Source organism: Coregonus clupeaformis, chromosome 30 (assembly GCF_020615455.1).
Source record: "Coregonus clupeaformis isolate EN_2021a chromosome 30, ASM2061545v1, whole genome shotgun sequence".
NCBI classification, from domain to species: domain Eukaryota; kingdom Metazoa; phylum Chordata; class Actinopteri; order Salmoniformes; family Salmonidae; genus Coregonus; species Coregonus clupeaformis.
This window is the reverse complement of record NC_059221.1, coordinates 27,263,359-27,509,480: the sequence shown is the minus strand read 5'-3', so window position 1 is coordinate 27,509,480 and position 246,122 is coordinate 27,263,359. Positions and strand designations below refer to the sequence as shown.

Below are 246,122 nucleotides of genomic sequence, written 5' to 3'. Positions count from 1 at the left end.
TTGGCGTACCCATCACTGACAAACTGAAATGGTCCACCCACGCAGACAGTGAGAGCATCCTGTCGGGCTGTATCACCGCCTGGTACGGCAACTGCACCACCCGGAACCGCAGGCCTCTCGAGAGGGTGGTGCGGTCTGCCGAATGCATTACCGGGGGCAAACTACCCGCCCACCAAGACACCTACAGCACCCGATGTCACAGGAAGGCCAAAAAGATAATCAAGGACATCAACCCCCCGAGCCACTGCCTGTTCACCCCGCTATCATACAGAAGGCGAGGTCAGTACAGGTGCATCAAAGCTGGGACCGAGAGAATGAAAAACAGCTTATATCTTAAGGCCAACAGACTGTTAAAGAGCCATCACTAGGATGCTGCTGCATATTGAAATCACTGGCCACTTTAAGAAATGGAACACTAGTCACTTTAATAATGTTTACATATCTTACACTACTCATCTTATATGTATATACTTTATTTATTCTATAATATTCTACTGTATCTTAGTACATGCCGCTCTGTCATTGCTTGTCCATATATGTACAGTGGGGGGAAAAAGTATTTAGTCAGCCACCAATTGTGCAAGTTCTCCCACTTAAAAAGATGAGAGAGGCCTGTAATTTTCATCATAGGTACACGTCAACTACGACAGACAAATTGAGGAAAAAAATCCAGAAAAATCACATTGTAGGATTTTTTATGAATTTATTTGCAAATTATGGTGGAAAATAAGTATTTGGTCACCTACAAACAAGCAAGATTTCTGGCTCTCACAGACCTGTAACTTCTTCTTTAAGAGGCTCCTCTGTCCTCCACTCGTTACCTGTATTAATGGCACCTGTTTAAACTTGTTATCAGTATAAAAGACACCTGTCCACAACCTCAAACAGTCACACTCCAAACTCCACTATGGCCAAGACCAAAGAGCTGTCAAAGGACACCAGAAACAAAATTGTAGACCTGCACCAGGCTGGGAAGACTGAATCTGCAATAGGTAAGCAGCTTGGTTTGAAGAAATCAACTGTGGGAGCAATTATTAGGAAATGGAAGACATACAAGACCACTGATAATCTCCCTCGATCTGGGGCTCCACGCAAGATCTCACCCCGTGGGGTCAAAATGATCACAAGAACGGTGAGCAAAAATCCCAGAACCACACGGGGGGACCTAGTGAATGACCTGCAGAGAGCTGGGACCAAAGTAACAAAGCCTACCATCAGTAACACACTACGCCGACAGGGACTCAAATCCTGCAGTGCCAGATGTGTCCCCCTGCTTAAGCCAGTACATGTCCAGGCCCGTCTGAAGTTTGCTAGAATGCATTTGGATGATCCAGAAGAGGATTGGGAGAATGTCATATGGTCAGATGAAACCAAAATAGAACTTTTTGCTAAAAACTAAACTCGTCGTGTTTGGAGGACAAAGAATGCTGAGTTGCATCCAAAGAACACCATACCTACTGTGAAGCATGGGGGTGGAAACATCATGCTTTGGGGCTGTTTTTCTGCAAAGGGACCAGGACGACTGATCCGTGTAAAGGAAAGAATGAATGGGGCCATGTATCTTGAGATTTTGAGTGAAAACCTCCTTCCATCAGCAAGGGCATTGAAGATGAAACGTGGCTGGGTCTTTCAGCATGACAATGACCCCAAACACACCGCACGGGCAACGAAGGAGTGGCTTCGTAAGAAGCATTTCAAGGTCCTGGAGTGGCCTAGCCAGTCTCCAGATCTCAACCCCATAGAAAATCTTTGGAGGGAGTTGAAAGTCTGTGTTGCCCAGCGACAGCCCCAAAACATCATTGCTCTAGAGGAGATCTGCATGGAGGAATGGGCTAAAATACCAGCAACAGTGTGTGAAAACCTTGTGAAGACTTACAGAAAACGTTTGACCTGTGTCATTGCCAACAAAGGGTATATAACAAAGTATTGAGAAACTTTTGTTATTGACCAAATACTTATTTTCCACCATAATTTGCAAATAAATTCATGAAAAATCCTACAATGTGATTTTCTGGATTTTTTTTCCTCAATTTGTCTGTCATAGTTGACGTGTACCTATGATGAAAATTACAGGCCTCTCTCATCTTTTTAAGTGGGAGAACTTGCACAATTGGTGGCTGACTAAATACTTTTTTTCCCCACTGTATATATTCTTAAATTCCATTCCTTACTAGATTTGTGTGTATTGGGTATACAGTGGGGGAAAAAAGTATTTAGTCAGCCACCAATTGTGCAAGTTCTCCCACTTAAAAAGATGAGAGAGGCCTGTAATTTTCATCATAGGTACACGTCAACTATGACAGACAAATTGAGAAAAATCTTTCCAGAAAATCACATTGTAGGATTTTTAATGAATTTATTTGCAAATTATGGTGGAAAATAAGTATTTGGTCAACTACAAACAAGCAAGATTTCTGGCTCTCACAGACCTGTAACTTCTTCTTTAAGAGGCTCCTCTGTCCTCCACTCGTTACCTGTATTAATGGCACCTGTTTGAACTTGTTATCAGTATAAAAGACACCTGTCCACAACCTCAAACAGTCACACTCCAAACTCCACTATGGCCAAGACCAAAGAGCTGTCAAAGGACACCAGAAACAAAATTGTAGACCTGCACCAGGCTGGGAAGACTGAATCTGCAATAGGTAAGCAGCTTGGTTTGAAGAAATCAACTGTGGGAGCAATTATTAGGAAATGGAAGGCATACAAGACCACTAATAATCTCCCTCGATCTGGGGCTCCACGCAAGATCTCACCCCGTGGGGTCAAAATGATCACAAGAACGGTGAGCAAAAATCCCAGAATCACACGGGGGGACCTAGTGAATGACCTGCAGAGAGCTGGGACCAAGGGGGTGGAAACATCATGCTTTGGGACTGTTTTTCTGCAAAGGGACCAGGACGACTGATCCGTGTAAAGGAAAGAATGAATGGGGCCATGTATCGTGAGATTTTGAGTGAAAACCTCCTTCCATCAGCAAGGGCATTGAAGATGAAACGTGGCTGGGTCTTTCAGCATGACAATGATCCCAAACACACCGCCCGGGCAACGAAGGAGTGGCTTCGTAAGAAGCATTTCAAGGTCCTGGAGTGGCCTAGCCAGTCTCCAGATCTCAACCCCATAGAAAATCTTTGGAGGGAGTTGAAAGTCCGTGTTGCCCAGCGACAGCCCCAAAACATCACTGCTCTAGAGGAGATCTGCATGGAGGAATGGGCCAAAATACCAGCAACAGTGTGTGAAAACCTTGTGAAGACTTACAGAAAACGTTTGACCTGTGTCATTGCCAACAAAGGGTATATAACAAAGTATTGAGAAACTTTTGTTATTGACCAAATACTTATTTTCCACCATAATTTGCAAATAAATTCATTCATTTTTTTCCCTCATTTTGTCTGTCATAGTTGACGTGTACCTATGATGAAAATTACAGGCCTCTCTCATCTTTTTAAGTGGGAGAACTTGCACAATTGGTGGCTGACTAAATACTTTTTTTCCCCACTGTATGTTGTGAAATTGTTAGATATTACTGCACTGTCGGAGCTAGAAGCACAAGCATTTCGCTACACCCGCAATAACATCTGCTAAACACGTGTATGTGACGAATACAATATTATTTGATTTGTGTTTCGACCTCTCCCCAAATTAATATAGTTGGTTCAGAGTTCGTTTTAATATTTCAACCTGCGTATCCTGATCGCATCTGGTGTGGAGGACAAAATCAACATGCGCGCGATGGCGGACGCACGTGCATGCCCGGTCTAGTCAGCATGTAAGCCAACACTGTCTGTTTTGCCCCATAGTTTTACACACAGTGGTTTTGTTGCTAAACAACCAACCCGTCTATACAACATGATAAAGACATATTTTTCTGGTTTAAATCTTATAACCAAATCACAATCTGGTTGATATCTGGTTTTTGGTTGAAATCTGATTGAACTACTGACCAATTATCTAAATGCTACTAAATTAATAGATACCAATCTATATAAACGTGTAGGGCTGTCCCCGACAAAAAAACGTATTGGTCGACTGAGAGTCAATCGATTGGTCGAACATTTTTTACTTTCCATATGCAGTGCCTTAGGAAAGTATTCAGACCCCTTGACTTTTTCCACGTTGTTACATTACAGCCTTATTCTAAAAATCCTCAGCAATCAACACACAATACCCCATAATGACAAAGCGAAAACAGGTTTGAGATTTTTTTGCAAATTTATAAAAAATAAAAAACATAAATACCTTATTTACTTAAGTATTCAGACCTTTTGCTATGAGACTCGAAATTGAGCTCAGGTGCATCATGTTTCCATTTATCATCCTTGAGATGTTTCTACAACTTGATTGGAGTCCACCTGTGGTAAATTCAATTGATTGGACATGATTTGGAAAGGCACACACCTGTCTATATAAGGTCCCACATTTGACAGTGCATGTCAGAGCAAAAACCAAGCCATGAGGTCGAAGGAATTGTCCGTAGAGCTCCGAGACAGGATTGTGTCGAGGCCTAGATCTAGGGAAGGGTACCAAAACATTTCTGCAGCTTTGAAGGTCCACAAGAACACAGTGGCCTCCATCATTCTTAAATGGAAGAAGTTTGGAACCACCACCCGGCCAAACTGAGCAATCAGGGGAGAAGGGCCTTGGTCAGGGAGGTGACCAAGAACCCAATGGTCACTCTGACAGAGCTCCAGAGTTCCTCTGTGGAGATGGGAGAACCTTCCAGAAGGACAACCATCTCTGCAGCACTCCACCAATCAGGCCTTTATGGTAGAGTTGCCAGAAGGAAGCCACTCCTCAGTAAAAGGCACATGACAGCCCGCTTGGAGTTTGCCAAAAGGCACCTAAAGACTCTCAGACGATGAGAAACAAGATTCTCTGGTCTGATGAAACCAAGATTGAACTCTTCGGCCTGAATGCCAAGCGTCATGTCTGGAGGAAACCTGGCACCATCCCTACGGTGAAGCATTGTGGTGGCAGCATCATGCTGTGGGGATGTTTTTCAGCAGCAGAGACTTGGAGACTAGTCAGGATTGAGGAAAAGATTAACAGAGCAAAGTACAGAGAGATCCTTCATTAAAACCTGCTCTAGAGCGCTCAGGACCTCAGACTGGAGTGAAGGTTCACCTTCCAACAGGACAACGACCCTAAGCACGCAGCCAAGACAACACAGGAGTGGCTTCGGGACAAGTCTCTGAATGTCCTTGAGTGGCCCAGCCAGAGCCCGGACTTGAACCCAATCGAACATCTCTGGAGAGACCTGAAAATAGCTGTGCAGCAATGCTCCCCATCCAACCTGACAGAGCTTGAGAGAATCTGCAGAGAAGAATGGGAGAAACTCCCCAAATAGAGGTGTGCCAAGCTTGTAGCGTCATACCCAAGAAGACTCTATGCTGTAATCGCTGCCAAAGGTGCTTCAACAAAGTACTAAGTAAAGGGTCTGAATAGTTATGTAAATGTGACAATTTAATCAATTTTAGAATAAGGCTGTAACGTAACAAAATGTGGAAAAAGTCAAGGGGTCTGAATACTTTCCGAAGGCACTGTATAGGCTATGCAACAGCATGAATAATGTCAATGTGCAGTGTGGAGACATTTGCAAAACTAAGTCCAACCAGAGAGGAAGAGGGGAAGAAGTCGTATATACTACCATCTTTGGTCCAACTCAAAATATTGTAGGTTACAGATCCCTTCATCAGAACTATGATTGGTGCTTTCAAGACAACTGGGAACTTCAGGTCGGAAAGTCGGAGCTCTAGAAAGATGCCAGCGTTTCAGACTTGGAATTTCGAGTTGGATGACCGTTCAAAAATCATTTTCCCAGTCGGAGCCCGTTGTTTCCAGAGTTCCCAGTTGTCTTGAACGCACTGAAGTCGGAAGTCTGAGATTTCAGAGTTGTTTTGAACATCGCACCAGTCCATCCACTGACATGATCATGACACGCAGGTTAAAATATCAAAACCAACTGTGAAACAACTAATGTTATATTAATTTGGGGGTAGGTCGAAACACACATGAAACATTCATGGGCATTTAGCTAGCTAGCTGTGGCTAACTAGTTTGTCCTGGGAGATTAACATTGGGTTATTTTACATGACATGCATATGGTCCTCTTTAGCTGGTTCTTTGTAGAATTTTGACCCGGAGTCATATAAAATCATATTTCTCTACTCCGACGATTAATCCACAGATAGAAAGGGAAACCTACTTAGTTTTTAGTTTGTTATCTTTAATTAATCTCTCCTCGTTTGTATCTTCCTGATATCCAATGGAGAGGTCTTGGCTTGTAGCGCATGGAGTTTCTTCTTCTATGGTATATTGGCGATCACACAATTTAATGTGCATCCTGCCACATACTGTGCGGGATGGAAACAGGATTCCCAAAAATGGAACAAGATACAAAAAAACTACCAAACAACTTTTATTGTTAAAAAAACTAACAGATTTGATCCCTACATAGGCTCAAGGGATACCTGGGACGGCGGGTCTTCCGGCGCAAGTAACCCTTGCAAGTCTTCAGATGTAAAATGCTCAGTCCCAAACACTTTTCTGCTGCAGCCACAATAATGTCCAGTTTCTTAGACTTATTTGAGACTTGTGCCGTACAGTTTTATAACTGTGGCAATGAATGCCACAAAATACACCTTTTTTAACACACAGGTATCTTTTGACTGGTAGCAAACATTTACTACAGGCTGTGGTGCGTCCACTACCATATCTTCAATACACATGGAGTGTCTCAAATAGAACCAAGTTTTACTTTAGCACTTGGCTATGCAGACGCTCGTTCACGCACGCAACGTGGCGTGAGGTTTGCGTGTTAGGTTATGCTGCGTTTTATTCAACTGGGAATTAGCTTTTTGGTCTTAATTTAAAGGGGCAATCTGCAGTTGCTACATACATTTTTGGACTTGTGAATTAAATACATGTACCCATTGATTATAAGAATATACATTATAAACACCTCATAAGCTTAGTTCAACTGTCGTACCCCATCAGAACCCAAAATATGAGCTTGTTTTACTCCAATGTTTGCAAACAAAGTAAATGTAAACCAACACTAGCCTATATAGCCTAAAAATATGGTTAAAACTATAATTTTGAGGTCATGGATGGTCAGTTTTTGCATCCATAGCTTAGCACTTAACCCTAATTGCTCATGTAAGTCGCTCTGGATAAGAGCGTCTGCTAAATGACTAAAATGTAAATGTAAATGTAAGATAAATTGTAGGAATGGGCGGAGTTTAGCCATAATTATGACTTTGTAGCTGTGTTAACAAGTAGAGTACCTTTACGCACCGTGCTCTGGCCGCGTTTGTTCGTAAAACGAGCGCGCCCTCTGATGTCAGCGAGTGGGACAAGGGGCGGATCTTGGGTTACTGCCTACGAGAGCAAACTCTTCAGCGTGTCTGAAAGAATGAAACATGGATGATGAGGTTGCTCGAAGTTGGGATGAAGCAGCAGACAGTGGGGTAAGAATATGCAACATTAGAGATATGTGGGAAGTTAGTGGGTAAGACCAAGTTGGATGCTTTTGAAATCACACATTTTTAGACTTTTTTTTGTTGAGGAAAGGGTCACTTGACAGTCATGGCAGTAAGCGTTAGCAGCTAGCTAGCAAAGTTAGCTAGCTAACAGTTGGTTTTTAGACATGGTCAACTGGCTAATATTACATTCAAGTTAGGGAGCTGACACAGGAAAAGCAATGTTGGACCAGTTGAACCAGCCACCAAATGTATCTAACGTTAGCTGGCAACCAGCATAGCTAGCTAGTTAACGTTAGTTACCTACTTTATCATGGGATACAGCTAACGTTAGCTAGCTAACCAGAGCTTCTAGCCATTCAGCCAGCAACCACCATGGGTTTAGTATTTGGACCGGTTGTGTCCCTTCCTTAGCAACAGGTAGTTTAGCCAGCGCGCTAACTGTGGCTAAAATAGCTAGCTAGCTACCGGTAACTAACGTTGTATTAAAATTATTAGGCTAACTAGCTACCAAGCGCATTGATTGGCCTGAATCTGAGTAAAGTAACGGGTTGCCAAGCGACCTATGGGAACTCCTTCCCCTTAATGAGATGTCATTGAGATGCTTACTATCAAAGATGTTTACAGTCATGCCACACCCTTACTGTACCCACGTGACCTGTCATTATAAAAGGTGGTGTACTTCACTCGAACCCCACGGAGGTGGAGGAAGGACATGAAAGCTTGGTGACCCGTTACTCTTCAGAGAACCAAGGTTACATCTGTAACCCAACGTTTGTTTTCGTAATGGGTCGCCAAACAATCTATGGGAGAGGCAGTACCAAAGAGGTCCTGTGGATAACAGTTAAATAAAGGTAAAATAACAGAGTGGGATGACTCACCATTTAACTTAGTCCAGATGAGTCCCTGGGATGGCCTTGTATCCACCACAGGATGCAACAGAATATAAATAACCAACAGTGTAACACATAATTTGAACTGTATATACAAGCAAGCTGAAAGCTTGAACTTACATTTTACATTACATTTACATTTTAGTCATTTAGCAGACGCTCTTATCCAGAGCGACTTACAGTTAGTGAGTGCATACATTATTTTTTCATACTGGCCCCCCGTGGGAATCGAACCCACAACCCTGGCGTTGCAAGCGCCATGCTCTACAACACGAGGCTTCAATTGGGTGCAACAGCACCAAGAGCGGAAGGCCTCTGTATAGAACATTCAACTCACTGATGGTTGATAAGTATGTTACAAGGTTCACGGTACGCTCACTTATTTGGGTTAAGAGTGTCCAGAACCATAGACCCCACTGATGGTGTGGACATAACATTGAGTCTGTAGTACCTCATGAAAGTCGTGTGTTCTCGGTATAACACACAAAAAGCTGTTCTGTTTGACGAACAGTTCTTGTTGCAGCAAGATAGGAACTCAATGCACTAACCGGGCAAAGTGTATGCAACTCACAACCATCCTATGGGGAGGCGGGTGAAATGCTGTGGATCAGAAAACCAGTCAGTATCTGGTGTGACCACAATTTTCCTCATGCAGCGCAATGCATCTCCTTCGCAAAGAGTTGATCAGGCTGTTGATTGTGGCCTGTGGAATGTTGTCCCACTCCTCTTCAATGGCTGTGCGAAGTTGCTGGATATTGGCGGGAACTTGAACATGCTGTCATACAAGTTGATCCAGAGCATCCCAAACATGCTTAATGGGTGACATGTATGGTGAGTATGCAGGCCATGGAAGAACTGGGACATTTTCAGCTTCCAGGAATTGTGTACAGATCCTTGCGACATGGGGCCGTGCATTATCATGTTGAAACATGAGGTGGTGGTGGATGAATGACACGGCAATGGGCACCAAGATCTTGTCATGGTATCAACGTACATTCAAATTGCCGTTGATAAAATGTAATTGTGTCCGTAGTTATGCCTGCCCATACCATAACCCCACCACCACCATGGTGCACTGAAAACCACTCGCCCACACGACACCATACACGCTATCTGCCCAGTACAGTTGAAACCAGGATTCTTCCGTGAAGAGCACACTTCTCCAGCATGCCAGTGGCCATCGAAGGTGAGAATTTGCCCACTGAAGTCTGTTTCGATGCCGAACTGCGGTCTCGAGACTGATCTTCCTCCAGACCTGATGGAGCAAGGGAATTGGTGGAAATGCAAACAGCAGGCCCCTTGGCCATCTGTGTTATAGTTCATTGACCCCGAGTGGGCCTGCTGGACCCTTTATGGAGAACCACATGGGACAATGGGTTGAGTCTTGGGATGTGAACCGATCAGCGATGGCCCTTCCGAATCGCGCCCAGATCATCTCCACTACGGTGGGATGTACAGTGGCTTGCGAAAATATTCACCCCCCTTGGCATTTTTCCTATTTTGTTGCCTTACAACCTGGAATTAAAATAGATTTTTGGGGGGTTTGTATCATTTGATTTACACAACATGCCTACCACTTTCTAGTTCTTGTGAAACTTTGTAGAACCACCTTTTGCAGCAATTACAGCTGCAAGTCTCTTGGGGTATGTCTCTATAAGCTTGGCACATCTAGCCACTGGGATTTTTGCCTATTTTTCTAAATGTTTCCCCATAAACCACTTGAGTGTTGCTTTAGCAGTATGCTTAGGGTCATTGTCCTGCTGGAAGGTGAACCTCCCAGTCTCAAATCTCTGGAAGACTGAAACAGGTTTCCCTCAAGGATTTCCCTGTATTTAGCGCCATCCATCATTCCTTCAATTCTGACCAGTTTCCCAGTCCCTGCCGATGAAAAACATCCCCACAGCATGATGCTGCCACCACCATGCTTCACTGTGGGGATGGTGTTCTCGGGGTGATGAGAGGTGTTGGGTTTGCGCCAGACATAGCGTTTTCCTTGATGGCCAAAAAGCTCAATTTTAGTCTCATCTGACAAGAGTACCTTCTTCCATATGTTTGGGGAGTCTCCCACATGCCTTTTGGCGAACACCAAACCTGTTTGCTTATTTTTTTCTTTAAGCAAAGGCTTTTTTCTGGCCACTCTTCCGTAAAGCCCAGTTCTGTGGAGTGTACGGCTTAAAGTGGTCCTATGGACAGATCCAATCTCCGCTGTGGAGCTTTGCAGCTCCTTCAGGGTTATCGTTGGTCTCTTTGTTGCCTCTGATTAATGCACTCCTTGCCTGGCAGTAAGTTTTGGTGGGTGGCCCGCTCTTGGCAGGTTTGTTGTAGTGCCATATTATTTAAATTTTTTTATAATGGATTTAATGGTGCTCTGTGGGATGTTCAAAGTTTCAGATATTGTTTTATAACCCAACCCTGATCTGTATAACTATGTCCCTGACCTGTTTGGAGAGCTCCTTGGTCTTCATGGTGCCGCTTGCTTGGTGGTGCCCCTTGCTTAGTGGTGTTGCAGACTCTGGGGCCTTTCAGAACAGATGTATACAGTAGTGGTCAAAAGTTTTGAGAATGACACAAATATTAATTTTCACAAAGTCTGCTGCCTCAGTTTTTATGATGGCAATTTGCATATACCCCAGAATGTTATGAAGAGTGATCAGATGAATTGCAATTAATTGCAAAGTCCCTCTTTGCCATGAAAATGAACTTAATCCCCCCCCAAAAAAACATTTCCACTGCATTTCAGCCCTGCCACAAAAGGACCAGCTGACATCATGTCAGTGATTCTCTCGTTAACACAGGTGAGAGTGTTGACGAGGACAAGGCTGGAGATCACTCTGTCATGCTGATTGAGTTAGAATAACAGACTGGAAGCTTTAAAAGGAGGGTGGTGCTTGAAATCATTGTTCTTCCTCTGTTAACCATGGTTACCTGCAAGGAAACGCGCTGTCATCATTGCTTTGCACAAAAAGGGCTTCACAGGCAAGGATATTGCTGCTAGTAAGATTGCACCTAAATCAACCATTTATCGGATCATCAAGAACTTCAAGGAGAGAGGTTCAATTATTGTGAAAAAGGCTTCAGGGTGCCCAAGAATGTCCAGCAAGCGCCAGGACCGTCTCCTAAAGTTGATTCAGCTGCGGGATCGGGGCACCACCAGTGCAGAGCTTGCTCAGGAATGGCAGCAGGCAGGTGGGAGTGCATCTGCACGCACAGTGAGGCGAATAATTTTGGAGGATGGCCTGGTGTCAAGAAGAACCGCGAGGAAGCCACTTCTCTCCAGGAAAAACATCAGGGACAGACTGATATAATGCAAAAGGTACAGGGATTGGACTGCTGAGGACTGGTGTAAAGTAAAATTTCTCTGATGAATCCCCTTTCCGATTGTTTGGGGCATCTGGAAAAAAGCTTGTCCGGAGAAGACAAGGTGAGCACTACCATCAGTCCTGTGTCATGCCAACAGTAAAGCATCCTGAGACCATTCATGTGTGGGGTTGCTTCTCAGCCAAGGGAGTGGGCTCACTCAGTTTTGCATAAGAACACAATAAAGAATGGTACCAACACATCCTCGGAGAGCAACTTCTCCCAACCATCCAAGAACAGTTTGGTGACGAACAATGCCTTTTCCAGCATGATGGAGCACTAAGTGGCTCGGGGAACAAAACGTCAACATTTTGTGTCCATGGCCAGGAAACTCCCCAGACGTTAATCCCATTGAGAACTTGTGGTCAATCCTCAAGAGGCGGGTGGACAAACAAAAACCCACAAATTCTGACAAACTCCAAGCATTGATTATGCAAGAATGGGCTGCCATCAGTCAGGATGTGGCCCAGAAGTTAATTGACAGCATGCCAGGGCGGCTTGCAGAGGTCTTGAAAAAGAAGGGTCAACACAGCAAATATTGACTCTTTGCATAAACGTAATGTAATTGTCAATAAAAGCCTTTGACACTTATGGAATGCTTGTAATTATACTTCAGTATACCATAGTAACATCTGACAAAAATATCTAAAAACACTGAAGCAGCGAACTTTGTTAAGATTCTTGTCATTCTCAAAACTTTTGACCACGACTGTATATACAGAGATCATGTGACAGATCATTTAACTAATTATGTGACTTCTGAAGGTAATTGGTTGCACCAGATCTTATTTAGGGGCTTCATAGCAAAGGGGGTGAATACATATGCACGCACCACTTTATCGTTATTCATTTTTTTGAGTTTTTTTAAACAAGTTATTTTTTAAATTTCACTTCACCAATTTTGACTATTTTAAATGTCCATTACATGAAATCCAAATAAAAATTCATTTAAATTACAGGTTGTAATTTAACAAAATAGGAGAAACGCCAAGGGGGATGAATACTTTTGCAAGGCACTTTGTGTGTGTATATATATATATATATATATATATATATATATATATATACACACACACACACACACAGTGGGGAGAACAAGTATTTGATACGCTGCTGATTTTGCAGGTTTTACTACTTACAAAGCATGTAGAGGTCTGTAATTTTTTATCATAGGTACACTTCAACTGTGAGAGACGGAATCTAAAACAAAAATCCAGAAAATAAACATTGTATGATTTTTAAGTAATTAATTTGCATTTTATTGCATGACATAAGTATTTGATACATCAGAAAAGCAGAACTTAATATTTGGTACAGAAACCTTTGTTTGCAATTACAGAGAACATACGTTTCCAGTAGTTCTTGACCAGGTTTGCACACACTGCAGCAGGGATTTTGGCCCACTCATCCATACAGACCTTCTCCAGATCCTTCAGGTTTCGGGGCTGTCGCTGGGCAATACGGACTTTCAGCTCCCTCCAAAGATTTTCTATTGGGTTCAGGTCAGGAGACTGGCTAGGCCACTCCAGGACCTTGAGATGCTTCTTACGGAGCCACTCCTTAGTTGCCCTGGCTGTGTGTTTCGGGTCGTTGTCATGCTGGAAGACCCAGCCACGACCCATCTTCAATGCTCTTACTGAGGGAAGGAGGTTGTTGGCCAAGATCTCGCGATACATGGCCCCATCCATCCTCCCCTCAATACGGTGCAGTCGTCCTGTCCCCTTTGCAGAAAAGCATCCCCAAAGAATGATGTTTCCACCTCCATGCTTCACGGTTGGGATGGTGTTCTTGGGGTTGTACTCATCCTTCTTCTTCCTCCAAACACGGCGAGTGGAGTTTAGACCAAAAAGCTCTATTTTTGTCTCATCAGACCACATGACCTTCTCCCATTCTTCCTCTGGATTATCCAGATGGTCATTGGCAAACTTCAGACGGGCCTGGACATGCGCTGGCTTGAGCAGGGGGACCTTGCGTGCGCTGCAGGATTTTAATCCACGACGGCGTAGTTTGTTACTAATGGTTTTCTTTGAGACTGTGGTCCCAGATCTCTTCAGGTCATTGACCAGGTCCTGCCATGTAGTTCTGGGCTGATCCCTCACCTTCCTCATGATCATTGATGCCCCACGAGGTGAGATCTTCCATGGAGCCCAAGACTGAGGGTGATTGACCGTCATCTTGAACTTCTTCTATTTTATAATCATTGTGCCAACAGTTGATCTGTCACATGATCTCAGTATATCCATCAGACGTGTTGCTGTGCGTTTTGTTGCTGTGCGTTTTTGCTGCCAACTTTACTTTATTTTGCTAGCTGACAACTTTATGTTTTTTTTGTTTTGTTTTGTTTTTAATTACCGTTTATATTTTTAGTTTTTCCATCGCAACTTTTTTCCCTCATTCAACTTTTTTCACTCGGACGCTTTATCTGGACATGGTTCGTCAACATCTTCAACAGCCGAAGCTAAGTAGTAACATTAACATGATGTCTTCTAATTGCAGTCGCTGTACTCATAATATACAGGAGAACGATCGCCTTACGGCGAGAATAGCTGTGCTACAAGCCCAGCTTCAGACGCAATCGTTAGGCAAGGGTAATTTCAGTGTAGGAAAGGAAGAAACAGCGTCTGTGCCACCAGTAAGTACAGATAGTAACGTTAGTATAAATCCCCCGCACAGTCCCCTGGCCGGACAACTTTCTCATGGCTTCTGGAGGGAAATACTGTTGGAATGCTCAACCGGTGTCGCTCATTCAGCCGACAGAAACTTTCAACCGGTTTTCCCCATTATGTAGCGAGTCGGAGTCTGAGTCTGAGTCTTCTCTTGTCTCTACTCCTCCCGTTACGGGGTCTGAGACGCCGAAGGCTCCCACCATTAGCTCTGACAAATTGAAAACCCTAGTCATTGGCGACTCCATTACCCGCAGTATTAGACTTAAAACGAATCACCCAGCGATCATACACTGTTTACCAGGGGGCAGGGCTACCGACGTTAAGGCTAATCTAAAGATGGTGCTGGCTAAAGCTAAAACTGGCGAGTGTAGAGAGTATAGAGATATTGTTATCCACGTCGGCACCAACGATGTTAGGATGAAACAGTCAGAGGTCACCAAGTGCAACATAGCTTCAGCGTGTAAATCAGCTAGAAAGATGTCGGCATCGAGTAATTGTCTCTGGCCCCCTCCCAGTTAGGGGGAGTGACGAGCTCTACAGCAGAGTCTCAGCACTCAATCGCTGGTTGAAAACAGTTTTCTGCCCCTCCCAAAAGATAGAATTTGTAGATAATTGGCCCTCTTTCTGGGACTCACCCACAAACAGGACCAAGCCTGACCTGCTGAGGAGTGACGGACTCCATCCTAGCTGGAGGGGTGCTCTCATCTTATCTACCAACATAGATAGGGCTCTAACTCCTCTAGCCCCACAGTGAAATAGGGTGCAGGCCAGGCAGCAGGCTGTTAGCCAACCTGCCAGCTTAGTGGAGTCTGCCAATAGCACAGTCAGTGTAGTCAGCTCAGCCATACCCATTGAGACTGTGTCTGTGCCTCGACCTAGGTTGGGCAAAACTAAACATGGCGGTGTTCGCCTTAGCAATCTTATTAGGATAAAGACCTCCTCCATTCCTGCCATTATTGAAAGAGATCGTGATACCTCACATCTCAAAATAGGGTTACTTAATGTTAGATCCCTCACTTCAAAGGCAGTCATAGTCAATGAACTAATCACTGATCATAATCTTGATGTGATTGGCCTGACTGAAACATGGCTTAAGCCTGATGAATTTGCTGTGTTAAATGAGGCCTCACCTCCTGGTTACACTAGTGACCATATTCCCCGTGCATCCCGCAAAGGCGGAGGTGTTGCTAACATTTACGATAGCAAATTTCAATTTACAAAAAAAAAATGGCGTTTTTCGTCTTTTGAGCTTCTAGTCATGAAATCTATGCAGCGTACTCAATCACTTTTATAGCTACTGTTTACAGGCCTCCTGGGCCATATACAGCGTTCCTCTCTGAGTTTCCTGAATTCCTATCAGACCTTGTAGTCATAGCAGATCATATTCTAATTTTTGGTGATTTTAATATTCACATGGAGAAGTCCACAGACCCACTCCAAAAGTATTTCGGAGCCATCATCGACTCAGTGGGTTTTGTCCAACATGTCTCTGGACCTACTCACTGCCACAGTCATACTCTGGACCTAGTTTTGTCCCATGGAATAAATGTTGTAGATCTTAATGTTTTTCCACAAAATCCTGGACTATCGGACCACCATTTTATTACGTTTGCAATCGCAACAAATAATCTGCTCAGACCCCAACCAAGGAGCATCAAAAGTCGTGCTATAAATTCTCAGACAACACAAAAATTCCTTGATGCCCTTCCAGACTCCTTCTGCCTACCCAAGGACGTCAGAGGACAAAAATCAGTTAACCACTTAACTGAGGAACTCAATTTAACCTTGCGCAATACCCTAGATGCAGTTGCACCCCTAAAAACGAAAAACATTTGTCATAAGAAACTAGCTCCCTGGTATACAGAAAATACCCGAGCTTTGAAGCAAGCTTCCAGGAAATTGGAACGGAAATGGCGCCACACCAAACTGGAAGTCTGTTTGGCCCTGTCCGGGGGTTTCTTCGGATGGGGCCACAGTGTCTCCGGACCGCTCCTGTCTCAGCCTCCAGTATTTATGCTGCAGTAGTTTATGTGTCGGGGGGCTGGGGTTAGTTGGTTATACCTGGAGTACTTCTCCTGTCTTATCCAGTGTCCTGTGTGAATTTAAGTATGCTCTCTCTAATTCTCTCGTTCTCTCTTCTCTCTGAGAACCTGAGCCCTAGGACCATACGTCAGGACTACCGGGCATGCTGACACCTTGCTGTCCCCAGTCCGCCTGGCCTTGCTGCTATTCCAGTTTCAACTGTTCTGCCTGCGGTTACGAAACCCCTACCTGTCCCAGACCTGCTGTTTTCAACTCTTAATGATCGGCTATGAAAAGCCAATTGAGAGACCTGAGCCCTAGGACCATACGTCGGGACTACCGGCCGTGGTGACTCCTTGCTGTCCCCAGTCCGCCTGGCCTTGCTGCTATTCCAGTTTCAACTGTTCTGCCTGCGGTTATGGAACCCCTACCTGTCCCAGACCTGCTGTTTTCAACTCTTAATGATCGGCTATGAAAAGCCAACTGAGATTTATTCCTGATTATTATTTGACCATGCTTGTCACTTATGAACATTTTTGAACATCTTGGTATGGTTCTGTTATAATCTCCACCCGGCACAGCCAGAAGAGGACTGGCCACCCCTCATAGCCTGGTTCCTCTCTAGGTTTCTTCCTAGGTTTTGGCCTTTCTAGGGAGTTTTTCCTAGCCACCGTGCTTCTACACCTGCATTACTAGCTGTTTGGGGTTTTAGGCTGGGTTTCTGTACAGCACTTCGAGATATTAGCTGATGTACGAAGGGCTATATAAAATAAAATTGATTGATTGAAATTGATTGATTGTTGCCTTCTCACCAAGCTGCTTGCCTATTGTCCTGTAGCCCATCCCAGCCTTGTGCAGGTCTACAATTTTATCCCTGATGTCCTTACACAGCTCTCTGGTCTTGGCCATTGTGGAGAGGTTGGAGTCTGTTTGATTGAGTGTGTGGACAGGTGTCTTTTATACAGGTAACGAGTTCAAACAGGTGCAGTTAATACAGGTAATGAGTGGAGAACAGGAGGGCTTCTTAAAGAAAAACTAACAGGTCTGTGAGAGCCGGAATTCTTACTGGTTGGTAGGTGATCAAATACTTATGTCATGCAATAAAATGCAAATTAATTATTTAAAAATCATACGATGTGATTTTCTGGATTTTTGTTTTAGATTCCGTCTCTCACAGTTGAAGTGTACCTATGATAAAAATTACAGACCTCTACATGCTTTGTAAGTAGGAAAACCTGCAAAACCGGCAGTGTATCAAATACTTGTTCTCCCCACTGTGTGTGTATATATATATATATATATATATATATATATATATATATATATATATAATCTCCAGTCGTACTTTATCAAATGCCTTTTCAAAGTCTGCTATGAATAGCAGGCCTGGTTTCCCAGATTTTTCATAGTGTTCTATTGTTTCCAGTACTTGCCTTATATTATCTCCAGTTTATCGTCCATCCTCCATCATTCTTAAATGGAAGAAGTTAGGAACCACCAAGACTCGTCCTAGAGCTGGCTGCCCGGCCAAACTGAGCAATCGGGGGAGAAGGGCCTTGGTCAGGGAGGTGACCAAGAACCCGATGGTCACTCTGACAGAGCTCCAGAGTTCCTCTGTGGAGATTGCAGAATCTTCCAGAAGGACAACCATCTTTGCAGCACTCCACCAATCAGGCCTTTATGGTAGAGTGGCCAGACGGAAGCCACTCCTCAGTAAAAGGCACATGACAACCCGCTTGGAGTTGTGCCAAGCGTGTAGCGTCATACCCAAGAAGACTCCAGGCTGTAATCGCTGCCAAAGGTGCTTCAACAAAGTACTGAGTAAAGGGTTTGAATGCTTATGTAAATGTGATATTTCAGTTTTATACATTTATAAATTAGCTAACATTTTTAAAAAAAAAACGTTTTTGCTTTGTCATTATGGGGTATTGTGTGTAGATTGAAAACAATTTCATCCATTTTAAAATAAGGCTGTAACTTAATAAAATGTGGAAAAAGTCAAGGGGTCTGAATACTTTCCAAATGCACTGTATGCTTTGATTGCCTCGGTATCAGCTTCGGATGCTTTGAGAGAAAGTTATACTTACCATTGGCATCGACCTGTCATGCTTCGGGGGTCCGGGCTCGAACTCTGACTGGCACATTCAAACGTGGACTGTCACTCTCGGTGTTGGTGGACTCGGTCAAACGAGGACTGGTAGCCTACATCACTATTGAGCTCCGTGATCACAGCAAAACTCCAGGCAAGGGAGTGAGTGTTAATGCTGGATCACCGGGCTGGTGTGGCAGTCAAGCGGGGACTAGTGCGACAAGTCAACAAGTGCCAACAACGGGTACAACAAGCTAACTAACTACGGTGGCTAACTTAGATAGCTAGCTACGAGTTAACTTCTGAAGTAACAGGATAGTCCTGAAGCTAACTATCTAGTTTATAAAAGCCAAAGAAAGTTACACGTTTTTATGAATTTCTCATGCATTTAAATGAATAGACAAATAGACGACTAATGTAGCCATCTAGCCAGGCTAATGGTGCTAACTAGCTAATAATGCGCTAGCTAACATAAGAATGGAAATGCCCAGCACAAAGCAATACAAGTTTGCTAGTATGGGCAGGAACAATAACGAGAGGGGGAGTAGATTAGATTAAATCAACTACTCATGGCACCTTCGAGTCGTTGAAGAATTGTAATTCCGAATAAAAGTATTCCGAAGGGGATTAATAGCAATCTCGTAATGTAAAACACATAAACATGAGTGAAGAAAAGACTCTCACATGGCCTTTTATAGTGACAGGTCATGTGGTACGGGTGTCTTTTGATATTAAGGGTCTCAATCACATCGCATGAAGGGGAAGGACTTACCATAGGTCACTTGGCGACCTATTTACGAAAACGAAAGAGAACCTAGAGGTCAAACACAGAAATGGTTCCAATCGTTTTTCTACCATTCATTTTTCCCATAGGGGATTTTAGAGACACTCAAATAAGGGCTGTGTTTCGTGTAGGCTTACTCTGGCGTGACGTTTTGATAACCGTGTAAATCTCTCTCGGACAAGGTGACTTATCAATATATTCCCCTGTATTTACCCTCCAAAAATGAAATGCTAATTAGCTGCTAATGTGGCTATCATACAGAACTACAAATACTCACTCACCAGGGCCATTATGATCTGGATGTAGCTGCCGAACCGAAGCGAAGGTAAGAGTCTCTGGATTAACTATCTAATGTTAGCTACATTTAGTAATGAATAAATTGGCTACATTTGTTTAAATTGACAATTCTGTGAACTGTCTCGGGCAAGTTTGAAATTGACACAGTACCTGTTATCTGGCTAGTTAGCAATATTAGCCTGGCTAGAAGGCTACATTAGCCGTCTATTTGTCTAGCAATGTAAATGCATGAGTCATTCATAAAAACGTGTAACTTTCTTTGGCTTTTATAAACCAACAGTCTAGCTAACTAACTTAGTTGGTGAAGCTAGTTGAAGTCGAAAGTTTACATACACCTTAGCCAAATACATTTAAACTCAGTTTTTCACAATTCCTGACATTTAATCCTAGTAAAAAATTCCCTGTCTTAGGTCAGTTAGGATCCTGTCTTAGGTCAAATCAAATAAAATTTTATTGGTCACATGCGCCGAATACAACAGGTGCAGACATTACAGTGAAATGCTTACTTACAGCCCTTAACCAACAGTGCATTTATTTTAAACAAAAAAGTAAGAATAAAACAACAACAAAAAAAGTGTTGAGAAAAAAAGAGCAGAAGTAAAATAAAATATACAGGGGGGTACCGTTGCAGAGTCAATGTGCGGGGGCACCGGCTAGTTGAGGTAATATGTACATGTGGGTAGAGTTAAAGTGACTATGCATAAATACTTAACAGAGTAGCAGCAGCGTAAAAAGGATGGGGTGGGGGGGGGCAGTGCAAATAGTCCGGGTAGCCATGATTAGCTGTTCAGGAGTCTTATGGCTTGGGGGTAGAAGCTGTTGAGAAGTCTTTTGGACCTAGACTTGGCACTCCGGTACCGCTTGCCGTGCGGTAGCAGAGAGAACAGTCTATGACTAGGGTGGCTGGAGTCTTTGACAATTTTGAGGGCCTTCCTCTGACACCGCCTGGTATAGAGGTCCTGGATGGCAGGGAGCTTTGCCCCCAGTGATGTACTGGGCCGTACGCACTACCCTCTGTAGTGCCTTGCGGTCAGAGGCCAAGCAGTTGCCATACCAGGCGGTGATGCAACCAGTCAGGATGCTCTCGATGGTGCAGCTGTAGAATTTTTGAGGATCTGAGGACCCATGCCAAATCTTTTTAGTCTCCTGAGGGGGAATAGGCTTTGTCGTGCCCTCTTCACGACTGTCTTGGTGTGTTTGGACCATGATAGTTCGTTGGTGATGTGGACACCAAGGAACTTGAAGCTCTCAACCTGTTCCACTACAGCCCCGTCGATGAGAATGGGGCGTGCTCAGTCCTCTTTTTTTCTCCTGTAGTCCACAATCATCTCCTTTGTCTTGGTCACGTTGAGGGAGAGGTTGTTGTCCTGGCACCACACGGCCAGATCTCTGACCTCCTCCCTATAGGCTGTCTCATCGTTGTCGGTGATCAGGCCTACCACTGTTGTGTCGTCGGCAAACTTAATGATGGTGTTGGAGTCGTGCCTGGCCATGCAGTCATGGGTGAACAGAGAGTACAGGAGGGGGGACTGAGCACGCACCCCTGAGGGGCCCCCTGTGTTGAGGATCAGTGTGGCAGATGTGTTGTTACCTACCCTTACCACCTGGGGGCGGCCCGTCAGGAAGTCCAGGATCCAGTTGCAGAGGGAGGTGTTTAGTCCCAGGATCCTTAGCTTAGTGATGAGCTTAGAGGGCACTATGGTGTTGAATGCTGAGCTGTAGTCAATGAATAGCATTCTCACGTAGGTGTTCCTCTTGTCCAGGTGGGAAAGGGCAGTGTGGAGTGCGATAGAGATTGCATCATCTGTGGATCTGTTGGGGCGGTATGCAAATTGGAGTGGGTCTAGGGTTTCTGGGATTATGCTGTTGATGTGAGCCATGACCAGTCTTTCAAAGCACTTCATGGCTACAGACGTCAGTGCTACGGGTCGGTAGTCATTTAGGCAGGTTATCTTAGAGTTCTTGGGCATGGGGACTATGGTGGTCTGCTTGAAACATGTTGGTATTACAGACTCAGTCAGGGACATGTTGAAAATGTCATTGAAGACACTTGCCAGTTGGTCAGCACATGCTCGGAGTACACGTCCTGGTAATCCGTCTGGCCCTGCGGCCTTGTGAATGTTGACCTGCTTAAAAGTCTTACTCACATCGGCTACGGAGAGCGTGATCACATAATCATCCGGAACAGCTGGTGCTCTCATGCATGCTTCAGTGTTGCTTGCCTCGAAGCGAGCTTAGAAGTGGTTTAGCTTGTCTGGTAGGCTTGTGTCACTGGGCAGCTCGCGGCTGTGCTTCCCTTTGTAGTCTGTAATAGTTTTCAAGCCCTGCCACATCCGACGAGCGTCAGAGCCAGTGTAGTATGATTAAATCTTAGACCTGTATTGACTCTTTGCCTGTTTGATGGTTCGTCGGAGGTCATAGCGGGATTTCTTATAAGCGTCCGGGTTAGAGTCCCGTTCCTTGAAAGCGGCAGCTCTACCCTTTAGCTCAGTGCGGATGTTTCCTGTAATCCATGGCTTCTGGTTGGGGTATGTACGTACGGTCACTGTGGGGACGACATCATCGATGCACTTATTGATGAAGCCAGTGACTGATGTGGTGTACTCCTCAATGCTGTCTGAAGAATCCCCGGAACATGTTCCAGTCTGTGCTAGCAAAACAGTCCTGTAGCTTAGCATCTGCGTCATCTGACCACTTTTTTATTAACCGAATCACTGGTGCTTCCTGCTTCAGTTTTTGCTTATAAGCAGGAATCAGGAGGATAGAGTTATGGTCAGATTTGCCAAATGGAGGGCGAGGGAGAGCTTTGTATGCGTCTCTGTGTGTGGAGTAAAGGTGGTCTAGAGTTTTTTTTCCCTCTGGTTGCACATTTAACATGCTGGTAGAAATTAGGTAGAACGGATTTAAGTTTCCCTGCATTAAAGTCCCCGGCCACTAGGAGCGCTGCATCTGGATGAGCGTTTTCCTGTTGATTAATGGCCTTGTACAACTCATTCAGTGCAATCTTAATGCCAGCATTGGTTTGTGGTGGTAAATAGACAGCTATGAAAATATAGATGAAAACTCTCTTGGTAAATAGTGTGGTCTACAGCTTATCATAAGATACTCTACCTCAGGCGAGCAAAACCTCGAGACTTCCTTAGTATTTGATTTTGTGCACCAGCTGTTGTTTACAAATATACACAGACCGCCACCCCTTGTCTTACCAGAGTCTGCCGTTCTGTCCTGTCGATGTAGCGTATAGCCTGCTAGCTGAATGTTATCATTGTTGTCGTTCAGCCACGACTCCGTGAAACATAAGATATTACAGTTTTTAATGTCCCGTTGGTAGGATAACCGTAATCTTAAATCGTCCATTTTATTCTCAAAAGCTTGAACGTTGGCTAATAGGATTGATGGGAGAGGCAGTTTACTCGCTCGCCGTCGGATCCTTACAAGGCACCCGGATCTGCGTCCGCGATATCTCCGTCTCTTCCTCACGCGAATGACGGGGATTTGGGCCTTGTCGGGTGTTTGTAGGATATCCTTCGCGGCTGCCTCGTTGAAGAAAAAATCTTCGTCCAATGCGAGGTGAGTAATCGCTGTCCTGATATCCAGAAGCTCTTTTTGGTTATAAGAGACGATGGCAGAAACATTATGTACAAAATAAATTACAAATAACGCGGAAAAACACACATAATAGTACAATTGGTTAGAGGGCTGTAAAACGGCAGCCATCTTCTTCGGCGCTGTTTAGGTCAGTTAGGATCACCACTTTATTTTAAGAATGTGTAATGTCAGAATAATAGTAGAGAGAATTATTTATTTCAGCTTTTATTTCTTTCATCACATTCCCAGTGGGTCAGAAGTTTACGGACACTCAATTAGTATTTGGTAGCATTGCCTTTAAATTGTTTAACTTGGGTCAAACATTTTGGGTAGCCTTCCACAATCTTCCCACAATAAGTTGGGTGAATTTTGGCCCATTCCTCCTGACAGAGCTGGGGTAACTGAGTCAGGTTTGTAGGCCTCCTTGCTCGCACACGCTTTTTCAGTTCTGCCCACAAATTTTCTATAGGATTGAGGTCAGGGCTTTGTGATGGCCACTCCAATACCTTGACTTTGTTGTCCTTAAGCCATTTTGCCACAACTTTGGAAGTATACTTGGGGTCATTGTCCATTTGAAAGACCCATTTGCGACCAAGCTTTAACTTCCTGACTGATGTCTTGAGATGTTGCTTCAATATATTCACATAATTTTCCTTCCTCATGATGCCATCTATTTTGTGAAATGCACCAGTCCCTCCTGCAGCAAAGCACCCCCACAGCATGATGCTGCCACCCCCGTGCTTCACAGTTGGGATGGTGTTCTTCGGCTTGCAAGCCTTTTTCCTCCAAACATAACGATGGTCATTATGCCCAAACAGTTCTATTTTTGTTTCATCAGACCAGATAACATTTCTCCAAAAAGTAAGATCTTTGTGCAGTTGCAAACCGTAGTCTGTCTTTTTTATGGCGGTTTTGGAGCAGTGGCTTCTTCCTTGCTGAGCGGCCTTTCAGGTTATGTTGATATAAGACTTGTTTTACTGTGGATATTTCATCCAGCATCTTCACAAGGTCCTTTCCTCTTGTTCTGGGATTGATTTTCACTTTTCGCACCAAAGTACGTTCATCTCTAGGAGACAGGAAACGTCTCCTTCCTGAGCGGTATGACGGTTGCGTGGTCCCATGGTGTTTATACTTGCGTACTGTTGTTTGTACAGATGAACATGGTACCTTCAGGCGTTTGGAAATTGCTCCCAAGGATGAACCAGACTTGTGGAGGTCTACACATTTTCTTCTGAGGTCTTGGCTGATTTCTTTTGATTTTCCCATGATGTCAAGCAAAGAGGCACTGAGTTTGAAGGTAGGCCTTGAAATATATCCACAGGTACACCTCCAATTGACTCAAATGAAGTCAATTAGCCTATCAGAAGCTTCTAAAGCCATGCCATCATTTTCTGGAATTTTCCAAGCTGTTTAAAGGCACAGTCAACTTAGTGTATGTAAACTTCTGACCCACTGGAATTGTGATAGTGAAATAATCTGTCTGTAAACAATTGTTGGAAAAATTACTTGTGTCATGCACAAAGTAGATGTCCTAACCGACTTGCCAAAACTATAGTTTGTTAACAAGAAATGTGTGGAGTGGTTGAAAAACAAGTTTTAATGACTCCAACCTGAGTGTATGTAAACTTCTGACTTCAACTGTAGGTGTTCTTGATCATTGTGGGTGAAAGGTGGGTAGCCTACTTCAAGTACTACTTAACTTGAGCTACCCTAGCTAGGTGTATTATTTTGGTCTGGCTATTTGAGAGGTTTCAGAGAGTGACTGATTAGCATCCTCTCGAGTCAACAGTGTTCACACTTTACTGCAGGAAGACATTGATCTGTTTGCTGTTACCCTCTGGACAGCAGATCATTGGTATAGCTAGTTGGTAAGGTTATGTAACCTTATTTAGTCCTACCTGCTATGTTGTGTTTTATACTGAACAAAAATATAAATGCAACAATTTCAATGATTTTACTGAGTTACAGTTCATATTAGGAAATCAGTAAATTTAAATAAATTCATTAGGCCCTAATCTATGGATTTCACATGACTGGGCAGGGGCGCATCCATGGGTGGGCCTGGGAGGGCATAGGAGGGCATATGCCCCACCCATTGGGGAGCCAGGCCCACCCATTGGGGAGCCAGGCCCAGCCAATCAGAGTTTTCCCCCACAAAATGGCTTCATTACAGACAGAAATACTGCTGTCCGGGTGGCTGGTCTCAGACAATCCTGCAGGTGAAGAAGCCAGATGTGGAGGGGCTGGCATGATTACACGTGGTCTGCGGTTGTGAGGTTGTTTTGGACGTACTGCCAAATTCTTTAAAATGACATTGGAGGTGGCTTATGGTAGCGCGATGAACATTCAATTCTCTCGCAACAGCTCTGGTGGACATACCTGCAGTCGGTATGCCAATTGCACGCCCCTTCAGAACTTAAAACATCTGTGGCATTGTGTGACAAAACTGCACATTTTAGAGGGGCCTTTTATTGTTCCCAGCACAAGGTGCACCTGTGTAATGATCATGCTGTTTTATCAGCTTCTTAATATGCCACACCTGTCAGGTGGATGGATTATCTTGGCAAAGGAGAAATGCTTACGAACAAGGGTGTAAACAAATTTGTGCACAATATTTGAGAGAAATAAGCTTTTTGTGCGTTTGGAACATTTCTGGGATATTTTATTTCAGCTCATGAAACATGAGACCAACACTTTACATGTTGCGTTTATATTTTTGTTTAGTATAAATTAATTGGTATTAACACGTTTGTTTTTGAGGTAGAATTACTGTCATATTGTTGATGCCAAATTGCAAACCTTATTTGCACCTTCTCAATTCCAGAACCAATGGGTGTGCCTGAGTCATATCACCTCAAGTAGGTTAACCTGGAACATTATTATCCTGTTTCAGTCATTGCAGGAAGTCCTGAAGAGCAGAAGTGTCTGAAGGGTTTTGTCCCAGACCAGCTCTAACACCTGACATAAATAATAAACTTAACTAATCACGGCAGTAGGCTATGATTTGTAATCGGGTATAAGCTGGGCTGGAACAAAAGCTTATACACTCTCCTGCCAGTCAAATCTGTAGCTGTCCACCCTTTTAAGTCATTATTCTGTACTATACAGTGCATTCGGAAAGTATTCAGACCCTTTGACTTTTTCCACATTTTGTTACGTTACAGCCTTATACAAAAATTGATTAAATCGTTTTTTTTACCTCAATCTACACGCACTATCCTATAATGACAAAGCAAAAAGAGGTTTTTATACATTTTTGCAAATGTATAAAAAATTACATTTACATAAGTATTCAGACCCTTTACTCAGTACTTTGAGGCACCTTTTGGCAGCGATTAGTCTCGAGTCTTCTTGGGTATGATGCTACAAGCTTGGCACACCTGTATTTGGGGAGTTTCTCCCATTTCTTCTCTGCATATCCTCTCAAGCTCTGTCAGGTTGGATAGGGAGTGTCGCTGCACAGCTATTTTCAGGTCTCTCCAGAGATGTTTGACCGGGTTCAAGTCCGTGCACTGGCTGGGCCACTTAAGGACATTCAGAGACTTGTCCCGAAGCCACTCCTGCGTTGTCTTGGCTGTGTGCTTAGGGTCGTTGTCCTGTTGGAAGGTGAACCTTCACCCCAGTCTGAGAACCTGCTCCAGAGCGCTCAGAACTTCATCAAGGATCTCTCTGTACTTTGATCCGTTCATCTTTCCCTTGATCCTGACTAGTCTCCCAGTCCCTGCCACTGAAAAACATCCCCACAGCATGCTGCCACCACAATGCTTCACCGTAGGGATGGTGCCAGGTTTCCTCCAGAAGTGACGCTTGGCATTCAGGCCAAAGAGTTCAATCTTGGTTTCATCAGACCAGAGAATCTTGTTTCTCATGGTCTGAGAGTCCTTTTGGTGCCTTTTGGCAAACTCCAAGCGGGCTGTCATGTGCCTTTTACTGAGGAGTGGCTTCCGTCTGGCCACTCTCCCATAAAGGCCTGATTGGTGGAGTGCTGCAGAGATGGTTGTCCTTCTGGAAGGTTCTCCCATCTCCACAGAGGAACTCTGGAGCTCTGTCAGAGTGACCATCGAGTTCTTGGTCACCTCCCTGACCAAGGCCCTTCTCCCCCGATTGCTTAGTTTGGCTGGGCAGCCAGCTCTAGGAAGAGTCTTGGTGGTTCCAAACTCATTTCATATAAGAATGATGGAGGCCTCCCGAGTGGCGCAGCGGTCTAAGGCACTGCATCGCAGTGCTTGAGGCTTCAATACAGACCCAGGTTCAATCCCAGGCTGTGTCACAGCCAGCCGTGACCGGGAGACCATTGAGGCGGCGCACAATTGGCCCACCGTCGTCCGGGTTAGGGGAGGGCTTGGCTGGCCGGGATTTCCTTGTCCCATCGCGCTCTAGCGACTCCTTGTGGCGGGCCGGGCACCTGCAAGCTGACTTCGGTCGCTAGCTGGACTGTGTTTCCTCCGACACATTGGTGCGGCTGGCTTCTGGGTTAAGCGAGCAGTGCGGCTTGGCAGGGTCGTGTTTCTGAAGACGCATGGCTCTCGACCTTCGCCTCTCCCGAGTCCGTAAGGGAGTTGCAGCGGTGGGACAAGACTGTAACTACCAATTTGGATATCACGAAATTGGGGAGAAAAAGGGGTACAACAAATTATTTTTAAAAATATTGAATGATGGAGGTCACTGTGTTCTTGGGGACCTTCGAATACTGCAGAAACGTTTTGGTACCCTTCCCCAGATCTGTGCCTCGACACAATCCTGTCTCGGAACTCTACAGACAATTCCTTCAACCTCATGGCTTGGTTTTTGCTCTGACATGCACTGTCAACCGTGTGACCTTGTATAGACAGGTGTGTGTGCCTATCCAAATCATGATCAATCAATTGAATTTACCACAGGTAGACTCCAATGAAGTTGTAGAAACATCTCAAAGATGATCAATGGAAACAGGATGCACCTGAGCTCAATTTCAAGTCTCATAGCAAAGGGTCTGAATACTTATGTAAATAAGGTATTTCTGTTTTTAATATTAATCAATTTGCAAAGAATTCTGAACCTGTTTTTTCTTTGTCATTATGGGGTATTGTGTGTAGATTGCTAAGGATTATTTTAAAAGGCTGTAATGTATCAAAATGTGGGAGAAGTCAAGGGGTCTGAATACTTTCCGAGGCACTATATATTGATGGTATTTATATAACGCATGCTCCACTCAAGTTGAAGTTAAACTTGTTGACTGATGCCAAGGTGGCGGCTGCTAAGGGAGCAGCTGCGGGGCAGAAGACTACAGCCAAGGCAGCACTGGTGTACACCTGCCCTGTCTGTCTGAGTATTATTGGTTGGTACTGTATGTGCCTTTTTAGGTTCCTCTCCATGTGTAGGCTATTGTACTGGCCTGTGTGGCAGTCTTTCAGATGTGTAGTAGTTTGTTGTATTGCTTAGTTTATCATTTGTGTCAACTTTGAATTCAATTAAAGCAAGCCACAGATTAACTTCCTCCATTTTGTACTTTTATAGACGCAGACCTGAAGACATTCAAGCAGCACTTTGAGAGCAAGCATCCAAAGTTTTCAATGGACCCAGTACTGGTTGATGTGCAGGCCTAAGTCACCACACACACTCAAATGGACCTACAGCTGGGGTAAGATTATTCCACCATGTTGTCAACAAAATGCTGTCCTTAATGCTTAAGTTGTATTGTGTATGGTTCAATTGGTGGAAATGCTGTGATCACTCATAATCTTTAATGTTGTGATTCACACACAAGATGACCTCAATTTGAATGCTGCAACTGAGACGGAATGACGTCGAGGGACACACACTGAGACCCCGAGTATGACTGGACATGGGCCTGATATTTGTGACGACCTAAAAGGGGTGCAGAAGCACACCGGCACCCCATTTTATGTTTATTCCATGGCCAACCATCCCTCTAGATAACCCTTCTTCCACACTATGCCTTTTATGCCCCATGGTCCCTCAACTTCAGACAATTTGGAACTCTCCATCTTATCTCTATAAACCCACCCATTTTCCCTATGCTGCTTCCTTCCTTCTCCTGATTTGATATCTATACTCAGTAACACGTTTAAAAGTGTTGTGCTGTACCGTTTTTGCTACCTTTTTTTCACCTGTACAATGCTGTCCTGCTTATTCTGGGGTTGTTACATTAACATGGGTGTTGATATAGCTGCGTTTAGGCATGGCTTCCATGTTTTGAGTCTTAAGTGTGTTTCTCATTCTGCTGGAGTTGACCTGGCATTTTATATTAAACCTACCGTACACATCCAGTTGTTTCTCCATTTTTAACTCACCCACCAAAAATCACAATATGCTGTTTTATAATTTGTTATTTGTGCTGGTCTAATTCCTAAAATGGAAAAGCCGGAGAATCTGTGCGCTCTTGGATAGTAATAATAGTTAATATGATGCTCTTCGATGTTTCAGCTTTGTGGCATTGATGAATAAATAATTTAATCTTTACTTCAGATGTTTCTATGTTATGTATAAAAGGTATATGTATGCATTGTTTACTATTTTGGTTTCTTTAAAACAATTGCTGGAGTTCAGGTGTTTGTGATTAATGGGTGACTAGGTGCATTCTTGTCAAATAAATATGCTTATTCATGATTATAGATACATTCTGCAATGAGATAATCTGGCTTGCAATCTGCAACACATGTCAACAAGTTTGTTCTGAATTGCTTTAATACAGCAGTGCATTCTGACACCATAAATTGAAATAGATTTCACCTCGTTCAAAAATGATAAGGGATTAAATATAGAGTAAGGGTACGTTGCTAATATCATCGTAGGTAGGTAGCTAGCTAGCTTTGCAAAAAACTAGCGTAGTATTCATGGCACATTGTAAATATCTGACTGCTACTAGGATAGTATTCCACATAAGACCAAATGCATAAATAAGACATTTGTTAAACATGTTAAATATCTTTCGTTTTGGGATCAAGGTAGCTATAGCTAGCTAGAGATGATGTGCAGGAGCTTGCAGGGATTTGTAGTCTTGCATGATGTTTACTTTGATGCTAATTAGCATTTTCGAATCAGATTAAATAGAGCCAAATATATTGATAAATCACCTTGTCCGAGAGAGATTTACACGGTTATCAAAACGTCACGCCAGAAAAAGCCTACATGAAACACAAACCTTGTTTTGAAGTGGCTCTAAAATCCCCTATTGGAAAAATGAATGGTGGAAAAACGATTGAATCCATTTCTGTGTTTCACTGCTAGGTTTAATGGGTATTATGACGCGTCAACTGTGGGGCTCTGTCCAAAATAGCTTGTTGAAACGCCTTAACGTTGCGCTTTAAAATCCACATGTCTTGGCTAGCTGGCTAACTTGTGAATTCATGCATATTTCATAAAACATTTGATCCTGATTCGTGTGCCCCCCCTCTAGCAGCGATAGCAATATTACAGCTAGCATCTATTGAAAATGATCATGGTGCCAATCGGTTTTCTACCTCAAAGTCAATTTTCCAGCTTCTAGCCTATATTTCAGCCTTGCTTTATTGCCAGTGTATAAATTACTTTGAAATTGAATCCAGCCCTCCATAGTTTCAGCCACCCTCCACCTGCTAACGTTACTCTCCCCGGATACCACTTTCAAGTTGCATTTGGCGTAACGTTACAATTTTGCATGCTGTATGAAATGCACAATTGCATTTTAATCACAGATCTTTCTGTTCTGTCTCTTAAATGCAGGAAATGGAGAGAAGATTAGAAGAAAAGTTTAGGATCAGCCAGAAAGAGAAGTGAGTAAAGAACACTGTTGGCCCTCGAAAGACACTCACTACTAAGCACTCACTCACACATCACTCATTACTCCAAGGGTGTCAAACTAATTCCATGGAGGGCCTAGTGTCTGCTGGTTTTAGTTTTTTCCTTTCAATTAAGGCCTAGACAACCAGGTGAGGGGAGTTCCTTACTAATTAGTGACCTTAATTCATCAAGTACAACGGAGGAGCAAAAACCCACTGACACTCAGCTCTCCATGTAATGAGTTTGACACGTGCATTACTCAAATAATGAACAGGAATTTTGGAAAATTGTCTCTTAATTAAAGGCATTTGTATTTCATAACCTTAACATTACTCATAACATCTCCTGTCCACCTCACACGCACTAAGCATTTTCTCTTAAATACTTTCATTGATCTAGGCTGGTACAGACACATTCATAGTCCCCTCTCCTACTCACAGCCTTCTCACTGAAATCAGCATTCACACTAGTTTGTTGTTTTGCTCCCAGAGTGTCCAGTAATAACTCTACACGGTCGCCATTGAAGACGGCCATTGTGATCCAGGACGACTCCCCCCACGCAGCGCTCCCGCCCCAGATCCGCATTCTGAAGCGGCCCTCCAGTAACGGGTCGTTAGGGTCACCCCAGGGCCAGAACCGTCCCGCGCCACAGGTCAAGTCCCTAGCCCAGCGGGAGGCGGCGTACGCGGAGGCCAGGAAGAGAATACTAGGCAGCGCCAGCCCTGAAGAGTCGCCTCAGGAATAGCCGAACACAGACTGGTAAATAAATACCTCACGCATGCTGTTACCAGTTACATCTGCCATGTTACAACTGTTAATTCCAAGTATAGGCCTACTGTATGTGTGTATACCTGTGGCTGTTTGGATCGGACATCATCTCTGATTCTGTAAACAAAGTCTGGGTATCTTGTCATTTATCTGCTACATATATTTTGGAAGCCCAACTTCGACTAAAGCTGTTTTTGTAGTTGATTACATAAATACATAAGCACCCCAATATGTTTTTGGTATTCTCCCTACCTCCAGACCAGGGCGTACAAATTCCACCACACCCCCAGAGGACCTATCAAAAAATCATGCTGTTCGCCAACCAGCAGGCCCAGACGGCACACACGGCTTTCGCCAAAACAGATAAGTGGATGAGGGGCCATGCTGACATGGGGAGGAAGATGAAATGGCTGGGCACCCTCAAAGGGGTTATAGCAGGGTAAATTTTTTTATCTAATTCTATGGGATGTGCTGTGAATCTAAATGCATGTGTTCTCCCCTCATGGCTCCCACTGGTAATGTGTGGGAAGGCTTAGAGGGCCTTAAGGGGAAACAAGCTTTCTCTCTCTCCACCACAACTGTTTAACACTGTGATAAGGACATCTTCCGGATTCTGCTCACTGTGATGGTCCCTTTTAAGTACCCCACCCTACACCCATGTTGCCCAAGGAATCCTCTCGTCTCTTATCTGCCCAAAGTGTGACCAGCAACTGGTCTGTCATGGGAAACCTATGAGGTTCTGCTTTATACGGCTAATTTGGACATCAGCCGTGGACTCTTCCATTTGGAAATACTGAGAGCAGAGGATTCCTGAGAACAAAGGAGAGAAGAGTAGTTACCGAAGCAAATCAAGGCAATAGATGGATGGTGGTACATACTACCAGCTTCACCCAGCCATAATACTGTTCAATCCCCCTTCCTCACGTTTTATTTTGGTTATGGACGATGATCAAATAATCTGTCCATTGCCATTCGTTTTTAAGAGGGTGATGTGTGGAAGTTCTGTTTACAGCTGTCTTTTTCTTTTTTTAAAGTGAGCTTTTTTGTAGTCTCCCAGACTGTCCTGATTTCTATTTACAAAATAAAAAAACAGTAAAACAAAACAACAAATGGAGATAAGTGGATATTGATAAATTTTTAAGCAGCTTTTCTGCCTTTATGAATGAGGCGGTAGTAATGTCAGATCAGTATTTTAATCAACATGAACTTAACCCCATTTTAAATAATCCTGTAAATATTGGTTAATTCCAACAACTGTATAAGTGGTTCTGGCAGGAATTAGAGAGGGGGAGGGGGGGGGGGTCACACAAAAATTATCAATGGAAATCAAATTTATCAACCCATGGAGGTCTGGATTTGGAGTCACCCTCAAAATTAAAGTAGAAAACCACACTACAGGCTGATCCAACTTTGATGTAATGTCCTTAAAACAAGTCAAAATGAGGCTCAGTAGTGTGTGTGGCCTCCACGTGCCTGTATGACCTCCCTACAACGCCTGGGCATGCTCCTGATGAGGTGGCGGATGGTCTCCTGAGGGATCTCCTCCCAGACCTGGACTAAAGCATCCGCAAACTCCTGGACAGTCTGTGGTGCAATGTGGCGTTGGTGGATGGAGCGAGACATGATGTCCCAGATGTGCTCAATTGGATTCAGGTCTGGGGAACGGGCGGGCCAGTCCATAGCATCAATGCCTTCCTCTTGCAGGAACTGCTGACACACTCCAGCCACATGAGGTCTAGCATTGTCTTGCATTAGGAGGAACCCAGGGCCAACCGCACCAGCATATGGTCTCACAAGGGGTCTGAGGATCTCATCTCGGTACCTAATGGCAGTCAGGCTACCTCTGGCGAGCACATGGAGGGCTGTGCGGCCCCCCAAAGAAATGCCACCCCACACCATGACTGACCCACCGCCAATCTGGTCATGCTGGAGGATGTTGCAGGCAGCAGAACGTTCTCCACGGCGTCTCCAGACTCTCTCACATGCTCAGTGTGAACCTGCTTTCATCTGTGAAGAGCACAGGGCGCCAGTGGCGAATTTGCCAATCTTGGTGTTCTCTGGCAAATGCCAAACGTCCTGCACGGTGTTGGGCTGTAAGCACAACCCCCACCTGTGGACGTCGGGCCCTCATACCACCCTCATGGAGTCTGTTTCTGACCGTTTGAGCAGACACATGCACATTTGTGGCCTGCTGGAGGTCATTTTGCAGGGCTCTGGCAGTGCTCCTCCTGCTCCTCCTTGCACAAAGGCGGAGGTAGCAGTCCTGCTGCTGGGTTGTTGCCCTCCTACGGCCTCCTCCACGTCTCCTGATGTACTGGCCTGTCTCCTGGTAGCGCCTCGATGCTCTGGACACTACGCTGACAGACACAGCAAACCTTCTTGCCACAGCTCGCATTGATGTGCCATCCTGGATGAGCTGCACTACCTGAGCCACTTGTGTGGGTTGTAGACTCCGTCTCATGCTACCACTAGAGTGAAAGCACCGCCAGCATTCAATAGTGACCAAAACATCAGCCAGGAAGCATAGGAACTGAGAAGTGGTCTGTGGTCACCACCTGCAAAACCAGTCCTTTATTGGGGGTGTCTTGCTAATTGCCTATAATTTCCACCTGTTGTCTATTCCATTTGCACAACAGCATGTGAAATGTATTGTCAATCAGTGTTGCTTCCTAAGTGGACAGTTTGATTTCACAGAAGTGTGATTGACTTGGAGTTACATTGTGTTGTTTAAGTGTTCCCTTTATTTTTTTGAGCAGTGTATATTGTCAGCTGTGTTCATTTCTTCTAATGTACTTCACTTAAGTAGGAACTTGGGTGCTGATTATAATGAATGCAATGCCAGCCTGTATTTTGGGGAGGGATCAAGTGCAAAAAAAAACTGATTGAGAGCTTGAGAGCACCTACTTTCAAAACGTAATGCTGTACCGATATCTGGAAGGTGTGCCCAAATGTTAAACTAATGTATGTTTGGAATGAAAGGTATCCACTGTGATGGACAGTGCCGTGAAAAAGTATTTGCCCCCTTTCTGATTTTCTCTATTTATTCAAAAGTAGAGCAAATACTTTCACAGTACTGTGTCTATCAACCATTCATCAGGAGTGTTCAGTAACATCGCCTCCCCACTGACTATTCAGTTTTCATCCGATGTCATATTAGTAGAGGTTTTGGTTGTGTGAACTTTATGCCAGAGGGTAACCCTGGATACTAAGGTTTTTCTGAAAGTCCTCTGTCTGCACTGACTCATTACTAAGAGGGGGAGACAGGATCAACTGGGTTTGTGAAGCTCAGTGAGAACAAAACTGCCTGTAAATACTGATTTTAATAAAAATGATTTATAAAATAATCTACTGCTTGTCTTTTATATCTCAACATGGCCATGGCAGTTAAATTATATTAGGATACATTTATCTTAATCCACATTTGTTGTCCATTGGAGTCCCCTATTGAACACATTGATGGAATCAAATTAGCGCTTTTGTAAACGTTTCACTTCTCTATTGCGTTGCAACCACCTACCTCTCATAGAGAAACATTAATACAACCTGACAAGAACATTAATAAAAATAGTTTTTATTCCTAATAATATTGAACATTTGACTTTTTCATAATCTTACATCGCTGGCTGGTACCAGTGGCACAGTATTGTACTTCACACTGCTGTTGAAAAAGAAAATGTGTAAAACAGACTTCAGAGGTTTGTTCACTGTCCTCACTGCGACATTGTGGATGTGGCTCAGATAGGCACTCTTTGGCAGGGGGAATATTGAGGGAGTTCGATTAAAATTAACCACGGTTCACGGTTTGAGAAGGAGCGCCTTCTCAAATTGAACAGTAATCTGCACTGCTCGGTCATGTCAATAAGGGAGCATGGTTTATCATTCAGAAACATACACCGCTTATCGATAAAATATATGTTCAAATTTTCCTTTGGAAGACGGAATGCGTTTATCAAAAGCAATCACTTTTACATGTGAACACAGAATCCTACTCATTACTTCACGTGCTTAACCTACGTCACTTTTGTTTTGAGCCGACTTCGCCAGAGCTGGGCACTTGGCTGGCTCATGCCCGGGCAGCCCGGTTCCAAAACTAATGCAATCACTTTTCACCCGGTTTAAACTCCTCCCATCGAGGCAACCTGGGCCAGATAATCGAATCTCTCAATATTGTGCAATGGGAGGAGAGGCTGATGCTAGCTCAGGCCACTGGGGCGGGGCTAGATGTTGGTCCAGGGGGGGCCAGGAGGGAGAGTCTGACAGGAGGACATCTAGGCGCTTGTACTGCTTCTTGGACTGGCGCCTCCCTCGGAGCAGACGCAGGCAGTTCAGCATACCTCGGTCTATCAGCATCTACAGGAGAACCAGTAGGATATAGTCACACAGTCATTGAGTACGTTTAAATGCATAGTAATAATTTGATATTAAACTGATTATGGCAGTAGTCATGTAAACACTTTACTCTGCTTATCTTAATAATAATAAATAATAATAATAAATTGGTCATTTAGCAGACGCTCTTATCCAGAGCGACTTACAGTTAATTGGCGTAAGGTCAAGTTCAAAGTAAGCATAAGCCGATTAAAAACACCTGGGGCCTCTTATCAATCATGCGTAGCGCTCCTGTCAATGTTGAGTAAGGACGCTCACCTGATTACGCATAGAAGTAGGCCTATAGGCTACCTTGCCTGCGCGCAAATGTATGCTTATAAATGTTTCCATTTGGGGATCTGATAGTATTTCTGATTTGCTTAACGCACTAACACTAATGAGCTGTGGAGCTTCTCAAAGTAGGCAAATGTTTTCTTCACCTCAAACTGCAAGCAAACGAAGTCTGTTTTTACATCCATTGAGAATGACAATAGTTCCTCAATGTATTTGAAAAATCTTTCCAGTTCTCTCCTTTTTGATAACCACTCAGCATGAAAGGGAAAAATATCATGCTCTGATCCAGTGGAAATGTCATAAAATAGGGCCTACCTGATTACTTCTTATCCCTTGTGCAAATAATTCTGAGGGCCCAGAATATTTTATACAATGTTGCAAGTTTGCTAGTGTGAGCTTCAGCCCAAGTTAATAGTTGATTCGTTGCAAACAGGGCCATGCATAGCCAATGTGGTTTTATTTGTTGGCTTTATAGGCTATTTTTACATAGTTGGCAATGGCAATAGAAGTTACTTTTTAGGTTTATCATTTTGATTAACCACATGACAATGATTTTGAGATACGAAGACATAATAAATTAAATGAAACTGTTCCATGAAAATGTGCATATGAAAACAACTGGCACGCAGATCGGTAGAAATGGTAAGATAAATTGGCATTCCATATGAGAAAGACGTTGCTGACTCCTCGTGTAGCCTATAGAGCGCAACAGTGGAGGTGTGTGTCATAATACCCATAAAACCTAGCTGTCAAACAGGGAAATGGTTCCAATAGTTTTTCCACCATTCATTTTTCCCATAAAGGATTTTAGAAACACTTAAAATAAGGGCTGTGTTTCGTGTAGGCTTACCCTGGCGTAACGTTTTGATAACCATAAGTCTATCGAACAAGGTGACTTTTGTCAATATTTTTTGGCTCTATTTACTATGATTCGAAAATGCTAATGTGATAAAAGCAGACAAAACTACAAAAATCCATAACTTGCACAAGACCATTCACAGAATTGTCCATTTATATACATTTTGCAAATGTATTCATTATTACATTTAGCTAACATTAGATGGATAATCCAGAGATTCTTACATTTGCCCTCGATTCGGCAGTCTCGCCCAGATCGTCATGGCATTTGTAGTTCTTTATGATAGCCACATTAGCATTTCATTTTTTTTTTGGGGGGGGGGGGGTAAATACAGGCCAAGTATAACTGATCGAATTCCGTAAAGTGAAATTTTTTTTGTTTATCTAGCAACAATGACAAGCCACCGGGGTCTGACAACTTGGATGGAAAATTACTGAGGATAATAGCGGACGACATTGCCACGTCTTCAATTTATGCCTACTAGAAAGTGTGTGTCCTCTCCCTGGAGGGAAGCAAAAGTAATTCCGCACCCCATGAATAGTAAAACCCCCTTTACTGGCTCAAACAGCCGACCAATAAGCCTGTTACCAACCCTTAGTAAACCTTTGGAAAAAATTGTCTGACCAGATACAATGCTATTTTACAGTAAACAAATTGACAACAGACTTTCAGCACGCTTATAGGGAAGGACATGCAACAAGCACAGCACTTATACAAATTACTGATTGGCTGAGCGAAATTGATTGTGGGGGCTGTTTTGTTAGACTTCAGTGTGGCTTTTGACATTATCTGATGGAAAAACATGTGTTATGGCTTTACACCCCCTGCTATATTGTGGATAAAGAGTTACCTGTCTAACAGAACACAGAGGGTGTTCTTTAATGGAAGCCTCTCCAACATAATCCAGGTAGAATCAGGAATTCCCCAGGGCAGCTGTCTAGGCCCCTGACTTTTTTCAATCTTTACTAATGACATGCAACTGGCCTTGAGTAAAGCCAGTGTGTCTATGTATGCGGATGACTCAACACTATACACGTCAGCTACTACAGAGAGTGAAATCACTGCAACACTTAACAAAGAGCTGCAGTTAGTTTCAGAATGGGTGGCAAGGAATAAATTAGTCCTAAATATTTCAAAAACTAAAAGCATTGTATTTGGGACAAATCATTCACTAAACCCTAAACCTCAACTAAATAAATAATGTGGAAATTTAGCAAGTTGAAGTCACTAAACTGCTTGGAGTAACCCTGGATTGTAAACTGTCAGGGTCAAAACATGTTGATACAACAGTAGCTAAGATGGGGAGAAGTCTGTCCATAATAATGCGCTGCTCTGCCTTCTTAACAATACTATCAACAAGGCATGTCCTACAGGCCCTAGTTTTGTCGCACCTGGACTACTGTTCAGTAGTGTGGTCAGGTGCCACAGAGGGACATAGGAAAATTACAATTGGCTCTGAACAGGGCATCATGGCTGGCCCTTAAAAGTACATGGGGTGCTAACATTAATGATATGCATGTCAATCTATCATGGCTCAAAGTGGAAGAGAGTGACTTCATCACTACTTGTTTTTGTAAGAAGTGTTGACAAGCTGAATGTACCGAGCTGTTTGTTTAAAACTACTAGCACACAGCTTACATTGTAATAATGTTGTATTGTAGATACAGTGGGGAGAACAAGTATTTGATACACTGCCGATTTTGATACACTGCCAAAAATCCAGAAAATCGCATTGTATGATTTTTAAGTAATTAATTTGCATTTTATTGCATGACATAAGTATTTGATAAATCAGAAAAGCAGAACTTAATATTTGGTACAGAAACCTTTGTTTGCAATTACAGAGATCATACGTTTCCTGTAGGTCTTGACCAGGTTTGCACACACTGCAGCAGGGATTTTGGCCCACTCCTCCATACAGACCTTCTCCAGATCCTTCAGGTTTCGGGGCTGTCGCTGGGCAATACAGACTTTCAGCTCCCTCCAAAGATGTTCTATTGGGTTCAGGTCTGGAGACTGGCTAGGCCACTCCAGGACCTTGAAATGCTTCTTACGAAGCCACTCCTTCGTTGCCAGGGCGGTGTGTTTGGGATCATTGTCATGCTGAAAGACCCAGCCACAATTCATCTTCAATGCCCTTGCTGATGGAAGGACCACTCAAAATCTCACGATACATGGCCCCATTCATTCTTTCCTTTACACAGATCAGTCTTCCTGGTCCCTTTGCAGAAAAACAGCCCCAAAGCATGATGTTTCCACCCCCATGCTTCACAGTAGGTATGGTGTTCTTTGGATGCAACTCAGCATTCTTTGTCCTCCAAACACGACGAGTTGAGTTTTTACCAAAAAGTTCTATTTTGGTTTCATCTGACTATATGACATTCTCCCAATCCTCTTCTGGATCATCCAAATGCACTCTAGCAAACTTCAGACGGGCCTGGACATGTACTGGCTTAAGCAGGGCGACACGTCTGGCACTGCAGGATTTGAGTCCCTGGCGGCGTAGTGTGTTACTGATGGTAGGCTTTGTTACTTTGGTCCCAGCTCTCTGCAGGTCATTCACTAGGTCCCCCCGTGTGGTTCTGGGATTTTTGCTCACCGTTCTTGTGATCATTTTGATTTTGACCCCACGGGGTGAGATCTTGCGTGGAGCCCCAGATCGAGGGAGATTATCAGTGGTCTTGTATGTCTTCCATTTCCTAATAATTGCTCCCACAGTTGATTTCTTCAAACCAAGCTGCTTACCTATTGCAGATTCAGTCTTCCCAGCCTGGTGCAGGTCTACAATTTTGTTTCTGGTGTCCTTTGACAGCTCTTTGGTCTTGGCCATAGTGGAGTTTGGAGTGTGACTGTTTGAGGTTGTGGACAGGTGTCTTTTATACTGATAACAAGTTCAAACAGGTGCCATTAATACAGGTAACGAGTGGAGGACAGAGGAGCCTCTTAAAGAAGAAGTTACAGGTCTGTGAGAGCCAGAAATCTTGCTTGTTTGTAGGTGACCAAATACTTATTTTCCACCATAATTTGCAAATAAATTCATTAAAAATCCTACAATGTGATTTTCTGGATGTTTTTTTCTTATTTTGTCTGTCATAGTTGACGTGTACCTATGATGAAAATTACAGGCCTCTCATCTTTTTAAGTGGGAGAACTTGCACAATTGGTGGCTGACTAAATACTTTTTTCCCCCACTGTATGTAGTGGGGTAATAATGTTGCTGTATATGATGTAATGTAAGTGCCTTAATGTGTTTGGACCCCAGGAAGAGTAGCTGCTGCCTTGGCAGCAGCTAATGGGGATCCCTAATAAATACAAAAATGTAATGTCATGTAGTATTTTAAATTGTATATAACCGCCTTAATGTTGCTGGACCCCAGGAAGGCAGCATCTAATGGGGATCCTTAATAAATAAGAAATACAAAATACAGGCGAATATATTAATAAAAGTCACCTTGTCCTAGAGAGATTTACACTTATCAAAACGTCACGCCAGGGTAAGCCTACATGAAACACAGCCCTTATTTTAAGTGTTTCTAAAATCCCCTAAATGAATGGTGGAAAAATGATTGGAACCATTTCCCTGTTTGACCGCTAGGTTTTATGGGTATTATGACTCATACTGTATTACTCTATTACCGGCAACTTCAGGAGAGTAACGGCAGAATCTGCGAAAGCAAGTAGGAGCGGGAGGAGGATGGTCGGGTCAGATTACATTTTTTCTTCTTCTGGTTATCTTGATCTCTGGCTCCCTCTTGAGTCGTGTCTTATTTTATCAAACAGTGCGCTTAAAGCATCAGACAAGCTCAATGCATATAGAGTTGATTTTATTAAAACACATAGGGTGTGTCTATATAGAAAAATATACTTTTTTTTTAAACAATCAATTGGTCGAAAGAACAGACTTTCGGTCGACCAATATTTTGTTCGTCGGGGACAGCCCTAATAATAATCCATATAAAGTACAGTAATTTGTTAAATTAGAGGCACGTGTGAGTGTTGTTGAAACACTATAAAAGACTGATAATGGGAAATCAAATGAGAGTTGTCTGATCTTGCTCTATTTGAAGATTTGGCACACGCTGTGCGGTTTTTGGAGACGGGTGTGACTCTTTTTTTGCAGAAAGTACAGATTGGCTCAACAGATATCGTTTCCCAAAACCAATTTATAGGGTTTTTGCAAGGATTTAAGACCTACCTTAAAAAGACAAACATGCCATTCCGGTGCACTTCCAAATGCTATCCACCCTCGGGTTTTGGGAAACGGGCACTTTTCAGTGGGAGCCTGCCGACCTCACAGCCCTCGAAGAGCCAATGTTTTGGATGCAATCATCAGCAAAACGAACAGTAAAACATACCATTTCCATACACCATTGCACAACAGGTGAAGTCAAGAGGGGTTTCTTTGCCATGATGCCATCAATGGGTTCCCAAATACGAACGGAGCAATAGACAACACCCACATCGCCATAACAGCACCATCCCAAAACAATTTCAACTATGAACAGAAAAGGCTTCCACTTTTAATGTGCAGGTGATGTGCAAAAGATGCTGCTGAATGTGGTGGAACAAATGACTCGTTCATTCTGCAGAACAGCAATGTTGGCCTATATGCCTATAGGAGGGAGCTGTTGAGGATGGATTATTAGTGAGTGTTGCCTACTCATTTGAAATATATTTGCCATTGCTAAAGCAATGTGAATTTTCATAAATGGTTTTTACTCGTCAAGCCACAACTGAGCAAGCCAAATAAAACATTTTAGTTGTACTCAATCTCTGACACTAACACCTCTATTTCAGTCTCAGATGGGGTTTTTTCTCCTCGTTGTATAGTCCACACAGGCTTTAAAGGGATGATTTTGACCATATGTTTAATTAGGGGCGTTTCGAAATGCAAATAGCCAAGGTCGTGCACGAGCACGAGAACCATTGGTATTTATCACAGGAGGTTGGTGGCACCTTAATTGGGGAGGAAGGGCTCGTGGTAATGGCTGGAGTGGAATCAAATACGTCAAACATGGTTTCTATGTGTTTGATTCTATGAGCCGTCCTCCCCTCAGCAGCCTCCTGTGGTATTTATCAATGGTTATCTCCTACCGCTGTGCATATGACGCTCGTAGGATTGTTTGATAAATCACACTTTGTCCTATGCATACGAACATTCTAAATTCCGTTCGTAAGTAGTATTTAAAGAATAGTTTCTACGCAATATTGATAAATGAGGCCCCTGGTTTTCTGAGCAATCTTTCAAATTATTAGGACATGTAAACACCGTAAATCGGTGCTGCAGCGGTGTATTTGATCTGCACATGTGCTAGCACCAGCCGAGCGAGCCTCCCTCTTTAGCACGAGTGAAGTGAGTTCGGACAATGTATGCCTCTTTGAAGTAGTTTTCACATACACATTTTATATGTCCAAACTCAGAATAAAATATGCTTCCAAAAAATAACATGGTCGCTGTGGTAGAACGTTTATTTTGATTGCCGATTTTCTGCATTTATCAGAGTGCCATCAAGTAGCCTGATTTCAGATGTGTCCATGTAAACAGGATTTTTTGGGAAATCGTTCTTCTTGCAAAGCATGTAAATGTTTTAATCAAACTATTATATTAATCTGACTATCCACAATAATCGCATTATTGTGTCCATGTAACCATACTTACTAAGGGCTGAATCCTAACATGAGATTACCTCAAGGAAGGAAGGAAGGACACTTTTTTAACAACCATGGGTTGGCTCTGCATACAGTACCTCCAATAGGAAGCAGATGACAAAGTTGAGTGCGGCCAGAGCCACCAGCAGGATTTTGAAGTTCATATCTGGGATGTCGTAAAGCTTCAACAGAATGCGCAGGAAAGGCACTGGAGCTAGCACCAGCCAACTCATCAGAGCAAACAAGACCAGCAGCACACACACAAAAACCACTGTTAGGAGAGAGAGAAAATATGGGCATCATGTAAGAGACCTTGGCAGCTACTGTGATTATCAGAGTTCACTGCTTAAAGGGATCGTTCACTCAAATCTAAGTGTCAGATGGTTTAGTACCTCAACATTGGTTTCAAGTCTAGTCCATTTGCATGGGTGGAATCAGCTTGACTTCAAACCTATTTTTAAATTGAACAATCAAGTAAACTAACCTCTACAGCACACTGAATGAACGTCAACGGGGGGAAAGGAGGCCCAGCAGTAGGTGCTTTTTTTGTGACTTTGATTTGCAAGGCACATTCGTACAACGTTACCAAACCCCACAAAGAATGATGTGATATGTCTGTAGCCCCCTGGTTGGTGCCTCACCGTTGTAGTACAGAGGTCTCTTGTAGGGGTATCCTTTAGTCACCACCACCGCCATGATGATGTACTGGTACCCTGACAGGTCAAACACAATGGTGTCCTCAAGGTTGGGCAGGTTCGCTGCACCTGACATTGTCGAATTGAGAGGAACAAACCTAAAAGAAGAGAGGATGGATGAAGAGAGGAATAATTAATATGCATTTACCTAGACATTCTCCCATAATGCACTGCGTTTGTTGAAAGTAATTGAGCTGCTGTGTTTTTGATAGTCACATTGAGGTTTAAAATGATGTGAGTCACACCCAAAACCCTTCTTATTAGTCCTTTGGTCCTTCTCAAGGATCCATTCCAATGAGAACCCTTAATTTCCCCTCCTCAAAATATCAGAACATTATTCTGTGTCATTAAGAATAGGGCTGGGAATTGCCAGGGACCTCACGATACTTGGGTGCTGATACAATATGTATTGCGATTCTATGATCCAAACATATTGCTCACTATACAGTGGGGAGAACAAGTATTTGATACACTGCCGATTTTGCAGGTTTTCCTATTTACAGAGCATGTAGAGGTCTGTAATTTTTATCATAGGTACACTTCAAATGTGAGAGACGGAATCTAAAACAAAAATCCAGAAAATCACATTGTATGATTTTTAAGTAATTCATTTGCATTTTATTGCATGACATAAGTATTTGATCACCTACCAACCAGTAAGAATTCCAGCTCTCACAGACCTGTTAGTTTTTCTTTACGAAGCCCTCCTGTTCTCCACTCATTACCTGTATTAACTGCACCTGTTTGAACTCGTTACCTATATAAAAGACACCTGTCCACACACTCAATCAAACAGACTCCAACCTCTCCACAATGGCCAAGACCAGAGAGCTGTGTAAGGACATCAGGGATAAAATTGTAGACCTGCACAAGGCTGGGATGGGCTACAGGGCAATAGGCAAGCAGCTTGGTGAGAAGGCAACAACTGTTGGCGCAATTATTAGAAAATGGAAGAAGTTCAAGATGATGGTCAATCACCCTCGGTCTGGGGCTCCATGCAAGATCTCACCTCATGGGGCATCAATGATCATGAGGAAGGTGAGGGATCAGCCCAGAACTACACGGCAGGACCTGGTTAATGACCTGAAGAGAGCTGGGACCACAGTCTCAAAGAAAACCATTAGTAACACACTACGCCGTCATGGATTAAAATCCTGCAGCGCACGCAAGGTCCCCCTGCTCAAGCCAGCGCATGTCCAGGCCCGTCTGAAGTTTGCCAATGACCATCTGAATGATCCAGAGGAGGAATGGGCGAAGGTCATGTGGTCTGATGAGACAAAAATATAGCTTTTTGGTCTAAACTCCACTCGCCGTGTTTGGAGGAAGAAGAAGGATGAGTACAACCCCAAGAACACCATCCCAACCGTGAAGTATGGAGGTGGAAACATCATTCTTTGGGGATGCTTTTCTGCAAAGGGGACAGGATGACTGCACCGTATTGAGGGGAGGATGGATGGGGCCATGTATCGCGAGATCTTGGCCAACAACCTCCTTCCCTCAGTAAGAGCATTGAAGATTGGTCGTGGCTGGGTCTTCCAGCATGACAACGACCCGAAACACACAGCCAGGGCAACTAAGGAGTGGCTCCATAAGAAGCATCTCAAGGTCCTGGAGTGGCCTAGCCAGTCTCCAGACCTGAACCCAATAGAAAATATTTGGAGGAAGCTGAAAGTCTGTATTGCCCAGCGACAGCCCCGAAACCTGAATGATCTGGAGAAGGTCTGTATGGAGGAATGGGCCAAAATCCCTGCTGCAGTGTGTGCAAACAAAGGTTTCTGTACCAAATATTAAGTTCTGCTTTTCTGATGTATCAAATACTTATGTCATGCAATAAAATGCAAATTAATTACTTAAAAATCATACAATGTGATTTTCTGGATTTTTGTTTTAGATTCCGTCTCTCACAGTTGAAGTGTACCTATGATAAAAATTACAGACCTCTACATGCTTTGTAAGTAGGAAAACCTGCAAAATCGGCAGTGTATCAAATACTTGTTCTCCCCACTGTATGTCTGCTGCAGAGGGACAAAAGAGAGCCATGAAAAAACGAGTTTGTGCTAAAAACATGTTGGCTCACCATTTAAAAAGAACACGGAGAACAAGCCTTTCTCCATGTTCTTTTTAAATGGTGAGCCAACATGTTTTTAGCACAAACTCGTTTTTTCATGGCTCTCTCGTCCCACTGCAGCAGACCTATAGTGAGCAATATGTTATATAGGATGAGTTTTGGAGCAGGTACAGCCGACTAGTCTAGAGCTAGGTAACGTTAACTAGCTAGCAATTTTTTACAAATATTTGTATTTTATTTTAGAATCGATAAGTGTAGTCAGAGTATCAATATAAAAATTGGCAAAAATAATATTGAGATACTCTACTGTATCGATCCCCCATCACTAATTACAAAAATTATTAAGGCTGACCACATTTAGTCGACTGGTCGATTGTTTGGTTGATAGGCTGTTGGTTGACCAAGATTTTTTTAGTCGAGCAGTGGCAAATATATATACAATTAAATTATGGCACACGAGACACCTGTCTGATTCACACCTGTCAGAATCCATTGTGGAGGCCGCAGGGATGGCACACCAGTATCACCAGTAGAACATTTACAGTTAATTCCCTTAATTTCTAATCTACAATGTTTGTTTGGTTAATTTCTGTTAATGCATTCAATATATTATTATTACAGTCTTACCGTTGTCATTGTAGGAGTGGACACATTGTTTGCAGAGCGCACAACCTAGGCTACACTTGTGGGAAAAAAGTTTGTTTATTTCATTCCATTTATGAGTTGTGAATTTATTCATTGACTTTTGTTTGGAGCGCTCCTGTCAATCTTGAGTAAGGACACGCACCTGATTACACATATAGAAGTAGGACTAGTCTACCTGGCCTGCACGCAAATGTAGGCCTATAAATGTACCCATTTGGGGATCTGATACTATTTCTGATTGTCTTAACTCACCATCACTGTGGAGCTCCTCAAAGTATTTTTTTCTTCGCCTCAAACAGCAAGTAAACAAAGTCTGTTTTCACATCCATTGAGAATGACAATAGTTCCTCAATTTAGCCTATTTGAAAAATCTTTCCAGCTCTCTCCCTTTCGATTACCACTTAGCATGAAAGGGGAAAAAATTGTCATGCTCTGATCCGGTGGAAACGTCATAAAATAGGCCTACCTAATTACTTCTTATTCCTTGCGCAAAATAGCTCTGTCCGGAGCTCACTGGCGCTGGAAACTCTGAGGGTCCAGAATATTTTCTACAATGTTGCAAGTTTACTAGCACGAGCTTCGTGCCAGACCAAGTGAATACAATAGTTGATACAATGTTTTAAGTTCCTTGCAGACAGGCCATGCGTAGCCAATGTAATTTATAGGATATTTATCAGGATATTTTCTACCTGCGGGCTGCAATGTTTTTAATTGTTGGCTTTATGTAGGCTATTTTTACATAGCTGGCAATGGCAATATAAGTTACTTTTAGATTTGTATAATTTTCATTAACCACATGACATTGATTTTGAGATATGAAGACTTTAATACTATATAATATTTAATTTATAAAGGTGCTATACAAATCAAGCTGATCATAATCACTATTCATCAATGGTTCTTACCAGTCCTGGGAGGTGGTGATCAGCAGAGCAGACACCTGGCCCAGGATGAGCAGCAGGGTGTGCAGCGTCAGGCTAGCCAGGACTGGCAGCGCCAGCAAGCTGGCTGGGGGCCGCTGGGGGTGCAGCTCTGTGCTTGGGCCCCCTTTCCCCATGACGATAGCCAGCAGCGTCACCAGGACCATGTCAAAGAACAGGAACTGCAGGTCGCCCAGGTTAGTCTTCTCCTGAATGGGGTACACAAAATGGCAGAGAGAGTCAACACATGCTATATGTGGGGGAGGGTAAAATAACATTTCAACGCATTCTTAGTATTTTGGCTAAAGTGATGAAACATGAGGAAGTATGCACCATGAACCCCTCCAAACTACTGCACATCTCCTGCCTGTCTTTCCAGGGGTAAATAAACATTGTAAGCTTGGCAGAGCAACTACTGTAGAACTCACAGTGTAGAGGATGAGCACAGAGGAGAACTGGATGAGACTGTACAAGGCCATGTACTTGAAGAGACTGAATGACGTCACCAGAGAACACCGGCCCTCCCTGTGAAACAGAGGACGAATCACCCTTGTCATAAAAGAATGACAACTGCACATATTATTTTTCCTATGACATTACAGTACTCGTTACTGTTGGATGTGTTGATGTCAGGCTACTCTTGAACAGAGTGTGGTGTCCTTACCGGATGAGTAGAGGCACACAACTGATGTTGTCTGACTTGGAGGTGAAGGGAGAGGCCACGGACGCTTCTGCCTCCGACAGAGACACGCCTACGTCTGCGGCCCTTAGGGCTCCGCAGTCATTGGCCCCGTCTCCACACATGCCCACTCGGTAGCTACACAGGGAGGGAGAGAGAAGGTGAATGGGTGAGAACTTAGGCCTATACCCTTTTCACACTACCGAGCTGTGTCGAAGAGAGCAGATCAATGGAAGAATCTGCCCATCTTCCTGTCTTTCCATCTATCCTTTCATGTACCTTCATTTGCCTTTGGTTTGCTACAGAGTTTCTTTGTGTCTTCCTCCTTTTCCCTACGCATGACTCTACCCTCCATCTCTCTCATTCTAGTCTTGTCTCCTCCACTGGTCTCCTCTTCCCTGACTGGTTTCCTCTGTTCTTTCCACCTCTGCTCCCTCTCTCTTACTTCAGTTTCTGCAGCTCTGTGACCAGCTGAGTCTTCTGTTCAGGGGCCATCCGTGCATAGACCGTTCCTCGCATCAACACCTGAAAACACAACACACTCATAATGTATTCTCTATTCTACACAATAGCATCATACTGACCATTCAGAACCATTTCCCTGGTATGTGTTAAGACTATTCAGCTAACTGGGTGGTTGAGTACAGTGGACAATGGGAAGGTGGTCTCACCTTTGGCAGATACTCAGGGAAGTGGTCACACAGGGCGGAGAAGGACTTTCCATTGATGGCCAGGTGATAGTTGATACCACCCTGGTACAGACCCTGAGAAAACAAGGGGTGGTGAACAGGAGTATTACAGACAGTAGCTTCCGTAATCGGTATGGCACAAGGCATAGGTCTGCCTCAAAATAAAATGATAACATGAAAGAACAGTGGGGTGGATCCTAACTTCTACTTCCTAAAATTTTCGCAGGTTGATGTTTATTGTCATGAATCTGCCCAGGAGGCAGAACTGAGCGATTTCCGCAAGCTGGGCCAGCTGCAAAGTCAACATTTTCTATATCGTAAAAATTTATGAAAATGTGCTTTTTGGTCTTAATTTAAGGTTAAAATCTGATTTTATGACCTTGTGGCTCTACCAGTTAATGACCACTCTGCAGAGCTGCCTCCAGGGCAAGATTCATGACAATAAATGCCAACCTGCCAAATTTTCACTTAGTCTCCCATTGACATCAATGCATGACTAGGCTTGTGGCGGTCATGAAATTGTCAGGCGGTGATTGTCAAGCAAATAACTGCCGGTCTCACGGTAACTGACCGTTAATTAACAAACACATTTAGCATCTCCTGGCTTCCATGCATAGCCTACAAGCCACCAATGCAGACCTTTGGAACATTTAAATTTTTTAAAAGTCTAATAAATCCATGTAATATAGCCTAAACCATCTCAATAAATCCATTACTTATTTTAGACAGGTCTAAAGAAACATGATATGAAGAAAATGTAGTCTATTTCAGAAGACCAGAATAGCATACTCTGAGTTGTCCTTATGTTAGGCCCTGATCTGGCTATGCCATATGGCTGTGGGCTACACTAGTTCATTTAGCAGACAAGATTTGCTTAGAATTCCGTGGCATTATTTTATAGTATGAAGAATGCAACTGAACATAGCTGAATAAAATAGAAAGGATATTTTCTCCAAATGATTTGAGGGAGTGCGCACATGTGGCTATTCTGTGTTGAGCAGTTAACAAAGAAACAGGTACTCCAATATGCTTAATTTAGTTATTTATGTAACTTTAGTTGTGATACAAATATTGGCCTATATGTTTTGATATTTAATACATTCTAAGGCTGCATGATGCGACTAATGATGATTTGAAAAAAGTCGCATGAAAGGGATGAGCTCGGCATTTTGTTTTTGCGCAGGCTGTACACACTTCATTAGTCTCTCATTCACAATGACAAGCACTTGATAATGCCTTGAATTTACCAGCTGCATCCCCTTTGTGTGGCGGTAATGACCCCTAAAATAATCCATGCCTTTTGCGGCCAGTGGCCATCGTGCCCTTGGGCTGAATATAATAATTATAATTCCCTTCTCCCGGCTGTGTGCCGAAGCACCTCTCACTCACATGATTGGGTCTTTCTCACAGGCTACAAGTGAAGACCGACATATCGGGAACGCAACTGCGCGCGTCCTTATCCAATTCCGAGGCGCATATTGAAGATATTGGAAGAACTGTCCACATTTACTTTTCGTCAGCCAACAAGATGAGTAGGCCTAATGAACAGCAAAAGCACTAGCCTATGTCAAATCTACTATACCCCATAGCACAAAAGTCGACCTATTCTATTCTGTGCGATAAATACATTTTCCAAACATAGTCTGGGACAGTTGTGGGATGCGATAGATCCCAAATTAATACAGCCACAAGCATAAAAAAAAATGTTTTAAGCAATGAGCGTGACACAACAGATCAGAACATTTAGCTTAACATTTTGATAAACTAGAAGGCTATTTCTTCACATTATAAGCGCAGCAATGCACACACGGCAGTAGGCTATAAGCGCAAATGTTCAATTAGGTGGTGCATTTTTATGGTGAAAATTCGACTTGAGTGGAAGTTAAGATTCGCCCTAGCATGAGGTAAAGACAAACCTGAGTGTAGATGTCTATGGAGCTCTGTGTGGCTGTGGTCCCCGTCCCTCCTTCCCCCAGGTGGAAGCGCAGTGAGGGCATAGACTGGCCCGTCTGGGGGGTGGCGTGAACAAAAATCACCCTCTCGTTCGAGCCCACCATCCCACAAGTTTGAGCCACGTTGACTGCAGTCAGAACGTTGTCACCTGTGAAGTAGGAAAGGAAATACTTAGGCTAGGTGGCCTACTATGAGACATACTGTAATATCTTTGAGTGAGAGGATTGGACTTAAGAGTGTATGCCTTAGAATGGGTTGCTCTGGAGGGCCATAGCGTGTGCATGTTTTTGTTCTAGCCCAGCACTAACCCTCCTGGGTGGGGGGACCTGTACACTGCGTTCCTCTATGGCCATGATTGATATTTCTAATAGTCCAATTATGTTTCGGCTACAAAGACAAAAGAGATATGCTATTCATACCAGTGACCATGACGGTACGAAGATGTGCCAATCTGAGGGTAGTGATGACCTCAGCACTCTCTGGCTTGACCAGATTCTTCATCACCAGCAGACCCAGGAACTGCATGTCTCTCTCTACCTCCACCCTGTGGACACCAACACAGCTCCATCAACACCTACTGACGTGATAGTTCACCATCGGAGCTACAGGCACATGCTTAGAAGAAGTCATTGAGGACTTGGGTAGTAGCTAGGAGCTAGAAGGGACATAACCGCATTTGAAGTTCTTCATAAAAATGTCTTACCGTTCAGTGGTGCTCAAGTCAGTCTGCCCATCCAGAGTTTTGTAGCCGAGAGCTAGCACCCTGAAGCCGTCACTTGCGAAAGTACGTAGGGTGTTTGAGAATTGTGCAGGCACTGCAAGACACGTGTTAAAAGACAGACAGTAGAACTAAACAATAACCAAAACAATACAGACTTAAAACACAATTACATCACCTCACAAAATTAAGTTGAACCAGTGCCAATGCTAATCTTATGGCAATTTATTATTTCTGTGAATTATCTATAATTTCATAGCGCTCTCCATCTCTCCACTCTGTCTCCCTCTTTCTTCTATACCGCTTTCTCTCAGGCAGAGGCTGGCCACCATCTCTGGGGCCCCTTTGATAAAGGCGAGGGAAGGCTGTCCCCCGGGGGCCACCGTCACCACACTCATCCGCTGGAGGGACGAGGAGAAAGGGAAACGCTGCACGAGGGCCACCGCCTCACGGTTGGACTAATGGGACAGGAGAGGAGAGAAGAAAACCATGGTTAAACTTCCTGGCTTGAATCCTTCATCATAAGGCCTTCATAATGGTGTTAAAACGATGCCACAGACGTCATAAACAGTCATGATAACTGGAAGTCAGTTTACGACAACGGCCTCAACACTCCTGACACAAACCACTATCTACTGTAGGTCAGCATTTCCCAAACACAGTCCTGGCGACCCCAAGAGGTGCACATTTAGTTTTTTGCCCTAGCACTACACAGCTGATTCAAATAATCAACTCATCAAGTGTTCCCAATGACACAAACATTGCAGAGATCCTATGATCTCTGAGAGGAACCCAAGAACAAAGAACCTTGTCAGTAGATGGGGAAGGCTAGGTCACTAAGGAAACAGGCCCACATAGCCCTAGGCCTAGATAATACAGACTTTTTCATAGTGCTAACCCCTTAGGTGTCCACAGATCTGGCCCACCAATAAGCTAAGAGCTTCTTCCACCGCATTGAATTCACTTATTCAACTCTTTCAGATCTGTGAACACCTCAGGGGGCATCACCACATGGGATACTCACTACACTCTCAGATTGGAGTGGACAGGAAGGGGGTCGCATCACTGCCAGGACCCTGTGACCTCCGAACTCTGAGTCTAACGTTTTGTCATCTCCTGCAGGCTCCTCCAGCTCCTGGCAGGAAAACAGTCAGTCACACAGGTGAAATATTCAGCCCCTATTGAAGAAGAAATGACTTTGCACCTAATACAAACACTCCATAAATCTGGTCCTTGGTTTCTCAGTCTTACCCAGCCGGTGGACTCGATCATCTTGAGCTCCAGAGGGTCTCCCAGGGGTTGTCCCCCCAGCAAGGCCACAGAGTGGCAGCAGGCCATGGCAGAGAGCATGGGCCCCTGGGGCAGGAGGTGTGGGTAAGGGACCAGCTCAGAGAACCCAGCTCCACTACCCTCCATCACCCCCCACACGTCCAGCCCCTCCTCAGTCAGAGTGCCTGTCTTTATACAGAAGAATAGAGAGTAGACACACACTTCCTGGTTCAAAATAGTTCACCAGGGTTGTGTTCAGTAGAGCGTAACGTAGCAGAGCGTTTTGCAACGAAAAAGAAAAACTCAGGTAGTAGCTCCGTTTCAAAATGTTTTCTCCTGTTGTGTGCCTACAGAACACGACCAAGAGATAATTTCTACAGCTGTCAGTCCTCCTAGCTGCCTCCACCCCAAAACACACACACACACACACACACACACACACACACACACACACACACACACACACACACACACACACACACACACACACTAGGGCCTACTGGTTTGGGGCCTCACCTTGTCAAAGCAAAAGAGCGAGACCTTCCCAGAGATGTTGATGCGCGGGGGGCTTATGCAGAAGACCCCTTCTCTCTTCAGACGACCCTGGGCGTAGATGGTGCCAGTGGTGATGGCAGCAGGGAGGGCAGGGGGCACCACGATGGTCACAATGTCCAGAGACCGAATCACCAGCTCCCACCACGTGGTCTAGAGACACAATTACATCTAATTAAGAAATCCTATATGGAATAACCTAATAATCCTCAGAGGGTCAAATATTTTTGTCCAGCTCCAAGATCACCCAATTGTTGTTTGTTTATCTAATCAATTAGGGTGAAAATGAACTCATGGTATTAATAAGGTTGGTATTGCAAATACTTACGTTGGTTCTGCTTAGGATCACAATGCTGTATACTGTGCCACACAATGCTGAAACACAATTAAATATTGGTTAATGCTGAAATTATATGTTAACACAGTATAAGGGGCTAATTGCTATAAGGGGCTGCTTGGTAATACTTTTATACTTCTCAACTTGTCTAGCACCCATTTAAAATAATTGAAAAGTGAGTTATTTTACGATGTGCAACTCTACTGTGTGTCGGAGCTTACCTACAACCCCCAGGAAGAGCAGGAACTTAATAGCGTCTCGGTAGAAGCGGAAGTTGATGGGTTGAGGGTAGAGGATGGAGCTGACCAGGTCTCCCTTGGCTGTGAAGAACCCTGAGGGACACAAACCAACAATATTATGAGTGGAGGACAAACACAGTCCTTTTATAATGTAATATGATGAGGTCTAATTATGTACACCACCGTTCAAAAGTTTGGGGTCACTTAGAAATGTCCTTGTTTTCGAAATATATATATTTTTTGTCCATTAAAATAATATGAAATTGATCAGAAATACAGTGTAGACATAGTTAATGTTGTAAATGGCTATTGTTGCTGGAAACGGCTGATTTTTAATGGAATATCTACATAGGCGTACAGAGGCCCATTATCAGCAACCATCAGTCCTGTGTTCCAATGGCACGTTGTGTTTGCTAATCCAAGTTTATCATTTTAAAAAGGCTAATTGATCATTAGAAAACCATTTTGCAATTATGTTAGCACAGCTGAAAACTGTTGTGCTGATTAAAGCAGCAATAAAACTGGCCTTCTTGAGACTAGTTGAGTATCTGGAGCATCAGCAATTGTGGGTTTGATTACAGGCTCAAAATGGCCAGAAACAAAGGACTTTCTTCTGAAACTCGTCAGTCTATTCTTGTTCTGAGAAATGAAGGCTATTCCATGCGAGAAATTGCCAAGAAACTGAAGATCTTGTGCAACGCTGTGTACTACTCCCTTCACAGAACAGCGCAAACTGGCTCTAACCAGAAAAGAAAGAGGAGTGGGAGGCCCCGGTGCACAACTGAGCAAATACGTTAGAGTCTAGTTTGAGAAACAGTCGCCTCACAGGTCCTCAACTGGCAGCTTCATTAAATAGTACCCGCAAAACACCAGTCTCAACGTCAACAGTGAAGAGGCGAGTCCGGGATGCTGACCTTCTAGGCAGAGTTGCAAAGAAAAAGCCATATCTCAGACTGGCCAATTAAAAGAAAATATTTAGATGGGCAACAGAACACAGACACTGGACAGAGGAAGATTGGAAAAAAGTGTTATGGACAGACGAATCGAAGTTTGAGGCGTTCGGATCACAAAGAAGAACATTTGTGAGACGCAGACCAAATGAAAAGATGCTGGAGAAGTGCTTGATGCCATCTGTCAAGCATGGTGGAGGCAATGTGATGGTCTGGGGGTGCTTTGGTGGTGGTAAAGTGGGAGATTTGTACAGGGTAAAAGGGATCTTGAAGAAGAAAGGCTATCACTCCATTTAGCAACACCATGCCATACCCTGTGGACGGCGCTTGATTGGAGCCAATTTCCTCCTAAAACAGGACAATGACCCAAAGCACAGCTCCAAACTATGCAAGAACTATTTAGGGAAGAAGCAGTCAGCTGGTATTCTGTCTATAATGGAGTGCCCAGCACAGTCACCGGATCTCAACCCTATTGAGCTGTTGTGGGAGCAGCTTGACCGTATGGTACATAAGAAGTGCCCATCAAGCAAATCCAACTTGTGGGAGGTGCTTCAGGACAATTACAATGCCACAGGTCTGCAAGGCTGTAATTGCTGCAAATGGAGGATTCTTTGACGAAAGCAAAGTTTGAAGGACACAATTATTATTTCAATTAAAAATCATTATTTCTAACCTTGTCAATGACTACATTTCCTATTCATTTTGCTATATTTCCTATTCAAACTCATTTCATGTATGTTTTCATGGAAAACAAGGACATTTCTAAGTGACCCCAAACTTTTGAACGGTAGTGTACATGCATAAGAAAGTATGTGTGTATTTTGTGTGTATATACACACACACACACACACACACACACACACACACACATACAGTGAGGAGAACAAGTATTTGATACACTGCTGATTTTGCAGGTTTTCCTACTTACAAAGCATGTAGAGGTCTGTAATTTTTATCATAGGTACACTTAAACTGTGAGAGACGGAATCTAAAACAAAAATCCCGAAAATCACATTGTATGATTTTTAAGTAATTAATTTGCATTTTATTGCATGACATAAGTATTTGATACATCAGAAAAGCAGAACATAATATTTGGTACAAAAACTTTGTTTGCAATTACAGAGATCATACGTTTCCTGTAGGTCTTGACCAGGTTTGCACACACTGCAGCAGGGATTTTGGCCCACTCCTCCATACAGACCTTCTCCAGATCCTTCAGGTTTCGGGGCTGTCGCTGGGCAATACGGACTTTCAGCTCCCTCCAAAGATTTTCTATTGGGTTCAGGTCTGGAGACTGGCTAGGCCACTCCAGGACCTTGAGATGCTTCTTACCGAGCCACTCCTTAGTTGCCCTGGCTGTGTGTTTCGGGTCGTTGTCATGCTGGAAGACCCAGCCACGACCCATCTTAAATGCTCTTACTGAGGGAAGGAGGTTGTTGGCCAAGATCTCGCGATACATGGCCCCATCCATCCTCCCCTCAATACGGTGCAGTCGTCCTGTCCCCTTTGCAGAAAAGCATCCCCAAAGAATGATGTTTCCACCTCCATGCTTCACGGTTGGGATGGTGTTCTTGGGCTTGTACTCATCCTTCTTCTTCCTCCAAACACAGCGAGTGGAGTTTAGACCAAAAAGCTATATTTTTGTCTCATCAGACCACATGACCTTCTCCCATTCCTCCTCTGGATCATCCAGATGGTCATTGGCAAACTTCAGAGGGGCCTGGACATGCGCTGGCTTGAGCAGGGGGACCTTGCGTGCGCTGCAGGATTTTAATCCATGACGGCATAGTGTGTTACCAATGGTTTTCTTTGAGACTGTGGTCCCAGCTCTCTTCAGGTCATTGACCAGGTCCTGCCGTGTAGTTCTGGGCTGATCCCTCACCTTCCTCATGATCATTGATGCCCCACGAGGTGAGATCTTGCATGGAGCCCCAGACCGAGGGTGATTGACCGTCATCTTGAACTTCTTCCATTTTCTAATAATTGCGCCAACAGTTGTTGCCTTCTCACCAAGCTGCTTGCCTATTGTCCTGTAGCCCATCCCAGCCTTGTGCAGGTCTACAATTTTATCCCTGATGACCTTACACAGCTCTCTGGTCTTAGCCATTGTGGAGAGGTTGGAGTCTGTTTGATTGAGTGTGTGGACAGGTGTCTTTTATACAGGTAACGAGTTCAAACAGGTGCAGTTAATACAGGTAATGAGTGGAGAACAGGAGGGCTTCTTAAATAAAAACTAACAGGTCTGTGAGAGCCGGAATTCTTACTGGTTGGTAGGTGATCAAATACTTATGTCATGCAATAAAATGCAAATTAATTACTTAAAAATCATACAATGTGATTTTCTAGATTTTTGTTTTAGATTCCGTCTCTCACAGTTGAAGTGTACCTATGATAAAAATTACAGACCTCTACATGCTTTGTAAGTAGGAAAACCTGCAAAATCGGCAGTGTATCAAATACTTGTTCTCCCCACTGTACATATATACATATATACATACATACATACATACATACATACAGTTGAAGTTGGAAGTTTACATACACCTTAGCCAAATACATTTAAACACAATTCCTGACATTTAATCCTAGTAAAAATTCCCTGTCTTAGGTCAGTTAGGATCACCACTTTATTTTAAGAATGTGAAATGTCAGAATAATAGTAGAGAGAATGATTCATTTCAGCTTTTATTTCTTTCATCACATCCTGGTGTAACTGAGTCAGATTTGCAGGCCTCCTTGCTCGCAGACGCTTTTTCAGTTCTGCCCACAAATGTTCTATAGGATTGAGGTCAGGGCTTTGTGATGGACACTCCAATACCTTGACTTTGTTGTCGTTAAGCCATTTTGCCACAACTTTGGAACATTGTCCATTTGGAAGACCATTTGCGACCAAGCTTTACCTTCCTGACTGATATCTTGAGATGTTGCTTCAATATATCCACATAATTTTCCTTCCTCATGATGCCATCTATTTTGTGAAGTGCACCAGTCCCTCCTGCAGCAAAGCATCCCCACAGCATGATGCTGTCACCCCCGTGCTTCACGGTTGGGATGGTGTTCTTCGGCTTGCAAGCAACCCCTTTTTCCTCCAAAACATAACGATGGTCATCATGGGAAAATCTAAAGAAATCAGCCAAGACCTCAGAAAAAAAATTGTAGACCTCCACAAGTCTGGTTCATCCTTGGGAGTAATTTCCAAACGCCTGAAGGTACCACGTTCATCTGTACATACAATAGTACGCAAGTATAAACACCATGGGACCACACAGCCGTCATACCACTCAGGAAGGAGACACGTTCTGTCTCCTAGAGATTAAAGTACTTTGGTGCAAAAAGTGCAAATCAATCCCAGAACAACAGCAAAGGACCTTGTGAAGATGCTGGAGGAAACGGGTACAAAAGTATCTATATCCACAGTAAAACTAGTCCTATATCGACATAACCTGAAAGGCTGCTCAGCAAGGAAGAAGCCACTGCTCCAAAACCGCCATAAAAAAGACAGACTACGGTTTGCAACTGTAGAATAATAGTGAAGATATCAAAACTATGAAATAATACATATGGAATCATGTAGTAACCCAAAAAGTGTTAAACAAATTTAAATATATTTTATATTTGAGATTCTTCAAATAGCCACCCTTTGCCTTGATGACAGCTTTGCACACTCTTGACATTCTCTCAACCAGCTTCACCTGGAATGCTTTTCCAACAGTCTTGAAGGAGTTCCCACATATGCTGAACACTTGTTGGCTGCTTTTCCTTCACTCTGCGGTCCGACTCATCCCAAACCTATCTCAATTTGGTTGAGGTCGGGGCATTGTGGAGGCCAGGTCATCTGATGCAGCACTCCATCACTCTCCTTCTTGGTAAAATAGCCCTTACACAGCCTGGAGGTGTGTTGGGTCATTGTCCTGTTGAAAAACAAATGATAGTCCCACTAAGCCCAAACCAGATGGGATGGCGTCTCGCTGCAGAATGCTGTGGTAGCCATGCTGGTTAAGTGTGCCTTGAATTCTAAATAAATCACAGACAGTGTCACCAGCAAAGCACCCCCACACCATAACACCTACTCCTCCATGCTTTACAGTGGGAAATACACATGCGGAGATCATCCGTTCACCCACACCGCGTCTCACAAAGACACGGCAGTTGGAACCAAAAATCTCCAATTTGGACTCCAGACCAAAGGACACATTTTACCGGTCTAATGTCCATTACTCGTGTTTCTTGGCCCAAGCAAGTCTCTTCTTATTATTGGTGTCCTTTAGTAGTGGTTCCTTTGCAGCAATTCGACCATGAAGGCCTAATTCACACAGTCTCCTCTGAACAGTTGCTGTTGAGATGTGTCTGTTACATTTATTTGGGCTGCAATTTCTGAGGCTGGTAACTCTAATGAACTTATCCTCTGCAGAGAGGTAACTCTGGGTCTTCCATTCCTGTGGCGGTCCTCAGGAGAAGCAGTTTCATCATAGCGCTTGATGGTTTTTGTGACTGCACTTGAAGAAACTTTCAAAGTTATTGAAATGTTCTGTATTGACTGACCTTCATGTCTTAAAGTAATGATGGACTGTCGTTTCTCTTTGCTTATTTGAGCAGTTCTTGTCATAATATGGACTTGGTATTTTACCAAATAGGGCTATCTTCTGTATACCCCCCCTACCTTGTCACAACACAACTGATTGGCTCAAACGCATTAAGAAGGAAAGAAATTCCACAAATTAACTTTTACAAGGCACACCTGTTATTTGAAATGAATTCCAGGTGACTACCTCATGAAGCTGGTTGAGAGAATGCCAAGAGTGGGCAAAGCCGTCATCAAGGCAAAGGGTGGCTATTTGAAGAACCTCAAACATAAAATATATTTTGATTTGTTTAACACTTTTTTGGTTACTACATGATTCCATATGTGCTATTTCATAGTTTTGATCTCTTCACTATTATTCTACAATGTAGAACATAGTAAAAATAAAAGAAAAACACTTTAATGAGTAGGTGTTCTAAAACTTTTGACCGGTAGTGTATATACACACATACATACATGCATGATTTATATTTTTGTCTGTTGTTTGACCTTTCATATCGGTAGTGTAAAGGTATCTGTCTCACCTGTGCTTGTGACCACGGCAATGGCCCCTCCCACTCCTGGCCGGCCCCCTTTGGCCTGGATGCACTGCGTGCCGCAGAAGAGGGTGTGTCTGCGCTGGGTCTCAGAGCTGTAACGCCCCCCAGCAGCCGGCAGTGGGGTCTTCATCACAGGGACACTCTCGCCTAGAGGCAGTGTGGGTGGACAGAGGGCCAGGTGACTGTTACAGTGGATTCACATTGCTCACTACTTAGAGCTTCAAAAGGATTGAAAATCACTAACTGTCAATGTAGGAGATATTCAATGAGTTGACCATTGGCAAGTTCAACTAGACATTTTGTGATGAGAGTTGAGAAAGTTTCAACTTAACGCAAATTTCAGCCAGACCTCAGTGTAGTTTTTGAGGAAAAGTTTGGGGTCACTGTTTCTGTTACTTCATGACTGAAGTCATTTGTGATAGAGTTCTGTTTGGCCTCACCGGTGAGCATGCTCTCGTTGACCATGCACTCCCCGGCCAGCAGAGCAGCGTCGCAGGGCAGCAGCAGCCCCTCCTGAGGGATCAGCACACAGTCCCCCGGGACCAGCTCCACCGAGCTCAAACTGTCCTCCTCTGAAAGACAGCGCCAGGGCATCAATGTGTTAATCTGCTCCTACTACAGCAGACTTTTGTTCCAGCCAAGCACTAACACACAGGTCTTTCCAGAGTCAAATGTATTTAATGGGGTGGACGAGTGTGTATGTGTGCAAATCATCAACACCTTGAATAGGGGAATCCGGTGTGTTAGTAGTGGGCTTGAACCCAAAGTGTGACTGTGCACACCCTGTAGCTCTCCGAGAACCAGGGTTGGTGACCACTGCTCTACTACACATACGACTGACTCTCGTTCTAACATTTATATATTTCATAATTCCTTTATTTAAATATTTTGATTTGCGTGTATTGTTTTCTATTGTCAAGAGTTACTGAACTGTTGGAGCTAGGAACAAAAGCATTTCGCCACACCCGCGATAACATCTGCTAAATATGTGTATGCTGGCTATGGAAGACAACAATGGAGGGAAAACTCACCCCCGGAGCTTCTGCGCACGGTAACATTGGTTATCAGCTGAGCCATGCTACGGATCGTGTTGCTTTGCTGTGGAATCACAGAACCAACAATTCAGTGGTGAACATGTAGACAGCTAGATGATAGTCTGCCCTATAACAGGTACTAAGAAAATAGGAATATAAAAAGGTGTGTCCCATAATGTATCACCCACGATATCAGAACCATAACGATCTCAAAAATACCTATTTGTAAATGTATCTGAAAGCTTTCATGGGAGCACAGAGGACATGGGAGGCTCCTTCTGGTGTCACTCACCTTGCGGATCTCGTAGAGAGACACACAGATGGAGATGAGGGAGATGATGACAATGCAAGCAGCATAGTAGTAGTATTTATCTGTCAGCCACAAAGCAATGCTGAACACCTGGAACACGTAGAATGGGTTGAGCACCTGCAGAGATGGAGGGAGGGAGAATAGAGGCATGGATGGAGAAAGAGAGAGAGGGGTACAGAGTGAGCAGGCCTTACACTTGTATTATTGTCTGTAACTGTTGGTAGATCGAACATTTACGTGGAACAATGAGACCTTAAACCGAAGTTTCATGATTCGGCTTTTGTGAATGTATATTTCCCTTATGAATATAAACAAGTGCACCACTGCAAATGGTCAGTAAATCTAGTCCTGTATATGTAAATCAATGAGAAAATGTAAATCGTTGTTCAAGCCAATCACCTCCTCAACCAGTAGTCGCATGAAGGACTTCACAGGCACATCGATGAGATTGGTCCCGTAGACCTTCCTCCTGAAAGATGGAGAGAGAACTGGAGTCAGACACTGGATGAGGTGGCAGAGGGGGAGGGAGTGAAGTGTGTGGAAATTAAAGTATGTATGAATCTTGTCTTTACCTCCAGATTCAACTGTCGGTGGTGCAGGTTAGTCAAGCATTTGGGATCAGCAAATGTCAAGTGTTTGAGGTAAGCCTTAAAAAAGAGCTAGTTCCGAGAGCGGACCCTTGAGGAAAGGGTATGTGATCCCATCATATGTACCTGGTGTCCTGCTCCAGGCGACTCAGGCCCTCCCGGAAATGATAAAGGTCGGCACATGTCCAGTCCTCATTGAGGACACTGTGGAGGAAGAGGCAACTGTCGTTACATCAACATTTTATGTTGTAAAATGTACATTTACATGTTTATTTTATATGTATCAATGCCACTGACTCCAGTCCAACCCGATAGCCCACACCTCTATGTTATCACCCCCATACAGTACCTAACACGACAGAAGGCTCCCTTCCTGGCCATCCATACGTAGCGCAGCCCCTCAAACAGGTAGTAACGCAGCAGCGGCACCTGAAAGTAATTCAGGATGCATAAAAGCTGCAGACTTCTCTAGCCCTTGCCTCTGTCACTGCCCCTTCAATAAAACGTAATTAAATTCAACTTTATTCATACAACTTTACTACCCCTTCCTTCCTTACCTCCTCTTTGTGTAGCTGAACAGTATCTCTCCAGTCTGAACTGTCCTCCGCCTCACTCCCTGCCGGCTCCAAACTACAGAGAGCACAAGGAGAAACAATACATCAGAAGTCAGGACGACCAACTTGAGTTGTTACTGAGCAACAGATTCAACTACATAACTGTACAGGAGTCAGTGCCTTCCAGCTGGCCAATATCCAAACACTGAACATTTGAAAATGACAGTCTTTTTTTTATGGTAGCATTGACAGAGCAATTCTATTATGGCTAATAATATGGGAAATATTTTATGTCAACATACAACAGTTAGCTGGTTAGGCCAGTTGTTGATGGTCTGATGATAAAGACGTGTATCTAACCTGCCCTCCTCCAGCTCTTCTGTGAGGACCTCCACGACATACTGCTGGCCGAAACTGTCCTGAGAGAAGATCAAGAACAAAACCATTAACCCAAGTGCTGCTTCTCAAACTACCCAAAAACACTGAATCATGAATTATGATAATGACATTACCCTCAGAAGCAGAATATTGGCGTAGGCCAGTGGACAGGAGTTGCAGCGAGCGAGGACCCCTAGACGAGGGCGCCAGCGAAACAGCACCAGCAGCAGACCCAGAGACAACACGGACCCAATGTGACACAGCCAGACACGCCAGCGCACCCATCTGAACCCCTGGACATCCTGACACACCGACAGAGAGAGCAATCGGAGTAGATATCATTCATTCAAAAGCAGTACATTGATGATTTCCAGGTGTCATTTTGCATGGCAGACAAGTTGAAATGGAACCCATTGTTCAGCTTGCAGCACCAAATGAAATATAAAAAAATAGTCTGATTTATTGGTGTGGGTTGTACTAGTAGCTTTATGCTAAACAGGGAGCGAAGAATATAGGTACTACTGTAGTCAGTTAACTGCTGTTTAATTGATGAGCTAAAGGCTCCTACCATGTGTGTTTCAGGTTTGCGGTGGGGTTCGCTCTTTGGACTAGGGGAGCAGAGCCCTCCCGGTGGCTCCTCCTCCGCCGGACTCCCTGTGGAACAGGCTTGAGGTTAGTCAACAGACACAGTCAACACAGTGATGCCACTGCAAACACAACATAACACTGCGCTGCATGTACACACCCATTATGTTAACATTAACAGGGCACACATTAGCTGTAAAAGTCACCGATGGCACACACAGCTCACATGAAAAAAAGGCAAATGTATTACACTAAGCAGTATGAATGAATGAACCAATTGGGAATCAGTGTTGGGGTCCATTCCATTTTTTATTCAATCGGCTCAAGTAAGTGAATGTAAATTTAATTAATTAATAGAAAAATCCTCATATATCGTGTAATCATTCATTTACACATTAATTGACCCGGGTGGGCATATGATTGATGTGGCCTAGATACTGAAATAAATATGAGGGTGTTCCATGCCTAGTTTCAAATTCAGTAGTGTTTCTCTCTTTGGTTCTACAAGTTAACAATCTCTCATCCATTTTCCAAGATAAAGCTTCTGTAATAAAACAAGGAAGACCAAGGGGTTAAAATACTTATTCAGGTTATAGAACATTTGACATTTTTTTGGGACAAATATTCGGTTAATAAACTATACAGTTAAAGTAGCAGTATATATATTTCACTAATTATAGGCTAACTGCTTGCCTGCACAATGTTAAGGTCTATACACCGCGAAAATATGATATTTGATAAGCCAACACTAGCCTAGATATTATCATTACCAGTTTATACACCATAAAAAAGTAATCCGACAACAGATATATTATTCCCTTGGAAAGACAACCCCTCTCTCTCACTTTAGCAGCTACGACCAATAAACGACGAAACCGAGACCCTTCTGAATAGATCACCATAAGTGCGGTCGAGGTGAGATAAAACTAATTTTATCGACTCGAATAACCTATCAAAATAAATAATTTATTAACAAACATTTTGGTAACGTTGAAGCTATTTTGGCTTCCGGGTATACACACGTATTAGTAACCTGTTTTAGTTACGATATAAATATCATCACAGATGTTGGCTTTCTATTTATATGAAATATCAACAAAAGTAGTACTTACCTTTATTATCTGGTCATAAGTATTTCCGAAACTGTGATTAGAGTGGTTGACAATGCTATTTTGCGTCGCGTGTCAAAAGGCGCACCTGTGTTTACCTGTCTACGTAGCAATGCTTGTCTGTCCAGTTCCGCTTCTCTAGTTCCGCTACCATTCATAATGGCCTACCCACTAATAATAACATGTAGGCCTACACATACTGTATTTCCCTTGTTCATTTGAAATACAAACCAAAGAATGTTGAATGTTTTCCTAGCCTAATCTAAATTGTACCAATGCATTAAACTTGCAATTAATTGGACATGCTGTACATATGTGAATAAGCAGTCATAATAAATGCATGCATTGTTTAGGCTAAAGTTATAATAAAAACATTCTTACAAATGTATCCTGTTGGACGATGGATTGATTGGGCCATATTGATGTGCGTCACATGAAAACAAACATGTCTGACTTCAGTGTTTGAGGGTCTACATAATGAAGAAATCAATACAATGTATCCTATTGGACGTTGGGGAAATTGGAAGAGTAGGAGGAGAAATGTGGTCCCTAGACAAGGCAAGAACTAGATGTCTGTCAGGAGAAGTGCAGTACTATCATAAGGAGAGTTATACTTGGAATACGGAGGACGAATGGAGGTAAAAAGAGAGGCAGAGGAGGTCTAAGAGAGAGAGGGAGGAAGAGGGTGAACTTGATTCAGTTAAAAATGGTGGGAAAAGGGGAGATGGTTTGTTAATGAAGAATGGTAGAAAGTGTAAACAGAGTGAGGTTTGTACCGAGGGTCAGTATAAAGATGAGTCTGTGACAGTAGGAGTGAAGTTTTTGGAAAAAGTGGACCCTTGCCTTTTGGCTGATCAATTTGTGGTTTCAGGATGGGTGAAAACAGAGTTGGGTGCTGTGAAATCGGTGAGGGTAACCAGAAGTGGTCTAGTGATAATTGTTTGTGTTTCTGCTGGTCAGAGGGAGCAGGCGCTCCATGTTAAACGAATGGGGGAAAGAAATGTGAACTGTTTTGCTCTCAAGAAAAGGGTGCCATTGAAAGGCGTGATTACTGGGGTAGCGGTAAATGTGAAAGCTGACCAACTGAAGGGGAAGATTCCCGGTGTTTGTGATGCTCGTCGTTTGGTGCAACGCAGACAGGGTGGCGTGAGTGGAGAAACAGAAGAGTCATAGTCTGTTCTTTTGAGTTTTGCCCGACAAAGTGATGTTAGGATATATAAGTTATCCGGTACGAGCTTTTGTGCCGAATACATTACGTTGTTACAGGTGTCAAGCGTATGGGCATGTGGCAGCAGTGTGTAGAAGGGAGGTTCCTAGGTGTGAGAAGTGTGCAGAAGGGCACGAGACAAAGGAATGTGTAGCATTGGGGAAAGTAGTTGTATGTGTTAATTGTAGGGGAGCCCATGGGGCTGGGGATCCGAAATGTCCGGTGCGAGAGAGGCAGGTTGAGGTTTCCAGGGTTAGAGTAGTGCAGAAGTTGTCATATGCTGAGGCAGTGAAGAAAGTAGAGGAAGATGGGTCAAGGGGGAGGGATCCTGAGAGGAATGGTGTGAGTAGTAGATCTGTACCAGTACAGAGGGATAAACTAACAAGTGATATATGTTTCAGTAAGATTGGATTTTTGGCATTTATAGCAATTGTTATCAACTGTACTGCAGGGGTGGAACATAAGTCGCAGAAAATAGAGGTTGTGGTGGCAGCTGCAGAGGTATTTGGGTGTGCAAGACTTGACATCAGAAGAGTTACAGGGTGTGTTAAGTGGTGGTGTCCCATCCCTTCAGGCTGTTGGCCTGAAGTAGGAATAAATAGATTTAAATAGTGGAGTATGGTAGTAATAATTATTATAATGGTTTTTGTTTTTTTGTGAGTGTAGTATTTATGCTAAACAGGGAGTGAAGAGTATAAGTACTACTGTAGTCAGTTAACTGCTGTGTAGGAGGGAGGTTCCTAGCCTAAACTAGGGTTCTCCTGGCTTCAAGTAACTATTCAATTGACATAGCACAAGAATCCTAAACATCTGGATCATGCTGCCTAGTTTCAGGGCTAACGCAAAGATGAACTAGACTATTCTGGTAAGTTTATTATAGTGTGTGTCATCTAGGTCAATGTTAACATAATCCTCTTCCTCCACACCATTGAGTGAACAAATTAAAAGTTTGATTGTGTTGTTTATTTATATTTTATCTTACCTTTGCTTATCTTCTCTTGAATAAAATGTTCACACTAAAAATATACCTTAGCCTCATAAGTAGCTCATAATGAATGCCCCTAAGTTCCACTTCTTCAGTAAAACTTAACATGTTCATTTCCAGTTGAAGACACAGGAAATGACAGTGCTAAAAGTGACAGCACAGGGCAGAAATCTGAGCTCACGAGACCTACTAGTACTGAGAGGCAAAACCAGTCATTCCTCCGTTTGGAAAGCCCTCAGCAAATGTTAAATCGGACATCATGCCCATCTCCCACACCCAGGAACTCGTAAATCCAGGGCAAGAGGAAAAAAATGCTCCTTGCTGTTGCATAAGACTAGGCCGGACACCAGGGTTCCCCAACTGCCAAGGGTGGTTTTATTTGGCCCCCCCAAGTTTTTGTCGTTGTTGAATTTTCATTGTTGGACATAACATACTTTAAAAACACCTGGAAATCTGCTCCAAGTTATTTTAATTATGGAAATCTGTTCCCAAGTATTCCCATGCATAACAGAGAGACATGATTGTATAAGCAAGGTTTGAAATGATTATGCTGTAGTCAAATATTTTATCTGATTGGGATTCTTGCGGTCAATTTGCAGTCTACAAATTATTTTTAATTATGTTCCGGCACCCCGACCATCTGCTTAAGAAAATATATATAAAAAACGCAACATGCAACAATTTTAAAGATTTTACTGAGTTACAGTTATATAAGGATATCAGTCAATTGAAATAAATTAATTAGGCCTTAATCTATGGATTTCACATAACTAGGAATACAGATATGCATCTATTGGTCACATTTCCTTTTTATTTTTTTAAAGCTAGGGGCATGGATCAGAAAACCTGTCAATATCTGGTGTGACCACCATTTGCCTCATGCAGCGCGACACATCTCCTTCGCATAGAGTTGATCAGGCGGCTGATTGTGGCCTGTGGAATGTTGTCCCACTCCTCTTCAATAGTTGTGCGAAGTTGCTGGATATTGGTGGGAACTGGAACACTCAGCTTCCAGGAATTGTGTACAGATCTTTGCAAAACATGAGGTGATGGCGGCGGATGAATGGCATGACAATGGGCCTCAGGATCTCATCACAGTATCTCTGTGCATTCAAATTACCATCAATAAAATGCAATTGTGTTCGTTGTCCGTAGCTTATGCCTGCCCATACCATAACCCCACCATGTTCACAACGTTGACATCAGCAAACCGCTCGCCCACACGACGCCATACTGCCATCTGCCTGGTACAGTTCAAACCAGGATTCATCCGTGAAGAACGCACTTCTCCAGTCTGCCAGTGGCCATCGAAGGTGAGAATTTGACCACTGAAGTTGCTTATGACACCGAACTGCAGTCAGGTCAAGACCCTGGTGAGGACGACGAGCACGCAGATGAGCTTTCCTGAGACGGTTTCTGACAGTTTGTGCTTTGTGACATCAAATGGACTTTGGTGGTCAAGATGTGTTGGTATCTGTACTGATGGCGCAAAAGCCATGACATGGAGACATAGTGGAGTGGTAATGCACGTGCAAGCAGTTGCTCCCGACGCCACTTGGGTACACTGCAGCATCCACAGAGAGGCTCTTGCTGCCAAGGGAATGCCAGACAGCTTGAAAGATGTTTTGGACACTACAGTGAAAACCGTTTACTTTGTTAAAGCAAGGCCCCTGAACTCTTGTGTATTTTCTGCATTACGCAATGACATAGGCAGTGACCATGTTACGCTTTTACAACATACAGAAGTGTGCTGGTTATCAAGGGGCAAAGTATTGACACGTTTTTTGGAATTGAGAGACAAGCTTAAAGTTTTCTTTACTGACCATAATTTTCACTTGTCTGACCGCTTGCATGATGACAAGTTTCTCACACGACTGGCCTATTTGGGTGATGTTTTTTCTCGCCTGAATGATCTGAATCTAGGATTACAGGCACTCTCCGTAACTGTATTCAATGTGTGGGACAAAATTGAGGCTATGATTAAGAAGTTGGAGCTCTTCTCTGTCTGCATTAACAAGGACAACACACAGGTCTTTCCATCATTGTATTATTTTTTGTGCGCAAATTAACTCAAGTTTACGGACAATGTCAAATGTGATATAGCGAAGCACCTGAGTGAGCTTGGTGCGCAATTACGCAGGTACTTTCCCGAAACGGACGACACAAACAACTAGATTCGTTATCCCTTTCATGCCCTGCCTCCAGTCCACTTACCGATATCTGAACCAGAGAGCCTCATCGAAATTGCAACAAGCGGTTCTGTGAAAATTGAATTTAATCAGAAGCCACTGCCAGATTTCTGGATAGGGCTGCGCTCAGAGTATTCTGCCTTGGCAAATCGCACTGTTAAGACACTGATGCCCTTTGCAACCACGTACCTATGTGAGACTGGATTCTCGGCCCTCGCTAGCATGAAAACTAAATACAGGCACAGACTGTGTGTGGGAAATTATTTAAGACTGAGACTCTCTCCAATACAACCCAACATTGCAGAATTATGTGCATCCTTTCAAGCACACCCTTCTCATTAACCTGTGGTAAGTTATTCACAAGTTTTGTTGAACACATAAGGTTTTATATGTAAGATGGCTAAATAAAGAGCAAAATTATTGATGATGATGATGATGATTATTATTATTATATTATTATTTGTGCCCTGGTCCTATAAGAGCTCTTTGTCACTTCCCACGAGCTGGGTTGTGACAAAAACTCACACTCATTCTTATGTTTAATAAATGTATCGTATAATGTGTTTGTGGCAGGCTTACGATGATGGCAAAAAACTACATTTGAGAGTGCGCTGACCCTGGTGCTAGAGGGGGTACGCAACTGGAGGTTGAGACATCTGTGGCATTGTGTTGTGTGACAAATCTGCACATTTTAGAGTGACCTTTTATTGTCCCCAGCACAAGGTGCACCTGTGTAATGATCATGCTGTTTAATCAGCTTTTTGGTATGCCACACCTGTCAGGTGTATGGAGTATCTTGGCAAAGGAGAAATGCTCACTAACAGGGATGTAAACTAATTTGTGCACAAAACTTTAGAGAAATAAGCATTTTGTGCATATGGAACATTTCTGTGATCTTTTATTTCAACTCATGAAACATGGGACCAACACTTTACATGTTGCGTTTATATTTTTGTTCAATATAGTTGATGATCCCTGCCCTACACATTCTTCCCAGACCTGTATGTGGGGGAGTTGGACCTGCTGACAAGTGGCCTTGCAATGTCAGCTGAGAGTCAGGACATTTGGAACTTACATTCACTGGGGAAAATGGTTATAAGACTAGGATTGGGGGAGGGTAATCTGTGCCTCAATTATGCCTCATCTGTACATTCGATCGGCCTGAGCAAAGTGCTCACTGATCTATCACCTTGCATTCCAAACAAATACCCTAGAGTACTCATTAGCCTAATGATCTGCACATCTGTGCAACGCCTTGCCTTTAGGGGTTGACCCAAAGCCGCTTCTCTCGTTGGAGATCATGAAAAAGGCAGTCCAGTCCACTTTTCCTTTAGGCAAAGCATGCAGATCAGTTGCCTAATAAATCAGACCGTGACACCAATTCTTGTTTCCTTACAGCCAGAATATTGAATAAAATTACATTTGAACTTACTCTATGTGCAGAAATTTTAGACAAAATATCCACAGGTATTATTAAGTATTATTTACCCAACTTTTTAGAGCGCCGGTACTGCCGTTGAAATTTCGATCACCTGCGCAAAATCATGTGAACACCTGCAAGACTATGGTTATTATGCATCGCGTGCATGTACTTTCGTCTTGTGCATGTGCCTTAGGTCAAAAGCAAACAAATATTGATTGCCACACAGAGACACGGCAAAGTGTTAGTCAGTAGCTTCCCTGCATGTGAGCGTGCTACTACCTCTGCCAAGAGGCCCAGGCTTAGGCTAAATGGCACAGGCTGTTCCCACAATCGCTACACTGGGAGGGATCAAGGAATCAGGACTAGATCATGATTCAACCCTTACTGGAGAGGCATGGCTGGAGTTGTCACATGTTAGCAACTTCAGCTTGTGCTGTTGTAACCATGTCAAATCAAAATCAAATTAAATGTTATTTGTCACATGCGCTGAATACAAAATGTGTAGACCTTACAGTGGAATGCTTACTTACAAGCCCTTAACCAACAATGCTGTTTTAAGAAAAATAAGTGTTAAGTAAAAAAAAAGATAAATAAAAAAATAATTAAATAGCAGCAGTAAAATAACAGTAGCGAGGCTATATACAGGGGGTACCGGTACAGAGTCAATGTGCGAGGGCACAGGTTAGTCGATGTAATTGAGGTAATATGTACATGTAGGTAGAGTTAAAGTGACAATGCATAGCTAATAAACAGAGAGTAGCAGCAGCGTAAAAGAGGGTGTGTGGGGGGGATAATGCAAATAGTCCGGGTAGCCATTTGATTTGATGTTCAGGAGTCTTATGGCTTGGGGGTAGAAGCTGTTAAGAAGCCTTTTGGACCTAGACTTGGCGCTCCGGTACCGCTTGCCGTGCGGTAGCAGAGAGAACAGTATATGACTAGGGTGGCTAGAGTCTTTGACAATTTGTAGGGCATTCCTCTGACACCGCCTGGTATAGAGGTCCTGAATGGCAGGAAGCTTGGCCCCAGTGATGTACTGGGCCGTACGCACTACCCTCTGCAGTGCCTTGCGGTCGGAGGCCCGAGCAGTTGCCGTACCAGGCAGTATTGCAACCAGTCAGGATGCTCTCGATGGTGCAGCTGTATAACTTTTTGAGGATCTGAGGACCCATGCCAAATCTTTTCAGTCTCCTGAGGGGGAATAGGCTTTGTCATGCCCTCTTCACGACTGTCTTGGTGTGTTTGGACCATGATAGTTTGTTGGTGAAGCTCTCAACCTGCTCCACTACAGCCCTGTCGATGAGAATGGGGGCGTGCTCTGTCCTCTTCTTTTTCCTGTAGTCCACAATCATCTCCTTTGTCTTGATCACATTGAGCGAGAGGTTGTTATCCTGGCACTACACGGTCAGGTCTCTGACCTCCTCCCTATAGGCTGTCTCATCGTTGTTGGCAAACTTAATGATGATGTTGGAGTCGTGCCTGGCCATGCAGTCATGGTTGAACAGGGAGTACAGGAGGGGACTGAGCAAGCACCCTTGAGGGGCCCCTGTGTTGAGGATCAGCGTGGCAGATGTGTTGTTACCTACCCTTACCACCTGGGGGCGGCCTGTCAGGAAGTCCAGGATCCAGTTGCAGAGGGAGGTGTTTAGTCCCAGGGTCCTTAGCTTAGTGATGAGCTTTGAGGGCACTATGGTGTTGAACGCTGAGCTATAGTCAATGAATAGCATTCTGACGTAGGTGTTCCTTTTGTCCAGGTGGGAAAGGGCAGTGTGGAGTGCAATAGAGATTGCAAATGTGGATCTGTTGGGGCGGTATGCAAATTGGAATGGGTCTAGGGTTTCTGTGATAATGGTGTTGATGTGAGCCATGACCAGCCTTTCAAAGCACTTCATGGCTACAGACGTGAGTGCTACGGGTCGGTAGTCATTTAGGCAGGTTACCTTAGTGTTCTTGGGCACAGGGACTATGGTGGTCTGCTTGAAACATGTTGGTATTACAGACTCAGTCAGGGACAGGTTGAAAATGTCAGTGAAGACACTTGCCAGTTGGTCAGCGCATGCTCAGAGTACATGTCCTGGTAATCCGTCTGGCCCTGCAGCCTTGTGAATGTTGACCTGTTTAAAGGTCTTACTCACATCGGCTATGGAGAGCATGCTTCAGTGTTGCTTGCCTCGAAGCGAGCATAGAAGTAATTTAGGTCATCTGGTAGGCTCGTGTCACTGGGCAGCTCGCGGCTGGGCTTCCCTTTGTAGTCTGTAATAGTTTGCAAGCCCTGCCACATCCGTCGAGCTTCAGAGCCGGTGTAGTACGATTCAATCTTATTCCTGTATTGATGCTTTGTCTGTTTGATGGTTCGTCGGAGGGCATAGCGGGATTTCTTATAAGCGTCCGGGTTAGAGTCCCGCTCCTTGAAAGCGGAAGCTCTACCCTTTAGCTCAGTGCAGATGTTGCCTGGCTTCTGGTTGGGGTATGTACGTACAGTCACTGTGGGGACGACGTCATCGATGCACTTATTGATGAAGCCAGTGACTGATGTGGTGTACTCCTCAATGCCATCGGAAGAATCCCGGAACATATTCCAGTCTGTGCTAGCAAAACAGTTCTGTAGCTTAGCATCTGCATCATCTGACCACTTCTTTATTGACCGAGTCACTGGTGTTTCCTGCTTTAGTTTTTGCTTGTAAGCAGGAATCTGGAGGGTTGAGTTATGGTCAGATTTGCCAAATTGAGGGCGATGGAGAGCTTTGTATGCGTCTCTGTGTGTGGAGTAAAGGTGGTCTAGAGTTTTTCTTCCTGTTTGCTTATGGCCTTATATAGCTCATTGAGTGCGGTCTTAGTGCCAGCATCAGTTTGTAGTGGTAAATAGAAAAATATAGATGAAAACTCTCTTGGTAAATAGTGTGGTCTACAGCTTATCATAAGATACTCTACCTCAGGCGAGCAAAACCTCGAGACTTCCTTAATATTAGATTTTGTGCACCAGCTGTTGTTTAAAATATACACAGACCGCCACCCCTTGTCTTACCGGAGGCAGCTGTTCTATCTTGCCGATGCAGCTTATATCCCGCCAGCTGTATGTTATCCATGTCGTCGTTCAGCCACGACTCGGTGAAACATAAGATATTACAGTTTGTCCCGTTGGTAGGATATCCATGATCTTAGTTCATCTATTTTGACATCTAATTATTGTACATTGGCTAGTAGGACTGACGGTAGAGGCAGATTACGCACTCGCCGTCGGATCCTAACAAGGCACCCCAACCTACGTCCCCGATATCTCTGTCTCTTTCTCATGCAAATGACGGGAATTTGGGCCTTGTCGGGTGTCCTGATATCCAGAAGCTCTTTTTGGTCATAAGACACGGTGGCAGAAACATTATGTACAAAATAAGTTACAAATAGCGCGAAAAAACACACACAATAGCACAATTGGTTAGGAGCCCGTAAAACGGCAGCCAGCTCCTCCGTGGCCATTCTCCGGTCCCATGATCATTTCATTATGAGGGAAATATTTATTTGTGCTTGCAGCTTAAAAAAATCCTAATAACTCCATTTTGTTGAGCCAAACCCCTATTCATAAATAATTAATTATTTATTATAAAACTGATAGTGTCTTGACAGGTGAGCTGTCAGAAAGGGTTTTAAGCAGGCAACTCCCATAGCTAGACAACACAGAGGTAAACAGCCTGCTGTAGTGTCAGCTAGCGAGCTACAACTGTGTTGTCGTTCACAATAAACGGTTCAGCTACTGTTGCTACAACTGGTTAACGCTGACTTTGCACGTTTCCCAAAAGCAAAATGTTGGATTAGTTTGTAGCTAAACACCAGTGTTTTCCAATACAAATACTGCAGAGAAGCATCCAGCTGCAGATTATGGGTGCCGACGCCGTGTGGTCTGTGAACCTCAAAGCGCACGCGCGTGCATTTCAGATGGTATTTTTGCATCTCAAATGGTATGTACGTGTGCAACCTCTAGATGTTTGTCGGTCTCATGTATCGCGTGAATCAGTAACTTTGTTCCAGGGTGTCAGCAAAGACAGTACAGTATGAAGATATAGATAGGCTAAAACTGCTTAATAATAATAATAATAATAATAATAATAATAATATGCCATTTAGCAGACGCTTTTATACAAAGCGACTTACAGGCATGTGTGCATACATTTTTACGTATGGGTGGTCCCGGGGATCGAACCCACTACCCTGGCGTTACAAGCGCCATGCTCTACCAATTGAGCTACAGAGGACCACATTGAGCCACAGAGGACCACCCAATCACACTTGTAGGCGATGTCATGGCGATGTTGGCTAGCTAAGCTCATGGATAGAAACACATAATCTGGTCCAACGGTCATCTCGCACCGAACTGCTCATGTGCAGGCTGTCAAATCAAAGGAACTCTTTCGATATAAAGTTGTTTTTGATGAAAATGTAAATGTGTCAGTTTTTCACTTTCACAAGGTTGGAGTGATACTATGTTCAACTACTTAAGACATTGGCTCGAATTTTGGTTGTCCCTTTAGATTTCGAGAAAATTAACAGCTAAGGAAGATTTTTTCACTTCTCTCATTGACTTATCAAACCCCAAACGCCGGACTGGTCGGTTTCGCAAGCGTTCCCGGAAGTATCGTGATGTTGTGCCTCTAGGTTTAGAAACTCTGTGGTGTCAGTGTGCTAGGCACTAGCTCTAGTCAGTGCACTAGCTCTGGTCCAGGGCGTTATGTTAACCACTGTTGCTTTTGCAGCTAGCTAGTACACACCAGCTAGGCTAGTTAGTACACGCTAGCTAGTAAACGCCACTAGCTAGCTAGCAGACGTCACTAGCTAGCTAGCAGACGTCACTAGCTAGCTAGCAAATGTCACTACTTTAGCTAGCTAGCACACACTATCTAGCTAGTACCTAGCTTCTAATTCTAAATGTAATTTCACCACCTGTGCTGTTGGTGGCGGTAACACACCATCCTTTCTGACACCAGTCCACATCCTGTCTCATCTAGTATATCTCACAGAGTCTATAGCAGGGTTCTTCAATTCCGGTCCTGGTGTCCCAGGTCTGAATTAGCCCCTGATTAGAAGGAGAGGATGAAAAACAGAGGTGTTTCGGCCCTCCAGGACCGGAATTGAAGAACCCTGGTCTATAGCATGAGAAGATATTTGCTGGAGCCAGAAATGCAAGAGCTTGCTAGCTACTAGCCGACTCAACTCAACGATTTATGTTGGAGTGACGACTAGTGTGGGCTGAGCTCTGACGTCACATAAAATTCAGTTTTTATCAAAAACGTCTGATTTCAGCACCCAGAGAATAGCCCGCAATTACACAGAGCAATGTCCTGTGTAATTACGGGCTATTCTTTAGGTGCTGAAATCTGTAGTTAATGATAAAAACTGAATTTTATGTGACGTCTGCACTTCAGTCCGCCCACGCTAGGTGCCGCTCAACTCCAACATAAATCGTTGAGTTTAATCCGCAAGCTAGCTACCTACATTAACGTTAGCTACAATGTTCATTCCCCAAAGCAGGATTGGAAAAGGGGGGCGTTACTGCCATAATGCAAAACTCACCAAGCGTGTCCATCCTTCCTTTAATCACGATAATTTTGTAATTGATACCATAATTAGTTGCATGAGGTCTTTGACCAGCACAACAAGTAACCGATACTAGAGAGCTAACCGTTATCTTCAGTTTTGCCTCTCCATCCCGTCATGTGACACCCAAACGCATTTCAACGGAAGCCCATGAAAAGTTTGACAATAATAAAACAGAAATAGTTTATTCAACAACACAGAAGTTAAGAAATAAATAAGGGTAGAATGCAATGGGGTTTGGTTTTGTTTATTTTCATAATTAAGCCTACTGTATATAATCTGAAAATGACAGGGGAGATATTTTCGGGGCGTTGCCACATAGTCATGAGATCAAATGTCGCGAGATCTAACATACATAACATTTATTTGTTTAACCCTCCCGTTGTCCTAGGGTCAAAATGACACGCCACTGTGTTGAACCAATTTTATTTTATTTTTATATTTTTGGGATCATTTGTGAGAAGGAGGCAGTGAGACTTTAAAGAAAGTATCACTGCCTCCTTCTCACAAATGATCCAAAAAATATAAAAATTAAATAAAGTTGGTTCAACACAGTGGCGGGTCATTTTGACCCTAGGACAACGGGAGGGTTAAGAAGTCGGTCAGCATTCTGATTAATACTGCTCCCAACTCCATTCCCCACGGGACAATGATAAATCATAGTTTTGAAAACATACTTTCATTCTGAGTAGATCATTAGCCAAAAAACTATTCTAACAGCCATTAACCAGATAAAGTAACAATCCTTTAAAAATCAACTAAACCATTTCAGTTTCATTCATGAAACCTATCATTCTGTTACAATGGTTAATTAAGACATCCCAAAGCCTCTTTGAATTCTACATCCTTTATTGATAAGCATTTAAATAACATTTAACTGGTTTTCCTTAAAGTATTATTTATATACATACAGTATATCCAATGAACAAACAAACATCAAATGGTGGTCCAGAGCTCAACATCATCCCATAAAGTGGTCATACCTTGATTACATTGAGACACGATCAGTCTTTTTTTATTTGTGGGAATACTTGGTGAACAGATTAACTAAATTATAATTTTTTTTGTTGCTGAATTCCTGGTGGTTTTAGTATTTTTTTCTCCAAAAACTAAAATCCTAAAAAAATCTAAAATACTTGTGGGCCAGTACCTGTTGCCAACCCCTGCTGTACAATCTGTACTTGCTAGGATATAATGCTCATCTATACACACTGAGTAATATGCTCTATCATCACATCATCACACATTACCTATCTATGTATTTTTGGAATTCTTCTAGAGGGAGGAGCAGTTATTCAATTTCTCCCTCTCTCTCCTTCTTCTTCTTTCTCTCCTCTCTTCCAGCACACATTCACTCTCACATACATAAAAGCTGCATTATCTTCTAGACTGCCTGTATCTTTTTTCATGTGTGAAGCCTAATGAAAGGGACAGACACTGTTGAAAGGCTAATGTGTAATTGAAAGTTCAGCATTAGAGTAATTACTAGCGGATTTCAAGTCAGGTGGTTTTCCAAGATGTTCATGGGGTTAATGACTTTTTCTCTTTGTATGTTGCCATCATTTTCTTGATCTCAGCAATAGCCTTTCCTGGGTTGAGTCCCTGTGGAATTCAAACAAAATAAAGGTAAATAAAGATAGCCAGATGAGTAACATGACAGAAAGGGATCAGTGATAATTACCTTTAAGCTGCATGTGTTGTATAAATGGTCTGAAGTCCACTGTGCTGAACTCTACACTAGTCTTATTACTGTATTTAGAAATGGTGGTTTGGTTTAGCAAAGGAAGGCTAAACCAGATGCAGTCTATTCAGGTGTTGAGTGTACCTTGGGGCATGTCTTAGTGCAGTTCATTATTGTGTGACAGCGGTAGAGAGAGAAAGGGTCCTGGAGCTTCGACAGTCGTTCCTCTGTGAACTCATCACGTGAATCAATCATCCAACGATAGGCCTGTTGAGGAGGGAAACACATTAATCAGATTAATTTACTACATACAGCAAGATCATAAAATGCTAATCTCTGGGATGAGGGTGCCAGACTCATTAGGTGAATCAATCATCCAATTATATGCCTGTTGAAAAGGCTTTACTTTGTTTTTAGACATCGGTTCTCCCTGTCAAATTTAATTTAATTTACATATTCACTAAAAAACCAATACACACCTGCATGAGGACAGCAGGGCCCAGATACTTGTCTCCATTCCACCAGTAGCTAGGGCAGCTGGTGCTACAGCAGGCACAGAGAATGCACTCATACAGACCGTCCTGGGAGAGGAGGACCATTAGAGATCAGATTTATTTTGTAATGAGAACTCCTTCTGCTCTAACAATATAACATTTGTTCGAATATACAACGTGGTAAGTTGAAACTCCAGAAAGCTATAGCAAAGTGTGGTTCACATGTATAAAATGCTCAAAAAAGTAAATATATCTTTCCTTCGCAAGGGCGATACAAGGTCTCAATGCAGCAAAGTAAATTGGTTCAACTGACTAGGTCACTTCATCCCAACAAAATACTACATTGTCCCTTTCTGACATCTTAATCAAATGGGTATATGTACTTGTGTTTCAGACTAGACACGGAAATTGCATTTGATGCATTGATAGTATAGCTACTGAAATCTGCTGCCACTGGTCAGGGGATGAAATATGTACCAGCTTTTGCCTGTCTTCCACAGTCTGGTGGTACTGCTCCTTGCCCTCCTGAGACTCGTCTTTCTTCTTCAGGAAGGGCTCGATGGACTTGTACTGGGCATAGAAGTTACTCATGTCCTGTAGAGGCACACACAATACATTGACACCCTTAGTCAACAAAATATAGGCTACCACATGGTGACTAAACATTGCATTGTTTTATTCAGTGTTTGTCTTTTAGGTTTGTTATATTTTAACGCAGCTATAATAATCAGTATTAATTTACTTCTAAATGTAACCATAATACTCACCGGCACCAGATCTTTGACAACGTACATGTGTGGGAGTGGGTAGATTTTGATCGGTTTGCTGGTATTGATGTCTATTTTGTTTAAGCAGGCCAGTGTGTTGCCTCCGTTGATGTTCATGGCACATGAGCCGCAGATACCTAGAGCAAGATGCATGTACAGTACCAGTCAAAAGTTTGGACACACCTACTCATTCAAGGGTTTTTCTTTATTTTTTTTACTATTTTCTACCTTGTAGAATAATAGTGAAGACATCAAAACTATTAAATAACACATATGGAATCATGTAGTAACCAAAAAAGTGTTAAACTAAATATATTTTATATTTGAGATTCTTCAAATAGCCACCCTTTGCCTTGATGACAGCTTTGCACACGCTTGGCATTCTCTCAACCAGCTTCGTGAGGTCCTCACCTGGAATGCATTTAAATTAACAGGTGTGCCTTCTTAAAAGTTAATTTGTGGAATTTCTTTCCTTTTTAATGCGTTTGAGCCAATCAGTTGTGTTGTGACAAGGTATACAGAACTTAGCCCTATTTACATTTGGTAAAAGACCAAGTCCATATTATGGCAAGAACAGCTCAAATAAGCAAAGAGAATCGACAGTTCATTATTACTTTAAGACATGAAGGTCAGTCAATACGGAACATTTCAAGAACTTTGAAAGTTTCTTCAAGTGCAGTCGCAAAAACCATCAAGCGCTATGATGAAACTGGCTCTCATGAAGACCGCCACAGGAATGGAAGACCCGGAGTTACCTCTGCTGTAGAGGATAAGTTCATTAGAGTTACCAGCCTCAGAAATTGCAGCCCAAATAAATGCTTCACAGAGTTCAAGTAACAGACATATCTCAACATCAACTGTTCAGAGGAGACTGTGTGAATCAGGCCTTCATGGTCGAATTGCTGCAAAGAAACCACTACTAAAGGACACGAATAAGAAGAAGATATTTGCTTGGGCCAAGAAACATGAGCAATGGACATTAGACCGGTGGAAATGTGTCCTTTGGTCTGGAGTCCAAATTGGAGATTTTTGGTTCCAACCGCCGTGTCTTTGTGAGACGCGGTGTGGGCGAACGGATGATCTCCGCATGTGTATTTCCCACTGTAAAGCATGGAGGAGGAGGTGTTATGCTGTGGGGGTGCTTTGCTGGTGACACTGTCTGTGATTTATTTAGAATTCAAGGCACACTTAACCAGCATGGCTACCACAGCATTTTCCAGAGATACGGCATCCCATCTGCTTTGGGCTTAGTGGGACTATCATTTGTTTTTCAACAGGACAATGACCCAAAACACCTCCAGGCTGTGTAAGGGCTATTTTACCAAGAAGGAGAGTGATGCATCACATGACCTGGCCTCCACAATCACCCGACCTCAACCCAATTGAGATGGTTTGGGATGAGTCGGACGGCAGAGTGAAGGAAAAGCAGACAACAAGTGCTCAGCATATGTGGGAAATCCTTCAAGACTGTTGGAAAAGCATTCCAGGTGAAGCTAGTTGAGAGAATGCCAAGAGTGTGCAAAGCTGTCATCAAGGCAAAGGGTGGCTATTTGAAGAATCTCAAATTTAAAATATATTTTGTTTAACACTTTTTTAGTTACTACATGATTCCATATGTTATTTCATAGTTTTGATGTCTTCACTATTATTCTACAATGTAAAAAATAGTAAAAATAAAGAAAAACCCTTGAATGAGAAGGTGTGTCCAAACTTTTGACTGGTACTGTATATCACACCACTGAAAAGGACAACTCCACACCAAGGCTAATTTCATATTTCATGATGCTCCATCATTGTAGAATAGGATGCACTATATTTATAGGTCTATATTTTATGATTTCTACTTTCTACCCATAATGATGACAACCACTTTTCTATCCACTCTGCAAATTGCTCTTCATGCCTTACCCTCTCTGCAGGAGCGTCTGAATGTGAGCGTGGGGTCCATCTCATTCTTGATTTTAATGAGGGCATCCAAAACCATGGGGCCACAGCTGTAATAGTAGGGAGAAGGATTTGTTAACAATGCAGATATTAATCAATGAGAGCAATTCCATCAATGCAGACTATACGCTGACATTGCTAGGTTTGAAACAAGTGAAGACCTATACTGTCGTTGTACTTACTTGTTGAGGTCGATTTCGTATGTCTGCATGCGTGGCTTGTCCCCCATTGTGTCTGGGTCCCAGCGGTAGATCTGGAACTTCTTGATTCTGGGCTCAGATGCCGGGGCGACTGCTGTCTGTGCATAGCGCACCATCTGGAGACGAGACATAGACAACATGTATCAATGTCTTATGAATTCAATTTTAAATTAGGCTTACATTACTGTTTTTGGTGTTAAATGCTGGTTTTAGTATCTCATACTACTCCCTATATACAGCCATGTTATTCTTACTCGTTATTTTTATTCGTTATTCACTCTGTCACTATTTACGTTTTTATTTTTATTTTGTAATTATCTTTAACTCTGCATTGTTGGAAAAGGATCTGTAAGCATTTCACTGTTAGTCTACACCTGTTGTCTACTAAGCATGTGACAAATAAACATTTGAATTTGATTCATACAGCTGTTTATGGGCTTTGCTTTGATATCAATCAATAGGCAAGACATGGGGTGAGTGAAGTATACTACACCAGATTTACACAATAGAGCAACTGAAATTAAAATGGATTTCAGTCTGAAATAGAAATATATATGTCAAAAATACAAAAAGGCTGTATATTCATATGGGGGTTTACAACTAAAGGAAAATCTCTACTTTCATAACAAGGTAGACATCCCCCTCTAGCGGTAGGAAATATGTACTGACCCTGAGTTGTTATATCACCCTCAATTTCAAGTTTCATAACTAACATTATGGGTTCAATACATGCGATAAGGACAAATAAACCTTAAGTTAAGAGTAACGTTATTTTTTAAATTTTATTTTGTATAAATAATAACAACATTATGAAAGCAAAACATCACTAAACGGATTATATGAAAGAAATCTCTGTAATCTGAAACAGTTCTCAATTTGCGCAACAGTCCTTCACAAAATATACATAGGCCTATAGACCTAACTGAAACATGCTCTAGTTCAAAATCGATTAGGCAAATAATGAATATTTCATAACTGAATATATTATGATTTAGACTTTAACAATGTTACTCAAATTAAAGAATAGCTTATCTTTGATTTTGCTACTGTGCTTTACTCTGATATAAGGTAAACCTCCAATTGACACAACAGTATGTTTGAGAGTTTTATTTTCAGAAGAACTGTCTAGTAAGCCATATGAACAACAGCCTACTATTTGAAGCCATGCCATAAACCAGACATAGACCTATTGGCAACTAGTAAAAACACATTGCATGGCCAGACAGGCAGTCTACGACTACCCTATTGATAGGGGGTATACCTAACCCAGTCATAGGCCTTTTCTTTCCATTCCCCTACTTCTTACTATTCTTCTCCTTTAAAAAAAAAAAAAAAAACTTGCTCCTTTACTTACCACCATCGCCCCAGTGTTCCGTAATGCCACGGCGTTTCGGGCTAAAGAGGTGCACACGACCGACATCCTGATGTTTTCAGGTTGAATATTCTAACAGATACAGCACAGTGCCGGTTCCAGCCTATGTATCTTGTCGCTGTCCCGCCCCAGGCATGACGTCAGTTTATGTCACTACTCGGGAGTAGCCTACTTACTGAAAGCTATGGGCGCACTGCAGGCTATTATGTCAGAGCCTCTTTTACAACTCTCATTGCTTAGAGCGGGGTCGGTTATATACAGTGAGCTCCAAAAGTATTGGGACAGTGACAAATTTTTTGTTGTTTTGGTTCTGTACTCCAGCACTTTGAATTTGAAATGATACAACGACTATGAGGTTAAAGTGCAGACTGTCAGCTTTAATATGAGGGTATTTTCATCCATATCTAGTGAACCTTTTAGAAAGTCAGGGATGCAATTTTCACTGATTCTGAAATTGCACCCCCCAGTTTTAGCATTGGAATTTGATACAAAATGAGGCATTGGTGTGCTCTAGGACAATGTGGACGCCTCGAGCGGTTGGGTAGGCTGTTTGGAGTGTTATGTCCCCCCCACTTCTAAAACCAAAGTTGTGCCCCTGTAGAAATTACATCACTTTTTGTGCATATAATTTCTAAACTGTTCAAATTAAAGATGACAGTCTGCACTTTAACCTCATATTCCATTGTATAATTTCAAATCCAAAGTTCTGGAGTACAGAGCCAAAACAACAAAACATGTGTCTCTGTCCTAATAGTTTTGGAGCTCACTGTAGAAGTTATTAAAGTCAGCTATAATTGAGGTCAGTGTATGCATTGCTAGCTGCATTCATTTTCATATTTGAAATCACATAATTTAATCAACCATAGTGACAATCTCTTGCATTGGTCGCTTTGTTGCACTCTTGTGTTGTGCTTTAGGCATATAGCCTACACATGCCTATAAATGTATACCAATGCAATTCTTACTATGCGCTCTAATTTGGTAACATACATATTCAGGTTATCATGGATGTTTAAAAAAACTTGAGTCTGCGATTATGGACATCATAAAATCTATGTATCCCCTAATTCTTATTATTTTATTATGTTGATGGTCACCACCATCACTTAATGTGTGTTGCTGTGCTCAGACAATTTCACAATCTCTCCTCAAGAAGGTAGACCCATTCCACTTCCCCAGCCTAATGTGCCTAAATGGTTGACAATGTAATATGTGCCTTATTATACTATATACAGTGGGATTAACTTAGTTGTATTACATGCAGTTGCATAACAATCATCTATCCATCTCCCTGCATGGACATGCTGTGCCCAACCCCCATGGCATACCATTTTGTCAACATAGCATACTTAAAGGATATCCATTACACTCTGGCTGGTCTGGAGAGAGCCAATGCCACATACCACCACCATCAGAGATGACCATAGTGATCAGTGTGTGGGGCACAGTCTCAGTGAAGGGCAAAGATAGAGATTATAAAGAGCAATAGTAATGGCGTCTTTTTGTAAGGCACTAACTCCGCTATGGTTCCTTGAACAAAGCCTATGGGAAAATGAATGGAGTTTTTGTAGGATTTTTGAATAAACAGCGAATATAAGGTCTGTGGTAAACATAGGCTTAGGAAATCTTATACGTTTTGTTCAATGAGATAATCTTCATCAGCTGACGTCACTTTTTGTGAATTTTGAAGGATTTTTGTAAATTATGTAATCACGCACATAAAGATTTCATAATTCATAAAGGTCATGTTAACTGACTGATATTATCTCATAGAACAAAACGTATAACATGTCATAAGCCTGTGTTAACCTCAGACCTTATTTTCTGTGTTTATTCCAAAACCCTATTCTTTCCCCATTCATTTTGCCCATAGGAATGGCTGAACCAACTAGCGGTAAATAATTTCATTTTTTTAGGACTACAAGCTTGCGAGCTCTATAACACACTTATCTCAAGGATGAAAGTAGTTCCAAAGGCTTGTTCATGTATGTGAAGTTATCCAAAGAAGCTATGGCAAGCCATATATAGCCTAGATCTTTATCAGACTTGAGAGCACTGGATATTAGGTTCTCTTTATGATGTATACACACAATTATACAATATAAGGCTGTTAAGAGTTTAGGGGAGGAGTGGGTAATCTTACCCTCTGTGTACTCATCACCAAATCAGAGTTTTCAATCAAGGGTTGGATTAGTAGAATCCCGTGTGTTACTGCTTGGCTGGAGCAAAAGTGACTAAATTGCAATATGTGGGTAATCCAATTTACATCTTATAAGAAGATGTTTTACTAGTATGCCTACTGTCTAGCCTACACACTGGAAAGTGTAGGCAAGGCTTAGTCTACTTTCTCTGATCAAAGTTCAGAAATTAGTCTCTAGAAATGAGAGGAGTGGTGGCTATCATGCACCTATCAATGTCATCGAGTGGTATAGACCTATGAGAGTACCATTTCTATTTTTCTTTCAATAGTTGTTTATGTTATGTTATGTACTCTATGAGTTCTATATGCTTCATGCTTTTTACGGGTATCCCTTTGAAGTTGCGCACTTTCGCTAATCTATACGAAAAGTGATATGCACAATGGTAATAACTCAGGCGGTCCAAGTGATTTCGAATATAACATGATTGCAGCCCCGCCCGCACATTGATGCTCTCGATCGGGAGATAGCGTCGTACTAACCAATAAGGATGCAGTATTATAGACATCCCTGCCCACCACAAGTCGCGCTTGCGTGGAAGAGTCTTCCCGACACACACGGAGCTATAGTGGTGGAGGTGTGTACTGTATAGGATCCTGTGTAGGAAAGTGGCGGTAGAAGAAGTGGACCCGTCAGGCCACCGCAGCACGAGGAGCAAGAAGACGACTCCATTTGAGTAATGTCCTGACTGTTCGGCTGGGGAAGGGGGTCCAGCAAACCCCCGACAGATGAAGCAGAGACGCCTGAAGGAGAAGTGGGATATTCGGATACATCTTTCGGAGAGAAGCCCAAGGACAAATGGAGTAACTTCGACCGGACTGGGCTTGAACGAGCTGCAAAAGCTGCGAGGGAACTTGACAGATCACGTTAGTGCAGTTATTATCACATTGTCATGTGATTTTTTTAAAAGCTTCTTGTTCTTGGTGTGCAGACTTTGTGTTGTGAGGTACATTTACATTTTAGTCATTTTAGCAGACGCTCTTATCCAGAGCGACTTACAGTTAGTGAGTGCATACATTTTTTAAATATTTTTTTCAATCTAATGCAAATATGCCATTGCGATATCGTTGCAGAACATGAACAATGAAACTTTGGAACAACTGACAACTGCAACAAAGTATACATTTAACATCAATCAACTATATAAAGTATGGCATGAACTAGAGTCGACTGGATCAACATACTGTAATGACCCAGCTGGGTCATAAAGTAAAAGAGAGACGGGCACCAGGTGTACAGGCAGAACACAGGTTTATTCCTGAATGGGCTATTGTTCAGGCCACAGCCCACGCCGCTAAACCTCGAACATACACAAATAGAACATGTCAAATCAATGGTCCCGAACAGAAGAGAGAGAGATGAGACCGTAACCCCTATTTAATCATTCCAAAACCCCGCGGGATTACCCATCATACCCCCCCAACCTTTCCATCTGTCCTGGCATATTTAACCCCTGCTAGTACCCATGAGAACGATAACACATCCATGAACACAGAACACAATACAGGGTCGTTACAATACTGTCTGCGACAGGCTTTGGTGGGCATGTCAGTGATTGAAAGAACAGTGTTCTTCATGGGGATGTTGTCTGTCCTCCCACTTGTTCAAGATCACATTCCCGTCGATGTGTGCAAGAGAGCATGTGTGGCCTGCATCTAGACCAGGGATGGGCAACTTTTATCTGAACTCATCATGAGTGTCCGCAGTGAATTGAGGGTCTGCGTCTCTTGACAGCAGACAGAAAAAAATTGAAGTTTGAGAGTCAATTTCCTGCAATTCTACACATTTTGCCATGGGGTGTAGTGAAACTTTTGAGGAACAGATGTCCAAAGCTTGCGACTCATGACAGTAAAAGTGGTATGGTTTGTGAATGAATGGCAAAAATGTTGCCATAATTCTTGAAGCTAAATAATTAATGTTGTTCCGCAAAGGAACAGTCAGCATCTCTACAAAAATGTTTGGATGCGTGTCAGCTCATGCGTTTTACTTTTCACTTTCAAATGTCTGCCTTCTATCTAGTTGCATAATTTTGTGTTCTGGAAAAAAATCTAGTGTTATCCTTATGATCTTCCCTGTCCTAGACATTCCAATACTGTCATCTGCTTTTCTAAACAGGAACACGTGGGTTCTAATTTCTAGATATTCATCCAGTCTGTCGCTGGGAATAATGAGATTTGGGTTGAAGTAAAACGGTTGTCTGTCCTGTTTGGACCCCAGGAAGAGAGCCTTGGCAGCAGCTAATCGGGATCCCTATAATAAATACAAAACCTACTACCTAGTCCTCTCTGAAAACATGCTTTAATCCCATTCACCAACAGGAATATGAAGCGGCTTTGGAGCAGCTGAAGGGGGAACCAATTCGTCTCCAGGCAGAGGAAAGGCGGAAAACACTTACAGAGGAAACCAAGCAAAATCAAGCGGTATGGGAGTGATTGAGAGCTGCTGCCAAAGAGTCCTTAACTACATTCCACTGACTTAATTCACCAGCCAAGTGTCTATCTAGTGTTAAGCTAAGTATGTTGTTATGGGGATAATTTACATGATTTTTCTTTTATTGTATTGCATCCTAAATGTTTGCTCATGCTTCAAATTGTTCTAAGGTGTGTTCTGTCTCTATTTCCTCGAGGGTACAGTATCAAGACAAACTTGCCAGACAGAGATATGATGATCAACTCAGGCAACAGGTAAGCTCTCTGTTCTCTGATTTCTGTTGAATCTCAGCCCAGCTATGGAGAAACACAAAAAGAGACTGGAGTGGGACCCATGCTGATGGAAAAAGGCCAAGAATGAGAAATATGGCTAAGTCATATGTTCACCGTGTGTTTTGTATTTGCAGCAAGCCCTCAATGAGGAGAACTTGCGCAAGCAAGAGGAATCAGTCACAAAGCAGTAGGCTATGCGAAAAGGTTTCAGGAAAATTCCCCATGTCATTGTGACACATAGGAGGAGGTTTACTAAGCCTTTGAACCTGTTCTTCATCAAGGAAAATGAAACAAGTTGTTAAAGAAAAAACATCTCAAAGTAAATTAAGACTGTTTCATGTTGTCTTTGTTTACTGTATATATCTGTAGTTCTCGTCTGACAGAAACGGGTGCAAATGCTTTGTAAATCAGTCTCACAGTATGTTTACAGTCAAAACACCTGTGAACTTACTTTAGTTCCCCTCCCTCCTATCTAGCCACTATTGAACATGAAATGGCATGGCGACACGAGAACTAATTGCTTCATGTAGAGGCAGAGTCTGCAGCTCGTGCCCAGGTAGAGCGGGAGAACGCAGACCTCATCCGTGAACAGATCCGCCTTGAAGCAGCAGAACACAGACAGACGGTCCTGGAGTCTATCAGGTAAGATGGGAAGGTTCAAAATGGTTCTACACTCCACAGCAGTGTGTCCCAGTATTGGGTCGGGACCCACTGGCGGGTTGCTCTTGCAGTCACTTTCTACAGGTTCACAGCTTGAGACTGGGCTGTGGAAGACAGTATGTTGCAAAGAGGTCTATACATTACAGTTTTTAATCACATCTCATCTCATTATATAATACATTTCATTTGATCAGCCAGTATTCTGCTATGTTTGGATAAGAACCCAAGAATGCTGTGAATGTTTGACGGTCATAATGGGAGCAGTCACCGTAATAATGACGTTTTTGTTTCTGTCAGGACTGCAGGAGCAGTGTTCGGGGAAGGGTTCCATGCCTTTGTGTCCGACTGGGATAAACTGACTGGCACTGTAAAAAGTCTCCCCCTTACTACCAATCTGCTATCACACTTCACCTTTCAACCTGTGATATAGCTTGAATTTTACATTGTGGTTGCTTACCTTATCTGAGTCATTGGCACACACTGTTGGTGAATGCCCTGCAGGTGGCTGGGTTAAATTATATGCAATGTCTAAATCTGGCTTCTCTACGCCCTCTGCATGATGAATCATTAATGCTCAGGGTGGGGACAGACCATCTCAGTATGGAACGCAGTTCACAATGCATGTAGACCCATCATCTCATGGGAACTTTTTTCTTGTGACAGGTAGGCCTACATTTGCTGCAGGATAGCCTATGCTACAGTAAAAACTCAGCAAAAAAAGAAACGTCCTCTCACTGTCAACTGTGTTTATTTTCAGCCAACTTAAAATGTGTAAATATTTGTATGAACATAACAAGACTCAACAACATAAACTGAACAAGTTCCACAGACATGTGACTAACAGAAATTGAATAATGTGTCCCTGAACAAAAGGGGGGTCAAAATCAAAAGTAACAGTCAGTATCTGGTGTGGCCACCCGCTGCATTAAGTACTGCAGTGCATCTCCTCCTCATGGACTGCACCATATTTGCCAGTTCTTGCTGTGACATGTTACCCCACTCTTCCACCAAGGCACCTGCAAGTTCCCAGACATTTCTGGGGGGAATGGCCCTAGCCCTCACCCTCCAATCCAACAGGTCCCAGACGTGCTCAATGGGATTGAGATCTGTGCTCTGTCTTGCTCCTGTCTTGCAGGAAATCACGCACAGAACGAGCATGTATGGCTGGTGGCATTGTCATGCTAGAGGGTCATGTCAGAATGATCCTGCAGGAAGGATACCACATGAGGGAGGAGGATGTCTTCCTTGTAATGCACAGCATTGAGATTGCCGGCAATGACAACAAGCTCAGTCCGATGATGCTGTGACACACCGCCCCAGACCATGACGGACCCTCCACCTCCAAATCGATCCCCCTCCAGAGTACAGGCCTCGGTGTAACGCTCATTCCTTCGACGATAAACGTGAATCCGACCATCACCCCTGGTGAGACAAAACCGCAACTCGTCAGTGAAGAGCAATTTTTGCCAGTCCTGTCTGGTCCAGCGACGGTGGGTTTGTGCCCATAGGCGACGTTGTTGCTGGTGATGTCTGGTGAGGACCTGCCTTACAACAGGCCTACAAGCCCTCAGTCCAGCCTCTCTCAGCCTATTGCGGACAGTCTGAGCAGGGACCCATGGCATCTTTATTTTTGTCTTTTTCAGAGTCAGTAGAAAGGCATTTTTAGTGTCATAAGGTTTCATAACTGTGATCTTAATTGTGTCTTAATGACCGTTCCACAGGTGCGTGTTCATTAATTGTTTATGGTTCATTGAACAAGCATGGGAAACAGTGTTTAAACCCTTTACAATGAAGATCTGTGAAGTTATTTGGATTTTTACTAATTATCTTTGAAAGACAGGGTCCTGAAAAAGGTATGTTTCTTTTTTTGCTGAGTTTATAAAGATCGAATGTGCGTCTAATTTACCCATCTCCATCTGTCTTTCTGGGGTCACTTTTAAAACGGCCTATCACTCAATGTAAAATCAGAGCCATATGTAAAGCTCTATGGGTGTGAAATTATGTAGACAATTTAAATTAATAGAACCTACAATCTATTTGCAATACATTTTAGTCATTTAGCAGACGCTCTTATTCAGAGCGACTTACAATATTAAAGGGGAATGTCTAAAATGTTCTACTTCATATTCATAATCTCCAGTACCACCACAACATCAACATATGTTAAAATTGCGCATTTCTATGTTTTGTAGTAAAAAAGATAGAGGAAGATACAGTGGGGAGAACAAGTATTTGATACACTGCCGATTTTGCAGGTTTTCCTACTTACAAAGCATGTAGAGGTCTGTACTTTTTATCATAGGTACACTTCAACTGTGAGAGATGGAATCTAAAACAAAAATCCAGAAAATCACATTGTATGATTTTTAAGTAATTAATTTGCATTTTATTGCATGACATAAGTATTTGATCACCTACCAACCAGTAAGAATTCCGGCTCTCACAGACCTGTTAGTTTAACCAATTATGAGTAGGCATTGCCTACTAATTGTCTACTAATTGGTTGATGATGTTATTGGAAACACTTATCTTCCTCTATCTTTTTTACATTTTAGTCATTTAGCAGACGCTCTTATCCAGAGCGACTTACAGGAGCAATTAGGGTTAAGTGCCTTGCTCAAGGGCACATCGACAGATTTTTCACCTAGTCGGCTTGGGGATTAGAACCAGCGACCTTTCGGTTACTGGCACAACGCTCTTAACCACTAAGCTACCTGCCGCCTGAAAACATAGAAACGCACCATTTTCACATATGTTGGGGTTGAGATGATGAATATAAAGTTGGATATTTTTGAAATTTCCCTTTAAAGCCCCCCCTCCCAAAAAGAATAATAAATACATACATTTGGGACGTTTTCTTATAAAGCAATAGTATTGCTAATCTCTTTCTCTTTGATGTTGTCTCATCTTCTGTAGTGTCCTGCTCTTTGTAGATGAAGCAGATCCATTCCTACGTAAGAGATCCACGGTGAGTCCAGTAACGGGAAGCACATTCTGTTTTCAGGAGTCAACATGTGGGCTGTTTTGATCACATGTCGATGACTGTGTTGGACCTCGGAGCCACCCTTAACGCATTCCTTTACCGCACTGGAGAGCAGAGCAACAAGTTGGTACTAACCAAAATCATTTTGTAATGTAAAAATGTATTAATTTCAAGTGATTTTACACCATTTTACAATGGTGATTATATTTTAGTTTTGAGGAAGAGTATGAAAAGCTTGACTTGACTAAAAAGTTTGAATAATCCTGTCTCTCTCTTCCCAGGTTTATGCTAGTGTTGACAGATTTGTTATAAAGCCCGCCACCATAGGGAGAATGTGAGTACACCATTCTCCACTTGTACTAGAGTGCCATTCTCTAGAAGTGGCATAAGGATTCTGGTAATGTCTACAAATGTGCAACATGATATTTATGATCTAGATATATTTTCGACTAAGGATTGCTCTGACAAAACAATAGTGTGTTGAGTTGACGGTTCATTTCACTAATCTATATCCCCCTGCAGGAGAATGAAGTTGGCCGCGTTTGACTATGGCCAGAAGTGTTCAGACATTGCAATTCGTGCAGCGGGCATGTCGGTAAACTGGGTGTGGCCTGGCAGGTGAGTACATGTGACCTGTTCAGTGAAGCTTCCAAACCCTTTTATTTGGTTGAGTTGTCTTTAGATAACAGTACAGGATAACGGGACACAAGATAATGTTCAATCCATGTTTCCCGTCAGGCTGCTGCATATTCCTCAGAAGACTGCGTCTTCAAAATGGACTGGCTTCACATGGAAGGGAGTGCGGAAAGTGCGGGTAAGCACGAAGGGGGTGGTGTCAAAGGAGGTGGAAGCAGCGAGTGCAGTAGGATTCACAGCGGTGCAGGAGGCTCTACCACAGGCCCTGGATTCAGCCCCCACCATCCAAGCGGTCCTCCCTGTCGTAGAGGCCATCATCTCCAGCACTCCGGCCGCAGCCACAGCTGAACCAGTGAAGGTTGAAGAGGCAGCTGCCATTATCGAGGAGCCAGTTACCCTAGTTAAGGAGGCAGAGGCTGCTAACCCCATTGTCACTGAGACAGTTGCAGCTCCAGCCCTCAGAGGCAGAAGTGAAACTGAGACTGCTATCCCATTGGTGCAGGAGGTAGAGATCATCAAGAATGTGCTAGAAGAGACTGCAGCATATGTTGTTCCAGAGACTGTAGCAGTGCCTGAGGTAAAGGAGGTCGATGTGACAGCAGAGGTGTCTGCACCCAAGAAGAACCAGCTCCAACTACAACCACCCAAGAGTTGGAAGCCACAGGAGCAGTCAAGGAGTCAGAAGCCATTACAGTAGAGTCAGAGACCAAGGAAGCAGAGGTCACATCAAATGTGGTTGCCCAGGAATCTGAACCCACAGTCGTTGCCCAAGAGGCAGAGGCAATAGCAACAGATGTTGCCCCGGAGTCAGAAGCCCTTGTAGAGGCTGTTACTGAGGAGACAGTTGCTTGAGCCACAGCACCCACTGTTGCCAAGGAGAACAAGGCCACAGCAGTTCCCATTGCCCAGGAGACTGAGGCCGCAGCAACCTACATTGCCCAGGAGACTGAGGCTGCAGCAACCCCTGTTGTCGTGGAGATGGATACTGCAGCAACCCCTGTTGTCGCGGAAACAGAGGCCGCAGCAACTCCCATTGCCCCGGAGACCTCTGATTCCGAAACTAAGGCCGCAGCAACCCCCGCAGCAACCCCCGCTGCCCCGGAGACTGAGGCCGCAGCAACCCCCGCTGCCCCGGAGACTGAGGCCGCAGCAACCCATGTAGCCAAGGAGACAGAGGCCACTACAACAAAGGTTGACACAGAAACTGCAGCTGAGGTCCCTGCAACTGTTGTGGCCAAGGATTCTGAGGCGACTGAAACTGCAGCTGCCAAGAAGCAGTGGACCCTGAAACCTCTGGCACTCCGGAGGCAGATGCTAGTAAAGTTGAAACGCCTCAAGCAAAGGACCAGGAAAGTGACGACGCAACCAAACCCAAAAAAATATTAATAGGTGAAGCTACTGAAACACTTTGGTAGGGAGCAAGATTAAATATGTTGAAGCAAAAATAGTGTTTTGTCTTAAAAGGCTATTGATTATTCTGTCTCAGTAGCTAGGTTTCCATCCAATTGGTGACAGATTTTCATGCAAATATTCAAAAATCTGCATGAAAATAATATGTAAATTTTCCCTCCAGAGGGATGTTTCCATCAAACTGACTTGTTGCGGATAAAAGGCTACATGATGATGTAGTGCATATAAAAACCACAACCACTTTTGCAATTAAAGGGGGGCTGAACTTCCTGATTCTGCCTCGTTTTCCGGCTTGGTCATTAAGAAATGCAGCGGCCATGACTGAAGCCAAACAAGAGTTGTCTTGGTGGGGTGGTTTAATGTGGGTGTCGTCTGTGTGTTTCCATGAGGCAAGTGTTTGTACATTGTCTGCCAAAACAGTACACAGTTAGTCACTCACCCTTCTAGATAACTTGAAACGGCCTAACCAGGTCTTCTCTTGAGGCCGCCTAGGCTAGCTAGTGCTAGCTAACTTCTTTCGCCAATTAGCTTCAGCTGGCTGGTGTGCGACCATGGCAAAATTGATTTGATGGTGGATAGCCTATATCTGGGGCTAGTAATGGACCGTTAATAAATTACACAATGTAAATGGGAGAATATTTTGATGTTGCACACCTTTTAGTTCTCGTTAAAGGGAAACTTCACAATTTCCAACTTCATATTCATCATATTTGTTTCATCACAGGAGACAGTTTTATTACTCATCACGGTATTATTTACCAAAAGATTGGCTGGACCTCTTTGAAGTCATGTAGATCACATCATTATGCTATTTTTGTTTACAAAGCCCTGCTCCACAAACTTCCGACTTAACATCACTGTTAAGATTTTAAATGACAAGTTATCAAACTCGGACACAAGGTTTGTTAACTCTGGAGACTCCTTTGGTGTCTCCTGGTCAATGGGAACTGCTGTGTGATGACATAGTGCACATAAAAATACCTTTTGCAGTTCAATTTCTATGTACCGAATAAAAAGTACATGTGTTAAATGTGTTTCCATTGCATTCAACTCTACTGATGGTTTTCTCACAATTTTCTTTTTGTTATATATGGAGTGTGCCCTCTCTGGTATTGGCACGTGCGCTCTAGCCAACAGTTCGCAGATACAGTGCGGGTTTAGCCTACATGATGAGATTATTATGGACAAAATATTATTTAAATATTAATATATTTATTTGTCAAAAGGCAGCCAAGCATCGATGATCATGTCACCTGTAGCTCAGTTGGTAGAGCATGGCGTTTGCAACGCCAGGGTTGTGGGTTCGTTTCCCACGGGGGACCAGTATGAAAATGTATGCACTCACTAACTGTAAGTCGCTCTGGATAAGAGCGTCTGCTAAATGACTAAAATGTAAATGTAAAATATTTAATAGAAAGGAGCATCAAGCTCATCACCTTGCACTTTCACCATCCTGTGAAGTTCATCATAACTTATTTCATCTGTAGCCTAATAAACTGCATGCTTTCCTGATGAGTCGTAGTGGGAGGACCACACAACATATCACGTGACTCCAAGTTCAGTTAGATTTAATGGTTATTATATCAATATTTGCACATAAAAGTGCTTCCACCGCCATTTCTCGCATAATACATTTTACTGACACAAAAAGATCCCACCTTGTCTAGTGTATTTTGTTTTGTCATCATTTGGAAAGTTTACCGATAGGCCTGTCATGATATTTTTTATCCAACGTACTTTACTCTCATAAAAAGGTTGGATGGAAACCTGCTTTCTGACATCACAAGGTAGGATTAAAAGTAAGAAAAACTGATTTTCAAAACCTGCAACAACTTTCTAGCTAGAGGGAGGGTATTTTCTTGCTCCCCACGTCACTGCGAATCTCATAGTGTTTGAAAAATCACTGTTTTTAAAATGTTTTAACTTTAGATGATGTCATCAGGTAGAACTTTTTCACTTTAATTTTTTTCCTATAAAACAGAAATGTGCTGTTTTCACATACAGTGGGGAGAACAAGTATTTGATACACTGCCGATTTTGTAGGTTTTCCTACTTACAAAGCATGTAGAGGTCTGTAATTTTGATCATAGGTACACTTCAACTGTGAGAGACGGAATCTAAAACAAAAATCCAGAAAATCACATTGTATGATTTTTAAGTAATTAATTTGCATTTTATTGCATGACATAAGTATTTGATACATCAGAAAAGCAGAACTTAATATTTGGTACAGAAAACTTTGTTTGCAATTACAGAGATCATACGTTTCCTGTAGGTCTTGACCAGGTTTGCACACACTGCAGCAAGGATTTTGGCCCACTCCTCCATACAGACCTTCTCCAGATCCTTCAGGTTTCGGGGCTGTCGCTGGGCAATACGGACTTTCAGCTCCCTCCAAAGATTTTCTATTGGGTTCAAGTCTGGAGACTGGCTAGGCCACTCCAGGACCTTGAGATGCTTCTTACGGAGCCACTCCTTAGTTGCCCTGGCTGTGTGTTTCGGGTCGTTGTCATGCTGAAGACCCAGCCACGACCCATCTTCAATGCTCTTACTGAGGGAAAGAGGTTGTTGGCCAAGATCTCGCGATACATGGCCCCATCCATCCTCCCCTCAATACGGTGCAGTCATCCTATCCCTTTTGCAGAAAAGCATCCCCAAAGAATGATGTTTCCACCTCCATGCTTCACGGTTGGGATGGTGTTCTTGGGGTTGTACTCATCCTTCTTCATCCTCCAAACACGGCGAGTGGAGTTTAGACCAAAAAGCTCTATTTTTGTCTCATCAGACCACATGACCTTCTCCCATTCCTCCTCTGGAACATCCAGATGGTCATTGGCAAACTTCAGACAGGCCTAGACATGCGCTGGTTTGAGCAGGGGGACCTTGCGTGCGCTGCAGGATTTTAATCCATGACGGTGTAGTGTGTTACTAATGGTTTTCTTTGAGACTGTGGTCCCAGCTCTCTTCAGGTAATTGACCAGGTCCTGCCGTGTAGTTCTGGGCTGATCCCTCACCTTCCTCATGATCATTGATGCCCCATGAGGTGAGATCTTGCATGGAGCCCCAGACCGAGGGTGATTGACCGTCATCTTGAACTTCTTCCATTTTCTAATAATTGCGCCAACAGTTGTTGCCTTCTCACCAAGCTGCTTGCCTATGTAGTGTTTAAACAGTTTATGACTTTGTTGATGTTTGCAAATGGTGTGTTAGAAGAAGTCTGTTAGGTGGCCTCCTGGGATTGGTTTATGGGAAAACATCCATATTATGTTACATAGGGCATAGGATATAAATACCACGGTTAAAACAAAGGAGGACAGCACAACATATTATTTTGAGTCCGTTGTTCTCCAGATGCCTGCAGATGTCTGTCAATTTACACTGAAATCTTGTGATATAAATAAACCTTTATAATCAAAGTACAGTGTAAGCAGACTCCTTGGTCTCATAGCATAATTAGCATCGTATTATTTAGATACAACACCTATTGTCCTGTAGCCCATCCCAGCTTTGTGCAGGTCTACAATTGTATCCCTGATGTCCTTACACAGCTCTCTGGTCTTGGCCATTGTGGAGAGGTTGGAGTCTGTTTGATTGAGTGTGTGGACAGGTGTCTTTTATACAGGTAACGAGTTCAAACAGGTGCAGTTAATACAGTTAATGAGTGGAGAACAGGAGGGCTTCTTAAAGAAAAACGAACAGGTCTGTGAGAGCTGGAATTCTTACTGGTTGGTAGGTGATCAAATACTTATGTCATGCAATAAAATGCAAATTAATTACTTAAAAATCATACAATGTGATTTTCTGGATTTTTGTTTTAGATTCCGTCTCTCACAGTTGAAGTGTACCTATGATCAAAATTACAGACCTCTACATGCATATTGAGCTGCACCCCCCTCTTTTGCCCTCAGAACAGCCTCAATTCGGGGCATGGACTCTACACAACGTCGAAAGCGTTCCACAGGGATGCTGGCCCATGTTGACTCCAATGCTTCCGACAGTTGTGTTAAGTTGGCTGGATGTCTTTGGGTAGTGGACCATTCTTGATACACACAGGAAACTGTTGAGCGTGAAAAACCAAGCAGCGTTGCAGTTCTTGACACAAACAGGTGCGCCTGGCACTACAACCATAACCCGTTCAAAGGCACTTAAATCTTTTGTCTTTCCCATTCACCCTCTGAATTGCACACATACACAATCCATGTCTCAATTGTCTCAAGGCTTAAAAATCCTTCTTTAACCTGTCTCCTCCCCTTCATCTACACTGATTAAAGTGGATTTAACAAGTGACATCAATAAGGGAACATAGCTTTCACTGGTCAGTCTGTCATGGAAAGAGCAGTATGCTCAGTGTATGTGAACAAGAAGCAGTCATAATAAATGCATGCATTGTTTAGGCTACAGTTATAATAAAAAGATCTTACAAATGTACCCTGTTCATATCCTATCCTAGTTAGCAGGGATGGGTGAAGGGATGCTGAATAGTAAGGTCCCCGGGAATGCTTCTTTCTCATACATACAGTACCAGTCAAAAGTTTGGACACACCTACTCATTCAACCCTGGTAGTGTACACTCCCCTATGTCATTATTTAGCGAAGCTAAAACGTTAAATGTTGCTGAATAGTCTCTATACTCCAGCATTTTGGATTTGAGATTACATGTTTTATATGAGGCACCAATACAGAATCAGTCACCTTTTATTTCAGGGTATTTTCATAAATATATTTTACTGTTTAGAAATGAAAGCATTTTATGTATCTAGTCCCCCCATTTGAAGGTGTCATAAGTATTTTCACAAATTCACTTATAGTATATTACATTTAGTCAAAAGTTACAGAGGCATAAATATCATACCCCCCCAAAAATGCTAACCTCCCCTGTTATTGGTAATGATGAGAGGTTAACATGTTTTGGGGGCATGATCTTTGTGCATCTGTAACTTTCTCCCCCATCATTATTCACGATTCATTCATGATTATCCGTAATCATTGTAGCATCCACATGAATGTAGAAGTGTTCAGAAACATATTCTATTCTCATTTACAATAAAAATGACTCCAAAATGACACAATATATTATTTACCATTCATTTATATTGGGCACAACCAAAACAAACTGCAAATGCATCCAACAAGTTTGTAGAGTCACAAGCTTGACGTAGTCATTGTGTGATAGGAATATGGGACCAAGTACTCAACTTTTTACTGAATTGAATTCACTAAGGGAATTGTCCAAAGATTTATGACACCTTCAAATGGGGGGACCAGATACATAAAGTGCTTTCATTTCTAAAACGGTAAAACAGACATTCTGTATTGTCACCTCATATAAAACATTTGATCTCAAATCCAAAATGCTGGAGTATAGAACCAATTTAAAATCTTTAACTTCACTAAATAAATGTGTACAGAAGTGTATCTATTGGACAGTATATCTACCGATGTTGAGGCAATGACACATTCAATCATTAGGGGTCACTGTTGTGCTTCAATGGCACTTTTAATAAAACAGACATTTTATCCTCACAACAGCAATGTCTGGACAGAGAGGGGGAGGGGGACTGAGTGAGGGTTCCGCTGCTGCTAGGCTGGTTGCTCCTGATAAGTATGAGGCAATTGGATATAGCAAATTGGGAAGTGCTATTGGACACAGTATTGGGAAGACGAGGGAAGCACTGAACTGTCTCTCCGTCTTATCTGGGCTGGCATCAATTTATTTTCGACCTTCTCATAAATAATAACACAGCGCAGAGAACCCTGACCGCAAACGTATGCTCCCCTCCCCCTCTTATATTTACATGTAAAATTAAAACATTCATTTAATTCACAAAGTAACAAAGCTAATTAATCTGTGTCTTTAGCTGAAATCACACTATTCAACCCCAGACGGCTGTCATCCTCATCTTTCCTACCCTCCGTTAATCCTCCCATACAGTCCATCAGCTCTACTCGTAACAATTGACTCACCACACTCATGAACAAACCCACCCATACCCTGTGTTCCTACTTCCCCATATTTATAAGTATTTACAGAAGCAGCAATCTAATCTTCCCATCACAAAATCTTGAAACCCACCCCTTTCCATTTACCTCCCTCCCACTTTAGAGAAAGACCGTCCCCATAGAGAAAAAAAAACTGTGTCCCCCATTCTTACTCCCCCCACTTTCCGGACACTGCCCGCATCGTACCCTGTCCTAAAAGAGCATGCCAAGTTTCAACAATGAACACAGCAAATGTGGACATAGACAAGATTTCAGTAGCGACTATCTTCTTCTTCTGCTCGAGTTTGGATTGGTTGGTGCTGACTTGTGTCAGGGTTGCATTAAGAAAGTCTCAGTGCCAGGGGTGTTATGAACAGTGAGAGGGCAGTCTTCCAGGGTCTCTGAGGCAGCAGTTGGCCATGAGGCAGTTTGGGGGGGCTGGGGCAGGGGATTCTTGTTTCAGAGTCAGAGGTGGCGTGGGCTGGGGTGGCCGTTGTGGTAGAGCTTCTGCTTGATGTGGACCATGTTGCCACTGGAGTCCTCCAGCTGTCTGAGCTGGGCGCGTCGACGCAGGTCTCGAAGGTTGCAGAACGAGGGGAGCCATGACCAGGAAGGGGTGTCTGGTAGACAAGAGGAGAGAGGGAGGTAGTTAGAGGGGTGAATAAACTAGAGAAGTAAGATAAACGATTAGAACGTTTATCTCATTGTGGGGTTAATAAGAGAATATGAATGCATTTGGTTAGTTATATTAGATGCCCAAGATGTCCAAAATATCCTTGATACTCCCACCAACCTAATTGTTGGTAGTACAATAGATCAATCCTACATACTCATGTGTTGCCCATGTAACCGGTGTAAAATGGCTAGCTAGTTAGCGGTGCGCGCTAGTAGCATTTCAATTGGTGACGTCACTCGCTCTGAGACCTTGAAGTAGTTGTTTCCCTTGCTCTGCAAGGGCCGCGGCTTTTGTGGAGAGCTTTGTAACGATGCTTCGAGGGTGACGGTTGTCAATGTGTGCAGAGGGTCCCTGGTTCAAGCTCAAAATGGGGTGAGGAGTGGGACGGTTGCAATACTGTTACACCCACACATTAATCTGCCGAATATAAAATGTTACATCCCTATTACCCATACTGTACGTGGTATGTACACTATATATACAAGTATGTGGACACCCATTCAAATAATGGATTTGGTTATTTCAGCCACACCCGTTGCTGACAGGTGTATAAAATCGAGCACACAGCCATGCAATCTCCATAGACAAACATTGGCAGTAGAATGGCCTTACTGAAGAGCTCAGTGACTTTCAACGTGGCACCGTCATAGGATGCCACCTTTCCAACAAGTCATTTTGTCATTCTGCCCTGCGAGAGCTTCCCCGGCAACTGTAAATTATGCTATTGTGAAGTGGAAACATCTAGGAGCAACAACGGCTCAGCCTCGAACTGGCAGGCCACACAAGCTCACAGAACGGGACCACCGAGTGCTGAAGCTCGTAGCGCCCACCAAAAATAGTCTGTCCTTGGTTGCAACACTCACTACCGAGTTCCAAACTGCGTCTGGAAGCAACGTCAGCACAATAACTGTTAGTGAGGAGCTTCATGAAATGGGTTTCCATGGCTGAGCAGCCTCACACAATGCCAAGCGTCGGCTGGAGTGGGGTAGAGAGAGAGGTAGAGGTAGAGGTAGAGGTAGAGGTAGAGGTAGAGGGATAGAGAGAGAGAGAGAGAGAGAGAGAGAGAGAGAGAGAGAGAGAGAGAGAGAGAGAGAGAGAGAGAGAGAGAGAGAGAGAGAGAGAGAGAGAGAGAGAGAGAGAGAGAGAGAGAGAGAGAGAGAGAGAGAGAGAGAGAGAGAGAGAGAGAGAGAGAGAGAGAGAGAGAGAGAGAGAGAGAGAATGTGTGAACAAAAATAGAAAGTTATTTGTTTCTGGCCATTTTGAGCCTGTAATCGAACCCACAATTGCTGATGCTCCAGATAGTCAACTAGTCTCAAGAAGGCCAGTTTTATTGCTTCTTTAATCAGCACAACAGTTTTCAGCTGTGCTAACATAATTGCAAAAGGGTTTTCTAATGATCAATTAGCCTTTTAAAATGATAAACTTGGATTAGCAAACACAACGTGCCATTGGAACACAGGACTGATGGTTGCTGATAATGGGCCACTGTACGCCTATATAGATATTCCATTAAATATCAGCTGTTTCCAGCTACAATAGCCATTTACAACATTAACAATGTCTACACTGTATTTCTGATCAATTTGATGTTATTTTAATGGACAAAAAAATTGCTTTTCTTTCGAAAACAAGGACATTTCTAAGTGACCCCAAACTTTTGAACGGTAGTGTACATTATTAAAGTATATGAGTATGAGGCAGAATTTGTAGAAATGGAAGTGCAGGGATTTGTCTCTGTCAGGCTTAGCTGGCGAGGTGAGGCCCGCTGAGACGGCAGAGAAAGAGGAGGGAGAGCTCCTCCACCCACTAGCACATGGCCCCACTAGAGGTTGGGGAGAGGGGGGAGTACGGGGAGGCAGGTGGTGGGAAGTGGGGGTCGCTGGCAGGGAGGGAGGGAGGAGTGAGTTATTTATAGCTGTGAATGGGTATGCAATCCACAAGGACAGTTCAGAAGGGTATCCAAAGGAAAAGAGAGAACGAGACAGGTTCTTCTCATTTGAATAAAAGGATGGAGAGATGGAGATGGAGTCAGGAGAAAAATGTAAATGGTAATGCAGAAAGTGGGGTGAGGGTAGAAATGTAAAGGTATTTTTACGGAGGGAGGGGAGGGGGGCCATTGTTATCCAAATCATAATTTCCCCTTTTGTTATCATATTTTGTTTCCTTATTTTGCTAAATAAAATGTATTTCCACTGATGAAACTGGTGCCAAAGAATATGAATCAGTTATTCATGAGAAATAGACAGTACGAAAGGGATCACCAAAAGGATGCCATATAAAGAAAATGGATAGAGGCAGATTCAATGTGCACCTCAATGCAGTCTGTGTTTGTGTGGTGTGCATGTTTCTCCCTCACCCGCCATTCCAGCTGCTCTCTCTCTCACTCTATTTATAGCTCCCTGAGAGAGAGCGAGAGAGAGAGAGAGAGAGAGAGAGAGAGAGAGAGAGAGAGAGAGAGAGAGAGAGAGAGAGAGAGAGAGAGAGAGAGAGAGAGAGAGAGAGAGAGAGAGAGAGAGAGAGAGAGAGAGAGAGAGAGAGAGAGTATGTGTGGGTGGGTATGTGACAGTATCTCCACACCCACCTATCTTCCCGCTTCATTAGCCTCACCTTCACTCCCCATCTCAGGGAGGCTAAACGAGTCTGACCCACCATCAACATCACAGCCAAACACACCAGTGAAGGGGCATTCCCTCCATTCACAAGGATTCCAGCACAAAGAAAAGCCACCCATCTACCTCAAGGGAATCACTTGAATGTAAAATCTTGGTGTATTTTTTTATGTTGATGTTATGCACTGAATAGCAAATGGGTTGATTCTGTGCTGCAAATATGAAGCAGTTGTATCTTTACTAATACTTCTAGAATCATAGAATCTAAGACTGGCAATATTTGAATGCTTCACATCTCCACATTCTCATTTATCATCAATAAAAATAAGACATGTATCAAAAGAGTATGGCATCCCTACTTTTTAATGTAGTATTTTCAAGACATAAAATAATAGTTTTTTTTAGTACCCCATCTTTGTGTGGTGGTTTCATATTAATCAGAGGTGATTAATTGGCAATCTCTTATATTTATACTCACTAGACATTATGCCCCTCTATTTTCTGACCGTATCAGCAATTGGAATAGCCAGGTCATATCACCTACTTCAGCAATGTCTTATATCTAAAGGATCCAGGCCAGCTACAAAATATAGGCCTGTTTTGACATTGAGAGCTGCACAAGATAATGTGTAGCTGAAGCAACTGGAGTATTCCAACACCTTATAAGAACACCCCACTGGGCAAAAACTGGTTGAATCAACGTTGTTTCCTTGTCATTTCAACCATAAATTATGATGTTGAATCAATGTGGAAAACTGATTGGATTTGGAAAAAGTAATCAACGTAAGAGAATTTAGTATTTATTTCACCTAACTTTGAACCTAAATCCAATGACATGGTGAAATGTTTTTTTTATTTCACGTTAGTTGACAACTCAACCAAATGTAAATCAAAACTAGACGTTGAGCTGGTGTCTGTGCCCAGTGGGACTGGACAAGTTATTGAATCAGGAGAAGAAGTATGGACAAGAAGTCCTCTAATATGTAATATGTTCACATTGGCATACACTCTCCCCCAGTGAGGTCTGGCTCACTAGACTAACATTGGTAAGAATTGAGACAGTTGATCATTGTATGTCTTCCTGGTGTACAGACACATGCCCTCTGTGCTAGGTAGGACATATTTGTTTCAGTGAATCAGTATGTACTAAACACATGACATCTGAAGGCAGCAATATTTTACACACATAACTATCCCCCCTCAATGGAAACAAAGTAATATTTTTTCCAAATTCCTTCTCCCACTTATACAGTAGTAATTATCTGCATAACGTCGTAATTCTAATTAATGACCACAACACACTGTATACAGTACTGTACAGTAAATATCCTGTGAGACAATACATTTTGTCTGGAACACACTTTTCCCTTTCCCCTATGAATGTTTTATTTGAGTAAACAACTGATTCCTTATGTCCTCAAGTTCTGTAAAGTTTCCCATAACCATCACTTATAGCCAGGTGGGTTGGGCTATCCGCCCACCCAAGAAAGCCTGGTTTCAATTGGTTTCAATTAATGGTGCAGTGGTCAACAGCAGCCTGTATGTCCATTCTGGGCATTTGCACACCCACGTCACATCCCCAAGAAAAGATGTAGGAGAAACACTGATCAATATGGCAGTCGAAATATTAGCACATACGCCACTTCACTCACCATCTCTCTTTTAACAGAGGTGGGAATCAACCAAACAATACTTCTGTCATCAGATGATTGAAAAATGTTCTGCTCATTCTGCTGCACGTTTGTCAACCTTGTTGACGTTCCAGTCAGTCCATGTAAAACTTTCCCCAGTCAAACAGACCAAGTCTCTGGTTGACTCACCATAGTAGCGACTGGCTCTCCATGCCCTGACAGCACAGTGCAGCACTCCATCCAGCCACAGCAGGAGCCAGCTGATACAGAAGCCCAGCAGCAGCCCCAGCATCAGGTCCATCTCCTGCTTGGTCACGCTGTCACCTACAAAGTAGTTCTCCGACGAGTCCACCAGAGAATGGTCCCCATCGTACGGGATCACGTAGTGGACATGATGTCTGGAAGAGACCAAGCCAGAGGTTAGAAGGTGTTAGTGATGGAGGGAAGGACAAGGAAAAGAGGAGATGGGGCAAGGGAGGACAAATTAGGGGGGTAGGTGATGAAATTGAATTCTCAACACTGATTTGGTACAAATGGGAGAATACAAAGGCACGGTATACATGCTGAATTTATACAGTACAGTGCTGGTGAATAATAATTTATAGAAGGGTGTATAGCCTGCCTTCTGTAAATGATTACCATTACTTTTGTCACATTTTTGTAGAGAAAACATACTCAAATATCAGTGGCAACAGCTGCGATATTAAAATAAATGTGTCTCATTCCTGTTTCCAATTCCAATTCCAAAGAAACACCAGAGTATTATCAAAGCCTAACATAACGTCCTTCCTAATGTGCCCCTCAAAGGTACATCTCATAAAATGACAACCTGAGGTTCACAAGCAGTGAAGGAAATGACAGTGGATGTGGCCTCAGGCCTGATTAGGTGTGCACCATCGCCAGGATGACACCTCAACACCACATGCACTAAAAGTAGGCTCAGGCAGCGTTCAAGATCAGGTGGCCTCTCATCTGACTGTCTATTCCATTACCTGTTTATACTGAGAGGGTAAACATCTTACGTAAAATTAGTAACTCTTATTTAAGAGTGTTTTCAGGTCAGTAAAAGACAAAGTGGTTGTGTGCCAAATGGCACCATTTTCCCTACATAGTGCACTACTTTTGACCAGAGCCTGGACGCAGACACTGTGTCACTCACTTTCCATTGGCTTAATTAAAGGCAATGACAACCAGAAGTGTGACATGCAATTGTTGGGTTCTGGTTTAGGACTAGATGTACTGTATGTCCCCAAGAACAGAAATGTAACAAGCACAAGTATGAAAATATATAATTCATTCAAAGCTAGGAATATTGTGAGCATTGCACATTGAATATTGAGTATCAGAAGTTTGATCAATATTTAAAAACGACTTAAAATAAACCACAAAAAAATGCTGTCATGATAGACAGCGATAATGTTTACTGAACAAAAATATAAATGCAACATGCTGCAATTTCGAATAACTTTACTGAGTTACCGTTCATATAAGGAAATCAGTCAATTGAAATTAATTAATTAGGCCCTCATCTATGGATTTCACATGACTGGGAAATGATCCCAGCCAATCAGAATGAATTTTTCCCCCCAAAAGGGCTTTATTACAGACAGAAATACTCCTCAGTTTCATCAGCTGTCCTGGTGGCTGGTCTCAGATGATCCCGCAGGTGAAGAAGCCGGATGTGGAGGTCCTGGGCTGGCATGGTTACACGTGATCTGCGGTTGTGAGTTCGGCTGGAGGTACTGCCAAATTCTCTAAAACAACGTTGGAGGAGGCTTATGGTAGAGAAATGAACATTCAATTCTCTGGCAACAGCTCTGGTATACATTCTTGAGACATCTGTGGCATTGTGTTGTGCGACAAAACTGCACAATTTATAGTGGCCTTTTATTGTCCCCAGCACAAGGTGCACCTGTGTAATGATCATGCTGTTTAATCAGCTTCTTGATATGCCACACCTGTGAGGTGGATGGATTATCTTGGCAAAGGAGAAATGCTCACTAACAGGGATGTACAGTGGGGAAAAAAAGTATTTAGTCAGCCACCAATTGTGCAAGTTCTCCCACTTAAAAAGATGAGAGAGGCCTGTAATTTTCATCATAGGTACACGTCAACTATGACAGACAAATTGAGGAAAACAAATCCAGAAAATCACATTGTAGGATTTTTAATGAATTTATTTGCAAATTATGGTGGAAAATAAGTATTTGGTCACCTACAAACAAGCAAGATTTCTGGCTCTCACAGACCTGTAACTTCTTCTTTAAGAGGCTCCTCTGTCCTCCACTCGTTACCTGTATTAATGGCACCTGTTTGAACTTGTTATCAGTATAAAAGACACCTGTCCACAACCTCAAACAGTCACACTCCAAACTCCACTATGGCCAAGACCAAAGAGCTGTCAAAGGACACCAGAAACAAAATTGTAGACCTGCAGCAGGCTGGGAAGACTGAATCTGCAATAGGTAACCAGCTTGGTTTGAAGAAATCAACTGTGGGAGCAATTATTAGGAAAGGGAAGACATACAAGACCACTGATAATCTCCCTCGATCTGGGGCTCCACGCAAGATCTCACCCTGTGGGGTCAAAATGATCACAAGAACGGTGAGCAAAAATCCCAGAACCACACGGAGGGACCTAGTGAATGACCTGCAGAGAGCTGGGACCAAAGTAACAAAGCCTACCATCAGTAACACACTACGCCGCCAGGGACTCAAATCCTGCAGTGCCAGACGTGTCCCCCTGCTTAAGCCAGTACATGTCCAGGCCCGTCTGAAGTTTGCTAGAGTGCATTTGGATGATCCAGAAGAGGATTGGGAGAATGTCACATGGTCAGATGAAACCAAAATATAACTTTTTGGTAAAAACTCAACTCGTCGTGTTTGGAGGACAAAGAATGCTGAGTTGCATCCAAAGAACACCATACCTACTGTGAAGCATGGGGGTGGAAACATCATGCTTTGGGGCTGTTTTTCTGCAAAGGGACCAGGACGACTGATCCGTGTAAAGGAAAGAATGAATGGGGCCATGTATCGTGAGATCTTGAGTGAAAACCTCCTTCCATCAGCATGGACATTGAAGATGAAACGTGGCTGGGTCTTTCAGCATGACAATGATCCCAAACACACTGCCCGGGCAACAAAGGAGTGGCTTCGTAAGAAGCATTTCAAGGTCCTGGAGTGGCCTAGCCAGTCTCCAGATCTCGACCCCATAGAAAATCTTTGGAGGGAGTTGAAAGTGTTGCCCAGCGACAGCCCCAAAACATCACTGCTCTAGAGGAGATCTGCATGGAGGAATGGGCCAAAATACCAGCAACAGTGTGTGAAAACCTTGTGAAGACTTACAGAAAACGTTTGACCTGTGTCATTGCCAACAAAGGGTATATAACAAAGTATTGAGAAACTTTTGCTATTGACCAAATACTTATTTTCCACCATAATTTGCAAATAAATTCATTAAAAATCCTACAATGTGATTTTCTGGATTTTTTTTCTTATTTTGTCTGTCATAGTTGACGTGTACCTATGATGAAAATTACAGGCCTCTCTCATCTTTTTAAGTGGGAGAACTTGCACAATTGGTGGCTGACTAAATACTTTTTTTCCCCCACTGTAAACTAATTTGTGCACAAAATGTGAGAAATAAACTTTTTGTGCGTATATAAGGAAATTTCTGGGATCTTTTATTTCAATTTATGAAACATGGGACCAACACTTCACATGTTGCGTTTATAATTTTGTTTAAAAATTAAAAGATGTGCCCCAAAAATGTTGGTCTAAAAATACTTCTAAAGGCATATAGGCCTAATATAGCACATCACTGAGCATTACCTATGAGGAAATCTCATAGGTAATATTATTGTATGATGATCTTGGTAACACTTCATGACCCATTACTAATCTTAGTAACATTTCATGACCCATATCTCGGGTTGTTAAACTGTAGGCAGTCAAAACAAAAGAGCAGTATTCATACAGGGCCAAAAGCAGATTTTTCTCTCCGGTGAATTTAGTGGATCCAATCAAGCAAGTTAATAATTCATTTGAGATTCTGCACTGAACAAGTATGACCCAACACGTACATAAAGTTATAATATGTAGGTGTTCAGAGTGGACTCAGGCCTCAACTTGCCTTTATCCATGGCTTAATATCCTAATGAATTATATACAGTAGGTGTGTATCTATTGGATCAGAGTGCTCTTATTTTAAAACCTGGCACAACACTGTTGCCATACCCTTGGGCAAGGTAGCCTACAGCACTTAACTTAAAAATAAAAAAATAAGATAAAGACCAAGGGCCCAATTTCGGTTTACGGTTCCTGTATGTGAGTCATGGGAAAACCGTACCAATCTCACTGGCATTATTTAATGTTTTAAAACCAGTGGTGGAAAAAGTACCCAATTGTCATACTTGAGTAAAAGTAAAGATACCTTAATAGAAAATGACTCAAGTAAAAGTGAAAGTCATCCAGTAAAATTCTACTTGAGTAAAAGTCTAAAAGTATTTTGTTTTAAATATACTTAAGTATCAAAAGTAAATGTAATTTCAAAAATATACTTAAGTATCAAAAGTAAAAGTAAAAGTATAAATAATTTTTTATATTAAGCAAACCAGACAGCACAATTTTCTTTTTTTTCTTTTTTTTCTTTTTTTTTTCTGGATAGCCCGGGGCACACTACAACACTCAGACATCATTTACAAATGAATCATTTGTGTTTAGTGAGTCCGCCAGATCAGAGGCAGTAGGGATGCCAGGGATGTTCTCTTGATAAGTGCGTGAATTGGGCCATTTTCCTATCCTGCTAAGCATTCAAAATGTAACGACTACATTTGGGTGTCAGGGAAAATGTATGGAGTAAAAAGTACATTATTTTCTTTAGGAATGTAGTCAAAAATAAATAGTAATAAGTAAAGTAAAGTACAGATACCCCAAAAAACGACTTAAGTAGTACTTTAAAGTATTTTTACTTAAGTACTTTATGCCACTGTTTAAAACACACTAATTCAACTACACTGTAAACCCCAAGGGAATGTTGAACTCAAATACTTCTAGTAAGTTGTAATCAAAGTCAATGAAAAGTAATTATTACTTTAAATGTTTATGTGGTACTGACTCAAAAATAAATGAGAAGTCACACCAACTAATTTTTAAAAGATATGATAACAAATGAACTTTTTTCCCAGCATCTACTGCAGGTAGATTTTTTGGAATTGTTTTTAATATCTGTGTTTTTGCATGTACATTGAGTGATTGATTGATTAAATGTTATGCTACACAAAGATAAACACATTTTCTCTAAACTAATCCAATCATTTCATTTTTGCACCCATTACTGAAATTGTTGTTCCAGTTTAAATGGTTTAGGTAGTTTCCTCACACTGTTCTTAACCCTGGTAATCATTATGAATGCAGGTTGCGGGTAAATACACATTTCAACTGTTGACTAGCCTAACACTGGCTAGATTCCAAAAGGAATTACATATCACTTTGCAAGCCAGCATAATGTGATTAACAGTTAAGGTTGCAAAATTCTGGTACATTTCCCAGGTTTTCCAGAAATCCTGGTTGGAAGATTGTGGGGGAAAAAATTGGAAAGTTTATGGAATTTTGCAACCGTACTTGCATGGCTGATGTGCCCTGTAAACTATGAGTTTCAGGCCACTGTATAAGGCCTTACGATATAGGTAATGGTTCAATTATATTGATAATATTTGCCTAGGTACTCACTTGGTGAAGGCCACAGGACTGAAAATGAACGAATTCAACAATGCTGTCTCTGTCACTAACAAATACAGTCATGGGTGGTAACTCTACAATTCAATCTAAAAGGCAAGGCACACTGGGAAATTATTGGAGGCGTGGCTTAGTGGGGGCATTAAATGTAAGTATACCTTACTCAAAAAAACTGCATTTGTATTACTCATATGAAGGTAGTACTGCTCACTTCAGCTATTTAAGTTTCTTAACAATTTTTTTGGGGGGAGGTAATCGGTTTCCTCAAAATGTTTGAGTAGTTAGAATTTATCCGGTTTTACAGAGTAGTAAGGAGCCTATACCCCCAATTGTGAAAATGTGTGGCCACATATAAGAATTTACAGGTCTAATCACAACAGCAATAGGAAACCTGGCCTAATCACCATTCAACTATAGTTCTTTTATGTTTCATTCCATTTTCAGCCTTCATAACATGGGTTATCAATAAAATATCACTGTATATATAGGATAATTCTCACAACTGGTTCAATATAGGTAGGCCTACTGTCCTCTCTCCAAAAACATTTCCTCTTAAAAATATGCAAATGTTGCAAATGCAAAACAGCACTAGAACGATCATTGAGAGCTGTCTTCGTTTAAAATGATTCCTTAGCCCATTCCTCATAATTCATAACATATCACCTTCGTTTGCAGTAAAAGACAAATCACTGAATATAGGCTTGAAAACACTGTCACAACCTAGGCATCACAAGCATAAGGCTATAGCCTACCGTTAGACACACACATACCTCGAATAAAACCACAGTCGACATCAATTAGGTACATTTTCAAGAGATTACTCATGGAGCAGGTTTGGATGCTTATTAAAACCAACAGTTCAGCAGGAGAAATCATTCGAGAGGCCTATTGAGGGATTATGATTAGACGAGAAAAATAGCAGCGCTCTTGACTCTATAGGCTACCCCTTCATTGCAGATGCAGTACATTGTATCTATCCAAATGAATCAATGTATTATATTGGTTTTTTACCTTCCACAGTTGCAATGACAGACGCGGTCTTCCCCTCGTAAATGCGGTAAGATGTAGTTGTGAAAGCGATCCAGTAGTGCGTTCATGTCCATTAAACAGGCTATCGCCTGCAAATAACCATTCGAATCAACTGGGACATTACAAGCACTATTTCCAACATAGCAGCACCGTTATATGACTTGCATTAAGCTAAAGTCCATATATGAGAAAATAGAGAAGTACATTTGGAAACCCACCTTGGAATCATTTGTGAGGGAAAACTCCCTCGCTCTAAAATTGTATTTAGATTATTTATTTATGATAGCCAGGAAATTGTTAGCAGACTAAGTGTAGCCTACTTCCTCAAGTCTACATGCATTTAACCATAATTATTTTCAGTGTTCTTATATAAAATGTGCTCTGTAGTTGTAATATCTAGCCTATAGCTACATTATTCATTTATATAGGCTACATAAGTAAAAAATAAAATAAAAATAAAAAATAGCAGTAGGCGTTAAACACACATGCTGGGTGCAATAAAAAGCGGATCTCTTACCATTACAACAAAGGCGCCAAGAATCATAAAAATCATGGTGGTTGTGATCATATGCATCAAAACTTCCAAACTCGCCGCCTTTCTCTAGCCTTCTCTACCCGCGGCACTGCAAACGCTGGGCTTTAGGCGCTCTGTCCCGGGAGGTGACGGTCATTGAGGCGCCCTTACTGCACCTGACTCTCCGTCCCTCCAAACTCGCCAGATTGGAGTGCAATTAACCGGTGCACAGGGGATGAGCTCGCCCGGTCTCCCTCCGTCCCCCTTTTGACACACGCACTCACGGTCTTCACAGTCTACACCCCGTCCAGTGATGCGTCGATTCGATGGCGCGGACCCGGTCGTGGACGGGTCGGTGCCGCGGTTGCTGTGCCGGGAACGGTGAAAAGAGGGTGCTGGTGGAGAGGGTGTCCTAGCCTGATTACAAATGCAATGATGTTCTATTCCCGGTAGTCCACGTACCGATCTCATTCAAAAAATCGCAAGAAACAGAAGAAAGGGTGAGCCCGTCGTCTCACGGGGATGTCCCTGGCTACTGCCCCCCCCCCCCCCCACCCTTCGTCCAAGACAGCAGGTTATTCCCGTCTTATCAAATAGTTAATTGATTAGTTATCAATACATACGCTTCTCAATCGATGGGTGCTATCACTCAGATGTATTTTATTGTATTGCGATTGCGCGTTTTAGGCTACAGTTGTTGTCTTCTAACATGTAAATGGCTTGATAACATCAATGTCAAGCCGAATCGAGATGTAGATCCAGTCGGAACCAGACCCACCCTACCCTCAGTCCAGTAAAGATCAGGCAACGGCAGCTGCATCAACGCCCGGGGCCAGACACGCATGATTATCCCATCTTGTCTTAGCCATCGCAGTCAGGAGCATCCACTACAATCCCTTTGCGAGCGTGTGTGTGTTTGTGTGTGTGTGTGAAAGAGAGCGAGAGAGCGAGAGAGAGGGGGGGGACAGAGAGAGAGAGAGAGAGAGAGAGAGAGAGAGAGAGAGAGAGAGAGAGAGAGAGAGAGAGAGAGAGAGAGAGAGAGAGAGAGAGAGACGAGAGAAGGAAGGAAGGAAGGAAGGAAGGAAGGAAGGAAGGAAGGAAGGAAGGAAGGAAGGAAGGAAGGAAGGAAGGAAGGAAGGAAGGAAGGAAGGAAGGAAGGGGAGAAAGAGCGAGATTCTGTCCCCCTATTGCATTTTACTCTGTGAAAACACTCAGAGACATTCAAGCAAATAATTCCAAGAATATTCACGGTGGTTTAACCTCTATACCATTCCTCCAGAGGCGTCACCAGCTTTACTGATCACCCCCTCCACTTCGTTCTACCACTGTTTCTCTAGTCTCTACCCTCTTTCTCGTTGCAGTTCATTTTCGGATTCTACCCCATTTCGCTGGGCTGAATTCCTGAGTCCGGCCAATTTAACTTTCTCATTGGCTGCCACTGTATGCTATGCTACATCATTGGACTCTACGCCTATATACGCTTATTGTATTAACCATTCACTAGAGGTATTGTTTTATAAGTTAAAAACAATATTAATTGCATAGCCTAATAGCAAAGGCTACTGTGGATGACGGTACTTTCCCCATTAAAAGCAAGACATATGTCCTTAAAATAACTCCCATTCATTCAGACCCAACCGACATCCACTAAATGTGTAACACAACCCGAGGACAAATGTCACAAGATTTAGGCTAAATCCCAAATGTCTTTAGCACTACTTAGTAGGCTACTTTTATAGCCTAAACGTCAAAGCAATTGAAAATTGTTCGATTCTGGACAAAATCCCAAGGACGTCCCCTGTTACCTGTTAGAAGATCAACTTTATTTACACAAAGTAGTTACACTCACATTTTAGTTTCAATAGTCATAGCTGTAGGTTCTTCAACAATCAAAATTAGCTATGAGGATGGTCTACTAGTTCAGGACGTTGGATAGCAGCCTGCCACTCTCCCTCTGTGTTGGGCTTAGGCTGCTATCAGTTCAGGACCACGGAGAGCACCAATGTTAACGGCTTTCTCCCTACAAGCCTATCAGTTCAGGTCCATGGAAAGCGATGCTGTCAATGGCTTTCTCCCTCTTTCTCTCTATATACTATTTTTGTAAATGTTTTTATTCATTTTAGCAGACGCTCTTATCCAGAGCGACTTACAGTTAGTGAGTGCATACGTTTTCATACTGGCCTCCCGTGGGAAACGAACCCACAATCCTGGCGTTGCAAGCGCCACGCTCTACCAACTGAGCTACAGGGGACTATGTACTAGTCTTTGAATAGATTTACTTTCTTTACCATGCTGTTCTATTTCAAAAGAACAACCCAATTCAACACTTTTCCTCAATGATATGCAGTGCCACCTCTAGTCTTTTGGTGGCCATAAGCGAGATTCGGTCGGGGCTCAGCAATTCTTCACATTTTGCCATGGGGCTTTTGTAGTTTTTTGTAGTTTTAAAGCTCATTTCCTTCAATTCTACACATTTTGTCAGGTGGTGGTGAGAAACTCTTGCAGTTTTAAAGCTCATTTCTTGCAATTCTACACATTTTGCTATGATATCTGTGTGACAGGGACTAACAAAATCAACGGGGACCCCCTTGAGGTCAGGGCCCCTGAGCACATGCCCTGCGTGCCCGGTCGGTAATTTGGTGATGATTAGGCCTACTACAAGGTTTAGATAGCTGGCTAAACTACCTCACTTCGACATCTACAAATGTTTAGCTGACATGGGCTATTTGAATAACGGACATAACAAGTGGAAAACTGCTGACGCACTACCACATTTTGAAATTCCACCTAGTGCATTCTAATTTTCGAAGTCTCAACAGTAAGTTGAGACCTCGACAGCTTTGCACACTCTTGGCATTCTCTCAACCAGCTTTACTTGGAATGCTTTTCCAACAGTCTTGAAGGAGTTCCCACATATGCTGAGCACTTGTTGGCTGCTTTTCCTTCACTCTGCCATCCAACTCATCCCAAACCATCTAAATTGGGTTGAGGTCGGGGAATTGTGGAGGCCAGGTCATCAGATGCAGCACTCCATCACTCTCCTTCTTGGTCAAATAGCCCTTACACAGCCTGGAGGTGTGTTGGGTCATTGTCCTGTTGAAAAACAAATGATAGTCCCACTAAGCCCAAACCAGATGGGATGGCGTATCACTGCAGAATGCTGTGGTAGCCATGCTGGTTAAGTGTGACTTGAATTCTAAATAAATCACAGAAGTGTCACCAGCAAAGTACCCCCACACCATAACACCTCCTCCTCCATGCTTTACGATGGGAACTACACATGCAGAGATCATCCATTCACCCACACCGCGTCTCACAAAGACACGGCGGTTGGAACCAAAAATCTCCAATTTGGAATCCATACCAAAGGACTCATTTCCACTGGTCTAATGTCCATTGCTCGTGTTTCTTAGCCCAAGCAGGTCTCTTCTTATTGTTGGTGTCCTTTAGTAGTGGATTCTTTGCAGCAATTTGACATTAAAGGCCTGATTCACACAGTCCCCTCTGAACAGTTGATGTTGAGATGTGTCTGTGACTTGAACTCTGTGAAGCATTTATTTGGGCTGAAATTTCTGAGGCCGGTACTTCTAATGAACTTATCCTCTGCAGCAGGGGTAACTCTGGGTGTTCCATTCCTGTGGCGGTCCTCATGAGAGCCAGTTTCATTATAGCGCTTGATGGTTTTTGCGACTGCACTTGAAGAAACTTTCAAAGTTCTTGACATTTTCCGTATTGACAGACCTTCATGTCTTAAAATAATGATGGACTGTCGTTTCTCTTTGCTTATTTGAGCTGTTCTTGCCATAATATGGACTTGGTCTTTTACCAAATAGGGCTATCTTTTGTATACCCCCTACATTGTCACAACACAACTGATTGGCTCAAACGCATTAAGATGGAAAGAAATTCCACAAATTAACTTTTACAAAGGCACACCTGTTAATTGAAATGCATTCCAGGTGACTACCTCATGAATCTGGTTGAGAGAATGCCAAGTGTGTGCAAAGCTGTCATCAAGGCAAAGGGTGGCTTTGCACTTTTTTGGTTACTACATGATTCCATATGTGCTATTTAATGGTTTTGATGTCTTCACTATTATTCTACAATGTAAAAAATAGTAAAAATAAAGAAAAACCCTTGAAAGAGTAGGTGTGTCCAAACTTTTGACTGGTAGTGTATATATATATATATTTTTTTTTTTTGTCATTTAGCAGACGCTCTTATCCAGAGCGACTTACATGAGCAATTAGGGTTAAGTGCCTTGCTCAAGGGCACATCGACAGATTTTTCACCTAGTCGGCTCGGGGATTAGAACCAGCGACCTTTCGGTTACTGGCACAACGCTCTTAACCACTAAGCTACCTGACCAAAAGTATATGGACACCTGCTCGTCGAACATCTCATTCCAAAGTCATGGGCATTAATATGGAGTTGGTCCCCCCTTTGCTGCTATAACAGCCTCCACTCTTCTGGGAAGGCTTTCCACTAGATGTTGGAACATTGCTACGGGGACTTGCTTCCACTCAGCCACAAGAGCATTAGTGAGGTCGGGCACTGATGTTGGGCGATTAGGCCTGGATCGTAGTCGGCATTCCAATTCATCCCAAAGGTGTTCGATGGGGTTGAGGTCAGGGCTCTGTGCAGGCCAGTCAAGTTCTTCCACACCAATCTCGACAAACCATTTCTGTATGGACCTCACTTTGTGCAAGGGGGCATTGTTATGCGGAAAGGGCCTTCCCCAAACTGTTGCCACAAAGTTGGAAGCACAGAATCATCTAGAATGTAATTGTATACTGTAGCGTTAAGATTTCCCTTCACTGGAACTAAGGGGCCTATCCCGAACCATGAAAAACAGCCCCAGACCATTATTTCTCCTCCACCAAACTGTACAGTTGGCATTTTGCATCGGGGCAGGTAGCGTTCTCCTGGCATCTGCCAAACCCAGATTTGTCCGTTGGACTGCCAGATAGTGAAGCGTGATTCACCACTCCAGAGAACGCGTTTCAACTCCTCCAGAGTCCAATGGCGGCGAGCTTTACACCACTCCTGCCGACGCTTGGCATTGCGCATGGTGATCTTAGGCTTGTGCGGCTGTTGGCCATGGAAACCCATATCATGAAGCTCCCAACAAACAGTTATTGTGTGCTGAAGTTGCTTCCAGAGGCAGTTTGGAACTCACTAGTGAGAATTGCAACTGAGGACAGTTGATTTTTACGCGCTATGTGCTTCAGCAGTCCCGGTCTGTGAGCTTGTGTGGCCTACCACTTCGGGGCTGAGCCGTTGTTGCTCCTAGACGTTTCCACTTCACAATAACAGCACTTACAGTTGACCGGGGCAGCTGTAGCAGGGCAGAAATTTGATGAATTGACTTGTTGGACAGGTGGCATCCGAAAACGGTGCCGAGTTGAAAGTCACTGAGCTCTTCATTAAGGCCATTCTACTGCCAATTTTTGTCTATGGAGATTGCATGGCTGTGTGTTCAGCAACGGATGTGGCTGAAATAGCCGAATCCCCTAATTTGAAGTCGTGTCCACATACGTTTGTATATATATATATATACAGTTGAAGTCGGAAGTTTACATACACCTTAGCCAAATACATTTAAACTCAATTTTAAAAGTAAAAAGTAAAAAATTCCCTGTCTTAGGTCAGTTAGAATCACTTTATTTTAAGAATGTGAAATGTCAGAATAATAGTAGAGAGAATGATTTATTTCAGCTTTTATTTATTTCATCACATTCTCAGTGGGTCAGAAGTTTACATACACTCAATTAGTATTTGGTAGCATTGCCTTTAAATTGTTTAACTTGGGTCAAACGTTTCGGGTAGCCTTCCACAAGCTTCCCACAATAAGTTGGGTGAATTTTGGCCCATTCCTCCTGATAGAGCTGGTGTAACTGAGTCAGGTTTGGAGGCCTCCTTGCTCGCACACGCTTTTTCAGTTCTGCCCACAAATGTTCTATAGGGTTGAGGTCAGGGCTTTGTGATGGCCACTCCAATACCTTGACTTTGTTGCCCTTTAGCCATTTTGCCACAACTTTGGAAGTATGCTTGGGGTCATTGTCCATTTGGAAGACCCATTTGCGACCAAGCTTTAACTTCCTGACTGATGTCTTGAGATGTTGCTTCAATATATCCACATAATTTCCCTTCCTCATGATGCCATCTATTTTGTGAAGTGCACCAGTCCCTCCTGCAGCAAAGCACCCCCACAGCATGATGCTGCCACCCCCGTGCTTCACGGTTGGGATGGTGTTCTTCGGCTTGCAAGCCAACCCCTTTTTCCTCCAAACATAACGATGGTCATTATGGCCAAACAGTTCTATTTTTCTTTCATCAGACCAGAGGACATTTCTCCAAAAGGTACGATCTTTGTCCCCATGTGCAGTTGCAAACCGTAGTCTGGCTTTTTTATGGCAGTTTTGGAGCAGTGGCTTCTTCCTTGCTGAGCGGCCTTTCAGGTTATGTCGATATAGGGCTCGTTTTACTGTGGATATAGATACTTTTGTACCTGTTTCCTTCTGGCTGATTTCTTTTGATTTTCCCATGATGTCAAGCAAAGAGGCACTGAGTTTGAAAGTAGGCCTTGAAATACATCCACAGGTACACCTCCAATTGACTCAAATGATGTCAATTAAACTATCAGAAGCTTCTAAAGCCATGACATCATTTTCTGGAATTTTCCAAGCTGTTTAAAGGCACAGTCAACTTAGTGTATGTAAACTTCTGACCCACTGGAATTGTGATACAGTGAATTATAAGTGAAATAATCTGTCTGTAAACAATTGTTGGAAATATTACTTGTGTCATGCACAAAGTAGATGTTCTAACCGACTTGCCAAAACTATAGTTTGTTAACAAGAAATGTGTGGAGTGGTTGAAAAACAAGTTTTAATGACTCCAACCTAAGTGTATGTAATCTTCCAACTTCAACTGTATACAGTGCATTCGGAAAATATTCAGACCCCTTCCCTTTTTTCAAATTTTGTTACATTTCAGTCTTATTCTAAAATTGATTAAATTATTACTTTTTCTCATCAATCTACACACAATACCCCATAATGACAAAGCAAAAACAGGTTTTTATAAATTTTAGCAAATCTATTAAAATTAAAAAACAGATTTAGGAAGAGTGTGTGCTGTAGAGAGAGGTTGTGTTTTCTCTAGCAGGAGGTAAGCTTGGCTTCTCATATGGTGTTGAGTAAAGCTTAAACCATGTATTTAGATCGTATGTAGGTAGTTGTAGGTAGTTTATTTAGGTAGTTATTTAGGTAGTTATTGTAGGTTTCCGTAGGTAATTATTGTAGGTAAGTATTGTTTACGGCTGAGCACGGCGAAGCACGAGGCTAGCTAGCTAGCGGGTAGCTACTGGTAACGTTTATTGGTAATTATCTGTTTAGTGCAACGGTGGAGAGTTGTTTCCAATGTTAATGTGCCAGCTAGCCAACGTTTAATTTTTGCTGCGTTATGAAAGGAACTAGACACGGACATGAATTATCTGTTTAGTGTGTTAACACACTCTTGGTATGCTAGCTAGCTAGCGGGTAGCTACTGGTAACGTTTATTGGTAATTATCTGTTTAGTGCAACGGTGGAGAGTTGTTTCCAATGTTAATGTGCTAGCTAGCCAACGTTTAATTTTTGCTGCGTTATGAAAGGAACTAGACACGGACATGAATTATCTGTTTAGTGTGTTAACACACTCTTGGTAGTTTGTTGTAACCAAGTATTGGTGCTAAACTGTGTGTTATTGGATGCTAGCATGCTAGTTAGCCATGGCGTCATAGCTAGGCATCGTGGGCTGTTGTGGGTAGCTACTGTAGGTTGGCATTGTTTTTCGGCGGTGCCGGGGGTAGCACGAAGCTAGCCGTTCTTCAAACAAAGTCAACACAGTGGCCATTGCTAGCTAGCCAACACGACCAGCTAACTGTACTGTAGTAGCTAAAATACAATATATTTGTGCTAGCTAGCCAACGTTTAATCATTGCTGCGTTATGATAGGAACTAGACACGGACACGAACTATCTGCTTAGTGTGTTAACACACTATTGGTGGTTTGTTGTGACCAAGTGTTGGTGCTAAACGGTGTGTTATTGGATGCTAGCATGCTAGTTAGCTATGGTGTCATAGTTAGCTAGCTGAATAAAGTGGGTTGAGTCTATTCCTTTAAACATTGAACCGCTGTGGTTCACAACAATTCTAATTTCTAAAGGTGGAAGTTGGTAGAGTTTTTGTTCGGGTGGTTCAGTGAAACAATTATAGTTTCTGAGGTAGAAGTTTTTGGTGAGAGGGCCCTGCTCTCTCCTCTCCCTGATGCTTAGCTCATTTCATTCCGATCTCCTCTGCATTATTGTAGCCATTTGCTACAGCCTGTCAACTATGCCTCTGCCTATCCCTGTTCTCTCCTCTCTGCACAGGCTACACAAACGCCCCACACCGCGTGGCTGCTGCCTCTCTAACCTGGTGGTCCCTGCACGCACCCCACACCTGGAGTTCCAGGTCTCAGGCAGCCTCTGGAACTGCCGTTCTGCTGCCAACAAAGCTGACTTCATCCCAGCCTATGCTAACCTCCAGTCCCTCGACTTCCTGGCGCTGACGGAAACATGGATTACCACTGAAAACACTGCTACTCCTACTGCTCTCTCCTCGTCTGACCATGTGTTCTCGCATACCCCGAGAGCATCTGGTCAGAGGGGTGGTGGCACAGGAATCCTCATCTCTCCCAAGTGGACATTCTCAATTTTTCCCCTAACCCATCTGTCTATCTCCTCATTTGAATTCCATGCTGTCACAGTCACTAGCCCATTTAAGCTTAATATCCTTGTCATCTATCGCCCTCCAGGTTCCCTTGGAGAGTTCATCAATGAGCTTGACGCCTTGATAAGTTCCTTTCCTGAGGATGGCTCACCCCTCACAGTTTTGGGGGATTTCAACCTCCCTATGTCTACATTTGACTCATTTCTCTCTGCCTCCTTCTTTCCACTCCTCTCCTCTTTTGACCTCACCCTCTCACCGTCCCCCCTACTCACAAGGCAGGCAATACGCTTGACCTCATCTTTACTAGATGCTGCTCTTCTACTAATCTCACTGCAACTCCCCTCCATGTCTCCGACCACTACTTTGTTTCCTTTTTCTCTCTCGCTCTCCTCCCACACTACTCACTCTGCCCCTACACAGATGGTAATGCGCCGCCGCAACCTTCGCTCTCTCTCTCCCACTACTCTCTCCTCTTCCATCCTATCATCTCTTCCCTCTGCTCAATCCTTCTCCCTCCAATCTCCTGATTCTGCCTCCTCAACCCTCCTCTCCTCCCTTTCTGCATCCTTTGACTCTCTGTGTCCCCTATCCTCCCGGCCGGCTCGGTCCTCCCCTCCAGCTCCGTGGCTTGATGACTCATTGCGAGCTCACAGAACAGAGCTCCGGGCAGCTGAGCGGAAATGGAAGAAAACTAAACTCCCTGCCGACCTGGCATCTTTTCACTCCCTCCTCTCTACATTTTCTTCATCTGTTTCTGCTGCTAAGGCCACTTTCTACCACTTTAAATTCCAAGCATCTGCCTCTAACCCTAGGAAGCTCTTTGCCACTTTTTCCTCCCTGCTGAATCCCCCTCCTCCTCTCTCTCTGTGGATGACTTCGTCAACCACTTTGAAAAGAAGGTTGACGACATCCGATCCTCGTTTGTTAAGTCTAATGACACTGCTGGTCCTACTCACACTGCCCTACCCTATGCTTTGACTTCTTTCTCCCCTCTCTCTCCAGATAAAATCCTGCGACTTGTGACTGCAGGCCGCCCAACAACCTACCCGCTTGACCCCATCCCCTCCTCTCTTCTCCAGACCATCTCCGGTGACCTTCTCCCCTACCTCACCTCGCTGATCAACTCATCCTTGACCGCTGGCCATGTCCCTTCCGTCTTCAAGAGAGCGAGAGTCGCTCCCCTTCTCAAAAAAACCAACACTCGATCCCACTGATGTCAACAACTACAGACCAGTATCCCTTCTTTCTTTTCTTTCCAAAACTATTGAGCGTGCCGTCTTTAGCCAACTCTCTTGCTATCTCTCTCAGAATGACCTTCTTGATCCAAACCAGTCAGGTTTCAGGACTGGTCATTCAACTGAGACTGCTCTTCTCTGTGTCACGGAGGCTCTCCGCACTGCTAAAGCTAACTCTCTCTCCTCTGCTCTTGTCCTTCTAGACCTGTCTGCTGCCTTTGATACTGTGAACCATCAGATCCTCCTCTCCACCCTCTCCGAGCTGGGCATCTCCGGCGCGGCTCACTCCTGGATGGCGTCCTACCTGACCGGTCGCTCCTACCAAGTGGCGTGGCGAGAAGCTGTCTCCGCACCACGTGCTCTCACCACTGGTGTCCCCAGGGCTCAGTTCCTAGGCCCTCTCCTTTTCTCCCTATACACCAAATCACTTGGCTCTGTCATATCCTCACATGGCCTCTCCTATCATTGCTACGCTGACGATACACAACTAATCTTCTCCTTTCCCCCTTCTGATAACCAGGTGGCGAATCGCATCTCTGCATGTCTGGCAGACATATCAGTATGGATGACGGATCACCACCTCAAGCTGAACCCTGGCAAGACGGAGCTGCTCTTCCTCCCGGGGAAGGACTGCCCGTTCCATGATCTCGCCATCACGGTTGACAACTCCGTTGTGCCCTCCTCCCAGAGTGCGAAGAGCCTTGGCGTGACCCTGGACAACACCCTGTCGTTCTCCGCTAACATCAAGGCGGTGACCCGCTCCTGCAGGTTCATGCCCCCAAAAAAAAAAAAAAATTGTAAAGTGGTTTTCCCACTGGCTATAGGGTGAATGCACCAATTTGTGAGTCGTTCTGGATAAGAGCGTCTGCTAAATGACGTAAATGTGCCCTTGAGCAAGGCACTTAACCCTAATTGCTCCTGTAAGTCGCTCTGGATAAGAGCGTCTGCTAAATGACTAAAATGTAAATGTAAATGTATTCAGACCCTTTGCTTTGAGACTCGAAATTGAGTTCAGGTGCATCCTGTTTGCATTGATCATTCTTCAGATTTTTCTACAACTTGATTGGAGTCCACTTGTGGTAAAATCAATTGATTGGACATGATTTGGAAAGGCACACACCAGTCTCTATAATGTCCCACAGTTGACAGTGCATGTCAGAGCAAAAACCAATCCATGAGGTCAAAGGAATTGTCCATAGAGCTTCGAGACAGGATTGTGTTGAGGCACAGATCTGGGGAAGGGTACCAAACATTTTCTGCAGCATTGAAGGTCCCCAAGAGCACAGTGGCCTCCATCATTCTTAAATGGAAGACGTTTGGAACCACCAAGACTCTTACTAGAGCTGGCTGCCCGGCCAAACTGAGCAATCGGGGGAGAAGGGCCTTGGTCAGGTAGGTGACCAAGAACCCGATGGTCGCTCTGACAGACCTCCAGAGTTCCTCTGTGGAGATGGGAGAACCTTCCAGAAGGACAACCATCTCTGCAGCACTCCACCAATCAGGCCTTTATGATAGTTTGGCCAGATGGAAGCCTCTCCTCAGTAAAAGGCACATGACAGCCCACTTGGAGTTTGCCAAAAGGCAACTAAAGGACTCTCATGAGAAACAATATTCTCTGGTCTGATGAAACCAAGATTGAACTCTTTGGCCTGAATGCTAAGCTTCACATCTGGAGGAAACCTGCCACCATCCCTACAGTGAAGCATGGTGGTGGCAGCATCATGCTGTGGAGATGTTTTTCAGCGGCAGGGACTGGGAGACCAGTCAGGATCGAGGGAAAAATGAACAGAGAAAAGTACAGAAAGATCCTTGATGAAAACCTGCTCCAGAGCGCTCAGGACCTCAGACTGGGGCGAAGGTTCACCTTCCAACAGGACAACGATCCCAAGCACACAGCCAAGACAACGCAGGAGTGGCTTCGGGACAGGTCTCTGAATGTCCTTGAGTGGAGAGACCTGAAAATAGCTGTGCAGCGACTCTCCCCATCCAACCTGACAGAGCTTGAGAGGATCTGCAGAGAAGAATGGGAGACAGTCCCCAAATACAGGTGTGCCAAGCTTGTAGCATCATACCCAAGAAGACTCGAGGCTGTAATCGCTGCCATAGGTGCTTCAACAAAGTACTGAGTAAAGGGTCTGAATACTTATGTAAATTATATATTTCAGTTATTGTTAGATTAATTTGTATTTTAAGAATAATGACTAAAGGATTTCACCCCAAATACAGTATAAATGTGTGAACTGTGTAAGAATTATAATGTATTGTCAACCTACTAACAGAGGGGGGCGGGACTAAACATTCCAGGGTGAAGGGGACTGAGAAAAGGGGTTACAAAAAGCCTCCTAAAGGTGGGCGGAGCAAAGTGCCTTTGTTTGTCAAGGGATATAAAACAGTATGTATGTGTTTTGGGCGCCAGAGCTCTCCATGAATAAAAAGACAGATCATTCTTGTTGGTTGTGGACCTTGAATCATTTATGATTAAAACCAGAGCCTTACAACCTCTGGTAATGATTCAAGTTTAGGTTGGATTAGAGATAGAAATTCTCTTAACAGAGTGGTCCTTTGAGCGGAGCTTAAATACATCTTTGTTGTTCTAAAGACACCGAAACCGTGCACGGGCGGATGATTGCATCCGTGGAGAATAGTCCTGGCCTTCGACGTTAAGGTTATAAACAGGCCGGTGATTACTCTTATGAACGATTAAGACGTTAACGAGTTTGAAAAAGCATTTAAATCCAAACTGCAAGGAAAAGGTCAGTAATTTTTATTCATGGATTTTGGTGAAATTATTTGAACTTGTGTAAGAATAAGTAATTCTTGTGGAGGGCAGAGAATAGTTACCAAAATCTCAACAGAAGTAATAATTATTACAAAATGGGGAGGGTCCGTAATTGACCCTAGGTAAATAGCTATTACCAAAATAATCTAGTCCGAAATGACCCGGGGTGAATGGCCATCACCAATGTAAACTAGTTTTTATTGAGATTGTACTGGGTACAATGTTACAATAAACAGGGAGGGGATGATTTTCGTCGTGTGCTATGGATACATTAAACAGGTCAAAAGTCGCGTAAACAACTGGGGATTTGCTATAACTCTGTAAACTGGAGCAGTTACGACCTCTAGGTTACAAATAGGTTTGGCAAATATAATGTTGTGTACGTGTGAGATTTGAGAATCCATCGGAATACGTGATAATTGTTTCAAGGAAGGAGCTAAAAATAAGTCGCGTGAGAAAAAATGGTTATCTGACTCTTTTCATGAAACCGGAGTTTTAAATAAAAAATTCTGGGTTAGGGGTTAAATAATTTTAAATGGTTAATTACAAAAGCAGATCATACATTGGCTCAAGAGACACACTAAAATAATAGCTCCTAGGAGAATAATTCTGGATTGAATTATTACTAAAGGGGGGGATTTCTTATTTTTCCACCATGGGAAATAAATCTTCTAAAGAGGTCAGAGAATTAACGGGGGATGAAAGATATATGTTAGGATGAGATCGAAGAAATATGTTTTATGGATCCATTTGGGAGAAGAGGTATAGATTTATTGGGCATCTAGATTAAAAATGTGAAGTTATGATTGCATGTAAACTGTGGAACGGATTTGAAAAAACAGCGAGGGGAGGGGCTAGAGACAGCGAGGGTCTTTTTTAAGCGCGAAAGTGCTTTAACGGTAACAAAGGAATATTTAACCATCGTGACTGCAGGGGTAAAGGAAAGGGCAGTGTCGGAGATAGGACAGTCTATTTTTTGGTTCAACGGGTAAAATGTTTGAAAAAATGATTCGTGTCGATTAAGAATTGGCTAAAAACACCACAAAGCGATTATTTGAGAGGTACCTATAAAATTACAACGATGCATATGTATGAACTTTCTCACTCAAACGTAGACGTACGTCATGAGTGAGAAAGTAAAGAATATTTACATTTGCATTTTTGGTCATTTGGCAGACGCTCTGGTCCGGAGCGACTTGCAGGAGCAGTGGGGGTTGGGTGCCTTGCTTGGGGGCACATCGGCAGAGAGACGGTGCTCTTGGTTACTGGGCTACCAGCCGGCGGAGATGAGTTTAAGGTTGGCCGTTGTTTGATTAGGTGATAAGGTTATGTGATAAGGTTTAATGGGTAATCGGACCATAACTAAAGTGGTTATAGAAGTAATGTATAAATAGTAGAGAGCCAATAGAGGGTTCCATTGAACTATTATGTTTTGTTGGGCATTTGAATGACATAAGGTGAAATATGTGTGTATGAGGGAATTCAACGGCGGGTATGAATGATAACCGGATACTACTTAGTATTTGGTTGGTTAAATGCTGAATAAAAGATTTGAGGCGTGGTTATGGGTTAACTAGGAAGACGCACTTATTCAATGGGGAATGGGTGTAGGGAGAGAGAGTTTTTACGTGTATTAAAAGTTGCATTAGATAGCTTTAGTAGTATTCTAGATAGGTCTATGAAAATATGTTACAAGTACGAATGACATTATTTCCTAAGAATGAAGATTGTAGGGAAGTTTCCCGCGCCTCCCCCATAATGTAGGAAGGAGCAGGAGGGGGGGGGAGAGGTGAGAGACAGTACATAGTTCAGATGGTAGGAATGTCATTAAGTGTATGCTTATCAACGATATCAAGTATTTGTTTTATTGATTGGGGCCGAATCAGAGAGAACGGTTAAAGAGATTGAATAGCGAACTGAAATGGGTTAGCGGGAAATACAAATAGTAGGTACATTTTAGAACGATAATTTATTTTAGTTACGGGGAAGCAAGTGGCATTGGCTGTTGTGCTGGGGGAATAGCGCCAGCCTGTGGTGGGTTCTGGATTTGTTATAAAGAAACTTATATTTTAAACTAAAGTGATGGAATAGGCTACAATTATACCATCAGAAAAAGGGCACAATATAATTTGTAATAGTTATTACAATTATTATTGATAGTTATTACAGTTATTATCATTGATTCAGTAATGATAGAAGGATAGTAGAGGAAAGGCAAGGCAAGGGATTAAATCTCATTTAGGGAAATAAGAAGAGTATGAAATATTAGGGAGAAAATACCATTAACTGAGGGAACATTTGATGTAACCGTGATTGTATTGACTAAAAACTGAAATATGACATTTACAAGGGGGACAGGAACAATAGAAGGGGAGACAGGTTTTCCTAGGGGGTTGAACAAATAATTGATAATGGATCATTTGAAATGAGATCACATGTAGCAGATTTAGGGTAATCAATTAAATAATCATTGGATACTCAAGGAATTTTGAGTGGTTTTATGGATTAGTTATGAGGAATTAGATTGATACAAACATTAGTGATGGGTTAGGACTGGGGATATCTGTATCATGTTTTGTGTGTACTACCATCTTTAGATTACTGATGGTAATTGAAGGTTAACAAAATGTATAACCAGGAGAAAGAGATTAGCTTATCTCATTGGAATGTTGCTAAGGGGGAGCATTAGTGAAGTTAGGCAGTACTTAGGTCATAAAAGGGAGCTACCAAATTAAGTTGAGCCTGGCTATCTTTGATTGTTGTTTTTCAATTGGGTTTTTCAAATAAAAAAACAACACACCCAGCATGATGTTTATAAAGGGTTGTTATGTTGAATTTAGGGGACTTTCAACAGTTCATAGGTGGTATTTACTATGCTGTGGGATGGAACGGTTTGTTGGGGGATATTTGAACCTAAATTAATGGAATAAGCTGCAGTAATCAGAGGAATGTACAATCTAAGGCGAGACAGCTATTGCCTAGATCATTGATTTAGCAATAGGATCAGGTAGATAGGGACTAGAGAAAAAAAAAATTAGATGAAGAATGATGAGCTTTTTGGTAATGATAGACTGCTGTAAAGCTTGGGTACTCCATTATGTACTGCATATGGGTAAATTAAGTGATCTTATCTATGGGAAGGCAATGGCAGCCCATGGTAAAATCATTTGGAACTCTAAGGAGGCATACATATATCAGGGATGTTACCCAAATGGTAGAGAGTAAAGAGGGATATGACATTGGTCGTGATTTAAAGATGATGAGGGTTTTTTTTGGTGGGCTATTAGATATAACTGGGTTAATCACGAACATAGAGGTTTTTATTCTTTGTTGCTAGGCAGAAGACTTAGGTGACCTAAATATGGACTTGTCATGTCCAACAATCAGTCTTCAGGTCAAGCCCGGGAGAGCCTGGGTAGAACAGAGTTTGAACTAAACATAAGTGTTTTTACAAGATAAGAGATGGATGTTTGGATTACTAATTGATTCTGAACTGGATGAAAGTTGAATTTAGCTGCCATAAAGACAAAGGAAGTGGGAGGCGCAATAAAGAAGCAAAAGACAATCTAAAAAATGAAAGGCGTGGCAATTGGTTGATAAATTACCTAAGGGATGGTTTAGGTAGGTGGTAATATTGACACATGAGCAGAACTATGTGTCAAGAGGGGGGAAGAGGCTAATTGTAGGATTAAATAATAGGAGAGGACAAAATACTTTAAAAAAAACATTTTTTTTTAGATACAGTCTAGAAAGAGAATGCAGTCAGAAATTGTTAGATTAATCTGAACATGTGTGAAGATAGTTTATTAACCACACCCGTATGACAGAGGTTTTGTGCCCCACAGGTGAACTAAAGGAGAAGGTGACCCACTATCTAACCAGGTGACTGGTGAGCATCCAGTCACTAGAAGGAAACCTGGAAGCAGGCCTGTTGGGAAGGGCCCTATCAGGTTATATTGGTCACCGCCTTTGCCATTAGAATAGCAGAGAGAGGAACCTGGGTCCATGTTACCCACTGCAAGAAGGTAAGACCACATACAAGCACCACTTAGCACACGCAGAGTTGGAGAGCAGAACTAGACCAATAGGGTCCGGGGATCACCTCTGTCAACGAAGATCTCCTACCCCGACCTATCATCCCTGTAGTGTGTTCTTAGGGTGTGAGTATGGGGTGGTACCAAGCAGAAGGACTAAAGGCAGGAGAGGGTTGGCGGTTTTTGGGAATATGGGGGACCCTGAGCTGCATCATAGTCTCGGCAATAGTCTTGGTATGTCAAGATCCACCACCACCTCGCACCAATTACGCTATGGCCTTACCATTATTAAGAAATAAAAGGGAAGCGACCCGACATACTGACCGTCAAGGACGAGTGATCTACAAAATAGGAGTCAGAGAAGGGTGGGGAGTAAGATTCAAAATTAGGATTAGGGATCTTATCAGGACGGATAAGCAAGCAATGTGGGATTATAAAATCCCATTGTATTTATGTTCAGCTCCCTCGGCGGATTGTTCCTGGGCTCAGGTATTTAGACATACTGGGGGACGGAGAGATGAGACGGGGGGGGCTGGACGTTCAGACGGAGGATAAGAAGGTATAACGACATCCCCACGGAGATGGTAGTAACAATAGTAAAGGTCACTAAAGAGGACATGAAAATAACTTACTGGGCTTGCGCGGACGAATACGGATGGGATACTTGTCTAAGATTACATTTGATGGAGTCAAAAGATATGGAGGGCACAGGTACTGTCATTAATTCACTAACAGCAATAGACCGAGTAGATCAGTCAAGGGATGACGGAGTCAATTCGACTAACCCGTCCACTATGAAAGATTTTCTCCTCCAAGAATGGAACCAAGGGGAAGTGGAGGGGGTCCCTGATGAGAATCTCTGGTTAAAGTGGATGAAGTACACCGCTAGGGCCTTGGGGGAGACCAATTGTTATGCATGCTCCATTGGGCAACCGACAATGTTGACCGCCCCAATGCCAAAGGCAATGTTTCCCTTTGTATTAGACCTGGGGTCCAATCAAAAAGAGCCAAATTGCACAGGGATTGGGCTGGCAAAATGGACATACTCGGCCAGCCCACCTAGATTCACTTTAACTCCTGGCGAATACCAGTGTTACAGACATAGAAATGGTACCTGTAACTTGGGTGGTTTTGATGGCTGTAAAGAGATAATTAATGTGACTGATTTAGACAAGGATGGGAGGGGAAAAATTAGGAACCTTACCATCCCTCTGACTGATGTGTGGTGGGCATGCACTAACAAAGGGAGCATTCGACAGACATTACCAGAAGGATGGGTGGGTACTTGTGCACCAGTATTGTTGGTCCAAACCTGTAAGAATTAGTCATCAAAGACCAGTGACAGGAAGAATAATCAGGAGGAGGAGAAATATAGGTCAGGAAGGAAATAGCCCAATTTGGATAGATGGTATAGGCATCCCCAGGGGTGTTCCCTGGGGGGCCGGTGTCTATAGAATGATAAGCCATTGTTGCACATTTATCCCTAACAACACCACACTGGATGGGACAGTCACCAGAGCTCTTACATAATTAACTGCACTAAGTGAAGAATGAACTGAGAACTCAGAAGTTAGTACATCGTGGATAGGGTGGTTTGATGAAATATTTGGTAAATGGAAAACCATAGCAGCCACCATCTTAGGAGCGGTCAGTGTTTGTATGGGTATTCTTGTATTATGTGGTTGTTGTCTTGTTCCCTGTGTCCGAGGATTGGTGAATCAGGCGTTGGTGAAATGCAGTATCTAAACAATGATGAGAGATTGGACTGACTCCGGACTCTGACCAGGGGAATGAAAAAAAAAAACTATCCTCCAGGCTTGGTGGATGACGAGGATTTGGACCCTGAAAGACCGCAATTGGATGAAATGTTTATTAGTTCTGACGTGATCTCTGAGATTAATCATGCTTGTAAAATACATTTATCCTGAAGGTGAAGATATTTAGTCAAAGGGGTGGATTGTTAGATTAATTTGTATTTTAAGAATAATGACTAAAGGATTTCACCCCAAATACAGTATAAATGTGTGAACTGTGTAAGAATTATAATGTATTGTCAACCTACTAACAGAGGGGGGCGGGACTAAACATTCCAGGGTGAAGGGGACTGAGAAAAGGGGTTACAAAAAGCCTCCTAAAGGTGGGCGGAGCAAAGTGCCTTTGTTTGTCAAGGGATATAAAACAGTATGTATGTGTTTTGGGCGCCAGAGCTCTCCATGAATAAAAAGACAGATCATTCTTGTTGGTTGTGGACCTTAAATCATTTATGATTAAAACCAGAGCCTTACAACCTCTGGTAATGATTCAAGCTTAGGTTGGATTAGAGATAGAAATTCTCTTAACAGTTACATGTCTAAAAAACGGTTTTTGCTTTGTCATTATGGAGTATTGTGTGTAGATTGATGAGGATAAAAAACTATTTAACACATTTTTGAATAAGGCTGTAACGTAACAAAATTTGGAAAAAGTCAACGGGTCTGAATACTTTCCGAATGCACTAAATATCCATTTCGTTCTAAAAACACATATCGTTCTAAATTTCTAATGCAAATCTTTATTATAACTGGGAAGGTATTTACTTGACTGTGTTTTCTTTTTTTTGTTATGTATACATTCTTATTTCCTTTCTATGCCTGCCGATGCATTTTTAGGTCCTGAGGCGACTTCTTTGACAATGTCTGATAGAATTCTACACAGCAAACACTCTCTGTCCTCCTCAACCCACTCCTCCTCCACACAACTCTTTCCAACTGCATTCTGTCATAAGGAGGAGAGGATTGGAGAAGAGGGCCTGCATTGTGGTGCTTCAAAATATAACAGATTTTTCAGAGGAGAATGGAAGAGAGGAGAAAAGAGAGTGATAATAAAGTGCAGTCTTTTCCCTTTACAACACATAACACCCCCTCCCACTTTATCCTGAGTCATACACTGAAGACACAGATTTCTGAAATTAACATGATTCAGAGCTTGTTGGCTTGATGACTGTTGACCGTCATGTACCAGCTGTTTTCATATCTCATTTGATAGACATGCAACGTTTTCTTATAGCATAGAAAGCTTGTTCTGAACTTCACCACAACCAACTTTAATAAGTAGGCCTAGTCTACACAATGACTATTATGTAAATGTTGTAAAGATAGTGTATTAGGCCGATACAATGACCACTGCCAAGGGGTCATCCTTCCCTGTAAAAGTGCCCCACTTTATTCCCAATTGTTCCCAACATTAGCTACACCATTCTTGGATTAGTTCAAATCAAGTAATGGACATTTCTCAAGACAGTTGAAAGTAGGGGTTTTAAGGTGAGCTAAACGTTTCACAAACTTATAGGATTTTTAATAAAAGGGTATGTATTGTTTTGTGTTGACAGTTATGAATTTGGACGGTAATATATAAAGTATGATGCTCTCAGGCTTCCGTACCCTTAGTCCCGGAAGTGGTGGTGCTGAACGGGAATTGTAAACAAACCAATTAAACAAACTCATGAGCCAGATATTATTTAGCAAAAAAATTACGTACTACTGTATAGGACGTGGTTTGCGCATCATCGGATGCTTCCTGTAGAATGTGAGTAACTTGTTACCTTCGTTATATTCTGGTTGCTTGATATTTAATCACTGTTGTTTTTAACTCCAAATCAACGAGAACGCTATTAGCATTAACCACTAACGTTTGCACACTATCTAGCTAGCTAGCTAAGTAGTCGACTAACCTAGCTAGCAGTCATATCCAGCTGGCATAACAGTTGCTAGTTACTTATCAGATAATATAATTAGCTAGCTAGCTTACGTCAACTGGCCAGTACAGTAGGCTCTCTAACTAGTCGAAATCAAACCCTGTCAGCTGTTGTTGTTATTCAGGATGACAGATCTACCAGCTAGCTAGCATGACAGCTACGGCATAAGACACCACGCTAATGCAACTGGTCAGTAGTCATCTTTGGTTGTCCTTATCACATTGTAGCTAATTAGCTAACCCATTTAGAGTTGCAATTGCATGCTGTGCCACGTATCAACTGACTGAACTGACTGTGTAACAACTAGCTAATGTTAACCATATTTTTGTAGCTGACTACTGTACCAATCAATTAGTGTCAGTGTAATGTGGATGTAACTGAGTTGTTACATCATCTCTATTCTTTCCCTCTTCTTTCTGAAATACAGGATTCCACCTGTGTGGAAGTAACCCAACTGCATGTGCCAGTGAGTGACGGAGAGATCTACTTGCATCTGTAGAGATCTGTGTCTGTAGGCCGGGCAGCCATGTCTAGGAAGCAGACAGGAAAGCCACTGCGTGGCGGCAACAGAAAGTGTGACGTAGAGCGAAAGCGGGATGAGCGGGTCGCGCGCAGGGCAATCGCCAAGGACCGCAAGAACCGGCCACAGGACGGGGACCAGGGAGAGGAGTTTGTCAGCTTCTCTAACCAGCTCCAAGCGCTGGGGCTCAAACTGAGAGAGGTGCCTGGAGATGGGTAAGATTCAGAGAGAGAAGGTCTGACTACATTGCAGACACCTGGCAGACCTATAAACGCCTGGATAGGTATTTAATATATAAGCTAACCACATATCATATGATATACACTAACTGTAAGTCGCTCTGGATAAGCGCGTCTGCTAAATGACTAAAATTTAAATGTAAATATAGCAATCTGATTTCCGACTGTGTAATCAATGACATGGCACGCAACCATTGGTTGATGCAATGCAACGTCTGAAATGTAGTCAGCCTGGAACGTAACCAAAGTGCTGTTATAAATGGCTGTTACAACGTTGACTAATACTGTGTGTCCATCCTATAGTAACTGCCTGTTCCGGGCTCTGGGTGACCAGTTGGAGGGACACTCTCGAGGACACTTGCGCCTGCGCCAGGAGACTGTGCAGTACATGATGGCACACCGACAGGACTTTGAGCCCTTTGTGGAGGATGATGTGCCCTTCGCACAGCATTGTAAGGAAACAGCCCAATATGATAGAAACCAAATGCTATTTCCATGTGAAAATGTTGTGGGATGCCCAAGTTTTTGATTGTATGCCAGTCATCCTGGAGAGTGTGTCTTTAAAAGGTCTTGTCACTAATATTTCTCTCTGTTGTTTTCTTCCTCTCAGTGTCAAACCTCTCCCAGCCTGGTACGTTTGCTGGCAATGATGCCATCGTGGCGTTCGCCCGTAGTCAACAGCTCAAAGTGGTCATTCATCAGCTCAACACGCCACTGTGGGAGGTAGGAACCTCAATGACACCCTATTGCCCATATAGTTTACAACTTTTGGCTAGAGACATATAGCTGTTTAAAAGTAGTGCACAATAGGGGAAATTCACACTTATTTTATATATCTGTTTTTAAAGGAGATCGGAATCCCAATCTCATTAAGTAGGCTTATTTTTTGATGTTAAATTTTTTATTTAAATGAAAGAACGGGAAAGTGGACAGGGGAGTAGTAAAAAATAGAAGGGCATAGATAAAAAAGTTGGCGAGGAGAGGCGTGAATCCCCGTCGCCAGGTGGTATATGTGGTCCTACTACTAGACCACATTGTAGCACACTGTACTGTTTTTTTAAGCTGAAGTCCTCTTCTAATGTAACAGACTGTATGAAATACCACTATTGATAGGCCCTACTCATCATGTTTCCTCAATTCAGATAAATGGCCCTGAGAAGCTGGTTGGCCGAGAGCTACACATTGCCTATCGCTATGGAGACCATTACGACAGTGTACGACCAGTCGGTGACAACTCTGAGAGCCCTGCTCAACTGCGTTTAGAGGTACGAAAAACGACCGGTTCATCTAAAAACCCACTCCCAAATATTTCAACCATTGGATTAGTCCTATATTCATAAAATGTTACCTTATTCCCCCCACCCCTCTCGTGTCCCTCCAGAATCTTCATAATTCGAGTGTGCAGCGTGAGTTTGGTGACGGCCAGAGGGACAGACGGAAAGCCCCATCACCCACCCCCTCCGAGGAGGACAATGTGATCCTAAGTTCCCTGAAGAACAGAGGCCCAAACTGTGAGTGTCCCCTTTGTCTTCTCCCCCAGTGCATTCTGATTATCAGCGTCTGCTAGCTGTTTTGGGCCGTTTTTGGGTGCTTTTCTAACCCCAACTCATATAAAACTTTAATTCATCTGCGGTCTACGCCTACCATGTATAATAAACATTGCAAATAAATACAACTGAATACAATTGGCTGTTTTGGGGATTTCCATCTTTTAGAGGGAGCTACCATCCAAAAACCCTTTGATAATGATCAACAGGAGCATCTGATGTGATATATTCACCGCAACTGACCCCATGTGTATTGTGTGCCATGTCTCTCAGGTGAAGAGGAGAATCTGTTTCAGCTGAGTGCCGCCACCATCAATGCTGAGTGGCTGGTGGATTCTGAGCTAGCGGCCCAAGTGTGTCACGGACAGTGTGCCTCGGGATCATGCTCAGCGTGTAGAGAGGCAGCGACAGAGTGCAGTGAGCACAAACTACCACCAGATGGAGGCAACATACACAAATCCAAGGTAAATTGCAATTCTTAAATAAATATATTTTTAAGGTGTTTTAACACGTTTTATTCAGACAGTAAGGAACCACTACACCACGACTCTGCACTCAAATTCCAATTCTGAATATGTATTCTGAGTCTGTGTGACTATTTCAATTCAAGTTCCAAATTAAATTGACCTGCATTTCTCAATTCAATTCAGAAGGGACTTAAGTCCCCCTTTTTTGTCTTGACCTGTTTTTTTTACCCCTCTCTCAGGCTTCAAACAAGCAGAGGAAAGAGCAGCAGCGCTTGGAAAAGAAAAAGCGACAGGAGGAAAGACATCGACAGAAGGTTATTCAAAGCAAAGGAACACCTGACCAGAACCAGAACCTCTCGGAGCCGGTGACTCTAGTGCCAGCTCTAAATACACTTAGTATATAGACAGACAGGGGATGGCCAAATAAAGCTATACCGGGCGGCTGATGACAATGTTTTGCACACAGAATCAATCTCAATCACATTGGATGACTTTCATAAACCCTTTAGTTTCTTTGCAAATGTACGGTGCCTGCGATAGGTTGTGTGTGAATGTGTTGGGGGTTGTGGTTGATTATGAGGGTGTTTGATAGTGACCCAGGATGCTGTAAATAGATTACTCTTAGAGACACACTGTCTAGACTCTTTCTATGCTGGTGAATGAGGGCTGCTTTTCACAACGACCATGCAGTACATCTTGGGCTCCTCTTTGCGTTTGTTTTGAGTTGAATTTCTCTGATTCCAGCCAAAGAAGAAAGGAACGGGAAGAGAGACATCATTGTAAACAGAATGAAATGTTTTGTGAACGATACTGAAATGGTTTAGTTGATACAGTATGTAAAGAATTATTTTATCTGGTTAATGGCAGTTACAGTACTATTGATCAAGCTTAAATAAATTATTCAGTTGGGAGGTTTGCTGATGAATGATTGTGAAGCACTCTGTCTGGTATGGCATGTAATGAGGCAATAAATGAACATCTTTACAGTATTTGATTTTATTCATATTTTTGTTAAATATCTCGTCTTAAATGGTTTTAATGTTCGTTTTTATTTTATTTAATTAAAGATGCACTATGCAGAAATACCTCCACCATTTCCTGGTTGCAAAAATTCTAATAGTTCACCTAATTTCAGTTTAGTGTAGAGAAGTATAGTGTAGAGAATCATTGTACCATATAAACCGCTGTGAAATATATTTTCCATAACCAAAAATATTGTATTTTCAGCTGTTTGAAGCTGGTGTACAAAACTGAAAGTATGCAAAAACAAAACTTCAGACCGGGAAGCATAGAAATAGTGCACATAGAACATATGTACGGCTTCTTAGACTTGCGATCAATGAGAATGACAGATTTATAACTTCCATTTCCCCTCCTGCTCCGTGGCTGAGTGACTCATTTCAAGCTTACAGAACAGGGCTGAGGGCAGCTAAGCAAAAACAACTTCCAGAGGAACTATCATCCTTCATCTCCCTCCTCTCTACATTCTCTTCCTCTGTATCCGCTGCTAAAGCCACTTTCTATCACTCTAAATTTCAAGCCTCTGCTTCTAACTCTAGGAAACTATTTTCTACCTTCTCCCTCCTTAATCCTCCACCCCCTCCCCCTTCCTCCTCCATCTCTGCAGACAACTTTGTCAACCACTTTGAAAAGAAGGTTGACGACATCTGCTCCTCATTCACTCAGCGTATTGAGTCCACTGGTCCCACTCACACAGAACTACGCCTTGACCCCTTACCTCTCCATATGAAGTCCTGCGACTAGTGAGGTCCGCTCGACCCCGATCATCTCGACCCTAACCAGTCAGGCTTCAAGACGGGTCACTCAACCGAGACTGCTCTTCTCTGTGTCACAGAAGCTTTCTGTACTGCCAAAGCTAAATCTCTATTCTCTGTTCTCGTCCTCCTACGCTACCAGTCAAAAGTTTGGACACACCTACCTACTCATTCAAGGGTTTTTCTTTATTTTTACAATTTTTTACATTGTAGAATAATAGTGAAGACATCAAAACTATGAAATAACACATATGGACTCATGTAGCAAACAAAGTGTTAAACAAATCAAAATATATTTTATATCTGAGATTCTTCAAATAGCCACCCTTTGCCTTGATGACAGCTAAGCGCAATGCCAAGCGTCGGCTAGAGTGGTGTAAAACTTGCCGCCATTGGAGTCTGGAGCAGTGGAAACGTGCAGGATCTGTGTCCACGTGCTCTCACTATTGGTGTCCTCCAGGGCTCGGTTCTAGGCCCTCTTCTCTCTATACACCAAGTCACTCGGCTCTGCATATCCTCACATGGTCTCTCCTATCTAATGTGATGACACTCAACTACTTTTCTCCTTTCCCCCTTCTAACACCCAGGTGGCAACACGCATCTCTACGTGCCTGGCAGATATCTCAGCTTGGATGTCGGCCCACCACCTCAAGCTCAACCTCGACAAGATGGAGCTGCTCTTCCTCCCGGGGAAGGCCTGCCAGCTCAAAGACCTCTCCATAACAGTTGACAACTCCATGGTGTCCCCCTCCCAGAGTGCAAAGAACCTTGGCATGACCCTTGACAACACCCTGTCGGTCTCTGCAAATATCACAGCAGTGACTCGCTCCTGCAGGTTTATGCTCTACAACATCCGTAGTGTACGACCCTACCTCACACAGGAAGCGGCGCAGGTCCTAATCCAGGCACTTGTCATCTCCCGTCTGGACTACTGCAACACACTGTTGGCTGGGCTCCCTGCTTGTGCCATCAAACCCCTGCAATTTATCCAGAATTCTGCAGCCCGCCTGGTGTTCAACCTTCCCAAGTTCTCCCATGTCACCCCGCTCCTCCACACACTCCACTGGCTTCCAGTCGAAGCTCGCATCCATTACAAGACTGCCCCTTCTTCAGGCTATGCTCAAACCCTACACCCCAACCCGAGCACTCCGTTCTGCCACCTCTGGTCTCTTGGCCCTCCCACCCCTTCTGGAGGGCAGCTCCTGCTCAGCCCAGTCCAAGCTCTTCTCTGTCCTGGCACCCCAATGGTGGAAACAGTTTCCCCCTGCCCATCTTCCGAAAACATCTGAAACCCTACGTCTTCAAAGAGTGTCTTAAATAATCCCACAGGAACCACCCCTCGTACCCCGATTGACAGTGCAACAAAAAAAAAGTTTCTGACCTGGTAAATCTCACAGTAATTTCCCCTTGCTACTAGTTAAAATCAGTGCAGCCAGATTTTTGCAATCCAACATTTTTGCCTTTTCCAGATTAAGATTGAGTAGCCGAGATGAGGAGTTTCCACGAACCTGGAAGAGTTTAATATTTTCTGCCATCACTTGGATGATCAAAAATAATGTACTGTATGAAACCCATTCAATCTTTCTTGAATTTTTCATATACTCCTCAGTGAATATTTAAACACAAAAGAAAATAGTTTCATGTTCACAATCTTTTTGGGGAGGACAGTAAGGGAACAAACACCTCAAAGCAATTGCCAACAGCTCCCAAAAGTTCCATCTACTGATCCTATTGACATAACTGTAGCTCTCTCAGACCAGGTAAATGATCCAAGGCTATTAGCACTGGGCTGCAGTTATGAGTCTGTTTGTGTGTTTTGATAGGAGGAAAAACAAGGAGACTCCACAGCTTGCCAGCATCACCGTTTAAGTTCCACACAGCAGTCTGGTTTTCCTTTTTAAAGAGGACTTGTCCATAATAAAGTCAAGGCTATGCAGCAGTCAGCAACTAAGGCCATAAGGCCAAAACGAAATCCGAGGGGAAAAGGCAAAGCTATATTGGAACATCTTTGACTAAATTCACCTCTGGAATCTTGAAACATGTTTCTCCCGCTTAGGAGAGGAACCAGAAGTTCTGAGTTTGACCAGAAGATGGCAGAGCTCAACCAGATCGCTAGGGTCCCTTGAGACATGGTGGAGCTGAGGCAAGGTCTGGGGATGAGGGACAGCCGTGCTCAGGACTCTCCAGCATGGAGTCACAACAAGGACCAAAGTGAAAGCCTTGCAGACAGAGACAGAAAGGGGGATACCTAGTCAGTTGTAAACTGATGCATTCAACTGAAATGTGTCTTCCAAGCCTTTCAGACAGAGACGCAGAACAACCTGGACTCATGGGGGTAAACGTAGCATTGTAAATGTAAATCCGGTACACTCAAATGAGTATGATATGTTATATTTCGTATGGTATGTATTAATTTGTGGATGTCCATCATCCAGTTCATATGATATGTTACGAAGTACAATTCGTATGATGTTACGAATTTACAAAACGTATGATATGTTACAAATTTCAATTTGTTGTGGCTAACGTTAGCTAGGAGGCTAATGCTAACGTTAGCTAGGTGGTTAATGTTAGCTAGATGGCTAATGCTAGCTAGGCTAGGGTTTAGGGTTAAGGTTAGGGGAAGGGTTAGCTAACATGCTAAGTAGTTGCAAAGTAGCTAAAAAGTAGTAACCTTCGGGTTGCTAGACGTTCGTATTATACATCCACCACGACCAACAACCCTACTTTCGTTTTTGCCTTAAGTAACCTTCTGTCTTATGTAACCATATCATACCAATTTCAGTGTCCCGGATTTACATTTCATATGTTACGTATAGTCTGAGACCAGGCTGTGCAGAAATATATGGCGGAGGTGTAGGATGGTGTGACCATGATTCAGGAGGAGAGCCAAAGGGAGAACAATGTATTCTGTTATATCCAGTATCTGTAAATGGAAGGGGACTGTGGAATGGCCACTGTATTGTATGTGGGCAGGGCTTTTTCGCAGAAGAGGCTGGAGGACATTTGCGAGAGTGTGAACAGTATTCAGGAAGAGGGAAGTGGAATGATATGCAGGGGCCTATTGGCCATCTGGAAATTCTAGCAAATGCCAGATGGGCTGGACCATATTTTTGTTGGGTGGGCTGGGGTCACACAAACTCACATGCAAAGTCTAACGTGGCATCAGCAAAGAGACCTGCTCCGACTCTGTCATCAGTTAGACAGCCAAGATCATGGATCATAAAGAACATATTCTACATTGTCCCCTCACTCAAATCTTCCTATTTTTTGGGTGACTAAAACCATGATTTGGTCAAACAGTAAAGTGCATTATCCTCATCTGCACCTCCCCCTGGACAGACCGGGGAGCGCTCCCCTGCAATGGATACCCCCAAGCCCTCAGTGCCCTCCTCCAGTACCACACGCCAAGTCCCTCCCGCTGTTTTCACCAATGGCTGCTCCTGCTCTGGACCTCTTTAGCAAATGACAGGAGTGGAACGTAATAGCTGAACAGAGACGGCTACCAGGCTGAGTGAGTAGAGGAGGAAGGGAAAGGAAAGTGAGAAAAAGAGGAGACCTCCTCTGAGAGTGAACTGCCAGCCCACAGGAGGATAGACTGTTAAACAACGAAGACAACTCATAGAACAGGAGTTAAAGAACAAACAGCAGATCCTCAAGAAATTGCAGCAGGAGGCAAAATCAGAACAGGAGGCAGAGAAGAAAAGGCAAAATAAAGAACGGGAGATAATGGAAAAGGAGGTTAAAAAGCGTTGGCGCTACAGAGAATGAAGGATAAATAGAGTTTTAGAAAATGGAAGAGAAGGAAAGGACAGTGAGGGGGAAAAGGAAGAGAAAAATAAGCAAGAGAAGAAAGAGAGAAAAAGGGACAAGAGCAGGAGGCAAAAAAGAGAGCTGAGGAGGAGGAAGAAACGATTGAACGACGAGGATGAGAAGAAGGCAGAGGACAAAATGAGGAGGCGACAATTAAAAGAAAAGGAGCATGAGGTAAAAATAGCAAAGAAGAGGGAGGAGATGAGAAAATTAGAATGGGAGTTAGAGATGCATAGAATGTCTTACTGGGGACCACCCCTCCCAAAAAAGTGTGGCTTTCTGGGGCAGCTTATGAGGGCCATGAAATAAGACTCACCCTTTGACAACCTCTATTTCCAGCTTTTCCTCGCCAATCAGCAAAGGCGGGGCATCCATCTGTTTCATATTCATCATAATTTCTACAATCCCTTTTGTTATCAACCCTTCCTCAATTATTTCCTCTAATCAGCATCCTGATCCTCAATAAATGGTCAATGGCATTCAGTCCCTGTGAGAGGCAAATGCAACAACCCAACACCACCCATCAATACTAGGCACTAAGAGACAGTTCTGGTAGTTAATGCAAAATGCATTTGATGCAGTTAGTTACCAAACAAATACATTGTATTAGACCTCTGATCACTTTAGATATGCATGATCATTCTCAGAGAAAATCCCCTATGTTGTAAAACTAGTTAATTTAATATAGTGATTAACAACTCTCAATGTATTGAATATGAACAAACCAACATTGAACGCATCTAAAAATGATCTAAAACGCATCAGTACAACTTCCACAGGGAGGCAGCAGAAACCAGCTGATAACAGAGCCACCCCACGGCACATATGTCAGTTCAACGTCTATTGTTGACTTACATTTGGTTGAGTTGTCAACTAACATGAAGTCAATGTGAAATCAACATAAAATGTCACCATGTCATTGGATTTAAGTTAAAAGTTGGGTGGAAAAGAGACAGAATTTCCTTATGTTGATGACTTTTTGAAAATCCAATCAGTTTTCCACGTTGATTGAATGCCATCGCTTTGATATTTTTTTGTTGAAATGACGTAGAAACAATGTGGATTTAACCCGTTTTTACACAGTGGGACATACTGTGAACAGATCTCCACAACTACAGTATGAATACGGTCCAAGGAATTTGGTAGAATAATTATTATATTTCTTCTGCAGACCTATGCACCGTTGTTAATGGCCAACCTGTATCACTGAATATACAGCATCTTCCAATGTAACTGTTTGTCAAGTCCTCCATGTATAAGTCTTGGTAGTGATGGGTCAAAACAATCCTGGAAAATATCATATTGTGACCATCCTTTAATGAAAAAACCTCTGCAACATCTCACTGGTAGAACATCTTGTCTGTGGTTTTATCAGTACAGCCACGTAGATAATCTGATTTTTCATTGGTTCAAATTAGTTCCTCTCTGTTATTAAGGATTCTGTGTTCATTTGCCCTTCAATTAAAGTCTACACTGAGTTTGCACACACATGTATTGTGTTACTAAAATATTAGGATTGGGTGCTTTGGGAAATATTCAGATTATTTTGCAAACATGGTTGCTCTCCGTGTATTGTAGAAGTTAGAAAAATGTGTTAAAATACATTCCTCCCCACTGGGCAAAAACTGGTTGAATCAATATTGTTTCCACGTCATTTCAACAACAACAAAATCTATGAGACGATGTTGAATCAACGTGGAAAACTGATTGGACATGCAAAAGTCATCAAAGTAAGGGAATTTGATCTTTTTTTCACCCAACTTTTAACCTAAATCCAATGACATGGTTAAAGTTTTTGTTGATTTCATGTTGAATTCACGTTAGTTGATAACTCAACCAAATGTAAATTAACACATCTGTGCCCAGTGGGTCTTTTTGATTAAAACTACATCATGCATAATACTGTTAAGCAGAATGACCTTGAGCTAGACTGGTGTGCTTGGCCCACTCTCTACATCTTAAGCTTATATCTAAAACAAACAAACAATTTTACAGTGTGATTACAGGTTTTAGGCAATGCAAAGTAAATGTGAAAATCAAGATGTCTGCATCGCTGGAGATAGCAACCCAACTCAGTTAGGGTGCTTACTAATAGAGCAAGATCTTTATAGTACAGTAAGCCTATCTATCTATTGTATCAGTATCTATTAGACAGTGCTTTGTAATCCAAAGGCCTTGTGTCTTGTGGATGATATCCAGAGAGGAGAGAATGAACTGAGGGAGGGATGCAAGTTCAGATGTATTGTTCTTCTATCTCTTCTTCTCCTTCATCCCTCCATCCTTGGCATATTGCCTGTTGAACTCAGCAATGTTATGATCTGTGGCCCCAAACCGATGCATCTGCAAGGCAGAAGGAAACAGACACACATGAAAACCTCATACCAGACCTTCCCAGTAGCAAGCCAAGAGTGTAAGCTAGTTGTCATGGAAACCCCAGTAGGCACAACCACAACCACACATTTTTAGTGTGGTTACTTTGGGGTCAGACAGAATCTAGAGGGAACTATTTTGGAGTTGTTTCAAAAAAATTATCTGAAGTTTTGGCGACATGCTACAAGTGGATCATTGTTGTAATGTAGGCAAAAAATAGGCTACTCTTCAGATTCAAAATGCTATTCAAAACTCATCCTTATCCAAACAGAGAGATGGCTTGGGTACATTCAAAAGTGCCAATTCTAGGATCCATTTAGACATGCCCTAAAAAATTCCATGTCCGCTCCAATTGACCAACTGAACACAACTGAAATTAACTGACCCCAACCAGCAGTGCTGAAAGGGTTAACTGGCGGCATCCTGTCCTCTCACCTGAATGAAACTGGGCCGTGCAGCAGAGGCCCTCCCCGCGTGCCGTCCGGTAGACGGGCGACACACACACTCGGGTAGCGGGGGGCAGGTGTGTGAGGCGCGTGGACAGTGAGTTGGGAGGCAGGTAGAGGGAGGAGCGCGGGGCGGCGGTAGAGCCGTGGCTGTCCTGTCCCTCCCAGGTGAGCCAGTAGCCCCTGAGGCCGTCCACGCTGGCTTTCCAGTCCACCTGCACAGAGTCACTGCCCACCGTGGTCAGCTGCAGGTCTGCTAGAGCTGGCCTTACTGAGAAGGGATGGAGGGAGAGAGAAAGAGAGAGAGAGTGTGTGAATAAGGCCTATGTGCTGCGTTCATACACTTCTATGTGAAGGATAATAGTCAATTTTGCATTTCCCCCTTTTAATGTTTCAGTTTAAGCTTTGAGGCTAATACCATTCTGCATCTGTGCCTAAGAACATATCCTCAATGCTCTACGCTCCTTACCCTCCTCAGTGCACACTTTGACAGACATGGCCCTCTCCCGGCCGGAGGAGTGCCGTGCGCTCACGGTGACCAGGTATTGGGTGTCTGGCTGGAGGTTGGTCAGCACGGTGGAGTTCTGCCCTCGGCCCACAGTAGCCGTGTGGAGCTTCCCCCCTGGCAGGGCCATGTACTCCACCTGGAAGCTCTGGACAGACTCCGGCTGCAGAGGACCCCAGCTCACCCTCACACTGTTGGCCCCTGAGTCAGACACCGTCACCACAGCCGGACTCAACACCTCTGAGGAGACAATAAGTGATATGTAATACTATAATATTAAAATATATATAATATGGTGATTTTATTCTAAAGTGGAAGTGAAAGCTGGAATCCTTAACGGTGGAACTGCCATGTCCGTTTCCGATATTACAACAACAAAAAAGATACTGCAAACAACAAACAGTTTTTTTCCCCTCTGACATCATTGCACGCGCGATAGAACAGCACTGATTTTACCAAGATGCACAAGCTTCCCCAGCTCTACTCTTACCTGGCTTAGTGGTGAAGTTGACAGAGAGGGGGTTGAGCACCTGCAGGTTGGACTCAGGAGTTAGTGTGGCCTTGTATGTTGTGTCTGGTTTTAGGCCCGTCAGCCTGGCCGTGCTGGAGTCCCCTGGCCGGGTCAGTCGCTGGTACTGACCACCACTGGTACTTGGGCTGGTACCAGGCCCCCCTGTTCCTCCTCCAACCACTCCTAGACTGGGAACCGGTCTAAATCGGATCTCATAGTAACCGGTCAAACCGGCCAGAACCGGTCGCCACTGCAGCACGGCACTGTCTGTGGACACGTCTCGCACCTGGAGCCGTTCAGCCCGGAGGATCTCTGTTAGAGAAGAGACAGACTGAGACCGATGACCTGAAACACTGGTGGAATATACACCTCCAGTGGAGGCTGGTGTCACTTTAAATCGGAGGACATGCTCATTGTAATGGCTGGAATGGAATAAATGGAAAGTTATATTGGAACGATGGCGATTCCATATCATATTATCACAGTGTGCAGATTCCTTTCTCTCACTGGTAAACATTCATACTTGGATAACCAGAACAAGATGGCAAAAAAGAGAGGGCGGAAAGGGATGAGGATGGGAGGACAAGAGGAGCTCAGACAGACAGACAGACAAACTGTGTGTTCTCCCATGCATTTACAACTCATGCCATAAAAACCCTCGAAATAGACAACCCAGTTCTGAGGATACCACTGTAACAAATAGCAAACCCAAGAGAGGTTTCAGTATCAGCGGATAGGAACCTCAGGCACTCGCTAGAGGGATCATGGATTCTCCTTCTGTGTCGTAAACAAACTGTATTTACACTATGCGTCCGCCCATCGCTATGCATCATGTCTTAGAGCTACATATGTTTACTGGAAGTGCCTATGTGTCCATATGACTGTTACCCTATCTGACCAGAGAAATACCCTCTAGTCTATATATATCTGTCTGGCACCGTAGGGGGGCACGGTAGAGGGGGCTGGGTTGAATAATGTCTTTATTAATAGCCCCCCCCTCTCTCATTACAGTCTAAAACACACTGTCTCTGCTTCCTTCTATGTCCCACTGTCTCTAGGAGTGGGTATGTGATAAAGGAGTAGCATGGATACATGGATTTGTACAGCAGCACAGTTTATAGCAGAGCTCAAAAGAAGGTGTAAGGTCCATGTCAGTTGCAGTCAATTGTGGAATCAAATTGGACACAAACAGAACCCCACACACACTCACCAATAATGGCATCCCTCAGGTCCTCGGTGATGATACTCATATCATCTATGTCCACAAAGTACAGGTGCGACTCCACAGGAGGGGTGACCACCTGCCGCAGCACCTGGTAGTTCCCGTGGCCCGTGGAGATCACCAGAACGGACACGCCCTCCTCTCTCAGCTCCTTCATTGGTCCAATCACATCACCCGGCTTCACCCCATCCGTCAGCCACACTAGAACCCTGGGTAGATCTTCTCTGGCCCCCCCGCTCCCCCCGGGCTTCAGAACCCAGTCCTTGGCCAACCTGAGGGCCTCCTCTGTGTTGGTGTCGCCCCCCAGAGGCTTGGTGTTTCTCAGCGCCTCCTGGAGTCCCGTTTGGGTATTGTGGCCATCAAAGCCGAACTCGAGGCGGGGTTGGGTGCCCACCTGCAGTAGGCTCACCCTCACCTGGTCCTCGCCCAATGAGAAGGGAAGGAGGAGCTCGGACAGGAAGCGCAGCATGCGGAAGTAGTCATAGGATGAGACGCTGCCCGAGGAGTCCAATAGGAAGAGGACGTCGCCCTCACAGCAGTTCAACACTGAGAGGAGAGGAGAGGAGAGGAGAGGAGAGGAGAGGAGAGGAGAGGAGAGGAGAGGAGAGGAGAGGAGAGGAGAGGAGAGGAGAGGAGAGGAGAGGAGAGGAGAGGAGAGGAGAGGAGAGGAGAGGAGAGGAGAGGAGAGGAGAGGAGAGGAGAGGAGAGGAGAGAGGGTTACAGGTGGTGGACACACATTCAGTAGATTTTTACAGATATAGGAGAATATAGATACATATGTATAGGCTATAGCTACAGATTATCATGCTAATATTATGTGAAAATGAATGAGAATGATATGCTCAGAGAGTTTAAATGTAGCAACATTTACACCACTTACACCACTTCACGAGGGGGAATTTCTATAAGCATAGTGCTTATAATAAGTGTGTGCGGTTCACTACAATTAGTGTATGTGGGAAACAGGGAAACATAGTGGTATAGTTAGCTTACCCACAAACTTCCCATAGAGAAGTGGCAAACTCATAGCCACACCCATTTACAGGGATATGTACAATCCTAGAGCGAACTGAGACTGTGTGGAGCATCTGTGGGAAAACCCACTACTACTTCTAACTTTCGCTCTCTTTTCTCTCTCTCTCTCTCTCTCTCTCTCTCTGAATCCTTCTCCCTCCCTTAACTTTTTCCAGTGGACCCCTCCCTGTTCAGTGTGAGTGTGCATGCATGCAAGTACAAGCACACGTACATGCACAAACAGAAATGAGTGGAGAAGCGTGAACCGTCCTAAGAAAGTAAAGGAGTGAGAAACAAGTAATTACAGCAATAAAACCAGATCAAAACAAACAAACTAAAAATAGGCATGAAGTGAGATAGATTAGAGCAGGGGTGTGCGAATGAAGGACGGATGAAAGATGCTGTCATAACATTTAGAAAGACTAGGAAAAACATTCCAGATTTGGCCAATTTTCCATATTTCGTAACAGTAGCAAGAAGCATGGCTTCTCATTTAAGCGAGAGGGGGTTATGGGGAGAGAGGGGAGAGGGGGGAGAACAGTAGGAGCGGCTGGGTATTGGTGGTATAAGGAGGAGGGTAGGTTGGAGGTGGGGAGAGAGAGAGAGAGAGAGAGAGAGAGAGAGAGAGAGAGAGAGAGAGAGAGAGAGAGAGAGAGAGAAAGGGTAAGGGGAGGTGTGTTTTTGCAGTTCCATTTGAGAGAAGAGGAAGAATGTGCAGTAGCAGCCATATGTGCTCAGAGCAGAAAGAGAGAGAGAGAGAGAGAGAGAGAGAGAGAGAGAGAGAGAGAGAGAGAGAGAGAGAGAGAGAGAGAGAGAGAGAGAGAGAGAGAGAGAGAGAGAGAGAGAGAGAGAGAGAGAGAGAGAGAGAGAGATGCCATGTTCGTTATCCAGCTTTGAGTGCTTTTGAAATTCACTATTTTCTTTGGGACCTTAAAAGTGAATTTCTTCAGGCTTCAATTTGACGCTCGATGTGTGGTGGTTGTACTGACAACAGTGTAGTGTTGAAAGACGAATTGCAGTGAGTGTGAACACACTCCGCCATTCTCTCTTTCATTCTCTTGCTTCCTAAAGAATTCTCTACATCTGTCTTCTTGTTTGGACTTTGTACTCCTCTAGCTGCCTTAGTGGCCTCCAGGTTAAAGCTCCTGTAAAATGTACTTATGTATGTGTCTCTCTGGTCATGCCTATTTATTGTAAGCCAAATATTTGCCTTGTACAGTATTAGCTTTATTGCAGTGTCAGGTTTAGAGTACACCCTGAACAAGTTTGACTAATATATTAATGGTTACACACTAAATGTAAATTATGAAACCACAGAACCTTGGTGAGCATAGGAGTAACTGACAATAACTCTTTAGATCTGTTTCACGCATGCATGGAAGCTCACACACACAGAGACACACACACACACACACCCACCCACACCCACACACACACACACAATGACAAGTGTGCGCTTCAGATTGACAGCCCAGATGTGATAGAAAAGGCCTCCTCCGCAGCTCTTCTTGATTCTAAAACATGATGTGGTTATATCACCATCAGTTGGCTATATGTAGGATCAAAATACATCCTCACAGGTGATTAAACCTGGATCAACTGTGCTTCTCAGCCAGTCCTTAGTATTAAAACCATTTCTATGTTTGAGTGAGATGCATAGAAAGTAATTAGGCTATGTTAGTCAAAGCATGTCTAGTCTATAAATGGAAGAGGGTGTGAGAAGTGTAATGTTCTGTAGCCTGTACATTGTATACTTACACTGAGTTATAAAGACAGACCACTGACAGATTTAATTGACTCACCACCAAGTTTAGTTTTCACCACTACAGTTATGAGCTCTAGCTAACACATGCATGGTTGTAACAAGCATTCAGTAATTATTATGGTGTTATAATCAATTAGATGTTTTAATTTACATCACAATAAATCATATGCATAAATACATTTAACATAGTGTTAAACTTCTCATTAAAAGCAAGGAACAGGTATCAACATAGGTTACTGTCAAAGTTGTAGAAATTCTATGACAGGTAGGCTATGATAAAATGATTGTGCCAATATAATAACACCATTTGGAGATCCTCTGGCTGCACCTCTCCTCCCTAATCTGTCAGTCATGTAGGTTATAACATCCACCCACCACACCCCACCACCAGACCACCACCTGCAAAGCTCACCTGCTTCTGGTGCAGAGTTTTGACCACAGGACGACCGCAAGAACACGCAAACCAGCATGCAAGTAAATAAAATCCGACTCTCCATTGCAAAGGTTAATTGCGATCAATTCCAGTATAAAGAATTATGATGATAACGAAAGGGCTTCCTCCAAAAAAGTGTCCATTGCCTGGACCGTCGCTCCAACTGAAATGGTAATCAGCCTTACACCCGGCCTATAAATTGCGTATTGGAGCTTCACAAATCCTCACTTTCACTCAGACTTTCCAGTTTTGTTTCTGCTTTTCTGGAACATTTTATTCTCGTAATATTTCCCCCAGAAAATTGGTTGCTCGGGTATCCTCCGTGAGTTTGTGAGGTAAAAGACGCCTTGAGCGAACTAGGGCGTAAGCTCAAGTCGGTTCTTCGCTCTGACTCAAGTCCGGTGTCCAGTACCTCCCCTTCCAGTGTTCACTATCTTCTTTCTTTCCCGTCTTTCAAGAGACTTCGAATAGCGAATCGCCAAATGTCATTGCTCTGGAAAGGTGCCCATTTTCTCATAAAGGTTATCTTTACATTTTATGGCGAGTAGTCAATCATGCAAAAAGTGAAGAGTCTTGAAATTGTAATACAACATAAAGCATAATTTTAACTTTAAGCTTTGCAATTAACCAACGGAGATGTATAATTATCTGGATTCTGTAAACTTATCCTATTATAACTACGAATTTCAGTTATCCATCTCTTGTAATTATGGAGCCTTTTATTACCAGAGGGCCACTGACTTTCAGCACCAAAATCCTTTTAATGAGAGTGCCTCCTCAAGATAACAGGCCTACATGTAGGCTATATTCTATTTAATTTGTATGTGCATGCTTAGTTAAATCTGATACTATAAGATCATGTAAAATATTTTCTAAATATAGAATTACAGTATGCTGACAAACTGTTCACTGACAGGGGGACAAAAATAATGGGGTCAAGCTCTTGGACTTCAGCATCAACTTTGCTCAAGTTGGCAAAATAGATTCCATGAAATATTATTTTTCATTGAATTGCATCTTCCTATAGTGCCTCAGGGGAGACTTGGAGAATGTGATATAGGGATGGGGTCTATTTGAGAGTGAAAAGCAGGCAGCTTTTGTGTATATATACAGTGGGGAAAAAAAGTATTTAGTCAGCCACCAATTGTGCAAGTTCTCCCACTTAAAAAGATGAGAGAGGCCTGTAATTTTCATCATAGGTACACGTGAACTATGACAGACAAATTGAGAAAAAAAAATCCAGAAAATCACATTGTAGGATTTTTAATGAATTTATTTGCAAATTATGGTGGAAAATAAGTATTTGGTCACCTACAAACAAGCAAGATTTCTGGCTCTCACAGACCTGTAACTTCTTCTTTAAGAGGCTCCTCTGTCCCCCACTCGTTACCTGTATTAATGGCACCTGTTTGAACTTGTTATCAGTATAAAAGACACCTGTCCACAACCTCAAACAGTCACACTCCAAACTCCACTATGGCCAAGACCAAAGAGCTGTCAAAGGACACCAGAAACAAAATTGTAGACATGCACCAGGCTGGGAAGACTGAATCTGCAATAGGTAAGCAGCTTGGTTTGAAGAAATCAACTGTGGGAGCAATTATTATGAAATGGAACACATACAAGACCACTGATAATCTCCCTCGATCTGGGGCTCCACGCAAGATCTCACCCTGTGGGGTCAAAATGATCACAAGAATGGTGAGCAAAAATCCCAGAACAACACGGGGGGACCTAGTGAATGTCCTGCAGAGAGCTGGAACCAAAGTAACAAAGCCTACCATCAGTAACACACTATGCCGCCAGGGACTCAAATCCTGCAGTGCAAGACGTGTCCCCCTGCTTAAGCCAGTACATGTCCAGGCCCGTCTGAAGTTTGCTAGAGTGCATTTGGATGATCCAGAAGAGGATTGGGAGAATGTCATATGGTCAGATGAAACCAAAATAGAACTTTTTGGTAAAAACTCAACTTGTCGTGTTTGGAGGACAAAGAATGCTGAGTTGCATCCAAAGAACACCATACCTACTGTGGAGCATGGGGGTGGAAACATCATGCTTTGGGGCTGTTTTTCTGCAAAGGGACCAGGACGACTGATCCGTGTAAAGGAAAGAATGAATGGGGCCATGTATCGTGAGATTTTGAGTGAAAACCTCCTTCCATCAGCAAGGGCATTGAAGATGAAACGTGGCTGGGTCTTTCAGCATGACAATGATCCCAAACACACCGCCCGGGCAACGAAGGAGTGGCTTCGTAAGAAGCATTTCAAGGTCCTGGAGTGGCCTAGCCAGTCTCCAGATCTCAACCCCATAGAAAATCTTTGGAGGGAGTTGAAAGTCCGTGTTGCCCAGCGACAGCCCCAAAACATCACTGCTCTAGAGGAGATCTGCATGGAGGAATGGGCCAAAATACCAGCAACAGTGTGTGAAAACCTTGTGAAGACTTACAGAAAACATTTGACCTGTGTCATTGCCAACAAAGGGTATATAACAAAGTATTGAGAAACTTTTGTTATTGACCAAATACTTATTTTCCACCATAATTTGCAAATAAATTCATTAAAAATCCTACAATGTGATTTTCTGGATTTTTTTTTCTAATTTTGTCTGTCATAGTTGACGTGTACCTATGATGAAAATTACAGGCCTCTCTCATCTTTTTAAGTGGGAGAACTTGCACAATTGGTGGCTGACTAAATACTTTTTTCCCCACTGTATATATATATATATATATATATATATATATATATATATATATATATAGAGAGAGAGAGAGAGAGAGAGAGAGAGAGAGAGAGAGAGAGAGAGAGAGAGAGAGAGAGGTGAGGAGGAATATGTTAGAAGACGAAAGTGGGAATTAAGAGAAGGGACAACCCACTGGGCAAAAACTGGTTGAATCAACGTTGTTTCCACGTCATTTCAACAAAATAATTGAATGTGATGAAGTTGAATCAACGTGAAAAAATGATTGGATTTGCTCAAAGTCATCAACGTAAGGGAATTTTGTATTTTCTTAACCACATTTTAACCTAAATCCAATGACATGGTGAAATGTTTTGTTGATTTCACATTGAATTCACGTTATTTGATAACTCAACCAGATCAACTCAAATCAAAACTAGACGTTGAAAGGACTTCTGTGCCCAGTGGGAAAGGTCTGATGTCTGGAGACCTTGGTGACACCACATTACCCAAGCTTATTTCTATTGTTCCATTGTAACAGAACACCCCACCACACACCTAGTAACTAAACACTGAGTCTGTACAAAACAGTAAAAGATAGGCGCTGCTCTATGAAAGATAAGGAGTTGACCATTTCCAAACAGAATATTATGTTTTGTTTGACCAGCTTGGTTTCATAGACTAGACATAACATAGTAAATGTAGATCCGGGGCACTCAAATTAGTATGATATGTTACATTTGGTATGGTTACATAAGACAGTATGGTTACTTAATGCAAAAACGAAATGAGGGTGGTTGGTCGGGATGGGTGGATGGATGGGTGTAGAACGCGAATGTCTAGCAACCCAAAGGTTGCGAATTCGAATCTCATCATGAACAACTTTAGTATTTTAGCTAATTAGCAACGTTTCAACTACTTACTACTTTTTAGCTACTTTTTAACTACTTAGCATGTTAGCTAACCCTTCCCCTAACCCTAACCCTAACCCTAACCCTTTTAGCTAACTCTTCCCCTAACCTTAAACCTTTAAACTAACTCCTAAACTTAACCCTAACCCCTAACCCTAACCCCAAGCCTAGCTAACGTCAGCCAGCTAGCTAACATTCGCAACCTAGCCACCTAGCTAGAATTTGTAATGTATTATACATTTTGCAAATTCGTAACATAACATGCACTGCTATTTCAGTCTGTCCCAAGTCGTTGACTGCCAGTAATAGGTTCCCACTTCAAAATGGACACGGATAATTCATTTATCTTATATTGAGTGGCTGTTTTGAATCGTCTTTCCCACAGACTAAACTTGCCCTAACATGCAGTGTTGGGGAGTAGTGAACTACATGTAGTTCAACAAGCAATTTAACTACATTTTGCAGTAGCCTGGTGGTAGTCAAACTTTTTTTTTCAGTAGTTAATTGCTTTTTTTGCCATGCAGTGGTGTAGATAACTATTGGAACTTAACACTACTTTTTTTGCAACAAAAAAAATATTGGTGAAATAGGCAATAATTGCCTTTCTTTTTCAGCATCAGACCTGCCTAATTCTCACTTGAAACATCGTTTTTGTGTTTAATAGGCTAAATTACACTTTCTGTTAACATACAGTATGACCCTAGAGTGATCTGTATTGCAATTTGTAGTCTATGACATTTCAGATTTACATATGATAATTTTTCACTTTTGGTAAACTACACTGAACAAAAATATAAACGCAACATGTAAAGTGTTGGTCCCATGTTTCATGAGCTGAAATAAAAGATCCCAGAAATGTTCCATACGCACAAAAAGCTTATTTCTCTCAAATTCTGTGCACAAATTTGTTTACATCCCTGTTAGTGAGCATTTCTCCTTTGCCAAGTTCAGGTGTGGCATATCAAGAAGCTGATTAAACAGCATGATCATTACACAGATGCACCTTGTGCCGAGGACAATAAAAGGCCACTCTAAAATGTGCAGTTTTGTCATTCAACACAATGCCACAGATGTCTCAAGTTTTGAGTGAGTGTGCAATTGGCATGCTGACTGCAGGAATGTCCACCAGAGCTGTTGGCAGAGAAGTTAATGTTCATTTTCGTTTTAGAGAATTTGGCAGTACGTCCAATCGGCCTCACAACCGCAGACCATGTGTATGGCGTTGTGTGGACAAGCAGTTTGCTGATGTCAACATTGTGAACAGAGTGCCCCATGGTGGTGGTGGGGTTATGGTATGGGCAGGCATAAGCTACGGACAACGAACACAATTGCATTTTATCGATTGGCAATTTGAATGCACAAAAATACCGCGACGAGATCCTGAGGCCCATTGTGAGGCCCATTTTTTAAAAAGGTATCTGTAACCAACAGATGCATATCTGTATTCCCACTCATGTGAAATCCATAGATTAGGGCCTAATTAATTGGTTTAAATGGACTGATTTCCTCATATGAACTGTAACTTAGTAAAATCGTTGAAATTGTTGCATGTTGCGTTTACATTTTTGTTCAGTGTATCTTTTCAGTGAACTATCCTTTCAGAGTAGCTTCCCCAATACTGCTAACATGCTGACACCACTATATAGTACACTGCTTATCTCAGCAGATGGGAGTCCTGCTCTTTGAACTGTCCAATAAGCAGTAAATCAGTTTGAAATACCCACCTGGAATAACTTTGTATTGGTATGTGTGTACTGTATGTGTGTGTGTGTGTGTGTGTCTATGGCATGCAGGTTTTGACTAATGGATCAGGTGAGTGGCTGTGCTGTATGCAATTCACATCACATGTTGTTACAGGGGGACCAGAGGAAGGGACATAGTTTCAATCCCACACCAGTTCATGTCGACACATTTCTATCTTCTCTCAGTAAGCATAGGTTATGCAACCAAAGTGGTTATCTGTTTTCACTTATTTGCACATATCCTAGCAATCTTTGTGGAAGAGTAGTTATGCTCCTCTGAGATTCACGTCTTTCTGGTACAGTGTCATTGAAAGCAATTGGGCAAAGCTGCAAAGAGAGGTTAGTTGACCATTTTTGGCAGCGGACAAGGCAATAGAAATAAGGGAGGAAGGGAGGTGAAAGAGTAAGGGCGGTGGAGACGGACAGATGGATGACAAGTCTCATATGACACCGCCAAGCCCCAACCCTCACAGTGTGACAACATGGAAACACAGACACACAGCATTACGTGAGTGGAGGGACCTATTTTGTTGAATTCTGAACATTTCAAATCAAATCAAATCAAATTATATTTGTCACATACACGTGTTTAGCAGATGTTATTGCGGGTGTAGTGAAATGCTTGTGCTTCTAGCTCCGACAGTGCAGTAATATCTAACAAGTAATATCTAACAATTTCACAACATATACCCAATACACACAAATCTTGTAAGGAATGGAATTTAAGAATATATACATATATGGACAAGCAATGACAGAGCGGCATGGACTAAGATACAGTATAATATTATAGATTAGAAGACAGTATATACATATGAGATGAGTAGTGCAAGATATGCAAACATTATTAAAGTGACTAGTGTTCCATTTCTTAAAGTGGCCAGTGATTTCAATAGGCAGCAGCAGCCTCTAATGTGCTAGTGATGGCTTGAAGTTCACACAACTGCTTACCATTTGTTATTGGGTTTTATACAGTCTCTTGACACTTTGTCAGCGCTCCTGCTGTTATTTACCATTACAACTTTGGCTCCAGTGCTTCTGGCATCACAATGGAAACACCATTTCAGTAGTAAATACAATTTTCTACTTCACTCCTTGCCAGTTTTCCCCCCTTCTTTGGCGAGTTTGAGGAATTTGAGGTTTATGTAGCGTGTCATGTTCTGTAGAGTTGTGAGAATTAAGAGGTGGAGTGTTGACTTTCTCCAGACCTTTCTAGGTAAAACACAAACTGCAGCGCAAAGATAGGAGACAGGCGATGAATGAGAGGAGAGATTGAGCACCTATCTGATCGGGAGAAGAAAGAAGAAAAGTGGGTCAAAGGGAGATAAAATATGAGAACGAAGAACAGGGTAGATAGCGATCTGATTGGGACAAAGTAGAGCAATTATTAATCCCCCAATCTGCTGGATGTCAGAAGCAAGCCCAAAGCACTCACACTCACAGACAATGCATGCTGGACACTCATGTGTATGCTCATGCACTATTTTTGATTTGGACACCAGACATAAATAAAAGTATAAATAAGTTAGGAGGGGGAAGACAGAGGGGTTTCCCATCACTGGGCCATGTTGAACTTAATTGCCAAAATGCCCAGCGTCTTCCTGACATGCTCTGACCTTTACGTTCCTGCGTCACTGTATCTTCCTGCTCTTCATGGGGTCTACATCCTGCCCATTGATCATCATGCGAACTTTGTTACCAGGTCTGTTTGTGAAGTCCTGATTATTGTTTACAGTTTCCTGTCTGCTCTCAGGATGTTGGTGGGATACTGGTGCAACGGGTAACGTAGAGGAATTCCAAGTCAAGGGCAGATGCTATGCAAACTGTTATTTATTAAAATATGTATTTTACTCAAGTTTTCATTACACAGATTACTGTTTTATGGGGGCTTCTAAATAAGACCCACAGGACAAAATGGCTGACCAAGTGCAGGATATTCTACCATGCTTTGAGAGTCAGACGGCCAAACTGCATCGAGCTCACAGGGAAACGATTAATCATGACCTCTTAAACAAATATGACAAGTTACATTAAACACAACATACTGTACATTGCATGGTACTTTTGACTTAATTAATGGATATGTCAAAGATAATGTATGTTGAACTTAGGGAGGAAAACATACTACACTCGTCTGTGCACTGTCTTCTTGTGAATGAATGACAACTATTAGATTCAACTAGCAAGGATACACATCTGTTTTGTTATTTTCTGCACTAAGTCTTTCCCAAATTCTAGGGGCCAACACCCTCTGTGTAACATTTAAAGTTTCCATAGTGAAATATTGCAGTCTCCCATATTTCCAAGATCGTCTCATGGAAGTTCTCTCTAAAGCTGTGCTGGCTTCTCCACAGGACTGGTCTGACAATAACCTTATTGTGACAAGGAATGGTAGACTCTCATTAGAGTTGGGGTTCAATGTGGTCATCGTGATAAATGGCTCATTTGGATAAAAAACATATTGGGGTAAGTTTTGCACAATTTACACTAAAATTGATATTTAGTGCATTCGGAAAGTATTCAGACCCCTTGACTTTTTCCACATTTTGTTACGTTACAGCCTTATTCTAAAACGTATTTAAAAAAATGTTTCCCTCATCAATCTACACACAATACCCCATAATGACAAAGCAAAAACAGGTTTTTAGAATTTTCTGCAAATGTATAAAAAAGAATAATACGGAAATATCACATTTACATAATTATTCAGACACTTTCCTCAGTACTTTGTTGCAGCACCTTTGGCAGCGATTACAGCCTCGAGTCTTCTTGGGTATGACGCTACAAGCTTGGCACACGTGTATTTGGAGAGTTTCTCCCATTCTTCTCTGCAGATCCTCTCAAGCTCTGTCAGGTTGGACGGGGAGCGTCGCTGCACAGCTATTTTCAGGTCTCTCCAGAGATGTTCGATTGGGTTCAAGTCTGGGCTCTGGCTTGGCCACTCAAGGACATTCAGAGACTTGTCCCGAAGCCACTTCTGCGTTGTCTTGGCTGTGTGCTTAGGGTCGTTGTCCTGTTGGAAGGTAAACCTTTGCCCCAATCTGAGCGCTCTGGAGCAGGTTTTCATCAAGGATTTTTCTGTACTTTGCTCCGTTCATCTTTCCCTCGATCCTGACTAGTCTCCCAGTCACTGCCGCTGCAAAAAATGTTGATACCCTTCCCCAGATCTGTGCCTCGACACACTCCTGTCTCGGAGCTCTACGGACAATTCCTTCGACCTTAAAAACATTTAATAGGAAATGGCAATTTTTAATTGTACAGTGACTTGAACTTCCATTCAATAGCTTGTCCTTGGGTAAAATAAACAGCATTTTGCTCATTAAAATGTGGAATGCTAAAACCCAGTTATTCAGTAACCATGGACCATCGTCAGTGTCATGAGTCATCCAATTTCAGAGACAGAGTTCTCCAGGCCCTTACTCCCAGGTTCCATCATACAATCTCCTATACGGGCTCCCGAGTGGCGCAGTGGTCTAAGGCACTGCATCTCAGTGCTTGAGGCGTCACTACAGACCCCCTGGTTCGATTCCAGGCTGTATCACAACCGGCCGTGATTGGGAGTCCCATAGGGCGGCGCACAATTGGCCCAGTGTCGTCTGGGTTTGGCCGGTGTAGGCCGTCATTGTAAATAAGAATTTGTTCTTAACTGACTTGCCTAGTTAAATAAAGGTAAAATAAAAATCTGGAGGAAAAGACTGCAACATTACATTGTAACACAGCACAAGCGCTCACAAACCCCTTATCTCAGTGCAGAAGTGTTTATATCACTGTTTACATTAAAAAGGATTCCTCATCTCGAGCTCCACAGCCACTCTCTTCTGTCTCGCTCTCTCTCTCTTTTCCTCCACCTAGGCCCACCTCTATCCTTCATTTTCTATTTTCTTCTCAAACACCACTGTGGTTATTTCCCTTAACTCTATCAATTATTATTTTTCTCTGACCCACTTCCACCCATACTGTGTGAGTTTTTCTCTCTTCTTTTATGTCTTGTGTCCCTGTTCTCTCTTGCTCCCAGTGTATTTCCCAGCACGTCTTGGCCTTGGTCGAATGCAGCTGCATTCTCCATTCTTTCCTCCCTTCGTGATATCATGAGCTTACTCTTCATACACCACACACTCCCTTTGTTTCACAGCTGCCTTCCACCCTTAGTAACACTCATTAATACTCATGAATACACATAAACACACACTATTCACATAGGTGCAAATCTTAGTTTCCATTACATCAGTGGGACCTATGTACTCACTAGTCACCTAAGCAAAGATCTGCTAAGGTAGTCTGAATTGGCCATTATGTTCTCCTGATCCATGTACAGTAGCTGGGGGGGCATACACTATGTGTGTTTGTGAGTTTCTGGAGTGAGCGGATGCAAGAAAGGGTGGGTTTACTTTATGATACCTTTGATTGGCTGCCAAGTTCTCCAACTCCCTCTCTGAACTTGCCCTAACAGATTCCACTGCGGATGCACCCAGAACTCCACATCTCCAACAGCAACAGCAGTGTGTGTGTGTGTGTGTGTGTGTGTGTGTGTGTGTGTGTGTGTGTGTGGTCTGTGTGTGTTTGTGTCTGTGTTTCCATCTTGTGGAGACATACAGCAGTGCAAACCTGTACTCATAGCTCTCACCAGATGTGTAAAGCACTTCTTAATGACAGGGAGATGACAGTTGGTGTGCCCAGTTCATCCTGCCTGTTAACACAGTCACTTATTATCAATGTTTTCCTCTCATTCTACTCGTTTCTGTCACACCCTGGCTCTGGGGACTCTATATGTTGAGCCAGGGTGTGTAGATTCTATGTGTTTTGTGTTCTATGTATTATCTAGTTGTTCTATTTCTATGTTGGCCAGAGTGGTTCTCAATCAGAGGCAACGAGTGTCAGCTGTTGCTGGTTGTCTCTGATTGGGAACCACATTTAAACAGGCTGTTTTCCCACAGTAGTTGTGGGATCTTGTTCCGTGTTGGTTGTATTAGACCTAGGACGTCACGTTATCGTTTATTGTTTTGTTTATCGTGTATTCATTAAATAAAGAATAAGTATGTTCGCATTTCACGCTGCGCCTTGGTCCACTCCGTTCAACGATCGTGACAGAAGATCCCACCAAACCAGGACCAAGCAGCGTGTCCAGGAGCAGGCAGCCTGGACATGGGAGGAAGCGCCGGGTAAGGAGCTGGAGAGGTTGGCGATGGCCCAGGTGGGCCAATTGTGGTCCTGGGAGGACATGCTCGGGGGAAAAGGGCCATGGGCTAAGGTTAAGGCCCTGGCGAGAGAGGAGCAACGGCGTCAACAGTGTCGTCGTCGGACGGACGAGAGGCAACCCAAACAATTTTTTAGGGGGGGGAAACACGGCATGGGCGACTGGGCAGCAGTAGGCTGCCACAGGGCGAATTGGGAGATTAGGAGAGGAGGCCACCGGGTTTGGGGGGCCGGAGGGGAGGTTGGCGGAGCCTAGGGGTAGAGCAGAGCCAACTCCCTGTACTCAGGCATGGCAGCGTGAGACTGGGCAGGTTCCGGGGTATGCAGAGCTGCGTACTGTGCCGCGAGTGGTCCGGCACAGTCCGGTACGTCCTGTGCGAGCACCCCGCACATGTCGTGCGAAGGTGGGCAGGCAGCCAGGACGGAGTGTGCCGGCTCAGCGCTCGTGGCCTCCAGTGCCCCTCCTCGGTCCCGGATATCCTGCGCCAGTGTCACGTGCTGTTATGCCAGTACGTGTACACAGCCCTGTACGTCCTGTGCTGATGCCTCACACAGAGTGTGTGAAGGTAGGCATTCAGCCAGGACGGGTTGTGTCAGCTCTTCGCTCCAGGCCTCCAATCCGTCTCCACAACCCGGTCCGGCCTGTTCCTGCTCCCCGCACCAAGCTAATGGTGCGCGTCGCCAGCCCGGCCCGGCCTGTTCCTGCCACTCGCACCAAGCCTACGGTGCGCGTCGCCAGCCCGGCCCGGCCTGTTCCTGCCACTCGCACCAAGCCTACGGTGCGCGTCGCCAGCCCGGCCCGGCCTGTTCCTGCCACTCGCACCAAGCCTACGGTGCGCGTCGCCAGCCCGGCCCGGTTTGTTCCTGCCACTCGCACCAAGCCAGGGGTGCGAGTCGTCAGCCCGGTACGGCCCGTTCCTGCTCCACGCACCAAGCCAGGGGTGCGCATCGTCAGCCCGGTCCGGCCCGTTGCTGCTCCACGCACCAAGCCAGGGGTGCGCATCGTCTGCCCGGTCCGGCCCGTTCCTGCTCCACGCACCAAGCCAGGGGTGTGCGTCGTCAGTCCGGCACAACCCGTGCCTGGGTCACCGGTGCCTGGTCAGGTACCGGTCAGCTGCTACACACCGGAGCCTAAGCAATCCGCTCCTACGATGTCCAGTCCAACTCCAGCCAGCGGGGCCAGACCGGACCAGGGGCGCTACGGGGGGATGGTTGTAGGGTGGTGGTCAAGCCCGGAGCCGGAACCGCCTCCGAGGAGGAATGCCCACCCAGCCCTCCCCTGGTTGGTTTATGTTGAGGCGCGGTCGCAGTCCGCGCCTTTGGGGGGGGGGGTACTGTCACACCCTGGCTCTGGGGACTCTATATGTTGAGCCAGGGTGTGTAGATTCTATGTGTTTGTGTTCTATGTTAATATTCTAGTTGTTCTATTTCTATGTTGGCCAGAGTGGTTCTCAATCAGAGGCAACGAGTGTCAGCTGTTGCTGGTTGTCTCTGATTGGGAACCACATTTAGACAGGCTGTTTTCCCACAGTAGTTGTGGGATCTTGTTCCGTGTTGGTTGTGTTTAGACCTAGGACGTCACGTTATCGTTTATTGTTTTGTTTATCGTGTGATACTTAATAAAGTAAAGTATGTTCGCTCATCACGCTGCGCCTTGGTCCACTCACTCTAACGATCGTGACAGTTTCTCTTCTTCCTTGTCTCTCTCCCTCCCTTCCTCTGTGCCGTAGGGTCAGTTGGTGAAGCTGCCTGCCTTATTTTCACTTGTCAAGGAACCAGAGGGAGGCGAAAAGAGTAATCACATTGTCTGTCAGTATTATGGTACCAAGGGGGTTGTGTTACTTTGAACTTGTCTGCATGAACACTGCTTTCTACCTGTCTGCGGTCAATGAGTAGTCCATCCTTCGCCTGGGAAAATGAATGTTTTACTTGTGGGGATAGATAAAGGAGTCAGAGTCAGGAGTGTTCCAAGGTTAAGGGGTTGTTTCGTACAAAATCAAGATAGGATCAGTGGGATGTACTGTATGTCAAGAAATATTGTTATAGTATATACAGTTGAAGTTGGAAGTTTACATACACCTTAGCCAAATACATTTAAACTCAGTTTTTCACAATTCCTGACATTTAATCCTAGTAAAAATTCCCTGTCTTAGGTCAGTTAGGATCACCACTTTATTTTAAGAATGTGAAATGTCAGAATAAAAGTAGAGAGAATTATTTATTTAAGCTTTTATTTCTTTCATCACATTCCCAGTGGGTCAGAAGTTTACATACACTCAATTAGTATTTGGTAGCATTGCCTTTAAATTGTTTAACTTGGGTCAAACGTTTCGGGTAGCCTTCCACAAGCTTCCCACAATAAGTTGGGTGAATTTTGGCCCATTCCTCCTGACAGAGCTGGTGTAACTGAGTCAGGTTTGGAGGCCTCCTTGCTCGCACATGCTTTTACAGTTCTGCCCACACATTTTCTATAGGATTGAGGTCAGGGCTTTGTGATGGCCACTCTAACACCTTGACTTTGTTGTCCTTAAGCCATTTTGCCACAACTTTGGAAGTATAATTGGGGTCATTGTCCATTTGGAAGACCCATTTGCGACCAAGCTTTAACTTCCTGACTGATGTCTTGAGATGTTGCTTCAATATATCCACATCATTTTCCTTCCTCATGATGCCATCTATTTTGTGAAGTTCACCAGTCCCCCCTGCAGCAAAGCACCCCCACAGCATGATGCTGCCACCCACGTGCTTCACGGTTGGGATGGTGTTCTTCGGCTTGCAAGGCACCCCCTTTTTCCTCCAAACATAACGATGGTCATTATGGCCAAACAGTTCTATTTTTCTTTCAACAGACCAGAGGACATTTCTCCAAAAAGTACGAACTTTGTCCCCATGTGCAGTTGCAAACCGTAGTCTGGCTTTTTTATGGCGGTTTTGGAGCGGTGGCTTCTTCCTTGCTGAGCGGCCTTTCAGGTTATGTCGATATAGGACTCGTTTTACTGTGGATATAGATACTTTTGTACCTGTTTCCTCCAGCATCTTCACAAGGTCCTTTGCTGTTGTTCTGGGATTGATTTCCACTTTTCGCACCAAAGTACGTTCATCTCTAGGAGACAGAGTGCGTCTCCTTCCACAGCGGAATGACGGCTGCGTGGTCCCATGGTGTTTATACTTGCGTACTATTGTTTGTAAAGATGAACGTGGTACCTTCAGGCATTTGGAAATTGCTCCCAAGGATGAACCAGACTTGTGGAGGGCTACAATTTTTTGGCTGATTTCTTTTGATTTTCCCATGATGTCAAGCAAAGAGGCACTGAGTTTGATGGTAGGCCTTGAAATACATCCACATGTACAACTCCAATTGACTCAAATTATGTCAATTAGCCTATCGGAAGCTTCTAAAGCCATGATATCATTTTCTGGAATTTTCCAAGCTGTTTAAAGGCACAGTCAACTTAGTGTATGTAAACTTCTGACCCACTGGAATTGTGATACAGTGAATTGTAAGTGAAATAATCTGTCTGTAAACAATTGTTGGAAAAATTACTTGTGTCATGCACAAAGTAGATGTCCTAACCGACTTGCCAAAACTATAGTTTGTTAACAAGACATTTGTGGAGTGGTTGAAAAACAAGTTTTAATGACTCCAACCTAAGTGTATGTAAACCTCCGACTTCAACTGTTATGCCAAAGTTGTTTCACAAATGCAAACTTGATACATAGGCTACACATAAAAATTACTTATAACAGTTATTGTAACTTTATTTCACTGTGTTGTATTGCTTTCAGATTTTCCTTTTACCCACCAAGTAAACAAACCTTTTTTTCTTGTAACAACTAAAAGTAAATGGGCCACGACCCACCAGTGGGTCCTTTGGGAAACACTGACTTCATAATGTCACCAGTGAACCACATCAGAGCGTTTCTATTTGCTGCCACATATTGTAAGTCAATGCAATCTATTTTTCCAAAGTGAAATTGAGAATTTGTGAACAGGGCTATTTGACCAATCGCGGAATAGAAGCATTTGTTTTACTCAAAGCTGCCTTTTTTCCTTTTATTCCTTTCAACATCAGCTGCAGCTTGATGGCCTTTCTATACAGCAAGCATGGGACGCTCACTAAAGGTCACGGTCAATGTCTGACAACAGGTGTGTCTGACATAATGAAACAGGGCCTTGATGTTTGCCAGTGTGCCGCCTTGTCCCATCGACTGCGCTATAGAAAACTACACAATGATTACCTGTGCAACACAATACATGGCCAGATACAGGAAGATTCAATTGAACGCTGCACTGCACATAAATGCAAGGCAAACATGACATTTCTTGCTCCACAACGTATTTTCACTGACTACAGAAATTCTAACCTTATCCCCAGGCTCAGTTGCTACCGCATATGAGAGCAGGCTGGGTGGACGAAATTACAACAATTCTAGTCGGATTCACTAGAAAACATTTCACATGCCCCTAATTCATATTTGTTCTACTTACTTAATTACTTTACTTTTATTATTTGTATACTAATGATTTGTGTCTACTAAATGAAGAAATGTTTATGATACAAGAGAGACTCAAGAGTGGAAAGACAGTGTAAACAGGATGCCTTACAGAGTCTGCATCCCAAATGACATCCTATTACCTAATAGGGAAAAGGATGCCTTTCGGGATGCAGCCTTAATATACAGTACGTAGGCTGGGGATTGCACTCTGACAGGATATTATCTTGACAGAGTACCCAGGTGGTAACAGTTTCACTGCATGAAGGCCTTGCTCTTAATCCACCCACACATACTTTCCTGTTTTTCCATTGCTATGATACAGATCAGATGCACTGTAAGATGTACCAGGCCCGCAGACAGTGCCAGGCATGAACTGGTGAGAGAGAGAGACAGAGAGAGAGAGAGAGAGAGAGAGAAGAGAGAGCGATCAAATCAAATTGTATTTGTCACATGCGCTGAATACAACAGGTGTAGTAGACTTTACCGTGGAATGCATACTTACGAGGCATTTCCCAACAATGCAGAGTAAAAAAATAAAAAATAAATTGACGGCAGAGTGAAGGAAAAGCAGCCAACAAGTACTCAGCAAATGTGGGAACTCCTTCAAGACTGTTGTAAAAGCATTCCAAGTGAAGCTGGTTGAGAGAATGCCAAGAGTATGCAAAGCTGTCATCAAGGCAAAGGGTGGCTATTTGAAGAATCTCAAATGTAAAATATATTTTGATTTGTTTAACACTTTTTTGGTTACAACATGATTCCATATGTGTTATTTCATAGTTTTGATGTCTTCACTATTATTCAACAAGGTAGAAAATAGTAAAAATAAAGAAAAATCCTTGAATGAGTAGGTGTGTCCAAACTTTTGACTGGTACTGTACATGTAGGTAGGGGTAAAGTGACTTGGCAATCAGGATAGATGAAAGTGTGTCAATGTGTGAGTGTGTGTGTGTGGCGTCAATATGCATGTGTGTGTGTGTTTGTATGTATGTGTGTGTGTGTGTGTGTGCGTGTGTGCGTGTGTGTTGGAGTGTCAGTGTAATATGTGTGTGAGTCCAGTGTGAGTGTGCATAGATCCAGTGCAAGAATGTCAGTGAAAATTAAAAGTGGGGGTCAATGCAAATAGTCCGGGTGGCCATTTGATTAACTCTTCAGCAGTCTTATGGCTTGTGGGTAGAAGCTGTTCAGGAGCCTTTTGGTCCCAGACTTGGCGCTCCGGTACCGCTTGCCGTGCGGTAGCAGAGAGAACAGTCAATTAGTGTGAATGTGATGTTGATTTTCTTTTCTGTGTGGCATAATCCATTATGTATCTGATCTAAACAAATTATATTTTCACTCTTACTAACCATCCCATTGTATCTTGTCTGACTGTGCTTCTCATCTGTGTCTGCATGTTTATCGTATGGGAAGTGAACAAAAGGGCTTGACCCTGTGTATAACAGCTTCCCTCCACTGTGACCCCAACAACACTTTACCTAGTACAGAATACACTTCACAGATCCTCGCATGGATTCATTGTAAATTAACCCATAAAAACGAGTGTCAGATTACAATGTCTGCTCAATATTTTGACTTTTATTTTCTTTGTACGAGCTTTCAATCCTCACTGTATATTTGACAGTTTAGTATTTTTTGCCTTCTCTGTTACGCGGTGTCACGCCCTGGCTCTGGGGACTCTTAAATGTTGAGCCAGGGTGTGGACTTGTTATGTTTAGTTTTCTATGGGTTTTGTTCTAGATCGTTTATTTCTATGTTGGCCAGGGTGGTTCCCAATCAGAGACAGCTGTAGCTCGTTGTCTCTGATTGGGGACCATACTTAGGCAGCCTGTGTTCACTAGTTTATTGTGGGATCTTGTTCCGTAGGGTTTTGTGTATAACCTAGGACTTCACGTATCGTTTTGTTGTTTTGGTTCGTGTGTACACTTCAATAAAGTATGTACGCTTATCACGCTGCACCTTGGTCTGCTTCATCTGTCAGCGATCGGGACAGAAGATCCCACCATCAGAGGACCAAGCAGCGTGCCAAACAGGAGAAGTTGGCGATGTCCCAGGTGGGCGAATGGTGGTCTTGGGAGGACATATTCGCGGGCAGAGGGCCATGGGCAAAAGTAAAGGCCCAGGCAGGAGAGGAGAAACGGCGCCAACTGGGCGGGGCACACGGCGTGGACGACGGGGCTGCTGGAGGCAGCTACAGGATGAATCGGCGGACTAGGAGAGGAGGCCATCAGGTTTGGGGGGCTGGAAGGGTGGTTGGCGGAGCCTAGAGGTAGAGCAGAGCCAACTCCCCGTACTCAGGCTAGGCAGCGTGAGACTGGGCAGGTTCCGTGTTATGCGGAGCCACGTACTGTGCCGCGAGTGTTCCGGCACAGTCCTGTACGTCCTGTGCTAGCACCACGCACGTGTCGTGCTAAGGTGGGCATGCAGCCAGGACGGAGTGTGCCGGCTCAACGCTCGTGGCCTCCAGTACCCCTCCTCGGTCCCGGATATCCTGCGCCAGTGCCACGTGCTGTAGTGCCAGTACGAGTGCACAGCCCTGTACGTCCTGTGCTGATGCCTCACACAGAGTGTGTGGAAATAGGCATTCAGCCAGGACGGGTTGTGTCAGCTCTCCACTCCAGACCTCCAGTCCGTCTACACAGTCCAGCCCGGACTGTTCCTGTCCCTCGCACCAAGCCTGTGGTGCGCGTCGCCAGCCCGATCCGGCCCGTTCCTGCTCCCCGCACCAAGCCTGTGGTGCGTGTCGCCAGCCCGGTCCGGCCTGTTCCTGTGCCTCGCACCAAGCCTGTGGTGCGCGTCGCCAGCCCGGTCCGGCCTGTTCCTGTCCCTCGCACCAAACCAGTGGTGCGCGTCGACAGCCCGGTCCGGCCTGTTCCTGTGCCTCGCACCAAGCCTGTGGTGCGCGTCGCCAGCCCGGTCCGGCCTGTTCCTGTCCCTCGCACCAAACCAGTGGTGCGCGTCGCCAGCCCGGTCCGGCCTGTTCCTGCTCCCCGCACCAAGTCAGTGGTGCGCGTCGTCAGCCCGGTCCGGCCCGTCCTGCTCCCCGCACCAAGCCAGTGGTGCGGCCGTCAGCCCGGTCCGGCCCGTTCCTGCTCCCGCGCACCAAGCCAGTGGTGCGCGTCGTCAGCCCGGTCCGGCCCGTCCTGCTCCCCGCACCAAGCCAGTGGTGCGCGGCCGCCAGCCCGGTCCGGCCCGTTCCTGCTCCCCGCACCAAGCCAGTGGTGCGCTGCTGCCAGTCCGGCACGGTCCGTGCCTGTTCCACCGGTGCCTGGTCCGGCACCAGTCAGCTGCTCCACTCCGGAGCCAGAGCAATCCGCTCTACCGGTGTCCAGTCCAGCTCTGGCCAGCGGGGCCAGACCAGACCAGGGGTGCTACGGGGGGGTAGAGGGAGAGTGGTGGTCACGCCCGGAGGCGGAATGCCCACCCGGCCCCTCCCCTGTTGTGTTTGGTTGGCGCGGTCGCAGTCCGTGCCTTTGGGGGGGGGGGTACTGTCACGCCCTGGCTCTGGGGACTCTTAAATGTTGAGCCAGGGTGTGGACTTGTTATGTTTAGTTTTCTATGGATTTTGTTCTAGATCGTTTATTTCTATGTTGGCCAGGGTGGTTCCCAATCAGAGACAGCTGTAGCTCGTTGTCTCTGATTGGGGACCATACTTAGGCAGCCTGTGTTCACTAGTTTATTGTGGGATCTTGTTCCGTAGGGTTTTGTGTATAACCTAGGACTTCACGTATCGTTTTGTTGTTTTGGTTCGTGTGTACACTTCAATAAAGTATGTACGCTTATCACGCTGCGCCTTGGTCCGCTTCATCTGTCAGCGATCGTGACACGCGGAAAGGATATATGGGAAACGGGCGTGAGAGAAAAAGGAAAATAACTTTGTTAAGGTTGTTCAAGCGTCCAATAAATAACATCAAGAGATTAGAAGGTATTTACTGTCTTTCAATATTGGTCTTGTTTCAGAAATCTTTCTAATTATTTTGAACGTGTACTGAATGGATATTTGTGTTGTAATTGATGTTCTGAAGTCTGCTAGCAATATGACGTTATTAGCTGTAGCCTAGCTCCACTGTTTGTGCTGGCTAATATTAGTTCATCTTGCGCCACATTAGCAAGCTGTTAGCACGTAATCAACTATCCTCATCAATCCTGCCGCCCTGCTGTATCTCTGAATGGTGTCCACGAGGAGGGGTCTTCACAGTGCCACACTGCTACCTCGTCTAATGTTGCTGACTTTTGACCTTTTATCGGGCAGTCCTGCGTCTCCCCTTGGGTCACCAACACTAGGACTGCAACGGTCAATCTGGCATCTCCACGGGCAGCGGGAAAATTTATTTTTTGTGATGGTCATAACTATAGACAATTGTATGCAGTGGAAGTTGTGAGTATTATTCATAAACTGATCATTTAAGACTGTCATGGAAGGAATAATCATTTGTCAGTGATCATTAATGCTCACTTCTATGGTTTAAGAATAAAGTAAAGGCTATCCACATCAACATCTATCTATGGACATAACTAAAGGTATTTTCCCATTGTCTAAAATGATTGCATCTCAAGTGTATTAAGGACTGCTGTATATTGTTGTCTGATTGATTTACGGTTGATTTTAAGCATGTGTCACGATCGTCTGAAGGAGCGGACCAATACGCAGCGTTGCGAGTGAACATGATGACTTTATTAATTAAAGCAACCACGGAAAAACAACAAAAGACGATAGTGAAGTCCAACAGACAAAAATACGGAACCTGGAACAATACCTTAACTTGGAACAATAACCCACAACCCACAGGAGAAAACACACAGAATATATGGCTCCCAATCAGAGATAACGAGCCGACAGCTGACACTCGTTACCTCCGATTGGGAGTCATAGACCAATCACCACTAGACACAAAACAAATGAAACTCACCCAACCCAACACCACCAAATGAAATACACCCTAGCTCTAACACACAGTCCCGGAGCCAGAGTGTGACAGTACTCCCCCCTAAAGGTGCGCACTCCGGGCGCACCAGCATACAGTCTAGGGGAGGGTCTGGGTGGGCGTCTGTCCCCGGTGGCGGCTCTGGCCCCGGTCGTGATCCCCACCCCACCGCAGTCACAACCTGCTTCGGTAGCCTCCTCCCAATGACCACCCCCCAACTAAACCCCACAGGATTAAGGGGCAGCCATGGACTAAGAGGCATCACCGGACTCAGGGGCAGAACCGGGCTAAGGGGCAGCACCGGACTAAGGGGCAGCACCGGCCTAAGGGGCAGCACCGGACTAAGGGGCAGCACCGGGCTAAGGGGCAGTACCGGACTAAGGGGCAGCTCCGGACTGAAAGGCGGATCCTGGCTGGCTGGCTCTGGCGGATCCTGGCTGGCTGGCGGATCCGGGCTGGACGGCTCTGGCGGATCCGGGCTGGACGGCTCTGGCGGATCCGGGCTGGACGGCTCTGGCGAATCCGGCCTGAACGGCTCTGGCGGATCCTGGCTGGACGGCTCTGGCGGATCCTGGCTGGACGGCTCCGGCGGATCCTGGCTGGACGGCTCTGGCGGATCCTGGCTGGACGGCTCTGGCGGATCCTGGCTGGACGGCTCTGGCGGATCCTGGCTGGACGGCTCTGGCGGATCCTGGCTGAACGGCTCTGGCGGATCCTGGCTGGACGGCTCTGGCGGATCCTGGCTGGACGGCTCTGGCGGATCCTGGCTGGACGGCTCTGGCGGATCCTGGCTGGACGGCTCTGGCGGATCCTGGCTGAACGGCTCTGGCGGTTCCTGGCTGGACGGCTCTGGCGGAACCTGGCTGGACGGCTCTGGCGGATCCGGCTGCTCATGGCTGGCTGACGGATCTGGCTGCTCGTGGCTGGCTGACGGATCTGGCTGCTCGTGGCTGGCTGACGGATCTGGCTGCTCATGGCTGGCTGACGGATCTGGCTGCTCATGGCTGGCTGACGGATCTGGCTGCTCATGGCTGGCTGACGGATCTGGCTGCTCATGGCTGGCTGACGGATCTGGCTGCTCATGGCTGGCTGACGGATCTGGCTGCTCATGGTTGGCTGACGGATCTGGCTGCTCATGGTTGGCTGACGGATCTGGCTGCTCGTGGCTGGCTGACGGATCTGGCTGCTCATGGCTGGCTGACGGATCTGGCTGCTCATGGCTGGCTGACGGATCTGGCTGCTCGTGGCTGGCTGACGGATCTGGCTGCTCATGGTTGGCTGACGGATCTGGCTGCTCATGGCTGGCTGACGGTGCTGGCTGGGCGGCTGGCGGTGGAGGCGGACCCCAGCCTCGGAGAGTGGTCATCACCTCCAGCAGGGCGGCTCCCATCCGCATGAGCCGCTCCTGCCCGTCACGAACCCGAGCCTCCAGTCCAGCATAGGCTGCGTCGGCTCCTGCTGATTCCATAGCAGGTGTATGATTCTGTCTGGCAGAAGGCTCTAGCGGCTCCGGTCTGGCGGACGGCTCTGAAGGAACAGGCCGGGCTAGTCCGGTGCCGCCCCTTAACCCAGTGGGGTTTAGTTGGGGGGTGGTCATGTGGAGGAGGCTAGGGAAGCGGGTGGTGACTAAGGTGGGATGGGGACCACGACCAGGGGCAGAACCGCCACCGTGGACAGACGCCCCACCCAGACCCTCCCCTAGACTGTATGCTGGTGCGCCCGGAGTTCGCACCTTTAGGGGAGTACTGTCACACTCTGGCTCCAGGACTTGTGTATTTGAGCCAGGGTGTATGTTGTTTTGTTGGGTTTTGGGTGATTGTTTATGTTTGCATGTCTGTCACGTTTATTTCTAGGTTGGGAGTTCTGGGTGTCTATTTCTAGGTCGTTGATTGGTGTCGTGTGACTCCCAATCGGAGGTAACGAGTGTCAGCTGTCGGCTCGTTATCTCTGATTGGGAGCCATATTTAAACTGTTGTGTTTCACTGTTTGTTTGTGGGTTTTTGTTCCATGTTTCTGTCAGTGTTACAGAGGACTTCACTATCGTCATTTGTTGTTTTTTCGTGGTTGCTTTATTAAATAAAGTCATTATGTTCACTCCACGCGCTGCGTATTGGTCCGCTTCCTCAGACGATCGTGACAGCATGTTTGTAAGGATTGGATACCCATATATAGTAGAGTGAATCCATTTATGTTGATACACTGTTATATTGATATTTGGCTGTTTCAATTGTCATACAGTGGGGAAAAAAAGTATTTAGTCAGCCACCAATTGTGCAAGTTCTCCCACTTAAAAAGATGAGAGAGGCCTGTAACTTTCATCATAGGTACACGTCAACTATGACAGACAAATTGAGAGAGAAAAATCCAGAAAATCCCATTGTAGGATTTTTAATTAATTTATTTGCAAATTATGGTGGAAAATAAGTATTTGGTCACCTACAAACAAGCAAGATTTCTGGCTCTCACAGACCTGTAACTTCTTCTTTAAGAGGCTCCTCTGTCCTCCACTCGTTACCTGTATTAATGGCACCTGTTTGAACTTGTTATCAGTATAAAAGACACCTGTCCACAACCTCAAACAGTCACACTCCAAACTCCACAATGGCCAAGACCAAAGAGCTGTCAAAGGACACCAAAAACAAAATTGTAGACCTGCACCAGGCTGGGAAGACTGAATCTGCAATAGGTAAGCAGCTTGGTTTGAAGAAATCAACTGTGGGAGCAATTATTAGGAAATGGAAGACATACAAGACCACTGATAATCTCCCTCGATCTGGGGCTCCACGCAAGATCTCACCCCGTGGGGTCAAAATGATCACAAGAACGGTGAGCAAAAATCCCAGAACCACACGGGGGGACCTAGTGAATGACCTGCAGAGAGCTGGGACCAAAGTAACAAAGCCTACCATCAGTAACACACTACGCCGCCAGGGACTCAAATCCTGCAGTGCGAGACGTGTCCCCCTGCTTAAGCCAGTACATGTCCAGGCCCATCTGAAGTGCATTTGGATGATCCAGAAGAGGATTGGGAGAATGTCATATGGTCAGATGAAACCAAAATATATAACTTTTTGGTAAAAACTCAACTCGTCATGTTTGGAGGACAAAGAATGCTGAGTTGCATCCAAAGAACACCATACCTACTGTGAAGCATGGGGTTGGAAACATCATGCTTTGGGGCTGTTTTTCTGCAAAGGGACCAGGACGACTGATCCGTGTAAAGGAAAGAATGAATGGGGCCATGTATCGTGAGATTTTGAGTGAAACCCTCCTTCCATCAGCAAGGGCATTGAAGATGAAACGTGGCTGGGTCTTTCAGCATGACAATGATCCCAAACACACCGCCCGGGCAACGAAGGAGTGGCTTCGTAAGAAGCATTTCAAGGTCCTGGAGTGGCCTAGCCAGTCTCCAGATCTCAACCCCATAGAAAATCTTTGGAGGGAGTTGAAAGTCTGTGTTGCCCAGCGACAGCCCCAAAACATCACTGCTCAAGAGGAGATATGCATGGAGGAATGGGCCAAAATACCAGCAACAGTGTGTGAAAACCTTGTGAAGAGTTACAGAAAACGTTTGACCTGTGTCATTGCCAACAAAGGGTATATAACAAAGTATTGAGAAACTTTTGTTATTGACCAAATACTTATTTTCCACCATCATATGCCAATAAATTCAATAAAAATCCTACAATGTGATTTTCTGGATTTTTTTTCCTCATTTTGTCTGTCATAGTTGACGTGTACCTATGATGAAAATTACAGGCCTCTCTCATCTTTTTAAGTGGGAGAACTTGCACAATTGGTGGCTGACTAAATACTTTTTTTCCCCACTGTATGTGCTACTGTGCCATTCTCCCAAATTCACTGTAAATCAAATTTTAAATGGCAGTCAATCACCTCTCCTTCAATTTTAGGAGAGTTAGAGAAGCAGACTAAATGTTTTCAACACGGAATTCAAGAGCTTAAGGATGTGCTCCAAAATGTAATGGAGACTAGAGAGAGACCGCCTAGAGGAAAAAATTCAAGCCAAAGAACAAGCTCTGAATGACCTCCAAGGTCAACTTCAAGATGTCTACGAGGAACCTCAAGGCCTTCGACGCTCTGTCCGACCAAAGAACCCTACATACAAAATGCTTGCATTGCAAAGAGAAGAGGCACAGAAAAAGAAAAAAAGACTTATCTCCATGTAAGACCGATGGAAGATCCAAGCCCGCAAAGCAAGAGAGCGTAACAGAGCGCCAGCTGGCAGACGTAACAGAGCGCCAGCTGGCTTTTCTGATCGACACATTGGAGAAAGGAAAGGATGATGTCATGAGCATCTATCTTGAAATTCGAGATCACATCACACCGTCAACTGAGTTAAGGCGTCGTGTCGACGCATGTGAGGCAGTTACAGCAGATATGATCAAAATTGCCTATGAAAGGATATCAGGCATTGATGAAGAGTTTGATGCCTAAGAGGAAAAACGTCATGTGGATGTGACTTCTCTGGCTCAAGCCTTCCAAGATAGCATAGCCCTTAATCGACTTCCAATGCCAGAGCCATTTGTATTCAATGGTGATCCAATTCAATTCCTATTCAATGGTGATCCAATTCAATTCCTTGAGTGGAAAGCCTAATTTGTGTCACTTATCGATCGAAGAAGCATCTCGTCAGCTGACAAGCTTTATTATTTTAAGTACGTGGGTGGCCCAGCTCGTAAGACCCTGGATGGTACTTTCTACAGAAATGATGATGAGGCCCACAAAGACGCGTGGAACAAACTCAACCATAGATATGGCCAGCCATTTGTGATACAGAGGGCATTTAGAGAAAGGCTTGCAAACTGGCCAAAAATTAAACCTAAGGACACCATAGGACTCAGTGTCACACCCTGGCTCTGGGACTCATTATGTTGAGCCAGGGTGTGTTCATTTCTATGTGTGTATTTCTATGTTGGTGTTCATTCTAGTTTGTTGTATTCTATGTTTGCCTGAGTGACTCCCAATCAGAGGCAACGAGTGTCAGCTGTTGGCTGGTTGTCTCTGATTGGGAGCCATATTTAAACTGTATGTTTTCCCTTTGTGGTTGTGGGTTTTTGTTCCGTGTTCGGTCATTGATACCGTGGACGTCACGAGTCGTGTTTTGTTTTGTATTTTTGACGCTTTAACTAATTATTGTCATGTTTGTTCATCACGCTGCGCCTTGGTCTACTCCTTACCTCGACCTTGACACTCAGAGACTTTTCAGATTTTTTGAATGCCTCTTCAGGATGCTATACTTCATTAAAGGTCTTCAGATATTAAATGGCTGTGAAAAGAATCAGAAGCTAGTTCAAAAACTGCCTGACTGGGCAGCTTCTCGCTGGAACAGACAAGTTACACAAACCTTGAACAACAGTCAAGAATTCCCCAGTTTCCAGGACTGCTATTTTTATGACGATGGAAGCAGAGATTGCCTGCAATCCGATAACTTCTTTCTATGCTCTCCGTTCATCCGAATGTACCACTGAGAAACGAAATGTCAGGGAGACCAAGAGGAATAAGATAAGTGTTCTCAGCACTCAGACGTTCACAGATAGTGAGAATCAAAAGTCAGCCAAAGGAAGTGCAAGGCCTCCGTGTATGTTTTGCCAGGCTGTTCTAAATGCATGACCAATTCTCTGGAGGAGCGACGGAAATATGTGAAATATAATAAGCTTTGCTATGGGTGCATGAAACCTGGTCACAGTGCAAAGGACTGTCGTCATCGCCACACCTGTGATACCTGCAAAGGAAAGCATCCCACGTGTCTCCACGATGACAGTTATGTAAAATGGGAAAAGCCTACACCTCTGCCAATTTCTTCCCAAAATAATATGGACGAGGCAGCAAATGCATTGTCACTCAACGTAGCTGTAGAAGGACAGTCTACTAACAGTTCCATGATCGTACCAGTGTGGGTGTCATCAAGGAACAACTCAGGTGCTGAAAAACTTGTCTAAACCCTGCTTGACACCCAAAGTGATACTACATTCATTGACCAGGAAGTAAGCAACGCTTTACAAGCAGACATGTATCCAGTGAAACTGAAATTAACTACTATGATAGGACGTGACACAGTTGTGAAAAGTGATATAGTCTCAGGGCTTTGTGTGAGAGGTTACAGCTCCACCATCCATATCGATCTTCCTCCTACCTATACCAAGGATTGCATACCTGTAAACCGCACTCACATTTCGACCTGTGAAATGGCCAAGCACTGGATTAATCTCTCCACGGTAGTAGATGAAATCCCACCACTGAAGGATTGTGAGGTTGGCCTTCTGATAGGCTACAACTGCTCAAGGGCAATGGCACCAAAACAAGTGATTTTAGGTGGAAATGATGAGCCCTACGCTGTTCGAACTGACTTAGGATGGAGCATTGTGGGGCACTCATCGCCGTTCCTCGATACACCAAGCATCGCTAGTCTGTGTCACTGGGTCATCGTCAAAGAGGTCCCCTCAGTAACACCTGCAGATGCTATTCGCATTCTGGAGTCCGATTTCAAGGACGCCAGTGAAGATGGCAAGACAGTATCTCAGGATGACATCCTCTTCCTGAACAAGTTGAATGATGTATAAGGAAAAATAGTCATGGCCACTATGAAATGCCCTTGCCTTTTAAGGAGAGACCCAATCTACCCGGCAACAAACAACTCGCCATTGTACGGCTCAGCCATCTCAAAAGGAAACTGTTAAAGGATGAAAGGTATAAGGAACGTTATGTCAAGTTCATGGATGAGGTCATTAAAAACGGTGATGCGGAAGAAGTTGAAGATGATGGAAATTAAGGCAAGAAATGGGATATTGCTCATCATGGCGTCTATCATCCTTAGAAGCCAGATAAGCTACGCATAGCATTTGATTGCTCTGCCAAGTACAAGGGAACCAGTTTAAACGACCATCTGCTTCCAGGGCCTGATTTGATGAACAAGCTGAACAGTGTTCTTATGCGTTTTCGGCAGCACCCTATTGCATTGATGTGTGACATTGAGAAGATGGGCGGCAGGTAGCTTAGTGGTTAAGAGCGTTGTGCCAGTAACCGAAAGGTTGCTGGTTCTAATCCCGAGCCGACTAGGTGGAAAATCTGTCGATGTGCCCTTGAGCAAGGCACTTAACCCTAATTGCTCCTGTAAGTCGCTCTGCTAAATGACTAAAATGTAATGTAAATGTAAGATGTTTCACCAATTCCGTCTGCCTGAGACTGACCGAAACTATCTGCGCTTCCTTTGGTGGAAAAAGGGAGACATTACTGCACAGCCTCAAGAGTTCCGAATGAAGGTCCATCTACTTGGCGCTGTATCATCTCCTGGATGTGCAAGCTATGGGTTGAAGCATTTAGCTAAGGAAAACAGAGACCTATACCCTCTAGGCTCACAATTCATCATGAGTGACTTTTACGTAGATGACGGGGTCACAAGCATAGACAGTACGGAACATGCTATTCAGTTTACACGTGAGGCTCGAGAACTTTGTGCCATGGGTGGTCTTCGACTGCACAAGTTTTTATCCAATGACAGAGCTGTCCTAGAAAGCATACCGCCATCTGAACGTGTATCCGACATTAAGGACCTTAACCTTGCATTTGATGACTTGCCATCAGAAAGAGCACTAGGGATTCAGTGGCACATTCTACGAATCAGCAAGGAGATCATGCAACGGGAGAACGCAGAGCATCTCATAATCAAAGATATGCAGGGACAGGTAAACTCAGCAAAAAAAGAAACGTCCCTTTGTCAGGACCCTGTCTTTCAAAGACAATTCGTAAAAATCCAAATAACTTCACAGATCTTCATTGTAAAGGGTTAAACACTGTTTGTCATTCTTGTTCAATGAACCATAAACAATTAATGAACATGCACATGTGGAACGGTCGTTAAGACACTAACAGCTTACAGACGGTAGGCAATTAAGGTCACAGTTATGAAAACTTAGGACACTAAAGAGGCCTTTCTACTGACTCTGAAAAACACCAAAAGAAAGATGCCCAGGGTCCCTGCTCATCTGTGTGAATGTGCCTTAGGCATGCTGCAAGGAGGCATGAGGACTGCAGATGTGGCCAGGGCAATAAATTGCAATGTCCGTACTGTGAGACGCCTAAGACAGCGCTACAGGGAGACAGGACGGACAGCTGATCATCCTCGTAGTGACAGACCACGTGTAACAACACCTGCACAGGATCGGTACATCCGAACATCACACCTGCGGGACAGGCACAGGATGGCAACAACAACTGTAAACAATCTCCCACTCACCGTTGACAATGATCCAAACAGTCTTGAGCCACTCACCCCTAATCATCTACTTACTATGAAATCTACCACAGCTCTACCTCCTCCAGGCAAGTTCATCAGGGAGGACATGTATGCTCGGAAAAGGTGGCAGCATGTTCAATACCTAGCAGAACAGTTTTGGAGCCGCTGGCGACTATAGTATCTAGCCAACATCGCCATCAGGCAGCGCTGGCACACCCCGAAGAGAAACCTGAAAATCGGTGACATAGTGATTATGAGAGACGATGAGACGGCAGTTGGAACCAAAAATCTCCAATTTGGACTCCAGACCAAAGGACAAATTTCCACTGGTCTAATGTCCATTGCTCGTGTTTCTTGGCCCAAGCAAGTCTTCTTCTTATTGGTGTCCTTTAGTAGTGGTTTCTTTGCAGCAATTCTACCATGAAGGCCTGATTCACACAGTCTCCTCTGAACAGTTGATGTTGAGATGTGTCTGTTACTTGAACTCTGTAAAGCATTTATTTAGACTGCAATTTCTGAGGCTGGTAACTCTAAAGAACTTATCCTCTGCAGCAGAGGTAACTCTGGGTCTTCCATTCCTGTGGCGGTCCTCATGAGAGCCAGTTTCATCATAGCGCTTGATGGTTTTTGTGACTGCACTTGAAGAAACTTTCAAAGTTCTTGACATACAGTGGGGAGAACAAGTATTTGATACACTGCCGATTTTACAGGTTTTCCTACTTACAAAGCATGTAGAGGTCTGTAATTTTTATCATAGGTACACTTCAACTGTGAGAGACGGAATCTAAAACAAAAATCCAGAAAATAACATTGTTTGATTTTTAAGTAATTCATTTGCATTTTATTGCATGACATAAGTATTTGATCACCTACCAACCAGTAAGAATTCCAGCTCTCACAGACCTATTCGTTTTTATTTAAGAAGCCCTCCTGTTCTCCACTCATTACCTGTATTAACTGCACTTGTTTGAACTCGTTACCTGTATAAAACACACCTGTCCAAAACTCAATCAAACAGACTCCAACCTCTCCACAATGGCCAAGACCAGAGAGCTGTGTAAGGACATCAGGGATAAAATTGTAGACCTGCACAAGGCTGGGATGGGCTACAGGACAATAGGCAAGCAGCTTGGTGAGAAGGCAACAACTGTTGGCGCAATTATTAGAAAATGGAAGAAGTTCAAGATGACGGTCAATCACCCTCGGTCTGGGGCTCCGTGCAAGATCTCACCTCGTGGGGCATCAATGATCATGAGGAAGGTGAGGGATCAGCCCAGAACTACACGGCAGGACCTGGTCAATGACCTGAAGAGAGCTGGGACCACAGTCTCAAAGAAAACCATTAGTAACACACTACGCTGTCATGGATTAAAATCCTGCAGCGCACGCAAGATCCCCCTGCTCAAGCCAGCGCATGTCCAGGCCCATCTGAAGTTTGCCAATGACCATCTGGATGATCCAGAGGAGGAATGGGAGAAGATCATGTGGTCTGATGAGACAAAAATAGAGCTTTTTGGTCTAAACTCCACTCGCCGTGTTTGGAGGAAGAAGAAGGATGAGTACAACCCCAAGAACACCATCCCAACCGTGAAGCATGGAGGTGGAAACATCATTCTTTGGGGATGCTTTTCTGCAAAGGGGACAGGACGACTGCACCGTATTGCGGGGAGGATGGATGGGGCCATGTATCGCGAGATCTTGGCCAACAACCTCCTTCCCTCAGTAAGAGCATTGAAGATGGGTCGTGGCTGGGTCTTCCAGCATGACAACGACCCGAAACACACAGCCAGGGCAACTAAGGAGTGGCTCCGTAAGAAGCATCTCAAGGTCCTGGAGTGGCCTAGCCAGTGTCCAGACCTGAACCCAATAGAAAATCTTTGGAGAGGGCTGAAAGTCAGTATTGCCCAGCGACAGCCCCGAAACCTGAAGGATCTGGAGAAGGTCTGTATGGAGTAGTGGGCCAAAATACCTGCTGCAGTGTGTGCAAACCTGGTCAAGACCTACAGGAAACGTATGATCTCTGTAATTGCAAACAAAGGTTTCTGTACCAAATATTAAGTTCTGCTTTTCTGATGTATCAAATACTTATGTCACGCAATAAAATGCAAATTAATTACTTAAAAATCATACAATGTGATTTTCTGGATTTTTGTTTTAGATTCCGTCTCTCACAGTTGAAGTGTACCTATGATAAAAATGACAGACCTCTACATGCTTTGTAAGTAGGAAAACCTGCAAAATCGGCAGTGTATCAAATACTTGTTCTCCCCACTGTACCTTGTCACAACACAACTGATTGGCTCAAACGCATTAAGAAGGAAATAAATTCCACAAATGAACTTTTAAGAAGGCACACCTGTTAATTGAAATGCATTCCAGGTGACTACCTCATGAAGCTTGTTGAGAGAATGCCATTAGTGTGCAAAGCTGTTATCAAGGCAACGGGTGGCTATTTGAAGAATCTCATATATAAAATATATTTTCATTTGTTTAACACTTTTTTTTGGTTATTACATGATTCCATATGTGTTATTTCATAGTTTTGATGTCTTCACTATCATTCTACAATGTAGAAAATAGTAAAAATAAAGAGAAACCCTTTAATGAGGATGTGTGTCCAAACTTTGGATGGTAGTGTACTTTTGAATGGTCGGTGCTATAATTCCATACCTTTCTGATACCCTATTTCTGGTCATAGTTCATTTAAAGTACAGAAATCAATAGTGCTTCGTGCATACCATGTAAATTGTAAAAACGAGTGTCAGATCACAATGTCTGCTCTATATTTGGACTTTTAATTTCTTCGTACGAGCTTTCAAGCCTGACTGTATATTTGACAGTTTAGTGTGACTTTTATTTTGACAGCAGGTTTTTTGTTTTCTCTGTTTTACGCGCGAAGGGTATATGGGAAACGGGCGCGAGAGAAAAATGAAAATAACTTTAAGGTCGTTCAAGCAAAAAATTAAATTATAAAAAATATGTTATTAAAAAAAGGTTGTTCAAGCGTCCAAGAAACAACGTGAAACTTAACACTGAGCTGGAAAGAGAGCAAGGTATTTTCTATCTTTCAATATTGGTCTTGTTACAGAAATCTTTCTAATTATTTTGAACGTGTACTGAATGGATATTTGTGTTGTAATTGATGTTCTGAAGTCTGCTAGCAATATGACGTTATTAGCTGTAGCCTAGCTCCACTGTTTGTGTTGGCTAATATTAGTTCATCTTGCGCCACATTAGCAAGCTGTTAGCACGTAATCTACGGTTTGGTTAGAAATTCTCATGCATTGTATGCATTTGATGTATGAAGCACGCTAATGTAAAGTTGCGTAAACGTGTATTATTGTTTGTGGACTGTATTGTTCATATTGTAAGAGGATTTTTGGTTTGTTTCTCCATCAGCTCTTACGGTGTGTTTATGGAAATGGTACCACATTAAACTTTCATGAACCATCAATTTGAGAGTTGACCATCGTTCAGCTGGGGATGCTACAGTCATGGCCACAACAGCTCCAATCTGACGTTTGCAAATGGAATCCTTTTCTAAGTTGGCCCTCTTGTGTTGTCCTTGGGAAATATCTTGTCGTGAATCATTACCTCTAAAATGGCTGCCACAGAATGGCAAACGGCAAATACTTCAACTCTGTCAGATCTAGACACCTGGGTGAGAGAGAGAGAGAGAGAGAATTCAGTTGGCTGTCAATCAGGTGAATGTCACCGAAAGCATAGAGAAAAAAAAACTATAAAATAACATATCATTTGTATATAAAAACACCAATGTATCCCAAGCTCAAGACATACAGTGGGGAAAAAAAGTATTTAGTCAGCCACCAATTGTGCAAGTTCTCCCACTTAAAAAGATGAGAGGCCTGTAATTTTCATCATAGGTACACGTCAACTATGACAGACAAAATGAGAAAGAAAATTCCAGAAAATCACATTGTAGGATTTTTAATGAATTTATTTGCAGATTATGGTGGAAAATAAGTATTTGGTCAATAACAAAAGTTTCTCAATACTTTGTTATATACCCTTTGTTGGCAATGACACAGGTCAAACGTTTTCTGTAAGTCTTCACAAGGTTTTCACACTGTTGCTGGTATTTTGGCCCATTCCTCCATGCAGATCTCCTCTAGAGCAGTGATGTTTTGGGGCTGTCGCTGGGCAACACAGACTTTCAACTCCCTCCAAAGATTTTCTATGGGGTTGAGATCTGGAGACTGGCTAGGCCACTCCAGGACCTTTGAAATGCTTCTACGAAGCCACTCCTTCGTTCCGGGCGGTGTGTTTGGGATCATTGTCATGCTGAAAGACCCAGCCACGTTTAATCTTCAATGCCCTTGCTGATGGAAGGAGGTTTTCACTCAAAATCTCACGATACATGGCCCCATTCATTCTTTCCTTTACACGGATCAGTCGTCCTGGTCCCTTTGCAGAAAAACAGCCCCAAAGCATGATGTTTCCACCCCCATGCTTCACAGTAGGTATGGTGTTCTTTGGATGCAACTCAGCATTCTTTGTCCTCCAAACACGACGAGTTGAGTTTTTACCAAAAAGTTATATTTTGGTTTCATCTGACCATATGACATTCTCCCAATCCTCTTCTGGATCATCCAAATGCACTCTAGCGAACTTCAGACGGGCCTGGACATGTACTGGCTTAAGCAGAGGGACACGTCTGGCATTGCAGGATTTAAGTCCCTGGCGGCGTAGTGTGTTACTGATGGTAGGCTTTGTTACTTTGGTCCCAGCTCTCTGCAGGTCATTCACTAGGTCCCCCCGTGTGGTTCTGGGATTTTTGCTCACCGTTCTTGTGATCATTTTGACCCCACAGTGTGAGATCTTGCGTGGAGCCCCAGATCGAGGGAGATTATCAGTGGTCTTGTATGTCTTCCATTTCCTAATAATTGCTCCCACAGTTGATTTCTTCAAACCAAGCTGCTTACCTATTGCAGATTCAGTCTTCCCAGCCTGGTGCAGGTCTACAATTTTGTTTCTGGTGTCCTTTGCAGCTCTTTGGTCTTGGCCATAGTGGAGTTTGGAGTGTGACTGTTTGAGGTTGTGGACAGGTGTCTTTTATACTGATAACAAGTTAAAACAGGCGCCATTAATACAGGTAGCGAGTGGAGGACAGAGGAGCCTCTTAAAGAAGAAGTTACAGGTCTGTGAGAGCCAGAAATCGTGCTTGTTTGTAGGTGACCAAATACTTATTTTCCACCATAATTTGCAAATAAATTCATAAGAAATCCTACAATGTGATTTTCTGGAAAAAAATTCTCAATTTGTCTGTCATAGTTGACGTGTACCTATGATGAAAATTACAGGCCTCAATCATCTTTTTAAGTGGGAGAACTTGCACAATTGGTGGCTGACTAAATACTTTTTCCCCCCACTGTAGCACTAGCAGTCAAGCACTTTCAAATGTAGGTCAATAGCCAACTAATGCTTATTTTAAAGATTAACTGTAATGAAAACCAGCATCTTGGGCATTAGGAAAGCATCAATGTACCAGAATCACTGTAGTCCTAAAAACACATGTAACACTAACTTCTACTGGGCATTACTGGTACTATCTCAGAAATCTGTAACATGCCAGGGCAATTATTTTAGCAGGACACAACGTTGTGGAATGTTCAGATAGTAATATTCTAGAACAAACCTGCCTCTCTGACATGTAGAATTGAGGAATCACATCAGCTCTATTCATGGCATTTCTATCTGCAACGTTTGGCTACTGAACATGGCCCAGATCTGTAACATGTAACAAGTGCCAGCATACCATTAAAGTGGGCCACTACCAAAAATGTAAACAATTGACACACATGTATTTTCACATGCAAGTAGCATGATTTTTATGATATCTTTAGGCCTAATGGATGGAGATGGAGAGAGGGGGGAGGGAGAGAGTGGGGGGGGAGAGAGGGAAGAGGGATGGGGAGGGGAGAGAGGGGGGAGGGAGAGAGAGGGGGGAGAGAGAGGGGTAGAGAGAGAGAGAGGAAGGGGGAGATTGGGAGGGGGGAGAGAGAGAGAGGGGGTGGGGGGAGGGGGAGAGAGAGAGGGGGGAGAGGGAGAGAGGGGAGGGGGCGAGAGAGGGGGAGGGAGAGAGGGGGTGATAGGGAGGGAGGGTGAGAGGGGGTGGGAGGGAGAGAGGGGGTGAAAGAGAGGGGGTAGGGGAGGGGGGAGAGAGAGGGGTAGAGAGAGAGAGGAAGGGGGGAGATTGGGAGGGGGGAGAGAGAGAGAGGGGGTGGGGGGAGGGGGAGAGAGAGAGGGTGGGGGGAGAGGGGGAGAGAGGGAGGGGGGAGAGGGAGAGAGGGGAGGGGGCGAGAGAGGTGGTGATAGGGAGGGAGGGAGAGAGGGGGTGGGAGGGAGAGAGGGGGTGAAAGAGAGGGGGGAGGGAGGGAGAGGGGGGGAGGGAGGGAGAGAGGGAGGGTGAGGGAGAGGGGGGGAGGGGGAGAGAGCCGGAGGGAGGGGGGAGAAAGAGAGGGGGAGAGAGGGAGGGAGAGATATAGGGAGAGAGGGAGGGAGAGATATAGGGAGGGGAGACAGAGAGAGAGACAGAGAGAGAGACAGAGAGAGAGACAGAGACAGAGGTGAGGAGGAATATGTTAGAAGACGAAAGTGGGAATTAAGAGAAGGGACAACCCACTGGGCAAAAACTGAGTCTCCTGAGTGGCGCAGTGGTCTAAGGCACTGCATCGCAGTGCTAGCTGTGCCACTAGAGATCCTGGTTCAAATCCAGGCTCTGTCGTAGCCGGCGGCGACCGGGAGACCCATGGGGCGGTGTGCAATTGGCCCAGCATCGTCCAGGGTAGGGGAGGGAATGGCCGGCAGGGATGTAGCTCAGTTGATAGAGCATGGTGTTTGCAACGCCAGGGTTGTGGGTTCGATTCCCACAGGGGGTATGAAAAAATAAATAAAAAATGTATGCACTAACTGTAAGTCGCTCTGGATAAGAGCGTCTGCTAAATGACTAAAATGTAAATGAGAGATAGAGGGAGATAGAGGGAGAGGGTGGGGGGGAGTGGACGTGATGGTATTCCTCATTTACTCAAGTGTTTCAATTATTTTGGCAGTTAACTGTACTTTTAGATTTTGTTTTTCTTCAATGTTGACTCCAGGTACTCGATAATGCTTTGCATTTGTGAAGCAACTTTACTTGTCAACAGGGTTACCTAACGTTAGCTAGCTGTCCACCAGCTGTTTCGAACAGTGTAGCTAACTAATTGTTGTTGTTAGCTAACTAGCCACTCTCAAAGTTAATAACTACCTAACTAGAAAGTTACATTACATAGCTAACTTGGATCATAGACTACACTGTAAAAAATGTTTTTGGTGCGTAGTAGATTTTGTCCCCAAAAAACAAACAAATATACTCATTAAAGTATTTTTTATATCTGTGCAGTAATGATTTACGTTAATTTAATTAAAACATGAAGACTAAATCCTACTTCAGAAGGCTACTTAAAATCTAAGCATATTTTATAAGTCACTCCAAAGAGAGAAGAGTCTACTCAATTGGAGTCATTAGGATCTAATATTCTGCCCTTCCTGTCTGCTGCAAATTGCGCTGTTCTATCAGCTCTGCCTTCCACACGTGCTGGTATGCACTCAGGTAAGGTTATTTTCTTCAGTTACTAATAAGTAAGCATTTAAAATGTTTAGCTAATAGCAATATAAATGACTCCATGTTTACGATATATGTAACGTTTGCTTACTATAGTACCAGCGAAACAATTCTCATAGCTACTTATTTAGCTAGCCGGTGCAAGGTTAGCTAGTGTTCTAACTAGCTCGATGCTATGGCCAAAAATCAGCTGCATTTGGCAGTCAAATCTATGATGGAGAAATGTGCATTATTGTAACGAGAGTTTTTTGATAACATGTTTTGTCTGCGCATTTGTTGGATCATATGTGACCAATGGTTTGCGATCTCGTTTGGTAATGTGTTACTAGCTAACGTAACCTAGACTACCTAGCTAACTTGTAAGGTTTTATTTCTTTTTTTTCTTACTAATTTTAGCTAGTAAGTAGCTAGCTAGCTAACATAAGCGTGCTTGTGCTAGCTAGATAGCTAACGTTAGCCTAGCTTAGAAAGTTAATTTAGGTTTGTATTATAGCGAGCTAACTAGTGATAAGTTGTGTCAATTCAAATCTGGTATTGGAACAAAAAGAGGTCAATACACGTCTTCTAAAATAGACTAGTATTTTAATTAATGCAAAACACTTAAATGGTAAATATGATGTTCGTATATACGGGTCCACTGAAATACCACGCAGGGTAGTCAGAGAACTGGTCCATTGTTATAAGTTCTTCTTTAAATACTCTGACAGAGATAGTTCCCGCTCCCTGCTGGCCTATCAGAGTAGAGACTGAGCGTGGTTTAGACTTAATCAGCCTATCGTTGGCGCACAGGCTGGTCCCAGGCCCTTGGCGCTTCACTGTTGCCAGGTGTTTAGTTGTTATCTCCACAACTTGTCCAGAGAGTCAGCACCCATAGACACAGTTTTCCTGTACTTTCCCACTCTAACTGTACTCTTTGTACATATGTCCTTGGGCGTTCTAACAAAGAGGCAGTGTTTGTGTATGTGAGACACAAGTCTTATCTCATCCTACTCCCTAACAGTTCCCCACATTAATCACAGCCTGTTATGTTAAACAGTCTATATCAGTACAGCACAAACCTATTATGTTTAATCATTAATGTATTCTTTCTAAGCTAGGCATCACATCTAGTTATAAGAAAATAGCTCCCCACACTAGTCGTGTATCAATGTCCACAACTCCGAACTGGTGGGGTGTGATCGCATGTCAGCCGTTGATTGCTGACTTACGTTAGCTAATAGCTAGCTACTGTAATGGCTGAAGTTTTCATTTATTTTCTCTCGTTTGCACGTGGCGCTTGCTCTGGCAGAAGACCAATGTGATGGTCTGACTTTTTCTAACGCAGTTTTGCTTTCTTTTCTATATCTACATTTAGTCTTTGGTATAGATCTAGCTAGCTTATAAAACCAATGATGTAGAGAAATGGTGAATGCTTGTTATGTGAGGTCCATGTGGCATGGATGGATATGGAAATAAACAATTTTGTGACATACACTTGGTAGCTACTTGTTGTAGTTGCAGGGTCTTGATAAAATATGTTAAAGGTTATGGTTAAGCATCTATATTCTTCTTTTAACAGATGTGCCCGCTCAGAGAATATAATTAGTAACAGGAAAAGAAGGACAACACAAGGGTGACAAGAAAAGATGAACACGACATTTGCACACCGAAGACAGAAAGTCATCAACCAGTGTCCCAGTGTTGAAGACCTGAAAGACAGATGGCCTGCTCTGTTTGAAGCCTCAAGTGAGTCAGCAGCCAAAAAATACAATACCAAATGAAATATATTTACTATCACAAACCTCTTATGATCCTTGCTTGACGAAATTTCAGTATTTGTCTTACAGATAAATGACGAATTCCAGAGGATCACCACAAAGCATCTTAATGCAAGGTTGATGACCAAGTTGGACCAGGACATCCCTAAGCTGCTGTCCTTATTCCATTCCAAGGGAGGAGCACTTGGACACAGATTGCGGGTCATACTGGATGTCCTACTCCAGGTAAAGTATTCTCAGGAAAAATTCACTGTTTTATATTTAGCTGGCAGATGTTCGGTGCTGCAATTTAAGCCACAGGCCCTGCTCTGCGACCCAAGCATTGTACACCTTTTCGTAATATAGGATACTTGGATCGGTGAATGCATAGATTTCACTCCTTCACATGCACAGATTCAATCCAATGAGAACAGTGATTTTATTCTATATCAGGGTCATGATGTGAGTTCAGTGAGGAATTTTTGTTCAGCCTTACTGAGCAATGAATGGTATGTGGTTTATTTTGAATACCTCATTTCAGAACCCATTGACAAGAGAAGTGGTTTTACGTTGCTTGATTGACTACCTGGCTGAAGATGTGGGGGCAATTAAGCATTTTCTGACCAGAATCTGTGCTGGGACCAGCCTCTGCCTACCGGGGGATGGTCACCGAGAGGCGGGGCTTGAGCACAATGATCTAGGCTAAATAAGTTAGGTTTTATTTTTTATTTATTTTATTTAACCTTTATTTAACCAGGTAAGCCAGTTGAGAACAAGTTCTCATTTACAACTGTGACCTGGCCAAGATAAAGCAAAGCAGTGCGATTAAAAACAACACAGAGTTACATATGGGATAAACAAAATGTACAGTCAATAACAATAGAAAATTGCAAATGTAGTAAGTTATGGAGGTAAGGCAATAAATAGGGGCAATAATTACAATTTAGTATTAACACTGGAGTAATAGATGTGCAGAAGATGATGTGCAAATAGAGATACTGGGGTGCAAATGAGCAAAATAAATAACAATATGGGGATGAGGTAGTTGGGTGGACTAATTACAGATGGGCTGTGTACAGGTGCAGTGATCGGTAAGCTGCTCTGACAACTGATGCTTAAAGTTAGTGAGGGAGATAAGAGTCTCCAGCTTCAGAGATTTTTGCAGTTTGTTCCAGTCATTGGCAGCAGAGAACTGGAAGGAATGGCGGCCAAAGGAGGTGTTGGCTTTGGGAATAACCAGTGAGATATACCTGCTGGAGCGCATACTACGGGTGGGTGTTGCTATGGTGACCAATGAGCTAAGATAAGGCGGGGATTTGCCTATCAGTGATTTATAGATGGCCTGGAGCCAGTGGGTTTGGCGACGAATATGTAGTGAGGGCCAGCCAATGAGAGCGTACAGGTCACAATGGTGGGTAGTATATGGGGCTTTGGTGACAAAACGGATGGCACTGAGATAGACTACATCCAATTTGCTGAGTAGTGTTGGAGGTAAATTTTGGAAATGACATCGCCGAAGTCAAGGATCGGTAGGATAGTCAGTTTTGCGAGAGCATGTTTGGCAGCATGAGTGAAGGAGGCTTTGTTGCGAAATAGGAAGCCCATTCTAGATTTAACTTTGGATTGGAGATGCTTAATGTGAGTTTGGAAGGAGAGTTTACGGTCTAACCAGACGCCTAGGTATTTGTAGTTGTCCACATATTCTGTCAGACCTGCCGAGAGTAGTGATTCTAGTCGGGCCGGTGCAAGCAGCGTTCGATTGAAGAGCATGCATTTAGTTTTACTAACGTTTAAGAGCAGTTGGAAGCTACGGAAGGAGTGTTGTATGGCATTGAAGCTCGTTTGGAGGTTTGTTAACAGTGTCCAATGGCTATTTAGTCTGCCAATAAGAATGCGGCCAGGTCGATGAAGACGGCTGCACAGTACTGTCTGTTATCGATCGCGGTTATAATATTGTTTAGGACCTTGAGCGTGGCTGAGGTGCACCCATGACCAGCTCGAAACCAGATTGCATAGCGGAGAAAGTACGGTGGGATTCGAAATGCTCGGTGATCTGTTTGTTAACTTGGCTTTCAAATGCTTTCGAAAGGCAGGGCAGGATGGATATAGGTCTGTAACAGTTTGAATCTAGAGTGTCACCCCCTTTGAAGAGGGGGATGACCGCGGCAGCATTCCAATCTCTGGGGATCTCAGACGATACGAAAGAGAGGTTGAACAGGCTAGTAATAGGGGCATGGGCAAGTTGCAGCGGAGGGTGCAGAGCTGGTTGCCGGGGTAGGGGTAGCCAGGTGGAAAGCATGGCCAGCCGTAGCAAAATGCTTGTTGAAATTCTCAATTATCGTAGATTTATCGGTGGTGACAGTGTTTCGTAGCCTCATTGCAGTGGGCAGCTGGGAGGAGGTGCTCTTATTCTCTATGGACTTTAGTGTCCCAAAACGTATTGGAGTTAGTGCTACAGGATGCACATTTCTGTTTGAAAAAGCTAGCCTTTGCTTTCCTAACTAATTGTGTATATTGGTTCCTGACTTCCCTGAACAGTTGCATATCGCGGGGGCTGTTCGATGCTAATGCAGTACGCCACAGGATGTTTTTGTGCTGGTCAAGGGCAGTCAAGTCTGGGGTGAACCAGGGGCTATATCTGTCCTTAGTTCTGCATTTTTTGAATGGGGCATGCTTATTTAAGATGGAGAGGAAAGCACTTTTAAAGAACAACCAGGCATCCTCTACTGACGGAATGAGGTCAATATCCATCCAGGATACCCGGGCCAGGTCAATTAGAAAGGCTTGCTCGCTAAAGTTTTTTAGGGAGCGTTTGACAGTGATGAGGGGTGGTCGTTTGACCGCGGACCCATTACGGACGCAGGCAATGAGGCAGTGATCGCTGAGATCCTTGTTGAAGACAGCGGAGGTGTATTTAGAGGGTAAATTAGTCATGATATCTATGAGGGTGCCCATGTTTACGGATTTAGGGTTGTACCTGGTAGGTTCCTTGATAATTTGTGTGAGATTGAGGGCATCTAGTTTAGATTGTAGGACGGCCGGGGTGTTAAGCATATCCCAGTTTAGGTCACCAAGCAGTACGAACTCTGAGGATAGATGGTGGGCAATCAATTCACATATGGTGTCCAGGGCACAGCTGGGGGCTGAGAGGGGTCTGTAGCAAGCGGCAACAGTGAGCGACTTATTTCTGGAAAGGTGGATTTTTAGAAGTAGAAGCTCAAACTGTTTGGGCACAGACCTGGATAGTATGATAGAGCTCTGCAGGCTATCTCTACAGTAGATTTTAACTCCACACCCTTTGGCAGTTCTATCTAGACGGAAAATGTTGTAGTTGGGGATGGACATTTCTGAATTTTTGGTGGACTTCCTAAGCCAGGATTCAGACACTGCTAGAACATTAGGGTTGGCGGAGTGTGCTAACGCAGTGAATAACTCAAACTTAGGGAGGAGGCTTCTGATGTTAACATGCAAGAAACCAAGGCTTTTACGGTTACAGAAGTCAACAAATGATAGCGCTTGGGGAGTAGGAGTGAAACTGGGGGCTACAGGGCCTGGGTTAACCTCTACATCACCAGAGGAACAGAGGAATAGTATAAGGATACGGCTAAAGGCTTTAAGAACTGGTCTTCTAGTGCGTTGGGTACAGAGAATTAAAGGGGCAGATTTCCGGACGTTGTAGAATAGATTCAGGGCATTATGTACAGACAAGGATATGGAAGGATATGAGTACAGCGGAGGTAAACCTAAGCGTTGGGTAACGATGAAAGAGATAGCATCACTGGAGGCACCGATTGAGCCGGTCTCCGCGTGTATGGGAGGTGGGACAAAGGAGCTATCTGAGGCAGGTTGGTTGAGCGGAACTGGGGGCTCTACAGTGAAATAGTACAATAAGAACTAACCGAAACAGCAATAGGCAAGGCACATTGACATGGGAGAGAGGCATAAAGCAATCACAGGTGTTATTCGAGAGAGCTAAGACAACAGCTGGTAATGGCGACGAAAGTCGGATGGGGTACCGTATAAAGAAACAGTCCAGCAGGCATCAGCTGTTAAGGAAGAGGTGTGATTTAAAGGTTCACTGCCACAGTATTTTAAGTTGTGTTTTGTATACAAAGATACAAAATAGGTGTTTGTAATTAAGGATATCGTTGTAAAATGTCATGTCAATTTTGTTCCCATACGGTTGATGTTTGAAATACTGACATTTGAATCAGTTTTACAATTTTGAGGTTTCATCAACGTACCAACATTTTACCACAGGTATTTTGACAATTCTACCAGGGTCTGTCTGTAGAGTATGGTTTTTATGACACCACAATGCTACCTGCATCACTGATAGTCTACCTACAAAACCTTGTAGTTTATTTTGAACGGATTTCTATTGGGAACTTTTGAAAAAAGCCTCAACTAGACAATTTATGTTTTAAAAAATATATATTATAAAAGTAATATAGGTGGCATCCATCGGCAGTGTTCGTGAACAGAGAAGTGTTATAGGAAGAAACTAGTTAAAGTGTTTAGATTACATGATTATTGGGGTTGTCATCTCTTTATTTATTTTTGCCTTGTAGGCAACATTTTAGTTTGAAAAATATCCTACAGTGCAAACACAAGCTATTTGAGCCTCCATGAGCCCCCATTTTTATAGTTATCCATGGTTACTATGATAATATTTTGTTCCTTATGAAGTCAATGGAGTTGAAGCTCCATTCTATCTCTTATAAGGAATGGTTCTGCCCACAGATGTCCTATACTAGCTAGTGTTAGTGTTCTAGTTCCTAATTCTACGTTTCTGCCAACCTGCAGCAATCAGGACGTACCTGCAATGTTGATCTGTAATTTGTCAACTAATAATTTGAGAATCATTGCTGCTGCTTTTGTACTGTTTAATAAGAGCTGTTTTGCAAACCGTTGATGTTTAAATAAATGGATTCCTGGGGTCCTGATACCTTTTCTCTTAAGTGATCTGATCGAGTAAATCCAAAGTAAAAATGTGAACCTTTCTGAGTTGGTCTAAATTAATATATAATGTAACAATGAGTATATAATAGGATTCATCATTCAGTTAAAATAACACAATTTCATGGATCTATTTGAGTTCAATCAACTTAATATAATTGTTTTATTTCTATCATCTTACTCAATTTATTTGACCACATCTAAACAACTTACTCAAGTTTATCTACTCATAAAAACAAGCAAATATCTACTCAATAATATTAAGTGTAATTTTGTTGCCTATAATATTTTGAGTACATTCAACAAATATTTTTTTACAGTGTGGAGTTCCCTGCTTACTAAGCTATGTAGCTAACTAGTTTGAAAACGTCACAAACTTATTTTGGTTGTCTAGTTTGTGTCCGTGCATGGGAGGAGGTAATAGCTAACGTTAGCTATGGCTTTCTATTATTTATTTTGACATATTTTTGCCTTAGTTCTGTGAGTTTCTCCATGATGCAGAAAAATATGTATTATATGTAGTTACTGGTAACTGCCAAAATAATGGAAACACTTGAGTAAATGAGGGATACAAAGTGTATTGAAAGCAGGTGCTTCCACACAGGTGTGGTTCTTGAGTTAATTAGGCAATTAACATCCCATACTTCATGTATAAAATGCTGGGCAGGCCATTATTTTGGCTACCATGGCTATTCCCACTAGGATGACAATTCCCCCATCCACAGGGCACAAGTGCTCACTGAAGGGTTTGATGAGCATGAAAACAATGTAAACCATATGCCATGGCCGTCTCAGTCACCAGATCTCAACCCAATTGAACACTTATGGGAGATTCTGGAGCTGCCAAAATTTACCACAGTGGACTCCAATCAAGTTGTAAAACATCTCAAGGATGATCAGCGTTTTCCACCACCATCAACAAAACACCAAATGATGGAATTTCTCATGGAAGAATTGTGTCGCATCCCTCCAATAGAATTCCAGACACTTGTAGAATCTATGCTGAGGTGCATTGAAGCTGTTCTGGCTCGTGGTGGCCCAACGCCCTATTAAGACACTGTTGGTGTTTCCTTTATTTTGGCAGTTACCTGTAGCTAGCTAGCAATATTATTTGTTTTAACCTTTCTAGCTAGTTAATCTTTCTAAACGTGTCACTAAAACGAGGTGCACATTCAGGACAGACATGTTTTGCAGTTTTGTGAAAGTTTGGGAACATTTTGTTTTGGTGCAGCATCATTGGAAAGATTTATCAAACCTTTTTCAAATTGTCAAAGACTCCAGCCACCCTAGTCATAGACTGTTCTCTCTGCTACCGCACGGCAAGCGGTACCGGAGTGCCAAGTCTAGGTCCAAAAGACTTCTCAACAGCTTCTACCCACAAGCCATAAGACTCCTGAACAGCTAATCATGGCTACCCGGACTATTTGCACTGCCCCCCCACCCCATCCTTTTTACGCTGCTGCTACTCTGTTAAGTATTTATGCATAGTCACTTTAACTCTACCCACATGTACATATTACCTCAACTACCTCAACTAGCCGGTGCCCCCGCACATTGACTCTGCACCGTTACCCCCCTGTATATATAGCCTCCCTACTGTCACTTTATTTTACTTCTGCTCTTTGTTTTTCTCAACACTTTTTTTTGTTGTTGTTTTATTCTTACTTTTTTTGTTTAAAATAAACGCACTGTTGGTTAAGGGCTGTAAGTAAGCATTTCACTGTAATGTCTGCACTTGTTGTATTCGGCACATGTGACCAATAAAATTTGATTTGATTTGATTTGATTTATGATACATCTTTGTTAATGTGTAATAGCAATATCTGTCCATCTCTGTTTTGATCCGGGGGGAGAAGGCCCGTCGATATGTGCCGGATTAACCTATCGCTGTGGCAGTGAATGGCAGGCAGCTGACTGAACCAGGGCACTTTGCCTATGCTGGGCTCTGTGGGGTCTTCAGAGGGTAGTGCGTACGGCCCAGTATATCACTGGGGCCAAGCTTCCTGCCATCCAGGACCTCTATACCAGGCGGTGTCAGAGGAAGGCCCTCAAAATTGTCAAAGACTCCAGCCACCCTAGTCATAGACTGTTCTCTCTGCTACCGCACGGCAAGCGGTACCGGAGTGCCAAGTCTAGGTCCAAAAGACTTCTCAACAGCTTCTACCCCCAAGCCATAAGACTCCTGAACAGCTAATCATGGCTACCTGGACTATTTGCACTGCCCCCCCCACCCCCACCCCATCTTTTTACGCTGCTGCTACTCTGTTAATTATTTATGCATAGTCACTTTAACTCTACCTACATGTACATATTACCTCAACTACCTCAACTAGCCAGTGCCCCCGCACATTGACTCTGCACCGGTACCCCCCTGTATATATAGCCTCCCTACTGTTATTTTATTTTACTTCTGCTCTTTTTTTCTCAACATTTTTTTGTTTTATTTTACTTTTTTGTTAAAAAATAAATGCATTGTTGGTTAAGGGCTGTAAGTAAGCATTTCACTGTAATGTCTACACCTGTTGTATTCGGCGCATGTGGCCAATAGAATTTGATTTGATTTGATTCTTGGGCCAGCTGTTTCCTGGACCTGAGAACAGTTACTGTACTGTACTAAAGGTCTGTGTATCTGACAACTATTGTGTATATATATATGGGTAAAAATGTACCTTAAAGGGCAATATGGACATCTTCCTGGCATTGCCTAATTAGAGTACTCAAATCGTTGTACAGGTGTTTCTGGGAGCAGTACCTGGAGGGGCTGGTATAATGGCTGGGGCTGGACGAGTCGGTCCTGCCCGTCATGGGGGCCTTCTTGGCAGGCCTGGGATTCAAGGGCAGCGACACCTTCCTCTCCATCCTCCAAGCTGAGCCACTACTGTCTGCAGGGGTCACTCCCATCACACAGGTGGGTTCTGTCACTGCCCTGCACATATCCAATCAAATGCCGAAATGATTAAACAGTGTATTGGTGATATTACCATGCTCTCTCTTTTTTTGCAGAAGTGCTACATACAATGCATTCGGAAAGTATTCAGATCCCTTCCCTTTTTCCACATTTTGTTATGTTATAGCCTTATTCTAAAATGGATTAAATAAATCCTCATCAATCATCACACAATACCCCCAAGTGTATTAAAAACAGAAATACCTTATTTAAATAAGTATTCAGACCCTTTGCTATGAGACTCGAAATTGAGCACAGGTGTATCCTGTTTCCATTGATCATCCTTGAGATGTTTTTACAACTTGATTGGAGTCCACCTGTGGCAAATTCAATTGATTGGACATGATTTGGAAAGGCACACTCATTGTCTAATATAAGGTCCCACAGTTGACAGTGCATGTCAGAGCAAAAACCAAGCCATGAGGTCGAAGGATTTGCCCGTAGTGCTCCGAGACAAGATTGTGTCGAGGCACAGATCTGGGGAAGGGTACCAAACATTTTCTGCAGCATTGAAGGTCCCCAAGAGCACAGTGGCCTCCATCATTCTTAAATGGATGAAGTTGACCAAGGGAGGTGACCAAGAACCCGATGGTTACTCTGACAGAGCTCCAGAGTTCCTCTGTGGAGATGGGAGAACCTTCCAGAAGGACAACCATCTCTGCAGCACTCCACCAATCAGGCCTTTATGGTAGAGTGGCCAGACGGAAGCAACTCCTCAGTAAAAGGCACATGACAGCACGCTTGGAGTTTGCCAAAAGGCACCTAAAGGACTCAGACCATAAGAAACTAGATTCTCTGGTCTGATGAAACCAAGATTGAACTCTTTGGCCTGAATGCTCTAAGGCACTGCATCTCAGTGCTTGAGGCGTCACTACAGACCCCCTGGTTCGATTCCAGGCTGTATCACAACCGGCCGTGATTGGGAGTCCCATAGGGCAGCGCACGTCGTCCGGGTTTGGCCGGTGTAGGCCGTCATTGTAAATAAGAATTTGTTCTTAACTGACTTGCCTAGTTAAATAAAGGTACAAAAAAAAAAATTTGCCACCCGTCACATCTGGAGAAAACCTGGAACCATCCCTACGGTGAAACATGGTGGTGGCAGCATCATGCTCTGCGGATGTTTTTCAGCGGCAGGGACTGGGAGACTAGTCAGGATCGAGGGAAAGATGAACGGAGCAAAGTACAGAGAGATCCTTGATGAAAACCTGCTCCAGAGCGCTCACAACCTCAGACTGGGGCCAAGGTTCACCTTCCAACAGGACAACGACCCTAAGCACACAGCCAAGACAACGCAGGAGTGGCTTCGGGACAAGTCTCTGAATGTCCTTGAGTGGCCAAGCCAGAGCCCGGACTTTGACCCGATCTAACATCTCTGGAGAGACCTGAAAATAGCTGTGCAGTGATGCTCCCCATCCAACCTGACAGAGCTTGAGGGGATCTGCAGAGAAGAATGGGAGAAACTCCCCAAATACAGGTGTGCCAAGCTTGTAGTGTAATACCCAAGAAGACTCGAGGCTGTAATTGCTGCCAAAGGTGCTTCAACAAAGTACTAAGGAAAGGGTCTGAATACTTATGTAAATGTAATATTTTCTGTTTTTTTTTCTAATAACCTGTTTTTGCTTTGTCATTATGGGGTATTGTGTGTAGATTGATGATTTAATCCATTTTAGAATAAGGCTGTAATGTAACAAAATGTGGAAAAAGTCAAGGGGTCTGAATACTTTCCAATGCACTGTATATATATATATATTTTTAAGGAACTTGCCAATGACCAAGGTATAACTAGCACACTAAAGCCTTTTCCAACATCACATACTATAGACTATAACAATCCCAACAACATAGACAGATTTTTGCCAGATACATGTCACCGCTTCCACCAAAACAACTGCAATACAGAATTGTTCTCTCTGTCCATTCTTCTGTTGTACATGGTCTCAGGTTGTGAGGGCATAGTGGAGGAGGTTGTCCTATTGGGTGCACCAGTAGACGGCACAGTCCAAGCCTGGGAGAGACTGGCCAAGGTGGTCGCTGAGAAGTTAATTAATGGATACTGCAGGTGAGAAAGGAATCCTATCCCAAATCTTTTAAAGATAGGACTGGGGGGGAAGTTGTTGTGTATGGGACATTTTTACTTTGGAATGTATCCTTCCCTCCTCTAAATCACATTGTCTACAGTCGGAATGGCCCACAATTTGGGCAGCACACAGCAAATAGCCTACCAAATAGATGATTGTTGAGTTGCGACTGTCAGTGAAAGTAGAGGCCCAGCCAGGCATATCGCAATATTTCAAAATACAATCGCGGGAAACATAGTTTGGAAAGCAAATGGCTATTGCTGTAAAGAGAAGACAATAAAAAGACTGTAATTTAGCTGTCTTTTAGTTATCAAAATTCTCAATATAATTGAGTGAACAGTATAGCCTATCTTATTGGCACCAGCGGAGAGCATTGGCCATATCCCCTGTGACTGCGCATATTCACTCTTTATCATTGTTGGGTAGTGCCCCTTGAATGTTTTTTTGAGACAATTATTTCCTCCTCCAGTTTAGATGGATGTTATATTGTATTTGTCTCTCCCTTCTCGTAGGCCTATTATATGGACAACATTGTTTTTATTGATCTGTTTGTCAGTGTCAGCAGGGTAGGCTACCCTGTAATTTTTGTTGTATTAAAATATATTCTGTTAATGTCTCCAGTCATATAAAGTGTTGAATTGAATGAAATGTGTTCATAAAAGGCAACATTTTCCCGTGCAAAGACAGGAGAAGAAACATATCTGATATAGCTTATAGTTTAGGCCTACTCTACGCCAGTACGTTAACTGCATGGCTGAGTGTGGCCTTTTTTGCGAACAGTGCTTGAGTTGTATTATTAGCCTAAATTATAACTATCCAATCTATTCATCACATTAAGAATAGTAGGCTATCTTACATAAGTCTGCAAATGCGATTGTGCATGGAATGCTTTATTATAAAGGTGCATTTTTATGGTGAAAATTAGCTTCCCCAAACTTTAAACTCACAGCGCTTCCTATGTTAAATGGATAAGTGAGGGTGAGATTCTGTCACTTGTTACTTGGATGATTTTGTAAGGGATGCAAAAGATGTATACAGCATTATGTTGCAGTGCAGTGGTTTTTATTAATTGGTCCATCTACCGGTCAGCGGGGACTGGCTCCTGGGATACGTGTACAGGGGTTCGTCGGCACAGCTGTCTGTCGCAGGGCTTCAGCCAATCAGCTTGAGTGATCGCTGCATATTCAACGTGGATCTATCTTCTGTGGGGAGTTACAGACTATTGTACAAATTAAAAGTGATTGCTAGCTACATTTGTACAGTGAGGGAAACAAGTATTTCATCCCCTGCTGATTTTGTACGTTTGCCCACTGACAAAGACATGATCATTCTATAATTTTAATGGTAGGTTTATTTGAACAGTGAGAGACAGAATAACAACAACAAAATCCAGAAAAACGCATGTCAAAAATGTTATACATTGATTTGCATTTTAATGAGGGAAATAAGTATTTGACCCCTCTGCAAAACATGACTTAGTACTTGGTGGCAAAACCCTTGTTGGCAATCACAGAGGTCAGACGTTTCTTGTAGTTGGCCACCAGGTTTGCACACATCTCAGGAGGGATTTTGTGCCACTCCTCTTTGCAGATCTTCTCCAAGTCATTAAGGTTTCGAGGCTGACGTTTGGCAACTCGAACCTTCAGCTCCCTCCACAGATTTTCTATGGGATTAAGGTCTGGAGACTGGCTAGGCTACTCCAGGACCTTAATGTGCTTCTTCTTGAGCCACTCCTTTGTTGCCTTGGCCGTGTGTTTTGGGTCATTGTCATGCTGGAATACCCATCCACGACCCATTTTCAATGCCCTGGCTGAGGGAGGGAGGTTCTCACCCAAGATTTGACAGTACATGGCCCCGTCCATCGTCCCTTTGATGCGGTGAAGTTGTCCTGTCTCCTTAGCAGAAAAACACCCCCAAAGCATAATGTTTCCACCTCCATGTTTGACGGTGGGGATGGTGTTCTTGGGGTCATAGGCAGCATTCCTCCTCCTCCAAACACGTTGAGTTGATGCCAAAGACCTCGATTTTGGTCTCATCTGACCACAACACTTTCACCCAGTTCTCTGAAGGTAATCATTCAGATGTTCATTGGCAAACTTCAGACGGGCCTGTATATGTGCTTTCTTGAGCAGGGGGACATTGCGGGCGCTGCAGGATTTTAGTCCTTCACCGCGTAGTGTGTTACCAATTGTTTTCTTGGTGACTATGATATCAGCTGCCTTGAGATCATTGACAAGATCCTCCCGTCTAGTTCTGGGCTGATTCCTCACCGTTCTCATGATCATTGCAACTCCACAAGGTGAGATCTTGCATGGAGCCCCAGGCCGAGGGATATTAACAGGTCTTTTGTGTTTCTTCCATTTGCGAATAATCGCACCAACTGTTGTCACCTTCTCACCAAGCTGCTTGGCGATGGTCTTGTAGCCCATTTCAGCCTTGTGTAGGTCTACAATCTTGTCCCTGACATCCTTGGAGAGCTCTTTGGTCTTGGACATGGTGGAGAGTTTGGAATCTGATTGATTGATTGCTTCTGTGGACAGGTGTCTTTTTATACAGGTAAACAGAGATTAGGAGCACTCCTAATCTCAGCTCGTTACCTGTATAAAAGACACTTGGGAGCCAGAAATCTTTCTGATTGAGAGGGGGTCAAAAACATATTTCCCTCATTAAAATGCAAATCAATTTATAACATTTTTGACATGCGTTTTTCTGGATTTTGTTGTTGTTATTCTGTTTCTCACATTTCAAATAAACCTACCATTAAAATTATAGACTGATCATTTCTTTGTCAGTGGGCAAACATACAAAATCAGCAGGGGATCAAATACTTGTTTCCCTCACTGTAAGTAGATGCACTAACATTACATAACTCACTAGGTTCGAGCTTGACCAAAATGTTGCCATGTGCTTAGTTGATTTGTTTTCTATCCAACACCAGCTTCATTGTTTTGTTTTTTGCACTAACTGATGTTGTTTAGCACATTCTGCTTAACAAAATAATTACCTCGAGGTCAATGACTACCAGGTGTGAGCAGAGGGAGAATTCACACATCACCGTGCAGTACCAACTCGCCTGGTGATGCTTTCATCCTCCAAACCTCCATTGTAGCTTCACGATGCAACAGGCCTTAATCACTTCACGGCCTTGGGAATGGAGTTAGAGGCCAATCTATTGAAATCTAAAGACTGTTATTATTGAGCTGCCGGGAGGCATTGATTGCTCAAGTTTATCAGCAGACTACAGTGTTTTTTGAGGGATGAGATGGCTACTAGCTGTGTTCGATTGTACATTTTAGTTGGTGTCAGGCAAACTAGTACTTAATCTCTTTTTGACAATACTGTCTCTAAAACCTTTATTACTACACCATAATAGACATGGAGTCATAATATACCATGTATTTAAAGTTGAAGAAAAACTGTTAGGTAACTGCAGGTTGCATTGTTAGTTCACAGCCAGGTAGCATTGAGCGACATCAACCTTTGTCCTATTGTGATTATGTACTCATAAAACATTATGATATACGATGGTATCACCCCCTATTGGCCAACCAATATTTTTTGGGGGTGAAGAAAAAAACAGCTAAAAACCATGGTTGGGCTATAGCGCAAAATCACGTGCTACAACTGGATGAATCATGACAAAAGATAATGTTGAAAGCCTGGGCAGAGTCTAAGTGCAGGCAAATACTATATGCACTGAACTTGTCTGATGCTTTAAGCACACTGTTTTATTAAATAATTAAGACACACAAATGACTCAAGAGGGAGCCAGAGATCAAGATAACCAGAAGAGAAAAATCATGCCTACCACTTAGAAGATGCAAAATAATTTTTGGGGTGAAACAAACAACAAATAAGACAAAAACAGAACTTGAGCGTGCATAACTATTCACGGGGTGATGAGAGGTGTTGGGTTTGCGCCAGACGTAGCGTTTTCCTTGATGGCCAAAAAGCTACATTTTAGTCTCATCTGACCAGAGTACCTTCTTCCATATGTTTGGGGAGTCTCCCACATGCCTTTTGGTGAACACCAAACATGTTTGCTTATTTATTTCTTTAAGCAATGACTTTTTTTCTGGCCACTCTTACGTAAAGCCCAGCTCTGTGGAGTGTACGGCTTAAGGTGGTCCTATGGACAGATACGCCAATCTCCGCTGTGGAGCTTTGCAGCTCCTTCAGGGTTATCTTTGGTCTCTTTGTTGCCTCTCTGATTAATTCCCTCCTTGCCTGGTCCGTGAGTTTTGGTGGGCGGCCCTCTCTTGGCAGGTTTGTTGTGGTGCCATATTCTTTCCATTTTTTTATAATGGATTTAATGGTGCTCTGTGGGATGTTCAAAGTTTCTGATATTTTTTTATAACCCAACCCTGATCTGTACTTCTCCACAACTTTGTCCCTGACCTGTTTGGAGAGCTCCTTGGTCTTCATGGTGCCACTTGCTTGGTGGTGCCCCTTGCTTAGTGGTGTTGCAGACTCTGGGCCTTTCAGAGCAGGTGTACATATACTGAGATCATGTGACAGATCATGTGACACTTAGATTGCACACAGGTGGACTTTATTTAACTAATTCTGTGACTTCTGAATGTAATTGGTTGCACCAGATCTTATTTAGGGGCTTCATAGCAAAGGGGGTGAATACATATGCACGCACCACTTTTCTGTTATTTATCTTTTATAATTTTTTGACACAAGTTATTTTTTTCATTTCACTTCACCAATTTGGACTATTTTGTGAATGTCCATTACATGAAATCCAAATAAAAATCCATTTAAATTACAGGTTGTAATGCAACAAATTAGGAAAAACGCCAAGGGGGATGAATACTTTTGCAAGGCACTGTAGCCAATGTATGTACTGGTAGTTAAGCCTTAGGGCTACATTGTTATTACATAATATAACCATATACAATTTCAGTAGAGACATATAAATCTTTCTATAAATAAAGGGGCCAATTCAACATATCAAAATGGTTTGATATACATTTAAATATGATTTTCTTGCAGCTTCACATGTTTAGTTACGGGAATAATAGTCTAAATAGGCACAACGAGACCATAACTCCTAGCAACAACAAAACATCTACATGCCGTTCAAAATCTCACATGAAACATGGACACTACATGTTTCTTTGTCATTCCTAGTAGCCAGGTTTGTTTGTGCTTTTGTCAACTTCTGTCATTTATAGCCATGCTAAACATTCCAGAAGAATTAAAAAGATAAACAGCATTTCTATATATATTTTTTTATAGTTGATATAATCATTTAAGACAATAATATAATACAATGGGTTCCGTCAACAAAATCATTGATAATAATGAAAATAACCAATAATGAAATCATTATTATCAGTAAACTCTTCAAGCAGTGTGTGTGTGTGTGTGTGTGAAAACTAGACATCACATTCTTGCTTCCTCTGTCCTTGTTTCCTCCACTCCTTGCCTCTCCTTGAAAGTGCATTGGAGCCCCAGGGGAGGAACCTTCCAGCCTCTCCCCCAAAGTGCTTTGAGAGGGAGGTGAGGAATGGAGGAAACAAGGGGAGAATCTCAATTGCATTTCCTTCATTCCTCACATCATCTGAGAGGGATCTGAGAGGGATTGATTGATGTGGGTGGTACCCTCTGATAGGCTTGGTAGAATTTTGGCAGTACTACTTACACCTGTCCAATTCTCTCAGATCTCCACAAGTGTTGAGGTAGGGGCTAGGAGTTGTTTCTGGACTCCACAACCCTCTGGGTGTGTGGTGGACCTACAGCACGACACTTGAGGCATGGTTGGATGTTTCATTCCATTGCTATACAAACACAGATTTGCAAAGGTGTAAGCTGGACACACACACGGCACCCTATCAGGCTGATCAGACAGGTCTGGGTAGCTGGAGACGTGCTGTAAATAGTGAAAGGATATAGTTACGTGTCTACTATTCACACCCTTGCTTCATTCCAGCTAGTTAGATGTGCAACCACTGACTAACTATAGCTAGGGCATATCTCTAGTCTAGCAATAGATACTGTTGTTTTGGCTGTATAGCATCCTTTAATAGGATTACCAATGGTTAGCTAGGATATATCAGCTAACCATTTACAGTAACAGCAGTTCATTAATACATCTTCACACTAAATCTTATGCAGAAATTGAGAAATCTTACCTTATCTTGGCACTGTGGCATGGTATGTGCAGCTATTAATCAATTAATTAATGGACAGTAGATTCATAGATTCATAGAATGGAGTTAGAAGGGTGACCTCCTACTTTGAAAGGACAGGAAGTGTTGGCTGTGCACTTGACCAGGCATTCCAGATTTAACCCCACCCACATTTGAACATCGAAATATCAAGTTGTGTTTTGGTTTAAATGCAAAAGTGAAAAAAACAAGCCATTTTTGAATATTTCGATTTCTATTAAAACACGAATAAACAAGCAGTTTTCACGTTCCCTATTGCTCCGTTTTAACTCGGAAAACAAACAATCAAAACGTACACTGACCGTAATCTTACCTCAGGAATCTTGATTTTAATGTTGTCCACTAAGTAGGCTAATTATCTTGACCGCCATAACAACATAAACATCAAAATGTTCTGTCAATCCTCAAGATCAATATTAATTAACTTTGGCTCTTCATCACTTGACTGTCATTCAGAAAATCGTTTCCTGAATAGCTGATGTTGCACGATAATGTCCCCACCTAACTAAACACCTAGACATCAAAGCGCATCAAACAACTATAATGCGTAATTATTGAAGAACCCCGTTAATGACAGTATCGGTTTTTGTTTTATTAATCATATTAAAGTTACTCTTTCTGTTTGAAGCATTGAATTTTGCAATCACATACATTATTTTGGATATGTGTGCCCATAAACTGTTTTCACACCCTAACATAGGGAGATACGAAATGTTACGAGGTTACAGTACACTTCCGAGATCTCCATACAAAAAAAGAGTCCAACAGCAATATCCAGGAATTTCACAGGATCAAGGTCAATGTGTAATTCAATTGTTAAATTCTTAGTATATGATATAACAAACAACAGTATCATAAATGTAAGGAAAGAACGGTAGTGTTTTATGTCACACAATTGTTGCCAAATCTGTGAAGATCCCAAGCATGAGAAAGGGTTTAAACAGGTTTTGATTCAACTCATGAATTATATTGAATGTATCTACTATGTTCCCTCTTTATATCTTAATGCATTGGCAGCTGCGACTGGGAAAATACGAATTCCAAGTCGGGAACTCTGGCCTCTTTCTAGACCGTCCTGAAGATTACTGACGTCATGATTCGACCTTGTTTTTTTCAGAGTTCCCAGTAATATATATATATATATATACACACACACACACACACACACACACACACACACACAGTGGGGAGAACAAGTATTTGATACACTGCCGATATTGCAGGTTTTCCTACTTACAAAGCATGTAGAGGTCTGTCATTTTTATCATAGGTACACTTCAACTGTGAGAGACTGAATCTAAAACAAAAATCCAGAAAATCCCATTGTATGATTTTTAAGTAATTAATTTGCATTTTATTGCATGACATAAGTATTTGATCACCTAACAACCAGTAAGAATTCCGGCTCTCACAGACCTGTTGGTTTTTCTTTAAGAAGCCCTCCTGTTCTTCACTCATTACCTGTATTAACTGCACCTGTTTGAACTCGTTACCTGTATAAAAGACACCTGTCCACACACTCAATCAAACAGACTCCAACCTCTCCACAATGGCCAAGACCAGAGAGCTGTGTAAGGACATCAGGGATAAAATTGTAGACCTGCACAAGACTAGGATGGGCTACAGGACAATAGGCAAGCAGCTTGGTGAGAAGGCAACAACTGTTGGCGCAATTATTAGAAAATGGAAGAAGTTCAAGATGACGGTCAATCACCCTCGGTCTGGGGCTCCATGCAAGATCTCACCTCGTGGGGCATCAATGGTCATGAGGAAGGTGAGGGATCAGCCCAGAACTACACGGCAGGACCTGGTCAATGACCTGAAGAGAGCTGGGACCACAGTCTCAAAGAAAACCATTAGTAACACACTACGCCGTCATGGATTAAAATCCTGCAGCGCACGCAAGGTCCCCCTGCTCAAGCCAGCGCATGTCCCGTCTGAAGTTTGCCAATGACCATCTGGATGATCCAGAGGAGGAATGGGAGAAGGTCATGTGGTCTAATGAGACAAAAATAGAGCTTTTTGGTCTAAACTCCACTCGCCGTGTTTGGAGGAAGAAGGATGAGTACAACCCCAAGAACACCATCCCAACCGTGAAGCATGGAGGTGGAAACATCATTCTTTGGGGATGCTTTTCTGCAAAGGGGACAGGACGACTGCACCGTATTGAGGCGAGGCTGGATGGGGCCATGTATCGCGAGATCTTGGCCAACAACCTCCTTCCCTCAGTAAGAGCATTGAAGATGGGTCGTGGCTGGGTCTTCCAGCATGACAACGACCCGAAACACACAGCCAGGGCAACTAAGGAGTGGCTCCGTAAGAAGCATCTCAAGGTCCTGGAGTGGCCTAGCCAGTCTCCAGACCTGAACACAATAGAAAATCTTTGGAGGGAGCTGAAAGTCCGTATTGCCCAGCGACAGCCCCGAAACCTGAAGGATCTGGAGAAGGTCTGTATGGAGGAGTGGGCCAAAATCCCTGCTGCAGTGTGTGCAAACCTGGTCAAGACCTACAGGAAACGTATGATCTCTGTAATTGCAAACAAAGGTTTCTGTACAAAAAATATTAAGTTATGCTTTTCTGATGTATCAAATACTTATGTCATGCAATAAAATGCAAATTAATTACTTAAAAATCATACAATGTGATTTTCTGGATTTTTGTTTTACATTCCGTCTCTCACAGTTGAAGTGTACCTATGATAAAAATTACAGACCTCTACATGCTTTGTAAGTAGGAAAACCTGCAAAATCGGCAGTGTATCAAATACTTGTTCTCCCCACTGTATATAGTACCAGTCAAGTTTGGACACACCTACTCATTCCAGGGTTTTTCTTTATTTTTACTATTTTCTACATTGTAGAATAATAGTGAAGACGTCAAAACTATGAAATAACACATATGGAGTAACCAAAGAAGTGTTAAACAAATCAAAATATATTTTATATATTTGAGATTCTTCAAATATCCACCCTTTGCCTTGATGACAGCTTTGCACACTCTTGGCATTCTCTCAACCAGCTTCATGAGGTAGTCACCTGGAATGCATTTCAATTAACAGGTGTGCCTTCTTAAAAGTTCATTTGTGGAATTTCTTTCCTTCTTAATGCGTTTGAGGCAATCAGTTGTGTTGTGACAAGATAGGGAGGGTATACAGAAGATAGCCCTATTTGATAAAAGACCAAGTCCATATTATGGCAAGAACAGTTCAAATAAGCAAAGAGAAACGACAGTCCATCATTACTTTAAGACATGAAGGTCAGTCAATACAGAAAATTTCAAGAACTTTGAAAGGTTCTTTTGTTTAACACTTTTTTAGTTACTACATGATTCCATATGTGTTATTTCATAGTTTTGATGTCTTCACTATTATTCTACAATGTGAAACATTTTAAAAGTAAAGAAGAACCCTTGAATGAGTAGGTGTGTCCAAACTTTTGACTGGTAGTTTATATATATATATATATATATATATATATTTTTTAGAGGTTTAGACTATAAGGCCCATGCATCCGACAGAGAAAGAAACAATATTTTCTGACTGGACATTTTGCACTGCTTTGGTGGAGTTCTTCGCTCTGTCTAGCCTACATTCCTCTCTTGCGTTCTGTATATAACATATTTATTGAAATAGGCTATAGCAAATAGGAATAGGCATATTACTTGGAATGTCACTCGTGTGCTGCCCGACTCTCGTGCACGGCACCAGTCAAGTTCAAATAAGCTAAACCATCGTCTGTCACATCAAAAGATGTCGTCCACATCACGATGTCGTCACCATCGACGATGGCTGTCAATCATCATCGATAGACGATACTATGGTAATATCACCCAACCCTACAGCCAGGCTAAGCTATTCAGCCACCACCCCCATAGACTTATGTCATATAAAAACACACCATAAGACAGAATCATCATGGTAGACACACAAATGACGTAGTGGACTGTGCAACTTTGAGAGCATTACAACCTTGCTATTCTGTTGAATGTAAGTTATGGAACTCTACAGCATTATGATTTGCATAATGTCTGCAGTATATAAAGCATCATTTAGCAACATAGTGTTTTTATTCACGACAAAACTTCAGTTACACAACGTGAAATCTATTAAGTGTAAAATTATGTCCAGTTATTACAACAAGTCCATGGTATATGTTTTTAATTTCCATCTATAAAGGGGTGAAAATATGTCCAGAAAGCCCACTTTTCTTTCTCCGAAAATATTCCAAAGATTTTCCCCCCATCCTAGGTTAAAGGTCACTTGGACTACATGCGTCAGATGGACACCATCCTTGTAGCTGTGGGCGTGCCCACCAGAGAGGTTCCAGGGGCTGGGGGCAGACCTCTTCAACCACTCACTATGACCGAGAGAAAACTGGACATAGCTATGGTCCAATTAGCACAAGGGAAAGTGGCCAAAGAGCAAAAACTGGTTGGTTCTTCGGGCTGGAGCAGAAGAGACTTTCACCGGAGAGGGTGAGGGAGGGAAAAAGGGAGTGCAGATGGAGGAAAAAGAGGATATGACAAGGTTGGGAGATCTCTGACATATCAGATCTGTTGGACTAGCTAAACGAGAACGATTTTGTTCCAACCTGCAAGAGTTCTGAGGGGAATGCCGCCCATAAGGACAACGGTGCTGTCACACCCTGATCTGTTTCACCTGTCTTGGGCTTGTCTCCACCCCCCTCCAGGTGTCTCCCATTTTCCCCATTATCCCCTGTGCATTTATACCTGCATTTTCTGTTTGTCTGTTGCCAGTTCGTCTTGTCTCGTCAAGCCTACCAGCGTGTTTTTCCGTACTCCTGTTTTCTCTAGTCCCTGTTTTCTAGTCCTCCTGGTTCCGACCAATTCTGCCTGCCCTGACCCCGAGCCTGCCCAGCGTCCTGTACCTATCTGACTATGACCTGGTTTACGAACTTCTGCCTGCCCTGACCCTGAGCCTGCTTGCCGCCCTGTACCTGTCGGACTCGGACCTGGTCACGAACCTCTGCCTGTCCTCAACCTGCCCTTTTGCCTGCCTCCTGTGGTTGAATAAACTACTCTGTGTATTGAACCTTCCGTCTCCTGTGTCTGCATCAGGGTCATATCCTGAGTCGTGTTAGGTGCAGCTTTCCATCTTGAGTTTGAGGGAACACATCAACACACGGGACCAAACAGGCGGACATAGGAGGTTATAGGACCAACTGCAGTTCTTCTGCCTCTTCTCAACTTGAATTACCAACGACATCCCAGTTGTGTGTGGAAAGACCTCCTTTAGCTTTTCAGCACACTCAGGTGCCAGAACACTCATTGAAGGCATCAGTGGACACAAATGGCAACTTCCAATGAAAACATCGTAATTGAACTAATCATGAACATGTGAACCCCTTAAGGGCTTTTTAGATTTATTTAACTATGGCAGCCTAATAAGTGATGAATAATGTATGCACTGTATAGTGTGTTTAAAGTACTGTAATTTTTAATGTAGGCAGGATGTCAATTAAAAACATTTAATTACAAGACTATTTATAGACATCCCCCCACTTTTGTGGATACAAAGACAATGCAGCATGAATGAGTACCGGGCATTTTTTAAAATCTGTTGGGATCATGGTTATCACAGTGATGTCATCTAATGCAGTCACCCAATGACTCTCAGCACCTAGCTCTCTCTCATCCATTCCTGCCCTGTATGCTCACTAAATTACACCGTCTAGATTATTATCCATTCTTGCTACCACCAACAGTGCCGCTTTGATGAGTTCAACATTACACCTTCCTCCAACCTTTCCCCTCAGCGAAGTTTCCCATCATCTACCCTTGGTGGTAATAAGTTACAGTATGTAACATCTCTTCACGCTCTACTCTCCATCCTCCCCTTCAGTCCAGCGTGGCCACCTGATTGGGCAACAGCAAGGGCAGCTCAATCCCAGCGTGGTCGGCGTCAAACAGGTTGACGGCGTCTGTGGCGGTGGCGGGGGGCTGTGGGGGGTCGGAGGCCAGGGATGGGTGCTCCGTGGGCATGTTGGGCTCGCCAGAGTTGCGGAGGGAGAGGGAGAGCACCGGTGAGGGTCTGCAGGGTGAGCGGGTGGAGCAGCACGGCAGCAGCCGCCCCAAGGCCCGTTTGAAGTCGCGCATAAACAGCGGGTAGATGATGGGGTTCATGGTGCTGTTACAGTAGCCCAGCCAGGTGATGGCGTCAAAGAGTGCCGGGGGAACACACTCGCATACCGCCTGACGAGAGAGAGAGAGCAGAAGGCAGGCACTGGGGTTGTGTTCAGTATGTACAGTGGGGAAAAAAAGTATTTAGTCAGCCACCAATTGTGCAAGTTCTCCCACTTAAAAAGATGAGAGAGGCCTGTAATTTTCATCATAGGTACACGTCAACTATGACAGACAAATTGAGATTTTTTTTCCCAGAAAATCACATTGTAGGATTTTTAATGAATTTATTTGCAAATTATGGTGGAAAATAAGTATTTGGTCACCTACAAACAAGCAAGATTTATGGCTCTCACAGACCTGTAACTTCTTCTTTAAGAGGCTCCTCTGTCCTCCACTCGTTACCTGTATTAATGGCACCTGTTTGAACTTGTTATCAGTATAAAAGACACCTGTCCACAACCTCAAACAGTCACACTCCAAACTCCACTATGGCCAAGACCAAAGAGCTGTCAAAGGACACCAGAAACAAAATTGTAGACCTGCACCAGGCTGCGAAGACTGAATCTGCAATAGGTAAGCAGCTTGGTTTGAAGAAATCAACTGTGGGAGCAATTATTAGGAAATGGAAGACATACAAGACCACTGATAATCTCCCTCGATCTGGGGCTTCACGCAAGATCTCACCCCGTGGGGTCAAAATGATCACAAGAACGGTGAGCAAAAATCCCAGAACCACACGGGGGGACCTAGTGAATGACCTGCAGAGAGCTGGGACCAAAGTAACAAAGCCTACCATCAGTAACACACTACGCCGCCAGGGACTCAAATCCTGCAGTGCCAGACGTGTCCCCCCTGCTTAAGCCAGTACATGTCCAGGCCCGTCTGAAGTTTGCTAGAGTGCATTTGGATGATCCAGAAGAGGATTGGGAGAATGTCATATGGTCAGATGAAACCAAAATAGAACTTCTTGGTAAAAACTCAACTCGTCGTGTTTGGAGGACAAAGAATGCTGAGTTGCATCCAAAGAACACCATACCTACTGTGAAGCATGGGGGTGGAAACATCATGCTTTGGGGCTGTTTTTCTGCAAAGGGACCAGGACGACTGATCCGTGTAAAGGAAAGAATGAATGGGGCCATGTATCGTGAGATTTTGAGTGAAAACCTCCTTCCATCAGCAAGGGCATTGAAGATGAAACATGGCTGGGTCTTTCAGCATGACAATGATCCCAAACACACCGCCCGGGCAACGAAGGAGTGGCTTCGTAAGAAGCATTTCAAGGTCCTGGAGTGGCCTAGCCAGTCTCCAGATCTCAACCCCATAGAAAATCTTTGGAGGGAGTTGAAAGTCCGTGTTGCCCAGCGACAGCCCCAAAACATCACTGCTCTAGAGGAGATCTGCATGGAGGAATGGGCCAAAATACCAGCAACAGTGTGTGAAAACCTTGTGAAGACTTACAGAAAATGTTTGACCTGTGTCATTGCCAACAAAGGGTAAATAACAAAGTATTGAGAAACTTTTGTTATTGACCAAATACTTATTTTCCACCATAATTTGCAAATAAATTCATTAAAAATCCTACAATGTGATTTTCTGCAATTTTTTTTCTCATTTTGTCTGTCATAGTTGACATGTACCTATGATGAAAATTACAGGCCTCTCTCATCTTTTTAAGTGGGAGAACTTGCACAATTGGTGGCTGACTAAATACTTTTTTTCCCCACTGTACGTAACAATATGTTGTGAAACAAATAATTTAATAAAAAGTATTCTTATAGGAAATATGTAGCCAGTAAGAGGTAAAAAAGAAAATAATATTGTAAAGGCTCTTTTCATTAGTGTACAGAACTCACTGTAATTGGGCCTAAGTAGAATATATATATATATATATATATATATATATATATATATATATATATATAGTACCAGTCAAAAGTTTGGACTCACCTACTCATTCAAGGGTTTTTCTTTATTTTTTACTATTTTCTACATTGTAGAATAATAGTGAAGACATCAAAATGATGAAATAACACATATGGAATCATGTAGTAACCAAAAAAGTGTTAAACAAAATAAACTATATTTGAGATTCTTCAAATAGCCACCCTTTGCCTTGATGACAGCTTTGCACACGCTTGGCATTCTCTCAACCAGCTTCACCTGGACTGCTTTTCCAACAGTCTTGAAGGAGTTCCCACATATGCTGACCACTTGTTGGCTGCTTTTCCTTCACTCTGCCAAATTTGGACTCCAGACCAAAGGACACATTTCCACCGGTCTAATGTCCATTGCTCGTGTTTCTTGGCCCAAGCAGGTCTCTTCTTCTTATTGGTATCCTTTTAGTAGTGGTTTCTTTGAAGCAATTCGACCATGAAGGCCGGATTCACACAGTCCCCTCTGAACAGTTAATGTTGAGATGTGTCTGTGACTTGAACTCTGAAGCATTTATTTGGGCTGCAATTTCTGAGACTGGTAACTCTAATGAACTTATCTTCTGCAGCAGAGGTAAATCTGGGTCTTCCATACCTGTGGCGGTCCTCATGAGAGCCAGTTTCATCATAGTGCTTGATGGTTTTTGCGACTGCACTTGAAGAAACTTTCAAAGTTCTTGAAATGTTCCGTATTGCCTGACTTTCATGTCTGAAAGTAATGATGGACTGTTGTTTCTCTTTGCTTATTTGAGCTGTTCTTGCCATAATATGGACTTGGTCTTTTACCAAATAGGGCTATCTTCTGTATACCTTGTCACAACACAACTGATTGGCTCAAACACATTAAGAAGGAAAGAAATTCCACAAATTAACTTTTAAGAAGGCACACCTGTTAATTGAAATGCATTCCAGGTGACTACTACTCATGAAGCTGGTTGAGAGAATGCCAAGAGTGTGCAAAGCTGTCATCAAGGCAAAGGGTGGCTATTTGAAGAATCTCAATTATAAAATATATTTTGATTTGTTTAACACTTTTTTGGTTACTACATGATTCCATACGTGTTATTTCATGGTTTTGATGTCTTCACTATTATTCTACAATGTAAAAAAGAAAAACCTTTTGAATGAGTAGGTGTGTCCAAACTTTTGACTGGTAGTGTATGTAAACTAGGGACAACCCATAGAAGGGTGAAAGACTGCCTCACTATGGCATATCAGAGAGAACGCGAGAAGACTGCTGTTGGAGGACTGTCCTATATTATGAAGATGAATGAGGGAGGCAGTGAGTGAGAAGGTGAAAAAAGGGAGGGGGGTGTTCACATACCACATTGCGTGTGAAAGGAAGGGGGAGGAAGGCAGACACACATGAGCCCTCTGTGCTATATTCTGGAGGAGTGAAGTGAGGGACACAGATGGGAAATGAAATGACTGGATCATTGAAGGCCTGAAAGCAGGACAACGATAATTACCAATTTAGATTAAATTATTTTATGTCACACTTTATCCTGAAGATTAACATGCTCCCCTTGAGTTTAGCTAATGAACAAATGGTGAAGGGTGGTACGTTTTATGTTTGGCTTCTTAAATCTAATCAAGCATCTTATAATTTTTCTCCCTAAAATTCTACAACTCAAAAAGACCATGGCATTTACACATTCTTAGGATGACCTCCCCCCATTGTATTTCACACATTGCTTTTGTGCTGAACCACATGGCAACACTCCAGCGATGATAATCCTGGGTGATGGAACAGTAAAAACACCCATTCGAGTCACTGAGGTGAATGAAATATGGAGCTCAGATGAAGACCACAGCCCTGAATCTAAAGAAATAGGATTACAAAACCTTCGTTTTTAACTGTGAATGAAGATATACTCTACATGTGAGACGTCCCACAATAATATAATATAAAAACGATGTTTTAGCAAAAGTCCAAATTGTCTGTCTCTAGAATTTGGCATTAAATTAAAAAAGGATGAGTGGACATCAAATATACAGTATGTTCCTGTATAGAATGTTCCGGTAGATAAGGGAGCATTTGCAAGCAAAATTCCTGTCTTAAATTTTACATTTACATTTTAGTCATTTAGCAGACGCTCTTATCCAGAGCGACTTAGAGTTAGTATTTTCTACTGCTTATTATTCCACTTGACCAGCATCCCTCTCTATTCATACAGCCAACCTATTTAGTGTCCACTTGACCCCCCCCCCTCCCCCAGGTAATTCAAATAACGTGCAGGACCGAGTTTGGGAAACCCTGCTCTAGCTGACATCTTTCCCATACAGAGGAATAAGGCAACCTCAGAGCACACACAAAAGGAACTTAATTGCCATAAGATGGAGCATCACACATGGAATGCATGTGGTCCAGGTTCTGTAATACAGGGAATAATTGGTAATGAATAGGGAGGGTGTACACAAACATAATGAGAACAGATGTGCTATACAATATACTGTGTGCATGTGGTTTGCAAGTTTCGACCCTGAGAAGATGAGTAGCAACCAATTGAAAGATTTATATTCATCTCCGCTCAGAGCACCTAGCTGATCCCCTAGTGTTTGGCTCATAATTGTTTTTAAATCCCTCTATTGAAATGTCCTTTGAATCCCAATGTTTACTGTAGGCACTACAACAAGGCACCAGATTCGATTGTGTATTTTATAGGCCAATTTCTTTAATAATGTGTAGGTAAAGTGAAAGTTTGGAAATTGAGATTTCACTAGGATTTCAGGAGAACATGTATGCTCTTCTATGCTTGATATTAACGGAATAGTTCGTTTAAATCACTGAATTCTCTCTTTAATACAGAGGCCAACGCAGTCTGAGCCACTGACCTGGGCCATGTTGGTGATGAAGAAGGGCAGCCAGGCGCTGAAGAAGAGGCCTAGCAGGACTCCCAGGGTCAGACTGGCCTTCACTGCCCTCCGTCCCTGCCGGTGGGCCAGCCGCCGCTCCCTGTTCACCGACAACTGAGGACAGAGGGAAAGACAGGGCTGTCAGAGACAAGGGCCGTGTCCGAATACCCATAGTTGCGTCCTAAATAAGCAGTTTGAGTATGCAAAAAATAAAAATAAATCGAGTATACTTTAAATGCCCGGATGTTATACTCACTTCGGTTTTGACAACAGCTGGTCAACTAGATATGGGGATGCACTAGCGAAATTAACTAATAGCAAGAAACAACGCAATCGCGCATGACGTATTCTCAGTATGTGAAAATAGGTTTTATAGTATGTGAACTTTCGAAAATCTAGTATGTTTTAAATGCCAGGATGTGATAGCCTACTAATTTCAGTTCTTCATCTAGTATAATTCGATGCACAGTTTTCCACAATGCATAGGAAGAGGTTGGCTGCGAGCTCCAGCAGCGCGCCGACCCCGGCCTCCTTAACCGTGGTTGGAGTCAGCCAATTACGCACGGCTGAAATGCGATCTCCCTCCATCTCCTCACCTGAGATGGTAATGCGGTATCCGAGGAAGGAGACGGACTGCTGGAAAAACAGACACTTTTCTGCCTTGGCATAAAGGTCATTTTCCAACAGTCGGGCCAGCAAACCAGGGACACATGCTCGGCGCGCGTAGTGGAATACACCAGAATGTCACCGATGTAGACCACTACACCGCGACCAAGCATGTCCCGATAACACCTCGTTCACAAAGGACTGGAAGACGGATGGAGCATTCATCAAACCGTAGGGCATCACCAGGTATTCATAATGCCCCGTGGTTGTGCTGAATGCTGTCTTCCACTCATCCCCCTCTCGGACACGCACCAGGTTGTACGCACTCCGGAGATCTAATTTGGTGAAGAAGCGCGCCCCATGCATTGACTCGATCACTGAAGGAATGAGGGGGAGAGCATAACTAAATCGTATCGTCTCCTTGTTCAGTGATCGATAATCAATGCAAGGGCGCAGACCGCCGTCTTTCTTCTTCACAAAAAAGAAACTCGGAGGCGGGTGAAGTGGAGGGATTTATAAACCCCTGGCACAGGGACTCGGTGACGTATGTTTCCATAGCTTCTGTTTCAGCCTGTGACAGGGGATACACATGACTCCTGGGAGGCACAGCGTCTACCCGGAGGTTTATCGTGCAGTCCCCCGCCCGATGAGGGGGTAACTTGGTCGCCTGCGTTTTGGAAAACGCGTGCGCCAAATCGAGGTAGTCGGGGGGAATGCGCACTGTGGAGGTACTGTCTGGACTTTCCACCGTGATTGCACCAACGGAAACACCGAGACACCTACCCTGACACTCTCGCGACCACCCCGTGAGAACCCTCTGCGGCCATGAGAATGTGGGGTTGTGGGGTGCTAACCAAGGGATGCCTAGTACCACAGGGAAAGCAGGAGACTCAATGATAAAAAACGTGACTAGGTCGCAATGAGTCTCGTGGGTAACCATGGTGATTGGTGCGGTAACTTCCCTAACAAACCCGGACCCTAATGGTCGACTGTCAAGTGCTCTGATGGTGAGTGGAATGGATAGGGGAATGAATGAAATGTCTAGACTGTGTGAAAATGCCCTGTCCATAAAGTTCCCAGCTGTGCCTGAATCGACTAGCGCCTTACACTGGGGAACTACAATGTGATCAGAAAAGTGGATGGGTAGGGTACAGTGCGCAGCAGAGGACTCTGAACAAGTATGGGTGTTCAATACCTGGGGTGATGCGAGAGTGCCCTGCCTGCCGCCTCCAGGCCCAAAAGAACACTGACGACATCGTGCAGTGTAATGTCCCTTCGTGCCATCAGAGTGACACTGGCGCTGTCGTCCTCCGCTCTCTCGGATCGCGGCTCCACCCAGCTCCATCAGCTCATGATCCGAGTCGGCCGGGGTTGGAACGGGCAGACCCCCTCCAGGACGTCCTCTGGCCACCAGCAGGTTGTCCAAACGGATGGCCATGTCCACCAGTTGCGTGAAGGACAACATGGTGTCCCGGCAGGCTAGCTCCCTTCGGACGTCCTTCCGCAGATGGCACCGGAAGTGGTCGATAAGGGCCCGCTTGTTCTACCCGAACCCAGCTGCTAGAGTCCGAAACTCCAAGGCGAAGTCCTGCGCAGTCCTCGTCCCCTGCCTCAGGTGGACCAGCTGCTTGCCCGCCTCGACCTTCGGGCGGGTGATCAAAGACAGACCGAAAGAGTTGAGTGAACTCCCCGTAGTTGTCCAACGTGGCTCCTCCTTCGTTCCAGACCGCGTTGGCCCACTCCAGGGCTTTCCCCGAGAGGCAGGAGACGAGGGTGGACACCTTCTTCCGCTCCGATGGGGCTGGCCTGATGCTGGAGAAGTAGAGCTCCAGTTGGAGGAGGAATCCCTGGCAGAGAGCAGCTGTCCCGTCGAACTCCTGTGGTCGGGATATATGGATCCCTCTGGGTGCTGGGGTGTGGGTGGCTGGATCCGGTTGCCCAGCTGGTTTCGACAGATCGGGTGTTCTCCTCTCCAGGCGTTGGACGACCTGGAGAACCCGATACATTGCTTCTCCCAAGCTGGCTAGCATTGTTGAATGCTCCTGGACCCGTGCCACGACTCCAGGCATACGCTCCTCTCCTGCTGACTCCATTTCAGGTGGGTGATTCTGTGATGCGTGATTTGAAGGAGTCAGGCGCAGGAGGGTAAATCACAGTATACAGAGTTTATTCCGTAATCCAGCATAACCAGTCCAGTGCGCAAAACAGGCGCACTGGAACAAACATGCACACGGGGAAAATACCCCGGCAATACAAAATACTGAGCTTAACCGAGCCACTAATCCTCACAATGAACAATCACCCATAAGGACAAGGGGGGCAGAGGGAACACTTAAACACATACTAATGAGGAGAATATGAACCAGGTGTGTGTGTAATTACATTTTAGTCATTTAGCAGACGCTCTTATCCAGAGCGACTTACAGTTAGTGAGTGCATACATTTTTCATACTGGCCCCCCATGGGAATCGAACCCACAACCCTGGCATTGCAAGCGCCATGCTCTACCAACTGAGCTACAGGAGGCCATTTGACAAGACAATCGACAAGACAATTGACAAGACAAGACAAGACAAATGGAATGATGAGATATGGAGCGGCAGTGGCTAGAAGGCCGGTGACGACGAACGCCGAAGCCTGCCCGAACAAGGAGGGGAGGCAGCTGTGACAACATGTAAAGTGTTGGTCCCATGTTTCAGGAGCTGAAATAACTTATCCCAGAAACACACAAAAAGCTTATTTCTCTAAAAAGTTTGCACACATTTGTTTACATCCCTGTTAGTGAGTATTTCTCATTTGCCAATATAATCCATCCACCTGACATGTGTGGCATATCAAGAAGCTGATTAAAGAGCATGATCATTACACAGGTGCACCTTGTGCTGGGAACAATAAAAAGCCACTATAAAATGTGCAGTTTTGTCACACAACACAATGCCACAGATGTCTCAAGTTTTGAGGGAGCGTGCAATTGGCATGCTGACTGCAGGAATGTCCACCAGAGCTGTTGCCAGATAATTTAATATTAATTTCTCTACCATAAGCCTCCTCCAACATCATTATAGAGAATTTGGCAGTACGTCCAACCGGCCTCACAACCGCAGACCACGTGTAACCACGCCAGCCCAGGACCTCCACATCCGGCTTCTTCACCTGTGGGATCATCTGAGAACTGTGGGTTTGCACAACCGATGAATTTCTGCACAAACTGTCAGAAACCGTTTCAGAGACGCTCATCTGTGTGCTCGTCGTTCTCACCAGGGTCTTGACGTGACTGCAGTTTGACGTCGTAACTGACTTCAGTGGGCAAATGCTCACCTTCGATGGCCACTGGCATGCTGGAGAAGTGTGCTCTTCACGAATGAATCCCGGTTTCAACTGTACCGGGCAGATGGCAGACAGCATGTACGGCATCATGTGGGCGAGTGGTTTGCTGATGTCAACGTTGTGAACAGAGTGCCCCATGGTGGAGGTGGGGTTATGGTATGGGCAGGCATAAGCTACGAACAATGAACACCATTGCATTTTATCGATGGCAATTTGAATGCACAGAGATACTGTGACGAGATCCTGAGGCCCATTGTCGTGCCGTTCATCCGCTGCCATCACCTCATGTTTCAGCATGATAATGCACGGCCTCATGTCGCGAGGATCTGTACACAATTCCTGGAAGCTGAAAATGTCCCAGTTCTTCCATGGCCTGCATACTCACCAGACAATGTCACCCACTGAGCATGTTAGGGATGCTCTGGATCGACATGTACGACAGCGTGTTTCAGTTCCTGCCAATATCCGGTAACTTCGCACAGCCATTGAAGAGGCGTGGGACAACATTCCACAGGCCACAATCAACAGCCTGAGCTAAAGGAGATGTGTCACGCTGCATGAGGCAAATGGTGGTCACACCAGATACTGACTGGTTTTCTGATCCACACCCCTACCTTTTTTTAAAGGTATCTGTGACCAACTGATGCATATCTTTATTCTCAGTCATGTGAAATCCATAGATTAGGGACTAATGAATTTATTTCAATTGACTGATTTCCTTATACGAACTGTAACTCAAGTTGTTGCATGTTGCGTTGATATTTTTGTTCAGTGTAAATACTAAACCATCTTTTGATTTCTGAATGTGTCGACACCGTGGATCTTGGGGTGTGGCTCCGTTATTGAATTCACATCAATCAAGCTTTTTGATTTCAACATATGGATTTAGTTTTAGTTTTTTAGGCTAAGCTACCTATTTAATTTATGGATCAAGCCATAGCGGTCATTCTGATCTCGGTCCCACTGATCAGTGCTTTAGTTTATGTTGCTGTCCAGCGGTTCTGAATTTGCGATGCACCCGACTGTCCAGGTTTTTCTGTGCAATAGCCTTTTGATTTGAACATTTGAAAAGTATTGGTGTGTCTACTAGGCTATTTGATTTAATATTTATATATGTTACAGCACTTTGGTTTCACTAATACATTTGTTGAAATGGAACCAAATTATCTGTTTCTGTCTTCAGTCTTTTTTAAATAGGATAGATGGGTTATATGGGCTACAGTGTAGGTCAAATGTGAAAGTCTGCATATAACCAGCCTGAGTAGGCCTATGACTTCATTACTATTCTATTCAGAGTTTAGATAGATTAATCGAATTGGAAATTAGATATTATCAGGCTGGTTAATGTGATGCATGTCTGAATTTTCGAAAATTCCAACCGCACTAGGCCCCGCCCAGGTTACCCATCCAGTCAGGAGCCGCTACTGCGTTGCGGCTGTGGTATACTGCATAGCCTACCTTTTACTAAACGGTACATGCTAAATAGTAGGCTATGCGACAATGAGTACATAGTATGCAGTTTAAGTATGTAGTATGCTAGTGTGGGTATTCGGACACGGCCAAGGACTGCATCTGAATTTATCAAAGAACCTAGGTATTTATTGAATTTTACAAGTTAGCTACAGGTCCACATTGTTACATGATTCTTAAAACATTTTACAGACACTCTTATCCAGAGTGAGTTACAGGAGCAATTAGGGTTAAGCGCCTTGCTCAAGGGCACATTGACAGATTTTTCACCTAGTTGGCTCGGGGATTCGAATGGTTACTGGACAAGCGCTCTTAACCGCTAGGCTACCTGCCGCCCAAAAACTGTTTTACCTGTTTGCGGCATGCACAATTTAAAGGATTTGCAAATTAACTCAGTGAAATTAAAACAATAATTCTAGGGTGAGTACAAATCTAATGCATTGAAAGTTCATTGTGTACAAACAGCAAACAGGTATAAATAGCTTTAAGTACGTATGCAACAATGTGCACTTACACAAAAGCTACCATGTAAATATTTAGGTTTCATAGCTGGAGTAGCAAAATAAAATAAACTATAGCTTCCACCACATTGCTTTCAGGAGAAGAGTCTCGGGAAAAAAGGTAATGTATGTAGGCCTAACTCTTGCATTTAACAAGATGTAATGCTCACATTGAAAGAGACGTGTTGTTGAATACATCGAAAAGTCCCTGCGTGGAACAACATTGTTATGAATCACTGTCCTAGGCCCCAATCTCAGGAGTGTAGGCACAGGCCCTTGACTACATAAATACCATGCAATGTCTGTGCCATTTATTCCAACTAGCAACCACTTCAACTTCAACAGGCGCCATTGCCCCTCCTCCCTCTTTGCGTCTTTCACAGGATTTTTTATTGACCATGAATTTGTATTGGGCTCAACATAATCTGAAACACAACCAAAACAAACTGCAAATGCATTCAACAAGTTTGTAAAGTCACAAGCTTGATGTAGTCATTGCGTGCTAGTAATATGGGACCAAACACTAAACTTTGGACTAAATTGAATACACTGTGAATTTGTCCAAATACTTGACACCTTCAAATGGGGGAACTACATACATAAAGTGCATTCATTTCTAAACAGTAAAACAGATATGTACGAAAACACCCTCAAATAAAAGGTGACATTCTGTACTGTCGCCTCATATAAAAACATTTGATCTCAAATCCAAAATGCTGTGTAATCTACCTAATCTACCCACTCCACCTTTGTAATCTCACCTTCTTGAATCCATCTCCCAAGTCAATGGCCGTGTCCTAATTATCTTAGCTAGATCCCCACATTTGTTTTCCTTCATGACAACTAATCTGAGAGGCAGTGAAGGCACCATGGTGGAAACCTATCCAGGCACACAGTGATCATGCAGGGACGGATTATACAGTTTTGGGATGTAGCCTCATTGTATCCCCCTTAATCTCCTCTACCACCCCTCGCTCTCACCGGCACGTGGCGTGACACATGGCGCTCCTGATGACTGTAGTCATCTCCTTCGAGGTGAACATGTCTGGCGGCGCCCCCACCTGGTGACGGAGGGTGAGAAGGCTCCCCAGGCGAACGTTGCGGGTACGGAGGATGACTTAGCGCCGCCACCCGCCTCGCCTGTCTTCGCGCCGCCAGGAGAATCTGACAGTAGGTGAAGCAGATGGCACTGGATGGCAGGAAGAAGGTGAGGACGGACGCCACCAGGGCAAAAGGCAGGGTAACCTGCAGACAACACTGGAAGGACAGACCACCGAAGGGCGACAGCTGGAAGTAGGAGGCGGGGTACCACAAGCTCAGCTCTGGGTATGTGCTGACATTGGCACTGCCAGCCCCATGCATTGGGGAATGGCCACTCCCATGACCCAAGCTGTGCCAGTTCATCTTGATGGGCAAGAAGGAGGTGAGGGCGGCCAGACCCCAGGCCCCTCCCACCAGAAGCAGGGCCCGGGGAGGGGTCATCCTCTGCTTGTAGCGCAGTGGCGAGATGATGAGGAGGTAGCGGTCCAGGCTGATCACACATAGGTTGAGAATGGAGGCACTGCAGCACATGACGTCAAAGCAGAGCCACACGGGGCAGAAGCCCGGCCACAACACCCAGGCCCCATACAGCACATTGAGCATTGCCGGTGGCATCACAACCAGAGCCACCATCAGGTCCGACAGGAAGAGAGACACCAGGAAACAGTTGGAGGTGTTGCGTAAGGAGCGCTGGGCAAACACCAGAGCTATCAGCAGAGTGTTGCCACAAGCCGTCATCAGGATGATGAGGGTTAACATGCACGCCAACAGCCACGGACCGCTGCCACTGATGCCCCAGGCACTGGTCGCGGACAAGCTGCCATTGGAGCTCCCTAAAGGGTTAACTGCATCCACACCTGCAGCTGCTGCCTCTAAGCCAGATAAGGTGGAGTTGCCCATAGCGGTGGTTGACATTGGTCAATGTGAGAGCTTCCCTGTTGCTCTCCCAGTCTGTGAATGTGAACAGTTGCTGTGAAGCACAAAATTGATGTGACTTCTGGTGCTGCTAAAGCTTTCCTGACACTTGAGGAGAATAAAGAGAAGACAATGAGATCCTGTTTTGATAATCCATTCACCACATCCTTCCCAAGGTTATTTCTCAGTAATTTCTCTCTCCTAAGTGTGAAAACCTATTGATTCCTGTTGCAGCTGCGATCAGAAGTGCCGGCACTGTTTCCATCTCTCCATTGTGCCAAATAGTCCTGTTTTCATCAGCGTTGGAGCCAGAGTGAGCAGTTCTGTGGCTGTCAGTGTGTTTCAAAGCTGCGCGTCACGATGACACTCGCTGGGGAGGGCAAATTGAGAGGTGGGCTACAACGTGTGAGAGCAAAGGCAGCTTGAGTGGAACAGCAAGAAGAGGGAAAAATAACAAATTCTCCAAGTTATTCTTTACTACACACACACACACACAAGGTTGTGTGTGTGAGGGCTGTGTGAAATCTATTTGCTGCTCCTTGTGGAATTGTGAATATCAAGTCTTTGTGTTGAACAGAACATACTCCACTGCGAGGGTATCATTTGTAAGCAAGGCTCTGGCCGCAAGTGCTCTACGGGTATATTTTTGTCATGTTGCCTCTGGCTCCCCACTCCTGCTAATCCCCGTGCCTGCCACTCCAGCTCGCCTCCCAGCCAGAGCGCTCCGCTCCCAGGGAAGGAGCGTGTCTGAGCATTGAACTGCTAATACATGCTGGTGCACATTCACAGCTAGTTGATGCAAATTCTGTCACAGCAAGGAGGCAGTGTGGGCTTTATACATCTGTTGTACAATTTTTAATTTAATAGCCTGTGATTCTGACATTCATGCATTATCTCTGTGAAAAAAATAATTTATTGACTCTGTTTCTTCTTAGAGCGTGACATCAGTTGATGGTATATATCAGGGTGCTATATGGAAAGGTCCCGTCACACAAATTTCCTAGGTGGCAAAGGTCCGGATGGATAGTCATTTATCGGCATTTAACAAACCCCCACCTCGCAACCTATGCGACCCCAAACTGTTCACAACCCTCTTGTTGGCGGAGAGAAAATCTAGCAGTTTTAAAGCAAATCTTTCATTTTGCATGAGGCAGATATTTTTTTGCCGTTTTTAAAGCTAATATCCTGCAATTCTACACATTTTTCCATGTCTTATGTGTGTTTATATGACCAAGGGTCCAAGCCCGACCAAGATTATTTTATTTGTTTGGTATTCGGGACCCACGGTCCGTATTGACCCTGTTCTGGGTCCAGAATGCATTATGAAAATATTCAGACCCCTCGACTTTTTCCACATTTTGTTACGTTACAGCCTTATTATAAAATTCCCCCCCCTCATCAATCTACACACAATAACCCATAATGACAAAGCAAAAACAGATTTTTAGAAATGTTTGCAAATTTATAAAATAAAATAAACTGAAATATCACATTTATATAAGTATTCAGACCACTTACTCAGTACTTTGTTGAAGCACCTTTGGCAGCGATTACAGCCTGGAGTCTTCTTGGGTATGCTTCAAGCTTTGCACACCTGTATTTGGGGAGTTTCTCCCATTCTTTTCTGCAGATCCTCTCAAGCTCTGTCAGGCCGGATGGGGAGCGTCGCTGCAGGTCTCTCCAGAGATGTTCGGTTGGGTGGTTGGGCCACTCAAGGACATTCAGAGACTTGTCCCGAAGTCACTCCTGCGTTGATTTGGCTGTGTGCTTAGGGTCGTTGTCCTGCTGGAAGGTGAACCTTCACCCCAGTCTGAGGTTGTGAGCGCTCTGGAGCAGGTTTTCATTAAGGATCTCTTTGTACTTTGCTCCGTTCATCTTTCCCTCGATCCTGACTAGTCTCCCAGTCCCTGCCGCTGAAAAACATCCCCACAGCATGATGCTGCCACCACCATGCTTCACCGTAGGGATGGTGCCAGGTTTCCTCCGGACGTGACGCTTGGCATTCAGGCCAAAGAGTTCAATCTTGGTATCAATCGACCAGAGAATCTTGTTTCTCATAGTCTGAGAGAGTCCTTTAGGTGCCTTTTGGCAATCTACAAGCGGGCTGTTATGTGCCTTTTACTGAGGAGTGGCTTCCGTCTGGCAACTCTACCATAAAGGCCTGATTGGTGGAGTGCTGCAGAGATGGTTGTCCTTCTGGAAGGTTCTCTCATCTCCACAGAAGAACTCTGAAGCTCTGTCAGAGTGACCATTGGTTTCTTGGTCACCTCCCTGACCAAGGCCCTTCTCCCCCGATTGCTCAGTTTGGCCGGGCGACCAGCTCTAGGAAGAGTTTTGGTGGTTCCAAACTTCTTCCATTTAAGAATGATGGAGGCCACTGTGTTCTTGGGGACCTTCAATGCTGCAGACATTTTTTGGTACCTGTCCCCAGATCTGTGCCTCGACACAATCCTGTCTCGGAGCTCTACGGACAATTCCTTAGACTTCATGGCTTGGTTTTTGCTCTGACATGCACTATCAACTGTGGGGCGTTATATAGACAGGTGTGTGTGCCTTTCCAAATCATGTCCAATCAATTGAATTTACCACAGGTGGATTCCAATCAAGTTGTAGAAACATCTCAAGGATGATCAATGGAAACAGGATGCACCTGACCTCAATTTCGAGTCTCATAGTAAAGGGTCTGAATACTTATGTAAATAAGGTATCTTTTTTTTATTTATCAATTTGCAAAAATTTCGTAAAACCTGTTTTTGCTTTGTCATTATGGGGTATTGTGTGTAGATTGATGATTGAAAATGTTTATTTAATCAATTTTAGAATAAGGCTGTAACATAACAAAATGTGGAAAAAGTCAAGGGGTCTGAATACTTTCCGAATGCACTGTATTTGATTTTCTTTGGCCAATACAAAAGTTAACCCTTTATATTAAAACTGTTGTACAGGAGCTAATCTTTCCTGACAAAATATTTGTCTTCTCTGTGCCTGTACAGTGCTTCATTGGGCAGCAGGCGCACCTTTCCGAGATACACTATATATATACAAAAGTATGTGGACACCCCTTCAAATTAGTGGATTCTGCTATTTCAGCCACACCCGTTGCTGACAGGTGTATAAAATCGAGCACACAGCCATGCAATCTCCATAGACACACATTGGCAGTAGAATGGCCTTACTGAAGTGCTCAGTGACTTTCAACGTGGCACCGTCATAGGATGCCACCTTTCCAAAAAGTCAGTTTGTCAAATGTGAGGCACTGTTATTCCTCACGCACAATCCAAATTCCGCTCTATGGTTGGGCTTCTTCCTCTGTCGCTGGTTGGCTGGAGTCGTCTTCCTGTGGCCTCACAGAACTCTTACTAATGATCAGTAGATTTCGCAGCTCCTTGTTTTCAATCTAAATGGATGAGAATATTGGTCATGCTGCTGGGTTGATAAATTGTATTTTTATTTATTTATTTGCCCTAATAGTGAAATAGTAATTTGCTTGATTAACTATATTATTGTTTACCTCTAGCTGGGCCAGCTTCTCTCGCAGAGCAGTAGTGCTGGTCGTCCACCTGAACAGCTCTTCTCATCACCTGACCCATCTCACATATCCGCTCCAGTTGGCTTTGCACTTCCTGCATAATAATCCAAATTCAATCAAATAAATTCAGTCAAATAAACATGACACATAGCTAATACATTGTATTATTACATTTATCGTGAGAACGCAGAAAGGGTGTGTACCTCGGCATGGTCCTCATGAAGGCTAAGAACAGGCAGTGTGTCCAGGTCCTTCTTTTCCATCATAAGCTGTAGCATTTCCTTGTGGTATCTACCCATGATCAATTCTAGCGCATACTGGTGCTCCTCCAAAGACAGCAACAGTTCTGTGGAGATAAAACACATAACCTGTCATATCTGTGCCTCAAATGTATGACAAATACATTGGTGTAATAAATTAACAACTGATTATGTTGTTAGTGTCATGCTGCGAAAATCAATGACTGTAACCACGTTTCCATCCAACCATTTCATGCGGATGAATTACCTGATGCATGAAAAAAGTCACTGACCTGGCTGATGGAAACATGAAATGCCGGTACAATTGTATAAATGCCGACAAACAATGTGTTTGTTCGACATGGTGGGATCTTTTGGTGTCTGTAAAATTTATTATGGAAGAAATGGCAGCGTCAACGCCTTTATGCTTAAATATTGATATAATAACCATCATATCGAAGTAAACTTGGAGTCACGCGATGATACACTAAATGACCAAAAGTATGTGGACACCTGCTCGTCGAACATCTTATTCCAAAATCATGGGCATTAATATGGAGTTGGTCCCCCCTTTGCTGCTATAACAGCCTCCACTCTTCTGGGAAGGCTTTCTACTAGATGTTGGAACATTTCTGCAGGGACTTGCTTCCATTCAGCCACGAGCATTAGTGAGGTCTGGCACTGATGTTGGGCGATTAGGCCTGTCTCGCAGTCAGCGTCCCAATTCATCCCAAAGGTGTTTGATGGGGTTGAGGTCAGAGCTCTGTGCAGGCCAGTCAAGTTCTTCCACACCGAGCTCGACAAACCATTTCTGTATGGACCTCACTTTTTGCACAGGGACATTGTCATGCTGAAACAGGAAAGGGCCTTCTTCAAACAGTTCCCACAAAGTTGGAAGCACAGAATCGTCTAGAATGTCATTGTATGCTGTAGCGTTAAGATTTCCCTTCACTGGAACTAAGGGGCCTAGCCTGAACCATGAGAAACAGCCCCAGATCATTATTCCTCCTCCACAGAACTTTACAGTTTGCAGTATGCATTGGGGCAGGTAGCGTTCTCCTGGCATCCGCTAAACCCAGAATCATCTGTCAGACTGCCAGATAGTGAAGCATGAGTCATCACTCCAGAGAACATGTTTCCACTGCTTCAGAGTCCAATGGCGGCGAGCTTTACACCACTCCAGCCGACACTTGGCATTCCGCATGGTGATCTTAGGTTTGTGTGTGGCTGCTCGGCCATGGAAACCTTATTTCATGAAGCGCCCGACAAACAGTTCTGTTGCTTTCAGAGGCAGTTTGGAACTCGGTAGTGAGTGTTGCACTCGGCGGTCCCGTTCTGTGAGCTTTTGTGGCTTACCACATCGCAGCTGAGCCGTTGTTGCTCCCAGACGTTTCCACTTCACAATAACAACACTTACAGTTGACCGGGGCAGCTCTAGCAGGGCAGAAATTTGACGAACTGACTTGTTGGAAAGGTGGCATCCAAAAACGGTGCCGAATTGAAAGTCACTGAGCTCTTCAGTAAGGCCATTCTACTGCCATTGTTTGTTTATGGAGATTGCATGGCTGTGTGCTCGATTTTATACACCTGTCAGCAACGGATGTAGCTGAAATAGCCAAATCAACTAATTTGAAGGGGTATCCACATACTTTTGTATATATAGTATATCTCCTAAAGGTGCGACTGCTGCCCACTGAACAGGCACAGAGAAGACAAGTATTTTGTCAGAAAAGATTAGCTCATGTACAACAGTTTTATTATAGAGGGTGAACTTTTGTATTGGCCAAAGAAAATCACATTTGCTTTTTATGGCATTTGCTCTTAATTTTGAGTCATCTGTTCAAATCTACTTGTAGAAATAATCATTTGTGGTCAATTCACAGGAAATCAAATGCCAACTCTCATCCCATGGTTTAGTAGATGTTGTCCTGTCAAAATGCAAGCCTTATTGTTTATTGTCCCTGAAATTACCTCGTCTCCAAACGTTTCAGTCAATCAACTTTGTCTGAGTTGCTTGTAGCAGATTAACAGTTTGTATCTGCATCTAATTATCTGCCACTTTAGAACTATTTTATAGATTTTTTTCAATGTCTGTTTGTAATTCATGTCCAAACACATTATTCATGTCTGGTATAATACTTACACATTGAGTCAGTGTAGAGTGTAACATGTTCTAGACTTCAGCATTTATACCATATACTTGGGACATCCCTACTAGAGCCCGACCCATATTATCGGCCAATATTGGCCTTTTAACGCTATATCGGTATCGGACGATAACGCCACCGATAACTGATATTCAATAAATAGGATGAAAAAAGGGAATGTCATGCATATCTGAACACTTGCGGCCATTTTCATGTGTCATTATTGTCACAATGTATGAAATCAACATTTGAAGAATAGTTATTGGATTATTGCTCTTTTCGATGGCAATGTATGAGAATTCAGTGTGGAAAAATGACACTTTTTTATTTCCCTGCTGTGAAACAGTATATCTGAAGATATATCTGTATCAGTACGTTTTGCCCCCCAAAAAATTGGAATCGGTATCGGACCCCTAAAACTATATAGGCAGGGCTCTAGTCCCTACCCTAAACCATAAACCTTACATACAGTGAGGGAAAAAAGTATTTGATCCCCTGCTGATTTTGTATGTTTGCCCACTGACACAGACAAGATCAGTCTATTATTTTAATGGTAGGTTTATTTGAACAGTGAGAGACAGAATAACAACAACAAAATCCAGAAGAACGCATGTCAAAAATTTTATAAATTGATTTGCATTTTAATGAGGGAAATAAGTATTTGACCCCTATGCAAAACATGACTTAGTACTTGGTGGCAAAACCCTTGTTGGCAATCACAGAGGTCAGACGTTTCTTGTAGTTGGCCACCAGGTTTGCACACATCTCAGGAGGGATTTTGTCCCACTCCTCTTTGCAGATCTTCTCCAAGTCATTAAGGTTTCGAGGCTGACGTTTGGCAACTCGAACCTTCAGTTCCCTCCACAGATTTTCTATGGGATTAAGGTCTGGAGACTGGCTAGGCTACTCCAGGACCTTCATGTGCTTATTCTTGAGCCACTCCTTTGTTGCCTTGGCCGTGTGTTTTGGGTCATTGTCATGCTGGAATACCCATCCACGACCCATTTTCAATGCCCTGGCTGAGGGAAGGAGGTTCTCACCCAAGATTTGACAGTACATGGCCCCGTCCATCGTCCCTTTGATGCGGTGAAGTTGTCCTGTCCCCTTAGCAGAAAAACACCCCCAAAGCATAATGTTTCCACCTCCATGTTTGACGGTGGGGATGGTGTTCTTGGGGTCATAGGCATCATTCCTCCTCCTCCAAACACGGCAAGTTGAGTTGTTGCCAAAGAGCTCGATTTTGGTCTCATCTGACCACAACACTTTCACCCAGTTCTCCTCTGAATCATTCAGATGTTCATTGGCAAACTTCAGACGGGCATGTATATGTGCTTTCTTGAGCAGGGGGACCTTGCGGGCGCTGCAGGATTTCAGTCCTTCACGGCGTAGTGTGTTACCAATTGTTTTATTGGTGACTATGGTCCCAGCTGCCTTGAGATCATTGACAAGATCCTCCCGTGTAGTTCTGGGCTGATTCCTCACCGTTCTCATGATCATTGCAACTCCACAAGGTGAGATCTTGCATGGAGCCCCAGGCCGAGGGAGATTGACAGTTATTTTGTGTTTCTTCTATGCGCGAATAATCGCACCAACTGTTGTCACCTTCTCACCAAGCTGCTTGGCGATGGTCTTGCAGCCCATTCTAGCCTTGTGTAGGTCTACAATCTTGTCCCTGACATCCTTGGAGAGCTCTTTGGTCTTGGCCATGGTGGAGTGTTTGGAATCTGATTGATTGATTGCTTCTGTGGACAGGTGTCTTTTATACAGGTAACAAGCTGAGATTAGGAGCACTCCCTTTAAGAGTGTGCTACTAATCTCAGCTCATTACCTGTATAAAAGACACCTGGGAGCCAGAAATCTTTCTGATTGAGAGGGGGTCAAATACTTATTTCCCTCATTAAAATGCAAATCAATTTATAACATTTTTGACATGGGTTTTTCTGGATTTTGTTGTTGTTATTCTGTCTCTCACTGTTCAAATAAACCTACCATTAAAATTATAGACTGATCATTTCTTTGTCAGTGGGCAAACGTACAAAATTAGCAGGGGATCAAATACTTTTTTCCCTCACTGTAAGCCTAACCTTAACCATGTTAAATTTCTACTTCAATGGGGTAGGGACATACCAAGGATCCCGGAGAGTACGGACCTACTTAAAATGGCGCCACACAGCTTCCAGAAAACAGCTTTCAAACTAGGGATTTTGTGGTTAATTGAGGTAAAACAGTAATTCTGCTCATAGATTATACATGTTTATACAACGGTGGGTCTAATCCTGAATGCTAATTGGTTAAAACCGCGTTACAGTCGGTGTCTATTCCACAAATTACCACCGGCTAAATCTGACATTAAAATGCCTATTTACTCTGTTCCATCTGACTGCGCAATCCACTGTCTCATCAGCCCGGCCAAGCAATTTATCTCCACTATAAAAAGCATCTAGACATTATCTCACATTTCTTTTAGGCTAACATTTAGTTTTCAACAGCGGAGATTTGTATATACATTGCTGTCTGTCTCCGACATTTGCAACATTGTTAAAATATTCAAATTCGATCTCCAGCTGGCCCATAGTAATGAAAGTGTCGGAAGTCTGGAGGACATTACAGACAGGCAGCGTTTCTCAGCCAGTCGAAATCATGAATCAGCTAGCATCATTTTATGGATATATACAAAGAAATGTCAATTGAAAATACGTAAAACGAAACAAAGTGCAACTAGTTTGCAGTCTTTCCAGCTTCAGTTTGAAGTGATTGTGTTAGCTGTGTTGTTGTCTAGCTCCTCTGAACAAGTGTCCTGACGAGTGAGCACATTTTCTATGCCAGGCGAAATCGCACCTCATTAGCTCATTGTTATGGATGTATCCAAATAAATGTCACTAGAAAACAGTATATGCAAATCCAGCTACTTTGCTGTTATTCTGGGTGCACTTTTTGACGAGACTAAATTAGCCATAGTTGGCTAGCTAGCGAGCAAGGGATAAGAACGTTGCCAGACAGTATGGCAATGGAACATTTAGAACGAACGACTGGGTCGCTTCCATAGATACAGAACAAAAAGAAGGAATGATTGGGGTCGCGTCTCTGGCTATCAACCGAACCGATAGAACGTATGACCAGCCGGCTTGGGTAGCAACCCTAGATTAGTGTCGGGACTAGATCTTGTGGAAGGATGAAATAATATGAATAAATTCATAAAAATAAAGTTTTTAATTTAAATGTCAATCATTATTTGAATATGTTGGTAACCAGATATATGAAAGTGATAATGCCCTCGAAGCCGGTGTTTGGAGGATATATTGGCAAGGTTTGCGGCCCTCGTCTTGGGCCTAACAACACCTGTGCCAATGGGTGCGTTCGTAAATTCACTCTAGCTATCTACTCCGATTTCTGAGCACTCTCGTCTGAGTGTGACAGAGCGCAAAATAACTGATGAATTTACGAACGCTCAACACCCGTTGATTATGGCCGGTGTCGGCAAAAAAGCGTAATTAAGTTGTTGCCAGCAGCACAGTTACAGTCACCAACGCTCTGGATAACATGAAAACAGCCTAACCAGCTCTGCTAGGATGAGTAAAATGGTCAGAGTGAGGTGTTCTCTCATTTGTGTCTGGAAGTAGCAAGCCAACGTTAGCTTGGGTGCTTGACTGCCGTTGTGAGGTCAGAACGCTCGTATCAACCCTACTCCTCTGCCAGAGCGTCCAGTGTGCGAACGGACAATCAGCTATTGGCTGTCCTAAAAGTTGCTAGAAGTCACTAAATGACGTCATCACCTAATTCGCATAACTGGCCATGTGCATGTAATTGTGATGGACGCTGTAGGAGAGAGAAATAACGTTGTGGGAGTGACAAAAGGTGAGGAAAAAATACCCTACATTTACACCTGCCAGGGCGGGATCAGCCAGCGGCGGCTTCCCGCATGCGAGATTCATTTGCAGTCTGGACGCGATGGGGTGAACATCTCCTGCTCTGACTGCAGCTGGGAGGGACTGCTGCTCGAGGACTGTGAGTGCTTTGGGGATGGGGGTGGGGCCCACGGCAGCATCCGCTGCTCGTTGAGAAGAGTAAGAACGATACATGCTTTCACGTCAGAGTCTCCAAAAGTCTCCAATATCACCGTCGCTTTTTTGAAAATGTGTCGCTAGAGGGGTCTGAATACTCGCTAAATATAGAGACAAAGTCGCTAAGTTGGCAACACTGCCAGAGCGCACTCTGGCACTCCAGATTGAATTCTTCTTCAATGAGGTTTAACGGCGGTTAGCATCCAATAAATGTATAATTACGCCACCTACTAGACTGGAGTATAACTCCCTTATACTTTGCTTGAAAAAAACTAAATAGAATAAGAAATAAATACCCTACCGTCCAACACTACACTCACAACAAAAAATAATAGTAATACAAAATAAAAAATAAATAAACACACTCCACTATTTCAATCTATTTAGTCCTACTTCAGGCCAACAGCCTGAAAGGATGGGATACCAACACTTAACACACCCTGTAACTCTTCTGATGTCAAGTCTCGCACACCCAAATACCTCTCTGCAGCTGCCACCACAACCTCTATTTTCTGCGACTTACAGTGAGGGAAAAAAGTATTTGATCCCCTGCTGATTTTGTACGTTTGCCCACTGACAAAGAAATGATCAGTCTATAATTTTAATGGTAGGTTTATTTGAACAGTGAGAGACAGAATAACAACAACAAAATCCAGAAAAACGCATGTCAAAAATGTAATAAATTGATTTGCATTTTAATGAGGGAAAGAAGTATTTGACCCCCTCTCAATCAAAGATTTCTGGCTCCCAGGTGTCTTTTATACAGGTAACGAGCTGAGATTAGGAGCACACTCTTAAAGGCAGTGCTCCTAATCTCAGTTTTTTACCTGTATAAAAGACACCTGTCCACAGAAGCAATCAATCAATCAGATTCCAAACTCTCCACCATGGCCAAGACCAAAGAGCTCTCCAAGGATGTCAGGGACAAGATTGTAGACCTACACAAGGCTGGAATGGGCTACAAGACCATCGCCAAGCAGCTTGGGGAGAAGGTGACAACAGTTGGTGCGATTATTTGCAAATGGAAGAAACACAAAATAACTGTCAATCTCCCTCGGCCAAGGGCTCCAAGCAAGATCTCACCTCGTGGAGTTGCAATGATCATGAGAACGTTGAGGAATCAGCCCAGAACTACACGGGAGGATCTTGTCAATGATCTCAAGGCAGCTGGGACCATAGTCACCAAGAAAACAATTGGTAACACACTACGCCGTGATGGACTGAAATCCTGCTGTGCCCGCAAGGTCCCCCTGCTCAAGAAAGCACATATACATGCCCGTCTGAAGTTTGCCAATGAACATCTGAATGATTCAGAGGAGAACTGGGTGAAAGTGTTGTGGTCAGATGAGACCAAAATGGAGCTCTTTGGCGTCAACTCAACTCGCCGTGTTTGGAGGAGGAGGAATGCTGCCTACAACCCCAAGAACACCATCCCCACCGTCAAACATGGAGGTGGAAACATTATGCTTTGGGGGTGTTTTTCTGCTAAGGGGACAGGACAACTTCACCGCATCAAAGGGACAATGGACGGGGCCATGTACTGTCAAATCTTGGGTGAGAACCTCCTTCCCTCAGCCAGGGCATTGAAAATGGGTCGTGGATGGGTATTCCAGCATGACAATGACCCAAAACACACGGCAAGGCAACAAAGGAGTGGCTCAAGAAGAAGCACATTAAGGTCCTGGAGTGGCCTAGCCAGTCTCCAGACCTTAATCCCATAGAAAATCTGTGGAGGGAGCTGAAGGTTCGAGTTGCCAAACGTCAGCCTCGAAACCTTAATGACTTGGAGAAGATCTGCAAAGAGGAGTGGGACAAAATCCCTCCTGAGATGTGTGCAAACCTGGTAGCCTACTACAAGAAACGTCTGACCTCTGTGATTGCCAACAAGGGTTTTGCCACCAAGTACTAAGTCATGTTTTGCAGAGGGGTCAAATACTTATTTCCCTCATTAAAATGCAAATCAATTTATAACATTTTTGACATGCGTTTTTCTGGATTTTTTTGTTGTTATTCTGTCTCTGACTGTTCAAATAAACCTAACATTAAAATTAGACTGATCATTTCTTTGTCAGTGGGCAAACGTACAAAATCAGCAGGGGATGAAATACTTTTTTCCCTCACTGTATGTTCCATCCCTGCAGTACAGTTAATAACCATTGCTATAAATGCCAAAAATCCAATCTTACTGAAACATTTATCACTTGTTGGTTTATCCTTCTGTACTGGTACATCTCTACTACTCTCACCACTCCTCTCAGGATCCCTCCCCCTTGACCCATCTTCCTCTACTTTATTCACTGCCTCAGCATATGACAACTTCTGCACTACTCTAAGCCTGGAAACCTCAACCTGCCTCTCTCGCATGGGACATTTCTGATCCCCAGCCCCATGGTTACCCCTACAATTAACACATACAACTACTTTCCCCAATGCTACACATTCCTTTGTCTCATGCCCTTCTGCACACTTCTCACACCTAGGAGCATCCCTCCTACACACTGCTGCCACATGCCCATAAACTTGACACCTGTAACAACGTAATGTATTTGGCACAAAAGCTCGTACATGATAACTTATATATCCTAACATCACTTTGTCGGGCAAAGACTCAACATCAAAACTCAAAAGAACAGACGATGACTCTTCTGTTTCTCCACTCATGCCCCCCTGTCTGTAACGCACCAAATGACGAGCATCACAAACACCGGGAATCTTCCCCTTCAGTTGGTCAGCTTTCACATTTACTGCTACCCCAGTAATCACTCCTTTTAATGGCACCCTTTTCTTGAGAGCAAAACAATTCACATCTCTTGCCCCCATTCGTTTAACACGGAGCACCTGCTCCCTCTGACCAGCAGAAACACAAACAATTATCACTAGAACACTTCTGGTTACCCTCACCGATTCCACAGCACCCAACTCTAATTTTCACCCACCCTGAAACCACACATGGATCCCAAAACTTATCCTGACCCTCGGTGCAAGCCTCGGGCTCCGAGGACTTTACCACACCTACCACCTCCGATACGTCACCCTCATTCACTTCCATTTCTCCTCTTGTCTTCAACTCACTCTGCTTACACTTTCTACCATTCTTCTTTAACAAACGAGCTCCCTTTTTTCTGCCATTTTTAACCGACTCAAGCTCACCCTCTTCCTCCCTCTCTCAGACCTCCTCTGCCTCTCTTTTTCCCTCCATTTCTCCTCCGTATTCCAAGCATAAGTCTCCTTATGATAATACTTCACTTCTCCTGATATACATCTTGTTCTTGCCTTGTCAAGGGACGCCATTTAACCATCTGTCACAATCTCTGTACAATCAGCACGAACCCCTCAGGATGTAGCGCTCAACAGTGCTTCCCACTTGTAAAGCCTCCAGATTTAATTTACTGAACACACCCAATATATCCTCCAAACACTGGCTTCGGGGCATTATCACTTAAATGAACTACACATTGACACATCCAGCCCAAAGCAGGAGGTTTAAAAAAAGATATCTGTAGTGGCCAAAGTTCCAGAACATCTCTTTAATAAGCAAGTTTGATTTTAGGCTCTTTTAATTGTTTTATAATTCAAGAGTTTGATGGACTGTTGTCAAGTTGTATTTGACATTGTCATCTCAGGAAAACGGTCTTGTCATTATTGCAAAAGTGAGTTGTAATTTCTTCAATGCTTTGATAAGCAAATGTATTAAAATGTTTAATAAATAGTCATCAAATGCCTCATACTGTTTATTTTACAGCAAAAGGAAATGCTGACATTGCAAGATATGGACCACCTGCTTGATGGATAGATTTGGTGAAAATGTCACTTTACCCGGGATGCCACTCAGACTCTAGGCTATACAGTTATCTTTGAATTGCCCATTTCAGTCGCTAGATGGAGACATTATTTTGCTCTTCTTCAAGTAAAACGAGCTATCGCGAGATTTAGATTACGGCTCTGAAATCCAAGGACTGCGTTTGACATTTTTAGCAAGCAAAAAACTAATCATGTCTGAAAAGGAGCTGGGGAAAAAGCTGGATCGATGCCTCGCAGATAGCGCCGTCAAACTTGGTAAATAACTCAATTTGTTCTAGAACGTTAACTACAGTCTGCTTTGCCATATAATACAACTAAAAGCAACATGTCTGGATTAGCTAGCTAGCTATCACTTACTGCTACTAGCTAGCTAGCTAGAAGGTTTGCTAAGGACGAGTAGTAGTAGGAGCAGCTAGCCAGCCTTTTCTCATAATATAGCAAACTGTTACAGTAGTAATTAGTAATTTACACTCACTGTCAGTCCAGCTAGTCATAAAGCTAGCGTGCAAGATGTGAATAACAACATATTTTGGTAGCCAACAAACATTGTTGGTGCTACTACCTAGTAACAATGTGTGTCAGTGTCTGTCCAAAAGGGTGTTTGTACTAGAGGCATAAGAGTCGTCTAATATGTCTCAAGCCATTGGATATTCGTTTAAATGTACTAGGTAACTGTGTTAAAGGTATGATACTTTGGCATTATGCAACGCTTTCATCGTGTAACCTTTTTGATGTGCATTGGTGGAGATAAGATGGCTAGCTACGTCTCTACCAGGAACTGTTCTGACCTCATATTTCCGGTCTCAATTCTGTTACCTGAACATTTCTCCCTATGTTCCTTGTTTTTAGGTGCTGGTCTGGGCTTAGGAATCGTGTTCTCTGTGGTATTCTTCAAACGTGAGTACTTCCACTGTTAAGAGGATTACTAACAATGGCGAGAGATAAACATTCTTTATGGGGTGCAGACTGATGATGCAAAAGATGGAAAACATGCAGTGGAGCAGCCATTGTGGCCTTGACTATTTCACACTACTGACCTGAACCGAACCAAGCCGAGCCAGGTTGCATTGTGCTGGCCTGTTTGTGCAGCAACCACAGTTCCTGGAACTCAGCTGGAAAGGGGCATACCCAGCCCTGACCAGATGCATGTTAGTCACATAGCTAGCACATATATAGAATTTGCATCTAGGGAGGCTCTTTTGATGTTGTGAACACTTGAGTCATTAATGAAGGGGGTTGTGCTTTTACACTGGTTGGGTCTGTGTGTTTGGTCTCCGTTACTCAAACACCCACACCCACACACACACAAACACTCACACACAGGCCCCCAAGTGCCATCCCCCTTGCTTTACAACAGTTTGTTTTCAAATCAAACAGTGTGAGGTCATCTCAGTGCGCTGGGGGGGTTAACCAGTCAGCGGGACAACCAATTAGTGCGATAGCCCAAAACTGTGCGCATTCAGTCCATTAACATGGGACTCAACAGGAGTTAAAAAATATTGTGTGGCCAGACCATTCGGAACATAAGCTCTCGCTGGACCACGTGGTCTTAGTTCCCAGTCTAGAAAAGGACCATGTGAAAAGAAAATATCAGCACACTGTATGGTTTGGGTCAGCACGGTAGTGTGAATCAGACATTCCTGTGAGTAAATGTCTATACAAGAGAAAATAGCTTGGACACATTTTTCTATCCACAGGACACACCTGGCCAGTTGCCTTTGGCTTAGGAATGGGGCTTGGCATGGCATACACAAACTGCCAGAATGATTTGAGGGCACCATATCTAATTCAGAGAAACATTAAGGTCAGTATAAGAATCCATGCTCATTTCGTATTGAAGATGTGATACTAATGCATAGTATATTGGACCAACATTCAACACAATATGCATAATGTACGGAGATGTAAATCCAAATGAAAATTGACTCCCTTTTATTTTCACTCTTTTCCTCACAGGAGCAGTAGCCACACGTCAGCGAGGGACTGTCTTTCTTTGTCACTTTTTTTTGGGATGCCCATCATTTGCACTGACTTCCAGCCAGACTAATTTCCTTCTGTGGTTCGACCCTTCCATACGTATTCATATAATTTTTACGTGCCTGAGCAGGACAGTCTGTCTTTATTTAATAAAATAGTCGTAAAATAAAGGCAATTGAGGTTGTGTGTTTTTAAAACAGCTGATTAGATGTGTTGTGTTATGTCAAAGAGTGAAATGGAAGATACATCTAACAAGGCAAAACCGCCATTAATTTGTGCGGCTACAAACACTTCAATGGAAACAATTTACCCTGGTTAGTGGAGGAGGCAAGTCGCAGTGGGAGGAGGCAGGGAACTGGTCTGTCTGCCCAATATAAAAGACCAAAACTGGCAGGGGAATAAAAATGGCATAAATAAGAAAGTATATTTTGAGGACCAAGATTTTGATAGCTGCGCCATGCAGATTGCAAAATAGCAGGGAAGAGATTTTTGATGTACCGATTCCATGGCATAGGGTGTATGAGCTGGGATTATATACACTACCAGTCAAAAGTTTGGACACACCTACTCATTCAAGGGTTTTTCTTTTATTTTTGCTCTTTTCTACATTGTAGAATAATAGTGAAGACATCAACTATGAAATGGCACATGGAATCATGTAGTAACCAAAAAAGTGTTAAACAAATCAAAATATATTTCAAATTTGAGATTCTTCAAATGGCCACCCTTTGCCTTGACAGCTCTGCACACTCTTGGCATTCTCTCAACCAGCTTCATGAGGTAGTCACCTGGAATGCATTTCAATTAACAGGTGTGCCTTCTTAAAAGTTAATTTGTGGAATTTATTTCCTTCTTAATGCATTTGAGCCAATCAGTTGTGTTGTGACAAGGTGCTCAAATAAGCATAGAGAAACGACAGTCCATCAATACGGACAATTTCAAGAACTTTGAAAGTTTCTTCAAGTGCAGTCGAAAAAACCATCAAGCGCTATGATGAAACTCTCTCTCATCAGGACCGCCACAGGAATGGAAGACCCAGAGTTACCTCTGCTGCAGAGGATAAGTTCATTAAAGTTACCAGCCTCAGAAATTTCAGCCCAAATAAATGCTTCACAGAGTTCAAGTAACAGACACATCTCAACATCAACTGTTCAGAGGAGATCGTGTGAATCAGGCCTTCATGATCAAATTGCTGCAAAGAAACCACTACTAAAAGACACCAATAATAAGAAGAGACTTGCTTGTGCCAAGAAACACGAGCAATGGACATTAGACCGGTGGAAATTTGTCCTTTGGTCTGGAGTCCAAATTGAAGATTTTTGGTTCCAACCGCCGTGTCTTTGTGAGACGCGGTGTGGGTGAACGGATGATCTCCGCATGTGTATTTCCCACCGTAACGCATGGAGGAGGTGGTGTTATGGTGTGGGGGTGCTTTGCTGGTGACACTGTCTGTGATTTATTTAGAATTCAAGGCACACTTTCTGCAGCGATACGCCATCCCATCTGGTTTGGGCTTAGTGGGACTATCATTTGTTTTTCAACAGGACAATGACCCAACACACCTCCAGGCTGTGTAAGGGCTATTTTACCGAGATGGAGTGCTGCATCAGATGACCTGGCCTCCACAATCCCCCGGCAAGGGCGAATTGAGTTATTGTACACACACTTCACAGAGTAGGCGTTCCCTAACAGAAACACGCAAATACATGCTAGAATGCTCCAATAGAATCTCGTAGCTCGTGCTTGGCTCTGCCCCCCACCTTGCTTGTTCTGTCTACTATGATTAATTTGCTCACATTGGAAATGACAGGCTGTGGTCTATCTTGGGTTAGTTATAAAAAATATTTGACTGCTTCTTCTGAGAAGTACCACTATGGTGGATGGTGGCTTCATGCCCATCTACATGTAGTAGATGTGAGCTTCAACTGGAAGCCAGTGGAGTGTGCAGAGGAGCGGGGTGACATGAGTGAACTTTGGATGGGCGGCAGGTAGCTTAGTGGTTAAGAGCGATGTGCCAGTAATCGAAAGGTTGCTGGTTCTAATCCCCAAGCCGACTAGGTAAAAAAAATATGTCTGTGCCCTTGAGCAAGGCACTTAACCCTAATTGCTCCTGTAAGTCGCTCTGGATAAGAGCGTCTGCTAAATGACAAAAATTTAAATGTTCATAGCCTCTCATTGGCCAATACAAAGCATCAGCAATCTAGTGTTTATATACATAATTGATCTGCAGTAGAAATACTTGTCAAGTATTTACCCAGCAAATCCCCTACCACCAAAACTGTGGAAATAATGAATAGCTGACTGAATTGCTATGTTACATAGCCTTCACTTATGTCAGTGGTTTCACTGTACTACTTTATTGTAGTGGTACCCCTTGGCACAACAGCTAAGGTGGTGGATTGACTGTCACAAAGTTCTGGGTTCAAGCCCCGGTCAGGACTACATTTACATTTACGTCATTTAGCAGACGCTGTTATCCATTGCGACTTACAAATGGGTGCATTCAACTTATGATAGCCAGTGGGACAACCACCCCATTTTTTCTTCTTTTTTTTAATGGGGGTGGGGGTGGGGGGGGGGTAGAATTATTACTTTTAAACTATTCCAGGTATTCCTTAAAGAGGTAGGGTTTCAAGTGTCTCTGGAAGGTGGTCAGTGACTCCGCTGTCGTGGGGGAGCTTGTTCCACCATTGGGGTGCCAGAGCAGCGAATAGTTTTGACTGGACTGAGCGGGAACTGTGCTTCCGTAGAGGTAGGGGGGCTAGCAGGCCATAGGTGGATGAACATAGTGCCCTCGTTTGGGTGTAGGGTCTGATCAGAGCCTGAAGGTAAGGAGGTGCCGTTGCCCTCACAGCTCTGTAGGCAAGCACAATGGTTTTGTAGTAGATGTGAGCTTCAACTGGAAGCCAGTGGAGTGTGCGGAGGAGCGGGGTGACATGAGTGAACTTTGGATGGTTGAACACCAGACGGGCTGCAGCGTTCTGGATAAATTGTAGGGGTTTAATGGCACAGGCAGGGAGCCCAGCCAACAGCGAGTTGCAGTAATCCAGACGGAAGATGACAAGTGCCTGGATTAGGACGTGCCGCTTTCTGTGTAAGGTAGGGTCGTACTCTGCAAATGTTGTAGAGCATGAATCTGCAGGATCGGGTCACCGCTTTGATGTTAGCGGAGAAGGACAGGGTGTTGTCCAGGGTCACGCCAAGGTTCTTTGCACTCTGACTTTGCTACAATATTGTCAAAAGTGGGATGGACCCCAGTTGCGGCCTTCAAGAGCATGTACCAGGTGTGAGCAATCTACATGAGTGAAGTGCTCTGAGAAGGAAGGGGGTAGTGTAGCAACCTCATCAAGAGGTTAGAATATGTTGGCGTAACAGCAAAGGTGTTGACAGTCACAAGGTCCCGGGCTCAAGCCCCAGTTAGGACTAACTCTGACTTCACTACATTGTAAATATTTGTATTGTTCCTGTATTTTTATTGTGAGAGCTTGTGAGTAAAGCTTTTTGATGGTTTTGCAGACACGCCACCTGGCACCTGACTGTGCAGACGCCAATAAAGAGGGAGGAGGAGATTTCCAATGTAGCCTATTCATAATACATCATGTGAAAAATGTGGCTGCTAATGGGTGTATTTTTTTACAGTCAATATTACAAATAATAATATTCCAATAAAGTTAACAAGCAATAGAAATCTTAGTTTTATTAAAATAATCATTGTCAAATGTCTAGTCACTTCCAGTACAGTTTTATTGTCAAATGTCTAGTCACTTGAGAACAAGATGGTTGAGCTCCATTCGAGAGTTTCCTACCAACGGGACGTGAAAAGCTGTAATATTCCATTCTTTTCAGAAACTTGTCTGATGGGCGAAAAAAGTATACTATGGTCTAAATACTGTAGTATTACTACAGTGGGGAAAAAAGGTATTTAGTCAGCCACCAATTGTGCAAGTTCTCCCACTTAAAAAGATGAGAGAGGCCTGTAATTTTCATCATAGGTACACGTCAACTATGACAGACAAAATGAGGGAAAAAAAATCCAGAAAATCACATTGTAGGATTTTGAATTAATTTATTTGCAAATTATGGTGGAAAATAAGTATTTGGTCAATAACAAAAGTTTCTCAATACTTTGTTAAATACCCTTTGTTGGCAATGACACAGGTCAAACGTTTTCTGTAAGTCTTCAGAAGGTTTTCACACACTGTTGCTGGTATTTTGGCCCATTCCTCCATGCAGATCTCCTCTAGAGCAGTGATGTTTTGGGGCTGTCGCTGGGCAACACTTTCAACTCCCTCCAAAGATTTTCTATGGGGTTGAGATCTGGAGACTGGCTAGGCCACTCTAGGACCTTGAAATGCTTCTTACGAAGCCACTCCTTCGTTGCCCGGGCGGTGTGTTTGGGATCATTGTCATGCTGAAAGACCCAGCCACGTTTCATCTTCAATGCCCTTGCTGATGGAAGGAGGTTTTCACTCAAAATCTCACGATACATGGCCCCATTCATTCTTTCCTTTACACGGATCAGTCGTCCTGGTCCCTTTTGCAGAAAAACAGCCACAAAGCATGATGTTTCCACCCCCATGCTTCACAGTATGTATGGTGTTCTTTGGATGCAACTCAGCATTCTTTGTCCTCCAAACACGACGAGTTGAGTTTTTACCAAAAAGTTATATTTTGGTTTCATCTGACCATATGACATTCTCCCAATCCTCTTCTGGATCATCCAAATGCACTCTAGCAAACTTCAGATGGGCCTGGACATGTACTGGCTTAAGCAGGGGGACGCGTCTGGCACTGCAGGATTTGAGTCCCTGGCGGCGTAGTGTGTTACTGATGGTAGGCTTTGTTACTTTGGTCCCAGCTCTCTGCAGGTCATTCACTAGGTCCCCCCGTGTGGTTCTGGGATTTTTGCTCACCGTTCTTGTGATCATTTTGACCCCACGGGGTGAGATCTTGCGTGGAGCCCCAGATCGAGGGAGATTATCAGTGGTCTTGTATGTCTTCCATTTCCTAATAATTGCTCCCACAGTTGATTTCTTCAAACCAAGCTGCTTACCTATTGCAGATTCAGTCTTCCCAGCCTGGTGCAGGTCTACAATTTTGTTTCTGGTGTCCTTTGACAGCTCTTTGGTCTTGGCCATAGTGGAGTTTGGAGTGTGACTGTTTGAGGTTGTGGACAGGTGTCTTTTATACTGATAACAAGTTCAAGCAGGTGCCATTAATACAGGTAACGAGTGGAGGACAGAGGAGCATCTTAAAGAAGTTGTTACAGGTCTGTGAGAGCCAGAAATCTTGCTTGTTTGTAGGTGACCAAATACTTATTTTCCACCATAATTTGCAAATAAATTCATTACAAATCCTACAATGTGATTTTCTGGATTTTTTTCCCTCAATTTGTCTGTCATAGTTGACGTGTACCTATGATGAAAATTACAGGCCTCTCTCATCTTTTTAAGTGGGAGAACTTGCACAATTGGTGGCTGACTAAATACTTTTTTCCCCCACTGTATTACTGAGTACCACTCTCCATATTTTCAAGCATAGTGGTGGCTGCATCATGTTATGGGTATGCTTGTAATCGTTAATGACTGGGTAATCTTTCAGGATAAAAAATAAACAGAATGGAGCTAAGCACAAAATCCTACCGGAAAACCTGGTTCAGTCTGCTTTCCACCAGACACTGGGAGATAAATTCAGTTTTCAGCAGGACAATAACATAAAACAAAAAGCAAAATCTACATTGGAGTTGCTTACCAAGAAGACAGTGGGCGAGTTAGTTTTGACTTAAATGGCAAGACCTGAAAAAGATTTTCTAGCAATGATCAAAAACCAATTTGACAGAGCTTGAAGAATTTTGAAAAGAATAATGGTTAAATGTTGCACAATCCAGGTGTTGCAAGTTACATTTACATTTTACATTTTAGTCATTTAGCAGACGCTCTTATCCAGAGCGACTTACAGGAGCAATTAGGGTTAAGTGCCTTGCTCAAGGGCACATTTACGTCATTTAGCAGACGCTCTTATCCAGAGCGACTTACAAATTGGTGCATTCACCCTATAGCCAGTGGGATAACCACTTTCCAATTTTTTGGGGGGTAGAAGGATTACTTTATCCTATCCCAGGTATTCCTTAAAGAGGTGGGGTTTCAAATGTCTCCGGAAGGTGGTGAGTGACTCCGCTGTCCTGGCGTCGTGAGGGAGCTTGTTCCACCATTGGGGTGCCAGAGCAGTGAACAGTTTTGACTGGGCTGAGCGGGAACTATGCTTCCGCAGAGGAAGGGGAGCCAGCAGGCCAGAGGTGGATGAACGCAATGCCCTCGTTTGGGTGTAGGGACTGATCAGAGCCTGAAGGTACAGAGGTGCCGTTCCCCTCACTGCTCCATAGGCAAGCACCATGGTCTTGTAACGGATGCGAGCTTCAACTGGAAGCCAGTGGAGTGTGCGGAGGAGGGGGGTGACGTGAGAGAACTTGGGAAGGTTGAACACCAGACGGGCTGCGGCATTCTGGATGAGTTGTAGGGGTTTAATGGCACAGGCAGGGAGCCCAGCCAACAGCGAGTTGCAGTAATCCAGACGGGAGATGACAAGTGCCTGGATTAGGACCTGTGCCGCTTCCTGTGTAAGGCAGGGTCGTACTCTCCGAATGTTGTAGAGCATGAACCTGCAGGATCGGGTCACCGCCTTGATTTTAGCGGAGAACGACAGGGTGTTGTCCAGGGTCACGCCAAGGCTCTTCGCACTCTGGGAGGAGGACACAACGGAGTTGTCAACTGTGATGGCGAGATCATGGAACGGGCAGTCCTTCCCCGGGAGGAAGAGCAGCTCCGTCTTGCCAGGGTTCAGCTTGAGGTGGTGATCCGTCATCCATACTGATATGTCTGCCAGACATGCAGAGATGCGATTCGCCACCTGGTTATCAGAAGGGGGAAAGGAGAAGATTAGTTGTGTATCGTCAGCGTAGCAATGATAGGAGAGGCCATGTGAGGATATGACAGAGCCAAGTGACTTGGTGTATAGGGAGAAAAGGAGAGGGCCTAGAACTGAGCCCTGGGGGACACCAGTGGTGAGAGCACGTGGTGCGGAGACAGCTTCTCGCCACGCCACTTGGTAGGAGCGGCCGGTCAGGTAGGACGCAATCCAGGAGTGAGCCGCGCCGGAGATGCCCAGCTCGGAGAGGGTGGAGAGGAGGATCTGATGGTTCACAGTATCAAAGGCAGCAGACAGGTCTAGAAGGACAAGAGCAGAGGAGAGAGAGTTAGCTTTAGCAGTGCGGAGAGCCTCCGTGACACAGAGAAGAGCAGTCTCAGTTGAATGACCAGTCCTGAAACCTGACTGGTTTGGATCAAGAAGGTCATTCTGAGAGAGATAGCAAGAGAGTTGGCTAAAGACGGCACGCTCAATAGTTTTGGAAAGAAAAGAAAGAAGGGATACTGGTCTGTAGTTGTTGACATCTGTGGGATCGAGTGTTGGTTTTTTGAGAAGGGGTGCAACTCTCGCTCTCTTGAAGACGGAAGGGACATAGCCAGCGGTCAAGGATGAGATGATCAGCGAGGTGAGGTAGGGGAGAAGGTCACCGGAGATGGTCTGGAGAAGAGAGGAGGGTATGGGGTCAAGCGGGCAGGTTGTTGGGCGGCCTGCAGTCACTAGTCGCAAGATTTTATCTGGAGAGAGAGGGGAGAAAGAAGTCAAAGCATAGGGTAGGGCAGTGTGAGCAGGACCAGCAGTGTCATTAGACTTAACAAACGAGGATCGGATGTCGTCAACCTTCTTTTCAAAGTGGTTGACGAAGTCATCCACAGAGAGGGGGGGGGGAGGATGTGGCAAAGAGCTTCCTAGGGTTAGAGGCAGATGCTTGGAATTTAGAGTGGTAGAAAGTGGCCTTAGCAGCAGAAACAGATGAAGAAAATGTAGAGAGGAGGGAGTGAAAAGATGCCAGGTCGGCAGGGAGTTTAGTTTTCTTCCATTTCCGCTCAGCTGCCCGGAGCTCTGTTCTGTGAGCTCGCAATGAGTCGTCAAGCCACGGAGCTGGAGGGGAGGACCGAGCCGGCCGGGAGGATAGGGGACACAGGGAGTCAAAGGATGCAGAAAGGGAGGAGAGGAGGGTTGAGGAGGCAGAATCAGGAGATTGGAGGGAGAAGGATTGAGCAGAGGGAATAGATGATAGGATGGAAGAGGAGAGAGTAGTGGGAGAGAGAGAGACGAAGGTTGCGGCGGCGCGTTACCATCTGTGTAGGGGCAGAGTGAGTAGTGTTGGAGGAGAGCGAGAGAGAAAAGGATACAAAGTAGTGGTCAGAGACATGGAGGGGAGTTGCAGTGAGATTAGTAGAAGAGCAACATCTAGTAAAGATGAAGTCAAGCGTATTGCCTGCCTTGTGAGTAGGGGGGACGGTGAGAGGGTGAGGTCAAAAGAGGAGAGGAGTGGAAAGAAGGAGGCAGAGAGAAATGAGTCAAATGTAGACGTAGGGAGGTTGAAATCCCCCAAAACTGTGAAGGGTGAGCCATCCTCAGGAAAGGAACTTATCAAGGCGTCAAGCTCATTGATGAACTCTCCAAGGGAACCTGGAGGGCGATAGATGACAAGGATATTAAGCTTAAATGGGCTAGTGACTGTGACAGCGTGGAATTCAAATGAGGAGATAGACAGATGGGTTAGGGGAAAAATTGAGAATGACCACTTGGGAGAGATGAGGATTCCTGTGCCACCACCCCTCTGACCAGATGCTCTCGGGGTATGCGAGAACACATGGTCAGACGAGGAGAGAGCAGTAGGAGTAGCAGTGTTTTCAGTGGTAATCCATGTTTCCGTCAGCGCCAGGAAGTCGAGGGACTGGAGGGTAGCATAGGCTGGGATGAAGTCAGCCTTGTTGGCAGCAGAACGGCAGTTCCAGAGGCTGCCTGAGACCTGGAACTCCAGGTGTGGGGTGCGTGCAGGGACCACCAGGTTAGAGAGGCAGCAGCCACGCGGTGTGAGGCGTTTGTGTAGCCTGTGCGGAGAGGAGAGAACAGGGATAGGCAGAGGCATAGTTGACAGGCTGTAGCAAATGGCTACAATAATGCAGAGGAGATCGGAATGAAATGAACTAAACATCTGGGAAAGGAGAGAGCAAGGCCTCCCTCACCAAAAAAATATAACTCTCCCAACTTCCACCTCAGAAACTATAATTGTTTCACTGAACCACCCGAATAAAACTCTCCCAACTTCCACTTTAGAAATTAGAATTGTTGTAAACTACAGCGGTTCAATGTTTCAAGGACTAGACTCAACTTACTTTATTCAGCTAGCTAACTATGACACCATAGCTAACTAGCATGCTAGCATCCAACAACACACAGTTTAGCACCAATACTTGGTTACAACAAACTACCAATAGTGTGTTAACACACTAAACAGATAATTCGTGTCCGTGTCTAGTTCTTTCATAACGCAGCAATGATTAAACGTTGGCTAGCTAGCACAAAGATATTGTATTTAGCTACCACAGTACAGCCAGCTGGTAGTGTTGGCTAGCTAGCAATGGCTGCTGTGTTGACTTTGTTTGAGAAACGGCGTCGCTGCGAACGAATGTAGCTGGCTAAAAGGATACTGTATTTAGTTGCTACCGTTGCTAATAGCTACTAGCCAGCTAGTCCAGGAGGTGAGTTAGCTAGCTAGCTTCGTGCTACACCCGGCACCGCCGAATACAAAAGTAACCTACAATAACTACATACAACAACTACCCACAACAGCCCACGATGCCTACCTATAATACCTAATAATATACAGCCCACGATGCCTACCTATAATACCTAACTACAATCTAAATACATAGTTTAAGCCTTACTCGAC

At 43.6% G+C, this 246,122-nt stretch overlaps 9 protein-coding genes and 1 pseudogene across 26 annotated transcripts; 4 read left to right on the top strand and 6 right to left on the bottom strand.

Annotated features, from left to right (window-relative positions):
* Positions 1-7,340: 7,340 nt before the first annotated feature.
* On the top strand, positions 7,341-33,013 carry szrd1 (SUZ RNA binding domain containing 1). Of its 2 annotated transcripts, XM_041856194.2 has the most exons (4): positions 7,341-7,469; positions 30,882-30,931; positions 31,428-31,697; positions 31,965-33,013. In XM_041856194.2, the coding sequence occupies exons 1-3, from the start codon at positions 7,422-7,424 to the stop codon at positions 31,681-31,683; spliced, it is 354 nt and encodes a 117-aa protein (XP_041712128.1). In that variant the 5' UTR covers positions 7,341-7,421; the 3' UTR covers positions 31,684-31,697; positions 31,965-33,013. The 2 variants fall into 2 exon arrangements, 1 of the variants encoding a protein (XP_041712128.1); XR_005996276.2 differs by lacking the exons at positions 30,882-30,931; positions 31,428-31,697; positions 31,965-33,013 and adding exons at positions 28,674-28,797; positions 28,924-30,070 and having other exon boundaries at positions 7,387-7,469.
* A 2,248-nt stretch (positions 33,014-35,261) lies between these two features.
* On the bottom strand, positions 35,262-75,762 carry atp13a2 (ATPase cation transporting 13A2). 2 transcript variants are annotated; one of them, XM_041856191.2, is made up of 29 exons: positions 75,635-75,762; positions 63,146-63,231; positions 62,712-62,879; positions 62,560-62,618; positions 62,203-62,275; positions 61,995-62,074; positions 61,772-61,849; positions 61,458-61,527; positions 61,041-61,175; positions 60,746-60,812; positions 60,155-60,286; positions 59,700-59,861; positions 53,623-53,733; positions 53,393-53,439; positions 53,029-53,217; positions 52,495-52,701; positions 52,268-52,378; positions 51,545-51,701; positions 51,229-51,340; positions 50,945-51,069; positions 50,489-50,673; positions 48,555-48,647; positions 48,329-48,408; positions 47,869-48,021; positions 47,633-47,729; positions 47,190-47,413; positions 43,518-43,669; positions 42,975-43,147; positions 35,262-36,056 (listed from the first exon to the last, which is right to left on the bottom strand). In XM_041856191.2, the coding sequence occupies exons 1-29, from the start codon at positions 75,645-75,647 to the stop codon at positions 35,868-35,870; spliced, it is 3,528 nt and encodes a 1,175-aa protein (XP_041712125.2). In that variant the 5' UTR covers positions 75,648-75,762; the 3' UTR covers positions 35,262-35,867. The 2 variants fall into 2 exon arrangements, with proteins under 2 accessions (XP_041712125.2, XP_041712127.2); XM_041856193.2 differs by lacking the exon at positions 75,635-75,762 and adding an exon at positions 64,275-64,383.
* Positions 75,763-76,716: 954 nt separating this feature from the next.
* On the bottom strand, positions 76,717-82,242 carry LOC121546670 (succinate dehydrogenase [ubiquinone] iron-sulfur subunit, mitochondrial-like). The gene is made up of 8 exons (XM_041857893.1): positions 82,099-82,242; positions 80,727-80,860; positions 80,509-80,594; positions 78,601-78,737; positions 78,311-78,427; positions 77,819-77,920; positions 77,484-77,606; positions 76,717-77,260 (listed from the first exon to the last, which is right to left on the bottom strand). Exons 1-8 carry the CDS (start codon positions 82,162-82,164, stop codon positions 77,180-77,182), a joined length of 846 nt encoding a protein of 281 aa, XP_041713827.1. The 5' UTR covers positions 82,165-82,242; the 3' UTR covers positions 76,717-77,179.
* A 2,646-nt stretch (positions 82,243-84,888) lies between these two features.
* On the top strand, positions 84,889-93,735 carry LOC121545561. 15 transcript variants are annotated; one of them, XM_045209522.1, is made up of 9 exons: positions 84,889-85,180; positions 86,633-86,734; positions 86,948-86,998; positions 87,493-87,658; positions 87,974-88,043; positions 90,593-90,786; positions 90,941-90,993; positions 91,182-91,277; positions 91,398-93,735. In XM_045209522.1, the coding sequence occupies exons 6-9, from the start codon at positions 90,709-90,711 to the stop codon at positions 91,990-91,992; spliced, it is 822 nt and encodes a 273-aa protein (XP_045065457.1). In that variant the 5' UTR covers positions 84,889-85,180; positions 86,633-86,734; positions 86,948-86,998; positions 87,493-87,658; positions 87,974-88,043; positions 90,593-90,708; the 3' UTR covers positions 91,993-93,735. The 15 variants fall into 15 exon arrangements, with proteins under 15 accessions (XP_045065457.1, XP_045065459.1, XP_045065456.1 ...); XM_045209524.1 differs by having other exon boundaries at positions 86,941-86,998; XM_045209521.1 differs by having other exon boundaries at positions 86,633-86,828.
* A 4,435-nt stretch (positions 93,736-98,170) lies between these two features.
* Positions 98,171-111,419, bottom strand: tmem240a (transmembrane protein 240a). Its single transcript, XM_041856189.2, has 4 exons — positions 110,883-111,419; positions 110,348-110,454; positions 103,790-103,998; positions 98,171-99,304 (listed from the first exon to the last, which is right to left on the bottom strand). The coding sequence occupies exons 1-4, from the start codon at positions 110,937-110,939 to the stop codon at positions 99,150-99,152; spliced, it is 528 nt and encodes a 175-aa protein (XP_041712123.1). The 5' UTR covers positions 110,940-111,419; the 3' UTR covers positions 98,171-99,149.
* Positions 111,420-131,115: 19,696 nt separating this feature from the next.
* LOC121546668 (OTU domain-containing protein 3) lies at positions 131,116-135,178 on the top strand. 2 transcript variants are annotated; one of them, XM_041857892.2, is made up of 9 exons: positions 131,116-131,247; positions 131,541-131,605; positions 131,844-132,151; positions 132,479-132,627; positions 132,786-132,898; positions 133,318-133,440; positions 133,557-133,686; positions 133,996-134,186; positions 134,429-135,178. In XM_041857892.2, the coding sequence occupies exons 3-9, from the start codon at positions 131,943-131,945 to the stop codon at positions 134,591-134,593; spliced, it is 1,080 nt and encodes a 359-aa protein (XP_041713826.1). In that variant the 5' UTR covers positions 131,116-131,247; positions 131,541-131,605; positions 131,844-131,942; the 3' UTR covers positions 134,594-135,178. The 2 variants fall into 2 exon arrangements, with proteins under 2 accessions (XP_041713826.1, XP_041713825.1); XM_041857891.2 differs by lacking the exon at positions 131,541-131,605.
* Positions 135,179-141,074: 5,896 nt separating this feature from the next.
* Positions 141,075-148,557, bottom strand: LOC121545558 (von Willebrand factor A domain-containing protein 1). The gene is made up of 6 exons (XM_041856188.2): positions 148,023-148,557; positions 144,820-145,377; positions 143,589-143,921; positions 143,063-143,338; positions 142,583-142,864; positions 141,075-142,117 (listed from the first exon to the last, which is right to left on the bottom strand). Exons 1-6 carry the CDS (start codon positions 148,105-148,107, stop codon positions 142,089-142,091), a joined length of 1,563 nt encoding a protein of 520 aa, XP_041712122.1. The 5' UTR covers positions 148,108-148,557; the 3' UTR covers positions 141,075-142,088.
* A 59,057-nt stretch (positions 148,558-207,614) lies between these two features.
* LOC121546462 (5-hydroxytryptamine receptor 6-like) lies at positions 207,615-220,530 on the bottom strand. The gene is made up of 4 exons (XM_041857734.2): positions 219,975-220,530; positions 219,571-219,911; positions 212,666-212,824; positions 207,615-207,968 (listed from the first exon to the last, which is right to left on the bottom strand). The coding sequence occupies exons 1-4, from the start codon at positions 220,528-220,530 to the stop codon at positions 207,615-207,617; spliced, it is 1,410 nt and encodes a 469-aa protein (XP_041713668.1).
* Positions 220,531-223,834: 3,304 nt separating this feature from the next.
* LOC121546461 lies at positions 223,835-224,755 on the bottom strand (annotated as a pseudogene).
* Positions 224,756-234,448: 9,693 nt separating this feature from the next.
* micos10 (mitochondrial contact site and cristae organizing system subunit 10) lies at positions 234,449-236,469 on the top strand. Its single transcript, XM_041857890.2, has 4 exons — positions 234,449-234,577; positions 235,172-235,219; positions 236,020-236,126; positions 236,279-236,469. Exons 1-4 carry the CDS (start codon positions 234,514-234,516, stop codon positions 236,285-236,287), a joined length of 228 nt encoding a protein of 75 aa, XP_041713824.1. The 5' UTR covers positions 234,449-234,513; the 3' UTR covers positions 236,288-236,469.
* Positions 236,470-246,122: the final 9,653 nt, after the last annotated feature.

Excerpts from the sequence above, each read along its gene's own strand:
- szrd1 (XM_041856194.2), top strand. The coding sequence starts at position 7,422 with ATGGATGATGAGGTTGCTCGAAGTTGGGATGAAGCAGCAGACAGTGGG. Across the intron at positions 7,470-30,881 it reads ATGAAGCAGCAGACAGTGGG|GAAATGGAGAGAAGATTAGA; the intron begins GTAAGAATATGC and ends TCTTAAATGCAG. Across the intron at positions 30,932-31,427 it reads AGGATCAGCCAGAAAGAGAA|AGTGTCCAGTAATAACTCTA; the intron begins GTGAGTAAAGAA and ends TTTTGCTCCCAG.
- atp13a2 (XM_041856191.2), bottom strand. Across the intron at positions 62,075-62,202 it reads TTCAGCTACACAAAGAGGAG|GTGCCGCTGCTGCGTTACTA; the intron begins GTAAGGAAGGAA and ends AATTACTTTCAG. Across the intron at positions 51,070-51,228 it reads GACTTGAGCACCACTGAACG|GGTGGAGGTAGAGAGAGACA; the intron begins GTAAGACATTTT and ends TGGTGTCCACAG.
- LOC121546670 (XM_041857893.1), bottom strand. The coding sequence starts at position 82,164 with ATGTCGGTCGTGTGCACCTCTTTAGCCCGAAACGCCGTGGCATTACGG. Across the intron at positions 78,738-80,508 it reads CAGACGCTCCTGCAGAGAGG|GTATCTGCGGCTCATGTGCC; the intron begins GTAAGGCATGAA and ends ATCTTGCTCTAG. Across the intron at positions 77,261-77,483 it reads GCACTAAGACATGCCCCAAG|GGACTCAACCCAGGAAAGGC; the intron begins GTACACTCAACA and ends TGAATTCCACAG.
- LOC121545561 (XM_045209522.1), top strand. The coding sequence starts at position 90,709 with ATGTCGATGACTGTGTTGGACCTCGGAGCCACCCTTAACGCATTCCTT. Across the intron at positions 90,994-91,181 it reads CCCGCCACCATAGGGAGAAT|GAGAATGAAGTTGGCCGCGT; the intron begins GTGAGTACACCA and ends ATCCCCCTGCAG. Across the intron at positions 91,278-91,397 it reads AACTGGGTGTGGCCTGGCAG|GCTGCTGCATATTCCTCAGA; the intron begins GTGAGTACATGT and ends GTTTCCCGTCAG.
- tmem240a (XM_041856189.2), bottom strand. The coding sequence starts at position 110,939 with ATGCATATGATCACAACCACCATGATTTTTATGATTCTTGGCGCCTTT. Across the intron at positions 110,455-110,882 it reads TTGGCGCCTTTGTTGTAATG|GCGATAGCCTGTTTAATGGA; the intron begins GTAAGAGATCCG and ends GGTTATTTGCAG. Across the intron at positions 103,999-110,347 it reads TGTCATTGCAACTGTGGAAG|ACATCATGTCCACTACGTGA; the intron begins GTAAAAAACCAA and ends GGTCTCTTCCAG.
- LOC121546668 (XM_041857891.2), top strand. The coding sequence starts at position 131,943 with ATGTCTAGGAAGCAGACAGGAAAGCCACTGCGTGGCGGCAACAGAAAG. Across the intron at positions 133,687-133,995 it reads GAAGAACAGAGGCCCAAACT|GTGAAGAGGAGAATCTGTTT; the intron begins GTGAGTGTCCCC and ends CATGTCTCTCAG. Across the intron at positions 134,187-134,428 it reads GCAACATACACAAATCCAAG|GCTTCAAACAAGCAGAGGAA; the intron begins GTAAATTGCAAT and ends CCCCTCTCTCAG.
- LOC121545558 (XM_041856188.2), bottom strand. The coding sequence starts at position 148,107 with ATGGAGAGTCGGATTTTATTTACTTGCATGCTGGTTTGCGTGTTCTTG. Across the intron at positions 145,378-148,022 it reads AAACTCTGCACCAGAAGCAG|TGTTGAACTGCTGTGAGGGC; the intron begins GTGAGCTTTGCA and ends CTCTCCTCTCAG. Across the intron at positions 142,865-143,062 it reads CAAAGTGTGCACTGAGGAGG|TAAGGCCAGCTCTAGCAGAC; the intron begins GTAAGGAGCGTA and ends ATCCCTTCTCAG.
- LOC121546462 (XM_041857734.2), bottom strand. The coding sequence starts at position 220,530 with ATGGGCAACTCCACCTTATCTGGCTTAGAGGCAGCAGCTGCAGGTGTG. Across the intron at positions 219,912-219,974 it reads GATGAACTGGCACAGCTTGG|AGCTGAGCTTGTGGTACCCC; the intron begins GTCATGGGAGTG and ends GCACATACCCAG. Across the intron at positions 207,969-212,665 it reads TCATCACCAACATGGCCCAG|GCGGTATGCGAGTGTGTTCC; the intron begins GTCAGTGGCTCA and ends CTCTCTCGTCAG.
- micos10 (XM_041857890.2), top strand. The coding sequence starts at position 234,514 with ATGTCTGAAAAGGAGCTGGGGAAAAAGCTGGATCGATGCCTCGCAGAT. Across the intron at positions 234,578-235,171 it reads AGATAGCGCCGTCAAACTTG|GTGCTGGTCTGGGCTTAGGA; the intron begins GTAAATAACTCA and ends CCTTGTTTTTAG. Across the intron at positions 235,220-236,019 it reads CTCTGTGGTATTCTTCAAAC|GACACACCTGGCCAGTTGCC; the intron begins GTGAGTACTTCC and ends TTCTATCCACAG.